General features: G+C 38.8%; 3 protein-coding genes, 1 non-coding gene and 1 pseudogene across 13 annotated transcripts in view; 2 read left to right on the forward strand and 3 right to left on the reverse strand.

Annotated features, from left to right (window-relative positions):
* Positions 1–6,043: 6,043 nt before the first annotated feature.
* On the reverse strand, positions 6,044–147,258 carry STAG2 (stromal antigen 2). Of its 6 annotated transcripts, XM_004762024.3 has the most exons (35): positions 146,399–146,846; positions 145,974–146,104; positions 90,990–91,133; positions 87,066–87,144; positions 81,661–81,825; positions 71,460–71,556; positions 67,470–67,546; positions 62,606–62,810; positions 59,637–59,788; positions 57,517–57,590; positions 56,308–56,431; positions 55,407–55,505; positions 55,229–55,308; positions 49,398–49,505; positions 47,506–47,617; positions 45,641–45,758; positions 44,876–44,979; positions 43,701–43,793; positions 43,467–43,556; positions 42,639–42,842; positions 40,951–41,021; positions 40,331–40,418; positions 40,161–40,241; positions 38,464–38,556; positions 35,346–35,520; positions 30,287–30,426; positions 28,292–28,393; positions 26,312–26,460; positions 24,563–24,691; positions 20,558–20,781; positions 17,088–17,277; positions 16,887–16,997; positions 13,772–13,898; positions 12,782–12,859; positions 6,044–7,974 (listed from the first exon to the last, which is right to left on the reverse strand). In XM_004762024.3, exons 3-35 carry the CDS (start codon positions 91,031–91,033, stop codon positions 7,951–7,953), a joined length of 3,807 nt encoding a protein of 1,268 aa, XP_004762081.1. In that variant the 5' UTR covers positions 91,034–91,133; positions 145,974–146,104; positions 146,399–146,846; the 3' UTR covers positions 6,044–7,950. The 6 variants fall into 6 exon arrangements, with proteins under 6 accessions (XP_004762081.1, XP_004762082.1, XP_004762083.1 ...); XM_004762025.2 differs by lacking the exons at positions 145,974–146,104; positions 146,399–146,846 and adding an exon at positions 146,969–147,258; XM_004762026.3 differs by lacking the exons at positions 145,974–146,104; positions 146,399–146,846 and adding an exon at positions 146,893–146,955.
* Positions 147,259–188,639: 41,381 nt separating this feature from the next.
* On the reverse strand, positions 188,640–248,328 carry LOC101671154 (X-linked inhibitor of apoptosis). Of its 5 annotated transcripts, none has more exons than XM_013061229.2 (8): positions 248,203–248,297; positions 236,118–236,175; positions 211,340–212,248; positions 210,189–210,288; positions 209,059–209,137; positions 208,318–208,360; positions 202,482–202,682; positions 188,640–193,196 (listed from the first exon to the last, which is right to left on the reverse strand). In XM_013061229.2, the coding sequence occupies exons 3-8, from the start codon at positions 212,214–212,216 to the stop codon at positions 193,003–193,005; spliced, it is 1,494 nt and encodes a 497-aa protein (XP_012916683.1). In that variant the 5' UTR covers positions 212,217–212,248; positions 236,118–236,175; positions 248,203–248,297; the 3' UTR covers positions 188,640–193,002. The 5 variants fall into 5 exon arrangements, 4 of the variants coding, with proteins under 4 accessions (XP_012916683.1, XP_044924276.1, XP_004762085.1 ...); XM_045068341.1 differs by lacking the exon at positions 248,203–248,297 and adding an exon at positions 237,426–237,445; XR_006603035.1 differs by lacking the exon at positions 236,118–236,175 and adding an exon at positions 198,343–198,436 and having other exon boundaries at positions 193,103–193,196; positions 248,203–248,328.
* Positions 216,680–218,013, forward strand: LOC101671450 (annotated as a pseudogene).
* LOC106006760 overlaps positions 247,140–288,358 on the forward strand; it is a 69,586-nt gene continuing 28,367 nt past the window's right edge. Inside the window, exons 1-4 of the mRNA XM_045068282.1 lie at positions 247,140–247,344; positions 248,016–248,473; positions 249,881–249,965; positions 277,545–277,586. Of these exons, the coding sequence (XP_044924217.1) occupies positions 247,140–247,344; positions 248,016–248,473; positions 249,881–249,965; positions 277,545–277,586 (790 nt within the window). The remainder of the gene's footprint in view (positions 247,345–248,015; positions 248,474–249,880; positions 249,966–277,544; positions 277,587–288,358) is intronic.
* LOC123388568 lies at positions 260,906–261,013 on the reverse strand. The gene has a single exon (XR_006603044.1). It is a non-coding gene; the product is annotated as a U6 spliceosomal RNA (small nuclear RNA).

Below are 288,358 nucleotides of genomic sequence, written 5' to 3' on the forward strand. Positions count from 1 at the left end.
TAAAATGTTAACACTTAAAAATATGGACACATGGTTTACAAGACTTCTATGTACTAATTCTTGCAATGTTTCTGTAAGTCTGACATTATTTCAAAATAAGTAAATGTAATATATAAAACATAGGCCAAAAACTATAAATATTAGACTCTATTAAGTGATATGCCTCCTAAACAAAATAGTTGTAAAAAATGACAGAACTTTCCACTGTCAGCCCAGAATACCAGAGAAGAGGAGTGACACCCTAACCTAGATCAGCTACCTTGGACTGCAGAACAGCAGAGAAAAGCCTCTTATGTAAGCAACTGTATATAAGCCATTGTCAGGTCTTGTAACAGCAGTGTAGTCTACATCAACTAATACAGATCAAATACCTGAAAGAGGAGAATGCTTCCAAACAAAATAAACTATTTGTCATTGCCCATGGGTGGCCATGGATAATGGACAAGAAAAAACTGCCAGGAGGAGGATAAGGAAGACAAAAGAAAAGGAAACCCCATCCAGAGATCAGAACCAGAAGTCTTCACAATTTCTGTCTAGCTGGTTTCCTATGAACCAAGTGACTGCTACATTTCCCATCCTTCTGTTTTCTGAATGTGAGTCATTGTAGTCATTCAGTCCATGCTTCACATTTCTATACTGGGTGTCAGAGGGTATCTATCAGTATTTGGACCTGATGGAGAAGACTGGACTTGGAGCTGCATGTAGTAAGTGGGATAGGACGTTAGGTATGTCCTAAGGACTTCAAGTATGTCCTAAGAATGGCAGGATGGATATACGGGGATGGCAAAAAGGAAAAGACTGAGGCAGAGACTGCCAGTGGTCTGCGAGAATGAGTTCTTTCCTTTGCCCTGGGCATATGACTAAGGTACATTTCCCAAAACCCCTGCAAAGTTAGATGTAGCCATATAACTAAATTCACTTCAAAGGAATGTGAGCAAAAGTGATAGATACCACTTTCAGGCCTGGCCCATGACAACCTCCCAAACACACTCCTCCATGATCTTTCCCCACCTCCAATGGGCTAGAATGGCGATGGCAAAACAACTTTGGGAGATAGGTGTTAAAGATGGCAGAGTTACTTCCCATTAGCCAGTGTTTCTCAACAACTATGCAGAGAAAAGGTACCTGCCAATTTGGAAGAGCCATCCTGAATTGCTATCAGAAGGAGAAATAAATAAATGTATTAAGTCACTTAATTGTCATGAAGTCTCCTCTTACAACAGCTTAGCCTTCTGCATACAGAGGCTCTGAGGCTCTCAAAGCATGCAATTCTGAATAAAAGGACTTTGAAGGTGCTAAAATCCTGAGAACTTGTTGGATAAACCTTTAAACGCTCTGGAAGGGCTAGTTAAAATGTGTCTATACTTACACCAAGACTTGGTACAAAGGACCCAAGAGATTTAGAGCCAGAAACTGTGAATCTGACCCAAACAGGTTTTGGCAGGCATTAAATTGAATGCCATGCTCTGCTCCAAGCTTAATTTTAACACCCCATCCAATCTTCTCAACTCACTACCAAAACCATTTGCAAAGGAGGGGAAGATGATGAAATTGGTTGTTCCACTAACACAGGAAGCCAGGAAATTACTAGGAAATTTCCATGTGGCATAAGCCAGACTCTGAACAGCCATCGAGGTTAGCACAGTTACAAGTTCAGTTACTCTTGTGCAGGCTTTGGGAAAGCCCCATGGGAACACCCTTCTGTTGGTTCCCTGTGATGGCAGCTAAAAAAAGGGCATCCCTGGGGCACCTGGGTGGCTCAGTGGGTTAAAGCCTCTGCCTTCGGCTCAGGTCATGATCCCAGTGTCCTGGGATCGAGCGCCGCATCGAGCTCTCTGCTCCGCGGGGAGCCTGCTTCCTCCTCTCTCTGTCTCTGCCTGTCTCTCTGCCTACTTGTGATCTCTGTCTGTCAAATAAATAAAATCTTAAAAAAAAAAAAAAAGGGCATCCCCAGAACTCCACCAAAAGGGCACAACATTCAACCTGCCATCCGTGGGTTAGCATGGGGCAGAGGGAAAAACTGTGATTTGGAGGACGAAACTAGTTCTACAGATAGGTTAGAGAGAATAATACTGGTAAGAATAATTGGCAAAATGCAGGTCATTGGAACACTGAAGTGTTTCGGTGAAGTAGTAGGAATGAAGGCCAGATTGGAGCGTATATACAAGAAAGGATGGCAAAGAGAGGAATCCAGGCAGCAAAGGGAGAGAAACAGAGCAGTGGCTAGAGGGAGAGGTTTAGTCAGGGGAATGTTTTTCCCCCTAGTTCTAAGGATGAAAGATGTTTTTATGTTGCTAGGAATGATTGAGGGGAAAATTAATAATGGAGGGGAGGCAAGAGGGGAATCCAGTGTCTCATATACAGCAACAGCTTATCCACCTACCAAAAGGAAACGTAGTATATAATACTACAGAGGCAAGTTAAGTCGGTACATTTACTAGCACAAAGATGAAGGGAGGTGGTTAAAAGCATGGACTGTTAAGTCAGATGACCTGGGTTCAGATCAAGGCTCCATCACTTATGAGTTATGTACACTTAGGCAAGTTGATTTAACATGGGCATCAGTATCTTAATCTGTAAAATGTGTATACTATTAACTATAAATTCAGAGCAAGAATTAACTATCAGGGGTGCCTGGGTGGCTCAGTGGGTTAAGCCGCTGCCTTCGGCTCAGGTCATGATCTCTGCGTCCTGGGATCGAGTCCCACATCGGGCTCTCTGCTCAGCAGGGAGCCTGCTTCCTCCTCTCTCTCTCTGCCTGCCTCTCTGCCTGCCTGTAATCTCTGTCTGTCAAATAAATAAATAAAATCCTTAAAAAAAAAAAAAAGAATTAACTATCAGTGAAGTACTTTGAAGTGTTCAGCACACAGTAAACACCCAACAAATACTGGATATTTCTTCAAAACTACTTACAATTTCGCTACAAGTACTGTGAAATTATTTAAAAACTAGCTTACCAAAGATTCTTTAGAATAAACTTCTCCTGCCTAAGATGGCAGAGGGTAAATAAGATAAATTCAAAAATAAGTAAACTTACTGTAGCTGCCTTTTTTTTTTTTTTTTTAAGGAGCAAGCAAGTGCACAGAGAGGGGACTGAGGGGCACAGGGAAAGGAAGAGAATCTTAAGCAGGCTCCACACCCAGCACTGAGCGCAATGCAGGGCTCAACCTTACCTCCTGAGCCAAAACGAAGTCGGATGCTTACACTAATGAGCCACCCAGGTGCCCTGTTGACCTTTCATGCTTGCACTATCAGCCCCAAAACTGACTTCAATTGAGCAACCTACTTTTCAAAAATTTACAACTCATTTTTAATACAACCACACAACTGATTAATTGTAGGGAAAGTACTGTATTTCTCAATGGTAGAATAAGCCCAATGTGACTCAAAGATCCATTTTAGTAAACAAATCAATGTACCCTACTATGACTATGGATATTTGCCAATTCTAAGGATATTGCATGTAACACTTCAATTACCAAAGGTGCCAAGTTGTGAACACACTTTTTCATTTTTAAAGCTGATGTAAGGAGGTAGATGGCCAACTATCTTCCAGTTTTGCCCCATCCACCCTAAACAGTTACTGAATAGTTCTTAGATCCATGACAGTTGTTTATGCTGTGGCCCTTGCCTGGATTCTCAGCCTTGGTTATACCTTTCACCTAGCCCACTTATCAGCTTTTAAAATTCAACTCAAGTAGTAGCTTTATACCTAGAGCCAAAAGGTGCAACAATCCAGATGTCCATCAACTACTGAACAGATAAACTGCAGACACATACAACATGGATAAATCTCAAAAACATAGACTTTGCAAATAAAATACATATTGTGTAACTCCATTTATATCAAGTTCTAGAATAACCAAATTTGATCTATGGTGGAAAGAAAACAGTTGTTGCCTCTAGAAGGGATGGAAGCAGGGATTGATTGGTAAGGAACATAGAGGAACTTCCTGGATTGATGGTAATGTTCATTACCTTTGATAGGGATTTGGGTTAAACAGCTGTTAAGCATTTATTAAAACTTGGCAAATATGTATTCACAGTATTTTATCACATATGAATTACACATCAAAAGAAAAAGTGGTAAACAAGTATTAAACTCCTTACTATGACAGGCACAGTAAATACTTAAATGGTGGACCCATGTTTGCAATTTTAAAATAAAAAAAAAATTTTAAGTAGGTTCCACACCCAGTGTGAAGCCCAACACAAGGCTTGAACTCACAACCCTCAGATCAAGACCTGAGCTGAAATCAAGAAGTCTGGATGCTTAACTGACTGAGCCACCCACCTATTGATAGATGGGTATGTGGTAAAGCAAGTTCACTGTAAAATTCAGCATTGCTGTGTGAAAACCTACATAATAAAATGCTGGGGAAACGAAACCTAAAGTGACCACCTTACAGGAACACTTCTCCCAGAGCACACCCAGTTAGTGCCACCCTCTTCTGGGGTCCCAGAACACCCAATAAAAACATTGTACTTCATTTTGTTAGTTTTGCATCTACATCCCAATCCCCCAGAACCATAAAAAACTTGTTAAGTCTGTCTTATTGGTCTTTGCTTAGCAACACGAGGCCACGTACATTGTAGACAGCTGAGATTTGCTGAAGTGATAGTGAACTTCATCACCTAGTTTTCTCATAAACAAAGGCCTTGTACTTCATTGGCTCTTTTTCTTTGGCTGAGTCATTACAACTACTATAACAATCTATCTGACCTAGAACTCACTCATGTGAATCCTTTTAAGTTCTCTTAACTTAAGGGAGGATATTGAAGGCTATTGAGGCAGGATATTGAAGACCTCTCTTCTGGGTTATTCTCTTCTTTCCCAGTCACTTTAAAGACTATCAACTGGTAACTATTCATAGGCTCAGGGCTCAGATTTAATTTATACTCTCTACAGAAGCCAACTGGGTAGCATATTAAGGACAATGTTGCTTCACACCACTCAGTTCTATAGCCAGCTGGATTCCATAAAGACGCCCCATTTCCTCACCATGGCACAATGAATAATGTGCCATTCTATCTTTATGCAATTATGTATTATCCTTATGTATCAGTTTCAATCCCTCTTGGGACTTACAGCAGCCAGACTTTCTGAACTTAAATGTCAACTCCCATCACTCACTAGCCATATATCCCTTGCCCAAGAGATTTTAACTTCTTTGTGCTTCATTTTCCTCACTGCCTCCTCATTTAGAAAAAGGTGGTGGGGGTGGCAGATGGGGAGATGATAATAACAACTTGTATCACCTACTGTCATGACGTTTAATAAGTTACTGCATGTCCACTGCTTAAAACGGTCTCCCAGCTATTAACTATCATTTAATATGCTTACTTCTGAATCACCAATGACAGAAGACTGGTCTTATTATAATATGATGTAACAACTAGACTAACCAATGTGCTAGTTTTACAGTGATATGAAGCCTTTTCTAAGAGTACAATGTAAATCTTGACACGTTGAATAGTTTTTAAGTCAATTAGAAAGTTCTTTTTCCAAAAGTTGCCTTTCACTCACCTCCAAGCATGAGCCCCTTGTCTAAGGGAGGTTTTACACACACACACACACACACACACACACACACACACACACCCTTTCTCATTCTCTAGCTCAGCACACACTGTTAATTTTCTTAACACTCCTTACAAGTTTAATGATTTTATTTTTTAGTCCACTAGATCTGTGAGGGAGGAACCTTATCTATCTTGTTCACTGTTAGATCTCTAACACATGTCTAGAACATAGTAGGCACTCAAATGTATCCTGGATGAACAATGCAGACATTTTAAAGAGTTTTTAACCCACGCCAGATACAAACTGGAGCAATAATGGTTGCAGGCTTCTATTTTAAAGATTGCCCAATTAGGGATTTAGTCTCATTTAAAAATACATGATTCATTAAACATGTAAAATGGCAATGTTTTCTATAAATTATCCCCACCCAAACACGTTAAAAGCTTTGGTAAGAAATATGTTTTCTAAACCATTCATAGCACCCTCCTCCTTTAACTATAAAAGATAAAACATACAACATGCTGTAGGTTTATTTTTATTCAAAAAGTTACTGTCTCAAGACATAAATACAAATCAGAAAACAGTACAATTAGGACAATAGAATGTGGAGGACAACAGGTTAGAGTAATATATAAAACATTTTTAGCTGGTTGAAAACAAAGCTGTAAGAACTGCTTTCACAAAGAAGTACTCCTTTCAAGAGTGAGGAAAAAAAAATCAACTTAGGTTTAAAATCATATATACAGTCCTCTCAGCAGTTCTAGTAAATGCAGTGGTGTGAAAAACAACATAGGCAGTACTTTTTGCACATAACAATATTCGTAGATGGAAAATCTGTTAGACAAGTCTTGTTTCATTTGTTATTAACCATGACTTAATAAAACAATTGTATTGTATCATGATCTTTTAGCTAACCTATGGTTTTTGGCTACCACAGCCCAATGCTTGTTGATTTCTGACTCTAAGAACTGAAAGCCTTTTGGTATTCACCCATCTGAAGATATTCTCGTATTGCAAGCATATTAAGGCATGGAATGATTAAAATAATATACCTCAAGAACTGAGAGACGACTGACAAAAAGATAGATATCCATGTAATATAAGTTAATATTTTGTTTTAAACGATGTCTAGCTGCCTAAGCTTCGCAAAATGAGTTGATGTCAAAATGGCAAGTAGCCACTTTCTGTTTTAAACTAATTTATTTGTGAAAGGACATAAAATGAAGTTTAAAGCTTAGCTTTCAAAGAATATTATGGGTTATGAATTCTATTATCCCATCTAATTTACATACAGAGGAAATGTACTGTAACCTGTTAGAAGTATCTTTAACCTGAAGACTGCTTGCAAAGACAGATAGATAAAACAATATAAAATACAAATTTAAAAATCATTTTAAAGCATGAACACTCATGCTTTTCTATTTTTAAACATTGTTAAACTTTCAATATATTTCTGAAACCTCATAATTTTAAGTTGGAATTTAAAAGTAAGAAAAAACTAAACAAACTGCGCAATTATAAAATCAGCACCAATTTATATATATATATAATTTTATTTAAAATTTAGATCCCTATTCCCACACTCTAATAAGCTGTATAATTTTTGTTTAGAATTTTTCTGCAAACATACTACAATAAGCTTCTTTTATTTGGAGACAAAATACAGTGGCACTACTGGAAGGAATATCACAACATTACATTTTTATCTTAAAGGACAAGCAAACTTTCAGGGTTGATAATGGGATAAGCATGTTTGAGACTGGTTACCTTCTGGCAGTTCACTGCATCTGGATTATTTCTGAAAAGTATAGAGAAGCTCTTGGATTTTAAAAATATCTTAAAATACATTTTAGATGAAAAAATTGTAAAAGTTCTGCTTATAAGTTTACCTTTCTCCACAATTACAATATTTAAAAGAAAGCTTTTGTTGATTGACGTTTAAGCATTTAAATTTAGAATGCTAAAAACAATTCTATCCTATAATTTCAGGGCAGGGGAATAAATTCATCCTTAACTTTGTTTCTTGGATGTAAACAGAAATCCAGCAGAGGTCATCATTACTTAGTACACCCAGTAAATAAATGTGAGAGGATTCATGTCTGTACCAAATGCCTCTTTAGATTGTTATATTTTCTTTAAAAAAAGCATGAAATAATTGATTCAAAAGCCAACTAACAGCGCATAAATAAAATATTTACTTTCTAAGAAAAACTGTAGCTTATCATCAAACTGTTTACTTGTCCTTTACTTTTTTCAGGCAAACAAAACTGCCCCTCAATGCACTTGATCTTGGTAAGCATAAGCATGTCATATTCTCCTTAGAGAAAAATCTGTACAGAATTTCACTGTATCTACCACACTTTATTTTAAAACTTCCTCTTCCACTTAGAAAATGACTTCACCACAGATTTAATTGAGTACTGGTATTAAAACATTGACACCCCAAGAACCTAATGAAAGAGAAAAAAAAAACCTTGTTAAAATTATCATTCATTTCTTTGTAAAATGCATCTGTAAATGTTACATTAATATTTGTTAACATCAAGTTTAATAATGTTAATAAAAAACCACTCTGAAAAACGCCCCTCCCTTCAGATACATAATTCTAAAATTAAAATTACCATGAATATACAATGAAGTAACAATATCAGGCCTAATCAAGATGTTACTTACCTCACAAATACAACTAAGAGCGGGGACCATGTCTCATTTTTATGTTTATTCATACTCCTGATGCCTAGATAATGCCCTAAACCCAGCTACTCAACATTTGTTGAATGAACAAATGTATGTGCTTCTTGACATATACTTCTGGCACAGGGTCAATGGAAAGAGCTTAGCAATGTCTTGCAAACTTGGTCATCTACCCTGTGGAGTGGGTATAGCTTTTTAAAAGGCATTTGAACATGTAGACCAAAAATATCCAAGAACAATAAAAGCATGTAGAAAATTCAGAAAATCTAGTCTGAGTGAATAAAGAGAACTGTAAATTTTAAGAATTTAAATAAGGTGAAATCTGGGCAAAGTAACATATACTGATGACTTTTTATACCACTCCTTTTGGTAAAAGAAGGATAAAATCTAAAAATTATCTGTCACTAACTAAAAGCTATTCAACTAAAATTCTAGCACTTACTATACTAAGTAATATCTTAAAATAATATAATGAGCTAGTAAAAAATGATTATAAAACCAGAGGTTAATGAGCTAAGCAATATTAGGAATGCAAAGCGCCCTTATCTGTAAATGAGATCTCTCAAAGTCACAGAAGTCAGAAATTGTTCTGATCTGAAGGAAGTGAGTATTTTCAGACCAGGAAACAAGTATCTACCTGATTACTTAACAATTCATTACAAGGAGGTTGCCAAGTGTTTGGAATCCCCAGTAATAAGAACAGAGAGGATTAATGTGCCCCACTTCTTACCTGTCATTCACCAAAACCACCACTACTCACCCCTTGTTCTCCCCTACCCTCCAATCAAGTGCAGGGGCCTCCCTTTTTGGTTAGAGTCAGAGATTAGATGTTTAGAAAATATTTCCACCAAAGAAGCCTAGATGATGTTTAAAGGTCCCTTCTAGCCATAATACTCTGTGACTCTGGGTAAGGGAAAGTCTGGTGATGAATGAAAGGATATAATCTTAGCTGGCAACTCTTAGTGTAGAGTGTGGCATGAAGATAAACTTCTCGGAGTGCCTAACCAGAAATCATATGAACAGTTTTTTTCCTGTTTTTTGTACAGACTAGGTTATAAGTAGATTCTTCTACTAGAACCTAAAATTAGCTCCACTACACTAACCCCTTCTTTCACCAAGTTTATACGACAGATAATTCTAATATGAGAATCGCAACACAACATAGAAGAATGACGTCAAGGACACTTTCTGTGCTAATAAACTACACCTGTTTCTGGTGTTAAAAAGTATAAGGTATAAAAAGTATAAATAGCAAGCTTTTGTGTGTTGTGGCAATACTGACCCACTAGAAGCAGAAAGTGATGACTGCTTTAAAATGTATAAATAGTATAAATAGCAAGTATAAATATTTAAAAAGTATAAATAGCAAGCTTTAGTGTGTTGTGGCAATTCTGACCCACTAGCAGCAGAAAGTGAAGATTGCCACAAATAAACCAATATTGTTTCCAAATAAAACTCACTAAAACATCAATCTACTATCTTGTGCATATGTAACCCAAACCTGAGCTGCTCGGAGTTCTTACACTACCACTTCTGAATCATGTGGATATCGTGTTACAAGATATATTTAGATTTAGTAATAACTTAGAGCATCTATACTAGGATGTTTTGGGTTATTTCACTTAGAACTAGAGAATCTTAGAACTGGGTATAAAAGGATTTAAGTCCCAATTTTGTTATTGTTTTGATGACTCACATATCACAGGCTTGAGTAAAAACAGATGTAGACTATTGCTTAAACGATTTTTAGATTTAAAAATGTCCATCATTCTATTTCTTAAGTTACTGTTGAGACAATAGGTAAAGTCTGATGAATATTTTAAAATAAACTAGTATTAAGTTAAATATATATTAACCAATAAATATAAAATAAGTACATACATATGGTCAAAGAGATCTAAAGATACCCGAACCTTCAAAGATTATTGGGCACTCAGTTATGTGACTGCTGCCATCATGTGGTAATACTATAAAACTACAGGAATAGATGCGTGTGTTTATTTTCCTAATTTTAATAGAAGCAGCTACACTACTATCATTTTAGTTATAACATACCATAAAAAATCTATAACAAGTAATTATTAGGTTCCTATCTTTGGCCTCACTCAGATTGTAGTTTTCCTTAAATGCTATCAAAAATACACACACAATTTACATTGCTGTTTCATTATTTTAGAAATCTGAAGAACACCTTTTTGCACATCTAGTAAGTGACTAAGGAAACAAATGCCTCAAGCTTTCCTGACTTTAGGTGACCACATGAAAAAATAAAGAGATCTCTAACTGTCCTTATCAATTCTGACTACAGTTAATCATTTTGATTTCTAAATTACTTTTTTTGGTGTTTCTTATAAATGAGGTCTGATTTTAGTTCTGGAAAGTACAACAGCAGAGACAGCATGAAATTTTTAAGTAAAAAAGGAACTCGGATCAAATTACTATTCTGACACTAGAGTCATAAAACTGAACAAGTCAACGAACCACTTCTTCAGTCCCAAGTGTGCTTGAGTATAAAAGTGAGATACTACCACCTTTCTCACAAGGTTGCTGAGAGGATCAACTAAATCATGCCTAGCACAGCATCAGGCACATTAATCTCTCACATACTAGCTGCCATCCTTTGATTTCAAAGAGACAGTCAAGGTGAACTAGAATACAAACTCCTGGAGGGCAGGGAGAGCACCAAACTGGTTTTAGCACTAAATTCCAGCTCAATAAATTGTCGAATTAATATATTCCATCATAGCTGCTTGAAAAGATTCTTTTACTCCCCATCAGTCATGACCTTCACTTTTTTTTTTTTTTAACGAACCAGAAGATACATACTCCTAGATTATCAGGGAACCATATACTTCAATATGCATGTAAACTATAGACTTATATGAGTAGGCCTAGATCACTTATGCTACTGAGAGTATGGACTGCAGATAAGAATTGACAGCACTTGTTAAGATGCAGAATCTCAGACCACGCTCCAGACTTACTGAAGCAGAATCTTTAATAAGATCTCCAGATGATTCATGGGCACATCCAGAGACTGAGAAACACTTACTTACAGGATCTCAGGGTGGCTTATCCAAAGATTCCTACACCTGCTATCCTACAAAATAGTGTCTTCTGACTCAAACATTATTTATAGAATAAATAATTAACAGAATATGTTGGTGTGAGTTAGTCTGTCAAAAATTTTCGAAGAACTATCTGAAAGCAGATTATGAGGTGAGGAAGGGCAAGGAGAGAATAGTAGAAATTGGGGCATGGGAGGCAAGCCTCAGCCGACGGTCACTCAAGGTAGCAGGTGTTAGGAGGAAGGAGCAGAAATAGGTAGACACTAGAAAGTGAGATGGAAGGGGACTTAACTGGTTTATTCATTTGACAAATAAAACTAAACACCTATTATGCTAGGCAAAACTCAAAATGAAAAAAATCATCACTGCCTGGTACTCCGCTTACTGAGCAAAATGTAGTATCTGTTTCACTGCACAGCTCTGGTAATTATCAAAATAAAAATGTACACGATGTGCTATGAGAGCCAAGAATAAAGCATCTATCTGGAGGGGTCAGCAAAAACTTTACAGAGAGTATCAGAACTATTAAAGGATGAATTCACTAGGATGAAAAGGAAAGGGGCAATTCTGGCAGAGAGAAAAGCTTATTCAAAGTGATAGTGTCGTGAAAGAGTTTAGTATGTCTAAGAGGAACTTTAAGACTTGATATGGTTGGAGAGCAAAATGCATATAAGGAAAAAGCCAAGATTAACTGGCAAAGGACCAAGAACACAAAAGTCTTTGTTCACCACACTGAGAACCCACAATTTTTTCTTAATGGTAATGGCGAAAAAAATCAGTGGAAGATCTAAAACTATGAGGGACAGAACCACTTCTTCATTTTAGAAAGATGACCCCAAAAGAGCTTTAAAGGAGTGCTGTAGCAGCAAGATCAGTCTAACAAATAAATCTAAATGCCTATTATGCTAGGCAGTACTCAAAATGAATAAAATCATCACTGCCTGGTTACTGCAACAGGCCAATTAAAAACTGAAGACAATTTATACCAAGGCATTGTCAGGGACAATACAGCAGAGGGGACAGACAGGAGAGGTACTTAAGAAACAGAACTGACAATACCTAATAATAACCAGTAATCTCAATTACCTTCTCTTTATTACCAAACCTTTATTCAAGTTCTATTTTTTATCATGTCTTCGTATTATGATTTCTCATTCATCCTATCCATCCATAAATGCCAAGGAAATCTTTCTGAAACACAATTCTGATCATGCCACTCCCTCATTCAAACTCAAGCTTACAGGAAAAGTCCAAATTCCTTAACATAACACTCAAGTTCCAGTTGGCCAGGGATTCAAAGGCACTTTCAATCTGTCATCTCCACTGAATCACCCCTCCCATCCTCCTGAAAGCCCTCCTGCTGCCTGACTCCTTTTCTCCTGTCCAGTTGTTTTTAACCACTCTCAAAGTGCTGCCCCAGCTCTTCAATCTCAAATTTAGGGATTGCCTGTACTTTTGATTTTGCAATCCTGGGGTACATTTAAATTGAACGTACTGATTCATCCATAATTGAAGCTGGATCAAAGAAATCAGGTTTCAGTTCTGTTCTTTCTCGTCTGTTCTTTGATGGTGGCTAAGGAAAAAAAAAAGGGGGGGGAAGTTGACAATCGCTATTATCTATAAACCAGACAGCAGCTGAAAATATTAAAATTATTAAGTCTTCATGTGGCATATGTAACTGTGCAAGTATACTTTACAATATTTTAAATACTGTATATTAAAACTATACAATGCATAAAAATACAAAAAGCAAATCATTCACAGGAAATTATTCTGAAAGATGAAAACTAGAAAACTCATTTTTATTTTACTTTAAAAATGCCATTCTCATTTTCCTTTAAAGGTGCCAATTACACTACTCTGAAGAGAAGCCATATTTAATTATTTCTTCCTTTTAAGGAGAATACAGCAAGGTACACTATGAAGTACAATCAGAAGACCTAGCTTATATTAAGTCTCAGCTTTACTGCTGCTTCTTAGTTTTGTCTCCGTGGACAGGCTAACTGTATTAAGTTTCAATATCCTTCACCCTCCTAACCTACTTCACTAAGTTGAATGATATATGTGGCAAGAGGAAATATGCAGAAGCATTTCATGTATCTGATAAAACCTTATTCATATATATATTTAATATGGAAATTTGTCTCAATAATATGGTAATATCAAGTTACTCATGTATTGTTTTGATAATGGCAAATAAATGGAAAATAAGGTGGATATGATACCTCATTTAAGAGAAAGCAAATATATATTTTATATAGTCCTAAATTAATATGAAAATCTACCATCTTAAACTAAGAGTTAACACCCTCTTCAACCCTACCCTCTCCTCAATCCCTTCTCATATACCAAAATACCTGGCAACTATTTTATTTAATCTTTTTTTGCAAAACTTACTTTTCATAGCAGGTATTTCCTTGAATTCCAACTTAATTTCCAAAGTATCTTAAACGAAAATCTGACCGAAATTATTAAAGTTTCTTACCAAGTCTATATCCATGGTGTCAAAATCCATTCCTTCGTTAAGATCTTCAATCCTCCCTTCTGAGGACATCATGACATCTTCAACAATCGGCTCTTCATCATCTTCCATTAGGCTTGTACCACGCCGACTAGAGAAATATAAAAACAAAGTCAAGATCTGAACCAATGTTGTGACTATTAATATACTGGCAGCAACTATGTAGCTCTCTATATTGAAGTGTAATGGAAAATGATGAAATTAAAGGTAAGGGAAAATGATTAGGCATTGATCATGTCATCAATGATGTCAAAACCCCAATGTTCACTTGTCTAAAAATGCTAGGAGCTTTTATTCTACATTACTTCAATACATTTAGCTTGACAGTTCTGATATCCCACATAAAAGTTCAATGAGAATTTCCCACATGGGAACAGACAAGATACCTCAAATCCTTTTTGAAAGTAGGCAGGGTACAAATTAATAAACAAATATAAAACAGAGACCAAAGAAATGACATTTTCAGAATACATATATTTTCACTAATATACATTAGTTTTACCCATCATTCACTCATTCACTCGGTACCTAATTTGTACCAGGTACTCACTCACTTAACTCATTCACACAGTGCCTACTATATGCCAGGCTTCTTTTATGTCCTACGAACGGGAAAAAAAGGTAAGTGAGACATGGTTCCTGCCCTCAAGGAGCTCACAGTCTACTATGGGAAAACAAAGATAATTGTTACAAAATGTGACAAATATTACAAGAGAGGTATGTATCAAGTGCTATAAAAACTACTGAAAGAAGAAATTAATTCTGCTTCAGGTAGAAATGAGCAACACTTAGGCTGAAACTTGGATTCTGTGTCCTATGAAACTCAAAACTAAGATATATGTGGAGAAGTAAAAATAAAAACTTAACACCATAAATGCTGTATGTTATCACATAATTTTAAGGCATAAACTCAGATTTCAAGTTCATAAATTAGCCCAGATCAGCCTGAAGGAAGTCAATGTAATAGTGAAACTGAAGGTAACCAGTTGCCCAGTTTGCCCAATACTGCCTTCTTTCTCATTCATTTAACTCTTCTCACCACTATCAAAATAAATTACTTACAATTTAAACAACACAATGTTGAGTTCTTAAAAAAATAATATAAAGATACCAAGACATGATGTTTAACCCACACAATCTGAACAAACATGTTAACAATGGTCCCTGTTTTCTAAGAGTTCTGGAGAGTAAATGGCAATTTTACTCTATTTGGTAGAGGCAACAATGAAGGAAGTATGTGTACTTTGTGGACCATGTTACAGAAAACCTGAAGTCCATTCTGCATCTCATCTGGAGTGGAAGATATGTGATAGAAACTATAAAAATACAAAGAGATACTTGGAAGTATTTTCAGTTATAGAGCAGATACCATTACAGAAAAATCATTGTAAAACAAAATTTTTTTAAAGTGTCAGGCAAAAATCACTTGTGGCACAACAACCAAAAGAATCTTATGTAATAATTATTTAAATAGGAGAGTCTCTTTCAGTCACCTCGGGAAGTTTATCTCTAATGGGAATTAAACTACAAACAAAAGAATAATGATAAATGGTACTGAATAATGAGATGCTATGGAAGATCTTAGGGACTAGCAGAAAATTTTCACGGGAGAGGTAAGGACCAAATGACTGTATAGTAGAATTCCAGAATGGCTGAATTGGTGACGGGCTGGAAGCTAAAAATTAGCTTGTTGAATTTGGAATGAAATAAGGATATATTACAGGGAAATGTGGTCACAGAAACAGAGAAGAGGGAACAGAACCAAGTCATAATATAGATGATGACCATATCAGACAAGTTAGGATCCAAATCTATAGATTTAATAGAGTGTACTTTATCTGTAGAGGTTCATAAGAACAGTATAGAAATAACTAAAGCAAATTTTAATAGGTTACCATACATATGGCAAATAATCATTTCTTAAAAAAAAAGGTGAAATTCTCATTATTTAAAAACCAACAAAATAAAACATAAATTTTAAATAGGTAACAATTACTATCTCCCAGTATTAAAACATGTGCTACATTATGTTACAAATATAAAGCTTCTGAACTCAAAACTTAAATAATCAGAATCATATGTTTCCTTTTTTGTACTAATCACCAAAAGACTGCTTTTCTGCCATCTCTCCTAGACCGAAGCTAATATTCATAAAAGTCTCATACAGATTCCAGTAAAAAACAAAGTATTTGAAAGTCAAACTACAATTTTTTGCATTGGACATTTATTCATTCAATGAACATTTAACTTAGCACTTTTTATGTGCCAAGCACCAACAGGCAACAAGGTGGTCCCTGCCCTTAAGGAGCTCACAGTCTAGAAAAGGGATAAATTCATAAACAAATATTAATAATACAATGTGGTAAGTGCTACAAGAAATATGAACATACATAGTGTTAATGGGAGCACAGATGACCACAGCTTCACTTAAGGTGACACCTGAGCTTATTCTTTTACAACGATTTTACCAAGAAATGGGGGATAGGATACTAAATGTAGGCAGGGGTCATATTTTGAGCGATCTTGCATGCCATGAGCTAAATAGTTTGGACTTTATCCTGTAGGCAATGGGGACCATGGGAAGGTTTAAGTCAAAGAGTTACATGACCAGATTCTTATTCTACAATAGTCATTTTTGATGGCAGTGTGAATGATGGAGTAGTGGTGGGGAGTGAGGGGAGGGGTTTGGTGAGAGGATAAATGGGAGATTTGAGGGAAGAAAACAAGTTAGAAAGCTAATACAATGGTTCAGATGAGGGATGAGGACCTAAACTAAGCTGGGGAATCAATTAAGATGTAACAAAAGGGGATTTTTAGCTATAATTCTGTGTACCAAAATAAACAAGGATTCAAATTTAAACTTTTTCCAACAGATCAACCTAAGATTGGTCCTTTAACTAACTAGTGAATATTTAACTTTCAAAGTTTTCTTCTGTTGGAAAGACCAAATTTTAGTTCCTTGATTATTTCAGCTAACTCTAGAGAGTCTGCTGAAATTTTTAGGCAAGGCACACATCAAAATATGTTAAAATGAATTAGTGAACTTCCTAGACTCAGACAATAAGGCACTCTCACTTACATGGCATGCTGAAGATTAGTTCGTAGTTTAACATAGCTCACTGCTGCTCTCTCCTGCTGTTGCCTTGCTTCCTCGTGTTGTCTTTGAGCTAACATCCATGTTACCTGCGTGCTTCAAGGAGAATTTTATTCTTCTTTTAACTTAACTTTTTTCTATGTAATTAATAAAGTTGCAATACAGAAAATGATCAAATGTACTTACTTATAATCCAGAGGAGTTTGATGATGTTCAGTCTGCATGGGATAGACACTCATGAAGCTATCCTCAGGTCGTAATCTTTTGGGCTCTCTCATAATCGTTGAGGTGAGTTGTGGTGTCTGCATCATAACTGGGGTGTGCAGTGTTTGTTCTCTGCTTAACCACATACTGTCACTACTACTGCTTTCTTCAGCTAAAAAAGAGAAAATTAATCGCAATAAAGTTCAGTCACTAACTCTGACTAACCAGATGTCTAATACAACCTACTCTGATCAACAAACATCTGGTTACCTTCCATATGCTAGTGCTTGAAACAGGGGGATGTATACCAAGGTATGTAAGGTGTGATCCCTGTCCTTGGAGACAAGGAAAACACAGGCAATGACAACACAGTGTGGTAGTGCTACAAGAGAGGGCAGCACAGGGAGAATGGGAGCAATGGAAAGGAGCAGAAACAACTCCCCAAAAGTGACTTCTAATTAGTGTAGATACTGTATAAACAGTGACATTTTTCAGGCAGGGAGAAGAAAAAAAGCAAAAACGCCGAGGCATGAAACTGCAATGACTGAACCATATTAATTTGCTGGTATTCAGCAGTTTTTGACCTACAAAAATGGCAACTTCATATGGTTCAAACAAAGAGTGTGGTACTCCTAGGTTAAGCAGCGAAGGGTAAGGCTGAAAAAAAAGGACAGGAATCAATTTACACAAAGTCTTATAAGCTGTGCTAAGGTGATGGGAACTACTGCCGAAGGTTTTATGGAAGGAAACAATGTGGAAGTTACATGTCAAAGGTGGCAGTGTGGAAGGTGGACTTAAGAACATGAAGACTAGTGAGCAAACAGGCCAGTTAGGAGGCTAATTGTATAGCCCAGGTGAGTTAGAGGTGGGAACAGGAATGAATATAATGGAAGAATAATTCCTAGTTTACAGGATGCTCGCCAACTCCAAAGGGAGCACAAATCCATATACACATTAAGCACTGGACCAAAAACACCAGATTTCATACCTGCAAAAGCTATTTGTTTTCAAATCTGTAGATGCTGCCATGATTAACAGAAGACAAATTCACATGCAAGTATTACTGAATTCATAGTGATTTTTAAAAAAAGATTTATTTGAGAGAGAGAGAGAGAGACACAGACAGACAGACAGACAGTAAGAGAGAGCATGACAGGGGAGAAGGTCAGAGGGAGAAGCAGACTCCCTGTGGAGCTGGGAGCCTGATGTGGGACTCGATCCTGAGACTCTGGGATCATGACCTGAGTTGATGGCAGTGGCTTAACCAACTGAGCTACCCGGGCGCCCTCAGTAATTTTTTTTAAAACACTGATTTGGGAGGTGAAGGTGATAGCACTTGATGACTGACTGAATATGAGTTTGCAGGAAAACTATTTTATTAGAAGATTATACATGTGCACACAGATGTGTTTTTAAAGAAAAGAGTGGACAGGAAAATGTACTAGTACCTCATTAGGTGCCAGATAGATAAGACATAAATTTCACAATCTGTAATATAATTATATCAGCCCTTAAGTTCTACTGTGTTTAGGCTCCAATTTTGCCTTCAACATTGCCCTGAACTAAAAGAAAAAAAAATGCCCTGAAATGATCAGTCTGTCAGCATCATTCTTCCTTCTTCTAACTTACTAATGCCCCAATTTCTATGGTTTTCTCCAAAAACCTAAACAAAGAATATGGGCTCTTTCTGTAAAAGCTGAACTACCAGGTTTGATAATCTATCTTCAAGATATTATATAAATACCAATTCATTTGTTCTCCATGTAGTCTAAGGAAAAGGAGAAAATTGATGGCCAGCATAAATCTTCAACAATTAACTATTTGTTCAGAAGAGAAATACAGTGATGTGCAGGAAACATCATCTTTTAATCAGATAACTTTTGGACTTAAGTCTAAGGTTGTATTAGTTTTAAGTTTATGCAGGGTTTTTTTTTTGAAGATTTTATTAATTTATTTGAAACAGAGAGACAGCAAGAGAAAGAGCACAAGTGGGGGAGTGGGAGAGAGAGAGGAAGATGCTCCTGCTGAGAAGGGAGCCTGATGCGGGACGTGATCACAGGACCTGGGATCCTGACCTGAGCTGAAGGCAGATGCTTAACCGAATGAGCCACCCAGGTGCCCCAGTTTATGCATTTATATTATTGGACAAGAGATATAACCATTACTCTATGGGACAATCAAGTATTGAACACTATATACTTGATATGTAGCAATTAGAAAATATGGCCCCCAAATCTTTGACACACCTCACATTAAGAGGTGGACAATTATGTCCCATCCCTTTGAAGCTAGGCCCTGACTGCTTGATCAAGAGAATATGGTGGAAATTATGCTGAACCAGTTTCTGGCCTTAAAAACCTGGCAGCTTCTACTTCTCTCTTCAGACACTTGCTATTGGGAGCCCAGTAACATGCTGTGAGAAAGCGAAAAGCCATATGGAGAGGTCACATGTAGGTGTTCTGGCAGCAGACAATCCTACTAAAGCCCAAGCTAATAGCTAGTACCAGATAAGTAAAGGTGCCTCCATAGGATTTGTCACCAGCCTTTGAGTCTTCCTAGCTGAGGTATCAGACATGATGTCCCTGATATGTCCTAAGTTTTGGGGTAGTCTGTTATTCAGCATTAACTGAAATTTTGGCAATTATGTTAATTTGTTTAGAAGTTCCAAAGGAGGGGCGCCTGGATGGCTCAGTCTTTAAGTGTCCACCTTTGGCTCGGGTCATGATCCCAGGGTCCTGGGATTGAGCCCCGCATCGGACTCCCTGCTTGGCAGGAAGCTTGCTTTCCCTCTCCCACTTCCCCTGCTCATGTACCTGCTCTCTCTCTCTCTCGCTCGCTCGCTGTCAAATAAATAAAATGTTTAAAAAAAATAAGTTTCAAAGGAGAGTGAAAAAGTCCCCAGGCCCATTACAAACCAACCCTACAGTGCTAGGAGTTCAAGAGACTGAAATGTCATATTGCATTCCTACTTCTAGGATTACAGAAAGAAATCTTTATCAAGTTCTTCATGATAAATGACCTTTTCCCAGAAATTCAGAAGTCAGAACCTCCCTGAATCTGTTGTTCCACACTTAAACTAGATAATCTGATCTCTTAAGTGACAACTAGCTCTATAATGCTGAGTTCATATCCCTATGCATATATAGTATGGCATACTAATTAAAAAGCAGAAGTTCCAGAGTGAGACTGCCTAGCCACTGAATAGCTGTGTGATCTATGTAAGTTACTTAACCTCTTTGTGCTGGTTTTCTTATCTGAAAAATAAGGACATACCTGAAGAGTTATGAGAACTGAGTTTATGTATATAAAATGCTTAAAACACAAACTTACACATAACTGGACACACTGTGCAAGGTATTATTTAACAACACATATCTCAAATGTGAACTTACTGACAATTCAGTTGGTAAATGTAAGGGGTAAGTATAAAGAGAAATGAACCATGTTCTTACTGAGTGCAAGTTGCATGCCTTCAACTACTTTCCGTTTTCCTGTAGATGGTTTTGACTTTTTACTTCGCACAGTTGACCCCCGACTGCTGATTCCACTAATGACTGACATGGTATCATCATCACCACCAGCTAGCAAAGAATTTCGGTAAGACATCAGAGGAAGCCACACATCTTCTCTTCGGAGTGACATCTGAAAGGTCATGAACTTTTCCAAGTAAACATACCTTAAAAAGAAGTAGAAACCTTTAATACATAAAACTGCCACAACTCTCTTTCCTCCTTTTTATTTATTCCTCCTAATGATCTTAATGTTCACATGCCATATAGAACATACAATGATTTTATTAGAATTAAACAAAAAGTAAATTAGAATGAAACAAAACAAACATTTCCTCAAAGCATATAGTAACAAATGAAGGTGTTAACATTTTCTTTCCTAATATGTCTCTGTTCTATCTTAATTTTACAGGTCTTCTGATAGAAGAACAAACCCAAGTCACATTTCTGGAAAGAAGACTAATTTAAAATCATGCAATTTGGGTTCTAGTACCAATTCCACCAACCCCTAGCTGTGTAAGTATGGGCACATTACTTCACAATTCAAACTCAGCTTCATTAGTACCCTGACGAGCACTTCTGTAGCTGTCAAGAGTCTTCATTAAATGAAATAATCCAGAGCATTTAAGCTTAGTATTTGTCAAGCATCCACTATGTCACTATGTCTCTGGCACTGGGGATTGGTACAAAAATGAGTTAAGATATGGCCTCTATCTGCAAAAAAGTTTCAGCCTGATGGAAGTCACGTATTTGCCCTTGGATGCAAGTATCACAAGGATTCTATGGGTTACATGTAATGTAGCAATCAAAATTCAACTAACATTTGTGTGATTACTTATGTGTTAGTTATTTTTCTCTTGGGATCTTTAACTTTATTCTTATAATCCTGTGAGAGAGACATTTTCCTTGTTTGACAGATGAGGAAGCAAAAGATAAGAATGAGAAAGCAATATAACCATGATTCAAATCCCAGGCTTCTGACACTAAGAGTTCAGTGCTTTATTGTCTAAATTATGCTTCAAATACACGAACACAATTTTTGTCAACCAACTACAAAAAGTGCAACCCAAGTAATCTGTTGTCATAATTATGACTAATTCTAATCAATTCAAAAGCACCAGTTTTGAACACCATTAAAGAGAAAGGATAAGATGAATTCGTTACAAAGATTTTACTTGGTGTTAGCTCAGTATTTCTTTATTTTATTTCAGCTACACACAGTAGTACAGTACTCCTCCTCAAAGTGTGGACTTTAAACTGGCTGTCAGTCTAAAAACTGTAACCAATCTGTGACAAGATATGGAGCTTGAGCCAAAATACACTCACTGGTAGAAAGATTTTTAAGTATGTATCTACCACAGAGCTTAACTGAACATTCCAGATAAGGAGCCCTCCCTGATGCTACCTCCCGCTGAAGCTATTTGTCCTCTTCCCTGCCACAAAGACTACCACTAACTTGAACTTATAACCCCACACAAACTTTCATATTTTTAACATATTTTTTCTCAATTTTTGATTTAAATTCCAGTTAACATACAGTGTAACATTAGTTTCAGGTTTAGAATTTAGGTTTTCAACACTTCCACAGAACAGCCAGGGCTCATCACAAGTGCCCTCCCTAAGACCTATTTAACTCATCCCCTCACCCACCTCCCCTCAAGTAACCATTAGTTTGCTCTCTATAGTAAAGAGTCTATTTCTTGGTTTGCCTCTTGTTTCTTCCCATGTTTGTTTTGTTTCTTAAATTTCACATGAGTGAAATCATAATATACTTTTGACATATATTTGTCTATAAACATTATAGAACAGTTTTATACTTTGCTTTTTGTACTCAACATGATGTTTTAAAATTCTAACCATTTTTGGAAGAGTGGCATCAGCTAATGTCATTGTATTAATCATTTTCCAACATGTAAGTCTATCAAATCAACATGTTGTTCACCTTAAAATTATACAATGTTATATAGGTCAACCATATTTCAGTAAACTTAGGGAAAAATTTTTAAAGATGAATAAGATCGGAGGATATAACATGATTATAACTGATGATGCTGTATTATTATAACACTGCATAATTGAAATTTGCTAAAAGAAAGCTTAAGTATTCTAAAAAAAAAAAAAAAAGCCAGAATAAGTATGTGAGGTTTTGGATGTGTTAATAACTTGATCAGGGAGATCCTCTCATAATATATACATATATGAAATCATCATGTTGTACACTTTAAATATATTACAATTTTATTTGTCAATTATACCACAATAAAGCTGGAAAAATTTTTTTAACATTTTAAAGACAGAATAATCAATTTGGATGTGTGACTCTTGTTTCAAAGCCAATTCAATCAAACTGTAGAAATAAAAGTCATTTATGACATGAAACTACCATAAATTTGAAGAATGACTCAGTGTTTAAAAACATTAAGGAATTATATTTACTTTGAAAAAAACCTAACCATTTTGACTGCTCATGATATTCCACTGTACAAAACTCTATTGATCTCATTTTCTAATTAACAGATGTTGTTCTGAGCTTTCCTCTACCCAAACAATGCAATGGTCAAATTCTTTTATGGTTCTCCATGTACTCACATGTAAGAGTTCCTCTAGGGTATCTACCTATGAACAGAATTACCAGATCATGAGATAGGGAGAATCTTAAACTTTACTAGACATTGCCAAATAGCTCCACAAAGTGGTCTTATACAATTTTATAGTCACCAACAATATATAAAAGTTTCTTGCTGGGGCACCTGGGTGGCTCAGTGGGTTAAGCCTCTGCCTTCAGCTCAGGTCATGATCTCAGGGTCCTGGGATCGAGCCCCACATTGGGCTCTCTGCTCAGCGGGGAGCCTGCTTCCCCCTCTCTGCCTGCCTGCCTCTCTGCCTACTTGTGATCTCACTCTCTTTCAAATAAATAAAATAAAATAAAATAAAAAAATAAATAAAAGTTTCTTGCTTCACATCTTTGGCAACACTTCAGACTATCAAGATGCCTTAACTTTTGCTAATCTGCTAGGTGAGAAATGGTTTTTCAATGTTTTAATTTATATTTCTCTGATTAACAGTGTTAACATTAGTTCTTAATTGGGATAAATTTATATATAATAAAATGCATAAAATGCACAGAACATTAAGAGTACAGTTGGCTCATTTTGCAAATAAATGCAGTAATATAATCCACACACCTATCAAGATAAAGAATAGTCCTACAAAACACCTTATGTTCCTTTTCCCATTCGATATCCCAAACTTAGAGTATTCACTATTGTGATTTCTATCACCAGAGATTAGTTTTGTCTGCTTCAGAATTTCATGTAAAATGTATACAGTCTTTAAATGCAAAATATTGGTAGACTTTCAGAAGCGGTACATATACTAGGAGTTATTCATATTCTCCTGCCCTTTTATACCTCAAACAGGGGAGTGAATTTTGAGTTTAATTCCATTAGTTGGGTTCTCTTAGAAGTAAGTCACCATTTTAGGATACTACACTAGAAAAGAATTCTAACTGGTCTGCTGAGGATAAGACTAGTAGTTAAAGCAAAAAAGATAAAAAGGAAACCTACTTTTCCAGGGCACTCACAGCTCAGCACAGAGACTAAGATGCTCCTGGATGAACTACCAATATTACTGTCCGTTAAAGGTTCCCTCCTTCATTAGACTAAGTGAAGAATGCAGAGAAGGATACATAAAGCATTCAAGTTACACCTCTAAAGCCACAACTACACTGTGAGGGGAACACACAGAATTAAAAAGGAGTATTATGCATAAGATATAGTTATAATCCTTAAATCATAAATTTTCTGAAGCATAAATTTTTTGTGCATTAATGTAATCCTGAATTCTAATCTGTGTGTGCGCGCAGAAAGGAGAAAAACCGAGTATAACAATTCATCTTTAAGAATTTCAAAACAAAATTAAATACAATTATTTTTAGCAAATACATACACCGTTCTTTTGTCTTGTCGGAGTAGTTTAGAAGAAAATTCACTCAAAATATCAAGAAATGCCAAATTTAAAGGTGGATGGCTCTCTCCTTGTGGGTTAGGCTCTTTAAAAGCAAATTCTATGCCATCTCTGCAACAGTAACAAAGAGAAAAACATTAAAAAGACTACAATACAAATTTGGTAACTTGGGAAATTTCTCTCTACAGTTTTATTCCACTACTAAGATACTTCCTCTGTTATGTATTTAATCTGAGGAATAAAGAAAATGAGGCTACAGTGTGAGAATGAGCAAATATATTTACATTTTATGTCACTATTACTTTAAAGCAAAACAAAAACACACAGAGGTACACACATACACACAGAAGCCTTTACTCTGAATGTGGTTTGGTGTATCTACTTTCCTTCCTTGGTTCTCTTCTCCATAGAAAATAGCCCAAATTCTCTCATGTAATGATCAATACATTTTCTATATTTTTCAAGACATAAAAGGAAAACTAACTTAAAAATAATTATTAAAAACTATTTGTAGTGACCCATGAAAGAGTACATTTAAAACTTAAACTTCACTCAGGGCCTATTTTAACTATATTTACTTAATAATAAATACCTCTAATCAAGACAACAACCCAATAGTATCTTCTTATACTATACTGAAAATTAACTGTGTAAAAAAAAAAAAATCCAGATGAAACTGGAAAGAAGGAAGGTTACGCCATGAAGAAAACAATATATTACCTTCCCAAAATAATCACTAATCACTAAATGTGTGGTCCTTAAATATTACCTATTATCATCCAATGTATTAAGAGGCATAAAAAGGAATTTGAGACTTTCAGAGCAACGTGAAAGGAGAGAGTAAACTGAAGTTGGGGAAGGTATGGAACTAACTTAAAGAGCAGGAAAACATCTGCAGGGAGACAATTAACACTTTTATAATTAAGTAAGAAGTATGTGATGCCTGGGTCGCTCAGTTGGTTAAGCGTCTGCCTTTGGCTCAGATCATGATCCCAAGGGTCCTGGGATAAGTCCCACATTGGGCTCCTTGCTCAGCAGGAAGCCTGCTCTTTCTCTTTCTCTGATAAATAAATAAAATCTTTAAAAAAAATAAGTCAGGAGTAAAAGAGACACAGATCGAACAAGAGACCTTTCATAAAATTGGTTGGCTCAGAGGCTAAGCTCTTCATCCAGAATTAAGAAATTATCTGTGTGTTGGTTATGTTAAAACTCTAAAATATGCTCATTATGTGAAAGTATGATTATCAGTAAATTACATGCCCCAAATAAAATCAGATCATTTCCAGTATTGATAAGGCAAAGAATATATGTATACAGAAAGGTGGCTGTGGCTCAAAACATGGGAAAAGGTCACTACAAAATAGAAAACAGAACCAGAAAGAGAAAAACTGCATCAAGTCTCAAAAATTTCTCTACCTAGCAGTGAGATTATAATAAAAGCTGTTAAAAGAGATTTTATAATACCTAATAAATATGTGTTTCTTCACATCACTTATAAAGATTTTGTATTGCTTTAATTAAAGCAAAGACTTTCTATAAAAGAAGTTTTAGTCCCAACACATGTGTTAATGGAGATAACATTATTACTGGTTCTCAAGAAAGGATATATGCCAGAGATGTGGAAAAAAAAAAAATAACGTATCAACTGAGTTTGGTTATTCTAAACAAAAGAATACAAAAAAATTTCATGATTAAAAAAGAGGAGAGCTGAATAAAATATTTGGAGATTACTTGTGTAGCATAGCAATGGCCTCTCTTGTTTTCAATTGATCAAGTCCAAAAGTTAACGCAAAACGTCGAGCAAGCTCTTTTATGCCGCTAAATGTTGAGGATGATCTATCAAAATTATAGCCGTTTTCTTGTATCATTTCATTAAAAAGCTATTTGGAAAGAAAGAAAGCATGTTAAAGAAGTTTTGTTATAATTACAGATTACTAACATCTTTTAAGAATCCCTTATTCTCTACTTTAAAATACAGCAGATGCTCATAAATGAGGCATTTCCTTTTATTCTAAAACTTGGATTTTTAAAGATCCCATGATACAAATGAACAAAACCACAGTCCTTTATATATTCTGACCAGAGGTAGTTATGGACATTAGACACTCTTAAGGTTATGGCACAACTCTGTTGGGCTGGTGTTAACTGGATCTTAAAACAGCATATAAAAATATAAAGAAAAAAGAAACCCACCCAACTATTAGGCAACTATGCTGTTACTCTATGTTTACATAATGCATTTTCACATCAAGAACTTCTATCATAAATAAGCGCAACAAAATACAATTTTTCAACTACCAAAGAGCCAAGGTTTTTAACAGACAATGGCTACTACTGCTAAGAATATTACACAATGAGCACTCTGACCTCGTAGAAACAAAAACGGAGATAACCTTTCTACGGGAGAATCTGTACTGGAAGCTGTAAAAACTCTCATGTCCTTTGACTAAGCAATTCTAATTACTGACTCAAAGGAATTATAATAATTATTTGTGCATGATACATAAGTACAAAAATGTTTTAGTGTTATCTGTAATAGCAAGGATGGTAAAAGACCTCAACATTGAACAAGAGATCTTGGTTAAATCATGGTCCCTCTATAAAATGTAGTACTATACAGTCATTAAAAATGCTCAAGGAAGTATTTAATTGCATGAAGGCAGTATGGTTTTATAACATGAAAAATTCAGGCTTGCAAAATAGCATGCCCAATATGGTTTAGTTTCTATAAAACTTAAGATTTCATATAGGCATAAAAAAAGACAGGCTATTAACAACTAAAAATGTATTTAAGTGAAAAACAAGAATAAGTTGTATTTTTTTCTAGTTCTTGTATTTTCTAAATGTTCTACAGCAAAAGTCTATTATTTTATAGGATACGATTTAAATGTTACCTTTCAAAACCTTTTAAATTTTATTAACTTTAATTAGGAATATCTAAGTATGCAAATGGAACTAAGAGTTTTAACACCTAGATTTCTTAAAAACAAGAAAACTTATGACATTGAAATAGGTTAGGTTATATTCTGCATGCATTTGGTCTCCAAAGACAGAAGTATATTAAGCATATGATTTTTATGCAACTAAACCTACCTCACCACTGTCAAAATGAAAATGAGTATTGCAGTTTGATTATTAAGATTGATAAATGGTCATTAAAATAAGTATGAAAATGAAAAAAAGTAAAATTCACTTGAACCCTACCAGAGCAAGTTAGCCACAGCTAAAATTTTGGTGATTATTTTTCCAGATAGATATACAGATAAGTACAATTTTATAGGGATACTACACTATAATCTTTTAAATTTTATTCTCAAAATATGTGTTGTGAACTTTACACACTAGTGAATACAGATCTACACTAATTTTACCTTGGATAAAATTTTAAAAGTAGAACTGCTGCCACAAATGGCAAACACATTATATATTTTAACATATACTGCCGAACTGCCTCCCAAGGTTACATCAACACATAATGCCGACAGTACTATTTCCCCCCAAACATTAGATAGCTGTTACGTTTTGCTAATCTTACCAGTCTGAAAGCAAAAAATGATCTCGCTTACAGTGTCTAATACTTAGATTGAAAATCTTACATTTCTATTTTTATGAACTGTCTACTGCATCCTTTGCCCAGTTTCCTACTTGCTATCTTGAAAAGTATTAGGTATTAATTACGTTTGCCTAAAGTTGATACTCTTCATAACTTACCTGCTGCAAACTGAGAATGAGGGTCTTTGCACACTGAATTTTGTCTATCTGCCTTGTTTTACTCATTGTTTCTTTGATGATATCTCCATAGTCATTATAATACTAGAAAAGAAATTTGTACAAATTAGAGCTTTATTTCTTAAAACTCCTGGACAATAAGACTAGTTTTATGTTAGTCATGTGAGTAGCATATATTACAAAATTCTTATTTGGCTAAAATTATGCGTTCAAACAGAGAAAAGAATGTTACTGAAACTTGAATTTCTAAGCATATTAATCCCTAACACCAATAAATTCTAAAATAGACAGTTGAGATCTAATCACCTTAAGCTCCAGACCGGTTTTAAGGAGGTGTGGAGTAAAACAATATAATCAGGCACTACACACTTTCAAAAGTAACAAAAAGGACATAAACAAAGTTCTTCTGCTCTTTGTGAACTACTAAGACAATGAATATAATCAGTTACTTTTATAACTATTTCATTGTTAACTGGCATGTTGATCGTGTGCCGTTTTCAACTTTGTTAATTTGGCTTATAGAAACTAACAGCCTGGGGCCCCTGGGTGGCTCAGTCATTAAGTGGCTGCCTTCAGCTTGAGTCATGATCCCAGGGTCCTGGGATCAAGCCCCGCATCAGGCTCCTTGCTCAACGGGAAGCCTGTTTGTCCCTCTCCCGCTGCTTGTGTTCCCTCTCTCGATGTCTCTCTCTCTCTGTCAAACAAAAAAAAAAAAAAAAAAGAAGAAGAAGAAGAAGAAGAAGAAGAAAAAAGAAACTAACAGCCTGTTACTACTTAAAAGAAAACTCACTGTGTCAACATTTATGTTGTCACAATATAATCTAAGACCTTGTTTCAAAATGAAAACATAACAACTCTCAGAGATAACAGGAAACCATGCCCTTAAGACTAATAAAATTGACTTTACAGGGGCGCTTGGGTGGCTCAGTGGGTTGAAGCCTCTGCCTTCAGCTCAGGTCATGATCTCAGGGTCCTGGGATCGAGCCCCGCATCGGGCTCTCTGCTCAGCAGGGAGCCTGCTTCCTCCTCTCTGTCTGCCTCTCTGACTACTTGTGGTTTCTGTCAAATAAATTTTTTTAAAAATTGACTTTATAATACGTAAGCCTAGAAAGTTTAAAACTCACAGAAACAACTTCACAAACCTTAGTTTTTTTCTTAAAAATCTAAAAATGGTAACGCCAAATAACTTAAGTCCCAGAGTAATTTATGATGGTGTTAGAGTTCTATCATGTGGCAAAATATTTCAAGAGAGAACTCATTAATTAGGTTTTTGACAAATTTATTACATATTTAGCTGGTGACAGCAAGGACTTAAAAAAGTTTATATTCATAATTAGTTTTTCTTTAATCCTTTCTCAAGTAAAATCTATCTTATCATATTTAGTTATATTTCATTAGTATAATTAGTAATATCTTTTCTACTACCATTTAAATATTAGAGAATCTCACAGATACTTATGAAGACTGTGAATAACACACAGTGAATCCAATCAGATTTTCAAAGCCTGAAGGAATCTTAGTTATCACAGTGGAACAGATGAAGAAAGGCAGGATACAACAGGTACTGAATTACTCAAGGTCAGGAGCTACATAGTAACCAAGCCAAAACTAAAGGCTAGGTCTCCTGAATCCTAGAACAATACCCTTTTTATGCTACATCAAGCAGAGGAGGAACACCATCCGATTGTCTTAAACTACACCACAAAGATAAAGACTAACAGTGATAGTTAACCCAAAACATTTCCAATATTTTAAATGAAGTGAACTCAGTAAACTCAAAATGTCCATTAATGGAAGACTAGAAAAACGAAGTAATATTACAAAAAATGTTAAAATTTTAAAAGAAATTTATTTTATGCTAGAAAAGTAATTTACTATTTAAAAAATCCAAAGGCAATCAGAAATAAAAGCCAGTGTTACATTCATTTTCTTTTAAGCATTATAAAAAATAAGTTGCTGTCCATTTTCCAACTTTACCTTCATATACTGCTTGAAGATATCTGCAGCAGTATTCATCTCCACCACAGTATATACAATTAGCTTACAAAACGCTGCAAGTAAATTTCTCCTCTTGTGCAGAGCTTCAATTTTACTGGCTTCATCCTCCTGCTGACCATCTGGGGAAAAAAGTTACAAACATTAAGCCATCTGTATTTTACTTCAGCCATATGTATTTTTTAATTCTTACTATAAAATACCTTTATTTTGGAGAATTTGAAAAATACAGTAAACACATTCAAATAAAATACCAATTATAATCACTCCTAATATCTCAGTGAATGACCAGTCCATTAATCCCAATACACAAAAGTTTTGCGAACTCAAAGAGTAAGCGTAAGGCTGCTTATTGAAAATGTAACAGGAACCAGTTGAGTGAGTCAGAGGAACTGATGTTTAGTGAAGTCAGGCTTAGCCTGCCTAAGGCAATCATCCACCTCCCTACTAGGATTGCTTGCCAATGAGATCTGCATCTTCAGTGTTCCTTTCCAAGGATGACCCCATCCCACCTGAGCCCCAACTCTCACTGACACATACTTACTTTATATATATTACATATACTCATGAAGTCTGACCTAGGAACTATTCTGTCTTTTTAAGATAACTTCTTATGTTTCTGCCCTGACCCATTATGTTAGATGCTGACATTCAGAGTTATCACGGAAATAGGCTTATTTCCAACTTTGTAGTCAAGGAAGCCGGACTATAGCTTCCAAGTACTGCCAAAAGACTACTACTGATTATTTGATATTGCAAACAAAATTGTGATGAAGCCTGTTATACAAAAAGCTATGTAAAGAATTTTCCTCTGAACAAACTTTACCAACAAAATTCCTTATTAAAAGAGACCTTATTCTGATTTACATTTCTTTGGTTAGCATTGAAGTTCAAATTTTTTGCACATTTATTAGCCATTTATGTTTCCTCCTTTGTGAACTGTAGGGGTATACCCTGTCAGGTCTTCAATATAAGGTTCCCAGTATCAGAAAAATAATTTGTAAAATAGGAATGTTCTTTAAAACAAATGTAATGTTTATTTTACCCTACCTCTGATAATCTTCAGTAACTGCTATTAAGTTAAAACCAAATTCTGAGACTAGGAATTTAAGATAGACCATAAGAAAAAATTTTATCGCAAGTGCAGATTCCAGAACCCCAAAGACATTTGCTTAGAAACCTAAAATATCTTGTTTACTCTTTCAGAAGATTACCCTGAACATACAAACTTTTTCTAATTGTCTCTGTGATTATAATGGATTTCTATACAATACTGTTACTAATCACTGTTCAGTACTACTCTCAGAAGAACACATATGTAGAGGTTCTCCCCTACAGACTAAATTATCCAGATATTAATTACCCAGTTTTTGAGCTCTGATTTTCATTTTCTTTTTCGCCTTTTTCTTTTAAGGTAGGGGTGTGTGTGTATGAGTGTGTGTTAATCTCTACAACCCAACATGGGGCTTTAACTCACGACCCTGAAATCGAGAGTTGCATGCTCTTCTGAATGAGCCAGTCAAGGCACTCTGGGGTTTTTTTCACTTCTCATCAAAAACTAGCCACCTTTTATCTTGTGGGGATTAAAGAGTGTTAGAAAAGTATCCAGCATACTGGGCCTTTCATGTATGTCAATTGCCTTTATTTTTCTGTGTTATCAGTGCCTCTAGAAGCATTCTCTTCCATTCTCTCTTTCTCACCTAATGTACATGGGCTAACAAATCAAATAAATAACCATGGGTCTACAACACCAGGGGTTAGATGAGAATGAAAACCAATGGAAACTCACCCTGCTGGTGGGAGAACAAAACAATACAACCACTCTGGAGAGTATTTTCACAACACGTGGTAGAATTAAGATGCACAAAGACTATATAATCTGGCAATTCCACTCTTAGGTATGCACTAGAAAAGCTTTTGCACATGTGCTCAAGCTGGTAAGTTTAAGGACATTTATTGTACACTATTTATATAATAGGGAAAAAGTGGAAAAAAGTTGGATAAAGTAGTCATGCCTGGGTGGCTCAGTTGGTTAAGCATCCAACCCTTGATTTCAGCTCAGGTCATTGTCTCACAGTCATGGAATCGAGCCCCACTGAGCCCAACGGGGCTCTGCACTCGGTGAAAAATCTTCTTCAGATTTTTCCACTTTCCTCCTTTGCCCCTCTCTGCTCATGCTCTAATATGAATAAATAAAATCTCTTTTAAAAAGGGTAAAGTGGGGCACCTAGGTGGCTCAGTCAATTAAGCATCTGCCTTTAGCTCAGGTCATGATCCCAGGGTACCTGGATCCAGCCCCACATCAGGCTCCCTGCTCAGCAGGAAGCCTGCTTCTCCCTCTCCCCTGCTTGTGCTCTCTTGCTTTCTGTCAAATACATAAAATCTTTTTATAAGAAAAAAGGATAAAGTAGGGTTAATTATTACATAATAATTCAGCAGTCAAGATGAATAAGCTAAACCATATGTCAACACTGACAAATTTCAAAAATGTTAATGCAAAAAAGCAAGATGCAAAATAAAATGTTCAACATAATACCATTTATATGGGAGCTAGCAACAGAAAATAAACTATATATTGTTAACAGATACATAAACTCCTGGTATAGTAAAATTAAAATGCAAAGGCATAACACCAATGCAGGATAGCAGTTATCCCTAGGGAAAAATAATAGGATTGGACAGGGATACAACTGAGGGTTTCATCTGTATCTATACTTTATTCCCCCTCTAAAAAAATTGCTAACAACAAAATTTGACAAATGCTGATGACAGATATGGACAAATATGTTATATTTTACATTTAAAAAAAAAACTGGAATATATTTCACTTTTAAATAGGGGGGAAAAAAACGTCCAAGAAGGTAAGACTGAGCATAATTTCAAGAAGCTCCTAGAAAATTCAGAAGTATTGGCGAGCTTATTCTCATTCTAGTTCTATGGTGTAAATGAAGCAGAGGCAGTCCCCCAACTAAAACAAAAGGATTATAAAAGAAAACTGGTTTTGTATCAATTTTTGGAAGGCAGCTAGGCTTTCCCAAGAAGTTTTAAAAACTCCTACTGGTCTTTTAGTATCCAATCCAGATGCTAGCTTATTTCAAGGTTTTGACTGCCAGACCAGTTAATAGGTCCTCTACATGACCACAACAATGTGGACATGCTTCTATTACTTATCAAACTGCATTATAATTATTTGTGTTCAGGTATTTTTTGCACTTGAATTTTGTTTTTTTAAAGATTTTATTTATTATTTATTTGACAGAGAAAGATCACAAGTAGGCAGAGAGGCAGGGAGAGAGAGGAGGAAGCAGGCTCCCTGCTGAGCAGAGAGCCTGATGCGGGACTTGATCCCAGGACCCTGAGATTATGACCTGAGCCGAAGGCAGCGGCTTAACCCACTGAGCCACCCAGGCGCCCTGCACTTGAATTTTTTTGAAGACTTTATCTACTTATTTAACAGACAAATATCACAAGCAGGAAGAGAAGGGGAAACAGGCTCCCTGCTGAGCAGAGAGTCCCATTCAGGGCTTGATCCCAGGACCCTGGGATCACGACCTGAGAAGAAGGCAGAGGCTTAACCCACTGAGCCACCCAGTAGCCCCTGCACTTGAATTCTTAAAAGGAACTGTCTCATTTTTTGATATCCACAACATCTACTTCCTGACCAACAAATGTCAAATAAATGTTAAAAATAAAAGTGTAACTAAACCATCAACTCCAAGTAAAAGGTAAAAAACTTTAAGTATATAAACTTTAGTACACAGACTTTTGACAACTGTTTTTGCTACTCTAGGTTTCTCAATTCTCTTCTGGCTAAATTTTAAATACTTAATAACAAGTTCTTATTGAAAATAAGCTACAAGTCATTTTTAAAATTATATGTATTTAGGGGCGCCTGGGTGGCTCAGGTCATGATCCCAGGGTCCTGGGATCGAGCCCCCCATTGGGCTCTCTGCTCCGCAGCGAAGCCTGCTTCCCTTCCTCTCCCTCTGCCTGCTTCTCTGCCTACTTGTGACCTCTGTCTGTCAAATAAATAATAAAATCTTAAAAAGAAATAATAAAAATAAAATTATATGTATTTAGAATCTGATTTGCAGTGGTACGTTAGTGTATGTATGGAGATTCACATATACTGATGTTATATTTTTTTAAAAGATTTTTTTTATCTACTTATTTGTCTGTTTACCAGAGAGAGTGAGCAGAAGCAGGGGGAGCAGCAGGCAGAGGGAGAAGCAGATGCCCTGCTGACAAGGAGCCCAATGTGGAACTCAATCCCAGGAACCTGGAATCATGACCTGAGCCAAAGGCAGATGCTTAATTGACTGAGCCACCCAGGTGTCCCTATAATGATGTTATATTGTCCTTCAAGTATAACTTCAAATTAAGACCAAACCCAGAAAGAAGCCACCCAACACTTTTTTCCAGGACCTCTTATTTAAGTAAGACATCTGTTGTATGTAATTAGGGAAGAAAGAGTAACTTACCACTAAGGAAGACTGGTGAGATTATTTTCCTGTGAACATTCTATACTGCCCCAGACATTTACAGAACAATTTCAGACATCTTCTAACACTAAGAAATTACAAAGTTTAATAACCCCCTCAAAATATGAAAACCTGTGTTACAGAAGTATACAACAAAAATGTCACTTAAAGAAATACTTTATTCTGCTCTAACTACCTGGAAACTGGTTATTACCAATAACTAAGGGGAAGAGGGAGTAAATTTTACTGAGTACCTATTTCATGCCCAGGCACTGCACAAGTCACTTTCCTCAATTAATTCAGACAGTTCTGTAAGGTAGCTACAAATCAGAAAAATAGGCTTGGGCTAGTGAGAAGCAAAGATCTGACTCCAAAGCCTATGCCCTTAGATATCACCATGTTTTTAGAATATTACAAAAATTAATATAAATGTGCTGGAACATGCACTTGTTTCATGTTTTCAGAATAAAATATCATATAGTATCGCAACACTTTACATCACTGTTACTTCAGTTGATGGTGGATGCAAAGACTTAACAAAAAGATGCCAAAAAAATTACCTGCACTGTTGTTATCATCATCCTGTTCAATGAAGACATGATCCAGAATGAAGCTGAGCAACTCAGATTGCAATGAAGAATCAGGGGTGTAAACTAATGGCTCTAACATGTCGCGCCCTCCTGACATAATTTGATGGCTGAAGATCATCAGAATATCACATAGAATAGTGAAGGCCTATTAAAAAAAAAGTACAGCATGCTATAATCCAAGGTTTCTCCCCAACTGCCACAAGTAACATATACTTAACACAGAAACAGAACCCAACTTCTAAGAAAAATCAGTGTATAGTATTTTCTTAAGTTTTTAGACCTGAGGAATAAAATTTCTGTAAAGATGATTTCTAGTATTTGCAATCATGCTTTACTAACTGCAAGGTAATTTCATTAAGTATTATTTTCAGCAACGTTAAGTGACTTATGTACAATACATTAACACTACCAAAACATGCAGTCAGGACTCAACTTCAGGTTTTCTGACTCGAAACCCCACTCTCCACTATATGACAATACCTCATGGTATACATCCCTAAATAGGGAATAACAGAGGACAAAAACATACCAAGGAGATCAACTATCTCCCAGAATAGAGATCACAAAGTCCTTGGTACTTTTTAAATGCTCTCATTCTCAATATGTGTAGTGATTAAGTAGGGGAAAAAAACACAATAAACTATGTGCCTGCTTAGGTACTCATCTGACAAATCCAATAATATCATAATAAACATAAAGCCAAAGTTGTATCTCAAGAAGCTTATAAAAAACTCTCCCAGGAGTTTTAAATGGATTCAAACATGGTAAAAGTATTCAGAAGAAAACTGGAAATTTTTAATTATCTGTTTGGGAATGGGTAACAAAAATAGAATTTAGCAGTCACAAAGTCAATAGCGAATTATATTAAAGGAATTACATTTAAGTTACTGCTAAGACAGGTAACACAGAGCACAAAGCCGATCTCAATAATGTTTTCACCTTCTTAGAACTAACCACATTTACTTCTTTTTCTTTTACTTTATGCTTTTACTTCTTTCAGTTTTTCCTCATTTTACTATGATAGTAGTCATTTACACCCATCAGGATATCTGAGTTTACAAAAACTTTCGCAACATACGTGGTAAGAAAAAAAGAGTGATAAGCATGGTGATATTGACTAAAAAAGTAAACTGGCAGGTCAAGTGAATTGACCAGGACAAGAATTTCTGGAAGCTCTTAGGAAGACTGACACACAAGGTATTTCATAACCAAATAATTAATTGCCAAGGACAGAAAAACAGATTAAATAGGAGGTCACATATGATAACCCATAAGAAATTATGTTAACACTTTAATAGGGAATATTACGCTCAATATCTTGGTGGCATATGAAAACAAAGAGGAATACTTCATGTTATTAATTTTGGATCAATGTATACCTCACTAAAATCTATCGTAAGAGTTTAATTCTAAATTGAATTTACTATATACGGAAATTTTTGTTCCTTTCATGTGAACTATACAGATGAAAATTAAATTTCCAAATCCTTTATTTCTACAATTCAAAACTACATACTTAACACTGGAGAATTTAGCAATGTAGTAATTATAGGAATATACTTCATACTTTTGCAAGAAAAATGTGGAAGTCAGTTACTGGATCTTGGCCATTTATTATCTTCTAATTTATTTATGCCCAAGCATACAGGTATGGGAGTGACAAATGGGAGTTGGAAGAAGAAAAATAAAATTAACAGCTGGATAATGAATGTGAATTTTTAACTATAAAACTCTAAATGTATTTTACTGAAATCAGTTTTGATACTTTAAAATAAAATAAAACACAGACAAGGGACACTCACAAAGGTTGAAGGACTTTACTAATTGCTTTATAGCTGGATGACCATATCTGAACTGCTTTCATAGTAGCTTTAAGAAGGACGGGACTGGAAGAGACTATGCTGAGTGAAATAAGTCAAGCAGAGAGAGTCAAGTATCATATGGTTTCACTTACTTGTGGAGCATAAGGAGTAACGCGGAGGACATTGGGAGATGGAACAGAGAAGTGAGTTGGGGGAAATTGGAGGGGGAGACGAACCATGAGAGACTATGGACTCTGAGAAACAAACTGAGGGTTTTGGAGGGGAGGGGGGCAGGGGGCTGGGTGATCCTGGTGGTGGGTATTATGGAGGGCACATACTGCATAGAGCATTGGGTGAGATGCATAAACTATGAATGCTGGAATACTGAAAAGAAATAAAATAAAATAGAAAGAAAAAGAAGTATACCCTAATTTAAAATGAGTAGTAACCCCAAAAATTAAAAAAAAAAAATAAACAGTCTCCAACATAACACAAACTGTTAAAAATAGCACTTCTGATGACGGGTGGGGCTCTCCCCCAATATGCAATGGTTAAACAGAATGAAATGGTCAAAAAAAAACCCTTGAAATCACCATAACCACTTTGACTGTATCACTATTAATATTTTTTATGATTATAAAAATGTCTTCTCCATAGAAGCATTTAAAAAGCAAATGTACAAAAAAGCTTAATCCTCTATTAGGGAATTAAAACTAAATAGGCTTTCAGTCCCAGGATTAGAATTGATATTACAGATGGGAAACCTACCTATGACAGCAGTTAACAATGTATTTCCACAATGAGAGCATATGAAGTAGGAAGGTAACACTTTGAAGGCAGGGCAATGATTAAAATGTTTATTTCAGACAAAGTCCACATAACACAAAAATAATATGCACAGTCAGGATGGGCAGGAATGTCCAATCTATCTGATAATATTCTCAGAGATGACAAAACCATGTGGACCCATTCCCCTCCCTGAGGCATACTTGCACTTGCTAAGTTCAAGAATAACTTATGTAATTTCATACATCTAATTTGTATATATGGGCCTGTTTACCAAGTCATAAATAATAACACAGAATAATTTCAATGAAGGTAATCTATAATACAATCTATAAACTCTATATGAAATTATTAATCTTTTTTTTTGACTATCATATACATGGACAGATATAAGACATTTCTGCTTTGCTCAACCTCAGTATTACTTAAATTTTTTGTATTCATTCAGATATTTATTAAGGGATGCTTACAAAAGATGGCTACCTATGGTAATTACTAACCTGTTCCTTAACAGTAGTATTCACGTTGGTCAGGTAATGCTGACATATCTGACAGAAAACCCTCATCTGTTTCTTTAAACGCAGCAAATCCTCCTTAAAAAATTTAACATGAATTTAAAAAATTAAGTTAAATTAAAAAACATTTAACATGAACAACTGTATAAAAACCTCATTTAGTACTTAACATACTTCAAATTACATAAAATATTATGATATATTTAACTATACTGACTCCACTTATACATTAAATTCTTTAGCATTTATAAGAAAGAAAAAAAACAAATTAGACCTTTTTTAAAAAAAACAACAACAAACTACAGGCTTAAAAATAACAGGTATATTACTGCATAATATCCAAAGTGGACTGGGTCCTTTAAAATGAGAAAACCTATATGACTGTATATGGCTATCTTTTAATGAATCTACTACCTCAGAATGCTTAGAGAGTAAAGATTAATGCTCCATCCTTGTTTTGTAATTTGAAGGATAGCCAACTGATGAACAGAAGAAATTAGTTAATAAAAAAGACAGCATCTTTCAGTTGTACTTTTTAAAGAGATGGGAAAAATCAGTTTTTTAGTATTACTCCAATTTAAACAAATTTTAACGTCTTGTAAACTTGTATTAAAATGATAAAATCTTTTCCTAAAAACAGGTTTAACTTGATTGATTTGGTAAAGAAAACTTAACCAAGCTTCAGAGTAATTTTGTATTTAGTATCATTCATTTTCACCCTTTCCCCTCTACTCAAAATATAATCTTTTCCCACTTTAGTTTTTATTTCAATGCTTTTGACTTAGATGAGCAACCAAATTTGGTTGTTGTTCCTGCTGTAAGCTTGATATTGAGTTAAATGAATTTCTTAGCTGTCTGACAAAAAATACACTAACAACAATACTGAATTGCTTTTTCAAGGGGAAAATACCCATTTCTTGCTCTTTAAAAGCTCACAGAAATTCTAAGCATTTAAAATTATTCTGTGATTTTACACAAAAGATACTTAGTATCAAGACAATCGTTTTTGAGGGAAAAAAAGCGATGAACAACGAATTCTCTATCTCCAAGATATTACATAGTACCTATAAAAATGTACCTGAATAATATTTACGGCTATATGTACAGCAAGTATAATCTTTTTAAGTTTCCAGTTTACAAATAAAAAAAGACAAGGGGCACCTAGGGTGGCTCAGTCAGTTACAGATAAAAAAGGCAATATTGTTTTGGTTCAATTACTAAACAAAGTGACTTAAAATGAATTTGGAGTATCAGTAGAAAGATCCTGCATATGAAAAACGTGATCCCAAAACAATACTGAGGCATAAGAAGATCTAGGAGCAGCTGGCTTGTTATCAATTTATATAATCCAATAGCTGTAAGCTTGTTTCGAAAGCTCTTGGTCATAATTTATAAAAATCTGTATTTCTATATGTTCTCAATACTTTTGAGAACATGAAAATATATAAATTATGCCACCTTAAAATGTGAAATTTTTTAAATTTAAAATCATACCTTGAAACATATTAATGTTCTTTCACTGAATATATATCAAACTATAAACATAACTTTCTAATGGTACACATGTCTAAACAGTAGTTTAGAAATAAGCAAGACTTTACCGAAATTGATCTCACTGAAAGTTTGCTGAAAACAGTTAATGATATTTAATATAATAAGAACTCCACTGGACTACCACAAACCTTTGTAGAGCTGCTTTCAGTTATCTTTGCAAGCTGCCAAAGGATTACATAGTGAGTACACTGCAGTGCATGAATAACTATCTGTAAAAAGAAGAGAATACAGTTAAAACTAAAAAGTCCCAAGTATTCATTCTCAAAGTTAAATACGTAACTTGAAAATAAATAAAAACCTGCTCAGGCATGTCTCCATTTTCAATTCCGGTTTTCAACAGTTTGTAATTACAAGCAAACAAATCCCACTTTGAAAGATCATGGGCACTGTAAAAAAGAATCAAGTTTTATTTAAAAGTTAAGCTTAATCACTTTTATTCTGGACTTGAATGTTAACAAAATGCTGTCGAAGTAAATACAGCAAACTTTGTAACATGCACCCAGAACAACAAAAAAATGTATTTTTTTTTTAAGTATGCTGGTTGACAGTCTATCAATTACTTCTCACTTCAAAACATGACTCTGTCACTACTCTTTATATATAAGCACAAGAAATCTAGCAGAACTGGGATGCCTGGGTGACTCAGCTGGTTAAGCATCTGCCTTCAGCTCAGGTCATGATCCCAGCATCCTAGGACAGAACCCTGCATCGGGCTCCCTGCTCAGCTTCTCCCTCTGCCTGCTGCTCCTCCTGCTTGTACTCTCTCTCTCTCTGACAAACAAATAAATAAAATCTTTCAAAAAAATATTTTAAAAAAAGAAATCTAGCAGAACTGATAACATTATAACACTAAAACATGCATGTTGGTTTTGAATTTGAAACAGTTTTAAGAAATCAGAACATTAAAATTCAACTTACTTATGAAAAGCAGTGATTCTCTTCAATGTTGACAATACCTGATATGCATCATCTTCATCAGGTTCTTCACCCTATGAATATCAATTATATATAACATTAAATCTTAATAACCACCAAGTGAAAAATCTTAGACTATCACATTGGTGATAACACCTTGAAAAGAAAGAAGAGCTTAATACCACAAATTAACTCTGTCATTCAATACCTAGATCTGCCCAAATTTAAAGCAATACGGCTGGAGTAATGAATCAACACAGTTATCATCACAGGTACATTACACCCAAGAGATAAACACTGAATGACATTCTCCCCTCTCTTTGGAAGTAATCTTGACCCAAACTATGAAGACATTTAGTCTTTCACAATAAAAAATGTATTAGGACTATAAAGAAAAAAACAGTAAAGGCTAAGCAAGAGATCACAAAAACAACACCTAAAAGACAAAACCTTAATGAAAGAAACATAGTGCCCAAGAAAGACATACCAGACCAGTAACAATTTGGATAAAACCTTCTGAATAAAGAGTAGATATGCATAGTCCTTCCTGGATATCAATTTTCCAATTGAGAGTAACTTAAGTTTTTGAAAAACTTACGAATCTTACTGCATGAAACTTGTAAATTTTTCTAAACACGACCAAATGTACTGAACCCCAAGTCTCAAAACATGCTTATTTCTAAACATGGTTTTTCTACATTAATAAATTTAATTAACCCACTGCTTGATTTTAAATTAACTTGTCCTAATCACAATCATATCTAGCCAAGAGTAGAGCCATCACATTTTTAAACTAAGAATGTGATCACTTTACATTAACTTATTTCCACAAACTACCAGTTAAGCAAACTTAGTAAAAGCATGGACTGTTACACAAAAAAGAAAGCTTAAGAAGCAACTATTAAAAAGAAAACTGAAAATTACATTGTCCATATGATTTTTACAACATTAATGACAAAACTGATGTGAAAAAGGCTAAATGTATTGAGAATTATGACTTTATTTTAATGCAAGTCACTTAAACTGTTAAGTACATACTTCTTTTTTATTATGTTCAGTTAGCCACTATACATCATTAGATTTGATATAGTATTCAATGATTCAGTAGTTGCATACAACACCCAGTGCTCATCACAACATGTGCCCTCCTTAATCAAAAAAGATAAAAGTAAGAAAACTGAAAGTGTATTTGAGTGCCACACTTTAACTTTCTTTGGAAATATTAACAGAACAGAACACAGGAAATGACAAAATCAACAGTGGCTCTAACAGCAATTTATCAAGGCTTAACAATATCAAAGATTATTACCTTTCCTTACTAACACTGCCAAAACAGTTAAGAAACAGCCTACTTTTTGAGGCTAGATAGCCACAGTCTAGCTCTCCTTTTCTGTTTCATTTACACTGTGCTGCCTAACAGCCTCTAGTTCTGCTAAACCCTGGTAACATCTGAAATCATTTCTTTAAAGTTAAAAAAGTGTAAGGGGTATTAGTTTTGCTTTTACCTTCTCCAAGTCACAGATTCTTACCACCTTCCCATTTTGGTGGAAGAGTAACAGTAGTATGATGAATCAAAGAACAGAGTATCTGAATATTTTTCAACATACTGCTAGGGACTATCACCAGGAATGGTGACTAATTCAGTTATTAAAGGGGAGGGACCCAACTGACAAAATACTTTTAATATATACCTCTTGCAGAAAATCTTCAAGAAGCCGGTTAAATTTATCTGCCAACTCATCTATCAATTGACTTCTTGAAATATCTACCCTGTTGAAGATTGTGAACTCTTCATTACAGAGTGCATGGTAAGTTTTAGAACATGCTTCCAAAACATCTGTATCTGTGTGCTTCTCTACAATATTCCGGATCTGTCGTAATAAGGCATCCAAATGCTGCAAAATCAAAGTTTTTTTTCATTAAAACTAAGGTACATATTAGAAAAAACTAAGGTACATATGATAGGCACAGAAAGCCTATACTCACTTGGTGTAAAGCTTCAAAAACAGTAACTCTACAAGTAGGGCATACATTTCAGTGTGTTTTCCTAGTCGTGGTAAGTAAATACACTGACCCAATCATACTTATTTCCTCAGCTTTAATGGGAACAATATTACCTACCCCATAGGGCTTTGGTAAGAATGTTAATACAAAGAATTTATATTCCTGGATATATTATGTAAGTATCTACATTCCTGGAACACAGTAAAAGTACTTACTGAATATTAACTGATTTCATTTTATAATTATTATCCACTTACCTATCCCCAATCTCCATAAATCTCTCAGATATAATCAAATAATGGCTAGGAATGAGGGCATGGGTATGGGTATGAATCAAAGGGAAGCCTCATTAATACCATTCTCTAAATCCAACTTATAAAAAACAAAGAAGATATATAAAATGTAGGTTTCCTTTAAAATTAGAAGTTTCAAAAACATAAAGAAACAATATGATGGGACAAACTAAACTAGTAGTTGTTCTTCAAGGTTGTTTTTATACAGAGAAAACATTGTACCTTTTCTAATCGTCCAGTGGTATATATTTCCAAATCAAAATATTGAGGCAACTGCAACAAGTTAGTCACCTTTTCTGCATCTATAGAATACTTTGAAATAAAAAAAAAAATAAATCATGTCAAAACATCACAATAATGTTAAGTAAACATCATGATAAAAATCGGTTTGACATTTCCCAAAAAAAAAAAAATCCATTAATTTCTTATGAATACTCTTCTATTATACAAACTTACCTTAGCTAATAACTGAGGAAGGGCCACAGCAAAAAGTTCAGTGATTTTTGTCCTGTCATCCAACTGGGTCTTCTTCTCCTTCGCTGTCAGCACCTAAAGCAACACAATGATACTTCTAAGTATTTATTAAACCTACTAACACCGTTAGGTGCTCAAGTTGAAGTTAAGACATACAAAATAAGTAATGAAACTATAGTTTAAATGAAGGACACTAAAATTTCTACTGTAAAACATGAAACCCAAAAGTAACAAAGAATAACTTGCACAGTATTTTTTAAAAGCCACCTAAAATAACAGCACCAAAAAACAAACAAACAAACAAACAAGAACAACAACAAAAAACCTCTAAATAGTTCTAGAGGCAAAATCAGTACCCAATTAAACTAACCAATGCTACCATTAGACAAATAAGGCAACAGTTAGGAACAGGAAAAGTTTAGGAGCTTATACAATAATGGGACTGAGTAGCATTTCAGCCTATTCTAAGCTGTAGGCCATGATGCATGGATTATGAACTCAACATGAATTCACTTAGGATAGCATGAATTCTATCATCAATTAGAAAAAGAAGGAAAAAAAAACAGAAAACAAAATAAAAAAGAATGTGTCACATACCATAAGTATTGTTTGAAGAACTTTTGTTTCAATTATACACAAACACACATATATATAGGTGTATACTATGTCACAAACCATGTATTTTTACGCCTCATAATCAAAAAGTTTCAAAGGTTGTGAAATTATTGGTCTACAATACAAATATATGTGAACTTTGTAGTGATGAATTAAAATATAATCCAAGGAAATAGAAATTTCTCCATTTTGATGAATAATTATGTTTTAACTCATTTTTATTAAAAGAAAAATCAAACCTATAAGTAAACCAAAATGCAAAAATGCACCATTCTAAAATGGTAAACTATATTAAATCTTGAGAGAAGTCAATCACTTTATCTTCTATAGTAACTAACAAAGTATCTCATGGAAGGAACTCAAAATTTCCCAAATTGTTAATGCTTTAAAATTTATGTCTAACATATACGTATGGGCAAAGATCATCTGAAAAATAAAATGTTAAGATTCAATAATTTGGCTTTACAGTTATATGCAAAAATTTTAAAAATCCTATCAAAAGGAGAAGTACACCTTAGAATAGTAAAACTATACCAACATACCCTTTTTCCTGTCCCTCTTCCCACAGGGGGATGACATTCAGCTGCTTGTCTAATGGTACAAAGCATTATTTCAATCAGAGCACTCTCTTGTCTATCTGTTAGTGCTGAAAAAAAATCAGAAAGAATTAACCTTTTTCTTTTTTTCCCTATATGTTATTTACAAGTATTACATAACAATCCTGCCTGTAACAGAATCTGACCTAATGTACTAAAGAAAATCCCATTACTGTATCACAGCTAGGATGAGAATTAAACTTTACTGAACAGTACAAATCTGTGTACCACTGGTCCACAATTTAACCAAAGAAAACATGAACAGAGATACCACAAAATTTTTTTTAACAACTCAGTACTGACAGCAACTACATTTTTCTTCATAATATTCATGTATATGAAAACAAAATTACTCATGTAGATTTTCAATTACTTTTTTTTAAAAGATTTATTTGAGAGAGAGAGGGAAAAAAAACACTCACGCAGGGGAAGAGTAGAGCGTAAGGGAAAGAATCTCAAGCAGACTCCATACACAGCCCGAGGCCCAATCTAAGGACCCTGAGAAAGTCATATGCCCAACCGACTTAACCACCCAGGTTAAGTTAACCACCAGTTTAAGTTAACCACCCCTCCATTACTTTTTAGTGTATGTGCTGCCAAAGCAAGCACTCTCAATTACTTTTTAATATTAAAGAGAAACAAATGGAGTAAGTAAACTCTATTTTTAAAACTGACTAGGTAACAAAACACCATAATTAAACATCCATTTACCTTCTTCTCCACTCAGCGGCTCCTCCAGCAACAAGCTATTCATACATTCCCAGTCTTTCAGTAGCTCGGTAGCACAGTCCCACATGCTATCCACAAGGTATGCCGCATGCTCATGTAACTAAAATTTAAAAAGACCAATGAGCTCTTAAGACAAACAGCATACTAGCCTCAACTCAAAAGAATGGAAGCTTTGCTGGCACCATGTACAAACTCAAACAGTAATCTGGTTTTTTAGGTCAAATGGAAAAAAGAACAAAGAAGAAAGTGCCTTAGCTTGCTGAATATAAGTAAACTCACAATAATTATTATGGATAGTTAACAAGAAAATTAATTCTGAAAAAATTATATGCATGTATATTTAGCACCTATTTGGACTCAATACTATATGAGTTATCCACACTCAGTTATAAAACATATTGTTAATTTAATTTAATGGTAGTAATTACGGTTACTTAAACATTTTTTAAAAATTTACTTATCAATTCAATATATAAGCATATTATTTCTCTTCATTTTGTGAAGACTAAAAGGCCCTACAGATTCCCAACTTGTTTCCAGGGACTATCATTATAATGATACCAAAACCTATCAAAGACATTACCAATAAAAAAAATATGGAGGCCAACATCTAACATGAACAAAGAGGGAGTATCCTCAAAAACTCAGCAAAGTGAAACCAGCAATATATAGAAAGGGTAACAGATCATGACTAAGTAGGTTTTATCCTAGGAATTCAAGGTTGGTTCAACAGTAAAAAAACTAGTCAACATTATTCAAATATTAACATAATGAAGGATAAAATATTCATCTCAATAAAATAATCATCTCAGAACAAGCACTGGACAGAATTCAACATCATTCATGATAAAACTCAACAAAAGGGATAAAAGAAAACATTCTCAAAATAAATAACTACACCATGTTATTTTCATGGTCACATGAAAATGGTCACATTTAGTTATAGGTCACATGGCTCACCATGTGACCTATAACTAAATAACAATGTAGAAATACTGAATGCTTTACCCCTAAGATCAGGAACAATCAAAAGATGTCCACTCTCACCACTTCTATTCAACATTCTACTGGATGTCTTAATCAGTTCAATAAGGCCAGGGGAAAATGGCATAAATACAGGAAAGGAAGAAGTAAACTGAACATTATTTGCATTATTATAGATAATCCCAAGGAATCTATTAAAACCTTACTAAAATAAGTGAATTTAGGAAAGATACAGATGCAAAAGCCAACTATATTTCTATATACAGAAAAAATTTTTAAATTTAATTAAAAGACCCTAAAACTGCCTGAGTAATACATAACATGAACACGAAAAATGTATGTTGGATCCTCTCAAATTCTGGTTAACAGGCAAATTTTCAATCTGAGGGAAACCTAGAAGAGCTGAGGTTAAATGTAAATCCCTACCTTCAACAAAAGTTAAAAAAGCAGGTACCAAATACTGAGAACGAAGCGCAAGGTCTATATTAACAGTTTTGCATGAAAAATGAAGAGTTTTACATGAATTAGCTCAATGTTACCTGAGAAATTATTATCCACATTTTTACAAAGAAAATGAGACTTAGAAAGATTAAGCAACTAAACCAGTTACACAAGTAAGTAGAAGAACAAAATTGGTAATAAGATCTTTCTGACTCCAAAATTCATACTCTTAGTACTATACTTAAATCCCACTATTTGAACATCTTACTAAAAGAATGTTTCTCTAAATTTTGTGTAATGAGTACAACTTTATTCTATCCAAGATTTACTGTGATATATGGAAGATTTTAAGATGTACGTCATTTCAACCCCTTCTCCAAACTGTTTTGAACCTAAGTACAAAATGAACAACATCAACTAACCTCACTTTCCAGAAAGAAAAAAACCAATGTCTTTACAAGGTTAGCATTTGGACCTTGTCGCCCCCTTCTTTTCATCATTCCATCGTCCTCTGGATCTCTACGACTGAAGAGCCTATGATCAAGGAAAATATTAACTTTTAAAACAAAAAAAACCCATTATTTCCTAATTTTAAAAAACAGTTTGGATTCTATATTTAAGCATCTAATAGAAGAGAGTAAATGGGGCCTGGGTAGGTATTCTCCAACATGATACCCAAGTAAATAACAGTTATAAATCCTTTTCATTTCATACTTAATGGTACTTCTAAGTCCTCTTCAATTAACTTCTCCAGTTAATTTCATGGAGTTATGGCTTCTTTCTTTTTTTAAAAGATTTTATTTATTTGAGAGAGGGCAAGCGAGCAAACACAAGAGCACAAAAGCAAGGGAGGGGGGGACATGAAGAGGGAAGGAGGAGAAAGCAGGTTCCTGGCAGAGCAGGAAGCCTACTACAGGGCTCAATCCTAGGACCCTAAGACCATAGTCCCAGCCAAAAACAGACACCCAACTGACTGAGCCACCAGGCACCCGTGGATTTTTTTTTTTTTAAGATTTTTATTTATTTGATAGAGATCACAGGCAGGCAGAGAGAGAGAGAGAGAGAGGGAAGCAGGCTCCCTGCCGAGCAGAGAGACTGACGTGGGACTCGATCCCAAGGACCCCAAGACCATGACCCGAGCCGCAGGTAGAAGCTTAACCCATTGAGCCACCCAGGCGCCCCTGGATTATTTCTTTTTAAAAATATTACTGCATCTTACTCAACTATCTCCTTTTGTAAAGGTATTACACTAGCCCATACCATTTATGCACTTTAACCTATGAATAGTCATCTCTTTAAAACTGAACATGTATTTTCCTTCTATCTTTCTTGCACAATTATCTCAAAGTGTGAATACAGTGGCCTCTTTCTATGGATATCATGGTGGTTTCTCCTTATAAATAACAAAGAAATATCACTGGATAGCAATGAATAGAAACTGGACTATGAACATTTTACATCATGTACTCTAATAAATGCTCTCCCACACGCATTTTAATAAAATCCTACCAGAAAGATACAGTTTAGTCCATGTGGTTCAAACTGTTCTCTTTATTTTTTGTTTAAAGAGAAACTGTCTTTTCTTTTTTAAAAAGGTTTTATTTATTTATTTGAAAGATAGAATGAGAGAGAGAGAGCACACAAGCAAGGAGAGGGGCAGAGGGAAAGGGAGAAGCAGATTCCCTGCTCAGCAAGGCCGGGCTCAATCCCAGAATCTTGACCTGAGCAGAAGGCAGACACTTAACCAACTGAGTCACCCAGGTACCCCATAAACTGTTCTCTTTAAAAGCCATTACATAACATTTGCTGAATGTTTTCTGTGGTCAGATATTCACACTGCTATCCATACTACTTAATCTGAAGTGTTATACCAACATAAAAAGGACTATAGGGTTTTAGGGATTCTTACATCAAACTCTATCAAACACATAAAGCAAAGCCCTTTAATATTTTCTAAAGCAAGCAATAAGACTTAAGACTAAAAATTATAATAGGGCAATATTTAGGAACTGACACTGGCAAAAACAATAAAAAATTAGGAAAGGGTCTTAGCATGATGATTTTTATATACTTCGCATGGATTTTTATATATTTTATTCATTAAAAGACATTTCCCTTTGAAGATTTAATTTTCACAAATCAAGTAAATTGGAGAACTGAAACCTCTGAAGGAAAGAGTAAAATGTCAAAGTTTCTACTTGACCTGTATGAATAGTTTTTTAAATGAATTATATATATTTTTAATATTGATTAAAGTATAATAAATTATGGTCATAAAAGTATATTTTAAAGAATAACAAAAATGTAGGTTTACTTTTTGTAGAGAAATTCCCCAGCTGCTACTGCTACTGGCCGGTGAGCTGAATAAACCAGATGGTAGACATTTTCACAATCTTCTGCAGTAAGAACTTCTTCACTACTCCTAAAAAAAAAAAAGAAAAGAAAAGAAAAGAAAAGGCAGTAGCAGTTTCAATGACTTAATTTTAAGGGTATTGAGTACAATGATCCATGCTCATACATTAAAAAATAATACGCTTTTCACTAACATGTGTTTAAAAAAATAGACTTCATTTGATTATCATCTGTCAGTAAAAGCAAGCCCTGATAAAAGAGCTGAATATTTTGTCAACATCTAAGATCAATGGGAGGTAAAATGAGAGTGAATACCAAAATACAAAAATATCTGCTGAAGAGAAGTAATAATGTGACAAGGGTATTAAAGAGAAAGGTAGACAAAATAATATAAACTAATGTAAAAAAACTAAGTGGTGGCATTCTAAGAGCTTGGAGTTAATAATCACAGAAAACACTATATTTCACAGTAATATTAACAAGATAATATCACATTAAAATATACTAACAGCCCAATTATCTCACAATGATAAATACTTCATGCACCATGTACCGAACACCATATGAGGAAATGCAAATGGTTTTTTGAAATAATCAAAATTTAAATGCCGAAGACCTTTAATTACAAACTACCACTGGAAAAATCTTACTGAAATGTACTGCTCATTTTCCTGATCTTACTTTTAAAAAACAAAATAAGCCTAATAAAATCTTCTGGGTAAATAAAAGTCATTATTAGGCCCATCAACCACAGTACCCAAGGGTAAACGTTGTCGAGTTCTTCCCTTATAGACTCTGCTTTCAGGGTCCTGGTGTCTCACAGCTCTTTACCCCCTAATATGCTTTCAGTCTGCTGTGAAATAAACAACCTAAGTTTTTAGCACTCTATATAAATTGAGAACCACAGGACCACCACCAGCAAAAAAGGTCTAAAGTACATTAGATGGTTAGGTGAGGAGCTCAGATCCTTTTTGGTTTTCTTCTCTTATTTTTTTCCCCCTTTTTGGTTTTCTGCTGTGTCAAGGTTTCCAGAAGTCTGATGTCTAAGGAAACATTACTTCTTTTTGAGAAAAATAAAACCAAAATGTTAAAATTCAAGTTTGGAAAGCATTCTGACTTAAATTACTCTATGTAGAATACTGAACTGTTACTGGAAAAACCACTTGTGTCATTTTACAATGAAAAGACATATATTGGGATGCCTGGATGGCTCGGTTGGTTAGACAGCTGCCTTCAGCTCAGGTCATGATCCCAGGGTCCTGGGATGGAGTCCCACATCGGGCTCCTTGTTCAGCGGGGAGCCTGCTTCTCCCTCTGCCTCTGCCTGCCACTCTGTCTGCCTGTGCTCACTCTCTCTGACAAATAAATAAACAAAATCTTAAAAAATATAATCTTAAAAAATCTTAAAAAAATATATTGAATCAAACCAGTTAAAGTACAGTTAAACGTGCAGTAGTCTGCCCATTTTAATTCTTTGAGAAAGACTGTTCTTGACAAGTTTCAGTTATTAGGTATTTATAATGGCCAAATCAACATAAATGAGTCTATTATCCTTCATAAAAATATGAGAAATAAGGAAAAATGTCCGCAGGGTATTGAGGAAGAACCAGCTACAGAAATACACGTAGAGTACTATTACTTTCTTATTTCAGAATTCTTCCGATACTTTCATAACATGTATCTATATTTACAATTTTTTAAGTCCAACTAGAAGAGAAAATGTCATAGTTAAGACTGCTCAAAATAGCTATTAAATATTTAATTCTTCCTCTACTGATAATCACTTATGTTATTTCAAAAATTCTATTAAAAACAATGTATTCGTTAGAGAACGTGAGTATTTAAAATTTTGAATAAAGATACTGCCAAGCTTTTCTCAAAAGAGGATATACCAATTAATAGTCCCCTATCACAATGTTTAAGGACCTGTTTTTGCACAGCTTCAACAACACAGTATACTATTAAATACTTTTCTATCTTTGTCAAGCAACAGGTTAAAAAATGATCTCATTTTAATTTACCTGTCTCTGAGTGTAGCTGAACGTGTTTTCATATATTTAAGTTTTTATTTTCTTTCTGTCCATGATCTGGTTCTCTAACTTTTGACCATTATTGGGTTTCCATTCTTTAATTTATTGAGTATGACTCCAATGGTAAAAAATATTTTGACCAATCTGTCACTGGTTTTCTGAGTTTATGGTATTCTCACTTTTCATTTTTATGTAGTTAATTCAATGATTTTTTAAAAGATTTTACTTATTTGACAGACAGAGATGACAAGTAGGCAGAGAGGCAGACAGAGACAGAGGAGAAAGCAGGCTCCCTGATGAGCAAAGAGCCCAAAGTGGGGCGATCCCAGGACTCCGGGATCATGACCTGAGCTGAAGGCACAGGCTTTAAACCACTGAGCCACCCAGGTGCCCCAATTCAAAGATTTTTTTATGTCTAGGTTTTATTTCATGTTCAGAAAGATCTTGTTTATTTTACATATAAAATAAAAACATTTAATCTCCCCAAGTTTTCATGTAGTACTTTAATGGTTTCATTTACTTACATTTAAATTTAAACATGTCATCCACCTAGAAATTATTTTTTTCCATTTTATTTCTTTTCAGTGTTCCAGCATTCACTGTATATGTACCACACCCAGTGCTCCATGCAATATGTGCCTTCCATAATACCCACCACCAGGCTCACCCAACCCCCCACTCCCCTCCCCTCAAAAACCTTCAGTTTGTAATTATTTTTATATAAGGAATGAGATGGGAATCTGATTTAATTTTTCCCCAAATAGAACCTAGCTGTCACAAAACCATTTATCTTTTTAAGATTTCTTTATTTGAGGGGCACCTGGGTGGCTCAGCGGATTAAAGCTTCTGCCTTCAGCTCAGGCCACGATCCCAGGGTCCTGGGATAGAGCTCCACATTGGGCTCTCTGATCAGCGGGGAGCCTGCTTCCCCTCCCTCTCTCTGCCTACTTGTGATCTCTGTCAAATAAATAAATAAAATCTTTAAAAAAAGATTTATTTGACACAGAGAGAGAGCACGCACATGCATAAGCAGGGGGACCAGCAGGCAGATGGAGAGGGAGAAGCAGGCTCCCCACCGAGCAGAGAGCCTGACATGGGGCTTGACCCCAGGACCGTGAAATCATCACCCGAGCCAAAGACAGACATTCAGCCGACTAAGCCACCCAATACCCCAAAACCATTTCTTTTCATTTTTTTAAAAGATTTTATTTATTTATTTGACAGATCACAAGTAGGCAGAGAGGCAGGCAGAGAGAGAAGGGGGGGAAGCAGGCTCCCCGCTGAGCAAAGAGCCCGATGCGGGGCTCGATGCCAGTACCCTGAGATCATGACCTGAGCTGAAGGCAGAGGCCCAACCCGCTGAGCCACCCAGGTGCCCCAAAACCACTTATTTTCTTATAGGAAACGCCACCCTCACCCTATACTAGGTTCCTGGATTCTTTATTCTCTGCTACTAATCAGTCTATTCACACACCAGTACCAAAATTTAAAAATTACTAGTTTTATAATCTGACTTAAAATGACACTGGGCAGTCATCACTCATTAGTTTTTATCACAATTTTACTGTCTACTATTACATGATGAATTTTCCATAGGAATGCAAGAAGTAGTATGCTGTATTAAAAAAATATCCTTTGGCAATTATTATTTGATCATGGTAACAACCTAAATGTCCACTGAGAGATGAATGGGTAAATAAGATGTGGTAAAAACATACAATGGAGTATTACTGATGAAAAGTAAGTGAAATCGTGATACATGCTACAACATGAATGAGCTCTTAAGATACCATGCTAAGTGATATAAGCCAGATACAACTGGACAGATTATTATGTGAGTTACCTAAAATAGTCAAATTCATACAGACAAAAAGTACAACAGTGGTAACTAGGGACTGGGCAGGGAGGAAGTAAAGGAGAATAGTGTTTAATGGGTACAAAGGTTTAATATGGGATGATTAAAAATAGTTATGGATATGGATAAGGGTGATGGCTTCACAACAAGGTGAACATACTAAATGCTACTAAACTACATTTAAAGTATATATTTTTTTAAAGATTTATTTATTTGACAGAGGGAGAGAGACAGCAAGAGAAGGAACACAAGCATGGGAATGAGAGGGAAAAGCAGGCTTCCCGCTGAGCAGGAGCCTGAAGTGGGGCTCCATCCCAGGACCCTGGGATCATCACCTGAGCTGAAGGCAGACGCCTAACGACCGAGCCACCCAGGTGCCCCTAAAATTGTAAACTTTTAGGACTAATATTCCATTGTATGCATGTACGTGTATGTGTATGCATATACACACCCACACACTTTTCTTTATCTATTCATCTGTTGATGGGAGCACTTATGTTGTTTCTTCATCTTGGCAATAGTAAATAACGTTTCAATAAATATAGGGGTGCATATATATATTTATTTATATTATATATATTTATATTATATATATTTATTATATATATATATTATATGTTATATACGTATATATTATATATACGTACATTATATATGTATATACTTCCATGACTTAAGTTATATATGTATTATATATATTTAATACATATATAATAAATATAATATAAATAAATATATAATATAAATAAATATTACATATATATATATATATATATATATATTATATATTTTATCAATCAAATAAAACAAAACCTCGGCAGAAGACCCAAACAGACATTTTTCCAGAAACATACAGATGACCAAATGACAAATGAAAAGGCTCTCAGCAACGCTAATTATTAAGGAAATGCAAATCAAAACCATAATGAGGTATCACTTCACACCAGTCAGAATGAAAGACAAAGAACAATATTGGAAAAAAAGGAAGCCTCGTGCACTCGTGCAAAGGGGAGGTGGGTAGGGGAATGGGCGAAATGGGTAAGAGAATTTTTTTTTTAAATATTTATTTATTTGAGAGAGAGAAAGTGAGACAGATCATGAGCAAGGAGAAGGTCAGAGAGAGAAGCAGACTCCCCGTGGAGCTGAGAGCCCGATGTGGGACTCGATCCCAGGACTCCAGGATCATGACCTGAGCCGAAGGCAGTCGTCCAACCAACTGAGCCACCCAGGCGTCCCAATGGGTAAGAGAATTTAAGAGGTACAAACTTTCAGTTATAAGTAAGTCACAAGGATGGCAGTATGACAACAAGTACATCATAGGGAATACAGTCAGTAATACTGTAATACACATATTGTGGTGAGGATTTCATTAAGTATATAATTACTGAATCAATATGTTGTACACCTGAAATGAATTTAATATTATTTGCCAACTACATTTCAATTAAAACTTGAAATGTTTTTAAAAATTAAAATGGTAAATTTTTTAAAAGAAAAAATAAATTACATTATTATTACATTTTAACATAACAGAATGTTTTAAATTCAGATTTGTTTCCAGAGAAATTTCAGTAAATACTAATTTCTAAAAGTGTAACAAAATATAAGAAGCACATTTAATACACTCAGGTGTTTAATTTTATTTCAAGGGCACCTAAGACAGTGAAATGGTAAGGAAACTGACTGTTAGAATGGGAACATATGAGTTCCTAGCACGGTTAAAATTTTTTACTCTAATGATTTTTTTCTTTCCATTTTTTCAGACTTACATGAGAAAATCAAACTTCCAGCTATAAAACTTCCATGACTTAAGTTATTAAAATTTATAACAGATAAATTTAAACCATGTAGTCTAATGTATTATTTAAATATCTGGACATTAGTAATGTGCAATAAGAACATACTTACTGTAAAACAAGAGTTAGTAATTTTATTGCTTGTACTGCAACATCATATTCTTTGTCAAGAGTCATAGACACAATTCTATCCTAAGGACAAAAGAAAATTAAGATATTTTTAAAGTAAAAGTAAGAGAAAAATATTTTCAAACAACAGGTAATTTTTAAATACAAAAAGGAATACTAACCTTGAACCGACTGGTAAAAAGCTCCAGTTTGGAATTAAGCTCTTTGTTATAATAAAGCCCTTGTAGAGCAGTGAGACATTTGAGTCTTACCTCACCTTGCTAAATGAAGCAAGAAGAGAAAATTCATTAAAACTTGGCATATTTTCAACTTGAATATTCAAGACATACATAGTATCTTTTACTTTAGGTTACAATTCTTCAAAACTCTCATTCTAAAAAACTCTCATCTTTGATAATGAAAAAATAGCAATCAGTACATACATTTAATACTAAATACCTTTGGGGTTACTATTTCTGTATGTCAAATGAAAATTTTTTGAAACTCTGTTCAGAGCAATACTATTGTGAAGACAATAGTAGCATATTTCACAGTAAGTTTTCCTTTACAGAAAGCAGTGTCTGTAAAGGATATATGCAAAGAACTTCAAGTCTAGTTAAGAGGCAGCCTAAGAGAAAGGTAGAATAAAAAAAAGTAAAATAAAAAATGTCAGAAACCAAGTTGTAACTTATAATCTGGCTAAGATACATGTTTATAAAGAGAAAAGAAAAGTTATAAAAACTTTAAAAAGTATATAGCACTCACATAGTAAGAATAAAGACTCTTCTTACAGTTCTAAGAAATGCCTATCCACCACCACCCACATGATTCTAATGTTTGTTTCACTATAACAAATAATTCAAGATTGAAGTCTAAATCAGTTACTAAGATTAAAAAAATCTAGGGGACCATAGAGACCATGTTTTCATTGTCTTCTATTCATATAGAAAAGCATAAAGGAGAAAGGCCTGTAGGAATGTGGCCCCAGGTATACCTATACACAGATAACTCATTAGGAATGAGAGCTATAGATATCTATGCCTATGTATAGACATATAAACATTCTGTAGGGGCATATCTTACCTTATCATGCATAGTCCAGCCAACATATTTTAAATAACTGTCATTTAGAAAGGCATCACTATACATCTTCATCCAAATACCAATTTCTTCAATGCAAATAGCTCGAATTTCAGCTATTGCATCACTGAATGGAGGAAGGAAAAATTATGTATATTAGTGCCACTATAACATCAGGATTGGTGATTTATCCAAGAGCTGCCAAATACTTCACACCTAGTATGAACATACCACTATCTTAAAGATCACTGGGGATTTAAAAGTAGAACTGAAGCATGACCCCTGAATGTTTACAAACTACTTGGCAAAGCATAATTCTCATCACATATATACTTAAAATTAAACAAAATTACAAACAAAATTAGATCCCCACCTTTTATACCATGCCATACCCCAGCCTCTGCTCACACCTGCTGGGCATGGTGTGTTCAGAAAAGAGCAGGCACACTAGTTTGGTTAGAGCATAATTTTCCACGAGAAAATTAGTTACATGTAAAACTGAGGCCAAGCTTCATTTGGATTTGAATGTCAGACTAAATTATTTTTAATTCATCCTGTAGGTACTAGTGAGTAACTGAAGACTTCTGAGCAGAGGAGTAACACAACAAAAGAATGTTTTAGGAAAACTTCAATAATCTCTAGGCATGAGAATGAAAACAGACTAAGGTAATGGTGACAACAGAAACAAAGAGGTAAGAATGTACCAAGGGACATTATAAAAGCGATTCAGTAACTGCCAAGTTGAGGAAGTGAGGGAGAAGTTGAATAAAAATACCACCAACATTTAAAGAATAGGTTACAACAGAAATAGTGATAAGATTACGTATTTCTTTCCTCTACTCACTCAAAAGAGTAAAAGAAAATACTTAAATCTATCCAAAATTTCCCACTAACATGCAAACGGCAGAGTCCGGAACAATTATGTATAGTTTCTGCTAACTTAGTACATCCAAAAGCAATTAAGTGTCTTGTACCCTGACTCCTAATCATAGAATTAGATTCCATCTGCTGGGCAGTTACTAGTCAGGCACATTACCCCATTTTTTTCAGAAAGGAAACCTCAATTTCAGAGCAGTTAAATAACCAGAGTATCTCAATCAGTGGAAGACCTTACCTTGTAACACTGATCTTATTCCAATGTTCTTTCTACTACTTTATACTGCCTAAACCACTAAATATCCAAATCTGAATAGAAGAAATGTCGTGACTTACCGGTATCTATGTACAAACACGCCCTTAAATATTGCATTCATCATATTTTCTATTTCATCTTGATTTTCTTGAAGCTGAAAAGAATACAGTATTTCTTTTCAATTGTAATGGAATACAACCAAAATAACATCTAAAAGTCATACAGGTTTCTCCAGTGTTTTGGTGATTACATCTCATTTTCAATTCTACTAGACAACAGTAACCCCACAGAAAAATTAACAGCTGTTATAGGTCAGGTAGCTAAAGTCCCTTGATACCTGAATATTTGACTTGGCTTTTAATGTTTAGCTAGTAGATTAGCCTTTTCTAAGGCTCACAAATTTCCATTGCAAAAAGGCACATAAAAATTTGTTAAGTAATTTATTAAAACACATATCTATTATATAACATATATGTTCATATCCGAAAACATTATAGTATTTCACTATCTTGGTCATTATGATCTGAAAAAAAGTAATGTTAACTAGTACTTTCTCAAAGAACAAAAGAGGTTTCAGTAAAATAACTTGGTGAAAACTTACGCTACTGAATTCTTCTGAAGGAAACAAGGCTCACCTTAAATAATCAAGAAAACATTTCAAAATCTTGATTTACTTACCGACTCCTATTTTTTTCAATTCAGAGTTTGAGAATTAAGACAAAATTGTTTCAGAGTTTAAGAGTTAGGAGAAAAATCTTTCTCACAGTCCAAATATCAATTAGCTCTTAGATTATATTCTGTAATTTTGTGAAATGTATTTTTTTCTTGCATTTCCAAGTAATGCTAACAAGGGTGTGCACTTCTTATATTCATTAGCACAGAGAGTCAAAGGCACGTGTTCAAAAACTTAACCCTAACCCAGAAATATCAGTATCTTGTATTTGCACAAGAATTTTAACCTCAAAATTCTTTTACCTATACACACTCATTCAATGCTCACAATCTTAAACTTATGTCCAAGAATTGGGCCATAATTCCAAGGCCAAAGACATGCATTATATTTACCTAATAAACCACCTGATGAAATTTAGTAACTACAATTAAGAGGCAAGAAGGTCAATTCTTCATTTCGAACTATATGAAAAAGATGAGGGATTTAGGTAGGGGGAAATATGTACAAGATTTTCAGGCTTTTGTTGAGTCAGGGCATTTTAAAAAGTTATTGACTATCTCAGAAATAACCAACTAAAAATTATAGCTATTACCAACCCCAAATAAATCCAAATCAAGTTGTAAGTTCCGAATTAACATGGCAAATATTACCTCAAATGTATTACTAAAACATTTTTGAAACATCAGATTTTGCCTACTAGAAAAAAACATCACCAATATTAGATAACAAAATACTGTATCACTAATGAAGAATTTAAATCACGAACACAACAATTAAAGATTTTATTTAGGGGGTGCCTGAGTCAATTAAGCTTCTGACTCATGATCTCAAGGTGTGAGATGGAGCTCTGCACTGGACTCCATGCTGGTTGTAGAGCCTGCTTAAAATACTCCCTCCCCTTTCCCCAACAAAATTAAAAAGATTCTCTCTCCCTCTCCATCCATCCCTCCCCTTCTTTAAAAAAAAAAAAAAAAAAAAAAAAAGATTTTTATTCAGTATTATTTAGCATAAGAATGAATAAACATCTTCCTCATTCAAAGTTAAATTTGGTGATCAGTCATGTCAATCAACTGCCTCCTATATTACCAAAAAAAAAAAAAAAAAAAAAAAAGGGGGGGGGGGGCAACAACTGAGACACCATAAATAGCCTGTTAAGTTATTTTTCAAAGTGATGTCACATAAGTGAAATCTGAATTCATCCTGACAACTAGTTCAGGGAATAAGTTAGGAGAGACATGTTCATGGCAGAGATGAATACTACTAAGGCTTAAAACAACTTGTCCGATTGATCCAGGACCTTACTGAAAGCATTAAACTCTTAACCCTAGTCTACAAAGAAAGAAAATACACACAAAAGGTATTGTTGGCATGGACAGTCAACAAAACTGATACTTAAACAACTTGAAATGTTATTTAAATTTAAATCTTTCCAAAACATGTATCTGATAAGCTAGCAACATTGTATCATAATTAATAATCAAAGTTGGTCATGGATTAACAGCTCAAATATTTAATGCAAAAGTTTACCTCTTTCCGCTTCTGTAGCAAGAGTTCTAGCCTCTCATTGGCTCGTTTTCCAATCATTTTATTCCGTTCTGCCTCATACTGTCTCTGTGTATTATCCATATTAATGCTAAGATTTAGTGCCACATTCACCAAAGCGGTCATCAACTTCATAGCTATTTTTTAAAGGAAAATTTTAAAATTAGTCTCACAGATGCTAAAGTTTACAATTTAGTATCAAATTAAAAGCAATTAAAGACAAGATGGGCTGTTCTGCTTCTAAAAGAAAAGAAAAGTACACCTGCTACAAATGACAACAATAAACGACAGCTAATGTGTACTGAACACTAACTATGTATCAGTTACCTGTGTTAAGGATTTTTCATGGATTATCTCCCAATCTTCCCAACAGCCCTCAAAGTTAAGTATTATCCCCATTTCATTCATGAGGAAACTAAAAACCACAGAGATTAAGAAATTTCCCTTAGATTACACAGTTCACATAAGTAGTTAAACCAGTATTCAAAACTAGGTAATCTGACATCAGACTACACTCAAATCCCACTATTCTAAAATGTGTCCCCTACAATGATCTTTTTCAAAGGTTATAATTCATCTCAGAAAATTTTGGTTCCTGTGGCAGTACTTAGCTATTTTGGTTACCAAAGGGAGAAGGAGCTTAAGTGCTTCAAATCAAACCACAATATGTAAAAATTAGTTTCATCAGTATTTGATTTCTTTTAATTTTACTTTATTGCATATCATCATAAAGACAATGGTGAAATTACAAAGAAAAGATCTAGATCTAGATGAAAAGTCAAAGTACAGGGGACCCTGGGTAGCTCAGTGAGTTAAAGCCTCTGCCTTCGGCTCAGGTCATGATCTCAGGGTCCTGGGAAAGAGCGGCACATGGGGCTCTCTGCTCAGTGGGGAGCCTGCTTCTACCCCTCTCTCTGCCTGCCTCTATGCCTACTTGTAATCTCTGCCTGTCAAAGAAATAAAATCTTTAGAAAAAAAAAAGTCAAAGTACAAAGAAAAATATCACTCAATAAAGTCCGTTTTATTACACTTCCTCCAGATCCCCTTACCTTCTGTTACTGAACCCTTGCTCACAGACAAGACTGTGATTTAAAACTTATTAATTGAAGTATCTCACCATTTTACGCCTTTTTAGTTTACTCCAGACTATTTCTCAGATCTGGTTCATTGCGTAAGAGACCACCACAAAACTGTATCTCTGTGACTACTGGGTCTCTTTAAAAAGGATTCTCAACTTTATCTTCAGAGCTATTTCACTCCCTTAGGAAACCAGTTTGTTATTCTGATCTAAATTATTCACCTTATGCCATCATACTTATTTTAATTTGCTTTAGCCACCAAGTTCTTAACATTAAATGCTACCTAAGTTAATAGAGCAAGATCACATTCATATTTTGTGACTTCCAATCTAAAAACAAAAATCCTAGGGAGCGCCTGGATGGCTCAACTGGTTAAGTGTCTGCCTTAGGCTTGTGTCATAATCCCAGGATCCTGGGTTGGAGCCCCATGTCCGGCTCTCTGCTCAGCAGGGAGCCTGCCTCTCCCTCTCTCTGCCTGCTGCCCCTCTGCCTGCTAGTGCGCGTGCATGCTCTCTGTCAAATAAATAAATAAATCTTTAAAAAATAAAAATCTATAGAAAGATTGTCTCCATTTTTCTCCTCCACCTCCTTCCTCCAGATTACCTGCATTTTGTTTTTTGAAAATTGAGGATTTAGCTAAAGTACAGCTTTAATTCTTTAGGAAAATGCTCTGGAAAATAATATCCCCATACTTGGAAAACAAAAACTTTTTGTATATATCAATATATTCTACCATTAGGGCTTATGATACTATAATAATGCCCAGCTGATTTTTTTCAAACTCCAACAAAAAAATACATATTCAGTAATAGTGTATCAAAAATTTTACCTTCACCATAAAGGAGAAATCAAAAGATTTTATAAATACCAACATCAAAAATCACTGTTCTAGAAATGTGTGAGGCTTAAAAAATATAACTCATTTCAAGAAGCAAAGGATTTAGCTCAGCCTAAAGTTACTCAGAAAGGTAAGAAAAATCAACTATTTTTTAATTTTTTTTAAAGACTTTATTTATTCATTTGACAGACAGAGATCACAAGTAGGCAGAGAGGCAGGCAGAGAGAGAGAAGGAAGCAGGCTCCCTGCTGAGCAGACAGCCCAATGTGGGGCTCAATCCCAGGACCCTGGGATCATGACCTGAGCTGAAGGCAGAGGCTTTAACCCACTGAGCTACCCAGGTACCCCAAGAAAAATCAACTCTTATGGTATGGTTAAAGAGTAAACATCATCCTGCAGGGACCATTAAATTAGGAAGGACAGTTCACATCACAGACAAAGAGTAAGGAACATTAGAACTACGTATCTAAAATGACTTAACAGTCTCCCCAAATTTTTTGTTAGTATCATCCCTGATAATACATCTTTCAAGAATGCAACACATTCCTATCCACGTCTTTTCCCTTTCTGTGGCATGTAATCAAACAGGCTAAACCCAAGAAAATCACCATATACTAACTATAGTATACCTTCACAGAATCAAAACTGAAAATAGGGATGCCTGGGTGGCTCAGTTGGTTAAGCAGCTGCCTTCGGCTCAGGTCATGATCCCAGCGTCCTGGGATCGAATACCGCATCGGGCTCCTTGCTCGGCAGGGAGCCTGCTTCTCCCTCTGCCTCTCCCTGCCATTCTGTCTGCCTGTGCTAATTCTCTCTCCCTCTCTCTCTCTCTCTGATAAATAAATAAAAATCTTAAAAAAAAAAAACTGAAAATAATCACTGCATTCCCAGTAATTCAGAGAGGGAGAAGAGAGAGTGTTCTGTTAGTGGTTACTCTAAAGCAAAATTCATTAATGAGTCATCATTTCTTTTAATGAAAACCATTTTCATCTCTAACCTAAGGAAATATGCAAAAAAAAAAACTTCTAAATACTGACCTGCCAAGGTGCTCGTATGTCGAAATGCTCTGACTTGTGAGTCAGACAATCCTGTTAGAAGTGAAATGACCGTATCCATCATGTACTCATCATATATGATACTATATTGACACTGCCGTACTAACACGCCAATGAATTCACAAAAACTGGATTTGAACTTCTTCCACTGAGGACCAGCCATGGTAAGTGGATAGTCTCCACTATCCTAAAACAAAAATTTTAAACAGTAATTTCATTTAAGACACATGATTTGACAAAATTTTGCTTGTTTATGAAATACTCTAGGCAGAAGCTGAAAAGACTACTTTACCCCACCTTTCTTCTCCAATAAATCCTCAAAGTAGGAAGGAGTTACTTTTGAACAGTTCTGCTCTTTAAGACCAAAATGGATATTACGAATTCAATTTAACCAATAAAAATATATGCTAATTACTCAAAGTTAAAAATAAAAAGTTTCTCTCATCAAAGCAAAATATTATACTGATAAACAAAGATATACTCATTGAATTTCCTTTAAAAAGCCTAACAAAAGCATACCAAAACCAAACCAAAGTTAAATTTTTAAATGGATTCAAAACAATGAAATCATATTTTCAACCAGTCTGATGTTATGATTTATAAATAATGAAAAGATTACAATGTATATTTTCATTAGCCTCAAGGACTAGTGGACAGATATAAACAATGACATAACTTATTTTTAAACAATGACATAATTTTAAAACGAAATGGAGGTGCACCTGGGTAGCTCAGTCATTAAGTGTCTGCCTTCAGTTTAAGTCATAATCCCAGGGTCCTGGGATCGAACACCACACATCAGGATCCCTGCTCAGCGGGAAGCCTGCTTCTCCCTCTCCCACTCACCCTACTTGTGTTCCCTCTCTGTCTGTCAAATAAATAAATAAAATCTTAAAAAAAAAAAGGGGGAAATGGAAATGTAGCTAGTACAGACTGGAAACACTAGTACTTAAGTATTCTTCTATACAGAGATGAGGCATTCTCCAATGAAGTTACACTGAAAATCCCCATAAACCATTAAAAACAAATCCTTAAATGGGGTGCCTGAGTGGCTTAGGGGGTTGACCTTTGGTTTTGTCTCCTAGGTTGTGGGCTCAAGCCCCATGTCAGGATACGTGCTTAGCAGGGAGTCTGCTTGAGTCTCTCCCTCTGCCCCTCTCCCCACTTACTCTCTCTCTAAATAAATTAATTAAATCCCCCCCCCAAAAAACTAAATCCTTAAAAATAAAAAGGGCAATACTACACAGAACTTCTAAAGGCAAGAGTTGCTTTGAAGGGTATTCTGGAGACTTAAGATCATTTTATCAGAAGAGTTTACCAATTTTTTAAACCACTATATATGTATGTATGTATGTATGTGTGTGTGTGTGTATGTGGTTTTTTTTTAAAGATTTAATTTATTTGACAGAGAGAGAGCATGCATAAAAGCAGGGAGAGCAGCAGAGGGAGAGGGCGAAGTAGGCTCCCCGCTAAGGAGGGAGCCCAACGTGGGGCTCTATCCTAGGACCCTGGAATTATGACCTGAGACGAAGGCAGTCCCTTAAGCAGCTGAGCCACCCAGGTGCATCCCAGCCATTTTTTTTTTTTTTTAAGTAGGAGAATGGTCGAGTTTCATTCTTATGTATATAGCTGTCCAGTTTTCTCAGCACCACTTGGTGGCTTAAGACAACAGAAATTTGTAGCATTATTTACAATTGTCAAAAGGCAGAAACAACCCAAGTGTCCACTGATGGATGAATGGATAAACAAAATGTATATACATACAATGGAATATTATTCAGCCTTAGAAAGGCAGAAAATTCAGATACATGCTGTGACATGGGTGAAACTTTAAGGCATTATACTAAGTAAAATAAACCAGACACCAATCAGTCAATCAACGTAAGTAGGGGCCCCTGGGTGACTCGGCTCATTAAGTGTCCCACTCTTGGTCATGATCTCAAAATCCTGGGACTGATCCCCGTGTCAGGCTCCCTGCTCAGTGGGGAATCTGCTTCCTCTTTCTCCATGCCCTTCCCGCATGCTTTCCCTCACTCAAATAAAATCTTGTTAAAAGTAAATAAATAGAGATGCCTGGGTGGCTCAGTTGGTTGGACCTGAGCCAAAGGCACAGGTAATGATCGTAGAGTCCCGGGATCGAGTCCCACATCGGACTCCCGGCTCCATGGGGAGTCTGCTTCTCCCTCTGACCTTCTCCTCGCTCATGTTCTCTCTGTCTCTCAAATAAATAAAAATAAAATCTTTAAAACTAAATAAATAAATAAAATAAACTCTGTGTCTACTATGGGGCTTGAACTCATGACATGAGAGAGAATCACATGCTCTACCAACTGAGCCAGCCAGGCACCCCTATTATTTTGTCATTAGAGCAATTTTTTAAAAAATATTTTATTTATTTATTTGACAGAGAGAGATCACAAGTAGGCAGAGAGGCAGGCAGACAGAGGAAAGGAAATAGGCTCCCTGCTGAGCAGAGAGCCCGATGCGGAACTCGATCCCAGGACCCTGAGATCATGACCTAAGACGAAGGCAGCGGCTTAACCCACTGAGCCACCCAGGCGCCCTAGAGCAATTTAAAAAAAAAAAAAATTTAAGTCATGCCACATGTAAGCTGAACTACTATTTCTTATTTGTGAATAGGATCCTAATATATTCTACAAAAAGGATTTCTTCCATATTCTCTGAATCTTTTAGTGACTACACTGAAATGCATCATCTTAATTGTCTGCAACTTTGTTTGCTTACAATTTCAAATCAAATCTCAGGATTCTTAAATAGCTGTTTCCTTTTGGTAAGAAGGTTCTCACTAAAACATTTAATATTAGTAGGTAAATAAAGCAGTCATGTTCCCTGCCCCCTGCTGCCCTTTATCCATAGTTTCACTTTCCACATTCTAGTGTCCCCATGGTCAACCTCCATCTGAGAGCAGATGATCCTCCTTCTAAGGTGTTATCAGAAGAAGGTCAGTAGTAGCCTAAAACTATGTCACAAGGCCTATGTCATTCACCTCACTTCATCTCATCATGCAGGTATTTTATCATCTCACATCATCACAAGGGTGAGAACAGAAGATATTTTGAAAGAAACTACATTCACATAATTTTTTACAGTATAGTATTTAATTGTTCAGTTTTATTATTGTTGTTAATCTCTTACTATGCCTAATTTATAAATCAAATGTTATCACGGGTTACGTATACACAGAAAAAAAAACCAGAATATATAGGGTTTACTACTATTTGTAGTTCTAATCATCCACTGGAGATCTTGGAATGTATCCCCCGAGGATTGGGGGGGGGGGAACTACTGTAATACCATTACTCGTAATTACCCCTCAAGTACTTGTGACTGATTAATAGCACTTAGTGATCATCAAAGTCTTTTAAACAACTCTTGTCTATCTTTTAGAATGATCACTGAAGCCTCCTTCATCAGAGCAAGTAAGAAAAAATGATAAAGTAAAACTCAAATGGGACAAGAGTTTCTACTTGAAAATTCACAGTGACAAGTTTTGAGGAGTAAAGCTGCTGCTGCTAGAATGCAGCTGTGAACAAACAAAAATCTCTGCCCTGAAGGAGCTCAGATTATAGTAAATATAAATGTCTTTATTAGTAACAATACTTCAAAGGCATCACTGTGATAACGGATTCACTCAAGTCTAAGCTACCATTTTTTTTTGTATTGCTTTTATTACTCATACTTGAACAAAAAGGAGATTTTTTTAAATTTTAATTTATTTGACAGACAGAGATCACAAGTGAGAAGAGAGGGAGGCAGGGAGAGAGACAGAGAGGAAGAAGCAGGCTCCCCGCTGAGCAGAGAGCCTGATGCAGGGCTTGATCCCAGGACCCTGGGATCATGACCCAAACCAAAGGCAGAGGCTTTAACCCACTGAGCCACCCAGGCACCCCAAGGAGATATCTTTTTTAAAGATTTTGTTTTCAAGTAATTCTCTATCTACACCCAATGTGGGGCTCAAACTCACAACCCCAGAACAAGAGTCACCTGCTCTACTAACTGAGCCAGCCAGAAGCCCCCATAAAGGAGATTTTAAATAGTAACATGTAGAGAGTGGACCATTAAACAACAGGAGTTTGAACAGTACAGGTCCACTTATATACAGATTTTCTCCAATAAATATACCTACAGTACTATAAATTTTTCTTCTCTTCCTTATGATTTTCTTAATAACATTTTTTTTCCAGCTTACTTTATTCTAAGAATAAGTATGTAATATATATAACATACAAAATGTTTGTTAATCACTGTTTATCAGCAAAGCTTCTAGTGAAAAGTAAGCAAGCTATTAGAGTAATTAAGGCTGGGTGGGAAGCCAAAGATACATGCATATTTTTGACCACGTGGAGGGGGCAGTAAGCATCCCTAACCCTCATGCCATCTAAGCATTAACATTATAGTTCTTTGCCTAAGCTACCTGATTCCCCAAATATTGACCAAATCTATCTTTTACAATATTCCAAGACATGTTCTTAGGCACTAAATTTTACTGAAGTTTTAATTTTCTGACAATAACAATAATAGCTACCATTTATTAAGTTCTTATTACATACCAGGCACTGTAAAATGCTAATAAAGTTTTCAAACATTACTCATTTAAATCCACAACAGGCTTATGAAAGAAGTATTTTTAGCCAAGAGTATTATTCACAGATGATAAAGGCAATGCTAAGACAACAACTTGCCCAAGGTCACTCCTCATCATTTGATTCAATGTGATGCCAAAGCTGTTTACCATTAACACTCATACTCAGAATTTAAGAATACTTTTAGGTTATATCAAGATCAACATGCATAAAATTATCAAAATATTAGGGTAATAAGTTACCTCATCAAACTCTTCAGTCATTTTTCGAATTATTTCAGAGTTCTGCATATGTCTAAACATTTCTGCTGTGACAACTCCTGAAATTTTCAAGTGTAAGAAGTTAATATACATTGTAGAATGAATAAAAGAAAGAGAATTTCTAAGTCAATCTCTTACACTGTTAGTCTCCATCACATTCCTACCTGACTTAATCGACTCTTGCCTACAATATGTATACTGGCTTAGTCCCTTTTAATATAATACACGTTATCAAGGGTTAGGCAGCACCCAGGATAACAATTAAAACTTTAAGGATAAACCTGAAGACAAAAAAGAGTGATAGGTAGGGTTCACTTTAGTCAGGTTTCTTTATTAAGCATTACTACATACACACACACACACACACACACACACACACACAACTACATCCAATCATGCTCTAAAAGGGCTTCAAATAAACATAAACAGTAAGTTGTAGTTTCCGTTCATCCATAATCTAGTTGGAAGTTAAATAAAGAACAACAAAAACAGGAAGGAAGGGAAGGAGGGAGGAAAAAATAAAAACTATTAAAGATAGTACATAAGAAAAGCCCTAATGAGTGACAATGCCAATAAAGGCCACGGGTCAGAACTAACTAACTAAATAAATAAGCATAAGTCAGGTGGTTTCACAGAAAAAGAATCTGATAAGGATATTTATAATTTCAAAGGAAGATAGGAAAGGGGAAAAAGAAGGATGCACATTATAAGAAGTAAAAGCCAGGTAGAGATCAAATATCAGAAAAGGGATTTCTAGAAGAAATTATGAGTATGAGACAATACAAGAAAAAATATGCGTGAATTTCCACTGATAGGGTATCTAATTATTTTAAAAAGAACAAATGTAGAAACTGGATGCTCAAAGCTGGATTTCTATTGCTGGATTACTTATTCCTTGCCAGTCATATTACTACTATGAATACCATAAATATGAGGCAGGTTCTATAATCCTGGCTTTACTGATGAGGAAATAAAAGCTAAAGCAAAGATTAGTTAAATACCTTGTCTGAGATTATTCATCTACATCATGATGCCACCCCCAAGTAAGATCAACTTCTAGTGGTGCTGTGAAGAGTCTTCCCTTACCACAACATTAAAGAACTACATGATTATTTTAAGATATTAACAAATCTGGAAGAAGGCACCATTTCTCTTGCTAAAGAAGCAGCATTCTCAAAAACCTTTTGAAGGGTTAATTTTAATCAAGCCACGGATATATCTTCTGAACCTTCCTGTACTTTACACCCAGGTGTTATAAACTTGGCAAAGCTATAGAAGAACAAGTTACTCAATCCCTGAAACAATTTCTACAAAATAAATATGTATATAGCAGTAAATCGCAAAGCAAACATACTGCATAAATTTTGACAACTGTCCTATTTCTAAAGCTCCTCTCTCATCTCAGACCATTTAACACCCAGAAACCCAAAAATAAGCAGGAAAAAAAAAAACAGCTGTCACAAATTCCATGCATGTAACTCCTGGGGCAGGTGTGAAGGTGCCATTAAGACATCACGTGTGAGCCCCATGCCTTGAAATTATAGCAGACATGAAGAGAGACTGCTAAAAACTGGCAAAATGAAAAGTGGCAGATGACCAGGAAAGAAGAAAGAAACACTGGTCACAGATTGAGCAACCACAAAGCAGTCTGGAACCATTCAGTGTATAGTCAAACATCCCTCCACACCTCAATAGCTGCTGAAGACAAAAATACAGTAAAATAACTGATGCTCGCAATGACAATCCTGAGCCCAAAAGAAAAAGCCTAAAGTACAGCACATATAGAGATGTTTCTAAAAGAATTCAATCAAAATAATTCTAAGTATGTTTTGAAAGTACTTAATGACCTTAACTTTGATTAGATGATAAATTCTCCTTTATGGAGTTTTCTTGATTCTAAAATAAACATTATGACAGTGTTTAAATCTACCTGATAATTTAAGTTTCCAACACTTTCAATTTTTAAAAATCCGGGCAACCCGATATATGACAAAGTACATCCGAAGGTTCAGTTGGCAAGCTCCTGATTCACAAAACAAAATGGTGCCAGAAAAGTAAACAATCTGATAAAGGGAAAATGTTCTGACTATAGCCTTGTTTTAAAATTACAATTCAGAAGCCCAACTAGGAAACTAAAACTGACCAAACTACAGTATGAACAAGGAAGACTGAAGATAGAAGTCAGAATTTCAGCTCATCGAGTTATTTCTGGCACCTGTTCAGTTGTTCGGCAATCAACCTACCTTCACAGAATCTGAACAGAAAGGACAGGGTCCTTGATTACACAATACAACAAACAGGTACCTGATTCCTTCTACCCCAGAAAGATAGACTGGACACAGACAAAATAAAAATAATACCAGTATATCCTTTTTTATTCAAAGTGTTAATCTGATTCACCATATTGTCATTACTACATTTCTTTTGAGCAGAGTCAAATTTTCTATATTGATTTGCAGCTACCTATGGCTAAGAAGTCAAATTAGGCAATTCTCTGTACTCCAAGGTTTTAAATTCTCTAAAAAGTTTTAAAACAAAATTTTTTTCTCAAAACTAACCATGTTAATGGCATTACGCAGATCAGACTCAAGAAGTTAATATATTTCTCTATCAGGCCTCATACTTAATATCTAGTATGCATGCTGCAATGAATGTTGTGATCAACCTCGAATAAAATGCATCAGTTCATAAAATGTTGTTTATATGGAATTGCTAAATCATGATATTGTACACCTGAAACTAATTTATCACTGTATGTTAACTACACTGGAATCAAAATAAAATTTTAAAAACCAAACTGAAAGAAAATCTTTATATACAGTCAGATTATCTAAATCTTACACTGAGCAGTATAATTTTAAGAGTTAGGATTTTAATCCTATGCTACCCGAGAGAAAAAGTTATGTGGAAAGAATGTAACTCAATTTATTTTCAATAAAATGTCACTGAATCAAAGTTAAAAAAATTAAAAACTTTTTAAAAATGTTACTTGTTTTACAATTTCAATAACATTATTTCTGAAGTATTACTGTAGAAACAAAGCAGTAGACATAAATAAATTGCTTCCTGGGATTCTTTTTACAGATTTAAGTCATTCTTTACCATCTTAACTTCTGAGATCTATTTTTAAGCAAACTGCCCTCCTTCTGACTTCTGATGTACATGTTTTTGGTGCCACTTTCACTAAAAAAATGTAATACTCTTGGGAAACTTTCTAGCATTTATTTTCCTGGACATCTTCTTAAATTTCAAGGATGGACCAAGTATTAGGGAGAAACAAAATAGATCAAAACTTGTCCATGATTTTGTCTGAATCATTTACTAATTCAGAACAAGATGTATGACACCACCCCAACTTACCTAATTGTGCCCCCCTGCTCAATGTCGGCACTAAATATTTTTGCCCCAGGGAAGACACTACTGTATATTTTCCCCTCTCATACTTCAAAATCTTTTTAAATAAAAAGTGAAAACATTTCCAGTAAGACCCCACTCCAAAACTTCTCTACTTTTTAAGAAAAAAACTAGAAATTTCACCAATACCTTACTTAACTTAGTTACTTACCTACCTACTTACTTAGTTACTGTCATTCATGGCACCTTTAAACTCCCTACACTTTACAATTCCCTGCCACTTGAACTTGTACCTCTTTGTTATCTTCCTTCTCCCATTTTAATCCATTTCTTTGGTCCTAAAACCAGATGCTAAAAGTGGTAAATATATCTAATAAAAGTAATAGACGTTACAAATTGCGAAGCTTTTGGTTAATTTTTACACATGAATACACAACTGTCTCAACAGAGTTTCTTTCTTTGTTCTTTGCTCCTTTGTCCTTATACATTCTATATGATTATAATGCAAACAATACCATACCTTGGCATTATTTTCCATGTAAAGTGCTAATATATATTTAGGTGGAATAAAAAGAGACCATTTCAGAACATTCTGCTTCCAAAATAAATGTATCTTACCTTTACAGCCTGAACACTGAATAAAAAAGTTGATGAGGTCAAGAAGTGCTATATCTCGGTCATGCTTGTATGATTCTATCCAATCATCTACCACCGACTACAGCAGAGAAGGAAAAAAAAAACGTTAGCTTTTGCTAATGTTCTAAGAATTAAGTCTGATTAAAGTCATTAAATTTCAATATTAAGTGGTATCACATTTCTTTAAATTAATATACATATACTTGTATTCTAAAATTTAAAGTTAAATTTTAACAATAAAAGAAAACTAAATTCAGTAAAATAATCACCTGATAACACATAATGATGATCAGTCTTCTGTTTATTTTGTATTAAAAGGAATCTAAAAACTAACTATGGGACCCAACTCTATAAAGTGTACTTATTTCTTAGTGACATTAAGGATATCCTAGAAAATGTTAAAAATCACACCCATATTTCTTTTTGACTAAAATAGTGTACTAAATACAAATAACACTTAAATATTAACACTGCAATGGAATGAGAACAAAAATCTTTCTAAAAAGATATAAATGCCTCTGTCAATAAGAAAATGCAGAACCAAATTTTTTTCAACAGTGAACACTATTGGTCCCCTGTTAATAACAAAAGTAAATTAATGGCTAAATAAACACAGTTAAGTAGGACAGTTCATCAATCTGTAGACAATAACTCTCCAAATAGATATACAGAGTCAATGCAATCCCTATTAAAAACCCAGCTGGCTTCTTAGTAGAAACTGGAAAGCTGATCCTAAAATCCTTATGGTAATGCAAGAGATCTAGAATAGTCAAAACTATCCTGAAAAAGAAGCACAAAGTTGGAAGACTCACATTTCATTATTTCAAAACTTACTAGAAGCTACAGTACTCAAGACTTTGGCTTAAGGACAAAAGTATAGATAAATGTAATAAAAATGCAAATCAAAAATAAACTCTCATATTTATGGTTACTTGATTTTTGACAAGGAGGCCAAGACAATTCAATGAAGAAAGACTAGTCTTTTCAACAAATGGTGCTGGGACAACTGGCTATATATGCATGCAAAAGAATGAAGTTGGGAGTGCCTGGATGGTTCAATAGGTCAGTTAAGTGTCTGACTCAACTTGAGCTCAGGTTATGAACTCAGGGTTTTGAAATCAAGCCCCACATGGGGCTCCACACTGGGCGTGGAACCTGCTAAAGATTCTGTCTCACCCTCTCCCTCTGCCCCTTCCCCTGCTCATTATCTCTCTCAAATAACGAAATCTTTTTAAAAATTAAAAAAAAAAGACTGAAGTTGGACCCTGTCTCATACCATAAATAATACTTATAATGGATGAGAAACTGAAATCTAACAGCTTAAACTATAAAACACGTAAGTCTTCATAACCATATGTTAAGCAAAGTACTCTTAGATATTAGACTAAAAGCACGAGACAAAAGAAAAAATGAATTTCATTTAATCATAAAAGTTTTGTTTCAAAAGACTCCATCAAAGATGAGAGAAGCAACCCACAGATTAGGAGAAAACATAGGCATATCATATATCTGATAAGGCACTGGTACTCAAAATATAAAGGCATATCTCGGTTTACTGCACTTCGCTGGGCTTCACAGTGCAAGAGGGAGACAGACAGAGAGAGAGAGAGAGAGAGTGAGAGTGTGTGTGTGTGTGTGTGTGTATTACAAGCCAAAGGTTTGTGGCAACCCTGTGTCAAGCAAGTCAATCAGAGCCATTTTTTAGCAGCAGGTGCTCACCATGTGTCTCTGTCACATTTGGCAATTCTCTCAACATTTTAAACTCTTTCATTGTATTTATTAATGGTAATCCGGGATCAGAGATCTTTGATGCCACTATTGTAGTTGTTTTGGGGCACCATGAATCGTACCCATATAAGAGAGCAAACTTAATAAACGTTGTGCGTGTTCTGATTCCCCCATCTCTCCCTCTCCTCAGACCTCCCTATTCCCTGAGATTAACAGGAAACAGTATTAACAGATTAACAGATAACAGTATTAAAATTAGGCGAATTAATAACCCCACAATGAGCTCCAAGTGTTTAAGTGAAAGGAAGAGCTGCATATCTCTCACTTTAAATCAAAAGCTAGAAAATGATTATGCTTACCGAGGAAGGCATGTGGAAAGCCAAGACAGGCCAAAAGATAAGCTTCTTGAGCCAAACAGCCAAGTTATAAATGCAAAGGAGAAATTCTTGCAGAAAATAAAGTGTTGTTCAGTGAATACGTGATGACAATGAAGTGAAACAGCCTTGTGCTATGTGGACAATGTTTTAGAGATATGAATGAAAGAATCAAACCAGCCACAACACAGCCTTAAGTCAAAGCCTAATCCGGAACAAGGCTCCCAACTTTTCAATTCTTTGAAGGCTGGGAGAGGTGAAGAAAAAATGCAGAAGGAAAACTTGAAGCTAGCAGAAGTTGGTTCATGAAGTTTAAGGAAAGGAGTCTCCTTTATATCAAAGTGCAAAGTGAGGGCGCCCAGGTGGCTCAGTGGTTTCAAGCTTCTGCCTTCGGCTCAGATCATGATCCCAGGTCCTGGGATCAAGCCCCACATTGGGCTCTCTGCTCCACAGGGAGCCTGCTTCCCCCCTCTCTGCCTGCCTATCCACCTACCTGTAATCTCTGTCTGTCAAATAAATAAATAAAATATTTTTTAAAAAGTACAAAGTGAAATAGTAGTAAATGCTGATGTAGAAGCTGCAGTAAGTTATCTAGAAAACTAGCTAAGATAATTAACCAGAGTGGCTACACAACAACAAATTTTCAACGTAGACAAAATAGGCTTATATTGGAAGTAGATGCTATGACTTTGATAGCTGGGGGAAGTCCATTCCTGTCTTCCAAAGCTTCAAAGAACAGACTGACTCTATTTGTCAGGGACTTAATGCAACTGATTACTTTAAACTGAAGTCAGGGCTCATTTACCATTACAAAAATCCTAGGGCCCTTAAGAATTATGCTGAATCTATTCTGCCTATGCTCTACAAATCAAACAACAAAGACTGGATAATAGCCTGTTTACAACATGGTTTACTGAATATTTAAAGCCCACTTCCAAAACCCACTACTCAGAAGAAAAAGATTCCTTTCAAAATATTACTGTTACTGACAATGCACCTGGTCACTCAAGAGCTCTGATGGAGCTGTACAATGACATTCATGTTGTTTTCATGCCTACTAACAAAAAAATCCATTCTGAAGCCCATGGTTAAAGGAGTAATTTCAACTTTCAATTCTTCTTATTTAAGAAATGCATTTTCACAAGGCTATATACATAGCCTTACATGGTGACTCCTCTGATGGATATGGGCAAAATCAACTGAAAACCTTCTGTAAATGATTCATCATTCTAGATTCCATTAAGAACATTCATGATCCATGGGAAGAAGTCAAACTATCAACATTAACAGGACTTTAAAAGAAGCTGATTGTAACTCTAATAGATGATTTTGAGGGCTTCATGACTTTCAATGGATGTGGTAAAAATTTCACTGCAGATGTGGTAGAAAATAGCATAAGAACTACAATTATAAATGGAGCCTAGGGGCACCTGGGAGGCTCAGTCGGTTAAGCGTCTGCCTTCAGCTTGGGTCATGATCCCAGGGTCCTGGGATGGAGCCCCACGTCAGGCTTTCTGCTCAGCGGGGAGCCTGCTTCTCCCTCTCCCTCTGCCTGCAGCTCCCCCTGCTTGTGCTCTCTCTGTCAAATAAATAAACAAAATCTTTTAAAAAAAGAAATGCAGCCTAAAGATGTGACTGAATTGCTGAAATCTCATGATAAAAGTTTTAACAGATGAGGAACTACTTCTTATGGATGATCAAAGAAAGTGATTTCTTGAGGAGAAATATACTCCAGGTGAAGATGCTGTGAAGATTGTTGAAATGACATCAAAGGATTTAGAATATTACATCAACTTGGATGATAAAATAGCAGGAGAGTTAGAGAAGACTGACTTCAATTTTGAAAGAAGTTCTAATGTGGGTAAAATGCTATCAAACAGTATCTCATACTACAAAGAAACCAACTGTGAAAAGGTATCTATCACTGCGGCAAAGTTCATTGTTGTCTTATTCTAAGAAATTGCCATTGCCACCCAAACCTTCAGCAAACACCACCTCAATCAGTGGGCAGCCATCAACACTGAGGCAAGATCCTCTACCAGAAAAAAGATTATACAACTCACTGTAAGCTCAGATAATTAATATTTTTTAGCAATAAAGTATTTTTTTAAGGTATATACAGTTCACACATAATGCTGTTGCAAACTTAACAGACTACAATATAAACATAACTTTTATAGGAATTGGGATACCAAAAAAATTCATCTGACTTGCTTTATTGTGTTATCTGCTTTAGTGAAGTGGTCTAAAATCCAACTCGCAGGACCCCTGAGGTATGCCTACATCAAGAACTCTTGCAATTTAATGATTTTATAAAAATATTTTTATTTATTTATTTGACAGAGATCACAAGAAGGCAGAGAGCAGGCAGAGAAAGGAGGAAGCAGGCTCCCTGCTGAGCAGAGAGCCCAATGTGAGGCTCGATCCCAGGACCCTGAGATCATGACCTGACCGAAGGCAGAGGCTTAACCCACTGAGCCACCCAGACTCATGAAGTTTAAGGAAAGGGACTTAAGAGCAATTCAATAATTTTTTTAAGAGCAATCCAATAGGGGCACCTGGGTGGCTCAGTGGTTTGGGCTGCTGCCTTCGGCTCGGGTCATGATCTCAGGGTCCCGGGATCGAGCCCCGCATCGGGCTCTCTGCTCCGCAGGAAGCCTGCTTCCCTCTCTCTCTCTCTCTCTCTCTCTGCCTGCCTCTCTGCCTACTTGTGATCTCTGTCTGTCAAATAAATAAATAAAATCTTTAAAAAAAAAAAGAGCAATCCAATAATTTTTAAAAGCCAAGTAATCTAATTAATAATATAGACAAAGATTCTAAATATAGCTCTTTATAGAAGACATACAAATAGCCATTGGCTCATCAAAAGATGCTCAAAACTGGCCACCAAGAAAATGGAAATCAAAAATAAAATAGTAAGATACCACTTGGGAAACCTGAGTAGCTCAGCCCATTAAACATCTACCTTCAGCTCAGGTTATGATCCTGGGATTGAGCCCCACACTGGGCTCCCTGCTTATTGGGGAGCCTGCTTCTCCCTCTCTCTCTGCTGCCCCCACCCCCTGCCTGTGCTCTCTCCCTCTCAAGTAAATAAATAAAATCTTTAAAAAAAAAAAAAAAAAGGTTTGGGGCCCCCTGGGTGGCTCAGTCATTCAGTGTCTGCCTCTGGCTCAGGATCCCAGGATCCTTGGATCAAGCCCCAGATCAAGCCCCACATTGGGCTCCCTGCTCGGCGGGAAGCCTGCTTCTCCCTCTCCCACTCCCCTGGCTTGTATCCCCTCTCTCGCTCTCTCTCTGTCGAATAAATAAATAAAATATTTTTAAAAATAAATGAAACAAAAAAGGTTAAACAGTTACCATATGATCCTACAACTCAACTCCTAGATATATAATACCCAGGAGAAATGAAGACATACACAAAAAATTAAAAAAAAAAAAGACTTGTACAAGAATACCTGTAATAGCATTAATCACAATAGCCAAAAAGTAGAACCAAAGCAAATATGCATCAAAAGATGAACGGATAAACAAAATGGTGTATTATTTGGCAATAAAAAAGAATGAGATTATAATACATACCACAATATGGATGAACCTTGAAAACATGCTAAGTCAAAGAAACCACTGATAAAGGACCACATATTGAATGAATCATATATATGAAATGTCCAGAATAGGCAAATTTATAAAAACTACGTTAGTGGTAGCCTAGACCTGGGACAGGCAAAGAGAAAGTAACTGACTAACAGGCACAAAGTTTCCTTCTGGGGTACTGAAAAATATTTTAAAATTAGACTGTGGTGTTGGCTACACAACTCTATGAATATACTAAACACAACTGAATTTACATTTTAAAAAAACATTTTAAAATTTTGTAGTATGTGAAGTATGTTTCAACATAGTATTTTTTTTTTAATAGGACAGAGCTAAAAAAAATAAAAAGCAGCACGTTATTCTTTGGGGGATAGGAGAGGAAACCAAACAGCAGATGAAAACTATTTTTAAATAAACCAAGTTTTAAAAATTAGGATGACAGGGGAACCTGGGTAGCTCAGTTCATTGAGCATCCCACTCTTGATCGCAGTTCAGGTCATGATCTCCGGGTCCTGAGATGGAGCCAAAGTGCGCTCCACACTCAGCAGGAAGTCTACTTAATATTCTTTTCCTCTGCCTCTCCCCCCCATTCTTGCACACACATGCACACTTTCTAGCTCTAATAAAATAAATACATCTTTAAAAAAAAAAGCATCAGGAGGGAAAAATGTTTAAGTTATATACAAATAAATACAAAACCTGGGTATAAACTAAATGGATTATGTGTGCAATCTGATGTACAGAAATGGTGGTATCATTACAAATTAAAGAAAAGAAAAAGGATATATTATCTAAGAATTACCTAGCTCAAAGAGATTGGAGATCTTCTAAAATTTTACCTAATTTCTAGATTTCAGTCCTTTTCTATATCTGACAATAGCTTATGTATGTAAACTTAAGATTATTCCCAAATATCATACAGGTAATTAATATCAAAAGAATGTATTATAGGACTGTGAGAGTTTTAAAACGTGGCCCAAAATGTTTGACACTGCTCTTCAATAAGAGGGGTCTACATTCCCTTTTCTAGGACTGAAGGCAATAAAAATGATGCTTCCAAGATTAAGTCATTGACCACCATTCCACTTCTGTACTTGGTTCTTCTAGCACAGAGAATCAGATCTCTGCTCAAGACACTCTCCAAACCCAGAAGCCATACTGTAGGAAACCCAAACCACATGCAAAAACCATTTGTAGGTATTCTAGGTAATAGTTCCAGCAGTGCCCAGCCTTCAAGTCACTCCAGATTAGGAGTGAATGAATAAAGAAGCCTCCAGGGAAGTACAGTCCTTACCTGTTTATGTAACCTCTGAGCATTAAAAGTATCTCAGGTTAAGGCACAAACCATCACGGATGGGAGCACAGACCATTTCATCCCTATTTATTTCTGCCTGAATTCTAGACCAAGAGAATCATTAAGCCTAGTATAATGGCTGTTCCTTTACATCACTAACTTTGGAGTGATTTGTTATACAGCAATAGACGACTGGAAGAAGGGCTATTTCAACAATAAAGATATAAAAATACTTAATGAAATCTTACAAAAAAGATCACCACATCATATTAAAAACTTATTCAAAAAGATCACATAGAATTTGTACTGGGAATACAAGGCTGCTGTAATAAAAATAATGCAATATAACACTTTAAAATTTTAATCATCAAGCAGTATGCTAAGAATTTATCCAATAAAATTCAATATATATTATCTAATAGAACTAGGGGCATATGCATGCATGATCCCTTTTTTTTTAAAAGACTGATTTTTTTTGAAGATTTTATTTATTTATTTGACAAAGAGAGATCACAAGTAGGCAAAGAGGCAGGCAGAGAGAGAGAGAGAGGGAAGCAGGCTCCCCGCTGAGCAGAGAGCCTGATGCGGGGCTCAATCCCAGGACCCTGAGATCAGGACCTGAGCCAAAGGCAGTGGCTTAACTCACTGAGCTACCCAGGCACCCTTTAAAGACCAATCTTTTAAAAAGATTTCCTTATTTGTCAGAGAGAGAAAGAGAAAGCGCACAAGTGCATGCTGGAAGGGTAGCATGCAGAGGGAAAGGCAGGGATAGGGAGAAGCAGATAGGCAGGCAGAGAGAAAGGGGGAAGCAGGCTCCCCGCTGAGCAGGGAGCCCCAAGAGGAACTCAACAGCAGGAGCCGAAGGCAGACACTTAACCTACTGAGCCACCCAAGTGTCCCAGATCCCTCCTTTCTTAATATATAATAACTATTTTAAAACCAACAGCCAGTCTGATACTTATCCTCACCTCTAATTACTGAAATAGGTATATCCTGGGATTTAAAAAATGAATAATATACAGTCCTTGATCAAGAAATTAATGATCTAGAAGCAAATTCAGACATATGCATACCTATAATAAAATATATTAAGTGCTATAATGGAAAAAGAAGAGTAAAAAATATATTCAAGGGGAGAAAGACAGAGCCCAAGAATGCTTCTCAGAGTGACATGTGATTTAAGTTAATCTTACATGAAGAGTATTCCAGGCAAAGGGAAAAACAAAAAGAAAGGTGGGGGGGTTGTGGAGAGTAGGGTGGAGGCAGAGTATGTACAGTGGCTAGGGAATAGGAAGCACATCATAAAAAAAAAATCTGGGCTGGAACTTTTAGATAAGGAAGAACTGTTAGAAGCTTGTAAACAGGAGACTTCCTTGATCAAATTTCCTATTACCAAGATAACACAAGTGGGAGTACACAAAACAAACTGGAGGTTAAGAGTCCATTCAGGGAAATCAGTGGAGAGATACTGTGCACATTTCACTTTTAAGGGTGAAACAGAAAAAACAAGTTAACACAGAGGTACAATCTTAATATATGCCAAACCATAATCAACATAAAAATAAGGAAAAAGTTCATTCTTTAAACACTGAGATACCACTAACAAAACAACTGAATATAAAGCTAAATCCTCACATTTTCTATTAAAAATTTTTGATGAACAGAAAAGTTAAACAAAAACCCTATAGACTAGACAAAAATAGAACAGCCTAATTAGCTGTGGATATAAGTTGAGATTTCGGATGTTAACAAAAATGAAAGATACCCAAAAAAGATTAATGCATTTAACAGCTTAAAATATTATAGAGAAAAAGTATAATATAAAAAGGAAAGTAATGAAATGGTATATATAACGTAACGGAGACAATTTATTCCTTTGATGAAGTTTACCCAAAATGGCAATCAGAGAGAAGGGGACAACTTTCTAAATTAGGGAATGACTAAATAAACCATATCACTATAATATAATAGGACATTATTTTTAAAAATATTGAATGTATATATGAAATAATAATTTAAAACATTAAATAAATAAAATCTATACCTTCATCACAACTATATAAAAGGCAAACTATGTATGACTAAATTAAGGCAAATTCAAATTTTATTTATTATTTTTAAAGATTTTAATTATTTGACAGAGACAGCTGAGAGGGAACACAAGCATGGGGAGTAGGAGAGGGAGAAGCAGGCTCCCTGCTGAGCAATGAGCCTGATGTTCAATCTCAGGGCCCTGGGATCATGACCTGAGCTGAAGGCAGTTGCTTAACAACTGAGCCACCCAGGCATCCCCAAATTCAAATTTTAAAAGTCACATTCCTCTGTACAACTGGTGATAGCTCAAAACAACAAACAATTTTTATTTTACATGTAAAAATGTGGCTTCTCATTCCCAACTGATACTTAAAAATTTATCTACAAAGCCATACATATCAGTTAAAGTCCATATTTATAAACAAGATTTGCATTTGTTACTCTCTCGTAAGAGAATGCTTAAATGGCTAGTTCTCCATAAATCATTTAATTAATTGAAATTAATTCCCTAAAAAATATTCCCTATGGCTTTTATACAGCAAAAAATAACTTTAGTAAGCATGTATATTCTTTGAGCATAGTGTTTATTCAATTTCTTTAAAACCATATGGGTTTAGTCTCCACTGTAAAACCTAAATGCTTCTATTGTCATAAAATTATACAGAAGGAATAAAATTAGGATGATTTGACATGGCTATGACTCTCACTTTTTACTCTTCTGCTAAGAAACAGCACAAGTAATAAACTTTGTAACAGACAACAGTGATCAACATAATTCAATTCACTAAAGTGGAGAGTGATTATATTAGATCACTCAACCAAGAATTCTATATGGGCAAAGGACTTCATATTTTAATGGCAGCCAAATAAATTCAGGGGTAACTGAAACCTCAGAGTTTACATCAGCATATTTTTTTAGCAAATAATTTTTTATTATATGCTATTAAAAGAAAATAATGCAGCAGAAAATGACTCAAGACACAGCTTAAAGGTCTTATGTCTGAATAGACAGATTCCTAGTTTTCCGATGACTTTGTTGCTTTTTTCTAATAAGCAAGTGTCAGTTTCTTTTAGTGCAATTAGAAAACTCAGGGATTTTATATAACTCACTGAAGTTTAAAATGAACAAATGAACTGGGAAGAACATAATAAACATTACCTGCATAGCACTCTTGCCCATTTTAACAACTTCAAACAACATCATGTTTTCCACTCCATTCTGTTGGTGATGACCATTCATTCGGTTTGGACCAGAAGGAGGTTTTCCTCCACCATTTCCACCTTTGCCCTTTTCTCCTGGGCCCTTTTTGCCTTTTTTACAAGTCTGCATAAAAATACAAGTTAATTAAGTTATATCATTATCCTTGAAAATTTAAAATAAAGCTACAGCAGAAAGCAGTTAAAAAGGTACATAATTATAACGTGCCTAAACCTGACCTAAAGAGGAGTGCCATACATGTCATAATAAAATGATACGGTTGAGACAGCTTCTTTGTGGCATCAACTTTTTCATTTACAGTACCAGACACCTCACATGACACTGTAGTAAAGAGCACAGCCTCAGCAGACTGACAGACTGCATGGGTCCAAAGTTTTACTCCTATTACTGGAGTGATGTTGGGCAAGTGACTTAACTATACTGTGCTTCAGAGTTTCTAATCTGTAAAGTGAGGATAAAACTGTGCCTACTCATAGGGTTGCTGCTTTAAGGGGCAGACTGCAGTGGGCAGCAAGAATAACAAAACACTTTCTCAAATAAGTAACTCGTACTTAGTTCAAATTTCTAAATTTTAACTACTATTAGTCTTATAAATTATTGCAGTGCACTGATAAAGGAATTCTAAAAAGTATGAATATGTGTATCAACCTCACTCATATTCCGAATAAACAAAGGAGAATTCAAATTTAAAAAATCATGTTCCTCTGTACAACTAGTGTAATTCAACACTTATTTATCAAGAAAATTTGTTAATGAACACTATGGAAATGAAGCCCATTTATAAGGGAGTTGTCAGTACTGGGGAGTGGGGACTTCATAATCAGCTAAAAGGCTGCCTACACGCCTCAGTTATAAAATACTTCCCACGGCCTTTTAACTTGTTATAGAAAAGCAAGTCATTCCCTAACTCAGAATCCTCATTTCTAAAATGTCAAAGTTGTATTACATCTTTACAGATTAGGGGCATCTGGGTGGCTCAATGGGTTAAAGCCTCTGCCTTTGGCACAGGTCATGATCCCAGGGTCCTGGGATTGAGCCCCGCACTGGGCTTTCTGCTTGGTGGGGAGCCTGCTTCCTCCTCTCTCTGCCGGTCTCCCTGCCTACTTGTGATCTCCCTCTGTCAAATAAGTAAAATAAAAATCCTTAAAAAAAAAAAAAAGAATATGTGACAGAGATGGAATGTGGTGGCCTGCAAAGTCTGAAATATTTACTGTGTGGTATTTTACAGAAAGTTTGCTGATCCTTGCTCTAAATCACAGAAATGCGGAGGTTGAAAAAAGATGTAGAAATCATCTATTGTAATATGTAAAGATTTTTTTTAAGATTTTATTTGACAGAGATCTGTCACGTATTCTTTATTTTTACAAGTCTTTAAAAATTAAAAAAAAAATTCTTAAATCATTTGCATACTCCTCATCTACCGCCAGGTCTACACACTTATTTCTACTGACAGCGTTTGTATACTTTGTTTGTATACTTTGTTTGTATACTTTGTATGTTTGTATACTTTGCTCCACAGAGGATTCCTTCCTCCTTCCAAAACCACCCTACTCTTAACAACTACCTCAAACTCCTTCCTAACAACTGAAATGTATTACTTGTTAATGTACATTCTTTTGTTAAGGAGAGTCTGTCTTTGTGAACCTAAGTCATTAATTCCTAATTGCAGAATGAAAGGTTATTGTCCCCAGTAAAAGTAATTTCAGAGATAAGGGTGAAAGAAAAGATCAACTACAGACAGTACACCAGAAAATTAGAAAATGTTAGTGTTAATTAAATGGAATTATATATTTTCAATTTACCTATCATATGCTTCAATATTCCCTGTTGGTATGGAAAACTAGTACAATTAAAATGGCTCAGTGGATATGCTATGCTAGGAAAAAAAAAAAACAATGTACAAGGAATGGTAATACAGGGAAGTACAAGAAGTAAACATGCTAACCTGGGCACAATCTTGTAGATGAAAAAACATCTCTAAAGCAAGACTATGGGGTTGGGGGATTGAGGTGGGGGGTACCTGGGTGGCTCAGTGGCTAAGCCTCTGCCTCTGGCTCTGGTCCTGATCTCAGGTTCTGGGATAAAGCTCCACATGGGACTCCCTGCTCAGTGGGGAGTCTGCTTCTTCCTCTTCCTCTGCCCCAACCCTGCTTCTGCTCTCACCACCCTTGAACAGATGTGGGTTCAAACCCTTGAACCACTGAACTTCTCTGGACCAGTTTCCTATCTATAAAATCAGGAAGTTTTCTAATTCACAGGGTGGTTCAAATATTAAATTAGATAACGTATTTTTAGCACAGTGCTTGGAACATACATAGTGCAGTGTCAAAACGTAGTTACTATGATTATTATTATTATAATAAATCCTTAAACTGAGACCTAATACCTCACTCATAGCAGTGACTATACAAAGTTAAACTGTGGCACAAAAACTTTGGGGAGTCCTCTAGTCAGATGCCACTGTGAGTCTTATCCCAACTTGTAAATTAAATCGAAGTCAAAAGTACATTTTCAGTTTTGCAAGATGGCTGAAGAATAAGAAAAATTAGTTTTCTAATGGATAACCATATACTACCCACTAGAATTATGACTGTCTTCGAACAGTCATGAGTTAACATTTAATTTATTCACACTTTTGTCTCAAAATGTCTATGTTTTAAGAGACTGAAAAAGGATATCAAATTATGAAATATGGATTATGTGAACTCTAAAAATATATGCCAAAGATTAATTAAATAAATTGTATTCCATAGATAAAATGGGGTACTATGACACCATTAGAAATGATAGCCAAAATTCACTGATGGGGCACCTGAGTGGCTCAGTGGGCTAAAGCCTCTGCCTTAGGCTCAGGTCCTGATCCTAGGGTCCTGGGATCCAGCCCCACATAAGGCTCTCTGTTCAGCAGGGAGCCTGCTTCACTCCTCTCGCTTGCTCTCTCTCTCTCTCTCTCTCTCTGCCTGCCTCTCTGCCTACTTGTGATCTCTTGTCTGTCAAATAAATAAAAGAACCTTTAAAAAAAATTCACTGACAGGAAAGCTACTTACAACATACTATTAAGTTTTAAAAGCAAATTAAACAGTTTGCATAGTATGAATCCATTTAAGTAAAAGTCGATGTGCATGTTTATACACAGATGTATGTATAAAAGAACGGTTCACAAAATGTTTAAAGATTATCTTACCTCTGTGACATAGGTTTACAGGGAAATTTACTTTGTTTATTGTACAGTTCTGTATTATAGACATTTTTCCTTTTGTTTTTAAGACTTTATTTATTTATTTGTCAGAGAGAGAGTGAGCACAAGAAGGGGGAGTTGGAGAGAGAGGAGCACGCTCCCCACTGAGCAAGGAACCCCGAGGTCGGACTCCATCCCAGGACCCTGAAATCATGACCTGAGCCGAAGGCAGAGGCTTTAAGCCACTGAGCCACCCAGGCACCCCAGACTTTTTTTAAAAGATTTTATTTATTTGACACAGATAGAGAGAGATCACAGGTAGGCAAATAGGCAGAGAGAGGAGGAAGCAGGCTCCCTGCTGAGCAGAGAGCCCAATGCAGGAATTCATCCCAGGACCCTGAGATCATGAAAATTACAGACTTTTTAAAAGTAAGTGTGTCACGGTGCCTGGGTGAGTCAGTCAGTTAAGCATCTGACTCTTGATTCCAGCTTAGATCTTGATCTCAGCGCCATGAGATCAAGCCCTGCATGGGTCTCCATGCTCAGCGTGCCGTCTGCTTGAGATTCTTTCTCCCCTTTTTTTCTGCCCTAAGTCCTGCTTGTGCTCTCTCTCTAAATAAATAAAATCTTTTTTAAAAATTTTTTAAATAAATAGATTTTAAAAATTTGTTGTAAGAAAATATAAATCCAAAATTCATTTTGGGAAAGAAAATGGTGAACAAAAACAAGTCATCTTTTACACACTGTATTTATACACATGCACAGAGTCAAATGTACTTTCCAAAACATCAAAATAATTTACGCATTCAACAAGTCATTCAGGGTCCTCAGGCTAGGCACTTATATTCTAAATCTTCATTCTGTTGAATCAGAACCTCCCTTTGTTAGGTTTTAGTTTTGTTTTTTTTTTAATTTTTATTTATTTAAGTAACCCCTACACAACCTGGAGATCAAGCGTTGAATGCTCTTCTGACTGAGCTCGCTAGGGACCCCTCACTTTGTTACTTTTTATCCTTAGCATTACTTATAAAGAGTAAAACTCTTGTCAACTGGAACCTACTGGACTTAAACTGATTATAGGTTACATTTTCAGGATAGTTTAGAACAAGGAATTTTATTTATTGCTTTGCTTATGTTTGACTACTCATGCGTAAATAAAGCCAACAGAGTATCACATTGTGCTTAGCAAATTGTGCTTTACAAAATAAACTATTAGAAATACAAACAACAAGTGTTGGTGAGGATGTGGAGAAAAGGAACACTCATGCACTGTTAGCAGGAACACAAACTGGTGCAGCCACTGTGGAAAACAGTAGAGGTTCCTCAAAACATTAAAAATAGAACTACCCTATGATCCAATAATCACACTACTGGTATTTATCCAAAGAATATAAAAACGCTAATTTGAAAGGATATATGTACCCATATGTTTACTGCAGCATTATTTACAATAGCCAAATTATGGAAGCAGTGCAAATACCCATCCATAGATGAATGAATAAAGAAGATGTGGTGTCTACATATACAACAGAAAATTATCCAGCCACAAAAAAAGAATGAAATCTTGCCATTTGCAAAAACATGGATGGAGGTAGAGAGTATAACATTAATCAAAGTAAGTCAGAGAAAGACAAATACTGTATGATTTCACTCATATGTGGAATTTAAGAAACAAAGGAAAAGAGAGACAAACCAAGAATCAGACTCTAACTACAGAAAACAAACTGATGGTTACCAGAGGGAGGTGGGGTGGGGGAATGGATGAAATAGGTGATGGGGATTAAAGACTATACTTATCATAACAAGCACTGAATTATGTATAGAATTGCTGAATCACTAAACTGTACACCTAAAACTATTACACTGTAGGTCAACTATACTGGAATTAAAATTAAGAACTTAACAAAATTTTAAAAAAGAAACAATGTTGTATTATTAATTTCAACTTTACAGTAGTGGAAAACAGATAATCAAAAGATATTTGACCTAGAAGCCAAAGAAACCATATACATTCAGAAGGCTTACCATACCAGTGGTGGGGAGAGAACTTTTAAAAGACAACATGTGAGCCATAACTAAAACAGTTATATATTTTTATATGTATATATGCATGTATGTATACAAATGACTTAAAGAACCAAAACAAAGTCATATATTCTATACATACTTTTCCTTTGCCTTGCTTTTGGTTTTTTCCTTCAATGTCTTCAAAATCTGTGTCAGAAGAAAAATGTGTTTCTGACTCCCTGTGACAGAAAGATAAGCAATTATTTAAAACTTTCTTTAGAAATATAGGTGAAGTTTCTAATTTTAGCCATATTTTCTAAAACAAAGGCTTGGTGAACTCTTCACAAAATTCCTTATTAGCATTACATGTAACTAAGATGCTTTCCCAAAACATCATACCATAGCATATTACCAAACATAAAATTATATAACAAACTACAAAGCAATAATCTAAAATAAAAATATCTATAAACATTTTTTATTTTCTTAATTTTTAACCAAAACAAAAACATATAATACCAGTGGCTCTCAAAATTTTAACCACAGGGGTACCTGGGTGGCTCAGTGGATTAAAGTCTCTGCCTTCAGCTCAGCTCATGATCCCAGGGTCCTGGGATCAAGCCCCACATCAGGCTCTTTGCTAAGCAGGAAGCCTGCCTCCCCCTCTCTTTCTGCCAGCCTCTCTGCCTACTTGTGATCTCTGTCAGTCAAATAAATAAATAAAATCTTTTTAAAAAAATTTTAACCATAGTAACTGTGGTGTTCTATTGTAATGGCTGGTTTCATTTTCTGATTCAACACCATGGAGTTCAGAGAAGACTACATTTTAACACTAGGAACTGGATGATCTTTATTAGGGAATTTTAGTGATATTAAGAATTCTCTGGGGGCGCCTGGGTGACTCAGTGGGTTAAGCCTCTGCCTTCGGCTCAGGTCATGATCTCAGGGTCCTGGGATCGAGCCCCGCATCGGGCTCTCTGCTCAGAGGTGAGCCTGCTTCCCTCTCTCTCTCTAGCTCTCGCTTTCTCTGCCTCTCTGCCTACTTGTGATCTTTGTCAAGTAAATAAATAAAATCTTAAAAAAAAAAAAAAGAATCCTCTGACCACTCCTTGCTCACTCAAAAAACATTTGGAAATATAACTATACAAAACATGTACTTCTGAAAGGATATGTATAAAACATTTTTACAAACTAAACCATTTGAAATACAATAAGGGGGGTGCCTGGGTGGATCAGTGGGTTAGGCCTCTGCCTTCAGCTCAGGTCATGATCCCTGGGTCCTGGGATAGAGCCCCACGTCGGGCTCTCTGCTCATCGGGGAGCCTGCTTCCTCCTCTCTGTCTGCCTGCCTCTCTGCCTAATTGTGATCTCTGTCAAATAAATAAATAAAATCTTTAAAAAAAAAACAAAGAAAGAAACACAATAGGGAAGTGCTAACTGATCAAAATCCTTTATGAAGTAAAGAGGTGGTGAACTACAGGAGAACTGATTCTAGTACTAAGAAACTGTGTGATCTTAGACAAGTGACAACCTCTCAATCTTTTCATCTATAAACAATGTACATGCAAGAAAGAATGAAATCTCTAAAAGTTTCTTCAATCTCCTCCAACATGTAAATCTACATATTTTCACTGTCTCTCTCTCACATAAATATATAAATCTGTAATTCTAGGAAGTTGCCCTTTATTTTGGAGTAGGTGAGGTGTTTTATATAATCTGGATTTTCTCACATAAGGAAGAAGACTAATTTAAATACATATGTATAATGCTTCCTAAATATGCAAACATGGGTCTATCTAAGTAGTAGTAATATACCCTCACATTTAAGAGCTGAAGGCAAGGCTTACTTGAAATCTGGGTCATAATGAGTTTAGAACTGAGCCACACCCATGAAAGATACATTTTTACCACTTCAAATATGTAATCCTAGTACCAGTTTTGCTTAAAACAAATGGAATCAAAATGCAAAGCTATTCTTCTCTAACTAGATTTCTTCTATTTCCATTTTTATTGCTAAAATAACCAGTTGTCCAGAGGTTATGAGGTAAGTAGGTATACTTTATATACCTATAGTAATGGTTAAGTTGCTAGCAAGGAAAAAATTACTATTAATAGCAGTTACCTACAACATAATTTAAACAATGTATTGAAGATTGTGGTAATCCTAACTATGTCCTATAATGTTGTGAGGAAAGGGCCTATAATAAATCCCATTTCCCAAGAGTTAATGCACCAAAACCTGAATGACTACTGTCATATCAACCCTGAAAATCATGACTATTACATCTTAAGAAGATTGTTGTCATCAATATCCTTCCCACACGCCTATATGGCCTTGCACAAAAAAAAACAGAAAGAAAGAAAAGAAAAAGAAAAGAAAGATAATGTTTTTAGGTATCTTGTTGTCTATAAGTAATATTTCTTTATTCCTAAGACACTTGTGGGACACTAGCTCTCTTAGCTCTCTAACTGCTATAAATCTACAATCACTAGTCTTCGCTATATTCCAATGGCTACAGACTAATCACAGGCTCAATTACACTCTTAATTCTCATCTCTCCCAACTAAAAGAATGAGCCACTAGAGGTTTGATTACTAAATGGAAAACCTTATGAAGAAAGCTAAAGTGAGTAATCAGTGTAAGAGCCTAACACATCCCCAACCAAAGAAATACTCTTGAAAGTCTGCCTTTCTCCTATGTTTTCCTCTGCTTTTAAGATCAAAAGAACACCACCACCACCTATCCCAGGTAAAATAACCTATGCTAGCATGTTTATGGAGCATAGCAGGTTAACCTTTTAGTGGCCTGAAATTTCGTGAGTCATCTATCATATGATTGACTCTTCCACTCCTTTCTCTTTACCCTGTCCCCCATCTCACATACCCAACCGAACACTTGTTTATTCTACCTCCACATCAATTCTCTCTTACCCATTAAACTATTTCAGGCCTTAATTACTTGAGATATTCTAATAGTCAGTAGTCTAGTTTATAACACAAACATTCTTGTCTCCAATCTTAACATATTTAAGAAATTTCATAATTTCATAGTAGTCCAACCAAACATTACATTTTCCTTGGACTATCCTGTATCCCACCTCAAACAAAAACACGAAATTTTCCTCAAGAATCTTAAAAACAGAGTCCATATACACTGGGATAATATCACACTGAAAAGCACACTTCAAAATACTAGCAATATCCCCACAGACCACCTTAGTCTCCACCGAAAATAATAAAATTATTTTTAAAATGAATACCTATAAAAAGCATCAAAAGTAGACACTGGCTACCATTATGTACAAAGTATTTATCTGATGTTTTCAAAATTCATAGCAGCCAAATTATTTTCAAATCAAGTGTTATAAAGATTCCAACAGAAAATATAGTATAGTATATATGTGTATAAAGTTAAAGGGATCCAAAGACAGTTTAAGGGTTCCTTTTTCACTGAGGCACCTCATGAAACTGCAGCTTAGTATGAAAACAACTATTACATACAGTAGCTGAAATTCCTCCCTACATCAAATACTAAAGAGTAATTAGAATAAAAGTTGAATAAGGAGTAGAGGTGGCTTTTAAGACAAGGGTGACGAAAATACCTATGTTGAAGTCACTTTATAGACCAATAAGCATGTAATTTTTTTCTGAAAAAAAATATGGACAGCATGTCCTACCCTCCCATATTTAAACTTATTATCAGTGCGCTTTATAACAGAAATCTGGTATTACACCCTCAATACTACTATGTGGTATATATTCCTTACCAATGGGAACACTTTTTAAGAATTTCATGGCACTCCCTCAAAACAGTTGCGATTGTAAAACCTAATTATGGGTTCAAAGAACTCCACAGCAAAATAATAAATTGTACTGTATCTAAATTAAAAAATAAATCAAAAACATAGTACAAAAAAACATGGAATCACTGTTACAAAGACCAATGAGCTTTGATATAAACTGTTTCAAAATATACATACTTTTATCTTATACATTAGAACTTCTGCAGAAATAATTTTAACTGAAGTTAATATATTGCCCATTTTGTGGAAAAAGTATTTAAGAATTTTCATAATATACTTACTGTAGTAGATTAAAATCAGTTGGTATTTCTGGAGCTGCTATCATTTCTTTATCATCTTCTGGAACACCCCAATGTCAGAAAGATATTCATAGATTTACGTGGGTAAAACAATGGTTTGCTTCTTTCTTCTAAGACAAACAATTCCTTTAAGGGAAGGGATGCCATATTTATTACCAACAAATGAAAAATATTGGGAAGGATATCTGTACTCAAAAATTAAATTTCCCAGGGCCTGCTACTGTCCTTCAGGTAAAAAAGGATTTTTTCCCCCTTGCATTTGACTGCATTTTTTTAAAAAGATTTTAAGACTTATTTATTTATTTGAGAGAGAGTGCACAAGCAGGGGGAGGGGCAGAGGGAAGGTGTGGTAAACAGACTCCCCGTTGAGCAGGTAGCCCAATAAGGGGTTCCATCACAGGACCCTGAGATCGTGACTTGAGAAGAAATCAAGAGTCAAACGCAGTTAGACGCTTAACCGACTAAGCCACCCAGACACCCTGCCTTTTTAAGATATGGATTTGTTATAAACTGTTGCAGTCCCACAACAGTATTAACAGATACAAAGAAAAACCCTGGTATTATAATTATTTTTAAAATTTGTATGATTCTCGCTCTTTGGTCTTAGCCACAGAAACAAGATGATGAAGGAGGGGACATAATCACTGGAAACCACTGCAGTAAGACACACATTTTGTGCCGCCACTGTGGCTCTAAGGCCTACCACCTTCAGAAATTGACCTATGGCATATGTGGCTATCCTGCCAAGAGGAAGAGAAAGTACAACTGAAGTACCCAGGCTAAAAGATGAAATACCACTGGGACTGGTCGAATGAGACACCTAATTGTATACCGCAGATTCAGGCATGGATTCCATGAAGGAACAACACCTAAGCTCAAGAGGGCAGCTGTTGAAACAACCAGCTCATCTTATGTATTTCAATGATGAGCCACATAATAAATGTTCTGATTTTAATTAATTAATTAAAATAAAATAAGATTTGTTATGATGCTCTTGCCTGGCTTAAAAAGACATATGCCCTAAACAGGAACAGGATGTGATTCTTCTACTGGTCCTAAAATCCTTATGACAAATTCAAATCATAATACAATGCCTGAAAACTCCACAGCTTTTGCTAGCAGTACCTGGCTGGTCACGAGTTCAAGAGCCATATTGGGCATAAAACCTACTTTAAAAAAAAAAAATGGGGGGGGCAGGTTCTTCTATGATAGATGAAACATAGAACCCGCAAAGTCTCACTCATTAATAAATAACCTTGATTAATACTATACTGTGTTGAACAGGGAAGGGGAAACAATGTTAGTACTGATCTATTCCCTTAAGAACTTACAATCAATTAAATACCAATAATGTCATATGAACAACAGATGAATACCATCTGTGACCAAAATAAGTTTAGTTTGGCCACAGGAAGGACAATATTTCTGGTTTTGAAGGTCAAAGATGCAGTTCCTAACTGAGAGAAAGATCTAAAAGCAAATGACAAATCTGTAACAAAAGAGAAAATACGCTGAGTCTGAAGCTCTTAATTTGTATATAATTTTCTTTTATAATTTTCTTATGTTTTCCTTTTATTTCCATGTGAATCTAGGACTTGATGGCTACCTAAAGAAAAAGCAGGTAAGACTTACATCCAATTAATAATAAATGTTAAAGTATCACATACTGATTAGCTTCTAATCTCTCCCAATAAAAACATTATACAAACCAATTCGATTTTTCCATTAATTTTAAGATTTTTTTAAAGTAATCTTTACACCCAACCTGGGGGCTGAACTCATAACCCCGAGATCAAGAGTTGCATACTCTACCAACTGAGAAAGCCAGGTACCCCATTTTTTCCATTAATTTTAAATCTCTAAAAAACATCATAAAAATCATAAATGGCTAGTAATATTCAATTAATAAAAATTTAAAACAGTGTACTTCCTAGCTCACTCTAATTAAGCTATAATGAACAACAAAATAATGAGGTAACAGGACAAACAAAAAGAATGAATAATCCACAAATCAAGCCCTGAATAATCAAGAGTTGTCTACACTACCACCTTGAGTTTTTCTTTTTTTCTGAAGAATACTCATACTATAAAATCTTTATTTAGATATGACTGTTAGAATGGGCTTCTCCTTGCACTAAATTATGGTCCCAGGACTGGCTTCCTCTAAAGCCACTAATTGTTAACCTGTTACTATTCATATTATAACCTAAGGAATTATCTAAGTAGCGCACCAAAGTTCTGAAACTTGCCCTCACATGTAGGGTATACCCTAGGCTCCTAAAAACCCCAACTTATTTTTAAAAAAAACTATTTCTTAAAAAAACAATTTTGTTTTTTATAAGGGAGCTGGAGAAGTATAGAGCTAGTAAGTTCTATACATGTCAGGTAATCTAGATGGCAAGTTGAAAATAAAGTGCTTGTATTTGTCTGCCCACCTGCAATGCCCTCTATCCACCCCTCAAGCATTTTGTAAAACCAAACTTGCTGCATTCCTTAAATATACAATTTTTAAAAAGTAGTTCATAACTATATTCTCCTAAGGGACATAAAGAATGCATCAGCTCTGTAGAGCAGAGAACACCAAATAAAATAAGTATTATGTGATACAGTTTTCACCTTCCTCTAAATAGCACAGATTTCTAGTGTACAAGTTTTGCCAGGTCAAATTATATTGTTCAGTGTATAGGGCTATCTTAACATGTATTTGGTAATTAGAAACCAAAGCAAACACAAAAGAAAAATGGAATTTATAAAAAGGTGAGTCTCCCAGGTGAGTTGTTTGTATTTTAAAAAGAAGTATCATGACATGGTCTAACAAATTTAGAAAAAAATTATTAAACTGACTAACTCCCTATTCCAGTTAAATACATATTTTAAGAGTTTTTAAATATTAAAAATCCATCCAACTAATCAAAAGTATCTACCATGTGCCAAACACAATGCTGGGCACTGGGGCATGCAGTTGTGAACAGGAGAGATCCTTGCCATCATGGAACTACTTGTACCAATAAACATGAGAATGTGTTTCTACAAGAAGGTACTTACCTCTACTGCCACCCAATATTATTAAATATAAAGATAAACTGCTTATGTCAGAGTTTTTACTATTTTAATCACTGTCTAAATAACCAATTTGCCACCCAACATTTCTTTATAGCTCAGAATATAAGTTGCTTTGTACTTTAAAAGATGAGAAGCAATGGGTAAATTAGCACTGGGGTTTTTTTTAAGAATGTAAACTTTACATGCAGGAAGGGCTATGAATTTCTTTTCATTTTAAATGTCTACAGCTGTATATAAATACAATTTGCTTACCCCAAAGAGTTACATTTAAAAACTTAAAAACAAGGTCTTTAAATATACTTAATATCATTTGTCTGTAATAATATGTAATGTTCAAATAACAAGTATGAGTTTAATGATTAAACTCACCACACCATTTCTGGACTACTGTAGGTTACTAATTTTTCAAAAAATATGCTCAAAGATCACAAGGTGGAGCTCTTACCTAGTGTCAAGGAAAAACTGAGATTTTTTATCACATGTACCAATTCTCTGCAACTACTATAGAAGAGTTAACATTCCAAAAGCTTTGAAAAATAAATTATAGAAATGAAATTTGCTTTAACTCTCAATCACTATGTTCCTTTTGAAAAAAAAATACATCCAAAAACAATTAGCTTCTGTTTATCCTCACTGAAAACTAAGCAAACACATTTGTAGATGAGTTGAATACACTTTAAAACCACTTCCTTAGGCTCAAGTGTACAGTATACCACCATTAAAGGTTTGTTAAATATATTCATATATAATTACAGAATTAAAAATGGGTGATTATGTATTTTTAATTCTCTACATTAAATTCAAGTAAATGCTCTCAGCAGCACTGCTTTTATACAGAGATCTAAAAGCTAAAACTTGATCACCATAACTTTTTCAAGTTACCTATAATAAATATGTTTATAGACCATTACTCAGAGTTTACATTACACGTTTAATTCAATAACAAAAAAGCTTTCTTCTATCACTTCTAAAAACATGTTGGACACCAATTACTATAACATATAAACACAAACATATAAAAAATTATATAACTATGCTTGCATCTTTAACTTCAAATGACTTACTAAATTCATTAAAATTACCCCCCGCATAAAAGAAAGAATACACAAAAAACCTGTTTTTCTACGATAGCGTTTAAAAATCTTAAAGTAATTTTGATTTTTTGGTAAAAGAATAATTGTTTCCAAGTTCTTTTAACTCAATCCCAAGTGGTCTCAAGATAAAAAATAAAAAGCTGCAAAACAGAGAGCCATCACTAAAAAGGTCCCTCAGAATCCACACATTATGAGGGAGTGAGGGAAGCACTTAAAGTAGCTAGGTGTGTTATTTCCCTAAAAATGCAGAAAAGTGCAGCTGCTAACAGCCAGCAAATTTAGCACATACAAATATGCCAATCTATTATCTTAACACTCCTCCCAAAAGGATTACATCCTTCTATCTATGAGAATCGCACATAAGAAGTACATAGAACCTTCTGAAATGCAACCATCACTATAATACAAACACTTTAAAGTAGGAACTACCTAAATATACAGCCATATGTTAATTTACCATACCAAAAAAAACAAAATTAATAGAAAACTCATACTATTTATGATGGCTAGTAACATGGGTCAAGATTGATAAATCAAAGCCCTATATTAGGATGCAATTATTACCAACAACAAAAAAGCAGCAGCAAAGGAAAACAGTCAGCATAACAGGGTGGTGACAATGTAGGTGATTTTTACATTTTTAATCTATAATTTTATTGTTCATTTAGAAAAAGTAAATTACGAGGGTGGAAATGTGCTTTTGAATGTCCTCTTTTAAAACCTGAACTACCTGAGAAATTACAAAATGTCTCTGCTGGTAAAACTTGATTTATTCATATTTCAGGTCCATAATCTTATGAAGTAGGTACAAAAAACTAAAAATTATTTTTCTAGGGCGCCTGGGTGGCTCAGTTGGGTTAAGCAACTGCCTTTGGCTCAGATCATGATCCTGGAGTCCTGGACTCGAGTCCCACATCGGGCTCCCAGCTCCAAGGGAGTCTGCTTCTCCCTCTGATCTCCCCTCTCACGCTCTCTCTCTCAAATATTTAAAATCTTTTTAAAAAATAAAATATTTTTAAAAATTTAAAAATTAAAAAAAAATAATCTTTTTAAAAAGTAATCTCTATGCCGACATGGGGCTCGAATTCATGACCCTGAGATCAAAGGTCACATGCTCTACCAATCAAGCCATCCAGGAGCCCCCCAAAAACGATCTTTATCATGTTCATCTACTCAAGCTGAACAGGGAACAAAACTTTATGAACTCCTGACAAGACCCATAGGCGTGCTCCTTTTACTGGCCTACCTACTTAGAAGATAAAAGGAAAAAGTCTCATTTAGGCTGAGATCGTGAAATGTTAAAAAGTAAACTTCGTTCCTACAGTAGCACATTTAATCAAAGCACGCAAGTTATTATCCTTCCATTACATCAAATGATAGGTAGTGACTATGAGAACATAGTTAAGAAATGAAAAGCTCACCAAAACCACCAAAAAACTGTTATATGTAAATACATACACCTTCAAAAGAAGAAAATCTACTGCCCCTTTAATGATTAGTAAGACTTTTCAAAAAAGATTTCTCCTTGCTCTAAAAGGTATTTTTCCTCCCTATGTTTATCTCCCCAATTTCTGCTACACATCTTCTGAGGAGATGACAAGGTGAAAAGAATGACAAATCAAGCAATGAGCATGCATACCCAGACCAGTAACAAAATTTTAACCAAAACATTTTTTAAACCCGGAGGCTTGAACTCAGGACCCTGAGATCAAGACCTGAGCCAAGTAAGATCAAGAGTCAGACGCTCAGCCAAAGGAGCCATCCAGGCACCCAACCAAAACGTTTCTTGATAGCATACCCGTATCATAGCTACCCACATATATCATTTGCAAATATAATTTCCTTTCCATAAGCCTGGGCAGTGTCCTTAAGAATTCTAATGGTAGCACAGGGAAAGGTAATCTGGAAATGATACTAGAAGAAATCTGCGTGGGGCACCTGGGTGGCTCAGTGGGTTAAGCCTCTGCCTTTGGCTCAGGTCATGATCTCAGGGTCCTGGATCAAGCCCCCATCAGCTCTCTGCTCAGCGGGGAGCCTGGTTCCCCGCCCCCACCCGCCTGCCTCTCTGCCTACTTGTGATCTCTGACGAACAAATAAATAAAAACTTAAAAAAAAAAAAAACAGAAGAAATCTGACACTTAAGAGAATTAATTACCCTGTTTACATTTCTAACTAACTTGATAGGTCAAATATTTGCCCTTACAAACTTAAATAATAATATACAGAAGAAAGGCAGGAGGCCAAAAGTAAAACAAGACTTTCTCAAATAACTAAATAGACAAATCGAACACAATTAACGCCACAACACTTCAAACAATTTCTACTTTCAGGAAGAAGGGAAGGAGCAAGCTGGGGCACAGATATGGCATCACTACACATTGCCAGAAACTAAAGCCAGACAGAACTGGAAACATCCACCTGTTCCCTTCCTATTTTTAAGCATATGATAGTAGGTGCTCAGCAATCTTCCTCGTTTCCTTGTCTACCCACATTCCCCCAATACTTTCCAAATAGGACTCCAGTCCTAAACATAATTAGAATCACCTGGCCCAACCTACATACTGACCTTGCCCCAAATCTCAGACCATCAGTGTTGATTTCTGTAGAAAATTTAGCACGCCACTTCTGAACTTGGAAACAAATAAGTACTACCAGTTGCGGTTAGGGGTGGGAAGGAGTAGGGAGGTAATAAAAAGGTTCTGCCTTATTCCTGCAGACCCACTACTGTTTCACCCTATACTCAGTTGTACCCTGTGCCTGAGTCATCCCAGGATGAATACCCTACTTTGTTCTTGCTATATATTATCTACCAGCCCCATCCAAGGAACTGGATTCTTGCCCCTAAACCTACTCTAAAAACAGTCTCTGTCTCTCAAGTTGCCACAACCTCCTCTCATCTGTCTACCACACTGGCACTTGCTACTAAACACTGGATAGCAGGTCATACCTGATATACTGGACATATATCAACTATCTAATTCCAAGTCTGCTGATTCCCCAGTGTGCCCTAACAAGCTGTGGTTGATTTTTATAAATAAATATCAAAACATATAAGTATCAAATAAATATCAAAATAAATGTCAAAAGATAAAATATTTATCATATACTATCACCTTAAAATCTTACCTCAGTCTACCAAGGTCAATAGCTAAATCATGAATAATTTTTTAAAATAGTATCAATGATCACTCTTCAAATCACTTATACCAGAACACCATATTTAGCTTTCTGCAGTAAGTTAATTTTAAAAATATACACGCCACACTGACATTACTTTCTGTATGTTAAGACATCATGAATAAACAGTGATAATTACAACTGGGTGTAGTGGCTATCAACATTTCAGAGGTGGGACCCAATTAGCTGGTATTAATGAATATCTAGATCTGAAAATCAAATATACAACCATGAGCTAAATTCATGTGTGAACACTTGTAAATGGTATACAACATAATATAAGCACAGTGCATTATTACCATCAAACTCACTTCACACTGGGCATCACTGGCTCACTGGCAGACTTCAAGCAGTAACAGATACTAAGACAGATTTCACAGCAAAGTAGATGAAAACAAGATAATCTTGCCTGAATTTCAAGGGAAATCCAAATTTTTATTTCACGTATTCTAAGACTGATTACATGAAAATTTCACATTTATTTATTCAAGGTGTACAAAAAAGTATCTAAATGAAATATTGAATCTTTAATATTAACTCACAGGAAGGTAGAGATAAAATTGTAACTAAGATAATAACAACAAAAATACAACTACGATAATAACAATAAACAATAATAAAAACTAAGTATAAACAAGCTAAACCACTTTATGGAGGATAATGGGAAATTTTAATATAAAATTTAGAATTACGGGGCACCTGGGTGGCTCAGCAATTAAGTGCCTGCAATCTGCCTTCTGCTCAGATCATGATCCCAGCTTCCTGGGATCCAGCCCCCTGTGAGTCCCATGTCCGGCTCCCTGCTCAATAGGGAGCTTGTCCCTCTGCTCCTGTCTCTACTTGTACTCTCTCATTCTCCCTCCCCCTCTCTTCTTCTCCCTTTCTCTCAAATAAATAAAATCTTTTAAAAATTTATAAAAATTTAGAATTGCCGTTACTACTAATAAACACAAAATTTTTGTCATTTTAGTATGACCACAAAGCATAACATACATCCTACATACTTAATATTTTTTGTTCCTTCCATTTCTTATTAGATAACACCCTATTAAAATACCTAGCATTAGTATCCACTTGATACAAACTGCTAACCTTTCTACTAACATGCACAGTATACAATTCATGGGCTTGAAATATATTCATACTGAAGTTTGGAAATCCAATATGCTTTCACAGTGAAGTTTATAAAAGCAGTATGGATACTTCTCATTTCTTCTTTATTTTTTTAAAGATTTTATTTATTTATTTGACAGAGAGAGATCACAAGTAGGCAGAGAGGCAGGCAGAGAGGGGGGAAACAGGCCCGCCCGCTGAGCAGAGAGCCCAATGCAGGACTCTATCCCAGGACCTGGGGAACATGACCTGAGCCGAAGGCAGAGGTTAAGAAGGCAGAGGCTTAACCCGTGAGCCACCCAGGCGCCTAAGGATACTTCCCATTTCTTATTGCAGATCTAAGAGGTTGGTTCTTCAGTGGTAATTCTAAACAAAGACAATGACAGAAAAGTCATATGTATTGTACTCTAAATTTATTTAAATCCTAACCCTTAGCTTTCCTAGAGTAAAACATGTAAATGACTTTTTATTTTTTTTTATTTTTTTTTAAAGATTTTATTTATTTATTTGACAGAGAGAGAGATCACAAGTCGGCGGAGAGTCAGGCAGAGAGAGAGAGAGAGAGAAGCAGGCTCCCGCTGAGCAAAGAGCCCGATGCGGGGCTCGATCCCAGGACACTGAGATCATGACCTGAGCCAAAGGCAGCGGCTTAATCCACTGAGCCACCCAGGCGCCCCGTAAATGACTTTTTAAAAGGTAAATTTAAGCCAGATAGACACCACGAAAAACCTCAGACCAACATCCCTGATGAACACCAATACAGAAATCCTCCAAAAAAATACTAGCAAACCAAATTCAACAGCACACTGTATTATACACCATGACCAAGTCAGATTTATTTATTTCCAGGATGCAAAGCTGGGGCGATGCACCAAAATTAACCAATGTACTATATTAAGAGAATGAAGGACAAAAAATTTCATAATTATCTCAACTGGTCCAGAAAAAGCATTTGATAAAATTCAGTACCTTTTCATGATAAAAACACTCAATAAAGTAAGAATAGCAGGAAAGTACCTCAACATAACAAAGGCCACTTGAGAAAAGCCCACAGCTAACACCATACTGAACGGTAAAAAACTGAAAAGTTTCCCTTTTAAGATCAGAAATAAAGCAAGGATGCCTGCTCTCACTTCTATTCAACATAGTATTAGGAATCCTGCCTAAAACAGTTAAGCAAGGAAAAGAAATAAAAAACAGAAAGTAAAATTACCTGTTTGCAGATGATATGAACTTGTATGTGTATAAAACCCTACAAATTTCACATTCACACACACACCCCAAAAAACCCATTAGAATAAATTCAGCAAAGTTGCAGGATACATAGTCAACACAGAAAAATCAGCTGTGCTTCCATACACTAACAATGAACAGTCCAATTTTATTACACATGCTGCCAAAGCGAGCACTAACCATGAACAATCCAAAAGGAAACAAGAAAATAATTCTATTTGCAATAACACCAAAAGAAAAAAATTCTTAGAAATAAGCCCAACCAAGGGAGGCTGAAGATTAATACACTGAAAATTAAAGAACACTGCTGGATGAAATTAAAGAAGACACTTGGGAGTGCCTGGCTGGCTCAGTCAGTGGAGCATGAAACTCTTGGGTCTCGGGTTTGTGAGTTTGAGCTCCATACCAGATGTAGAGATTACTTAAAAATAAAAGAGGATAAAAAGAAAGAAGACACAAATAAGTCTAAAGATACCCTATGTAAACTAACTGGATGGCTGTTATTATTAAGATGTCCACAGTACCCAAAACAATCTACAGATTCAATGCAATCCCTATCAAAATCTCAAGAGTTTTGTTTTTGTTTGTTTGTTTGTTGCAGAAATGGAAAAATTCATCATAAAACTCAAGGTACTACAAATAACTAAAATAATTTGGGGGGAAAAAGAAGAAACAAAGTTGGAGGCATCACAATTCCTGATTTCAAAACATATCACAAAACTACAATAATGAAAACAGTGTGCCACTGGCATAAAGAAAGACACACGGACCAACAGAATAGAATGCAGAGGGCAGAAATAAACCCTTGCATACACATTCAAATTATTTTTGACAAGACTGCCAAGACCACTCAATAAGGACAGGACAGTTTCTTCAAAAACTGGTGCTAGGAAAACTGGAAATCCACATGCAAAATATGAAGATAAACCATTATCTCACACCATATAAAAAAATTCATTAAAAATGGGTTAAAGACCTAAATGTAAGACTAAAACTATAAAGGTCCTACAAGAAAACGTTAGAGGAAAAGCTTTTTAACACTGGACTCAGCAATGATTTCTTGGATATGACACCAAAACAGGTAATAAAAGCAAAAACAGACAAAAGAGACTACATCAAAACTTTTACTTATCAAAGGACACAATCAACAGAGTGAAAAGGCAAACTACAGAATGTGAGAAAATATTTGCAAATCATGTATCTAATAAGAGGTTAATATCCAGAATATATAAAGAATTCCTACAACTCAACAACAAAAAAATCAAGTAACACAAATTTTAAAAATGAATAAAAGACTTGAATCAAAATCACATCAAAACCACAATGAGATACCACCTCATACCCTCTGAGATGGCTAGAATCAAAATATACACAAGTGTCTGCAAAGATGTGTAAAAAACTGAGCATCTGTGCACTGTTGGTAGGACTGCAAAACTGTCTATCTGCTATGCAAAACAGTATGGAGATTCCCCCAAAGCTTTTAAATGGAACTACTATATGATCCAACAATCCCCACTTTCGTGTACGTATCTAAAACTGAAAGCTGATTCTCAAATTATATTTGTACACCCACATTCATAACAGCACTGTTCACAATAGCTAAGAGGTGGAAGCAGCCCACATGTCCATCAACAACTGAATGGATAAATAAACAAAGATGTATACGTACAACGGAATATTATTCATCCTTAACAAAGGAGGAAATCCTGTCACATGCTAACATGCAGCATGAACCTCCACAGCATGAACCTCCAATACATTATGTTACATGAAATAAGCCAGTCACAAAAAGACAAATACTGTATGACTCCACTGATATGAGGTACCTAAAGTTGCCAAATTCATAGAAAAAGAAAGTAGAATAGTGGTTACCAGGAGATGGGAGGAGTGGGAAAAGGGGCGTTGTTTAATGGGTACAGAGTTTCAGATTTTCTTTTTTTTTTTATTAAAGATTTTATTTATTTATTTGACAGACAGACAGAGAGAACAAGTAGAGCAGAAGGCAGAGGGAGAGGGAGAAGAAAACTTCCCAACAATCAGGGAGCCCAATGTGGGACCTGATCCCAGGACCCTGGGATCATGACCTAAGCCACAGGTGCTTAGTAATGAGCAGCCCAGGCACCCCAAGTTTCAGATTTTCAAGATGAGAAGTTCTGGACATGTTACACTGGAGTGTTAATGTAACTGCTGAACTGTCCACTTAAAAATGGTTAAGATGGGGGAGGCACTTGAATGGCTGAGTTAGTTAAGCACTGGACTCGTGATTTTGGCTCAGGTCATGATCTCAGGGTCATTAAGATTGAGCCCCATGCTGGGCATGTAACCTACTTAAGATTCTCTCTCTTCCTCTGCCCCTTCTGCCCTTCTCCCCAAACCCTCACTCTATCTATTGCTCCCAGAAAAAAGGTTAAGATAGTAAATTTCATTATTTACAGTAAAAAATTTCAACCTCCTTTTATCAAGTAAGCAACTCTTTTATCATACAAGCTCACAAGATTTCATAAATCATCAAACATTTGAAAATACCTTTCTACTGAGCAAGCATATTATAGACCTTAACTACTGATATCTTTTGAAACATAATTTTCTTTTAGAGGGAGGGGTGGCAGATGGAGAGGCAGAGAGAGAATCTTAAGCAGAGTCCATCCTGGGCATGGAACCCTACACAAGGCCAGAGCTCACAACCCTGAGATCATGATCTGAGCCGAAAGCAAAAGTTGGACACTTAAACAAGTAAGCTACCCAGTGCCCCTGAAATATAGTTTTATAAATAAGATACTAACAATTGATACCTACACACTCAAAGTACTTTGTTTTGGCATACAGATTTTGTTACTTATATACTATGATAAAAATGAACCGGGGCACCTGGGTGGCTCAGTGGGTTGAGCCTCTGCCTTCGGCTCGGGTTGTGATCCCTGGATGCTGGGATCCAGCCCCACATTGGGCTCTCTGCTCAGCAGGGAGTCTGTCCCTGCGGCTCCGCCTGCCTCTCTGCCTACTTGTGATCTGCCTGTCAAATAAATAAATAAAATATTTTTTAAAAAATTAACCAAAGCTTGTGTAACTTCATGGCAAAGGACCCAAAGAAATACCTAGCTTTTGGGGGTTGAACAATTTAATAAGCTAGACCCAGCTACATTTTCAAATTTACTCACCATATGGTATGAAAACAATCACTGAAACCCATTTAATAATAACATTTCTCTCCCTTGTTAAAAAATTTGATGGTATAAGTTTTATAGTTTCCCACAAGAGAACAGCACATAACTTAAAGCTGGAAAAAAGGCAACAAGAACTTTCTAGCAGCAATCAAGCAAACTGCAGTCAAAAACTAACATGCAAGTTATACTGATCCCTAAAATATAGCATGTGGTTCCATTAATTTGGGAGAGGGAGCTTATCATTAGTGTAAACCAGAAAGATGATACTGAAGAGAGATCAAAATGTTAAAATGTGTATAGACTACTGGTACTAGATGTTACAAAGGGCCCCATATTTTGCCCTATAACCTATTCCATTTTTTTTATTTACATGTAATATATTATTAGCCTCAGGGGTACAGGTCTGTGAATCTCAAGGTTTACACATCACATCACTCACCACAGCACATACCTTCCCCAATGTCCATAACCCAACCCCCCTCTCCCTACCCCTCTCTTATGGTTTGTAAGTGACTCTTAATCTCAGAAAACAAACGGAGGTTGCTTGGGGGAAAGAGGTTGGGAGAACGGGGTGGGGTTATGGACACTGGGGAGGGTATGTGCTATGGTGAGTGCTGTGAAGTGTGTAAACCTGGCGATTCACAACCTGTACCCCTGGGGATAAAAATACATTATATGTTTATTAAAAATTTAGGGGAAAAAAATTTTTTTAAAAAGAGTCTCTTATGGTTTGTCTCCATCTTGATCCCATCTTGTTTCATTTATTCCTTTCCTACCTCGCCCAAACCCCCCACATTGCCTCTCAACTTCCTCATATCAGGGAAATCATATGATAATTGTCTTTCTCTGATTGACTTATTTCACTAAGCATAATACCCTCTAGTTCCATCCACGTCATCGCAAATAGCAAGAGTTTCTTGCCATTTCTTTTGATGGCTGCATAGAATTCCACTGTACATATATACCACTTTGTCTTTATCCATTCATCTGTTGGTGGACATCTAGGTTCTTTCCATAATTTCACTATTATGGACATTGCTGCTATAATCATTTGGGTGCACGTGCCCATTTGGATCACTACATTTGTATCTTTAAGGTAAATACCCAGTAGTGCGATTGCTGGGTTGTAGAGTAGCTCTATTTTCAACTTTTTTGAGTAACCTCCATGCTGTTTTCCAGAGTGGCTGCACCAGCTTGCATTCCCACCATCAGTTTAGGAGGTAACCTATTCCATTTTTAGGGCCTTTATACACCCATGAGTGTACTTCATCCACCCTGGTATGCCATCCAATGATGAAAGAGAGAGAGAAAACCAATTCTCAAATTGAGCTCTAAGATGATGGGAATTTTTTAAAGTCCTAGAGCAACTGAAACCAAAAGACTACCTTATTTCTAAACCACCACAAATATATTAAAGCATCCTGAAAAACATCTCCCCGAAGGATTATCTAAATGCTAAAAAGGAGGCAAAATAATGATTCAGCACACATTTAATATTAATAATGATATGCTATTAAAGGAAAATATATCCTAGAACTAATGCTTTAAGTATTAGGTACCCTTGAAAGTATACTATATTGCAGAGAACTCAAAACTACTATCTTTAATTGAAGAGATTTATAGTTACTGTGACCTTACTTTTAAGACATAATTTGTTGTACTAATGATTTTATCCACTAAGTCATTAGAAAAAAAAACTCCTCAATTAGAAAACTCTTTCCACAGAAAAACATGTGTTGTAATGATCCACTTCACAAGTTTCTACCAAATAATTCAGCAAAACTCTGAGAACAACATGCGTAAGGAGATTCTTTATACACAAGTATCTCCCATTTTATTCTATGATTATTACTTTGGCAAAGAGCTCAAAATGCTCTTTTCATCATGAAAAGCAATCTCTCTCTACCATCCATTATGCTCAACCTTACTGATTAATAAATCCCAAACAAGAAAAAGATTTCTTCTTCAACTGCTTCTTGTAAATCATTCTGCTCGTTTGCCAAATACTCCACTCGTGTCATTTTACTCTCAAGTTTTACTTCATTAGGCCCCTGCCACCGCCAATGCCCCCCCACCCCCACCAACGCACAGGTTAGTCCTGTTATTATATTACCTGCCTTGGCTAGCAGTGACAACTTACTAGGTATTCAACTGTATTTCACCTGTCTCTTCTTCTGTCTAAAATTACACAGTAAAAAGCAGATTTCTCCAATGATGTAAAAATCATCAGCGTAAGTACTAGTAAACCTATCTCACTAATTTACAGTGATCGCAACTTGCAGATAGATCAAGAAATGGCTCAGGTCACTATGGCAGATTGAACTCTCACACCATGGAAAACGTCATCAACCCAAATCAACATCTTCTGTTAGGTCTGGCACTTAATATCAATGTCTGTAACAAATTGTTTTGCCAATATACTACTTTCAAGAAAGAACTGTAAAATATATATGGATGTATTTGCGCAAAAAGAAATACTGGAAGGATTGACAAGAAACATTTTTTAAGTCGCCTCTAAGAGGAAGGGGATGAAAGAAAGAAAGAACAGCAGAGGCAGGAGTCTCTGCAGACTTCTATGCATACCTTTCTGGTTTTTTTTTTTTTTTAAAGATTTTATTTATTTATTTGACAGAGAGAGATCACAAGTAGGCAGAGAGGCAGGCAGAGAGAGAGAGAGGAGGAAGCAGGCTCCCTGCTGAGCAGAGAGCCCGATGCGGGACTCGATCCCAGGACCCTGAGATCATGACCTGAGCAGAAGGCAGCGGCTTAACCCACTGAGCCACCCAGGCGCCCTATGCATACCTTTCTGTATCAAATTTTAACTTTTGATTTGGAATTTTAACTTTTGATTTAGGAAAACAAATTACCTCTCTAAAATATGAGCCTGAATTTCTGAAATTCCTGAAGTTGAAAAAAACTTAGAGAAATAAACCTAATCGTGTATATCAAATGCATATGCAGAGAAAACACTTACAGTAGGATTGCAAAACAACATCCTTAGTGAGATAATTTCCAAAGACAAAAAGACATATAAAGACAATTCAGACTTAATAGCTTTGTTGTTTCAATATTGATTCTGCTCTTCTGAAGCTATTTTCTTTTTACTGTTGGACAGCAAATAAGTAATCGTGTTAATGGTATTAAAAATCAAGAGTTTAAGTGTAAGAGAAAAAGGTAGCTATTAAAAAAAACCCTTAATAACACACGCTAAAAATTAAAAAAAACATGCTAAAATTGAGCTGAAGAACAACGAGATATCACTATTCCTATCAGAATGGTCAAGATAAAAAATAGTGACAAAACCAAATGAAGCAAAGATGCAAAGAAACTGATACTCATATACTGCTGGGTATAATTGTAAAATGGTAAAAAGTTTAGAAGTTAGTCCTAAAAGCCATACATGCTTGCCACAAAAAATGTCTTTTTTAAAAGATTTCATTTATTTTTATTTGAGGAGGAAAAATGTGTGCTGTGTGAGCTGGGATGGGGGGCAGAGGGAGAGGAAGCAGCAGACTCCCTGCTCAGCAGGGCTCAATCCCGGGATCCTGAGATCATGACGTGAGTCAAAGTTGGACACTTAACTGACTGAACCACCCACATGCCCCAAGAAATGATCTTTATGTGACCAGACAGAAGTGTTATCTAAAAGCTATGGTGGTAACCATATTGTAATATATAAATGTATCATCAATACACTGTACACCTTAAACTTACACAATGTTATATGTAAATTGTTAGATGTAAAAATTTTTAGAACTAGAAAACCATATATACATTTACCATAAGAACCAGCACTTATTCCCCAGCATTTATCACAGAGAAATGGCAATCTACGTCCACACAAAAATATGAAGGCAAATGTTCACAGCAGTTTCATTTGTGATGGCCAAAAATAGGAAACGATATGTTCTAGGTTGAACTGTGTCCCCCCCAAAAAATCATATTTTGAAATCCTAATCCCCCATACCTTGGAATGTGACCTCATCTGGAGTTAGGGCCTTTACAGAAGTTATCAAGTTAAAACAAGGATTTCAGTGTGGGCCCTAATCCTGTAAGACTGGTATGCTTATAAAAAAGGGAAATTTGGGGGTCCCTGGCTGGCTCAGTTGGTGGATCATACAACTCTTGATCTTGAAGTTGTGGGTTTCAGCCCCACACTGGATATAGATTACTTAAAAATTTTTAAAAAAATCTTTTAAAAATGGGGGAGAGGAGATTTGGAGAGACATGCACACAAGTTAGATCATCAGGTGAAGACAGAGGCAGAGACCAAGGTGACACTTTTAAATAAACCAAGGAACACCAAAGATTTTCAGTAAACTACCAGAAGCTTGGCAAGAGACATGGAACAGACTCTCCCACAGCCCTCAGAAGGAACCAACCTTGCAGATACCATGATCTGGGATATCTAGCCTCCAGAAGTGTAAAACGATAGATTGGTCATATAAGCCACCCACTTTCTGGTACTTTTTAATGAGACCACTAGCAAAGTAATAGAAACAAATAAAAACACTAATTCAAATACCCTTCAATGAGTCGGTGGTTAAAACAAACTGGAAGGTACATCCATACTGTGGAATATGACTCAGCAATATAAAGGAATTAACTGATGGAATTCAACAACTTGGATGGATCTCAAGACAATTATGTTGAGTGAAGAAAGGCTAATTTCAACAGGTTATATACTGTATGATTCCCATTTATCTACGAGCCTCCAGAATGACACAGTTACAGAGAACAAATCAGTGGTTGCCAGGGATTAGGGACAGAATTGAGAAAGGTGAAGGAAGGTGATGAATGTAACTATAAACAAGTAGTACGGGGGATCTTTGTGATGATAGAACAGTTCTGTATCTTCACGGTGGTCGTTATACCCATCTACACCTGTGATAAAACTGGACAGAATCGGGGTGCCTGGGTGGAAGCACCTGCCTTCAGCTCAGGTCATGATCTCCGAGTCTTGGGATCAGCCCCGAGTTAGGATCCCCATTCAGCAAGGAAGTCTGCTTCTCCCTTTCCCCTCTGCTCTGTGCTATCTCTCTCTAAAATGAGTAAAATCTTTTTAAAAAATGGGACAGTCATAAACACAAACACAGTCACACAAATGAGTGTACATATAACTACAGGAATCTAAATAAACTCGTGTGGACTACACCAATGCCAATTTCTTGGTCTTAATATTGTACTACAGTTATACAAGATGTTTTCATTGGTTGAAACTGAATGGAGAATATATGGAAACTTCTCTCCTGTTTTGGCAACTTCTTATAAATCTAGTATTATGACAAAATAAAACTTTAAAATGTCTAATCAAATTCCTAGCAAGATTTGGAGTGCCTAGGTGGATCTGTTGGTTAGCATCCAACTCTTGGTTTCAGCTTAGGTTGGGATCTCAGGGTCGTGAGACGGAACTACTTATCAGGTTCCACGTTCGGCACAGTGCCTACTTAAGATTCTTTCACGCGCTCACGCGCTCACGTGCTCTCTCTCTCTCTCTCTCTCTCTCCCTCAAATACATAAACAAATAAGATATCTTTTAAGAATCCTAACAAGTTTTTTTTTTCTCCCCTTCAAAAGCAACAAATGATTCTTAGGTGAAAAGGCAAAAAAAGTATAAATGCCAAAACAATTCCGAAACAGAACAAATTTAGAGAACCCTCACTATACACTATATCACAAGCTTACTATAAAGCTACAGAAATCAAGACAGTACAAACGGTGATCAAGACAAACCTACAGAACTAAAAACCTGAAACAGATGCACATACGCATGGTCACTTGGTTTTTGACAAAAGTACCAAGGCATTTCAATGAAGAAAGACAGTCCTTTTCAAATGGCTGGATACCCATGTGCCAAAAAAGGTTACTTAATCCACACCTTGTAACAAATCCAAAAATTAACTCAAAATGAATGCTAGACTCAATATAAAAAACTTAAAGTATAAAACTTCTAGGTGCTTTACTTACTTTACTTATGGTCACTAAAATGTAAAAAACAATCCAAATATCCTTCAACTGGTGAATGGATAAGCAAATTACATTTACACCCATACAATGGAATACTACCCAATAATAAAGAGGAACAAACTTCTGATACACATGACTCAGCTGAATCTCAAATGCATTATACTAAGTGAAAGGAGCCAGGCTCAATAAGCTAGTAATTGTAGGATTCCAAGTATATGACAGTATAGAAAAGGCAAAGAAAAAAAACCAAAAACCTACAGACATAAAACAGATCAGTGGTTGCCAGGGGCTCAGGCTGGGAAGAAAGACTGATTACACCAAGATTACTGGGGAAATCTGGGGGTGGAGGTACTAGAATTGTAATATATTTTGATTGTGAAGATGTTTACATAACTATACACATATGCCAAAACTCTCAGAACTGTACACTTAAAAAGAGTGAACTGGACTTTATGTAAATTATCTTAATAAGAATTTTTAAATTTGTGTCCATCAGTGCTGTCCCCTACTACCAGTCAAATGTTTCCTTCTAATTAATTTCTCTAACATCTACACTTGAACCCCAAAACGATGCTTAAGCCAGTTGAAAAATATTTAATTCAAGGTTTCTCTGGTCATTTTATTTAATTAACACATAAGCTGTCCCTCATACCACTGGACACAATTAAAGATTTTAGCCGAAGGCCATAAGCATTTGTAATTTTAACAGAGAACACCAAAACTGGCCTCCCTAAACAAAGGCTATACCAATCTGTACTTCCACCAGCAACCGATGTGTGGGTCTGTTTCTGCACATTCACTAACAGCATTGTCATGACTTCTGAATTTGGGGGGCACCTATGTGTCCTACTCTTGGTTTCAGTTATGTTGTGATCTCAGAGTCATGAGACAGAGCCCAGCGTTGGCTCTTTGGTCAGTGTGGTCGGCTTGTCCCTCTCCCTCCCCCTCTTCCCCTACCCCCTAGTCCTCCTGCAAACCCTCTAAATTTCTCAAATAAATGTTTAAAAAAAGTTTTATTTGCCAATCTGCTATTGTGAAAAATTAAAGACACAGGATAATCTCCTTAAAATGAGGTTCCACTTCACAAACTTAGAAACCAAAAATACTTTGAATAAATCCCATTATTCAAAACTGATAAACTGAAAGATTTGGGTAATGCAGTAATTCATCATTATCTGAACTCCTGCTAATGAAGATCAGGAATCAAATAGGTCTGGCTAAAGGGGGGTACTTGCAGTTTAATTTGCACTTCCCTAATTCCCTTATGTTTATTTAAGAGCCATTCTTACTGTCTTTTCCATAAACACTCTATTCATGTCATTTGCCCATTTTCCAAACAGGCTGATGATCTCTTTTTAAGCTCTACTTTTAAGTGTTATGATAGTTTTTCAAGCTTGATAAAACAGATTCTCTCCACTGCTTCCACAAAGACAGATCACTTCCTGCTAAAATGGCGTCCTTGTGCAATGTAACAATCGTTACATACAGCCCCTATAATCTCTCCTAGTCTGACTAAACCTTGTCCACCAAAGCTTTATCTTCCAGTCTGCTCACCTCTTTCTCTGCTCCCATTGCCACATACAAAAGATACTATCTTTTGCACTTGAGATTTGAAATCAGCCATCTCTTGAGCTAGCTCACTACTCTCCATGCTTCTCTGATGCACTAGCTACCTCCCTTACATATTTTTTTTGTAATGTGCACATTTTCTCTCTCTCCAAGTATGCATTTTAAAAAGTCTGCAAAGGATTTTTTTTCTGTTCACCTCATTATTTCTGTATCATACCCAAAAAGAAAAATGCCCTTACATCATGGTAAAACCAGAAGTCTTATCAAAATACCTAAGTAATGTCATAAAATGGTTTCTACAACACATCATAAACTTTCACTGAACACTGACGGACACTGAGTATTTTTTCAAAGGTTAAGAGTTTTGCCCAAGGTCACACAGGTGAGGAAAAATCTGGGTTTAAACCTATCTTCTGCTCATTTGCTTCACAAATAGATGGGTATCTTGTTTTGCTAATCCACATACCATCTCTTCAGAACATAAATGAGATTATGCTCTTAAAGTCTTCTGAATCAACCCATTCCAAATATAAGATGTGTTGGGTTTCCTTCCTCTGTATTTTAATATCTAAAATGATTACATAGAAAAAGCCCCTAAAATATCTTATATACTTTGTTCAATATAAGCACTAAAAACAACTGGTTCCTTACGATCGTGTACACAAAATGATTGCTAGCAAAATCTTGAACAGCATAAAATCCCCAACAGCTGCATTTTACCATCAATCTTATTATAAAGCAATGAGGCATTTGCTGCCTGTAACTGTGCTTTTCTGAAGGCAAGCAGTGGCTCCAGAGTAACACCGACAGTTGATCACTTAATAAATAAATAATGTCTACATGTAAAAGAGTGGTTCTCTTAAATTCCAACTGCATGAGAATCATATAAAATGCTTGTTTTTTTTTTGAAGGGTTTTTTTTTTTTATGTATTGTCAGAAAGAGAGAGAGCACAAGCAGAGGGATCAGCAGGCAGAGGGAGAAGCAGGCTCCCCAATGAGCAAGGAGCTTGATGTGGGACTCCATCCCAGGACCCTGGGATCATGACCTGAGCTGAAGGCAGACCTTAACCAAATGACCCACCCAGGTGTCCCTAAAATGCTTATTAAAATGCAATGTCACAGGACCCACTTCTAGGGTTTCTTCAGTAATCTTTATAGAAGTCTCAGATATCTGTATTATTCATAAATCCCCTACATAGCTAGGTCCATACCACACTTTAAGAAAAGCTGCTGTAAGCCATAGAATCTGCAGCCTCTATTATACAGAATGACCCAGTTTTAGAGGCAAGAGAAGGCGAGAGTAGTTAGGAAGAGAAGGAAACACACTTCCGCTTTCCTGCCTTGGGCCACTTAATTATCTGAACCTTATTCACTCAAATGCCAGAAACCCAAGCTCAATTCATTTCCCCAAAATGTCCTTAAGAAGCTTCCCAGAGTCTAAGCCACCAGTAGTCACCATACCACACTCTTCTTTCCACAAGAAGGAAATGGGTCTTTTCTAGAAGATATTGCCCAAGTTTAAGTTAACAAAGACTGAAAATCTCCAGAAACTTTATTCCATATGGACTTCAATTTGCCACTGGAATCTTCTTCCTCTTTCCCATTTCTATATTCTATAGAAACACCAGGAACTGCTACTTTCTAGAAAGTCTGAATAACCCAAGACAAAAGTTTACTTAATTGAAAAGTATCAGATAAAGTTTATTTTTATTTTTTTAACTATGAGTTTAAGAAAAATACAAGATAACCTCTTTTAGTACTTGTCATATTTTTTTAAAGATTTTATTTATTTATTTGACAGACAGATCACAAGTAGGCAGAGAGAGAGAGAAGGAAGCAGGCTCCCCGCTGAGCAGAGAGCCTGATGCAGGGCCTGATCCCAGGACTCTAGGATCAGGACCTGAGCAGAGACTTTAACCCACTGAGCCACCCACACTTGTCATATTTTAACACCATCAAGCCACTTCCCAATCCTGAGGAGATCCTGCAACAACCAAAAACTAATGTTTTTATTAATGAAATTGAACCTATGGCTGCAATTACAATTCTTGTCTCATTATTCCACAAGAGGTACAGTTTCTCCAGCCTATAGCTATAAACACCCTCTTCTACTTAACCTAGAAACATTCTTTAAAGCCCAATAAAAACCCTAGCTTCTTTTAAAAAAAAAAAAAACAAAAAACCCTAGCTTCTAACATCAGTTTCTGATACCCTCTCAACCTAGTTATTCCTCCCCACCCTATCACCAAATCCACTGCCTAACTACCCTTTTCTATTAACCTAATATTTAGTTCAGCCTTTAAACAATACATTATTCTAATAATAATAATATAGTAATTATCCCTGCTCCATGAAATTCTCTCGACTCCAGCCCTTAATGAATCACTCCTTACAAGTGCAATACATTTATAGTTAAATGTACAAAATAAAGGATTTCAATTCAAATACTAGGCACCTCTATACTAGTACTTTGAGAGCCCTGATGATAAAAATAACAGGCACAATTTTCAAAATTTAAAAAAAGGATGAAGATGAATAAAATATGAATTCCATTTAATGACCATAATGCTGACATCTTTAGGGATAGAAAGGTACTAATGTCTGCAACATACTCTGAAATGTATCAAAAAAAAAAAAAAAAGGTCAATGACAATGGATAGAAGGGAGCAATGGCTAGATGGATGGTTATTGGCAAAGCAAGTATAGCAAAATGTTAAAGATCAAATCTAGGTGATGGACATATGGGTGTGGCAAAGCAAGTATAGCAAAATGTTAAAGATAGACTCTAGGTGATGGACATATGGGTGATCACTCTAGAATTATGGATGTTGTAAATTTTTCATAATAAAATATTGGGGAAAATGAATAAAACAAAGTCATCCTCCTCAAATGAGTTCACAGTGAAGGTGCCACACAAGCAATTACACTATAAAGTACAATCAAAGTACACTGGCATAAATATGCATAGGAAGCCCCAGGGCACAGAGAAGTAACTCTTAACTGGGAAAGAGGAGCTTAGATATGGTTTCCATGTGACCCCAATCTAAATCTGGAAGGACATATACAGTTCTGCTGGCAAGTGGGTGCAGGAATATTCCAGGCATTAGAAAGCTCAAGCAATGGGGCGCCTGGGTGGCTCAGTGGGTTAAGCCACTGCCTTCAGCTCAGGTCATGATCTCAGGGTCCTCGGATCGAGTCCCACATCGGGCTCTCTGCTCAGCAGGGGGCCTGCTTCCCTTCCTCTCTCTCTGCCTGCCTCTCTGTCTACTTGTAATCTCTCTGTCAAATAAATAAATAAAATATTTAGGAAAAAAAAAAAAGAAAGCTCAAGCAAAGAATCATGTAGTCATCACACAGCATGGTATGTTAAGAGAACTAAGATCAGTTGGATACTACTACAACGTGTAAGAGAGGAGGAGAGAAGGAGTAGGTTGGTTGGTTTGGAATGCCCTGATAAACTTCTACTGAATCTCAATCACTACTCATCCCCTCTAAGGCACACTCCCTTTAGACTCCCAGAAAATCACTACCTCTCTCTATTCCTATACTTTACACAAGTTTCCATCATTACAATAATGATCTTGTATTTATGTTTTTGTTTCCTTAGCTACTTTTTGCATTAAGACTATGAAATCGTGGGGCACCTGAGTGGCTCAGTCATTGAGCGTCTGCCTTTGGCTCCAGTCGTGACCCCAGGGTCCTGAGATCAAGCCCCATATCGAGCCCCTCATCGGGCTCCCTGCTCAGAGGGAAGCCCACTCCCATTCCCCCTGCTTGTGTTCCCTCTCTTGCTGTGTTCTCTGTCAAGTAAATAAATAAAATCTTTAAAAAATAAAAAAGTCAGTCTTATACACAATTCATCACTCTGAAAAGACACCACTAATAATACATATACAAAGTTTTTCTGACAAAGTATGCCCTAAATCACATCCCCATGAACTTCCCACCCAACAGGAACTGTCTAGGCCAACTTATTATAAAAAAAAATACAATACCACTTTTTCTGGGAAAAAAAAACACTAAATTACATGTATTCCCAGAAAAAAAACTACATTTTTAAAAGCTATGGGGGATAATTAGATTCATAAATATGAAGTATATACTGCTAAAATATGTGCTGATATTATAAAATGTGTCAAGGGGAAAGAACAAATTACAGAACAATACATATAAGCTTTTTAAAAATTTTTTCTAAAGCTTTATTTATTTGAGAGAGAGAGTGAGAGAGTGTTTGCACACATGCATGAGAGTGGAGGGACAGAGGAAGAGTGGAGAAGATCGCAAGCAAGAGTTCCCACTGAGCATGGAGCCCAACGCAGAGCTCAATCTCACGACCCTGAGATCACGACCTAACCAGAAATCAAAAGCTGGGGGCGCCTGGGTGGCTCAGTGGATTAAGCCGCTGCCTTCGGCTCAGGTCATGATCTCAGGGTCCTGGGATCTAGTCCCGCATCGGGCTCTCTGCTCAGCAGGGAGCCTGCTTCCCTCTCTCTCTCTCTCTGGCTGCCTCTTTGTCTACTTGTGATTTCTGTCAAATAAATAAATAAATAAATCTTTAAAGAAAAAGAAATCAAAAGCTGGACGCTTAACTGACTGAGCCACCCAGGCAACCCTAAGCTTTTTTTTACAAGACTTTTAAGTAATTTCTCTATCTAATGTGGGGCTCAAACTCACACCCCTGATATCAAAAGTTGCATGCTCCATCAAATGACCCAGCCAGGAATCCCACACACCCATACATATAAATATGATACAATTTTTGAAAAACATCTCATTTATTTATTTGAACAGAGAGAAAGATCACAAGTAGGCAGAGAGGCAGGCAGAGGAGGAGGAGGAAGCAGGCCCCCTGCTGAGCAGAGAGTCCTATGCGGGGCTCAATCCCAGGACCGAGATCATGACCCGAGCCAAAGGCAGAGGCTTAACCCCCTGAGCCACCAAGGAGCCGCCCCTAAATATGATAAATTTCTTTATGCTTACAAATCTTCTATAAGTACACAAAGAAACTATCAGCAATGGTTACTTCTGAAATTGGGAATGGAGGGACTGGGTTGTTCACATTACACCCCTTCTGTACTGAATATTTATCATGGGTAGTGATCATTATTTTTATACAAGTAATAATACAGTTATTCCTTCTTTCAGAGTAGTTTGTGTTAAACATTTTAAAAATCCTCTGAAGACATGAAAACCATGCTGCAGAATCTGTAAGTCTTTCAATGTCTGTGTAAAATACACAAGAAAAGCGAACATTCCAAGGAATGCAGAGAACTCTCAATGGTTTCACCTGCAGACATATTCCCTGAGTATTAGTTTAAAAAAGAAATCAGGAGCACCTGGGTGGCTCAGTGGGTTAAGTTTCTGCCTTGGGCTCAGGTCATGATCTCAGGGTCCTGAAATCAAGCCCCACATCAAGCTCTCTGCTCAGTGGGGAGCTTGCTTCCCGTCTCTCTACCTGCTGCTCTGCCTACTTGTGATCTTTCCATCAAATAAATAAATAAAATTTAAAAATAAAGATAAAAAAGAAACCAGACAGAGTGCCTGGGTGGCTCAGTCAGTTGAACACCCAACATTTGATTTTGGCTGAGGTCATGACCTCCTGGGCTAGGGGATCCAGCCCTACTTTGGGCTTCACACTCAGTGGGGAGTCAGCTTGGAGATTCTCTCCCTCTACCACCCTTCCACACCCCACCACACACACACACTCAGGCAGGCAAGTTAGCAGTCACTTGCTCCCTCAAATGGAAAAATAAATCTTTAAAATTTAAAAAAAAAATCAGGGACACCTGGGTGGCTCAGTGAGTTAAGCATCTGCATTCGGCTTAGGTCAGGATCCCAGGGTCCTGGGATGGAGTTCTGCATTGGGCTCCTTGCTCAGCAGGGAGACTGCTTCTCCCTCTGCCTGCAGCTCCCCTTGTTTGTGTTTTCTCTGACAAATAAAATCTTAAAAGAAGCAAACAAATCAGATAGAGGTGTGTACAAGAGCACACACATGCAATGGTGGGGGGGGAGGGATATCAATATAACAATACCCTCAACTGGAACACAACTCAGAACAACTGAAAAAGTATCCTGGTAAGTTTTCAAACCACCAAGACCATCATATTATTTACATAGGGAAACTCTAACAAGCTTATTTTAAAATCCATATATAAGTGAGAAATACAAGAATCAATGATGCACTGTGTCTTACAGTACTCACAGATGAATAGAAAAGGAGGAGTCAAAAAACACCTCAACCAGTCTTTTTTATGGAAGCAATGAAACAGAAAAGAACACAAATACCATAAAATATATCAACCATAAAAATGTATGAAGTAATTTGAAAGGCAGAGGGCAGTAAAGTATTTGCTTTGCTGATTGACAAGCTACACAAAAAGCAATGGGCATAGAAGATTACAGTGGATGGTTTCCCTCATAATACTGCATTGGGACATATATCTTGGGCTTAAAGCATGCTTCTTTTATGTCACCAAGAAGCTGAAGATTTGCAAATTCATTAAGGGAAAAATGGTTATATAATATAGGTCTACTTATTGTGGCTGTAATTTTCAAGAACAAGAGGAATAACACTAAAATTCCATGGTAAAATCCAATAGTTGACTGATAATGTGTGCTGAGAGTCCACTTGAAGAATAAAGTAAAAATTCAGTAGTTCATAGTATTCAAGTCCCCTCAAAGTATTAAGATACAATATATTGGACCATGTCATCTAGGTCAAACCCCCTGAATATTTTAAGGGCAATGACTTTCAATGCATACTACACAGGAAGCATGTGAGTTGGTTTTCACAAAATTACATTTAAGAAACTCAGAACAATAACACAGCATCTATTACCTAATAAATCACTTATTTTCATTTTTCTTCCCAGGTTTTGTCTATATATGTATGCATGACTGCTTAGGTGTAATTTTTTTCAAAAATATCAACACAAAATAGGGGTGCTTGGGTGGCTCAGTCGTTGAGGATCTGACTCTTGATTTCAACTCAGGTCATGATCTCAGGGTCATGGGATCAAAGTGAGTCGGGGGAGTCAGTTTCTCTCCTTCTCCCCTCGCTACTCTCCCTGCTCACCACTCCCTCTTTCTAAACTCTAAAATAAATAAGTATCTTTAAAACTATAAACACATGGGGCGCCTGGGTGGCTCAGTGGTTAAGCCGCTGCCTTCGGCTCAGGTCATGATCTCGGGGTCCTGGGATCGAGTCCCGCATCGGGCTCTCTGCTCAGCGGGGAGCCTGCTTCCTCCTCTCTCTCTCTCTGCTTGCCTCTCTACCTACTTGTGATTTCTCTCTGTCAAATAAATAAATAAAGTCTTTAAAAATATTTAAAAAAAAAAAAAAAAAAAAAAAAAAACTATAAACACAGAATGGGTAATAGTGCAGAATTTTTCATTGGTATATGCACTTCTACCATTTCTGTAATATTCATAATAAAAACTAAGGGTTTCATGAAATTCCACCAGATATGATGTACCGTAACCTACTTACTTATTGTTAGATGTTAAGACTGACCCCAATATTCACTATAACACTGCTTCCTGTATATAGATCTTATGTTAAATTATTCTTGATTTTCTCATTATTAGATCCAAGTAGATCAACATTTATTTTTGGGCTCTTGATTACAGACAAGGTACATTTCTACAGTTTTGGGCTATTTGTAAAATAGGAAACATTCACCTCTACTTTGCCAAAGTTACTACTGCCTAAAGATTAAAAAGATTAAAGATTAAAAGTGCTGTCAAGCATTTCGCTTAGTGTCTGGCACTTAATAAAACTCAATAAATGGTAGTAATATTATTAAAACCTTCAAATCCACTAACATTTAAGATCAGAATAGTTTTTTATATCAATTTGTACAAATGCTAAGTAATATAAAACTTTGGTCGTATTTGCTATAAATGCTTTCTCTAATCTTTAAATTTTATTTATTTAAGTAATCTCTATTCCCAACGTGGAGCTTGACCCCACAACCCCAAGATCAAGCATCACATGCTCTCCCAACTGAACCAGCCAGGTGCCCCAAAATTTGTTTTCATCTTACCTGTTCCTTTCTGTACTGCAAAAAGTGAGTTTCAAATGTAACATTTTGTAAAATATTAACATTATGGAGCACATTTCACATGTCAGAAATGTAACATAAGACACATCTTTAATTATTTTACCGTAGGTGATATCCTGCCCATTTTACAGATGAAAAAACAAAGAAGTTAGGTAATTTCCACAAGGTCACACAGTTAAAAAAAGGAGTCACAAGATTCCAACTTAAATTTGCACAACTCTAAGACTTATATTCTACTACTCCAAGATGCCTCAAAATACATACAAATATTTCAGGAAGCTATTAACCATTACAAGCATACACACGAGCCAGAAAACTATTAAGAAACCCAAATACCTTTGTTACCAGCCAGCCAATTCATTCAATAACATATACATTTGCAAGATCAGAGACATGGAAGATTAGAAACAACAGAAAACCAGTCTGAGGAGAGCTGAATTGCAGTCCTGGCACATTAGCTTTGTAATGTTAAATTATTTCACAATTTATATATATGAGATTAAGAGTCATTAAAGCTTCCTCCTTATCTAAAATTCTATAGTTCTAAGGAACACAGAACCAGGAAACAAAAATGCATGTTCTAGAGTTTATTTTACCACATTTAGTTGTGTGACCTTGAGCCGTGTTTGGCACCTCTGAAAGGCTAACTCCTCCTTTGTGTAACCGCCTAAATACCACAAGACTTCCATCCCCCTAAAGGATTATTACGAGGACAAAGTGAAAAGTGCTATGTAAACTCTACAATGCACTAAAACTATGCTGGAATCATCACTACTGTTACACTTGATTAACACACATAACGAGCAGCACATCTGGAATTTACTATTAGGTAATACGTTTAACACTGGAAAATACAGTGCAGGCAAACATACTTCCCCTACCCCAATCCTCCTACAAGATGGTGGCAAAAAAGCGATAATACAGTTTCTAACTATAATACAATAACAATAATACAGTTTCTAACTATTCTTTTCTCACTGGCTTCAGATTTCTTTTCTGCAACTTGCAAAAGAAAGTAAGTTTGGAAATATACCAAATCAGATGCTTAAGAGTAAAAGCTTGTCTTAACTTGTGAAGATAAAAATGATCAGAAAAAATATGCTAAGTCATAATCCAGATAATTTTCTCAGACATAGTTACATATAGCACAAGATTTATTTAATGAACTTTAGAGACCAGGGTCTTTTTTAACCTTACCTCTAACTTCTCATATTCTATAGTAATACTGACAAACCCAAACCCCTCAGATCTCAAAACTTTTTCCACTTCTCAAAATGATTTAAACAAAAAGCAAAAAACCCTGAATGATTTCTAAAAGTTCCTAAGTTTAGTTACATTCATAACTAAAACTGAATTTATTTCTAAATAATTCTAAATAATTTCTAAATAACTAAATCAGTATCCAGATAAATTACTATCATTTTTTAAGTAGGCTAGACACCCAATGTGGGGCTCAACTCATGACCCTGAGATCAGGAGTCTCATGCTCTACCAACTGAGTCAGCCAGGCACCCCAAGTATCCAGATAAATTACTTAATAAGTTATTCATTCAACAAATATTTGAATACCTACTAGGCACTAGGTACTGTCAGAGCCACCAAGGTTACAGCATTAAACCACAAAATCCCCACTCCCATGGTGCTTCAATTCTAGTAAGGGAAAGACAGACCACAAAGAAAGAAAATACCAAGCAGTGGTAAAAGCTACCTTGAAAATAAAACAGGATGATTGTGTTGAGAGGGGAGAAGGGCTCCATCCACTACGCTTAAAAAATCATATCACAGGGACACCTGGGTGGCTCAGTTGGTTAAGCAGCTGCCTTCGGCTCAGGTCATGATCCCAGCGTCCTGGGATCGAGTCCCACATCGGGCTCCTTGCTCCGCAGGGAGCCTGCTTCTCCCTCTGACTCTGCCTTCCACTCTGTCTGCCTGTGCTCGCTCTCGCTCGCTCTCTCTCTGACAAATAAATAAATAAAATCTTTAAAAAAAATTATATCACATGTACACGTATAATCATTTTAACTAAAGCTATAAATACAATTTTTTAATATTTTTTATTTTTTATCAATACAACTTGTGTTCCTAACTAAAGTAAATCAATCTATAGAATGTTTGAAAATTAAGTACTCTGTATTTCCATTTACCCTGAACTTCTCTTCCGGACTTGAAAACTTTCACTACAAAGTTACTACTGTAGGGGCCCCTGGCTGGTTCATTCCATAGAGCATGCAATTCTTGATCTCAAGGTTTGTGAGTTCAAGACCCACAATGGATGTAGAGCTTACTTTAAAAAAAAAAAGTTGGGGCACCTGGGTGGCTCAGTCAGGTAAGTGTCTGCCTTTGGCTCAGGTCATAATCCCAGGGTCTTGGGATCAAGTCCCATGTCAGGCTCTCTGTGCTTAGCGTGGAGTCGGCCTCAGATTCTCTTTCCCTTTCCTTCTGTTATCCCTCCCCCTACTCGCACTCTCTAAATAAATAAATATCTTTTTTTTTTTTAGTTGCCAGTGCATCTTTAATTACTCGAAAGTTAGATAGTCCAGAACATTCTCAGATATCCTGAAGGAAGAATGGTATCTTTTTCCACTGGTTTCACAATGCCTTAGCACTGACAAAATCTCAACAGGGAATCTATGGACTTTCTTCCTAGAAGTAGTCAATGGACTACCACCTGACATAACCATAAATGCAATCAAGTAGGGACACCTGGGTGGCTCTCATTTGGTTAGGCGGCTGCCTTCGGCTCAGGTCATGATCCCGGCGTCCTGGGATCAAGTCCCACAACTGGCTCCCTGCTCAGCGGGGAGCCTGCTTCTCCCTCTGCCTCTGCCTGCCACTCTGTCTGCCTGTGCTCAATCTCTCTGACAAATAAATAAATAAAACCTTTAACAAATGCAATCAAGTAATTATTTTTTTAATCATGTAATTTTTTTGAAGACTTTATTCATTTATTTGACGGAAAGAGAGAGATCACAAGTAGGCAGGCAGAGACAGAAAGGGAAGCAGGCTCCCTGCTGAACAGAGAGCCCAATGCGATGTAGGGCTCGATCCCAGGACCCTGAGATCATGACCTGAGCCAAAGGCAGAGGCTTCACCCACTGAGCCACCCGGGCACTCCAATCATGTAATTTTTTTTTAAAGACTTAATGTACTTATATAACAGAAAGAGAGCGATCACAAGCAGGCAGGGTCGTGGGAGCAGGCTCCCCGCTAAGCAGAGAGCCCGATGCGGGGCTCAATCCCAGGACCCTGAAATCATGACCTGAGCCGAAGGCAGAGGCTTAAACCACTGAGTCACCCAGGCGCCCCACCAATCATGTAATTTTTTAAAAATAATGTCTAGGGGCGCCTGGGTGGCTCATTCATTAACCATCTGCCTTCAGCTGGGGGGGGGGTCATGATCCCAGGGTCCTGGGATCAAGCCCACATGGAGCTCCCTGCTCAGTGGGAAGCCTACTTCTCCCTCTCCCATCCCCCTACTTCTGTGCCCTCTCTCTCTTTTCTCAAAAAAATAAATAAATTCTTAAAAAAAGAAAGAATGTCTAACAACCTATTTTACTTTATCCACCCTGCTCATGACTAAAAATAAGCATTACTATCAAGAAACAGGCTGAGCTAATAAAAATTTAATTTCACTGTAGGTTTCATTGCTAAAAAGATTACACTGCAGTAAAAAAAAAAAATCTGAGCTTTTCCCCCTGGTTCTCATACTCTGTTTAAAAAACACTTCATGGGGGGCGCCTGGGTGGCTCAGTGGGTTAAGCCGCTGCCTTCGGCTCAGGTCATGATATCGGGGTCCTGGGATGGAGCCCCGCATCAGGCTCTCTGCTCAGGGGGAAGCCTGCTTCTCCCTCACTCTCTCTGCCTGCCTCTCTGCCTACTTGGGATCTCTGTCAAATAAATAAAATCTTTTTTAAAAAATTAATAAAAAAAACACTTAACACGGCTTATCTACAAACTGTCCGCTGAATGCAACTTAGCACTACTGGGCTAGACAAGAGGATGGATAGATTACTGAAGGTTTCCTAAGTAACTGCTACTTGTATATTGAAATGAACTAGAAACACAAAGTGAATAGACATTACAAAATAATACACAGATCCAATTTAAAATAATTAGATATCTACTTAATACTAAAAACCATTACTACCAGTGATTAACCTGAAAACTATTACATACTCATAATTAAAAGGCCCTCAGGTTAAACTTACATGTTGTCGGTCACATTCAAAATACCTTGCTCAAAAATAAGAGGAAATGTTCCTTCTAGCTAATACAGAAACCCAAATGAAAGGCATGTGAGATATCACTGGCAAAACTGCTTAAAATAGGGGCGCCTGGGTGGTTCAGTGGGTTAAAGCCTCTGCCTTCGGCTCAGGTCATGATCCCAGGGTCCTGGGATTGAGCCCCATGTCTGGCTCTCTGCTCAGCGGGGAGCCTACTTCCCCCTCTCTCTCTGCCTGCCTCTCTGCCTACTTGTGATCTCTGTCTGTCAAATAAATAAGTAATTTTTTTTAAACTGCTTAAAATAACATCTCCAAAGCAGGGATAGTGTAGTTAACATACATCACAGCTACAGTGGCTCTGTTAGGTGGGTACAATCCTATTGGAAAATAATAAATCTTTAGTTACTTAGAGCTTTAAAAAGTTCGTGCTGACTGACAGCATTATCCCACTGCTGGACATAATTAGGGGAAAGAAAAACCACAGAACTACTCACAGAAGCAGTGCCTCCAATCTAAAACAGAGGGAAGAGACACACAAACGTACAGCAAGAAAATTATTAGGTAGTTCATGGCATGGCACAAAAAAAGGCAAAAGCTCCATTATGTTGCACACCTAAAATAAATGTAATATTTTATGTCAACTATAACTCAAATAATTTTTTTTTAAGATTTTACTTATTTGACAGACAGAGATCACAAGTAGGCAGAGAGGCAGGCAGAGAGAGAGAGAGGAGGAAGCAGGCTCCCTGCTGAGCAGAGAGCCCGATGCGGGACTCGATCCCAGGACCCTGAGATCATGACCTGAGCCGAAGGCAGCGGCTTAACCCACTGAGCCACCCAGGCGCCCTCAAATAATTTTTTTAAGAAGACAAACATATGTACAGATCAACTGGCTCTGAGACCGAATTCCAATGTGTTTTTCTTCCCAAAGAGCACCAAGTAATTCTCCAGTCACCAGCTCCGTGTCCTACAATTTAACTCAATTCTGACACTATGTACCTCAAGATAGCATCAGATTCCACAGGTTAAGCATTGAGTCCTACAGGACTGCCCTCTCCACCATCACCTTCTGCCACCAGCTGCAAACCCTGTGCATCTGACCATGAGCTACAAAATGCAGATTCCCATTACTGCCTCCCAGGACTTCACAGGACAGTTGCAAATTCAAGTTGTCACCTGTACTTCTAACTAAACAGCTGTAAGTGAGAACTTCCTAGGACCCTCTCCTCAGGTTCAATTAACTTGTTATAGCAGCTCACAGAACTCAGAGAAACCTTTTACTCACAGAACTCAGAGAAACCCTTCCCCGGTTTATTATAAAAGAATGTAATTCTCGGGGCACCTGGGTGGCTCAGTGGGTTAAGCCGCTGCCTTCGGCTCAGGTCATGATCTCAGGGTCCTGGGATCGAGTCCCGCATCGGGCTCTCTGCTCAGCAGGGAGCCTGCTTCCCTCTCTCTCTCTCTCTCTGGCTGCCTCTCTGCCTACTTGTGATCTCTCTCTGTCAAATAAATAAATAAGATCTTAAAAAAAAAAAGAATGTAATTCTCAAAACAGCTAGATGGAAGAGACAAAATAAAAAGCAAGGTACAGAGAAACGACACGAAGTTTACCTGCCTACTCAGAGCTCAGCACTCCCCATATCTCTAGGTGTTCACCAACCTGAAAGTTCTTGGAACCCTTTGTTTTTTTTTTTTTTTTAAGATTTTATTTATTTATTTATTAGAAAGATGGAGAGAGAGCACAAGTAGGCAGAGCAGCAGACAGAGGAAGAGGGAGAAGCAGGCTTCCTGCCTAGCAGAGAGGGCGACGTGGGGCTCGATCCCAGGACCCTTGAGATCATGACCTGAGCCAAAGGCAGCCACTTAACGCACTGAGCCACCCATGCGCCCCATCTTTGGTGTCTTAATGGAGGCCTCATTACAGAAGCGTGATGGACTAAATCGTTGGCCAATGGTGACTGGATTCCATCTTCCCACTCCTCACAGAGTTGGCACCACCCGCAACAAACGAGTCCCATCCTCAAGTGCTTTCCAAAAGTAACCTCATTAACATAATTTAAGACATTAACTTTTTAAATGTGAAAAAAAGCAGAAAAGATTTCCATGCAGTGGTGCAGGAAGTAGGGTACTGCAGGGGATTATACTAGAATATGGAAAAGCATTTGCTGTTTTGTATTCTTCTCACTAACAATATATACATTACAACCATATAAAACAAATACATGGCACTCTGTACTTCCCTTTTGTAACATTTAACATACTTAATTGTAACTGCTTATTTAATACCTTTTACCCCCAGCAAATTAAATTCTTTGAGGGCAGGGGACAGGTCATTGCTTGATCTCCAATGCTTAGTACAGTGCCTGCCACATACTAGACACTCAAATATTTGTGCAGCAATTATACTTTATACACAAAAGAATTGAAAGTAGGGACTCAAAAAGGTGTTAGTACACCCATATTCATAGCAACATTCTTCACAATAGCCAAAAGTTGGAAGCAACCCAAATGTCCATCATGGATGAATGAACAAAATGTGTTATAAACATACAACAGAATATTATTCAGCCTTAAAAGGGAAGGAAATTCTGGCACATCCTACAAAATAGATGAACCTTGAAAAAGTTATGTCAAGTGAAGTCAGTCAGTCCCAAAAGGACATACATTCTATGCTTCCTCTTTTATGAAGTACCTAGAATAGTCAAATACATAAACACAAAGGAGAACACTGGTTTATCAGGGACTGTTTTGAGGGCAGAGGGGAGATAAGAAATTGTTTAATGGGTACAGAGTTTCATTACGGGAGGACGAAACAATGCTGGAGATGGATGGTGGTAATGTTTGCACAATGAATAATGCCACTGAACTTTCAGTACACTTAAAATGGTAAAATTTTATGTTTACCAAAATTAAAAAATAAATATTTTTGGCATGAAAAAAGCATTAGAATTATGGGTAGTTTTCCAGATTGGTAACAGTAATTTCTCTTCATAATATTATCCCAAGAAGAGAAAAGTGAGAAAATTTTGTAAGATACTCATGTCCAGTATTATTCTACCCAAGATAACTTTTCCACAAAACCTGAAGAAAACTGAAGTTACCTATATACTTTATTTCACATAGAAGTACAGAGGGAAGAAAGAAAAAAAATTTTCCTTTTCAAAATAAGACTCTAACGAATCCAATCATAATTATCATAGCTGCTTTGCAGAGGACATCAAATTGCAGTGTACTAATACCACTCACATATTTAAGTATAATCAGTTCTTTGATTATCCAAACTAACATAAATGTTTCATACAAAATAATTCCAATGAATTCTTACTTGACTTTTTAGAAAGTAGTAAGCCAGGTATGCCCTCCTTTGTCCTAGATCACCTCCCAGTTTAGTCTTATTCTTGGTAACTTGGGATCCAGTGTGCAAGAAGAACCCAACTCCCAAGAGATGCTACAAAGAAAACAATCTACATAAGGATAATCACTGATTATTATCAGCTTTAATTTCAGCTTGACATAACCAGAAATAGTTTTTATACTGTACATAATTTAAAAGCATCTCCCAGAGGAGAGAACATGCCACCTGGATTCTTTTCAAATGTAGACACTTTGGGATTTTATTCTACATTTTCCTAGATTTTCTCCTATCTCCCTGACCACTCTCTACCAATGGTCCTACTTCTTTCTCCTGTCCAACAACGAGTTTTCACCCACACCCTCTGATCCTTTTTATAAATTCTCCCCTCTAAAAGCCATCGTACTCTATGCACAGGAATCTCTAACATGTATCTCCTGGTCTTCTATCTACTGAACTCTGATTGCATAACATCAGCTTAAGGTTGAAGTATCTAAGATCTAATTCACCTCCTTCTCTCCAAAATCAGCTGCCATTTAAATGCAAAAGCACATACAATATTATCACTACTGTGTTCCAACTACATTAATCATTACAAGAAAATTTTCAAGAAGTAGAAACAAAGAAAGAGGTATGCATTCCAGGACATCATAAAATAATGACTTAATGTGCTATCAAAATATTAACTAAAGCATCATTATTGAAGTTTCAATACATGGCAGTGTTTTAAACACGCAAGTATATTTGCATATACATATGCTGTATGTATGTCTTTTTCTACTAATTTGTAAGTGGCAAAGCTAAGAATCCTCCTGTCTGAAGCCTACTCCCTACACATCTACCTCCACACTATGTTCATTACAAACACACTATAAAACCTCAATTAGCAAATCTTTAGGCAAAATGAGGGGACTGAAAGTTAAGACAGTAAAAAGCTGGAAGTCAGACCTCTACTAAGAGATAAAAGGCTTCGCAGTACCTAGAAACTAAGCTGAGTGCACATGTTCTTCCTGGATTGAAGGCAATTCATGAGAAAAGTCTTCTGAAAACTGTAAGACAAGACTTTGTGACCTCCCCACTCCCACCCCCAAACAGGCTCAAGCACATGCCACAGCAGTTCACTATTCCCAAGAATGCCCACCTTGGTCCATTAAGAGTAAATCAGTATGGGACTCCTGGGTGGCTCAGCTGACTCAGGTCAGGACCTCAGGGTCCCAGGATCAAGCTCCATCTCAGGCTCCTCACTCAGTGAGTAGCCTGCTTCTTCCCCTGCCTGCTGCTTCCCCTATTTGGCCCCTCTCTCTCTCTCTCTGACAAATAAATAAATAACATCTTTTTTAAAAAAGGGTAAATCAGTTTAACTCAGGGTCAGCTTGCAAAGAAAGTCTAGTGAGTCTCACAATACCAGAGTTAAGAAGGAAAGTGCATGCTGAAGGCAAAGGATATTATTTTATATAACATGACCAAAAAATACTTCACTGAAAGGCTAATTACTTAAAAAAAAAAATGTCCTGAATAAGTGAGGAACCAAGCCAGGCAGAGGGAACAGCAAATACAAAGGCCCTGAGGTAGGAAGCAAATTATTCCAGCCATTTGTTTCTTTCGGCCTCAGTTTTCCAACCTGTAAACTAAGTATATAACATTCCCTACAGCAGGGTGCCTGGGTGGCTCAGTCGTTAAGCATCTGCCTTCCACTTGGGTCATGATCCCAGAGTCCTGGGATCCAGCCCCGCACTGGGCTCCCTGCTCTACTCTTACTTAGCCTGCTTCTCCCTCACCCACTCCCCCTGCTTGTGTTCCCTCTCTCTCTGTCAAATAAATAAATAATTTTTTAAAAATAACATCCCCTACACCATATAAGAAGGTAGTATATTACATCAAGTATCTGACACATGGAATGTATTCAAAAACCGAGACTATTACAGTTATCTGGGCACCTATCATTCCGGCAAAACCCTCAGCATATTGTCCAGCTCAGAAAAAATACTGTCAAATAATCCCCATAATAACATAAAGCAGACAGAGGTGCCTGGGTGGCTCAGTCAGTTAAGCATCTGCCTTCAGCTTCGATCATGATCCCAGAGTCCCAGATGGAGCCCCACATCAGGCTCCCTGCTCAGTGAAGAGTCTGCTTCTCCCTCTCCTCTGCCCCACACCCTACTTCTTCTCTCCCTAATAAATAAAATCATTTAAAAATTAGTAACATAAGGTAGATGGGATCGTGCCTATTTTACAGCTGGGAAACCTGTGAATCAGAAATTTGCCCAATCTTCTGCTGACCCCTAAACAAACACACACTACAATTAAAGACAGCACTTAAAATAATATACTGCCAAGATAATGAAACCATTCAAATTACTGTCAACTAATCAGCAGCATTAAGAACATGGACTCTACAGTCAAACTGCCTGGGTTCACATCAAAGCTCCACTACTTCCTAGGTAAGTGTCCTTGGACAATTTTACATATTTACTCACATCTCTGTTTCCTCAACCATAAACAGGAAATAATAATAGTACCTACTTCACAGGGCTGCTGGGAGGATTAAATAGGTTACTTTTTTTTTTAATTTATTTATTTGACAGAGAAAGAGACAGTGAGAGAGAGGGAACACAGGCTAGGAGATAGGGAGAGAAGAAGCAGGCTTCCTGCTGAGCAGGGAGCCCAAAACAAGGCTCTTTGATCCCAGGACCACCACCCGAACCAAAGACAGATGCCCAACAACTGAGCCACCAAGTAAATGGGTTACTTTTTAAAATCACTTCTATTTCAGTGTCTAGCATTTGGTTATCCAATGTTAGTAGTAACAGCATAATATTTTTTTTTTAAAGATTTTATTTATTTATTTGACAGACAGATCACAAGTAGGCAGAGAGGCAGGCAGAGAGAGAGAGAGGAGGAAGCAGGCTCCCCGCTGAGCAGAGAGCCCGATGCGGGACTCGATCCCAGGACCCTGGGATCATGACCTGAGCCGAAGGCAGCGGCTTAACCCACTGAGCCACCCAGGCGCCCCTGAAAGGAAATCACTATCAAAACCTTTCTACTTCCCATGGAGAATTTTAGAAATTGCAAGGCTACTGGAAGTGGAAAAGCAGCAGAAAATGGAGACAGGAGAAAATGAAAAAAAATTTAAAAACCCACCACCACAAATTGACCTAATGTTGCCTGGACTCAAAACAATTTACCTGAACAGATGCTCCTATTAGTATTATTGTCCTTTAGTAGGAACACTAGTAGTGAGATTATATGCCAACAAAGCTTTGGATAACATTTTACTTCATAGTAGAACAAGTTTAATTACTAAAGTTTTTTTCTTTTTTGGGGGATTTTATTTATGTATTTGTTGAGAGAGAACAAAAGAGCAAGCAAGCACACAAGCAGGGGGAGCAGCAGACAAAGGGAGAAGCAGGCTCCCCACCAAGCAAGGTCCTCAATGCAGGACTCAGTCCCAGGACCCTGGGATCATGACCCAAGCTGAAGGCAGACACTCAACTGACCAAGCCACCCAGGTATCCCTAATTACTAAAAATTAATTCAGATGTCCTATTTCTGAGGATTACGGCAGGCAGAATATAATAAACTTTATCATCTTCCCCCCATCTAACCCTCTTGTAGGTGTTACTTGATGCTTACTACAAAATATGAAACATCACATGCTAACTTCAGACTGAAAATGATTTATCCTTTATCAGCTACTGGTAGAAATAAACCTTTCTGGGAGCCTGGGTGGCTCAGTAGGTTAGGTGTCTGGACTCTTGATTTTGGCTCAGGTCTCTGGGTTGTGGGATCAAGCCCCACAGGAGGATCTCAGCACAAGTCAGACTGAGAGATTCTCTCTCCCTCTCATTCTGTCCCTCACCCCTACTCATTCTCTCAAATAAATCTTTTTTTGTTTGTTTTTTAATGATTTTATTTATTTATTTGACAGAGAGAGACATAGAGAGAGGGAACACAAGCAGGGGGAGAGGGAGAAGCAGGCTTCCCACCTAGCAGGGAGCCCAATGTGGGCCTCGATCTCAGGACCCTGGGATCATGACCTGAGCTGAAGGCAGCTGCTTAACAACTGAGCCACCCAGGCGCCCTCAAATAAATCTTAAAAATTAAAAAAAAAAAAATTAAAAAGAAGAGGGGCGCCTGGATGCCTCATAGTTAAGCACCTGCCTTCAGCTCAAGTCATGATCTCAGGGTCCTAGGATTGAGCCTCCACATAAGGCTCCCTGCTGGGCAGAGTCCACTTCTCCCTCTGCCCCTTCCCCTGTTCCTGCCGTGCAGTCCTTAATGCACATGCCCACATGCTCTCTCAAGTAAATAAAATCTTTAAAAAATCAAAAACACAAGGGGCACCTGGGTGGCTCAGTGGGTTGAGCCTCTGCCTTCGACTTGGGTCATGGTCTGCGGTCCTGGGATCAAGGCCCACATAGGGCTCTCTGCTCAGTGGGGAGCTTGCTTCCCCCTCCCCCTCTGCCTGCCTCTCTGCCTCTTATGATCTCTCTATCAAATAAATAAAAATCTTTAAAAAAAATTTTAAAAATCAAAAACACAAGAAATGGGGTGCCTGGCAGGTTCAGTCAGTAGAGCATGCAACTCCTGATCTCAAGGATCGTGTGTTCAAGTCCCACAATGGGAGTAGAGTTTACTTAAAAAAAAAAAAAAAAACATACAAGAGGGACACCTGGGAGGCTCAGTCAAACGTCTACCCTCAGCTCAGGTCATGATCTCAGGGTCTGGGATGGAGCCCCACAACAGGCTCCCTGATTAGTAGGGAGTCTGCTTCTCTTTCTTCCTCTTGCTCATTCTCATTCACTCTCTCAAATTAATAAAATCTTTCACACACACATACACACACACACACACACACACGAAACAACAAGTGTTATCAAGGATGTGGAGAAAAATGAATCCTTCCTTGATCACTGATTGTAGGAATGCAAACTGGTGCAGCCACTGAGGAAAACAGTATGGAGGTTCCTCAGAAAAATTAAAAATAGAACTGCCATATGATCCAGTAATTCCACTACTGGGTATTTACCCAAATAATACAAAAACACTAATTGGAAAAGATGCACCCCTATGTTTGTTGCAGGATTAGTTCTAATAGCCAAGACAAGGAAGCACCCAACTGTCCAACAATAGGTGAACAGATAAAGATGTAGTGGAGGGGCGCTTGGCTGGTTCAGTCGGTACAGCATGAGACTCCTGTCGGGGGTTTTAAGTTTCAGCTCCAAGTTGGGTGTAGAGATTACTTAGAAAATAAAAATCTTCAAAAAAAGATAGATGCGGTATGTGTGTATATACATATATATACACACACATATGTATATATATATTTATATATATATATATATAGTATTAGTCATAAAGAATGAAATCTTTTCTTAAGATTCTATTTAATTATTTGACAGAGAGAGGGAACACAAGCAGGGGGAGTGGTAGAGGGAGAAGCAGGCTTCCCACTGGGCAGGGAGCCTAATGCAGGGCTTGATCCCAGGACCCTGGGATCGTGACCTGAGTCTAAGGCAGACATTTAACGAAAGAGCCATCCAGGCACCATAAAGAATGAAATCTTGCCACTTCCAACAACATGGATGGATCCAGAGAATATAATCCTAAGTGAAGTCAGTCAGAAAGAGACAAATACCATGATTCGACTCATGTATGAAATTTAAGAAACAAAACAAATGAAGAAAAAAGAGACAAACAAAAAAACATACTCTTAAATATAGAGAATAAATAGATGGTTACCAGAGGGGAAATGGGTGAAGAGACGGGTGAAATCCTAGGTGAAAGGGATTAAGAGTACCTATTGTGATGGGCACTGGGTAATGTAGAGAATTTTTTCAATCACTATACTATGCACCCGAAACTAATATAACACTGAATGTTAATTAAGCTGGAATAAAAAAAAAATAAATTCAGGGTAGCTCAGTTGGTTAAGTATCTGACTCTTGATTTCAGCTTGGGTCACATCTCAGGGTCATGAGATCAAGCCCCTCAGAGTCAGGCTCTGCACTCAGAGTGGAAGCTGCATGTCCCTCCACTCCTAACCCCGCTCATGCTCTCTCTCAAATAAATAAATAAAATCTTTTAAAACATAAAAATAAATTTTTTAAAATGTGTTTTAATTCTCAGAGCAGGAAAAAACAAGCCTTTCTCCTACTTAATTGCCCAAAGTCCTCGGACTACTTTGAGAAGTTTAACTTCCTCCTTGATCTCAACAATTTTGGATTATTGTCTCCATTTTTAAAAAATCTGTATTTATTTTTTATGCGGGCTCCATGCCCAACACAGAACTTGAACTCAGTGACCTTGAGATCAAGAGTAGCACGCTCCACCAGCTGAGCCAGCCAGAGGCCCCTCTCTTTTTTTTAAAGTAAGCTCTGTGGCCAATGTGGGGCTTAAACTCATGACCCTGAGATCGAGTCTCATGTTCCACCATCTGAGCCCGCCAAGTGCCCCAATTATCATCTTTTATTTTCTTTCCCCCCAAAAAAGTTATCACTAAGAAATCTATAAATCACCCCACTGGGAGGCAGTGTATCACCACATAAAGAAGTATGTTAGACTTGGGTAAAACTGGATTTAAAAGTAGGCTCTGCCACTTACTAGCTGAGTGAACTTGGGCAAGTCACTTAACCATTCTGGAACTTCAGTAAATGAAAATATCACCAACTACATAACAAGGTTGTTTAAGAAATAAAAAAGTCAGTGTTGGGACGCCTGGGTGGCTCAGTTGGTTAAGCAGCTGCCTTCGGCTCAGGTCATGATCCCAGCGTCCTGGGATCGAGTCCCACATCGGGCTCCTTGCTCAGCAGGGAGCCTGCTTCTCCCTCTGCCTCTGCCTGCCATTCTGTCTGCCTGTGCTCGCTCTCTCCCCTTCTCTCTCTCTCTGATAAATAAATAAAATCTTTAAAAAAAAAAAAAAAAAAAAAAAGTCAGTGTTAGAAAAGTACTACAACTTGCCATCTAGTAGATGCTGTAAATGATATCCTATAAAGTTCACCTTCACTGCAAAGCCAACTAGAGGAAATTAATTACTTTTCTTCCAACACACAGTTCTTTAATATGAATATTAATAATGTAATTATAATGCAGAGTTAAATTTCTAGAAAACCTAAGGTTGAATTCAATTATCATTTAAGAATCTGTATACATTACCACATGACACAAGAATTCAAAATTAGATAAAAATACAATTCCCAGTCTGAAGAAGTTAATAATTTACTTGTAAGAAATAAATGTGAATATTCACCAATACTGTACACTTAAGCACTATATATTTATACACACACTCAAATAGTTACCTCTCATGTTAGACTTGCTGTTCTCATGCAGCAACCTGGATGCCTGCGTTTCAGCCTAACTTCAGAAGTTTAGGAAATAATTCCTCACTGAAGAATTTTTTTTCTAGGGGCACCTGGGTGGCTCAGTTAGTGAACCAGTTACCTTCAGCTCAGGTCATGATCCCAGGGTCCTGCGATCAAGCCCCACCCCATCCAGCTCCCTGCTCAAGCCTGTTTCTTCCTCTCCCTCTGCCTGCCACTCTGCCCACTTGTGCTATCTCTATCAAATAAATAAATAAAATCTTTTTTTAAAAAAGGAATTTTTTCTGGAACTCCTGGGTGGCTCAGTCAGTTAAGCTGCTGCCTTCGGCTCAGGGCATGATCCCAGGATCCTGGGATCCTGTCCTGCATTGGGCTCCTTGCTCAGCAGGGAGCCTGCTTCTCTCTCTGCCTCTGCCTGCCACTCTGCCTGCTTGTGCATACTCTCTCTCTCATTCTCTGACAAATAAGTAAATAATTTTTTTTAAAAAAAGGAATTTTTTCTAATATAATCCCGTATTGTCCAAATAATCCCTCTGAAATTTTGCAAGTACATTTTGAACACCTAGATATGAATGCAACTACTGAATATTCCTCAATGAATTGCTCACTTTATGCATTGATATTTAATCAAAACTCAAAAAAGTACATATACACAGAGCTGGAAAAATCCATTTGTCATTGACAAATTTGCTTTTCAAAAACATACCTTCATGCTTCAGCTTCCCTGCCAACCATGGCTACCACCACTTCCTCAATTCTCCTGCCAGGAATAAAGTCTGAGGAATGTCTTTTGGCCTGAATGAGTAGTGGAAACAGAGAGGGATAGATCCCAAAAGAAAAATATTATGGCTTTGCTAATATTTCCTACATTTTCTCTATTTCTTTAGTGTAAAAGGGAAATTCTCAAAGGTTCATGTTCCTAACTATCTTTAATACTATTTCTTTAAACCACAAAAAAGACCTTTTTTAGTATGAGAATATTAACCATGTTCTTTGTGGCAGTAGACACATCAGTGAGTGTGGAAAAATTCTTCTTGCTTTTAAAAAAAGGGGAAAAGATTAGAGATCCAAGAAAAGAGGATATCATATATCCCCATTCTGAAATGGAAATACTTCAAATATATCAAAACTAAGTCATTATATAGATCATATACAGAGAATGAATTTAATATCATATACTGCTACAAAGACACTTTAAGCTAACATTCTAATAAAGAATTCAAAGTCAAAAAGTTAAACACACAAACACATTTAACTTCAAATCCCTATTTTTAAGTTTATTTTTAAGTAATCTCTACACCCATCCATATGGGGCCTGAACTCAAAATCCTGAAATTAAGAGTTGCATGCTCTTCCAACTGAGCCAGCCAGGCACTCCAAAATTCCTATTTAAAAGCAAGCATTTAGAAAGTGAGATAAAGGGCGCCTGGGTGGCTCAGTGGGTTAAGCCGCTGCCTTCGGCTCAGGTCATGATCTCAGAGTCCTGGGATCGAGTCCCGCATCGGGCTCTCTGCTCAGCGGAGAGCCTGCTTCCCTCTCTCTCTCTGCCTGCCTCTCCATCTACTTGTGATTTCTCTCTGTCAAATAAATAAATAAAATCTTAAAAAAAAAAAAGTGAGATAAAGACACACAAGAGTGCCATGTAACAGTGACTGCCAAGGCACCTGGGTGGCTCAGCATCTGCCTTTGGCTCAGGTCATTGTCCTGGAGTTCTGGGATCGAGTCCTACGTTGGGCTCCCAGCTCCACAAGGAGCCTGCTTCTCCCACTGCCTGCCACTCCCCCTGCTTTTGCACATGAGCTCTCCGGGACAAATAAATAAATAAAATCTTCAAAAAAAAAAAAAAGTCATTGCCGACTGCCTCTTTTGCTTTTACACAAAATCAGAACATCATTTAGAAGATCTCGGTTTTTGGATAACATGGGGTATGAACATGGGCTCTTTTAACTTCATTTATAAACAACCACCCAAGACTGAAGCATTCCAAGGCTTCACTTACAGTCCTCAATCGTTATTTTTCACCCAAAGCTTTTCATTGGGGCACCTAGGTGGCTCAGTGGGTTAAGCCTCTGCCTTCAGCTCGGCTCAGGCCGTGATCTCAGAGTCCTCAGAGTCCTAGGATCAAGCCCTGCTTCCGGCTCTCTCTCTCTCCGCTGCCTCTCTGCCTACTTGCAATCTCTCTGTCAAATAAATAAATAAAATCTTTAAAATAAAGAATACTTGTCACCGGGGCACCTGGGTGGCTCAGTGGGTTAAGCCTCTGCCTTCAGCTCAGGTCATGATCCTGGGTCCTAGGAACCAGCCCCACATCAGGCTCCCCGCTCAACAGAGAGCCTGCTTTTCCTTCTGCCTGCTGCTTCCCCTGCTTTCCCTCTCTCTCTGACAAAAAAATAAAAACTAGGAAAAAAAAGTCACCAGGTGCACCTGGCTGGCTCAGTCAGTAGAGCATGTGACTCTTGATCTTGGGGTTGTAAGTTCAAGCCCCACTAAAATCTTAAAAAAAAAATTCTTGTCATTAATCTCAAATTAAGGACACCATATCAAAAACAACTGCATTGATGGCTACTGGTTTTAGCCTAATATTCTTTAATATACAGTAATCCCTGTATGTAGTGTTTGGTGGTTTTTTTTTTATTTATTTGACACAGAGAGAGTGCAAGCGCACAAGCAGGGGGAGTGGCAGGCAGGCAGAGGGAGAGGGAGAAGCAGGCTAACCGAGGAGCAGTCCTAGATTAAAAACAAGCAACAGCTTTTTAAAATACCAACTGTAGGGGCTCCTGGGTGGCACAGTCAGTTGAGCATCAGACTCTTGGTTTCTGCTCAGGTCATGATCTCATGGTCGTGGGACTGAACCCCATGTTGGGTTCCCCACTCACTGGGGATTCTGCATGAGTTTCTCTCTCTCCCTCTACCCCTAGGCTCTCTCTCTTTAAAAATAAATAAAATCTTTTAAATAAATAAATAAAGTCCCAACTGTATTAATTTCATATAATAAACCAAATCCACAAAAAATAACCTTTTGTCTATCAGTGACTATGTGGCCCACAAATATGGTAGGCCACTTTCATGATGGATTTAATGAACTAAAGAAAAGACTTGCAAAATTAGGTAGACCCACTTAATAACCTCGCAGTTGTTTGTAAAATATTGACACGAACAAAACCTCCAAAAGTGAACTAGCTAAGGGATTAAAAAAAAATACAAAAATTCCTCAACGAACTATTAAAATGGCCAAAAAACAGCCAAGTTAACATCAGCTCTCTACCGGGGCGCCTGGTTGGCTCAGTCAGTTAAGCGTCTGCCTTCCCACTCAAGTCATGATCCCGGGGTCCTGGGACCAAGCCCCAAGTAGAGCCCTATGTCTAGTTCCTTGCACTGTGGGGAGCCTGCTTCTCCTTTACCCTCTGCCACTCCCCCGTTGTGCTCGCTCTTTCTCTTGAATAAATAAAATCTTAAAAAAATAATTTTTAAACAAAAGATCAGCTAACAATTACCCCCACTAAAAAAAGGGGGGGTGGAAATCCTAGTTTACAATATAGTATAATCTGAGATTATGCTAAAATTATTTCTCTAACTGTTTGAATTAACCTACAGTAATCATTTTGGGGGGATGAGATGTGTCACAAATATAAACAGAAGCCAACTACAAAAGTCACCCAAAAATAAAGTATTGATTTTATGATGACACTTCAGGGGCTCCAGGGGTGGCTCAGTCCGTTAAGCAGCTGCCTTCAGCTCAGGTCTTGATCTCAGGATCCTGGGATCGAGCCCCACCCCATCCGGCTCCCACTCAAGCCTGCCTCTCCCTCTGCCACTCCCCCTGCTTGAGCTCTCTCTGTCGCGAGGGCTCGCACTCTCTGTCAAATAAAAACCTTTAAATAAAATAATAAATAAAAGAAATGGTAACTCAATGTCTATAAGACGTACCTCTCAAATTATGTTACAGGATCAGTTTAACCTGAAATAAGTCTCTAAACTACCTTTTTCTTTCTAACACCACTTCTCCCCAGTCACAAAATTATTTCTCTTTCAGCTTTCTTCTGAGAAGAAATATAAGAACCCCCAATAAACAGCACAGATTTTTAACATTTCCTCCCAAGAAAACAGTAAGGGGAGTCTGAATAATACATAAGAAAAACACAGCTTAAACAGTCAAAGTAGTTATCTTGGCTTTTCTTTTTTTTTATTTCAGTGGACCTCAGAAGTTGTTTTTCAACAGTCACTCAAAAGTCCAATAGTCACTTGAAAAAAGACAACTGGAAATTCTACTAGGAAGAATTTTTAAAACTGTCTCTTGTCTTTTGCAATCAACCCCACACCAACAGAAATTCCCCCAGGAGTAAAAATGAACTCTCAGAACATGGCTGTTTAAAGTCATTTAAATCACTTTCACGTTTGAATAAACTGTAGAGGCTGTGAATCCCCTACTATCACTTACTAATTAGGCAAGGTACTCGGCTTCCCTGTACCTTAGATTCCTCCCGGAAAATGGAGTATTAATCAGGGACATCATACACCCAATTTCTCTGGGACAGTTCCAGTTTATGCTATTACCCCAGAGTGCCATCTAGTTAGTGTCCCCTTTCATGCGCAAAAGTATCCTGGTTTGAGCAATAAAATCATATGGTAATGGGTAACAAGGTCATGAAGATTAAGTGAGGTAATACATGTAAAGCATTTTAACAGTGTCTGATGGAGAGTAAGAGTTCAGTTAGTGTTAACTATTGCTAATGTTAGTCACTGTCAAATACTTCTTTTTTTACTGTCAAATACTTTTTATAAAAAATTTTGAACCATATAATGAACAGAATTTCTACAATATTTTTTACAAATGAATTATGCATTTAACTTCCCACATTCAATTTTCTGAAACAACTAAGTAGCACTAACTGCTTGCAGTCAACACTAACCAATTTATCCTGAGATGGCAATATTATCAATTGCATTCATATTTTATTATACATAAATTTTAGTAGAGGCTATATTAAGGTTACTGACAGGAAAGTAACTGAAAAGTAAAACTCTGGGGGCACCTGGGTGGCTCAGTGGGTTAAAGCCTCTGCCTTTGGTTCAGGTCATGATCCCAGGGTGCTGATATCGAGCCCCACATCAGGCACCCTGCTCAGCCAGGAGTCTGCTTCCTCCTCTCTCTCTGCCTGCCTCTCTGCCTACTTGTGATCTCTCTCTCTATATATATATATCAAATAAATAAATAAATAAATCTTTAAAAAAAAAAAAGTAGAACTCTGTTTAGAACCAAACCAAGGTCCTTAATATTCTGCAGCCCTTCTCATCCAGGGTTCCACAATGTTGATTAACCACAAAACTCAAAATTATTTGAATGACCATTTCCTGAATTCCCCCAAGAATGGCACAAAACTAGTATCTTGCCAGATACAAAGGAGAGAAACTAATTCATTACATACAATGGATGCCTTGGGGCATAATCCTGTTGTAGAACACCAGGGTCTTGTTATTCTTGGGAGTACAAAGAGGTAAACATAGATGAAAAGACTCAATATTGAACAAAGAATCTGGGGTAGAAGAAGACTGCATCACTGGAAAAATTATCTCCCACAGAATGAAGCTTAAGGGAACAATTAACATAAAATATATAAATTTGACTCATGGCTATGAAAAGCACTATACATTGTTTTACTTCATCTCCACTAATTTACTGTAGGCCAGCTATCCAACATCTAGCAGTCCTTCAGGTAAGAAAAGTTCTAATTGTAGTTTATGAGAAGCAGAAAGGAGAGAGGAAAAACAAAGCTGAGACCAGGATTCCTGTCACTGATCACTAATGAACCTACTAATGATCAAAGACACCGATATTAACTATTACCTATACAAATTAGAACAAGAAAATTTAATAAAGTCAAAAGATGAACTAGAATAGCAATTAGAAGCAAGCAGAAATACTAACACAAGGGAAGAGAATTATTTTTAAGGTACCATTAACTAACAACAAATTCCCCTTACAGAATCACTCAGAGCAGTGAATTATAAAAGTCATTTTTATTTATAAAAATACATTTTTATTTCAAATCTAACTGCTCAATAAACAAGCTGAAAGACTGGGGAAACTACGCTCAGACACACTTAGCCTGTATAGAACATAAATTACACACGGAAAAAATTCAGTGAAACCACTCTATCTACCATAGCAAGACCACCCCCCCAAAAAAATCAAGAACACAATTCATCATATTATCACACAAACTTTTGTATAATGAGCACATGCAAGAAAAACAAAGCTCAGATTTATTTCAACTAATCTTTTAGTGTAAAACAAAGTTTACACTTTTCATTAGGCAGCAAATCATCTAACCCTGTGTAAAACATCTGTATTTACCTTGCACTACACATGAAAAAAATCTTCATTTTACCATATTAAAATGACACACGCTTTGTGGTGATAGATAACCCAATACTGAAACCACTTACTTAAGGGAAACTAATGAGCATTAATAAAAAAAAAAAAAAAAAGAGTGCCAAGGTTTTGAGGCCAAATTAATTTGGGTCTGAATTCAAACCATCAATTATTATCATGTGACAAGTCATTTATTCTGAGTCTCAATTTCCCCATCTGTAAAATGACAATAACCACCTATCTTGCAAGGTATAGAAAATTAAATTAAAAATGTTAAAACAAAAATAAAGTTGAAACAGTTATTGGTATTCAAAAGGAACGCAAACTAAATTATTTCTTAGAATATCTCAGGATTCAACAAGTTATAGAACAAATCCCATTACACCAATGTTATGCATGCAAAAAGTGTAAACAGGACTTACTCTTTTTCCCTTTAACAACAGTAAGACATTAAAAAGGAATTTTACCTTTGAGTGTACCCTAGATTATTCAGAGCTTACAGTAATCTCTCTAGTTGGTCTCATCAATCCTAGTAATGTATTTTCCAATTAAAAAATTTTTAAGAAACAGCATTAACATTATTCACCCATTCCTTTGGAGGAATGGGGAGTATAAAACAATTTCAATAATCTCCTGACAAACCATATGCAAGGACTTCTTGTTTTCTTCTGGTTTGTATCAAAGAGAGAACTATATCAAGCATACATTAGGAACCCAGTTCAGGTAGCAGATTACCACAGCTGCTAAAGAGATGTAGTTTGTTTTCTATAATGCACATATTCAAAACTCCACAAGCAATACCACTTACACTGAAGAAATATAAAATTTGGTTCGATTAAATGCAAAGTAGGCAGCTCAGGATATGTAAAAAAAAAAAAATCTAACTGACAATTTTGTTTTCTCACATTATCTTCACCAAACAGAAAGAACATGCAATAACCACCACTCATGACAGCCAGAGATACAGAGAAAATATTATACAGGGACAGCACTGAACCACAAATTAAAAGTCCTATGCATGGAACAAATGTAGAAAACTGCAAAAGGAAAACGTACAGAAGTTTTAAAATAGCCTAAATCATTCAAGTTTCTTCTTTATTCTCCAGTAACTAATCACATTTCAGTATATACTGATACCCTTAGCTAACTGGGACTATCCCTTTCCTTTGCTAAGGTTCCCAACTTCCAAAATAGGTATACACTAGTGCTCCACTGTACAATAACTGTCATTTCAAGTATCTGAATAATCTACTAATAGCAATTTCAAAATGCTGATACAAGACCAGGTTGGTTTTTTTGAACATGTGAGGCACAAAAGTCACCACATTAAAGAGATGTGAACATTATCCTGCTAAGATAAAATGAACAGATCATTGTGTCCACTTAATGTAAATTTTAAACTCAAAAGTTAGCTTGCAGCCATCAAAATCTGGAGTCTTCCACCTATTATAAAGAACCAAAAGCAAAAAGAATACGCTATTCACTGTTTACTCCCTTCCCACACATGACTGTGGGTGGCATCAGTTAAACATGCAGAATATTAAGCACTAAACTGTCCAAGGCATATTTTCACATCTAACACTATATTCCCGAAAGATAATTTATTTGAGCCTGAGCCTGCTCCCCACCCTTCCCTACCCATTTTAATATACAGGTCCTCAGACAACCACCAGTCAGCAAGGCAAGATTGAAAAAGAAAATAATGAAAAATGTAGGATTTAATCTCATTAAAATCTGGAGTGTGTGAACTTTAAAAAAAAAATCCTAACTAAACAGACTTCAAAGTTTCCTAACTCATAATCTGTTGGCTTAATAGTTTAACTGTTACCTTGCCACAATAAATCTGAAGCCACAATCCTCATCATCTACTTAAGATTTGCATACAAATAAGAATTCAAAATATGTAATGTCTCTTCATAACATTCTTCTAAAGCTAAAATGCTAAATATGAATATACAGACTAATATTAACAGTTATGAGATATCTGTTCCTAGAGTAGGGTGGAATTTTGCTTTAATAATGATGAGGGAACACACTTCACCCAACACAAAAATTAAATATCTATTATTTTGGATTCCCTTTAGAATTTTGACATATATTCAAAACTACATCTCATGGGGTAAAAAGCCTGACACTGAACAACACAAAACTGCAGAAAATAAGGTACTTACCTTCAAAGAGTGAAGGAACAATTCACATATATATTAATTGTGGAAACTGATTATTTTAACTGCAATGCACTTTTACTGCTGATGGTTAATGGTCAGAATGTCCTTTATAGAACACATTAGAATATTTTACATATCAACTTTTAACTACAACACCAAATCCTTAAAGAGGTGGGATTTAACTCATTTTATAAGTAAACATTTGTTTTCGTATCAGTTACCAAAAAAAAAAGAACCCACCCCACCCCCACTGCCAGTCTCTGATACCGTGGAATGCTAGTTATTTCACAGTGGGAAAGAAAGTCTAATAAGTACATTTCTTATCCAATCCTCTTCTCTACCCATTCATTAAACACCAAATACTGAAACTGAATTCAACTCCTACCTCTATCTTCCTACCAGGAATGCGCCCCAGGGCACCCGAATCCCTTCCACTGTCACTTATTGCAACTGCCAAAGCCCCTCCTATTAATAGTAAATCCCTTTCATACTGACTCACTGTAACTCCAACTTAATGAAATAGACAAGAAGCAGAATTTACAAAACTTTGAGAATGGAATTTTCCCCGTTTTCAAAGGCTTAAAAAAAGAAACTAAAAGTTGACCACATTCAGACTAAGTTACAAACATTTGAAGTTCAGCCAATTTGTAAGAACTTATATTGCTTATTCTATATTGGTTCAATTTAAGTATTTTTTTCAAAGTTTATATATCAGGCATTGTGTAAGTATTTATATACAAGGACAAGTTTTCCATGCAGTAACTGATACGTAAATATAAACTTTATGTCATCACACCACAATTCCAAGACAATTTGAAATTTTTTCAATTTTTTTGTTTGATTATGGACATTTTCAAGTACACACAAAAAAGTAGAGAGAATAATAGTACAATGAGCTCTCCTGTAGTCATCACCCAGCTACAATCAACTCAAGGCCATTTTTTTTTTCATCTCTACCTCCCACCCTCCCTTATCCAATTATTATCTTCAGAAAAGAATTATAAGAAGACACTGTGCTCAGTAAAAACACTGACAAAAACCCAAAGATAGGGAAGTATCAAAGACTAGCAAGAAATCAAGAATTAAGCAATGTAACTGTCACCCTACACAACTACTTGTTAAGCAGAAAATTTAAGAATTCAGTTAAAAACAAAGAAATGGCCATCTTTAAGAATTTTAATAAAGTCGATAAGATCCAAAGGGCATATTTAAAATTATATCCACAAGGATAAAAAGGAATATGTGATGAAAATGAACTTAAACATCTGCAATTAGCTTACATTCATATAGCACTTGGGCTCAAAATGAAAAAAAAGAGACTATTTAACATAATGTGTCATAAAATTACAATTCAGCCACTTGAAAAACCGCTTAACACTTATGCCTTAACTGGTCCTTCTGATCCCTAATTATAGATTGATATCAATGTAAAAAGAAAACCAGGCATTTTAATGTAAGTGGTTTAAAATGTTCAAAATTAACCCCATCGTTCATTGGAAAATATATGAAAGCAAGTCTAAACTACCTGAATTGTATGTCATTAAACAGAAATGTATCCACTTTCCAGGGCCGGTTTTTTTTTTTTTTTAATAAGTTCACATATACCCTGAAACGCAACGCGCTAGGCTACAGATAGAATTAGAAGACCGCCTCCTGCTCTTGCTCCTAACCAATACGCAGAGAGAGAAGGTTGGCAGGAAAGTGCTGCGAGGACAGTAACAAACACCAGCAGCTCCCGAGCAGGCCCTGCTAGAGCCAGGAATGACGCACTTCGGTAACCCGACTCTTTCTCCCCTCCACCCCCGCCCCCAGCAGCGGTGCTGACACCGCCAACAGCCCGGAGTAGGAAAAAAGACAACAGAAAAAAGGCAGAGGTTGGACCGCACAAGGTTTCATCAAGAAACCTCGATTATTCCTCTTTCGACACTAACCACTAGGACTAAACAGGAAAAGAAGCTTCGTGCTTAAGCAAGTCCCATCATGGTGGTTTAAGAGTCACTAAATTAAGCTGATAATGAGTCCAATACACAGAGACAAATACAGGGTGTGGCTGCCGTGAAATACGGCGGTCCGTGGGAGAAAAGGGGTATGGAATTTACACTCCAGTACTAGGGGAAGATGGGGCTTTACCGGGGGTGGGGGGGGGGCGGCCCGCGCATTTTAAGGAACCATTTCAAAGCAACACAAGCTTTTCGTTTACTTAAACCTAATCCCACAGATCAAAAGTTTCTAATAGATATACCGTGTAAACTGTAAATAACCATTTAATCAAGCTCCATGACCCTCAATTAAGAAACTACATCCAAGAGAAAGGCGGAGGGAGAGGGAAGGGAGGGGTGGTAGGCAACAACATATAAAACATTTCTAGGCCACGGAGGAGAAAGTCTCACAAACCGGATGAAACTACTAATGCAATATTAAAAATTAAAGCTGAACACTGCAGCACGAAAAATCTCACGACAAAACCCATTACAGTTCAGAATTAAAAATAAAATGACATATACACCAAGGGAGAGCGGAAACTAAATGTCGAAAGTACAGCGGTTTATAAAAAACTAAAGGCAAAACAAGACCTTCTCGCGACGAGGAAAAAAAAAAAAGGCAGAAATCAACAATACGTTTACGAATGTAGGCCAGAAGAAAATGGGAACGGGGCTCAAAGTTTTGCGGAACTACTTGATGCTGTTTCCCACACCTTCTCTCTCCCATGGCCCATCAGACCCTTTTCCTGCTAAAATCGCCGTCCACAGATCACTGGGTACGCGAGAGAAGAAAAAAGAAAGTCAACCCCAAGCAAGAATAAAAGTGTGGAGGGAAAAAGCAGAAGCTGCCTACCTGGGGCAAGGATCAGCTCAGTTCGTGCCTTGAGAAAGACAGTGCGGGTGGGGGTGGGAACGAAAAGCAGCACTAAAACTAAAACAAAAGTGGCGCCAAAACCCCCCAACAAACAGCCTTCCACTCCCGCCCTTCCCCCCTCCTCCCATGCCAGGCAGGCAGGGCCCCCTTCGGGGCAAGGTCTGCACGCGGGGGCCAACACCGCCAGACCCCAGCCTATTTATAAAATTGTTGCCCGAAGAAAACTGACCGAAGTCGGGCCTCGGAAGGGATGGAGAGATCGATGCCAATCGCTTTCCCAAGCAGTTCCCCCACCACGCGCTGGAGATGATGGGGCGGGGGAGAAGCAGAGGGGCCCGTCACATGAATGTTGTTCCCTCTCTAGGAAGGGAGGAAGAGAGGGAGGGAGCGAAGGGAGGGAGGAAAGGAAAGAGGGGAAGGGAGAAGGGAGGGGGCACGAGGGAGGGGTGTGATCAGAGTAGATTTTCCCTCGCCTCCCTCGGTCCGAGGCCCAAATATACACAACTGAGCCTCCGCTTCTCCCCTCCCCCCTAGGTTCCCAGCACCACCATTTTGCTCTCTTCCTTCCCCTCACCACGATACCGCGCTCTCCCCCACCCCAGCCACGGCCTCCCCGGCTTTCCTCCCCCGACTACGGCTCGCACTCCACCCCACCTCCAGTTTGGGCTCTCCCAGGCTTAAGAGCCTGCCGGAGAAAAGGCACCTAAATCTAATGCTACACAGAGAAGCGGAGCCTCCATCTTGCGCTGCTCCGCGTTCTCCATTTTGGGCCACCCATTGGGGGGGGGGTCTCCGTGGAGGCCCCGAGGGAGAGTTGGGCGAGGGAAGGAAGAGAAAATCTTCAGCGAGGGTAGTCGAAAAGAAGAGTCGTGCAGTAGAAAGCCACTCTAGGAGTAGGAGGTAGGGAGGAAGGGGGTTTGGAAGTTCCTTGGTAGTGTTGAGGTAGCCACTTGCGGGGAGAAGGCAGAAAGAAGGGTTGGGGGTTACGCGGGGACGGGGAGGCTTCTCCCCGTCTTGACTTAGCCACCCGCTCCATGGCTGCCCCCGCTTGGGGGCAAAGGGAGTAGAGGGGAAATTAAATGGCAACAGAGTGCCCATTCTCTTTCCCTCCCAACTCCTCTCTCGCGCCCTATTTCAACCATACACACCTCACAGTGGGCCCCGCGCCCTCCGGGTGCCCCTCCAAACTTCTAGAAGCTTCGCCTCCGCCATTTTATAACTTACCTCCCCCCTCAGCGTACACAGAGGCAGCAACGAGACTGTTCGCCTCCCCCACTCCTCCTTCCTTCTTTCTCAGGCCGGGGGCTTCTTCACCCCTGGGCTGGTACAAGATATTTTCCCCTTCCTCTTCTTTACACCCTCGAATTCTACTCAGGGACGGAAGCTCCCGCGGTTCTAGAGCGGTGGGGGGTTTTGAAAGTGGCGGTCGGATCCGGCGGGTTTTTTTTTTTTTTTTTTTTTTTTTTTTTTTTTTTTTTTTTTTTTTTTTTTTTTTTTTTTTTTGGTGGCGCTTCGGGATTGTTTGGGGTGTTCGCTCTTCGGCGACTTGGAGGCGAATGGAACGCGCAGGCGCCATCTGTCGGCCACGAACCCGCGCTCAGCTCCTGTTGGGAGGGAGCGGCATCTAGCGGTAGAGAGCTGGCACTGCAACGCTTGTCTCCCAGCGTCCTCCTCCCTATCACCGACCAATCGTGGCCGACTGCCTCCCGGGTTCAGCGTCTCCGACGCCGTCTGCGAACGAGGCGCCCGCAGGGGCGCGCCGCCGAGTGGGGTAAACAAGGTGCCGTGCCCGCGCCTGACTTACTCATTCGTTTGGCAGCGCTTCCGCCGCGGACCGAAGTGGGCCGCGTTTCCTCTTTCTTTAATGGGTGGGGGGGCCCGAGGGTCGAAAGGAGGTCGTTAGGGATGTCCGGCAGAGCCCCGGACCGTGGGAAATCGGAAACCGGGCTCGCTCGGGACTCGTCCCCCGGGCCCTTGCGCCCCGCGCGCAGCCCGAGGTTGGCAGCCCAGTCCGGCTTCACCCTTCCCTGTCCCCTCCTCTGACACGCCCCAGCGAGGGGCCTTCCGTCCTAGTTCCCAGACCCTCGCTTCCCCGCGGTCCCTACTCCTTACCACCAAAACAGCTCTACTCGCGGAACTCTGGCACCTGATCTTAAGTGATTTAGGAGGGTTGCTATTTGAGTTTCTGTTTTGTTTTGTTTGCCTTCTGCTTCGGCTGTGGAGGGAAATCAAGCCGATTCTCTACTAGGAAGACTTGACACTGGAGAAAAAAATTTTTGTTTTTTTGTTTTTTTTACAGCCCACTATGCCTGTCTCCCGGAAAACGTGGTCTTTCTCTCGAGGGTCTAGGAGACTTAAGGAACTGGGGCTACGAGCGTAGGCCGGGCGCTCGACCAATTTATTGACTGCTGGGGCGGGGGTGGGGGGGGGGAGAAACAGGACGGAGCAAAGTGGAGGGAATTCGAAATTTGGGCTGAAGAAGTCGAGGGGTACCTACCCCGTTTTCCCCCGCCTTCCTCGATTATCCACCGTGTTCCTGGAAACGTGCGACCCGGCGGCCTTGCGACTTTGTTAAGAATTTTGGCTCCTTCTTATCCTGCTTCTTCACCCCTCCTCCAAGGTGAAGTGCAAAAGGACCCCTTGCGCTCCTTTGACCCCCAGTTAACGCAAGTCTTTATCACCCTTTTTATTTTTTTTGTTTGTTTTGAATCCAGCCTCCCGGACCTTTGACCACCGAGCGCTCTCTACCCGGGGGAGAAAAAAACTCGGGGAGGGCCTGTCCCCTCCGAAGCGCCGCTTCTCCTAGGACAGGAAGAAGTGACCTATTACAGTGTCTCCATTGCTGTTAAAGAAGTTCTCGGATTCATACAATAGTGTATAGCTAAGAGCTCTTAGTTCCTCTTTTCTTTTTAAAAAATTTTTGGTTTGAATATTCCTTTAATATTACTTTTTAATTAGAAGAAAAGGAATAAATATATTTAATAACAAGACAAATTTTCTAAATGAGGAGAAACGAAAGACCCTTGTGAATCGTGGAGATTTCAGCCGGTATCACCTCTAAAGCATTCCTAATGCAATATAATGATTAATCTCAGCCCTCAAATTATATTCCACACTTGTTTTAGTTTCCCATTCTCTGTGCTCACTGTTTTTTTCCTGCAACTTTAAAAAAGAGTTATGGTATATTTAATCAACTGAACAATAAAAGTTAAACAGAAACATCTAAATATCAATAACAAATAAAATCCGAGACATTTCTACTTACCTCTAAAGCTTTCGGGAGTGGAATACTATTCAAAATAAATTTCCATTTCTTTTATAGACCATCTTTGGTAGAATGTTATACAGTTTTTAATAGATTCAAGTTACAGAATGATGCAGCTAGAACATTAAATAGGGAGTAGTGGAAAATTTACAGTTATATAAGTTAATGCAAAATTCCACTTAAAGTAATAGAAAAATTGGGCTTTGTACCAAATCATTTTACATTAATTTAGTTCAGTTGTGCCAATTTAATATCAATTGATATTCAATGATTTCCTGTCTTAGTATTAGCTGAAAACTACTGATTTTCTGCTCCAAACATCACATTATATAGTATGTGGTACAAACAGTATTGCATCTATCTTATAAATTCACATTCTTGTCTGATTGTGTAGCAGCTAATTTTATACTTTGAAAAATTAAACAATTTTATACAATTTTATACTTTGAAAAGTTCCTCTTTAGTAAACTTATTTTCATCTTGTGAAAAATACCATAGAAGAAAATTAATAACTAACTGGTGTAACATCAGAAAAAAATTATAGCAAATTTATACTGATATTTAAGTATGTTTCACAGTAGCCTCTCTTTCTAGAGCTTATTCACAGGAATATTTATTAAGCCTTCGGTGTGTGCAGAGCACAGTACTATGTGCCCTAGTTCTATCCGAAGAAGTGAAATTTATTTCATAGGGTCCTGAAAGACAGAAGAGTAAACCTTGGGAATTTGAGGACAAAATGAGAAAATGCCATCAAATGAAATACGTAACTAACAGAAAATAAGCTTTAATCTAATTATTTTGTAACCTATCTGTCATGGAAAAAAATCGTCATATTGTAATGACAGGGTGGCTCAGTGGGTTAAGCCTCTGCCTTTGGCTCAGGTCATGATCTCATGATCTCAGGGTCCTGGAATCGAGCCTTGCATTGGGCTCTCTGAGAGCCTGCTTCCCCCTCTCTCTGCCTGCCTTTCTGCCTACTTGTGGTCTCTCTCTGTGTCAAGTAAATAAATAAAATCTTTATTTTATATATATATTTATATATATATATATAGTGTGTGTGTGTATGTATATATGTATATATACATATATATATATCTCTTAATGACAGAAGCTTTTGGTGCCTGATGACAAATAAGTAAAAGGAAAGCTGAATACTTAGAACATTTGATGCTATCTAAGGGACAAGACACTATTTGATGCAAAAATATTCTGGTCGCTAAAAATGCACATCCCACAGTGTAGCAGAGATAATCTAGCCTTACCATAATCTGAGTAAAGTATCCCATAGTTCTCTTCAACTCCATCTATACAAATGATTGGAACAAGCTTCTGATTATAAATTAAGTTTCCTAGATAGCCTAGAGTACTAAGCAGCATGTATACATATTCTGTATTTTCTAACACCATTCTAAATGTGGCCTAAAATCCAGAAGCCTGAAGATCGATAAATTCGAGTCCACAAAAATCTAAAATTATATATATCAGAATACCATAAACAAAGTCAAAAGATGAAGTATAAGCAGAATATATTTGCTATATGAAAGGAAAAGGCATAACACATGGGAAGAACTCTCACAAATCAATAAGGTAAAAATACTCCAATAGAAAAATAGAAAAGATATAAAGAGTCAACTTAATGGATAAGAAATGCAGATGGCGCTTGGATAGCTCAGCCGGTTGAGCTTCCCACTCTTGGTTTCAGCTCAGGTCATGATCTGGTGGTGGAGTCAAGTCCTGTGTTGGGCTCTGCGATCAGTGCAGAGGCTGCTTCAGATTCTTTCTCCCTCTTCCCTCTCCCTCTGCCCCTCCCCATTCACACGCATACTCTCTCTCTCTAAAATGAATTTTTTAAAGATTTTATTTATTTGTTTGACAGACAGAAATCACAAGTAGGCAGAGAAGCAGGCAGAGATTGAAGAGGAAGCAGGCTTCCCGCCAAGCAGAGAGCCCAATTTAGGGCTCGACCCCAAGGCCCTGGGATCATGACCTGAGCCAAAGGCAGAGGCTTTAACCCCCTGACCCACCCAGGCGCCCCTAAAATGAATTTTTTTTAAAAGAAATGTAGGTAGCTAATAAACACATAAAACAATGCTCGACTTCATTCAAAGTCCTACAAATTAAATACACTTTGCCTACCAGATTGGCAGAGATGAAAAATTTGGGTAACACTCAGTGTCAGTGAAGAACTAAGAGTTCTCATATACCATTGGTGGGAATTGTTTAAAAACAAGATATCTCAACATATAAAGTGTAAAATTAGGGGTGCCTGGGTGGCTCAGTTAGTTGAGCTTCTGCCTCAGGCTTAGGTCCTGATCCCAGGGTCCTGGGACCAAGCCTTGCCTAAGGCTCCCTGCTGAGTGGGGAGCTTGCTTCTCCTTTTCCCTCTGCCTCCAACTCCTGCTGCTTATGCGTGCTCTCTCTCTCTCTGCCAAATAAATAAAATATTTTTTTAAAAAAGCAAAATGTAAAATTAGCCTAACACTTCTAATTCTAGGAATCTATCATGCAGATATGCTTGTACAAATTACACAAAGATCTATGTAGTAAAACTTTCATCATAGCTTTGTAATAAAGAGAAACTGAAAATAGAAATGGCATCATTTAGGGAATTGGTTAAAGAAATTATACATCCATACAATGGAGTCCTATTTCCATTTAAGCAGTTAAGTACAGGGACATCTGGCTGGCTTAGTTGGTAGAGCATAAGACTCTTGATCTCGAGGTCATGAGTTCAAGCCCCACATTGGCTGTGGAACCTACTTAAAATTAAAAACAATATTTAAAAACGTGTACATATTTATCTACTGACACCCAAAACTTCTAAGATATGTTAAGTGAAAAAATAATTTGTAAATAACTTATATAATATGACCCCATTTGTGAATATATATATTTATATACACACATATGTGCTTACATATGCATAAAACATTCTTATTTATTTATTTATTTGTTTGTTAGAGAGAAAGAGAGAGCGCACAAGCAGGCAGAGTGGCAGGCAGAGGCAGGGAGAGAAGCAGGCTCCTTGCTGAGCAAGGGGCCCGATGCAGGACTCAGTCCCAGGACCCTGGGATTACCACCTGAGCCAAAGGCAGCGGCTTAACCAAATGAGCCACCCAGGCATCCCTGCATAAAACATTCTTAAAGAATATATAGGAAACCTGGGACACCTGGGTGGCTCAGTTGGTTAAAGGACTGCCTTTATTTAGTTCAGGTCATGATTCTGGAGTCACAGGATTGACTCCCACATCCGGCTCCCTGCTCTGCAGGGAGTCTGCTTCTCCCTCTGACCCTCCCCCCTCTCATTCTTTCTCTCTCTCTCTCTCTCATTCTCTCATATAATAGATAAATAAAATCTTCAAAAAAAAAAGAATATATAGAAAACTAATGACAATTACCTCTCAGGAAAGAGGTTGTGTAAGCTTCCAGGATTTGTCATTTTACTTTCACTTTATACGTTGCTACCTTGTGTGAATTCTTTTACAGTAAGTGGATGTTACTTATGTGATTTTTAAGATCTAATCCCGGGGGACACCTGGGTGACTCAGTGGGTTAAGCCTCTGCCTTCAGCTCAGGTTATTATCTCAGGGTATTGGGATCAAGCCCCACTCAATGGGCTCTCTGCTCAGCAGGGAGCCTGCCTCCCCCTCTCTCTTTGTCTGCCTCTCTGCCTACTTGTGATCTCTCTCTCTCTCTCTCTCTCTCTGTCAAATAAATAAATAAAATCTTTAAAAAAATCTAATCCTGGTTACTCTGGAAAACAATGTGGTACTTTCTTATAAAGTTAAACGTACACTTACCATATGACCCAGCAATCTTGGTCTCTTAGTCCTGAGCTTTTATCCTAGAGAAATGAAAATGTATGTTTACTCAAAAACCTGCATACAAATGCCTGTATGAGATTTACTTTTGAAAGTCAAAAGCAAGAAACAACCCAAATGTCCATCAGCCAGCAGATGGTTAAACTGTGATATGGTCAAACAGTGGAATACTACTCGGCCATCAAAAGGATTACTGATATATGGGACACCTTAGATGAACCTCAAGAGCATTATGCTTACCGGAAAAAGCCAATTTCAAAGAATTTACACATCATATGATTCCATTATGTGATAGTCTCAAAATATCAAAATTACAGTGATGGAGAAGAGATCAGTGGTTGCCAAAGGCTAGGGTTGAGGAAAGTGTGTGACTATTAAGGGGTAATGGGAGGGGGTTTCTTTGCAATGGTGAAACAGTTGTGCATTCTGATTGTGATGTTTACTTAAATCAACACGTTATAAAATTTCATAGAACTACAAACACACAGACACACACACACAAGTGCATGAAAAAATGTGAAATTGGATAAGGTCTGTATTTGAGCTAATAGTACTGTATCAGTGTAAGTTTCCTGGGCTTGACAATGTACTATGGTTACATAAGCTATTATCATTGGGAAAAGCTGCATGAAGGGTACATGGGAATTATCTATTATTTCTGAAACTTCTTGTGAGTCCTAAACTATTTCAAAATTAAAAACTTGTCATAAGGGATGCTTGGGTGGTTCAGGTCATGATCCCAGCATCCTGGGTTCAAGTCCCACATCGGGCTCCTTGCTTGGCAGGGAGCCTGTTTCTCCCTCTGCCTCTGCCTGCCTCTCTGTCTGCCTGTGCTCACTCTCGCTCCTCTCTCTCTGACAAATAGATAAATCAAATCTTTAAAAAAAAATTTTGTCATAAAAAATGAGTGCTGGGGCACCTGACTGGCTCAATCAGAAGAGCATGTGATTACTAATCTCAGGGTCATGAGTTTGAGTCCTGTGGTTGAGTATAGCAATCACTCAAATGAATAAATAAATAGAAACTTGAAAAAAAAATAATGTTGGTAATAAAAGAAAAATCTCTGGTTAGTGGAAAGGTAATTACTCCACTATATATTAATAAACTGAATTTTTAGGTTTTGTGAACTTTGATATAGTGATTTAATTTCTGAAATCCTTATCATAACCCCTGCATGAATTTGTATGATTAAGGGCCTGATACTTTGACACTCAGGAGTACACTTTGGACCTGTGGCATCAACAGGAAGTAGACATGCCAACAGGCCTTGTCCAAAACGAATAGATGGCATCTTTTAAGACATCTCAAATACCTTATTATTGAATTTGCTGATATTTTTTCACTTTGAGTAACATACAATATTTCCAGTATGAGTTAATGGAACTGAAGCTGTATCTGTATACAAAGGATTGATTGTCCCTCACACCCAACCCCTCCCATTTCTTATCTGAGCTACAGTAATAGACCCTTGTCCAATTTCATTTGCATCTGACCCAGAACTGATTAGAATACCACTTTACTTCCTACTGTCATACTTACTTACTTGCTCCATTCTTCCTCCTTTACTTTAACTCATTCATTTGCAGACTCTCTTACCGGCTCAGTTGGCCTTGAACAATACCCCTCGAATGTTAATGTGCTTAAGGATAATCTTCAACAGATGAATGGATAAAGAAGATGTGGTACATATATACAATGGAATATTATTCAGCCATCAGAAAGGATGAATACCCACCATTTGCATCAACATGGATAGGACTTGGAGGGGATTATACTAAGTGAAGTAAGTCAAGCAAAGAAAGACAATTATCGTAAGGTCTCACTCATTTGTGGAACATAAGCAATAGCATGCAGAACCATAGGAGACACGAGGGAAATCTGAAGGGTGACAAATCAAACAGGGAGAAGACCCTTGAGAGACTATGGACCCTGGGAAATAAACAGGGTTTCAGAGGGGAAGGGGGTGGGGAATGGGGTAACAGGGTGATGGGTATTAAGGAAGACACATTTTGGGGCACCTGGGTGGCTCAGATGGTTGAGGGTCTGCCTTCGGCTCAGGTCATGATCTCCAGATCCTGGGATTGGGCCCCTTTTTGGGTTCCCCGCTCAGCTGGGAGTCTACTTCTCCTTCTCCCTGGGCCTCTCCCCCCTTTTTGTGTTCTCTCTGTCTCTTTCTATCAAATGAATAAATAAAATCTTTAAAAAAAAAAAAAAGGAGGGCATGTGTTGTGACAAGCACTGGGTGTTATACATAACTAACGAATCACTGAACACTACATCAAAAACTAATGATGTAAATAAACAAATAAATAAATAAATAAATAAAACTAATGATGTGCTACTATATGCTGGCTAACTGAACATAATAAAAAATAAATTTTTTAAAAAGGGGGAGCTGGAGATCTTGCTCAAGTGCAAATTGTGATTCAATAGGTTTGAGGTTTGGGCGGGACCTGAGATTCTGCATTTCTAACAAACTCCCAGGTCATGCCCAACCCATGCAGCTAGTCTAAAGTCCACACTTTGATCGTGAGGGCCAGAGGAACAAAGTACAAACTCTAGCTTTCAGTGCCTTCCACAGTCATATCCAAATCTCATCGCTCGTAACTCTGAACTCTGTGGGGGCAATGTCTGTATAGGTCACTGTTTATCCCCAGCACTTAGAATAGAGCCTGAAATAGGATAGGTGCTGAAAAAGTATTTGTTGAATGATTAAAGGAACGATGGAATAAACTAAACCACTACTCCCAGCTCACATACCATACTTTCTGAACAAACTAAATTACTTCCCATTTTCCTAGTACTTTCCCACCTCTGTACACTTGCTCAGACACTTTTGTCTCCTTTCCTAAGATTTGCCCTATTCAAATTTTCTTCATCTTTAAATGCCCAGTTTAAGTGAGAAAATCTCCATGAAGCACCCCCTGATGTCCCAATACGGAAATAATCTCATTTTATGAGGTTTCTCCTACCAGATTTCAAATGCCTTGCAAATAATAATCACAATAGTATTCGTATTTTGTTCACATTTGCTATAACCACCATGGCTAGCACAAATGTTAGCATATAGCAGAAAATCAATATTTATTAAATTGAAACAGGAAAATAAAGAATTTTCCAGATCAGCACTATGTAGTGGAACTTTTTGTGATGATGGAAATTTCTGTAATTTGTGCTGTCTGGTATGATACACACAAGTAGCTATCGAGCACTTGAAATGTAGATAGTGTGACTGAGGAACTGCATTTTCTTAAAAGATTTTATTTATTTATTTGACAAAGAGACAGCGAAAGAGGGAACACAAGCAGGGGGAGTGGGAGAGGGAGAAGCAGGCTTCCTGCTGAGAAAGGAGCCTAATTCAGGGCTTGATCCCAGGACCCTGGGATCATGACCCAAGCCAAAGGCAGACGCTCAACAACTGAGCCACCCAGGTGCCCCCAGGGAACTGCTTTTTAATTTTAATTAATTAAAACTTAAATGTAAATAGCTACATGTGACTAGTGGCTATGTACTGGACAGTGCTTTCTAGGCAATTTTAGTTAACAATTGTTCTACATTCAATAGTATTTTCTGAGTACCTCCTAGGTGCCAGATACAGAATAGGCTACAGGCTGGTGATACAAATATGAATAATTCATGGTGCTTGACCTCAAAGAGCTTGCAACCTATTAAGAAAAGATAGTCAGGATCAAATAAATTCAATCAAGTGTTATAGATGCTATTATAGAAGACTGACAAAATAGATTGTGTGTACAAAGGTGAATGTGGGCATGAGTCAGAAAAGGCTTTATAAGGGAGTTAAGAGTTGAAATTACATAGTGTTCATTAGGCAAACAAAAGATAAAGAGCTTTGCTCTGGGAGGAGTGTGAACAAAGACATGGAAAGTCAAAACAGAGAGCCCCTCTCCTCCTGGAGCCACAATTAGTGTGGCTAACAACTGGGAAGTGGAGGGCAAAGAGCTCTATTAAAAGGAGAGCTGGAGAAGTTTATGCTGGAGACATACATACACAGGATCCCAATCACAGCCCCCCACCCCCCACCACCAATGCCCATGCTAAGGAATGAGCTTGCTATCTACAGACAATAGAGTGCCATAGAAGCAACGTGCTCAGTTTGACGTTTTAGAAAGATGTCTCCAGATGGTGGATTGGAAAGGGATAGACAACCTAAGAAGTTGTAGCCAGGGTGCAAAGGCAAGAGCACCTGACACAGGGTCCCGGACAGATCAGGTTCAGCCACTTGCCACTAACAAAATCCGAAGGCGGAGAAAGGGTTGGTGATGAAAAAAATAAAAGGATTTATTTCAGAGAGGCCACCACCGGGAAGACAGTGGACTAACATCTCAGAGACACGCACCCACAGTGCTGAAAATCCTTTCAGGGTCATATAAGGAAAATGTGGGACAAAGGTCGGAGGGTACAAGCAGGTGGACAGGAAAGGTCAGGTTGATCATTGTCCTAGGGTCAGTCATGCAGGGTCTTCCTGGCTCAGGACAGACCTTATTGCTTGAGGGGGTAGTTTCACTTCCCATCGCAGGATGCTGTGCCCACTGGGACTTTTGCCTGAGTTAAGAGTTAAGCTGGAAAGGAACTTAATCAATTAGAAAGCTAAAAGTCAAAATGGAGGTAGTGAAGTCATCTTTCAAGGTAGATGGGGCTTGGACTGAACAGTGGAAATAAAAATGTAGTCAGGGTCTGGATAGGGTACACGTGATTTTTGGTCTGAAATAAGATGATAATTACAGTGAGCATCTTTGTTTTGTCCTTATTTGATAATCCATTCTATTTTCCTTTTTTTTTTTTTTTTTTTTTTTTTTTTTTTTTTTTTTTTTTTTTTTGCATATAGAGACATAGCTTTTCACTGGCCAGATCTCCATGGAAGCAAAGTAGAAACTTAGTATGAATATCCGGAAATTTCAGGGAAAAAACTGCCTTCTGCCTTCTGCTTAAATCATTTGAGAAATACTAGCCAAAATAATCCATTCCTATCAGTAGCCAATTCTTTCATCACTCAGTGCTTTCACTAATCCTAGTTATTTGTATCAAATAGTTAAACATGTCATAGGATTTGTTGCACAGACAGATGACATTTGCATTATTTTTTGAGTGCCAACATTTAGTAAACAACAACAACAAAGTCTTACCAAGACACAGGCACACCTATTAACTCGGACTTAGGGATTGTTTTATTTTTTTAAGATTTTATTTATTTAGAGCACCTGGGTGGTTCAGCGGGTTAAGCCTCTGCCTTCGGCTCAGGTCATGGTCTTGGGGTCATGGGATGGAGTCCCACACAGGCTCTTTGCTCAGCGGGGAGCCTGCTTCTCTCCGCCCCACACCACCCTCTCTGCCTGCCGAAATTTCTGCCTACTTGTGATCTCTCTCTCTCTGTCAAATAAATAAATAAAATCTTTTAAAAATTTTTATTTATTTACTGACAGAGCACAAGCAGGGGGAGCCGCAGGCAGAGGCAGAGGGGGAAGCAGGCTCCCTACTGAGCAGAGAGCCTGACATGGCACGCAATCCCAGGACCCCAGGATCATGAGCTGAGCCAAAGGCAGACGCTTAACAGACTGAGCCACCCAGGTGCCCCTTATGGATTATGTTATAGGTTCTATTGTGATGCAGGAGTTTTCAATGTGTTCAGGAGATATTTATCAGTTTATACCTATACACATTCTATGATTACATTATTCTTTTTGCTTGTTGCTCTTGTAGAACTCTTTGGTGGGCATTCCTTTTTATAGAAATAGCGCTAGTTTTGGCAGCAGAAGTATCATTGTTAGCAGAATAACAGACAAACACACACACACACCCCCAAATTAACATTTTTTTACCTATTTTCCTATATGAGTGAAAGTGATTTGGTTAAAATCAGCATTGCCCAAGATCTCCAATACGGCTGTCTTTTTTCAAGACTCTCTTTTATTGCCGCTCATGCGAGCTTATAAAGCCAAGATCAGGGGCTCCTGGGTGCTGCAGTCAGTTGGGCATCCAGCTCTTGGTTTCAGCTCAGGTCTTGGTCTCAGGGTCTTTAGATAGAGCGGGCTCTGAACTGAGGGTGGAGTCTGCTTAGGACCCTTTCTCCCTCTCCCTGTCCCTCTGCCCCTCCTTTCCTCTCTCTCAAGTGAATCTTTTTTTTTTAAAGCCAAGATCATATTAATTAATGCCTAGGAGGGACACTAACATTAATAACAGCAAAGACTATTTCTTGAATTTAAGTGTATTTGGTGTTAGTAACTACCAACCTTAAGTAAAATTCAAACACTTGAACCGCTGTAAGCATTTGATGTCTATCATTGGTAGCAAGTTTACTGTTATATGCTGATAACACTTCTAATGTTAGACGCTAGAAATTAATGCTAGAACTGTTTGTGGAAAGATTAAGAAGTGTGAAAAAAAGATGAAGGGAGAATTGCAAAGTGGAAGAAGAAACTTCTGAGAAAATGTATTTTATCCCCAAAATATAGACAACACTGCATTAGATTCTGAACCAAACCCCCTTTTTAAGCTATAAAGGCTATTTAATTTTGGGACAAATGGCAAAATTTGAACAAGGTCTAACACATTATACAATAATATTTTGGCAATGTTAATTTCCTGATTTTGATAGTCATATTGTAGTTACTAGGAGGTTGTCTTCATTTTTTTTTTCTTTTTAAGTAATCTCTACACCCAACGTGCAGCTCAAACTCAAGACCCTGAGATGAAGAGTTGCGTGCTCCCTGACTGAGCCAGCCAGGAGCCCCAACAGTCCTTATTCTTGAGACATACACACTGAAGTATTTAAGGGTAAAGGAGGCATTACGTCAGCAACTTATACTTTTTTTTTTTTTAAGATTTTACTTATTTATTTGACACAGAGAGAGAGAGTTCACAAGCTGGCAGAGAGGCATGCAGAGAGAGAGATGGGAAGCAGGCTCCCTGCTGAGCAGAGCCCGATGTGGGGCTCGATCCCAGGACCCTAAGATCATGACCTGAGCCGAAGGCAGAGGCTTTAACCCACTGAGCGACCCAGGCACTCCAGCAACTTATACTCTGATGGGTCAGAAAGAAAGGTAAATATATTCCTCATATACATGATACATATCATGGCGGTATGTTAGACCTGCTAACACTGACTCACAAGAGCTGAGTGTGGACATCCTCCCAACTCCAGTTATGATCTCACATTGGGATCTTGAAATCAGACATGGTGAGAGCATTTACACCATGAAAACCAGTAAATGCAAGAGATTAGGGCTATTTTCCCCCATGGAGAGCCAGTTGTTAAAACATATTTACCATGGATCAAAATAAAGGATAATGTCCAAAGTCATGAAATTTTTTGTGTTGTAATTGATAGACAACACAATTCTGTTTTTTTTTTAACCTGAGTTGATACATTAACAAAAAACCTAGTGATCTTAAACACTCAACAATTATAATAGTAGTAAGAATAATAATTTTTTTTTAGAATTTATTTATTTGACAGAGAGAGAGCACAAGTAGGCAAGAGAGGCAGGAGAGAGAGAGGAGGAAGCAGGCTCCCTGCTGAGCAGAGAGCCCGATGCGGGACTCCATCCCAGGACCCTGAGATCATGACCTGAGCCGAAGGCAGAGGCTTAACCCACTGAGCCACCCAGGTGCCCCAATAATATATTTTAATACGCCATCCTCTAATCATCTGAAAATACATTTCAAATTTATGCACCCAAGAAAGTAGAGAAATATATACGTTATTCTAGTTTTGCAGTTATTTAGTATACACTATAAAAACAATCATATCTAGCAGTAAGAACCAACCCAGATATGCCCAAACACTGCTCCTCTCCCAAGCACCTGAATTCTTCATGGGACTTTGTGAAGCTTCATGTTCTTTAACACCTCTCTTGAGTACTACAGTCCACATTGGTCCCTTCCTTACAGTTTATATAATTGTCTAGAAGATACATAGAAGAGCATCCAGACCAGCCTCCCCTTTTATAGTGTTTTTTTTTAATTTAATTTAATATTTTTCAGTGTTCCAAAATTCATTGTTTATGCACCACACCCAGTGCTCCATGCAATCCATGCCCTCCTTAATACCCACCACCTGGTTCCCCCAACCTCCCACCCCCCTCCCCTTCAAAACCCTCAGATTGTTTTTCAGAGTCCATAGTCTCTCATGGTTCACCTCCCCTTCCAATTTCCCTCAATTCCCTTCTCCTCTCTAACTCCCCTTGTCCTCCATGTTATTTGTTATGCTCCACAAATAAGTGAAACCATATGATAACTGACTCTCTCTGCTTGACTTATTTCACTCAGCATAATCTCTTCTAGTCCCGTCCATGTTGATACAAAAGTTGGGTATTCATCTCTTCTGATGAATACTCCATAGTATATATGAACCATATCTTCATTTTTCAGAGGAGAAGCTGAAGAGTCAAGAGATGAATGTCCCCAGTATAATATAATGTCCAGTGACAGAGCTAGGAGCAACACCATAGTCCTCTCATCTCCAAGCCCTCAGGTATTTCTCTATACCACTAGGGAACACACTTTTCCAGACCACATTTAGATACTGGATCATTGTCTTCTGCTTCCTAGCCAAATTTAGTATGCTTACTCATTTTGAGAATAGGAACAACTATCCAGCATAGTAGGTAAGTAAAACTTGGTGCTCAGTAGACAGTAGATTTGATATATCCATTAGTTTAGAATGGCTTTCATAGAGACTTCTTTTTTTCAAAGATGCTTTTAGATTTATTTACAAAGCCGTAAAACCTGACATATATTTTCTTAGAGCTGTAAATGAAGAACTGCCTACCAACAATGAAAGTGGAGGACTTGTTTCACAGAGGGTTGGACATCCAAATGTCTAGGTGCCAAATCATAAAATGAGATCAGCTTTGGAATCTCTACCGAGATTTTTTTTTTTCGGATTTAAATATGGTTTACAGAACACTCTGAGAATCAATTTAAAGTCACTTCACAAAGCAAAACAGTATAGCCATTTAGATATTCTTAAAAGAGAAGTGTATCAATTATTGGCACAAGAAAATACAAAAAAATAAAGGCTATCAGAAATTGCGTGGGGAAAAAAAGTCGTTTGTCCCTACTTTGAAAAAATAACACTTCCCTGCAGTCTTCAGGATGAGAAAATGACAAAAAAAGGTCTACCAGAGGTGGTTAGCATCTGAGATCCCAGTCATCAGAGAGACTTCAACTGGGATCTTTATTCCTTTAAGAGTTGTTCAAACAGGGGCGCCGGGGTGGTTCAGTGGGTTAAAGCCTCTGCCTTTGGCTCAGGTCATGATTCCAGGGTCCTGGGATTGAGTCCCGCATTGGGCTCTCTGCTCAGCAGGGAGCCTGCTTCCCCCTCTCTCTCTGCCTGCCTCTCTGCCTACTTGTGATCTCTGTCTCTGTCAAATAAATAAATAAAATCTTTAAAAAAAAAAAAGAGTTGTTCAAACATTCTTAAGGATTATAACCTACCATTCAGCAAGTTAAGACCAATACGACACCCACTTGACCAATTCAGTCTCTTCCCAAGAAGAAATAACAAAATTGAGTTTCAAAAGACACTCATTAGTTATAGCTGTTGTGACATGAACCTCAGAAACCTTTGAAGTATGACCTTTCAAGTACAATGATCAATCACTATGTATAAAAAAAATCCAATTTTATACAAAGCAGAAGAATTGGTATGCTATTTGATTAGAGGTTAGTGTCTATACTTCAGTTTGCAGATAGCAGTATGCAAAAATTAAAAGGCAGTACAATGATAATAATAATAATAATAATAATAATAATTAATAAGACCAGTATTTGGTGTCATGACATCATCACTTCAACCAAATTGTAATTTTTTTTTAAGATTTGTTTATTTGTCAGAGACACAGCGAGAGAGGGAACACAAGCAGGGGGGAGTGGGAGAGGGAGAAGCAGGCTTCCCATGGAGCAAGGAGCCTGATGTGGGGCTCAATCCCAGGACCCTGGGATCATGACCTGAGCCAAAGGCAGACACTTAACAACTGAGCCACCCAGGCGCCCCCCAAATTGTAATTTTAATGCTCAAGAGGGTAGCTGCAAATGTTTAGAAAGTCAAAACACCTTTTAACATACATTTTTTAAAGATTTATTTATTTGTCAGAGAGCATGTGTGCACACACAAGCAGGAGGAGTGGCAAAACAAAACAAAAACTTGATAAAGTTAAAGATGAAGAACTCCAGAGAAATTCTCATATAGAGGTACACAAAAAAGTGTATAAGAATGTTCATTACAGCGGCGCCTGGGTGGCTCAGTGGGTTAAGCCGCTGCCTTCGGCTCAGGTCATGATCTCAGGGTCCTGGGATCGAGCCCTGCATCGGGTTCTCTGCTCAGCGGGGAGCCTGCTTCCTCCTATCTCTCTCTCTGCCTACTTGTGATCTCTCTCTGTCAAATAAATAAATAAAATCTTAAAAAAAAAAAAGAATGTTCATTACAGTACTTTTTATAATGGAAACAACCTAAATGTCCATCACGGAAGAGGAGATATATTGCTGTATATTCATATGACAGAATGCTATGTAGTAGTGAAAATGAACTACTGCTACATGGGTAAATCTCAAAAATGTTATGTAAGAAAAAGCAAGGTGCAGAATAATAGTGAATACATTATGCTTAGTTTATTATGTTCTAAGTGCTTTATATGTATCAACTCATTTAATCCTTAAGACAACATTACAAGGTAAGTATTTTTATGAATTTCCATTTTATAGATGAGAAAATGAGGCACAGAGAGAGAAAGTAATTTGCCCAAGGTCACACAGGTAGTAACATTTGCAGCAGATATTCCAGACCACCTCTGGCTCCAATGTTGGTGCCCCTCTGCGTTGCACTATACTGCCTCTATTACTGAATGTATGTTGCCATTTAATAAAACTTAAAATATGCACAACAATGTCCTATGGATAAATACCTGTGTGGTAAAAATAAGAAGACATGCATGGAAACGAAAGTCCTCAAATCCATGATTGCAGCTACTTCTGAGAAAGGGAGATGGGAAATGAATGGAAGCAGGAAATTTCAACTGTATCTGTAAAGTCAAATTTCCTTCCTTTCTTTCTTTAAAAAGGATCTTCAGTAAATATGGGAATTTTTATTATTTTTTTTTAATTTATTTATTTATTTATTTATTTGACAGAGAGAGATCACAAGCAGGCAGAGAGGCAGGCAGAGAGAGAGGAGGAAGCAGGCTCCCTGCTGAGCAGAGAGCCCGATGCGGGACTTGATCCCAGGACCCTGAGATCGTGACCTGAGCCGAAGGCAGCGGCTTAACCCACTGAGCCACCCAGGTGCCCCAATATGGGAATTTTTAAAGATTTGACAACATTGGGCAATAAGTATATGGGAGTTTATAGTATTATTCTCTTTATTTTTTTGTATACATAAAACATTTCATAATTTTTTAAAGATTTTTTTTAAATTTATTTGAGAGAAAGAGCATGGGGGGAAAGGGTGGAAGGAGAGGGAAAGAGAGGATCTCAAGGAGACTCCCCACTGAGTGTTGAACCCAATGCAGGGCCAGATCCCATAACCCTGAGATCATGACCTGAGCTGAAATCAAGAGCCAGATGTTTAACAAACTGAACCACCCAGGTGCCCCCATTTGATAATTTGAAAAATGAATTTTGGAGTACCTGGCTGGCTCAGTCAGAAGAGCATGCAACTTTTGGTCTCGGGGTCATGTGTTCAAGCTCCACGCTGGGTGTAGAGAATACCTAGAAAAAAAAAAAAAAAACAGGAGTAACTAGATGGCGCAGTCAGTTAATTGTTTGACTCTTGATTTTGGCTCAGGTCATGGTCTCAGGGTTGTGAGATGGAGCCCGATCTGTGGCTTCACACTCAGGACAGAGCCTGCTCTCCCTCTCCCTCTGCCCCTCCCACTGCTCGTGCTCTCTCACTCTCTCGCTCTCTCAAATAAATAAATAAATAAATAAATAATCTTTTTGAAAAAATTAAAACATTAGGTTCTACAAATAACAGGAATGAAAACGTCACAATAAAATATTACTAGTATACATTCATATAAATATAAGTAACTCTTGAGAGACCATGTGTAAGTTCAAACCAGAAGTCCACATAACTGTTTGGGATTCCTTTTTTTTTTTTTTTTTAAGATTTTATTTCTTTATTTGACAGACAGAGATCACAAGCAGGCAGAGAGGCAGGCAGGAGGGAGCAGGCTCCCCGATGAGCAGAGAGCCCGATGCGGGGCTCCATCCTAGGACCCTGATCATGACCTGAGCTAAAGGCAGAGCCTTAAACCACTGAGCCACCGAGGCACCCCTAACACAACATTTTTAATTTAAAGGTCAAACCATTGATTTGAAATGTGGCAGACGACCCCCCAAAATTTAAGATGCACTAGTCTTTGCTTCATTTGGCCGAAAGGGGGTTTCAGCTTCTGTTGACAAGAGAAAGAAACATCTTTATTACTATTTTCCCCTTTTAAGTAGAACAGAAAATTCCCCAAGTAGGTTTCCTTTCCTAGGAATAGTCGAGAGATGGGGTGCCTGGGTGGTTCAGTCATTCAAGTGTCTACCTTGGGCTCAGGTCATGCTCCTGGAGTCTTGGGATCAAGCCCCCCACATCAAGCTCCCTGCTCTCCAGGGAGTCTGCTTCTCCCTCTCCCTTGGTTTCTCCATCCTGGCTTGTGCTCTCTCCCTCTCACTCACTCACTCTCTCTCAAATAAATATAATCTTTTAAAAAAATTGTCAAGAAAGCTCAGGATTATATAAATATTCATATAGTTTCCCCCCACCTTTTAATTTGTTTCTGCCTCCCTCTTATTTACACATTTCCAAGCACATCTTCCCTGTACAGAAGAATTAGCCCCATCCTTTAACCTGGGAGTGAAAGGAATTTCCCACTGCAAATGTTGCTGTCTAGCTATTGTGCCCATAAATTATGTTTCTGAAACACTGATTCTCCATGATTTTCAAAGCAGTGTTCACTCCACACTGAAGGGGTCAACTTTGGCATATGCTCAAATCTTGAAAGTAAGATGGAGTTAATTACCATGTTCATGAGACATTTGTTGCCTCTTCTTTCATTCCCCATGTATGTGAGTTCACTCCTTTGGTGTTAAAGATCTGGGAAAAGGAGGTGAAAAGGAAAAATCAAATTATGATACCTTTAATTTCTATGTCCTAACAAGGAGCTCTAAGTACTTTTTTTTTTTTAAGATTTTATTTATTTATTTTTTGAAAGACAAAGATCACAAGTAGGCAGAGAGGCAGGCAGAGAGAGAGGAGGAAGCAGGCTCCCTGCTGTGCAGAGAACCCGATGCGGGGCTCTATCCCAGGACCCTCAGATCATGACCTGAGCCGAAGGTAGAGGCTTTAACCTACTGAGCCACCCAGGTGCCCCTCTAAGTACTTTTATAATGCTGCATTGTCCTTTGCAACTTCCCTTTGAATTGCGTGTGTGAAAGCTAAGGAGAAGGACTCAGGCTATCACTTACCCTTCTGGTTTCATTATCTGTTAACTGGGAATAATAAGACAGGCTTGACAAGCTTTTGTTCTTTGAAGTTAGAGTTAATAAATATAATACATGAATCCATTCTCCTTTTAAAAAAATCAGATCATTAGGGGCGCCTGGGTGGCTCAGTGGGTTAAGCCGCTGCCTTCGGCTGGGGTCATGATCTCAGCGTCCTGGGATCGAGCCCCGCATCGGGCTCTCTGCTCAGCAGGGAGCCTGCTTCCTCCTCTCTCTCTGCTTGCCTCTACCTGCCTGTAATCTCTGTCTGTCAAATAAATAAATAAAATCTTTTAAAAAAAATATAATACATGAATCCATTCTCCTTTTAAAAAAATCAGATCATTAGGGGCACCTGGGTGGCTCAGTGGGTTAAGCCGCTGCCTTCGGCTCAGGTCATGATCTCAGGGTCCTGGGATCGAGCCCCCTGTTGGGCTCTCTGCTCAGTGGGGAGCCTGCTTCCCTCTCTCTCTCTGCCTGCCTCTCTCCCTACTTGTGATATCTTTCTCCATCAAATAAATAAATAAAATCTTTTAAAAAAATCAGATCATTAAAAAGGGTAAAGCTAAAATCTCTATTGGTTAGGGTTCTCCAGAGAAACAGAACCTGCAGCATATCTATATATCTATATTGATACTTATGCATGTGTATATGTATATGTATGTGTGGAGAGATAGAGAAAGAGAAGGAGAGAAAGAAAGAAACTGGACTTATCATTAAGAATTGGCTCAGCATGGTGCACCTGGCTGGCTCAGTCAGTGGAGTGTGTGACTCTTGATCTCAGGGTTGTGAGTTTAAGCCCCAGGTTGGGTGTAGAGATCACTTAAAAATGAATGGAGGAATGAATGGATGAATGGCTCAGCACAATTATGGAGGCTGGGAGGTCCCACGATCTGTGGTTGGCAAACTGAAGATTCAAGAGAGCTGACTAGAGAGGCATGAGGAGCTGATATTTTCAGTTTGAGCTGCTTAAGCAAGGAAGCTGGAGGAAGGATCAGCCTTTCTGTTCTGTTCAGGCCTTCAACTGATGAGGGCCATGCCCATTCGGGAAGGCAGTCTGCTTGACTCAAGTCTACTGATTCAAAGGTTAATCTCATTCAAGAACATTCACTGGAGGGAAAGAGGGTGGAAGGTCGGGTGAGCCTGGTGGTGGGTATGAAGGAGGGCACGTATTGCATGGAACACCGGGCGTGGTGCATAAACAATGAATCTTGGAACATTGAAAAACTAAAATTAAATTAAAAACAAAAACAAAAACATTCTCACAGACACATCCAGAATAAGGTTTGACCAAACACCTGGGAACCCTGAGGTCTAGTCAATTTAACATGTAAAGTTAACCAGCACAGACCATCCCCTTGGCCACCTTCCCAACTTGCTTCCCTCCCTTCCCCCCACAAACATTTTTTAGTTTGATGAGCATTCTTCCAGATCAATCTTTTAAATACCTTTACCTAAATGGTATAGAAAAATACATAGTATTGTGGTATGTTACATAAATGGTATGATGCCATTCATATCCCTTTTTTTTTAATTTTTTAAATTTTTATTTTTATAAACATATCTTTTTATCCCCAGGGGTACAGGTCTGTGAATCACCAGGTTTACACACTTCACAGCACTCACCAAAGCACATACCCTCCCCAATGTCATATCCCTTTTTAAAAAGATTTTATTTATTTATTTGACAAAAAAGAGAGAGAGAACACAATCAGGGGGAGTAGGAGAGGGAGAAGCAGGCTCCACACTGAGCAGGGAGCCTGAGGTATGACTGGATCCCAGGATCCTGGGATCATGACCTGAGCAAAAGGCAGGTGCTTAACTGACTGAGCCACCCACACTTATGATCAGGAGGTTAACATCAACAGACAAGTTTGGTGGGAGTGTGAAGGATGGACAATGGGGCAAGACTAGTATCATCGGAACCTTCCAACAGGCTGTGACACTGGGTTAGAACAGAGACGATGAGGTAGACCCTGGACTAAAACTATGGCGGGGGAGACAGGATTCAAACTCAGGTTTATTAGGATGCAAAATATATGGGCTTTCCACAACCAAGCCATCTTTCAGTGTAATTATTTCATTATATTTCTAGGTATCATTAATATCTTCATTCTAGTTAAACGTATCTTTTTTATGCATACTTTGTGTCCCCTTCTGGTTTACTTTTTTTTTAAAAGATTTTATTTACTTATTTGAGAGAGAGAGCATGAGTGGAGAAAGGTCAGTGGGAGAAGCAGACTCCCTGCCGAACAGGGAGCCAGATGTGGAACTCGATCCTGGAACTCCGGGATCATGACGTGAGCCGAAGGCAGTCACTTAACCAACTGAGCCACCCAGGTGCACCCCCCTTCTGGATTACCTTAATAGTGGGCTTCATTTTCTTACCTTGATGGGGAGGAGTTGAAGGAATAATTAAACTTCTGCTGCTATCTAGTACCTTCTTAATTCCACCATTGTATATTTTTGCTTAATAAAATGATTTTGCTTGTATTTTTTTGAAGATTTTATTTGACAAAGAGAAAGACAGTTAAAGAGGGAACATAAGCAGGGGGAGTGGGAGAGGGAGAAATAGGCCTCCCGCCCAGCAGGGAGCTGAGCAGGGAGCCTGATTCGGGGAACCTGATGCAGGACTCGATCCCAAGACCCCAGGATCATGACCCGAGCCAAAGGCGGATGCTTAATGACTGAGCCACCGAGGCACCATTTTTAAAAATGGCTAAAACAGGGGCACCTGGGTGGCTCAATGGGTTAAGCCTTTGCCTTCGGCTCAGGTCATGGGCTCAGGGTCCTGGGATCGAGCCCGGCTTGGAGCCCCACATGGGGCTCCCTGCTCAGTGGGGAGCCTGCTTCCCCTTCTCTCTCTGCCTACTTGTTATCTCTCTCTCTTTCTGTCAAATAAATAAATAAAACGTTTTTTAAAAAATGGCTAAAACAACAGAGCAAGAAGAATCATTCATAAATTTCGGGACTCATTCATTCATTTGTCCACCCATCCATTCAACAGACATTTATAGAGTACCTATTATGTGACAGGCATTATGTTAGTTTCTGAGGATAAGAAGATGAATGTGACATGATTTCTATTCTCAAGAAATTCACAGTAGATGGCGGGGGGGGCATCCTACAGGCACATTGACACTTACGATACAATGTGATGTGTGTTCTACCTAAGCAGGAAAGTAGTATAGTGGTTTTAATAGGGGTTCCTTGAGTCAGGTACTTTGGGTCCAATCCTAGCTCTGTCATGTACTAGCTGTCACAGTGGGGATGTCCTTCAAGCAGCTGGTATGAGTATTGAGTTATTCATGTGAGTGATCGTTAAGTATTATTATTATGATGATAGCAGTAAGAACTAGGTGCTATCATGGCACAGAAGAGGGGCACCTAATACAGAATGAGGGGCGTATAGGTCAGGGAGGTATTCCTAGAGATTGGGTCTTGAAAGAAAACTGGGAGTTACACAAGAGGAGGGGGCAATAGTTTTTGACACAGAGTCTAGCATGGGCAAAGGCACTGGGACATGAGGCCTGGATGAAGTAAGGAGCTACAAGAAGTTTGGGTCGCTGATATATAAAAGGCAAGGTCAAGGGGGGCAATAGAGTGAGATTAGGTAGGGGGACAAATCATGGCAGGCCCTTGTATTCAGTGCTAGAGACTGAACTCTCTCTCGAGAGTGACAGAATTCCATGAAGGCTTATGATTAGGGGGCTAACATCGGCAGACGAGTTTGGTGGAAGTGTGGAGGGTGGAAAATGGGACAAGACTGGTATCATGGGAACTTGCCAACAGGCAGCGACACTAGGTTAGAATAAAGATGATGAGTTAGACCCTGGACTAAAACTATGGCGAGGTAGATACAAGGATGGGACAGTCAAGAGATATTTAAGAATTGTGATAAGTAGCACTTGGAGGCCATTTGAACAAGGTAGGTAGAAGATTTGAGTCCCTATTTCTGCCATTCACTAGGTTAGGAAATATAGGAGAAAAAGTTTGGGAGATATGTTCTTGGCTTCAGTTCTAAGTGCTTGCAAGATAAAATCTAAGTTCCTTAGCATGGCATTCAAGGTTCTCTATGATCCGGCCCTAAACTCTACTTCCAAGTACATCTCATTGGTATAGCTTTTCCCAGTCAGATTATGGGAAGCTGTTCTTTCAGACTGTTTCCTTAAACCCCTGTCTCCTTCAAGTGTGTCAGAGGCATGCCAGAGTATAACAGGGGAAACAGTCATGGACAGAAGAATAAGATAATGTCCATGAGATAATGAGATAACCTGATGGTCCTCCCTGTCTCGTCCTCTGTATCACACACGATGAACAAAGAGGTGACATTTCAGCTGTATGGTTGTTAAAAATGGCTCCCAGTGAATTATGCTTCTCTGCGTTTCGGGTCCCTTTGCAAAGTGATTCTGTAACTCCTCCTAGCAAGAGGTGGAGTCCATTTCCCTTGCCCTTGAATCTGGGCTGACTGTATAACTTGCTTTGACCAATAATATGCCGCAGAAATGACATTCTGGGATTTCTGACTCTAGGCATGTCTGAAGGTAAATAGCAGTTTTCTGCTTTTGCTCTTGGAATCCAGTTGCCATGGCAAGAAGACTAGGCAATGGTGCTGGGAAGAGGCTGTGTGGAGACATGAGAAACCACAGGTGTGACAGCGTCGCAGCTGAGCCCAACCCTTAGATGACCCACCAGCTGAGGGAGCCCAGGCAAGCTCAGCACCCCCGCCCAGCCAACCTAAATAATCTTGGGAAAATAATAAATCAACTTGTTTAAAGCCACTCAGTCTGTGGGGGAGTTTGTTATGCAGCAATTGGTACATTAGACAAACTGGCAATGGAAAGGTGAATAGGAATTTCTTAAGAAGATAATGGAGGAAAGAACTTTCCAGTCGGACTGAACGCTACACACAAAGGCACAAAGGACAGAAAGGGCGCAGCCTATCTCAGGAAGGGCAAATGGTCTTGTGTGGTTTAAAACGAAACAAAACAAAAAACAGAAAAAAAAAGGTGCATAGCAAGGAGTAGCTGATGTTTCGGGGAAGCTGGATTTAAGTTTGGAAGGGAAAAGTGTTGTTACCAGTTGTAATTTATTTTTTTTTAAGATTTTATTTACTCATTTGACAGAGAGATAGCACGAGTAGGCAGAGCGGCAGGCAGAGGGAGAGGGAGAAGCAGGCACCATGCTGAGCAGAGAGTTTAATGCAGAACTCGATCCCAGGACCCTGGGATCATGACCTGAGCTGAAGGCAGACATTTAATCGACTGAGCCACCCAGCTGTAATTGAATGTGAGCTTTGACTCTATCACATTTTAGCATGTTATACAGGAATTGTGTTTCTCTGGTATTGTTCCTTGTTGCTTTGTAAACAGTTCTCTCCCAAACTTCCTCAAAGAAATTATTAGGTCACCATCTAGTTTCCTTCAAGGCCATCATGGAAAGATTACTAAGAAACACTGTCAGAATTTAGCTGCCTCTCCAGCAGGTAAGTGAATGTTGCCTTTCATTTTTCCTTCATTATTTAAGTAGGCTCCTTACCCAATGTGGGGCTCGAACTCACTACCCCAAGATCAAGAGTCGTAGGCTCTGAGCACTGGGCCAGTCAGGCACCTCCCGCTTTCATTTTTCTAAAGTTTGTTTTTTGTTTTTTGAGTTTTTTTGCTGTTCATTTATTAAAGACGTGAACATTCATTGAGTTCCTAGCACATGCCAGGCACTTTGGATTCAGAAAATGTAAGCCACAGTTTCTACCTTCTAGAAATTAGTAGGCAGTAGGAAATTACAAAACAGCATGCTTAACCCCAGAAAGGAAGAAGGGGCTTCCATATAACAATTATTATCGAAGACAATACTGTATTTACAGAAAGAATTACCATCAAGATCCATTATTTGTTTCTGAAATAAGAGACTGTAGGTTTTTAAGCGGCCACGAAACTGTGATTGGCATGATGCCACCAGCTTTGGTTAGATACTACCTGGAACACTTGAATGTCAATGTAAACTTTGCTCCAAAAAACCCAAATTAAGGGGGCACCTGGGTGGCTCAGTGGGTTAAAGCCTCTGCCTTCAGCTCTGGTCATGATCCCAGAGTCATGGAACCAAGCCCTGGGTAGGGCTCTGCACTCAGTGGGGTTTCTGCTTGAAATTTTTCTTTCTCCCTCACCCTCTGCCCCTCCCACCACACTCTCTCACTCTCTAAAATAAATAAACAAACCATTTTTAAAAAAATAAACCAAATTACATATAGCCAGGCTCCTTTTCCACCTCCTATGTAATCCTTCTGTGAGATCCCCATTTTTAAAGTTCTTTTGATTATTTTCCTATCATTTTCTTTTTACAGACTAGAACCTGTTCTATGTTTTACACATTTTTTCATTCATGTATAATTTCTCAGCCATTTGGAGGTGTTGGAATCAGCTCTAGGCTAATACTTGCAGCCTCTGCATCTGGAGATTCTTATTGCTTCTTTTCCCCTTTTTGCTTTCGATCATACTTTTGTCAATTCCCTTCACCCAGTCTTTCTACTTGCTCATTAGAAGTTACTGTATAGCCCTTTGATTCTTTTATAGTGTACCTGGCTGTCAGTTCCCTTTTTGCCCATGTGCCTTTGAAAACCTCTAGGAGAGCAGCCCTTCCCTTTCTCCCATGTTTGCCCCAACATGGTAATCTTGATCCTGTGTCTGCTAAATTCTGAGCTCTCTCCTATTCCATGCTGGCACTGAGAACCCTAACTCAGCCTCCAGGAAATTATTTCCCTCCTTGCTTGGATGATATCCTTCAAGTCTTCCTGGGGATGGAAAATATCATCCGGCTGAGCCTTCAGGATGTTGTTTGAAAGAATGATGTAATTTGCCAGGAATATCTGCACAGTAGTTGGACTTTCAGTATATACATTATTTATCATCGCTTAGCCACACCTAGTCTCACATATCATACACATAGGATACTAGGCAAAGATTTGGCTTGGACCGGGAATTCTTCTCAGTTCTATATCAAGGTATATATTAGTTTGAGTCTATCTGAGTTACCTCATTATTGACTCACACAGAACATTTTAATTGGAAAAGGTTTTAATACTTAAACAGATGGGCTGAGCCATTTTTTTCTCTTTGATTCCCTCAGGACAATAATTACCTCACAGAAAATGTCAACTAGAGTTTTCCTCATCTCGCTTTGGTCTTATCTACTGCTACCTTTTTGTTTCAAATATATATTCAAAACCTAGCCTTAATATTCCTTCATTTCCAAAAAAAAGGCTGTATCTACATTTTTGCTATACTTGACACTCTAGTATGAAGATTTAATCTTTAGGAGATTTATTCCTTTCTCAAAACAAATCTGAACCAGTCATTTTGCAGTGATGGCACCTGGATTAAGGTAAATTTCTGCCTAAACATCAGCATGATTTCCTATTCTTATTAATAAAAATACGATTCTATAATAAAAATAAATAGACATTAGGGAGTACCATTAATTTGTTCTTTATGATATCTTAGACCAACTTTTAAAAGAAATAAAGATTGTACAATTCAGCATCTTATTTTTTCTATTTTGAAACCTAAATTCTTTACATGGAATGTTAAGTTGTAATCAAAAACCATTTCTGAGGCGCGTGCGTGGCTCAGTGGGTTAAGCATCTGACTCTTGATTTCAGCTCTGGTTGTGATCTCAGGGTCATGGGATGGAGCTCTTTGTTGGCTCTGTGCTCAGTGAGGAATCTGCTTGAGATTCTCTCCCTCTCCCTCTGCCCCTCCCCCCCCCATGCTCTCTGTCTCACACACTCTCTCTCTTTAAAATAAATAAATAAAAATTTAGAAGAATATAAACATTTTCTGTATCAAACTTTGGTTCTGAATCACTCCATCCTCAGAGGCCAGCTCACCTCTCAGGGCTGAGCTTTCTTCTTTTTGTCTCAGCCATGGGAGGTTTGTCTCCTTGCCTATGCTGTCTGAGTAGGGCCCAGCAAAGTCCTGGTTAACTTTTTTTAACTGAAATTCTTATTGAGCTAAATGTAGATTTGCATGTAGTTGTATACAAAATACAGAAATCCCTTGTACATTTTGCCCAGGTTCCCCCAGTGGTAATGTTGTGGGGTTGTCAAGCGAACAATCAAGAAAGAATTCTTGAGACATTGTATGGTGCAACTTAGTAACTTGATTTGAGTAGCACAGGGACAGGGCACTGGGCAGAAAAAGCAGCACTATTCTGTATGAAGCTGGTGGTTATATGCTTAGTGTTCAAGGGGAAGGGGACATGCAGGGAGTATTACATCATAAATGCCTTCTTCAAATTTCTACTCCTAAAACCACTTTTGTAAAATTTCTCTTATAATTTCTGCTTATATAACATATATAATTGCTGCTTATAATTCATTTTGATATCAACCATCAGTGAAATATACAGGCATGAAACCCTTTAAGAACATAGCAACCAGGGGTGCCTGGGTGGCTCAGTGGGTTAATCCTCTACCTTAGGCTCAGGTCATGATCTCAGGGTCCAGGGACAGAGCCCCACATCTGGCTCCCTGCTCAGGAGGGAGCCTGCTCCCCGCCCACACCTGCCTCTATGCCTGCCTCTCTGCCTACTTGTGATCTCTGTCAAATAAATTTTAAAAATCTAAAAAAAAAAAAAAAAAGAATGTGGCAACCAGCAAGTATTTGATGCTTGTCAGAACTATGTAGGCTATAGGTCAGCCTTCTGGACTAAAGGTGAACATTTTTTTTGCTTCTATGCTTCATCAGTTACATCTTGCAAAACTACAACATTGTTGGGGAGGAAGGAATTTACTCTTCCTTTCAAGATCCTTCTTTTAAAAAAAAAGATTTTATTTATTTATTTGATAGACAGAGATCACAAGTAGGTAGAGAGGCAGGCAGAGAGAGAGAAGGAAGCAGGCTCCCTGCTGAGCAGAGAGCCCAACGCCGGGCTCGATCCGAGGACCCTTGGATCATGACCTGAGCCGAAGGCAGAGGCTTTAACCCACTGAGCCACCCAGGTGCCCCAAGATCCTTCTTTTTTAAAATGATTTTATTTTCCAATTCATGAGAGACAGAGAGAGAGAGAGAGAGAGAGAACAGGCTCCCTGCTGAGCAGGGAGCAGGAGATGGTATCTGATCCCAGCACCCTGGGATCATGACCCAACCCGAAGGCAGACACTTAGGCTCTGAGAAACCCAGATGCCCATTCCAACTAGACTAAGAATCACATTGACATGAGACAGATGAATGGGAAAATTAAATTTAGTTTCGTATATATGGGGAGTCCACACAGACATGAAATCTCAAAGACAGGCAACATGAGGCACAAATGACATTCTGAGCTAAGAAGAGGGGTAGGATGTGGGGGTACAAGAGGAAGAAGACAGCAGCAAAAGTGAGAGGATGGCCCTGTTATGCATATCAGTTTCTTAGGTAAAGAAGAATCTCTGTTAATAGCTCTCCTCCTGGTACAGGTAGTGAGCACTTGAGGGGGAGGTCAAGTTTTTCCTGAATCTCTTGGGTTTTTATTGCTTTTAATGTAACTCAAATAATCCTCATTCCAAAGTGGCCCATCGTGGGGCAACCTGCTCTTGGACCCTATGGTATGGTATCACGACCAGAATATTGACACTGATAGAGTTCACTGATCTTACTTGGATTTCCCCACTTTTTAAAAAAAAAATATTTTATTTACCTATTTTGACAGGCAGAGATCACAAGCAGGCAGAGAGACAGGCAGACAGAGAGGGGGAAGCAGGCTCCCTGCTGAACAGAGAGCCCAATGTGGGGCTCCATCCCAGGACCCTGAGATCATGACCCCAGCTGAAAGCAGAGGCTTTAACCCACTGAGCCACCCAGGCACCCCGGATTTCCCCACTTTTAATTGTACTAATTTGTGTGTGTGTGCACGCATGTGCATGTGTGTATTAATTTTCATACAATTTTAATCACCCATGTAGATTCATGTATCCACCACCACAGTCAAGATACAGAACAGTTCCAATACCACAAGGATTCCTCCAGTTGCTCTTTTGTAACCACACCCATTTCCCTCTGCTCTCCCCTCCCCAATCCTTGACAACCACGAAGCTGTCCTCCATTTCTTCAATTTTGTCATTTCAAAATTGTTATATAAATAGATACTTTTCAAAAGTTTTCTGCACTTTGAGTGAGAAACATATGCAGTGCTATAGTATTTCAAGAAGGGGAAAAGCCAAGCCCTCTTGGTGTTTCTTACTCCAATCGAAGGAAATTATTTCCTACCAGCAAAGTAAAAGTAAAATGGACCCACTCTCTGGATATCTTAGTCTGTTTAAGTTCTAGTTTTGTGATGGTAACTGAAGCCATTCAGGAATGGGCACTGCTGTGAGTAGTGGTTTCTATGAAAGGAAGCTCTGTTCCCCTAGGTAGTGCAGACAGAACTCGGGGTTGGAGAGAATGAAAGAAAGCTTGCCTGAAATTCATGTAGAAACTGTCACACATATTGCTCAGGTAGATATAGATTCTCCTTTCAAGTATGACATTCCAAAGGCTTAGAGACCACCTCTCAGAAGCCAAGAACAAAGATCAGACCTCTTTTGGGGCAAGGTTAAAATATTTACTACACAGTGAAATCAACTGCAAGATTATTACAATCATACAATTGTAATACACAATTTCATATTTAAAGAAACGTATTTGACTATTCTGAAATATGTTTGACTTCTTTAAAACCTTTAAAACTACCAGCTGCATTTTTTACTTATTTTAAGAATAAAAACCATAACTTATTCTTTACTTGTTATAGCAAATAAAAATAAAGCTAATTTCTAGTTGCTTGGGAGGAAAAAAAGAAGAAAGGGCAGATCATTTTTATGTCCTTACATTTATCTTGCATTTCAACATTATCACTACCAACAGATTTTATTTTCTTCTTTAAAATGGGGAAATGCCACAGATAGAAGGAAATTAATGAGACACACAACGATATGCAATGTGGGATGCTGGACTAGACCCAGGAACAGAAAATGAACACGAGGGGTAAAACTGGTGAAATTTAAGTAAGGTCAGTTGTTTACTGTTAGGTATGACTTGTGTGTATTTACCAAGGCTAATTTCCTGGTTTTCATCATTGTTCTGATTCCTTGAGTTGTTACTATTAGGGAAAGCTGAGTGGAAGATAAATGTGAAAATCCAGTATTGTTGTTGCAACTCTTCTGTAATTTTAAAAGTACTTCAAAATAAAAAGTTAAAAAAACAAAAAAGAAACTGTCACACATATTGACAGAATTCAAGCTGAGCTTAAGAAAAAGGTTGGATTGATACTCATATTCCATCTTAGAACCAAATGTTCAGGAAAAAGTGTGCTTTCCTTTGAATAAAGATGTCACTACGGATCCAAGGTCATTAGGGTAGATAAGCTTGACGAGCTTTTCCTGTGACGGGGAGGGATTCCACATTCTCTCGCTCCCTTCTGTCAAATGGTGAAATGGCACAAGGAGTTTGTGGAAGGCGGCCCATGTTAGGGGTCAATGGTTCTCTTTTCCTGTGTTCTCAATTAGCTTTGTTTTTCTAGGTTTCCCCTTACTACCCAGATAGACTCGGATGTTGTCAAAACATCTTGCTCGCATCTCCCCTCTAGTTTTCTGCTTGGCCAATCCCAGCCCCCCCTCTACCCCCCAAATCAACAACTCAACATTTGGATTTTAGCATCTCTTTTCTTCTCCTGCTGTGGAGTCATCTAAAGAATTTCACCTGCTGTGTTTCCAACAGGCCAATTAAAACGGGGGAGAGGGGAGGAGGGAAAGAAGAAAAAATTTGGAGGCAAAGAAGAAATTACCAAGTATTAAGCAAAGCAAAGAAGGGCCTCCTGTTAGGTTTCAGTGAAGCCACTGAGCTGATCTTTTACAATCTTTGGGGATTATTATCAGAGAGGAGATGAGTGAGTCCATTGAAAGGGGAAAATTGAGAAACGTAGGTTGAGAGTGATCTGGAAAACTAAACTCCCCAGAAGGAAAGACTTTAAGAATCCTAAAGCCAAGGGATTAGTGGTCCTTACTACACTGTGGGCTGCATTCGATTTTAAAGGCAACTGGTATCAGGGCTAAATAATGTAGTAGTAACTCGAGGACAAGGAAAAATCTACCTGAGCGCTGTCATTTTGAATACCTATTAAAGAATGAGTGGGGGCGCCTGGGTGGCTCAGTGGGTTAAGCCACTGCCTTCGGGCTGGTCATGATCTCAGGGTCCTGGGATCGAGTCCCGCATTGGGCTCTCTGCTCAGCAGGGAGCCTGCTTCCCTCTCTCTCTCTGCCTGCCTCTCCATCTACTTGTGATTTCTCTCTGTCAAATGGATAAATAAAATCTTTAAAAAAAAAAAAAAAAAAAGAATGAGTGGAAGGAGCCAGCTCACCGCAGGGTGTAATTATGAACTTTGAAAGCAAGGCTCATGCATGGATCTCAAAGCACATTACCAACTTCAATTATTTTTCATAACACCTCTGTGAGACCATTATTTCCTACAGACAGATGAAGAAACTGAGTCAGAAAGGTTACCAGACCCCTTCAATCACACCATGAATCACCTGCTGAGTTACTCCTATTTCGGAGTTGTCATTTGAATTAATTGACCACTTCCAAATGAAGAGAGAACTACTTGAGCAGTGCTCTGAGTGAATTCTGGCTTTTTTAAAAAAAAGTCTTATTTATTTATTTGTCAGAGAGAGAGCACAAGCAGGGAGAGCGGCAGGCAGAGAGGGAGAAGCAGGCTCCCCACTGAGCAAGGAGCTGGATTCCAGGACTCAGGGATCATGACCTGAGCCAAAGGCGGGTGCTTAGGCTACTGAGCCACCTAGGCATCCAAATTTTGGCTTTGTTTGTTTGTTTGGATGCAAGAAAGGCTGAATTCTTCTTGAGATAGAATGTTGTTCAAGGGTGCCTGGGTGGCTCAGTCATTAGGCGGCTGCCTTCGCTCAGGTAGTGATCCCGGAGTCCTAGGATTGAGCTCCGCATCGGGCTCCCTACTTGTCGGGAAGCCTGCTTCTCCATTTCCCACTCCCCCTGCTTGTGTTCCCTCTCTCGCTGTGTCAAATAAATAAATAAAATCTTTAATAAAAAAATGCTGTTCAAAGCGTTATTATTTAAGGAAATGTGTGGAAATATATTAAAATACTATTCAAGACACCTGCCAGAAACCACAGATAAGCCCATATAGCATAACAGCCCAGTGGGTCCTTTTGTCCTCCATCATTAAACTTGCATACAAAACAAAACAAAACAACAAAGGTGTCAAATACAATCATAAAGGGTTTTTTTAAAGATTTTATTTATCCATTTGACAGAGAGAGAGAGATCACAAGTAGGCAGAGAGGCAGGCAGAGAGAGAGGGGGAAGCAGACTCCCCACCAAGCAGAGAGCGTGATGTGGGGCTTGATCCCAGGACCGTGAGATCATGACCTGAGCCAAAGGCAGAGACTTCACCCACTGAGCCTCCTAGACACCACTACAATCGTAAAGTTTTAGTATCTGGAACGACCTTCAACAATCTCAGATCCTTTAGCTTTGGTCATACCAATTTCATGAAACCTACCCTAATTATTGGTTCACACCCTCATTTGTCCTGTGTTCCTACAATAATGATAGTCTACACCACACAATCTAGCACTGTATCACACTGTATTTACATTCTTTTGCTCTTTTGATATTTTGAGTTAAACAACACAGTGGTTACCAAAGACCCATGTATTATGTTTGAAACGGGGGAATATTTTGTGAATGATGAATGTACATCTCCTTTTGTCGACAAGACTATAAACTCCAGGAGGGCAAAGCCTATCTTGGGGGAGACTGTTCTGAAGGACGGGACCCTTGAAGTAGTCAAGGAGGTGGAGAAAGGGAGTTCTGCCTAGGAGAGAAGCACTCCTATCACTCTTCTCCTATCACTACCTCCCAGAATTTCTGCAAGCACTCAACACACGCTGTTGGTGTGACTTAATAAGATTAAAAGACGTTGGTGGAGGCCCGAATGAAGTGAAAGAAGGTTTCAGTTAACTCATTAAACAAGGTAGTGTAATTTGAATACATATTTCTAATAAAAAGGTGCCTATGTGAAACTCATATATTCCATCCAGCCCCAGCAAAGGCAGTGATGGTTGCCTGGAAAATTAGTATCTTTTCCTTTATTCCCAAACGTACCACACAAAACCTACTTTAGAAATTAAGTTTCCTATTCAGAAATACAAAACCCATTACATACCAGCTTGAATTTCTCTTCTCTCTAGGGGGAGAGATTAAATGTGTACCCAGGGAGACCTAGTGCACATAAAGAGCCCTTGAGAGGGGCGCTTGGTTGGCTCAGTCTTTAAGTGTCTGCCTTTGGCTCAGGTCACAGTCTCAGGGTCCTGGGATCCAGCCCCACATCGAGCCCCACATCGAGCCTCACGTTGGGCTCCCTGCTCGGCGGGAAGCCTGCTTCTCCCTCTCCCACTCCCACTGCTTCTGTTCCCTCTCTCACTGTCTCTGTCTGTCAAATAAATAAATAAAATCTTTACCAAAAATAATGCCCTCAAACCTCTCATTCAAAACCCCCATTTTTAGTTCTTCAGAGGCGTCAGACTTTGTTGACTCTGAGCTCTGCGCATGCTTCTCTCCTAGGCAGAACTCCCTTTCTCCACCTCCTTGACTACTTCAAGGGTCCCCTCCTTCAGAACAGTCTCCCCAAGACCCTCCCCCAAACAGTTTGAATTAGAGACAGTTACTACTGCCCTTCTGTGCTCTATGACAGAACAGATCCCCTAGCATCTAGCACAGAGCCTGGCACAGAGCAGGTGTTTGATGTTTGTTCATAAAAAGGGTTGAAATTTGTGGAAAACCAGCATGAATTCTAAATTGTATTATATTTGTCAACACACAACTTTTAGATGAGGTTTTCCCATTCCGTTTATTTATTTCTTCATTCCTTCACTCATTTATGTATGCACTGAAAAAATTAACTCTGTGCTTATTAATGGACTAGACAGCATGGTAGTCATTGCAAACACAGTGGTTGGGAAGACATGGTTCCTGACCTCCAAGGTTAGCCTTGGCAATGTAGTGAAAAGTCCTCTTTCCCACTTCCAAATTCTTGAGATCAGAAACACAAATTTTGGAGGCACCTGACTGGTTCAGTCAGTAGAATGTGTGACTCTTGATCTCGGGCTCATGAGTCCAAACCCCACGCTGGGGTTAGAGCTTATTTTAAAAGAAAAATTTTAAAGAAAGAAATGTAACTTTGAGTTTTTCAGAATTAATTTCGTAATTCTAGTTGAGTAGACATGCTAAGGACGTCATACACGTATTTACTGCTTCTATTTGGCCTTATGGTTTGGTATCATATGGCCAGTCAGGTCTTGGCATCCAAAATAGAGCCTGGATTTGGACATATATACTCTAAGTTCAGACAGTGAGGCAGCCAGTCTTGCTAACCCATGCCAAAAATTAGCTAAAAACATTCTCACTGCCTATAAGAACAGCTTGACTGGTGATTCACCATATGATTTAGGTGAGTGACATAACCTTTATGTCTGGGGTGCCTCAGCTGTAAATTACAGAGATGCTAGGAATATAATGCATGAGAGACACAATGGCAGAGTGCAAGAACACCAGACCCATTATCTTATTGTCCCTAAATTTAATCTGGTTTATGTATTCTTATTTTCACATGTTAGAAAACAGAGCTGACCTGACTGCCCAAGCCAATCTATTTGAGAACCCCTCAAATGGCAGGGTTTATGAATCTGATTTCCACAATCGTACACGGCAACAATTTCTCCAATTATCTCTGGGCTGTTACCCGTGCATTTGTCTTTTTTTTTAAAGATTTTATTTATTTATTTGGCAGACAGAGATCACAAGTAGGCAGAGAGGCAGGCAGAGAGAGAGGAAGGAAAGCAGGCTCCGTGCTGAGCAGAGAGCCTGATGCGGAGCTCGATTCCAGGACCTTGGGATCATGACCCGAGCCAAAGGCAGAGGCTTTAACCCACTGAGCCACCCAGGCGCCCCTACCCATGCACTTTTGATGTAAACACAAGGAGTAACCACATAGAGACTGGAAGACATAGAGATTATGTATATGAAGGGTTTTGAGAGTCATGGAAATGGCCCAGAAACTATATAAATGAATTTCATCACCATGTATCCCCCATTAATCAGATGCTGGTCCAGAACTGTTTCGTTTTGTGTAAAACTGCCCATAATTAGTGCAGTAAATTCTAATTAGAGGAGTGATTCCTTGGGCTTGTAGAGAGGGTTTATACTTTTTGAAGCTCTTTCATGTACATTTACTCATATGATCCTTGCAACAATCCTCTGAGGTAGGTGGAGTGGGGATTATTATCCCCGTGTAGTAATACTTTTGTTACATTTTATTTTGTATAACTAACCAAATCTTGCTTTAGAACTTGTAGGTACCATACGTCTTTTTATTTAATTCTTATATATCACATAAGACTATAATATATACAAAAAGTTTATAGTGGAAACTAAGAAAGGTATAAGTAGAGTATATTCTTTTTAATAATCAAATGACAAACAAACAAACAAAAAACCCTAGTTGAAAGAAAAACAAGTTTTTTTAGACAAGTTAGGTCATTCTCTTAATGATTAACATGGGCCTTTATTAAATTTCTACTAGGAAATCTATGCACAATGTTTATTTAATGAAAAATAAAATGATGTTTAGTAAGCTTTTATCCATTTCTGATTAACTTAATGGAGGAGAATTGGGATATTTTTGTTTTTAATATAAGTTCTTCGGTGGGGGGGAGTAAGTTCCTCTTAAATATCAGTACGTGTTCATGAACATATTCATGTGTTCTGTTTTCCTCAATACGGTTGTCAGTAATCTGGCAGAAGCAGAGCCTAATCATTGCCAAACAAAATTCCAGTATTTAATGAGAAAATACATTTTTGATGCTTTAGCCAAAAATGCAAAGCCCCTTGCATAAGCTAATGGAATTAAAAAGAAATCCCTAGTACCTGGTAATGGAATAAAAGTGAAGAAATACAATGCACAGACTTAAAGAAAAGTAACTCGCAGAACTTTATGTAACAAATGGACATCTATAATTTTGTATGTAGAGCAGTCCCCCCTTATCGGTTTGGGATACATTCCAAGACCCGCAGTGGATGCTTTAAGCTGTGAATAGCACCAAACCCTATATAGACTATGTTTTTTCCTACAGCTGCCTACCTATGATAAAGTTTCATTTATAATCTAGGCACAGTAAGAGATTAACAATAATAAAGTAGAGCATTATAACATACTATAATGAAAGTTATGTGAATGTGATCTCCCTCAAAATATCTTATTGTGTTGTACTCACCCTTCTTGTGATGTGAGATGACAGTATGGTTATGTGATGACATGAAGTGAGGGGAATATGATGTAGGCTGGTGAGGTAGCGTTAGGCTACTATTGACCTTCTGACGATGGTCAGAAAGACAATCATCTGTTTCTGGACCACAGTTGATAACAAGTAACTAAAACCATAGAAAGGGAACTAGATAAGGGGGGGACTACTGTAAAATATATCTTTTAAATATATATATATGTATATATATCTTTAAAAATAATTTATTTATTTGACAGAGAGCTCAAGTGGGCAGAGTGGCAGGCAGAGGGAGAGGGAAAAGCAGGCGCCCCACTGAGAGCAAGGAGCCTGATGCAGGACTCCATCCCAGGTCCCAGGGATCATAACCTGAGCCAAAGGCAGATGCTTCACTGACTTTAAGCCACCCAGGTGCCTTCCCCCCACCCCAAATATATCTTTTTGTTTTATTTAAGCGACCTCTACAACCAATGTAGGGCTCAAATCATGACCTCGAAATCAAGAGTCACATGTTCTTGTGACTGAGCCAGCCAGGCCCCCTCTGTAAAATGTATCTTTAGTGAAGTTTATTGAAACAAAAATTATTTTCTTTAAAGATTTTTTTTATTTGACAGAGAGAGATACCGTGAGAGAGGGAGCAAAAGCAGGGGCAGAGGGAGAGGGAGAAGCTCCCTGCTCAGCTTGCTTAGTGTTCTATCCCAGAACCCTGGGATCATGACCTGAGCTGAAGGCAGATGCTTAACGACTGAGCCACCCAGGTGCCCCTGGAACAAAAATTAGACTTTGAAGCAGGATCATTGTTTCAATCACATTACCTCAACTGATTATAAATCGAGTTGTGCTTTTTTTTTTTTCTCAACTTTAAATTCCTCTGGGAAATTGACAGGGGAAAATAATGATCAAAGTCTGGTTTCTCAGGGTACCTGGGTGGCTCAGTGGGTTAAGGCCTCTGCCTTCAGCTCAGGTCATGGCCCCAGGGTCCTGGGATCGAGCCCCGCATTGGGCTCTCTGCTTGGTGGGGCGCCTGCTTCCTCTTCTCTCTCTCTCTCTCTGCCTGCCTTTCTGCTTACTTGTGATCTCTGTCAAATAAATAAATAAAATCTTAAAAAAAATTTTAAAAAAGTTTGGTTTCTCTTGGATTTTTATTCCTTGTTTTGAACGGGTATCCTTCCATTACTTATTCATAAACTAAAGTTAACAAGTATTGGCCCATACAAAATATTTTTTATGCTGTTGTCATTAATTATGGTGAATATAGGCTCTTGAAATCTCAAATTAAACAGAGTAAGATTGAGATAAAAAACCTCTGAGCAGACCAAATCTATTCAAAGCTAAATGGCCAGTTTATGTAAGTATTTGTTATAAACAAATTAGTGGTTTGCAGGAATAGAACAGAAAAGAAAATCACCGACTTTCATCTAGATTTAAGATTTTAATTTTGGGGCGCCTGGGTGGCTCAATTGGTTAAGTGTCTGCCTTCAGCTCAGGTCATGATCTCAGGGTCCTGGGATCGAGTCCCTCATTGGGCTCTCTGCTCAGTGGGGAGCCTGCTTCCTCCCTCTTCCACACTCCCTGCTTGTGCTTTTTCTCTGTCAAATAAATAAATAAATAAAATGTTAAAAAAAAAAGATATTGCAATAAGATCTAATGATCTTATAAGAAAAAAAAATTTAATTTTGGTTACAGTTAAGACCAATAGTGACTAGTAAGTGTGGATTTATGCAACTCTGAAGGCCTTCAGAGACCCGACACCACTTCAGGAAAGAAGAATTCAGGGGTGCTATTTATTATGAATTAGAGAGGCTTCAAACTCTTACATTCTATCATTGTAGATTAACTCCTCACATTCCACTGAAGCTTTGGCCCTTTCTAGAAGTGCAGGTCCATTCTGGGCAATTTCAACTGATTCCTGTCACACTAGCACTTGTGAGTGCAGCTTAAATATTTAACTCTTTCATTGCTTGATTGGAGGATAGTTTAATGGCACGGGCAATGTGGGGCAATTATGCATTTAGCAGTGGAAGGGCTAAAAATTTTTATTAAATTCAAAGAGTACTCTATGCCGGAAAGTTTTGTTGAAAAGAGAATCAGAAGGGACTTTCAGGATGTTGTCTTTTATGTCTTCATGTTTTGATTACAGGAGACCATACAGGACTGGATCAGCAATAAATTATAAGGAAAAGAACAGTGAGGATGACAGTCATTTGAAGAGATTAATATATAGGTTTAATTAATTTATAGGTTAATTTATAGGTCAATTAATTTATAGGTTTCAGCCATTTAGTTCTTTCTGGATTCAGACCTTGTACCATATCCCAGGGGTTTTCAAACTTTAGCCTGCATCAGAACCACTTACGGGGCCTGTTAAAACACAGATTGTTGGGGCACCTGGCTCAGTGGGTTAAAGACTCTACCTTCAGCTCAGGTCATGATCCCAGGGTCCTGGGATGAAGGCCCACATCGGGCTCGGCTCAGGCTCTCTGCTCGGCAGGGAGCTTGCTTCCCTCTCTCTCTCTCTCTCTGCCTGCCTCTCTGCCTACTTATGATTTCTGCCTGTCAAATAAATAAAATCTTAAACACACACACACACACATTGCTGTGTCAAGCCCCCCGAGTTTCTGATTCAGTAGGTTTGAGATGGGGCCCAATAATTTGCAATTCTAACAAGTTCCTAGCTGTTGCAGATGCTGCTGGTCCCAGGACCACACTTTGAGAACAAGGTATCCATTCACCATGCAGTTAGCTTACTCATCTATATATTTCAGGTTTTTTTATTTGAGAGAGAGAATGAGTGGGGAGGAGGGGCAAAGGGAGAGGAATCAGACTCCTCGCTGAGTGCAGAGCCCTAAGTGGGGTTCCATCCCAGGACTATGAGATCATGACCTGAGCCGAAGAGGCTTAACTCACTGAGCCACCCAGGTGCCCCCTTTTTAAAATTAAGTAAACTTTATGCCCAGTGTGAGGCTTGAATTCACTATGTCAAGATCAAGAGTCACATGCTCTACTGGCTAACTCAGCCAGGTATCCCGAAACTACTAACTTCTAACAACTACCACATTTATTCTATAATCTATAAACAAATTACAAATGACATAGTGAGAACATAGTTTTTTTTCAAGATTTTAGTAATCTCTACACCTAACGTGGGCCTCGAACTCACAACTCCAAGATCAAGAGTCACATGCTCTACTGAGCCAGCCAAACCACCCCAAGAACATAGTCTGAAAGCGTTCTTATTATTTTTAAAGATTTTATTTATATGACACAGAGAGGGTGCACGTGTGCACACACTCTTGAGCATGGAGAGGGAGAGAGGGAGAAGCAGACTCCCCACTGAGCAAGAATCCCAGTGTGGGACTCAGTCCCAGGTCCCTGTGCTTATGACGTGAGCCGAAGGCAGAGGGTTAACAATGAGTTACCCAGGCATCCCTGAAAGTATTTTCAAGTATCAGTTCTTTTTTTTAAGGTTTTATTTATTTGTTTGACAGAGAGAGACATAGCAAGAGAGGGAACAGAAGCAGGGGGAGTGGGAGAGGGAGAAGCAGGCTTCCTCCTCAGCAGGACCCTGGGATCATGACCAGAGCCCAAGGCAGACACTTAAAGACTGAGCCACCCAGGCACCCCTTAAATATCACTTCTTTTTTTTTTTAAAGATTTTTATTTATTTATTTGACAGAGAGAGATCACAAGTAGGCAGAGAGGCAGACAGAGAGAGAGAGAGGGAAGCAGGCTCCCCGCCAAGCAGAGAGCCTGATGCGGGACTCTATCCCAGGACCCTGAGATCATGACCTGAGCCGAAGGCAGCGGCTTAACCCACTGAGCCACCCAGGCACCCCTTAAATATCAGTTCTGAGGGGGTTTATTTACCCTAATCTTCAAATAGGGGAAAGGGCAATAAAGTTGACTTTAATTCTTATTTAGATGTCCATTAAAATTCAGCAGCAGTAGAGTGTTAAAAACTTAATTTTTGTTAAAAAAATTCTAATCTGGGATAGGTACATAATAAGGTAACTACAGAAGAAATTACATGATGCCTAGGATTTGTTCTAGAATATGCAAGCAAAAAAGGGGAGGAAAGCGGGGAAATCCCAGATGAAACAAGATGAGCAAAATGTTATTTATTTATTGAATAGTTTTTATTTATATGACAGAGAAGGAGAGTGAGCACAAGCAGAGGAGTGGTGGGCAAATGGAGAGGGAAAAGCAGGCTCTTGTAGGGCAAGACGCTTAACCGACTGAGCCACCCAGGTGCCCCCAAAATGTTATTTATTGAAGCTGAATGAGGAATACCATGGAGCTAACTATAACTTCCTTTCTACTTTTTATACGAAAGTTTGAAAATTTCTGTTAAGAGAAAGCTTTTTAAAAATATTTTATTTATATATTTGACAGAGAGAGATCACAAGTAAGCAGAGAGGCAGGCAGAGAGAGAGAGAGGAGGAAGCAGTCTCCCCACTGAGCAGAGAACCCGATGTAGGGCTCGATCCCAGGACTCTGAGATCATAACCTGAGCCAAAGGCAGAGGCTTTAACCCACTGAACCACCCAGGTGCCCCAAGAGAAAGCTTTTAAAAAAAAAAATCTTTGGTGCCCTCTCTTGGGCTTGAATTTCAAGAGAAAGTTTGAAAATTCACATCTTTATCAATATTCATTGGAAGTATAGTTGACATGAAGAAAGGTAGGCTGCATTTTAATTTCTTGCTCATGATTTGTTATGGTGACTAATATTATCTCTTGGGAGAAACAGGCCAATCTTTGTGGGGAGAGGGTAAAATAGTTCGTGTTTTTATACATTTTAAAAACAGGCTTTTCATGTACTTACAGATTTTTATAAATTAATATGAAAACAGACGTCTTTTTTCTTTTAACAGGACATGACTTGATGTGTACCTTAATGCCAGGCCCAATAGCAGAAAATATATTTTAGGTTTCATTTTAGTATTTTTAAGAGGGCTATTTTATTTTTTCTAAGAAAGTAAAATAAATACAAAGGAATAAGATGTCATTTTAAAGAATAGTACTTTATTGAATAAGTTTATTCACAGAAAAATAAGCTTTAATCTAAGTTGACTGCCAGATTATACAATGGAAAGCTATTTTCTTTGTTTTCCATATTGATGGAAAGGTTTCTACTAAATGAAAAAAGTCATAAAATTATATTCACAAATATAGCACTCTATCTGAAAACATTTCACGATTATTCACAGCACTATTACAATGACATAAGAATCCGTCATTCTGTCAGATTAAATATTAACAGTAATGAAAAAAATGCAAAATCTTCTAACCAAAAGTACATTAAAGCCTTTATTACATCAAATCGAAAAACGCGTATTTGTTAGTAAATATAGGGAAAATGACAAAATATACTTATATAGTAATTTTAAATGTTGCATTAATGATACACAATAAGAATGTAGGAAATGCCAAAAAAAATCTCTATGCATATCTGCAAATATCAGTCTTCAAAATAGAATCTTACCACCCAAAACATTAACGTAGTATTGTACAATTTGAAGATTCATGTATTTAAGATTGTCCTACTGTATTAGTCATAAAGTGTCATTTAATATGTAGTGAAAGTTATGTTATAAAAGAAAGAATAGTTGAAAAAATAAACATTTGAGACCTCCCAGGAGAGGTAACTTGAAGTTTTTCACCTTCAAACCATGTGTCAGTCTGGGCTGCCACTAATTAGCTAGATAGCTTTGAATAAATCATTCACCTGTGAGCCTCAGTTGTCTCACCTGTAAAATGAAGGGGAAGAATCAGATACTCCTCTAAGGTCACTTCTAGCTCCGACACTCTAGGATTCTAGTATGCCACTAGTGAAATTCACATTGTGCTAAGTGAGTAAGAGTCAAATTGACACTGATGATGAAAGCAGGAATAAGCCAATTGTTTCTATTAGGAAAACTCACTGAATTCAATAAAAATAGTTAAGTTTTTAAAAGAGGAACTTAAATATTTTTAAGGACCTGACCTATTTATTATAATTTACATCTTAACTTTGAGAGCTGCCAAAAAAAGATGAGTAAGAGTCACCGAAAGAGTTATCATCTAAGTCTTAGCCCAAATTTCCAGAGTCAAGGCAAACCCCTGAAGGGTTCGAGAGTGTGCTGGGAAGGGAATGAACATTTGTATCAAGTATCTGACATCCAGGGTCTTCTGGAACTCTCCTCTGATTTTATAAGATAGTTATTATTCTTATTTCAGAGATAAAGAAATAGCTCTCTCTTTTTAAAAGCAGACTTGGCTAAAAATAACTACAACTGTCAACAATCCCCTCCTGTTTTCTTATTTCTCTAGTGGAAGCGAAAAACCTACCCCATTTGTCCCACTCCTCCACCCTTTCCCCTCATACTCAACCCCCGGGGAATCAGGAAATAAAACAATGATTTGGGCCTAAAGAGTACAATACACGCACCTAATGCTGCGGTGGTAGTCTCCATTCAGAGTTCAAAATACCAGTTTTATCCACTCAAATAAATGCAGGAAAAAAAAAAGCCTACCAAAATTTAAATAATGTAACCACAAAAACAAAAGATCATAGTTAGGCAGGGCCAAATCCCATTATATACACCCATCACACACACCCTACCCCATCTTAGCCCTTAACCAAAGGGGGGAAAAAAACCCCAAGAAACCCAAACCTAGCAGGAAAGGCAATACAAAGCTGTTAATTAATAAACTGGAGTTTAGTACTTTATAAACATGAAACCCATTTTTCAAAAATTAAAACAAGGCTTTTGACTGGCACACCAAATTATTATGAATAAAGAGAACTACTTATTACCAAACAACCTGACTCTTCACATGACTAAAATGTAGTAAAATAGGTGGTGACTTGGAAATCTTTAAAGTGAACTTTCTAACAGAAAAGGAATGTCTACATGTAGATACGAAGAACTATTTTGGGAAAGGGGGAGGCGCAGATTTGGATCTGGTTATATTTTGACCTTGCAAGTAATCATTTTTTGCACAACTAGATGGAAAGGATCCAGTGCTTTTTATAGTGAGAACACAGACAAACACTGGTAAGTCTTTAAAAAAATGTGATTAGAAGTTGGAGTGCTGAGTGATTTCAGAACCTGAAGCAACAGCATTTCTAAACAATTCTTAAAATAAACTTGTTATCCACATCAGCTTCATGCATTACATTTCACAACTCATGGGGAGAAAAAAGGTCTTTCTTAACTCTAAACATTCAAGTTTTAAAAGAAGAGTTTTAATGAACTGAGGCTCCCAGAACAGGAAAAGCCTTATGTTAAAATAATTCAGTCGTTGGCCAACAACTAGATTGAATTAACTACCTGACTTGGAGCTGACATGTTCTGGAAAACACATTTAAGAACCTTTAACACTTTTCTCCCCTTGTAATTTAAATTCAAAGCATAGACTATATAAGTAAAAGTTAACTTAATGAACATTTAACTAAACCTAAGTGGAAGTGCAAAGGTTTACACCATAAAACAAGACATCCCCCCCAACCAGGGAGGTCATTATTTAATTTGAAAAGTTCTCATTTAAATTCACAATGCTTTAAATGACTGTCACTTAAAACAGTCATCCACAGAGGTGAGGAGAACATGACAATATTCTTTCTCATAGAAAATACAATGAAAATAGGATTTTTAAGTTTCACCCTCAAATGTTTCTCTGCAGTAAAATGCTTCACTCACCTCTATTGACAGGTTGGTTTAAGAATCTTTTAAGCAAACCCTGGGTGTTGTATGAAGCACTTTTAAACTTCTATTTTTTAATCTCTATTGACTCTTATTCAAGTTTTATTTTCTTTTTAATATTTAAACAAGTATTCTCATTTTCTTGTCAATATTTTGTAATTTCCAAGAGATTTTAAGGATCTTGAGAGAACATTTATTTCAGAAGTACCTACTACTATTACTAGTCAAGGAAACAAAACAATTTAGGTAAAGACTTGACATTTTGTCTTATATACATCTTAATTATGCAAACAGTAAAAACGCACATGAAACTTTAAGATACAAGATGATATGAGAATCTCAACATGGAAAGCTGTCACTATAACTACAAGCAGTGTACAAACATGCTTCTACTTTTTCCTACATAAGCTGACAGATGTTTAAAATACTGGGTTAACAAAGATCTTTTAGTAAAGTGACTTAGGCAGGCTTAAACTAGCAAGGATTAAGGATGAATCCTTACTAATTAATTGGAAGATCTGAGACATATTTTATATTTCATTTTACAAAATCAGGAATATTTATTTTGAAACAAGAGAAGACATGGTCTACCTGTCAGAAAACTACCACTCAGAAATATTTTTCATCCACAAAAGCAGGAAAACAAAAAAACATTTAAATTTCACATTGGCACCAAAAAGGTTAACTGCTCTGCCTTCTTGGATTAGAAAAACTAAAGCTGAGCAATAAGTAGTTTTGCAGGCGTTTGAACATGCCTAAGCCTTTAAATCAGTAAAATACTTTCTAAAAATTCTGATTACAAAATTAATACATACTTACAAAAATCCAAACAGAACAAAATGAAAAAAGTAGAAAGTGAAAGGCCCCTGCAACACCCCCCCCCCCTGCTCTGGGCCCTACCCTCCCCCCACCAAGAGAAACCACACTTAACAGTTTGGTGCTTTATCGATCCAAATCTTTTGTTCTATACATATACAAAACACACACACCTTCATCTGACTCATTCTATACACAGTGTTTTGCCACTTCAGCCTACACTTAATATATCTTTGACATCTTTCCATGTCAGTACATGTTGGCTAGACGGTATTCTATCCTTAAATACCCTTTTAACAATGGCAAAATAATTTTTTACAATCACCCATCCAAGCACGTGTGTCTAATTTTAAAACAGAATGGACAAAATACTAAAACACAAAGACAAACATCTAAAAATAATCTCTATCTTTCCACCAGTGTGGAACAGTTCATTCCTTTTCACACAAAACAAATTATGTGATTGGGGAGATTAACTCTAATCTCCACGTTTACAAAGAATGCTCCATTTGTTAAGCCTCTATGAAAAGAATGAAAAATTCAGCTGATTAATTCACTTACACTTAGAAACTAAGTTAGTGTACTACAAATACACATTGTGATCAGTTATACAGTATGATGCTTCTTAGTCTAGAAGAGTGAAAAAAAGGATATACAATATATCTAATATTTCCCCAAATCCAGAAATTCAAATTTTAGATTATGAACTAGAACACTGTAGTTTACATTTTGTCTACTTGGTAGCAAATGCTAATGGCATTCAATGCTGATTACTTAAAGTCAGTTCACATCACACACTCAATCAGGGTAATGACAAGAACATAATGCGCCGAACTGTAGAGTTAGATTAAGACATAAAATTTTTTAAGACATAAAAATTTTTTGCTTGAAAGTAATGACTGTGTAGCACATGGGACATTTGTCAACTGCTTCAGCACATTGTTTACAAGTGACCAGATGTCCACAAGGAATGAAAACCACGGCAATATTTCTATCCATACAGATTTTGCAAAGCTTTTCCTCTTGCAGGAGCCTTAGCTGCTCTTCAGCACTAATCTCTGCACAAAGAGAAAAGAAATGTGTTAATTTTTACTTTCTTAGTTGTTGAAATGTACTGAAACAATGAGAACCCCTACTGTGTGCCAGGTGCTAGGCGAGGGCCGGGAGATAGGACAACTCACACACGAAGTCTGCTCTCAAGCAGCTCGTGGGCTAGAGAAGGACGTGAGCTGAGGCTATGGAGAGAAGCACAAAGCACAAAGCGGCAATTGCTAGGGGCCCCTGGGTGGCTCAGTGGGTTAAAGCCTCTGCCTTCGGCTCAGGTCATGATCCCAGGGTCCTGGGATCGAGTCCTGCATCGGGCTCTCTGCGTGGCAGGGAGCCTGCTTCTCTTCCCCTCTCTCTGTCTGCCTCTCTGCCTACTTGTGATCTCTGTCTGTCAAATAAATAAATAAAATCTTAAAAAAAAAAACAAAGTGGTAAGTGCTATAATCAAGTCATGTACAAAGTGCTCGGGGATGAGATGAGAGAACCAGTTCTTCTGTTCAGATGAAGTGGGAAAAGCTTCTCAGGTTGGCAGCTGCAGGGTGTGGGGGACGGGGAAAGAGGTGGAGTGACATTTAAACATGGCCAACAACTTGCCAGGCGGAGAAGCCAGGATTAGGTAAAATGAAGTGACGTATGGAAAGGGCACGACTTACTCCAGAAATGGAGGGATGGATGTGAGGGACACTTCTGAAGTGGGACTACTAGGATTTGGTGACTGACTACATGTGAGGGATAAGGAAAAAGAGGAACCAGAGTTGATTTTAAGATTTCTAGTGTGGCTACAAGGGGATGGTGATGCCAAAAGGAAATATTGGTTTGGCATTTTTCAAGTTGTTTTGGAGGTGTCTGCAGGGCATCTGTATATAAATGTCATTGGACAGCCACGTCTTGAGATCAGAAGTTAGGGCTAGAAAAAGAGATTTGGGTAACATCAGCATGTAGGTGGCACTAAAGTACTTGTTTAATTCAGCCTTTCCCAAACTAGGTTTTGAGGTGTTAACAAATACATCACAAAAATGTGTTTCGTGGTCAAACAAAACAATAATGGCAGGGGTACTTGGGTGACTCAACTGGTTAAGTGTCCCACTCTTGATCTCAGCTCAGATCTCGATTTCATGGTTGTGAATTCAAGCCCTGTGCTGGGCTCCACACTACACGTGGAGTCTACTTTAAAAAAAAAAAAAAAAAAAAAAAAAAAGAACTATAATGACAACAACCAACAATGGCAGCAGTTAATAGTAACATAGCACTTATTATTACGTGCCAGGCACTATTCTAAAGGCATTACATATTTTAACAATCTTTGTAGACCAGTGGTTTCCAAATGTGGCCTCACGTGAGAATCACTTGGGGCATTTTTTAAAAAAAATGTATTTATCTATTTCTGAGAGTGGGGGAGGGGCAGCAGGAGGGAATCTTCAGACTCCCCACTGAGTGGGGAGCCACTCTGGGGCTCCATCACAGGACCCATGAGATCATGATCTGAGTCAAAACCAAGAGTTGGATGCTTAACTGAGCAACTTGGTCGCACTTGGGCATTTTTTAAAATGATCGACTGCTATGCCCCATTTACTAAATCTAAACTTTCTGGGTATTTTTGTTGTTGTTGTTCCAAAATTAAAATATGCAAAATAAAGAAGATATGGTTTTATACAACAACAACAACAATTTCTGGAATTACACACACTGGCTTGGGAACCAATGCTATGAAGTACAGGTCATATCCCCTCATCTCCCCTGTAAGTACAGTACAGTGCATATCCCCTCTTAGAAAGTCACATTTAACTACAGAGTTCCTTTTTTTTAAATTTTTGCTCCCTTTTCATGGCATCCCCTTTAACATCCTGGGGAACACTGTTTGTTTGTTTGTTTTTTTAAGATATTTATTTATTTATTTGACAGAGATCACAAGCAGGCAGAGAGCTCGAGGGAAGCAGGCTCCCCAGAGAGCCCAATGCGATTTCAGGCTTGATGCTACACCCTGAGATCATGACCTGAGTCAAAGGCAGAGGCTTAACCCACTGAGACACCCAGGTGCCCCAGAACACTGTTTGAAAACAAGTTTGGGAAACAGTGGTTGAGTTTTGTTCAACAAATATTTACTGAACACTTAACTAGGTTTTAGGAACTTGAGATACAACAACTAGCAAATACAAAGGCCCTAGGCCCCTCATCGTTCATAAACAAGTGAGAAACACAAGTAGACAGGAAATTATAATAGAAGGTAATGATAAGGGTAATTGCAATATATTATAAAGAACACAGGAAAGGTGTAAATGTGCATGTACACATAAACAGAAGGCCTCTTGGAAGAAATTATAGTTAAACTGTGTCCTAGAAGAGGAGGAGGAGTTAACTAGGAAAGATGGAGGGGGGACCCTGGGGGACAGAGGCAGTGGGAGAAGAGTGTTCTGGGCAGAGGAAACGGTACAGGCAGGCTCCAAGGGGAGAGACAGAACCAGGACTACAAGTACACGGATAAGCCTTGGGGAGACACAGCATGACTTGAGGCTACAGAATATCAGCAGATGCCCCACCATGGAAGACTTGGGAACCCACCTAAAGGAGTTTGGACTTGATCCTAAGGGTCCTGGGGGCCAGTAAAGGGTATTAACCTGGAGAGAGATAGCAGGAGATTTGTGCTTTGGAAAGGTATGCCTGACCAGGGTGGAGAGGAAGTATTATTTAATCTCTTTCTTCTTAAAAAGCAACCTCATGGCATAATCAAAACTGTAAGCTCCTGTAAGCTCAAACGTGGACTGCACCGGAGATAAGATAAAGCACCCATCCTCAAGAAGCTTCGTCTGAGGTGCTGGACAGAAAAGGAAAACCATAACAATGTTACGAATGCTCTCATAGCAGCACACATAGAGAAGAGGGAGCTCCGGACTCTAATGTGGGTAACTGGGGAAAGCTTCAGAGAATGACCTCTAAGGGGAACCTTGAAGGATGAGTTCACAAGATGGATTTAGGGGACTGGGGGTGGAGTGGGGAATAAGACTAGGTACACAGACAGGGAAAAGGCAGATGGGGTGCAAGTAACAATGGAATTAAAGAGATGGCACTCTACACTGATTTGTCTCCTATGAAAGCATTTAACCAAGAAAGTTAGAATCAAGTACATACGCATGATGCCCCATAAGGAGGAAAATAATTAAGAAATTTACACATGGGAGTGCCTGGGTGGCTCAGTGGGTTAAGCCTCTTAGCGTCCTAGGATGGAGCCCTGCATCAGACTCTCTCTGCTCAGCAGGGAGCCTGCTTCTCCCTCTATCTCTGCCTGCCTCTCTGCCTACTTGTGATCTGTCAAATAAATAAATATGATCTTTAAAAAAAAAGAAATTTATTCATGACTTTTAGATGTGATGCTCCAATGAGTAAAAATGAACACTGGACCTAGAAGAGTCAAGTTTAATGGAGACAGAAAGCACAATGGCGATTATTGGGCTGGGGGAGGAGGAATAAGGATGTGTTGTTTAATGGGGACAGTTTCAGTTGTTTAAATAAGAAGAGTTGTGGAGACTGGCTGCACAACTGTCAATGTACTTAACACTACTGAACTGTTCACTTTAAACATTTTTTTTAAAGATTTTATTTATTTGACAGACAGAGATCACAAGTAGGCAGAGAGGCAGGCAGAGAGAGAGAGAGGAGGAAGCAGGCTCCCTGCCGAGCAGAGAGCCCCATGCGGGGCTCGATCCCAGGACCCTGAGATCATGACCTGAGCCGAAAGCAGAGGTTTCAGCCACTGAGCCACCCAGGCGCCCCTAAACATTTTTTTTTTTTAAAGAGGAACACTGGACCACCTGTCAGGAAAACTGATTTTTATTCTCAACTCGCTGAGTGATCATTGCCAACACCACATCTATACTTCAGTTTTCTTACTGAAGTCATGAAAGTTTTTTTAAAAAAAGATTTTATTTATTTATTTGACAGAAAAAAATCACAAGCAGGCAGAGAGGCAGGCAGAGAGAGAGAGAGAGAGGAGGAAGCAGGCTCCCTGCTGAGCAGAGAGCCCGATGTGGGACTCGATCCCAGGACCCTGAGATCATGACCTGAGCTGAAGGCAGAGGCTTTAACCCACTGAACCACCCAGGTGCCCCTAAGTAATGAAAGTTTTTATATGATCTTTCAGGTTCATTTTGGTTCTGATGATTTGTGATTCTGTTTTACAGAGCACAGTGGAATGAAATGCCAGGCCTACCAAACACTGTTACTGATTTTTCCTACCTTATTTCAGCCTTATGTACAGCAACTTACTTGACATGGTGAGGTTCTGACCATAGATTTCACCCCCTGAGACTAATAGTTTACCTCTGACAATTTTATTTCACTCAAATCTTCCGGTAGCTATTGGATTCTACATCCTTTACTATGGTACCTTTCCCCTTACACTGTCTTTCCTTTCTTTAGTATTTAATTAATTAATTTATTTGAGAAAGAGATAGAGAGTACATAAGCAAGTGGAGGAACAGAGGGAGAGAAACAGGAAGACTCCACACTAAGCACAGAGCCTGATGCTGGGCTCAATCCTACGACCCCGAGCCATGACCTGAGCCGAAATCAAGAGTCAGATGCTTAACCACCTGTGCCACCCAGGCACCCCCTCTTTTTTAAAAGATTTTATTTATTCATTTGAGAGACAGAGAGAAAGCAAGAGTTGGGGGGGGAGAGGAAGACTTCCCTGCTAAACTAGGAGCCCAATGTGGGACTAGATCCCATGACCTGGAGATCATCACCTGAGCTGAAGCCATACACTTAACCACCCGAGCCACCTAGGTATCCCCAACTTTTAAAAAAATTATTTGAGAGTGACCACGTGAGTGGGAGGGAGGTGAGAGGGAGAAAGAATCTCAAGCAGACTGGCCACTGAGCACAGCACCCAATGAGGGGCTCAATCCCACAACCCTGAGATTGACCAACCCTAAGCTGAAATCAAGAGTCGGATGCTTAACCGACTGGGCTACCCAGGTGCCCCAGCACACTATGTAACCTTTAAAAAGAAATAAATATACTATCATATACTATTTTTAGAAGATCATTTACTGGGCTATTCTCTGTCACATAGCCATTGGGATAAAGTTAGTACTGAATCTAGGATTTCTCAGTAAGCAACAGTAACAGTGTAGTTTTTCTAATAACTTCTACCCACTTTACCTCAGTTAGGCCCATCTTCTCTTCTGGATAGAATTAAGAGTCTTAGCGCCAGTCTTTACTCATCAGCCCTTGGTAAGAGGAATAGGCAGTAGCCCTGGTGTGAGAAGATAGCCTGTATCAGTTAACCTCCCTCTCAATTTAATGAGACCAAGGAGACAACTGATGAATTCCAACTCCTGCTTCTGAAGGCTGCCATTTGCTCAGGCCTTCCTTCCCACACCATCCTAGTTTGTAGGCTCTCTGGTAACAAGAATGCCCATCGACTCCTGTTGGGTAGAAAACAGACACTCCCTAAAGTACTCTGCCCCTTGTTCTCTTCCTATTGCAACCCACTAAATCATCCTGTTGCTGACAATACCTTTAGGTATAAAAACACCTTATTGTCAAACTTGAGTTGTGGTTTAGATGCGAAAAATGATACGGTCACTTGTATTTCTATTGTAGTAGAAAGATGACCAAGTCAGTGGTTCATTTTACCACTGCCAGGATAAGTGAAGCTATTACTGGTTTTATTTTTTTTTTAAGGCTTTATTTATTTGAGAGAGAGAGAGAGAACATAAGAGGAGAGAAGGTCAGTGAGAGAAGCAGACTCCCCACCAAGCAGGGAGCCCAATACAGTAGTTGATCCCTGGACTCCAGGATCATGACCTGAGGCAAAGGCAGTTACTTAACCAACTGAGCCACCCAGGCGCCTCTATTACAGGTTTTAAACAAATGCCTATTTAGGAAAAGAACAGTATGCTTTCTGTTGAATGTTTTATATCAACCGATATAACTTAAAAAAATCACTATTATACTGTTTTGTGACCAATTAATTATCTGAATGTTTTAGAAGCTCTGGAATTAACTTAAAGATCAAAAGGGTGTATTCATATTTTAATTTTTATTTTTTTTAAGTAAAGCCTACACTCAATGTGGAGCTTGAACTTATAACCCCGAGATTAAGAGTCACCAGCTCGGGGCGCCTGGGTGGCTCAGTGGCTGGGCCGCTGCCTTTGGCTCAGGTCATGGTCTCGGGGTCCTGGGATCCAGCCCTGCATCGGGCTCTCTGCTCAGCAGGGAGCCTGCTTCCTCCTCTCTCTCTGCCTACTTGTGATCTCTCTCTGTCAAATAAATAAATAAAATCTTAAAAAAAAAAAAAGAGTCACCAGCTCTTCTGACTGGGCCAGCCAGGAGTTCCAAAAGGGTCTTTAATGTAAAAAAAAAAGTAAACTTTTAGATTTATTAGCACTGGGAGAATTTTCAACCTTTGCGAGAGGTGGTCAAGAGCTCAAAGAATAATGACTATAACAACGTACCTCAGTACCCAAAATTATTCATAGTTTGAAATGGACTCATAGTTTGCCAAGCAAACATCAAAGAGTTGCTTTCATCCTTTTTTAAAAAAAAGATTTTATTTATTTATTTAACAGAGATCACAAGTAGGCAGAGAGAGACAGGGTTGGGGAGGGGGGCGGAAAATGCAGGCTCTCTGCTGGGCAGAGAGCCTGATGCGGGGCTCGATCCCAGGAACCTGAGATCATGACCTGAGCCAAAGACAGAGGCTTAACCCACTGAACTACCCAGGTACCCCGAGTTGCTTTCATCCTTAAAGAAGGAACTTATATTTTTTTAAAAGATTTTATGTATTTATTTGTCAGACAGAGATCACAAGTAGGCAGAGAGACAGGCAGAAAGAGAGGGGGAAGCAGGCTCGCTGCTGAGCAGAGAGCCCCATGCGGGGCTCGACCCCAGGACCCTGGGATCATAACCTGAGCTGAAGGCAGAGGCTTTAACCCACTGAGCCACTCAGGCACCCCAGGAACTTACATTTTTTACCTTTTACTGCATAAACAACAAAATGGCAGTTCTACCGGGATGGGGCTGCTCTGGCTGAATAGGCTCTTGCACCTCTTGTTCCTAAAAGGAGTTTATATGCTTCCCTTGCACATTATTTAATGCAATTTTTAGGGGCACCTGGCTGGCTCAGTCAACAGACCATTTGACTCTTGATCTCAGGGTTCTGAGTCCAAGCCCTGGGTTGGGCGTGGAGTCTATTTAAAAAAAAAGTTTAATATACTTTCCATATATGATTTACACTACCAGGGTGCCACTCATTCAAGCTCTATTTAGTAATATGGTGTGTTTACAGGTTTACATCGCATGAAAAGTTGCAGAACACTCTAAATCCATTTCAATTGCAAAACGTACAGATTCCACACATGATCATAAAAGCCTTCATTGTTCTTTATCTAAACCCACACCTACATAAATCAAATAAACTAGGCATGCCTGGGTGGCTCAGTCAGTTAAGTGTCCAACTCTTTTTTTCTTTTTTTAAAAAGATTTATTTTAGAGAGAGACAGAAGGGGGAAAGGCAGAGAGAGGGAATCCTCATGTGGACTCCCAACCCAGCATGGAGCCTGATCCCACAACCCATGATATCATGACCTGAGTTGAAACAAAGAGTTGGATGCTTAACCAACTGAAGTACCTAGGCACCCCAGCATCCAACCCTTATGGCTCAGGTCATGATCTCAGGGTCATGGGCTCAAGCTCTGCAAAGGTTCCATGCTCAGTGGGGAATCTGCTTGAGATTCTCTTTTTCCCTCTCCCTCTATCCCCTCCCCCAGCACTATCTCTAACATAAATAGGTAAATCATTACAAAAATAAAATAAAATTACTAAACTAGTGGATCTTACCTGAATACCAATTCGGACAAATCAACTGTTATGAATGTTTCAAGACAATGGAAAAAATTAAAACCAACTGACATTCAAATGATATTATGGAATTACTGATAATTTTGTTAAGTGTGGTAACAGTATGTTATGGAATAAATGTATCCACTCAAAAATTCCTATGTTGAAGCCCTAAACACCCAATGTGATGGGACTCACAGACAGGCCCTCTGGGAGGCAGGTAATTAAATTCAGATGAGGTCATAAGGGTGGGACCTGCTCATTATGGAATTGGTATCCTTTTTTTCTTTTATTTCTTTCCTTCACTTTATTATGTATGTATGTATACACGTATGTATGTATTTTTATTTTCATTTATTTTAAAGACCTTATTTTTAAGTAATCTCTACACATAATGTGGAGCTCCAACTCACAATCCCACGATCAAGAGTTACATACTCTACTAAGCCAGACAGATATTCCATGGAATCAGTGTATTTATAAGAGGAAAAGAGACCAGAGTGCTCTGCTTTTACAGAGAAAAAACAGCCATCTGCAAGCCTGGAAGAGTGTCCTCATCAGGAACCAAATATGCTAGCACCTTGATCCTGGACTTCCTGGCCCCCAGAAATGTGAGAAATAAGTATCTGTTGTTTTAAGTCTATGGTATTCTCTTCGAGCACTCTGAGCATAGTTTAAGTTACTGCTTAACACGACAGCATTAAGTTAAAAAAATCTTTATCTGTTAGGTATATATTAAAGTATTTATAGGCAAATGATATATGTGATACCTGGAATTTTCTTTGAAATACCACAGCAAAAAATGTTGGGGGAAAAAAATGAAGCAAGATTGGAAAACTGATGATGATTACTGTATCTGATTTATGGGTACATGAAGGTTCACTGTACTGTTTTCTCCAATTTTGACTTTTTTTTGAATTTTTTATTAGCAGGAAGTTTTTTTAAAAAGATTTTATTTATTTATTTGATAGAGTGAGCACAAGTAGGCAGAACTGGAGACAGAGGGGGAGGAGAAGCTGGTTCTCAGCCGAACAGAGGGCCCCATGGGGGCTTGATACCAGGATTCTGGGATCATGACCTGGGTTGGAGGCAGAAGCCCAACAGAGAGCCACCCAGGTGCCTATAACAGAACATTTTTTTTTTTAAATTGTTTAAAAGATTTTATTTATTTATTTGACAGACAGAGATCACAAGTAGGCAGAGAGGCAGGCAGAGAGAGAGGAGAGAGGAGGCTCAATCCCAGGACCCTCGGATCATGACCTGAGCGGAAAGCAGAGGCTTTAACCCACTGAGCCACCCAGGCGCCCCAACAGAACGTTTTTTAAAAGAAATTGTTTATGCCAGGGGGGATGTGAGAAGGAAAAAAATGAATGGGTCACAATCATATAAGATATGATCCATAATGAAGTACTATTAGGTTTTTCTTGCTTTTTAAAAATAAAAACAGCCATGCATACCTTTTTGTAATGAAGTTTGGCTTGATTCATCTTGTGTATTGTCTTTCTGAGCACTCACTAAATCTGAAACCAGAATCTCAAGTGATGTATAGTTGCTCCCAGATGTCTGAATTTTTTCCTCCATTATTTTCTTAATGTCCTTGAAATTGAATCCCATTCGTAGAGCCTCTTGTAACATAGGATTTTGGAAGATGGCATCATCTGAAACAAAAGTTGGTGAGGAAAAAGAACACAGAGTTTAAAAAATTATTTTCATTAACACAACTCAACAGCAAAGTACAGTTAAGAAGGGGCGCCTGGGTGGCCCAGGGGGTTAAAGCCTCTGCCTTCAGCTCGGGTCATGATCTCAGGGTCCTCGGATAGAGCCCTTCATCGGTCTCTGCTCAGCAGGGAGCCTGCCTCCCCCACTTCTCTGTCTGCCTCTCTGCCTACTTTTGATCTATCAAATAAATAAATAAAATCTTTTAAAAAAAAGTACAGTTAAGAAGAAAGAGGTACGCAGCAAGAAAATAAAAAAAAATCAAAGCTACTCTGGGAAGATTTTAAAATACTTAAGCACTGAATAATCAGAATCTTATAATCATTGACAATACAGTATTATTTTGTAGCACTATGAATTGAGATTAGATGCTTTAAAGACTAAAGAAATAGTGCAAGATTAGGTAAAACTGAGAAGATAAAGTTAAGTGCTTCAAAAATCAGATTTTTTTTCCAAATCAACTGTACTCATTAACAGCTAACCTACATACTGAAGAGTAGATGTCTTTCCCAAGTCACTAGCAATTATTTTGGAAAAATCATGGGAAATGGGGGGAATTTGGAGTCTGTGACCTTGAATGTGTGAGCTTCCTAACTCTGAGACTTAGTTTCTGCAGCCGAGGGGGGTGAACTAGATAAGGAAACAAAATGAACAGAAATTCACCTCAACGGTACTCGAAGTAGAAATACAGGTTATGAATGGAACTGCTGAAAGAGGAGACTTACACCCTCTGATTCATCAATTCTACTTGAGTACTAAAAATAAGTACAAAGGTCCACCAAAAAAAAAAAAAAGATCCACCAAAGATATACACAAGAATATTCATAGCAGTGTCATTTGTAAGAGCCTCAAACTGGAAACAACTTGAACATCTATCACCAGGTGAATGAGTAAGTAAACTGTGGTATATTCAAACACTACACAGCAACAAGAAAAATGAACTTCTGCCACAGACAACATAATGAATCTCACAGATCTGATGAACAAAACGTCATCATAATGATGAACCAGAGACAAAAGAATATACCGTATGTTTACGTTTATTGGATGTTCAAGACTAATCTATGGTGGGGCTTCTGGTTGGCTCTGGTCATGATCCCAGGGATGAAGCCCTGAATCAAGCTCCTTGCTCGGCCAGAAGCCTGCTTCTCCCTCTTCCACCACCCCCTGCTTGTGTCCCCTCTCTCACTGTGTCTCTGTCAAATAAATAAATAAAATCTTAAAAACACAGAAGTCAGAACATAGCTTGGGGTAGATATTGATTGGGAAAGGGGCCTGAAGGAGTTTCTGGCATGGTGGGAATGTTCTATTACCTTTTTATTTTTTTTTAAAGATTTTAATTTATTTATTTGAGAGAGAGCATGCAAGCAGTAGTGGGTGGTGGGGGGGTGGGGGGAGGGAGAAACAGACTCCCCGCTGAGCAGGAAGCCCTCTCTAGGGCTCCATCCCAGGATCCTGAGATCATGACCTGAGCCAAAGGCAGATGCTTAAATGACTGAATCACCCAGGTGCCCCCAGTTCTATATATATTTTTAAAGATTTTATTTATTTATTTGACAGAAATCACAAGTAGACAGGGAGGCAGACAGAGAGAGGGGAGGAAGCAGGCTTCCTGCTGAGCAGAGAGCCCGATGCGGAGCTCGATCCCAGGACCCTAAGATCATGACCCGAGCTGAAGGCAGAGGCTTAACCCACTGAGCCACGCAGGCGCTGCCCCCACCCCCAGTTCTATATTTTGATTTGACTAATGACTACACAGGTAAATGCGTGTTAAAGTTCACTGACTTAAATACTTAAGATTAGTCTATTTTAAGCATTTTATTTTATGTGTATTATACTTCAATACATGTTTTTTAAAAAGAGAAGTTGGAAAGGGATTTGATTTTAAGAAATATTACATGGTAAGTAATAAGAGAAGTAAGAAAGTAACTTAAGATCTTTGATATGTTGGGAAGTTATAATGCAGATAAAAGACCATTTATGAGACTACTAAAGCAACTGAATGAGAAATAAGGGCAGAAACTAGGGCAGAACCAGTGATTTTTGACAATATTATAAAGGTTGAATTCATCAGACCTGGTGGCTAATTAAATATAGAGGGATTAAGGAAAGCAAAGAGCTTAAAATGACTCAAATTACTGGGCAACTTTGTGAACTGTGGAACTATTAACCAGCTTGGGGGGAAAAGAACAGGACTGGGTTCAGTCTGAGTGATTTTTAGAAATGCTGAATTTGAGCTGCTTTTTGAGATTTCTAGGTGGATATGTCCAGAGGTCAGCTGGACATCACTCCTTCCTGGTTCTACTGTCTGATTTTTTTTCCAGCTTGTTTTGCTGGCTCCTTCTGCTCACCTGATTAGACACTGGTGGTTCCCTTCTATTCCCTCACTGATTCCCCCTTTTTAACAATCTCTCTGGATACTCCCCCCAATACCACAATTTTACCCTTATTTACGTGAGTTCCAGATTTTAAGACCCACCAATTTGGATATTCTGTAGGTATCTCAAGGTTATCCTGCTAAAAAACAAAAGCAGGGACAACAGGATATCCACATGAAAAATAATTAAAAGGGCCCCCACCTTACACATATATAAAAACTAACTCAAAATGGATCAAAGAACTGAATGTAAGAGAAAACCATAAAACTCTTAGAAGAAAACATAAATGACCTTGGATTAGGCAACGGTTTCTTAGATATAATACTAAAAGCATAAGCAACAAAAAAATAAGATAAATTGTTTTCATCAAAATTAAAAATTTATATACGTCAAAGTACACCAGCAAGAAAATGAAAATGAGTGAAAATATTTGCCAATCATATATCTGACAGGGACTTACATGTAAAGAACTAGAATATACAAAGAACTCTTATAACTCAGTAACAAAAACATAAATAACCCAACTGAAAAACACACAAAGGCGATGGACACTTCTCCAAAGAAGACATACAAATGGCCAACAAGCACAAGAAAGGATGCCTGACATCATTAGCTATGAGGGAAATGCAAATCAAAATCACAGTAAGATACCACTTCACATCCACTATGATGGACATAATAAAAAGACATACAATAGCAAGTGTTAACAAAAATGTGGAGAAACAAACTGGAACCCTTCTACACTGCTAGTGAGAATGTAAAATGGTGCAGCCTGTTGGAAAACTGGCCATGTATCAAAAGGTTAAATGTAGAGTTACTACATAACCCAGCAATTCCATGCTGAAATCTATACTCAAGAGAATTAAAAACCTTTGTCCACACAACAATTTGCACACGAATGTTCACAGCAGCATCAGCATCATTCATAAGAGCCAAAAAGTGGAAACCCAAATGTCTATCAACTGATGAATGGATAAAGAGAATGTGGTATTACCCATACAAAGGAAAACTTTCCCCCCATAATAAAGAAGGAAGGATTCATATGAGTACCACAACATGGATGAACTTCAAAGCCACGTATTATTATCCCATTTATATGAAATGTCCAGGATAGGTAAATCCAGAGAGACAGAAATAGATTGGTAGTTGTCTGGCTAGACTTGAGGGTGAAGGGGCAGCAGTGGTGACTGACTGCTAATGGGTACACAGTTTCTTTTAGAGATTATGATAATGTTCTGCAATTAAATATCAGTGATGGTTCCACGACCCTGTGAATATACTAAAAAACACCAAAGTGTACAGTTTGTAAGGGTGAAATTTTTGCTATCTGAATTACATGTCCATTTTAAAACATTAATCCTGAACTAGAGCAAGAGTCGCAGTAGTCATTGTAAGTACAGTATAGGGCACCCGCGTGGCTCAGTTGGTTAAGCAACTGCCTTCAGATTATGATCCTAGAGTTCCAGGGTCGAGTCCCACATCGGGCTCCCTGCTCAGCAGAGAGTCTGTTTCTCCCTCTGATCTCTCCCCTCTCATGCTCTCTCTCTCCCAAATAAATAAAATCTTTTAAAAAAAAATATACATTGTTAGGGTGATTACTATCAAGAAATGTTACAGAATCTTTTTTAAAAAAAGATTTACTTATTTGACAGAGAGAGACACAGTGAGAGAGGGAACATAAGTAGGAGGAGTGGGAGAGGAAGAAGCAGGCTTCCTGCCAAACAGGGAGCTCAATGTGGGGCTGGACCCCAAGAATTATGACCCAAGCCAAAGGCAGATGCTTAACGACTGAGCCACCCAGGTGCCCCGAGAAATGTTATAGAATCTTCATTTGTGGATAGTTTCAAAAATATAGGCTGGAATAAGTGGTTTCTTAAACTTTAGTACTTATGCCCATTACAAAACCTGTATCAAACATTATCAAAGTGGCTCTCCTTCTTAAGCATATTTATGCTTATATATAGTTTTCTCGTGTAACCCTTAGAGGATGCTGTAAGGAGTGGGGAATTAGCAGACATATTCTACAAGACCAGCGCTCTCACCCCTGAGCTGTGGAGCCAGCAGACATACTCTAAATTAAAATTTTTTACTATTTCTGAAACATGATACCTAAGTTGAGAACAATATCTACAGTGTGATGTAGGTTTCAGAAGACCCTGTTTACAGTCCTAGTTCTATTAATGATTCATAATGTAACTGTGGGCAGGTCACTTAACTTCATTGACTGTGTTTCTTCATCTGTGTTTCTTCATCTGATAATGGTATCATCTCTGCTTAACACAGTATCTTTCTGGTTTTTAAACATGTTTATGATGAGTTAATAATCTTCGGGATAAAAACCTCTACCTCTCTATAATGTAACAGGAGATAAACTGAACCATGCCCCTCTGCGAAGAAACTGGGGATGCACAAAGATGGCATGGGATAAGGAAGCAGGTAGAGCTGATCATGGTGATGGCACATTAGCAGATCACTTTGGATTCATGATCCCGGCTAACTCAAGAAGCACCTGGGACAAAAATACACTTACCTCTTCCTTTTTTGATTTTAACAGAAATGGCAATAGACAGCCATTTGGATCCAAATGGACAGCTGCTGCTTCTGAACTTAGAAAAGCTAACTGCCCAACCTCCATAGGAATGTCGTTTCTTAAAATTTTATTTATTATTTTTAAGTATAATTAATATAATTTTATATATGTAACTATATAACTTATAATTTAATATGATTTAGTGTCATTGAAAATTTTTCCAGTACAATTAATGTACAGTGTTACCTTTGTCACATGAATGTTATTAATATATAAATATCTGGCTTAAATTTATAGGCACTTCATTAATTCTTAGCTTTATAGCAATCTCATCTTAAATAAAGATACCTTAATTACCTTGAAAGAACAGCCTTATGTCTCCACCCTATAAATAACAACTGCAATAAATTAGCAATGGGATTAAAAGTATATTTATTTTAGGGGTACCTGGGTGGCTCAGTGGGTTAAGCCTCTGCCTTCAACTCAGGTCATGATCTCAGGGTCCTGGGATAGAGCCCCGCATAAGGCTCTCTGCTCAGCAGGGAGCCTGCTTCCCTACCCCCTACCCCCGCCGGCTTCTCTGCCTACTTGTGATCTCTGTCTGTTAAATAAATAAATAAAATCTTAAAAAAAAAATAAAAGTGTATTTATTTTAATAAACGTATTTACCAATTCTTTTAGTTAATGATGTTGTTTTTTCAGCAGTTCTTACCTAAAACAGAAATATGGATTATAAGTTAGAATTCTTTTTGGTAGAAGGCAGTTACCTCAATTTGAAAAGTTATACTAATCATGAATTTATAAGTTGGCTTTATTCCAATTTAACATATGAGAGTTCGCAAGAGGCATAATATGATGAAGCTAGAAAGAAGTTAACAGACCATCTAACCCAATCCATTCCCTTTACAGACAGGACGCTGAGGCGTCTTTATCAGGGAGATAAAGCAACTCCATCCAGGCTAGAGAGTTATGGTAAAGCCATAATGGCAACTCAGGCCTTCCATTCTAGTCCATGGCTCTTCCCATGTGGTGCCGATACCTTGGCCACCCCAGGCTGCACTGTCAATTTAGATACGTTTTTGAGATTTTAAAATAATGTCTATGAAAAGTTTACAACTATTTATGAGTATAAAACACATTACACAAAAGTAATTTCAGAAGCTGAGGGGTTAAGTACTTTAGTTCTTCAAGCCCATTTTTGTTTACGGTGATCACTGAATGAGTCAGCTCATGGTGATTCCCTTTTCACAAATCTGCTTCAGGTCAAGAACAAGCATTCTTCAAGATCTCCTCTTTAAGGCTCACTGTACATTATTAATTTAAGATACTATACTGTGACTTTTACACCAAGAAATCATTGCAAAAGAAATTAAATATTTAAAATTAGGTATTCTACAATATGTGACTTACCATAGAGTCCTCAAGTGAATGGGTTAAATGAATATTGCTTACATATTCTTGTCCCTTCTCTTCTAACAGATATTTACACCTAAACAGTTAAAAGAAGGTTAAAAGAAGGTTAAACTTTGGTATCTGACAAATTAGTAAAGTATAAGAAAAGATATAATCTCCATGGTCTTAATTCCATGAACGTGCTTTTTGGCATTTCTAAGAAGCTGCAAAATGAAATGTTATCCAATTCCCTATCAACTGTCATTTTAAAGTAAAAAAAAAAAAAAAGGTTCCCTTTGTTACGCTACTTTGCTAATCTTAGTGAGGCAAAAAATACCAACGTGAGAACTTTCAACTTTTAAACAAGTTATTACATTATTGCCTTAAGATTCAAAATTTTTTTCAAATAGTTAATCTTAAATTTTATTTAAAGGATTAACCAACTGTACATTGTGAAGGAATTTTTTGGGCTTTCAACCTTTCCTCTTAAGGCTTTTTAGGTTTAAGGTTTATTTTCAAACAATCACTCTTAAGTTTTAAGTTATACTCTTTTGCAGGCCAAAAATTCTACACCACCTACATATATGTATACTTTATTTTTAAAGATGACAAAGAGACATTTAGAGTATGTCATTATTATTTTAAGATGCCACTGATTATAAGAAGCATGATTATTTTATGTGTCATGAGTGCCAATTAAATTATGACCCACCACTAGATGTGTCCTCTTTTCAAAAATCTGAAAATATGAACAACTGTATGTCTTAGAATCAGTGAGACACAGAACTATTTGCTAGGGGATGTGATGGGTTCTTAGGAAAAATCCTTGGCAACAAGGGCTCTCTTGTGCCCACTGTGAAAAGAACCCACTTCCAACAACAAAACTATATATTCCTAATTTGCTGTTTAGAAATAGAATCATCTGAATGTCATAGATACAACACATAAGCAACAAATGCTTTGGTCACCAGAGAAGGCTTAGGGTTTTTTTTTTTTTTCTATAAAGTAGGTGACCCCATTTTTATAAACCTGGTGTGAATTGCAAGCCATGGTGAAGGCAAAAATAGTTGAGGTGAAAAGTTATTCAAGATTTTCCCATCGCAAATGTCTAACTTGCCTGTTCCTGAATAAACATTTAAATACCTTACCCTGGATACCACTTAGCATGTTGTTCCCAAGGGTCTTCACTGGGCTTCCAATCAGTTAGCCCTCCTCCACAGTGAAAGCATTTTACTTTATCACCTTCCCCTAAGAAAAGACACAAGTAAAAATACATGTATTTGTGCAACTGGAAGCTTATGAAAAAATACCCCCTTTCACACCATGAAATTAATCATTTCTAAATTACATGAAAATTTTACAGCTTCAAGGAAGATATTCAAATTCATATCTAAGTAAAAGATATGATTGTTTGAGGAGGAAATGCATAGTAAACTCACTGATTTAATTGAGGTATTTTACATGCCCAATTTTTATGTAAAAAATTACGACTGTTAACTTCTTTATAACATGTCATTTAGGGCCACCAATACTACACTTTTTCAAACTGTGGAACTTCAACAGTAAAGTTCAGCTTAACAAAAACACAAAGTAAGTTTCTCTAAGGTTATTATAGCTACATGACACTAAACAAGCCTTCAAGATTGCTATAGGAGACTACGTAAATAAAATACTGAAATAACTAATAATTTGTGTTTTGGTACAACTCAATCCTAAAATAAATGGGTCAGATATATAATGGTGTAACTTTTCTTAATACTCCTGGAAGCCATCACACCAATGGTCCTTCCTGACACGTTTACAGCAGTCCCTTTGAGAAGTGCTTATCTGAAGCAAGAAGCATCATATAGGTCAGCTTTCAAATATACAGTTTCTGTACAAAAGGCAGATATCAATTTTAATATCAGCCATACTAAACTCTTTAATGTTAACTCTTTTTTATGATATGTAGAAAGAGTGTATATAATACATGTAATACATGACTGAGCTCAATAAATTAGAGTTATTATTATGGTCAGAGCCATTGTCTCAGAGAGAACTATCATCTTTTGCATGCCATCCTTCTCCAAAAAACAATCACATAAAGGTAAACATAAGTCACAATATGGTAGTCATTCTCCCCTAAACGTAGTGGTTATACTGCAGATTCAACATAAGGGTTTGCAGATTAATACTGATATAATCATGCCAGCCTACACATAAATATTTACCAGTTCAAGGGGCTAAAGGAATCTACTTTTAAAAAGCACTAGAATAGTTGGAAAGTAAGTTATTAGCCTGGTTTTATAATGAAGTTTACCTAAAGCATAAAATCCAGCTCTTGCAAGCTGCTCCTTGTTAACTGAGTATATCCACGTCCCAAAAGTAATGATCCGTGCTTCGTAATCTGCCATGGCTGGATTTCTTGGAACATTTGTTGAATTTGGGAAATTCCTATCAGAACTCACAACATCAGATTCACTTCGCATGTTAACATTCCGGCCCAGAACAAAGAAGCAGTTGGGAAAGTGTCGCCTGTGTTCTGACCATGCACGATCACACGGTTCCCAATTTTTCAGTTTTCCACCACAACAAAAGCACTGCACTTGATCATCAATACCTGTGTAGTAGAGTCCAGCACTAGCTAACTCTCTTGGGGTCAAGTGGGCATAGTCTGGCCAGTTCTGAAAGGACTTTAATCTAGCTTCTTCACTACACATGGCGGGGTTCCTCGGGTATATGGTGTCTGATATATCTACAACCTGCCCAGTTCGCAAAAGATAGTCTGCATGAGTCTCAGATGGCCTGTCTAAAACAAAATGATTTCTGTTTCCCAGGTAGCTTTCCACTTTATACTGACCATTTGGGATACCCGGATTTGTAGGTTGTGCAGCGGTATTTTCAAAATAAAAGCCATTGATAAACCTGCAATTTGGGGATACTTTCCTGTGTCTTCCAACTGCTGAGTCTCCATATTGCCATCTATCTACTGCTGCATGACAACTAAAGCACCGAACGATGTCTCCTTCACCAGTATACAGAAAACCAGCTCGTGCTAGTGTTGATGCGGAAACAGGACTACTACTTGGAAAATTAGCAAAAGTTTTTAATCTATTAAACTCTTCTACAAATTCTTCATCCTTATCGATGTCTGCAGGTACACAAGTTTTAGATCCTTCAAAACTGTTAAAACTCATCTTCTCTTGAAAATAGGACTTGTCCACCTTTTCTAAAAAGAGAACATTACATTAGGAAATCCAAAATGTGAAACATAGGCAATAGAATTTTGATATTAGGAGCTAACAAATTACCTACTGATGACATAAAATTTATTACACAATCTCTAAGAAACCGTCTAATTCTAAATACTAGAGCTCTATATTACCACAAGATTCAAGTTATAAGATAAAACCTAGCATTTTCATTTTTTAGAGGAAAGTAATATTTTAGCAGGTAGAATAGAACTATTCATTTTTAATTGCTTATTTCACATAAACATGGAAACTATGTGATAAAGAATATATTAAAATTATTAACCATGCAAAATTATTAATTAGGAAAAACAAAAGCATAAAATATGCAGATTCTCAAACTATGCGTAATTGTTATAATGGATCATTATATATTCAAGGCATCAAAGTTCAGTTCTTACAATTTAAAAAAAGTATGTTCAGAATCTTAATGAATTAATTTTTGGTATTTCTTTACTTTTCTGCTTAGCAAAAGGTATTTGAGTTTTACTCATCATATTGGTTCCAATATGTCCTTTAAGCGCATCAAATGTTTCTGATTTTCATGCATATGAAAACAGGACTTTGTAGTCCATATTTTGTTGGAATCGGATCATTTCAGGTGTATATATTACTGCCCTCTAAAGAATAGCTCAGGAAAAATACTAAGTATGGGTAGACCCTAACTGCAGTTACTTTTGCTGTCAACTTCCCATGGTCAAGAAATAATCTGCTCGGGACGCCTGGGTGGCTCAGTTGGTTAAGCAGCTGCCTTCGGCTCAGGTCATGATCCCAGCGTCCTGGGTTCGAGTCCCGCATCGGGCTCCTTGCTCCGCAGGGAGCCTGCTTCTCCCTCTGACTCTGCCTTCCACTCTGTCTGCCTGTGCTCGTGCTCGCTCACTCTCTGACAAATAAATAAATAAAATCTTAAAAAAAAAAAAAAATTAAAAAAAAAAAAAAAAAAGAAATAATCTGCTCAAATGGAAGAGAAGTGCTACTGCAGCCTCATTAAAGCTGCTGAATTACAGCTGTGTAACCTTTAACCCAGATAAAATAGTAAAAGGAACTAGCTGGATTATGAGAAGGATGGCCAGATAATTCATCCTCCAAACCTAGACACTTTGGGAAGTGAAAAATGATGCTACTAATAATTACACTAGGACAACAGGTGTAAATCAGAGTTGCCTCAGGCAACCTGATTCTCCAGAATCTCACACTGTTCCTAATACTGTGCTCAGTATATGCTTGGGGAAAAAAAAGTCACAATAATTCTGTCTCTACTTCCTATGTGCATTAATTGATTTCTTGGGAAGAATAAGGAGCCCTGGCATTATGTTGGCACAATATGTCTTAGAACATCATCTCAGAGTAATGTTCAACACAAGGCTTCTGTCCTGCAGGCTCAACAAACTTTAGCCATTCAATTGGCCTTGTCAATTTACAATGGTAGTAATTCATATATACCACAAGAGCTGAGATATTATCTGCATACAACAATTTTTGGAAGATAGACTCCATGATTCTTCATTATTGTTTCCCAGATGTCTGAAAACATTTTGACACTAGCTTCAAGACCCCTTGTTCAGGGGCACCTGGGTGGCTCAGTGGGTTGAGGTCTCTGCCTTCGGCTCAGGTCATGATCCCAGAGTCCTGGAATCGAGCCCCGCATCAGGCTCTCTGCTCGGCGGGGAGCCTGCTTCCTCTCTCTCTGCCTGCCTCTCAGCCTACTTGTGATCTCTGTCAAATAAATAAATAAAATCTTTTTTTTTTTTTAAAAAAGACTCCTTGTTCAATCAGCATAAGCTAGATGACAAAAATCAAAATTCAAAGAAACTAAGGCTGGCTGACAGGCTGAGATGAAATTTCACAGGGTTATTAAACATTACATTCTGACTTTAGAAATTTGTTGTACAACTAAAGGAAAATGGAAACTTGGTTTGGAAAGAAGTCATGTGAAGGCAAATCTCTATGTTAGAATCTTGGGATTTTAGTTAATTAAAAATTCCGTTATGAGGGGTGCCTGGGTTGCTCGGTTGGTAGAGCCTGAGACTCTTGATCTTGGGGTCATATGTTCAAGCCCCATGTTGGGTACAGAGCTTATTTTTTAAAAAATTCATTATGAGCCAATATCAAATGGCTACTAAAAAGAAATTTAAAGCAACTCCAGGCTGCATTAATGTCCAGATGTACAAGGCCTGGACCCAATTCAGCTACACACTGATTATTATTTTCAGTACTGAAAACACTTCAGAAGGAACATTAACAAAGCGTCCTATCTATAGACAGCAATCGGGATGATGAAACTGGTGCTCAGTGAGGAACAGGTAGAAGAGCTGAGAGTGTTTATCTCAAAGGGAAAAAAATATGGAGAGAGAGAGAGAGCTGTAGAGGACAGAATAATTACCGTTAGCTACCTAAAGGGCTGTTATATAGGAAAGGGATCAAATTCAGTGTAGCCTGAGGACAGAGGCTGAGTCAATGAATATAATTCTAGCCAGCAGATTTTAACTCAATACAAGGAGGAACTGTTCGAACAATCAACAGCAGTGCAGAATGGACTGGGGTCTTATAGATTTTTCCCATCATGAGAAGGCACTTGGGCATACACTAGGAAGCAGAACAAAACATTTCTAAGTCCATAATGACCCTGAGGAATTATGCTCAATATAATCCAAACATATGAAAATTACCTTCTCTGAAGTGCTAAGTTTTATTTCTCAGGTCAATCAAAACAGAAGTATAAAATCAAGGATCTATTCTCATTTTGCAATAGTGGACATTTTGTATGGTTCAAGTAGTCACCCCATTTTAGATATTATTATATAAAACTCCATCATTCAATAATAGCACGAGAATCTCGATTTGAAGCTTTCAAGTGGAGACCTCATCTTCCCAATGGTTATTTCCATGCTAATAGTTTAGATTTCACTGTTTTGAAAAGCAGATATTTATTCAGAAGCACCCAACTGAACACTACACATACATTATCAGAGTGTGAGCTTTTGTTGAAGGGAGCGAAAGCAGAATTACCAGAGATTAGGGGTAAAAGGGAGAAAAATGACTGACAACAGATAGAAACCTTGGGATTGGCGGAAGGCACCAAAGAAAAGGGATGAGAGAGAGGATTTTTTAAATAAAGGATTTAGGTGAAATGAAGGTAGGAGAGATGATATTTAGAAAATAAGCATAGATGAAGCACGGGAATTGTGAATAGAGAAGAAAATGGGGTACAGATATTGGAGGAGGGTGATAAAAAGCTTTAGATGTGAAAAGGTCTGAAAGTAATAAAGTATGCTGAGATCATTTAAGGCTTCTTTGTGAAAGCACACTCTCAGGCTTTATATTGGGTAAGCAGAAAGGTAAGAAGGCACTGAGAGAAAGATGTCAAAGAAATCTCTGACATTAAAGGGGCTAGGTAGTCAGTAATCTTGAATGGAATGGTCGTTGGGAAAATGGTATCACGGAAACCAACACAGGCACAGAAATAATCAGCAAGCAGTGCTACATGTTTATACGAAGGACATGGACGATTTCAAGATAGTGAGATGTTGTTTAAAATATATACATACCCCAAAAATACACATACATGTACATATACATACATACACAGTACACATACATATTTAGCGCAGTCAACTGGGTAAAGACAGCCATGAATGGGTACCGAGGAGTGATCGATTGTTAATCTATCAAAAATGTGGTAATGGGGGGGGATTAGAGGGAAGAGAAAAATATACACATAAAACCACCTACTGATATCTGCACATAATACAAAAGTTTCTTTTTCTTTTGTTTAAAGATTTATTTATTTATTTGCCAGGGAGAGAGAGAGATTGAGATCCTGAGCACAAGCAGGCAGAACAGCAGGGAGAGGGAGAGGCAGAAGCAGACTCCCAGCCAAGTAGGGAGCCTGACCGTGGGACTTGACCCCAGGACCCTGGCATCATGACCTGAGCTGAAGGCAGATGCTTAAAGACTAAGCCCCCCAAAGTTACTATCCCTCCAGCTTTAATTACTAAAGTTTTTAAATATATAGAAAAAAGGTTATTTTAACGGGGAATAGGACATAAAGTAATTTGTACATTAGACTGCCACTGCATGACAACATATACTCATGGATAAGACCTGTAAGGTAATTTTTTAAAAGCAAACTCTACCCAAACATGGGGCTTGAACTCACGACCCCAAAATCAAGAGTTGCATGCTTCACCAACACATCCAGCCAGGCACCTCCCTTTCTTTTATCATAAGATAACTTATGTTAAGTGAGTAAATTATGTTAGGATGACAGGAACACAGGTGATCCTTTTCTCCAGAATGTCTGCCCCACCATCCTGCAAAATGTCTTTAATAATATTTTCACTTACAGTCTCTCAGGCTGGCACGGTTGGCCCGGATCAGGAGCCCAGGCCCAGGTCAGGAGCCTAGTCATGGGGAAGGTGGATGAAAGCAAGGAGGTGGATAGGCTAACTGCCCCCTCAACCTCCTGCACTGGAGCCCGGCAGAGAGGTGGAAGGAATTGTGCCTCTACGCGCTGCGCTGCCAGACAACTCCTTGCTGCCCTGTGAAAGCCCCGTGGAGCTCAGTGGAGCTGAGCACCAAGATCCAAGCTACTGTGATAGGTGCATCTGCTGAGCTGTGGATTCCTGGGCTGCAGCTGAGGGTGCACATGCGCCCAACGGGCACTCCACACAGAGGCAGCCCAACACTCAACAGGACAGTGGTTGCCAGGGCATCCTGGAGGTGAAGAGCAGGTCTGGCAATTAATTTTGTTGGTTTTTTGCTAGAAAGAGCAAACCTTGGACATTTTGAGTAGTTTTATGGATTACTATGACATGTTCATAAGATACCTAATGCTGACAATTTATTAAGCTATGCAGACTTCAGGGAGACGTACTACCTACAAATAATAATTATCACAAAGGTGTTTCAACAGACAACCCACACTTAGGATCTTTATGCAAAAAGAGGAAGAGGCCTCTACCTTAAGAAAGAGGCACTACCTTAGTGCCTAAGGTATAGACATGCTAATGAAGAAGGAAAATGTTTACTCAATGCATTGTGCTTCCTCAACACCCAGTCATTGGTATGTCCCAAGCTGTTAGACTTGCATCTTCTATTACGGCCATGAATATCCTCCCAGAAAAACATCATAGGGTTAGTTTATCTTTACAAACACAGGACTGAACATTCTCCAGGACTCGATAGCCAGAATGGTTTCAGAAAGCCCAAAGGAGACACTACACGGCTTTGGTAAGTCCCAGGGATCTTTCTGGTTTACAGCGCAGGATTACTGAATATTCATGATGAAGTTTTAGAAGTTAATGGCATAGACGTTTCAGAAAAGAGTTTTGATCAAGTAACAGGATGACTGAAACAGATGCAATTTCATCATAACAGCCAGACAAGTAAACCAGAATAACGTTACAAACAGTAGGACTTCCAGCAGCTCTAGCAAATCTACCGATAATAGCCTTCTTGGCTATCCACGGCAAATTAAACCAAACTTTGACCAAAGGATGAAGACAGTGATGAAGATGACATTATTACTGAAGATAATGTATGCTACAAAAGATTCCTAAAGCTCTTCTCACTATCAGAAAGCCTGGAATGGTTAACACACATTGAATAAACTTGATTTTGAGTCTGGACAAAATGGTTCTATTCCTTCTGAGTGTAACATCCCTATCAAGTGGCACAAACAGAATTTGAAACACATGACCCAGATCAAAACCTCTTAGAATATGGAACAATCATATTATGAAGTCATCATTTGAATGTTTTATGAATGAAGATGTCATAGGACTTGTAAATATGGCTACTTGAAGAACTTCTAAACCTCTGAGTCAGTGACCTGGAATAGGTATGAGAACAATAATGTTGCAAGTTTAAAATGTTATGAAAATAAATAGAAACAGGAAGTAGATTAGTGATTGTGCACAGCTAGGGCAGAAGGGGACTAGAAAGTGACTGCAAATGGTTATTGGGTTTTCTTTTTTTTTTTTTAATTTATTTGATGGGCGGAGATCACAAGTAGGCAGACAGGCAGGCAGAGAAAGAGAGTGAAGCAGGCTCCCCACTGAGCAGAGAACCCGATGCGGGACTCGATCCTAGAACCCCAAGATCAGGATCTGAGCCGAAGGCAGCGGCTTAACCCACTGAGCCACCCAGATGCCCCGGTTACTGGGTTTTCTCTTCAGAGTAATGAAAATATTCTAAATTAGACTGTACTGATGGTTGCACAACTGTGAATATACTAAATGGCAACAGAACTACACACTTTAATTTTACGGTAGGTGACAAGTATCTTGATAAAGCTGTTTCAATGCTAGTTTGGCAATTGTTAGTATGAACTGGTAGATTACAGGTGATTTTTAATTAAAAAAATTATTTTTAAGTAAATGCTATGCCAAACACAGGGCTTGAACTCACAACCTTGAGATCAAGAGTCACATGTTTTACCAACTGTGCCAGCCAAGAGCCCTGGATCAGATGTGATTTTAAGGCTAAACCAAAGGGACCTTTGCTAATGAAATTATGTGCTTTTTTATATGGAAAACTAGATGTTACTGTACATTTTCAGAAGTAGGTTGAGAGAACAAAATCACTTCTATTTGAGGTGGTTTAATATTTAACCTGTTACAAAGATCCTAGTTAATTTTTCTTTCAACTACATTCTTCAAATTCTAATATGAAGTCTAATTTTCTACCCTGAGGACCTCAGTTCTTATGTTTTCAATATTTTCTTTTTTTTAAGGTTTTATTTATATGAGAGAGAGAGAGCGCGCGAGCAAGCAGGGGCGGGGTACAAGCAAGGGGAATGGGAGAGGGAGAAGCAGGCTTCTGGCTGAGGAGAAAGCCCAAAGCAGGGCCATCCCACCTGGGATCATGACCTGAGCCAAAGGCAGATGCTTAACCACTGAGCCACCCAGGTGCCCCAATATTTTATTTCTTAATATTCTTCTGTTCCTAATCATTACAAATCATTTTCTGAAATGTAGTCTTTTCTAACTTCTAAGAAAGCAAGCCAACTAGCTGGTTTTTTTTTTTAAGATTTTTATTTATTTATTTGACAGAGAGAGATCACAAGTAGGCAGAGAGGCAGGCAGAGAGAGGAAAGGAAGCAGGCTCCCCGCTGAGCAGAGAGCCCGATGCGGGGCTTGCTCCCAGGACCCCAGGATCATGACCTGAGCCGAAGGCGAAGGCTTAACCCACTGAGCCACCCAGGCGCCCCCCAACTGGCTGTTTTTAGGAGCTTCTTTCCATATTATGAAACACTGAAGCTATGTTCCTGAATTATGAAATTCTGTGAGTTTTTAACATTCGTTCTGTTCATCTTACAGCTTACATATTTATAAACTAGTTCCAAACAGGTATAATTCATTACTAAATGCAGTTAATGACACGGACTCTGGTAATATAGGAGACTCTCCTTTAAGTCTTATCTTCATTCCCTCTCATTGAAAGCATTCTTTTTGCTGTGTCTACACATACGTTAGCACACTTTTGAACCTTTTTAATGTATTCAAGTAGTGTGAATTGTTTTGAAACCAAAATACACATAGATTGAAAGATTTTTACACACAGGACAGATTTGTGCACAAATTTAAACACAGATAAATCTGCGCGCAGGTTTATACAAAGATTTTAGATCTTCTTTAGCGGGATTATTCTAGGATCACTGACTACACTTTAGAAGAAAGTTGTGGTATTTATTATTGACAGGTAGAGTTTGTCATCCATATTATTTTCATTAGGCTATTTATTTCTCATATATCCACTTAGAACAAATAAGAGTAAGGCTGCTGGGATGCCTGGGTGGCTTAGTTGGTTAAGCCGCTGCCTTCGGCTCAGGTCATGATCCCAGGATCTGGGATCAAGTCACACATCAGGCTTCTTGCTTGGTGGAAAGCCTGCTTCTCTCTCTGCCTCTGCCTGCCACTCTGCTTACTTGTGCTCTCTCTGCCAAATAAATCAATAAAAATCTTAAAAAAAAAGAAGAGTAAGGCTGCTAACTTTCATTCTTTGCCTGACTTCACTGGTATTTATCATTGTACAGTGTGCAAAAGCACTATAGTATACATGTATATAGAAATTAAGAATATCATGAAGTATATAAATTCCTTACAGTTTATGGGTAATTGCCCCCAAATCTATTTATTTCATTAACTAATCTCTATGCACAATGTGGGGCTCAAACTTAGGACCCCAAGATCAAGAGTCACATGCTCTACTGAGCCAGCCAGGCACCCCAATTAATTTTATGGTAGTTCTGCTATGGACACCTTTATTTTTTTTAACAGGATTTATTTTTTTGGGGGGAGGGGCAGGGCATAGAGAGTCTTAAGCAGACTCTGCACTGAGTGCAGAGCCCCATGCAGCCTCGACGCCAGGCTCGATGTCACAACCCTGAGATTATGACCCATTTAACCAACTGCGCTACCCAGGCGCCCCATGCATGCCTTTAGAAACAGTTGTGTACTATTAAAACAATGGAAGACCCAAATGACTACATTCTGAAGGGCATATTCTCTAAATGGTTAAAAAAAAAAAGAAAAAAAAAGAAAATCCTGATTAATTGAAAAAGGAAAAAAAAAAACCCAGCCTCTAGTGTTAAAAGCAATAGAAAAAAAATCCCATGCAGAGAGAAGTATTTTTTGTTAGATTTAATAAAAGAACACTATTAAGAAATGTATTAAGCTTTTTAACAATACCTGCCTTACTTGAAACAAAGATTAATATTTTTTTTAAAAGTTGTTTGGTAGTCAATTATTACTGGCTAAGGTAATTTTAAAAAACAATGTACCCCATAATATCATGAGTTTCAGTATCACAGTACCTTTGAAAATATAACTACGCAGTTTCAGATGTGTACCAGTGATGAAAAGTCTGCAAATTAATATAAATTTATTTAAGATGGCTAACTAGGATGATGTCTCTGATGACTGAAATTAAATACTATAAATACCCATTAAAATTTTTAAAGTCAAAATAGCACCTGAATAATAAATCACCTTTCTTAACAAATAAATAGCAGAAGCTTTAGTAGTGGGGTTTTTTTTTTATATCAAGCTCACAGATCTCTACAATCTGTCTATGCTTCACTCTTCTGGTCTCTGGAAGACATTTATCCAATCACTACAGGCTCACTTAATGAACTACAAATTTTTTAAGATTTTATTTATTTGAGAGAGAGAGAATACCTGAGAGAGAGCACAAGCAAGGGGAGCAGGAGAGGGAGAGAAGAAGCAGGCTCCCTGCTGAGCAGGGAGCCCAATGTGAGGCAGGGCTCCATCCCAGGACCCCAGGATCACAACTGGAACCTAAGGCAGCCACTCAGGCAACTGAGCCACCTAGGCACCCCTGAACTACAAATTCTTAACATTATTCCTGCAACCAGGGGCTTTGTTAACCTCTCATCATGAAAATGCATTTCTTAAGTAATTATATTGATGATACGGCACAGTACAAAGGGAACTAAATGATTGTTGCAGGTTGAATCATGCCCCCACAAAAGGTATGTTTAAGTCCTAACCACTGGTTAGGAATGTGAACTTACTTGGAAACTGGGTCTTTGCAGATGTAATCAAGTTAAGATGAGGTCATTAGGATGGGCCCTTATAAGGACTGAAGTCCGAGTAAGAGAAGAAACACAGACAGAGAGCCACATAGGGAAGATGGCCATGTGAAGGTGGAGGCAGAGACTGCAGTGATAATGCACCATCAATAAGCCAAGGAACACCAAGGATCAGTGGCAACTCCAGAAGCTACAAGAAAGGCATGGAACAGATTGTCTCCAGAATCTTCAGAGAGAATGTGGCCCTGCCAATTTCTAGCCTCCGGAACTATGAGAAAATAAATTTCTGTTTATTTAAGCCACTCAGTTTGTGGTACCATGCTATGGCAGCCCTAAAAAAACTAGTAACAATGATGTTAAAAATTGGACAGGAATTATGCAAGCAATATATCCCTATTAGCTCCCACTGCAGCACTATTATGCTTAAATACATTATGTAATTAAATAAAGGCATCTGTTTAAAACTCAGAAAATGTGTGTTTTTAAGAATCTCATTTACAACATCCTTGCAGATTCTTCCACTCCAAACCCCAGAAAGATTACTCTTTGTGCCCCTACTATATCCTCTATACAATTTGCTGATGACCCAAGTTTTACTAGGACAAGATGTAATAATTTCTGTATGCATGTATGTATGTGTGTATATACGCAGTACATTGTTAGAATGGTCCTTTTTGGCAAGGATTGTCTTACCACACCTGTATTCCCAATGCCTAAGGAAATCAACATACAGTAGTGCTTAATGAATGGTGGGCAAAACCATCTCTAGTAGGTTACTGCTAATATTACACCACATCCCACCCACCATCTCCCTAAGACACTTGAGATTATGGTGAGCACTAAAAATTATTAATATATGCTTCAGAAATATGAACAAAATAGGAAATACAGGCATACCATACAAACAGCATAATTCTTCAGTGATTAAAACCTATACTAGGGGCGCCTGCTTGGCTCAGTGGGTTAAAGCCTCTGCCTTCAGCTCAGGTCATGATCCCAGGGTCCTGGGATCGAACACCACATCAGGCTCTCTCTCTGCTCGGGAGGGAGCCTGCTTCCTCCTCTCTCTCTGCCTGCTTCTCTGCCTACTTGTGATCTCTGTCTGTCAAATAAATAAATAAAATCTTAAAAAAAAAACCTATACTAAAATCACATTTTAGGGGCCCCTGGCTGGCCCAGTAGGAGTAGCATTTGAATCTTGAGTGGAGAGATTACTTAAATAAAAACTTAAAAATCACATTTCAAAAATATAGGATTCATAAAATTTTTCATAGTAACAATCAAAATTTTGTGTGTTCACCATAAAATACTGTAATTTCAAATTTATCTTAAGATTCTCTCTCATTGGGGCACCTGGGTGGCTCAGTGGGTTAAAGCCTCTGCTTGGGCTCAGGTCATGATCCCAGGGTCCAGGGACAAAGCCCCAAGTGTGTGGTTCTCTGCTCAGTGGGGAGCCTACTTCCCCCTCTTTCTCTGCCTGCCTCTCTGCCTACTTGTGATCTCTGTCGAATAAATAAATAAAATCTTTTTAAAAATTTCAAATTTTAGCCAAATTGTTTGCTTATCCTAGTAGGGTTCTTCAAACCATGACATATTATAATTCTTTTAACTTTAAGTAATCTCTACACTGAATGTGGGGCTCAAACTCACAACCCTGAGATCAAGAGTCGCATGCTCTTCCAACTGAGCCAGCCACGCACCCCTCTTTTAACTTTATATTAATGGTCAACAAAACGTTTTTGAGATTAATCACATTCAATCAAATCAAAAGTTCATTCCCTAAAATTAAGCACCAGAGTCATTCAAATAACTAAATGACATTAATGAGCACTTAGCTTATAAGTTCAGTCAATAACCTAAACTTATGAATAGCGCCATATACAATAGGTACTTGATCGTGAAAACTACTTCTATAGACACCTGCAAAGGCATACTTAGAATCAATAAATAGAGTTATAAATTACATGCTCTATACTTGATTTATAAAGTCAGAGTAATACTTAAATTTTGAGCACAGACCTCCAGTCTTTGCCTAATTATTTATAATAATTAATTCCACAGGTACAGTTGCTCAGAATGGACACACAGTAAGATATTCCCTCCTTTTTTTTTTTTAACATTCCCTCATCTTTTAACAAATTATGCACCTGTGTTTCCCAAAACAATGTTCTGCATGAAGAATACACAGGTTTGGGGCTCAATAATTCATTAAAGATCATAAAAAGGCTTGACATCACTATTACTATTCCCTCTTTCATTTTATTGGCAACTGTTCAAAACTTAAGCAATTTACCATGCTTGCTAATCAGCTGCCTCTGATTAAAAAACAAACCATCTACAGTCCAAACTGTAGATCCATGACATAATTAATATTTATGCTTATTCAGAGCCCAGATCAAAACCTTTGCTAAAATCTGAACAGGCAGAAAAAAAAAATCTCAAGATGGACATTAACTCAATCTTTAATACAAATGTTTTCTTTCTTATTTTTTAAAAGTTTTTGAAGATTTTGGGGACGCCTGGGTGGCTCAGTGGGTTAAGCCGCTGCCTTTGGCTCAGGTCGTGATCCCAGGGTCCTGGGATCGAGGCCCACATTGGGCTCCTTGTTCAGCAGGGAGCCTGCTTCTCTCTCTGCCTCTGTCACTCTGCCTGCTTGTGTGTGTGCGCCACGTGCTCTCTTCCTGACAAATAAATAAATAAAATCTTAAAAAATTTTTTTTTGAAGATTTTTTTTTATTTATTGGGTGGGGAAGAAGAGGAGCAGAGGGAAAAGCAGATTCCCTGCGGAGTGTGGGAGAACCGATCCTAGGACCCCGAGATCATGACCTGAGCCGTAGGCAGATGTCTAATCAGCTGAGCCATCTAGGTACCCCTCATGTTTTCCTTTTCAAAGGACAGGAATTAAAAAAGAATCTTACTATGCAGGCTGCGACCTTTAGTATATTTAACCTTTTAAGACCCTTTCCAGGGGTGCCTGGGTGGCTCAGTGGATTAAAGCCTCTACCTTTGGCTCAGGTCATGATTCCAGGGTCCTGGGATTGAGCCCCGCATTGGGCTTCCTCCCCTCTCTCTGCCTGCCTCTCTACCTACTTGTGATCTCTCTCTCTGCCAAATAAATAAATAAAATCTTTAAAAAAAGACTTTTCTGTGTGAATGTACACATGACATTATAAATATTTCTAGAGGGGATTTATTATACATGGTATTTTATAACTTGCTTTTTATCTTTTTTTAAAGGTTTTATTTACTTAAGAGAGTGAGTGAGAGTGAGCACGAGAGTGAGGAAAGGGGCAGAGCGAGAAACAGACTGCCTGCTGTGCAGAGATTTCCCCCCCTCCACCTGCCAAATGTGGGGCTCCATCCCGGGACTCCAGGCTCATGACCTAAGCAGAAGGCCAATGCTTAACTGAGCCACCCAGGAGCCCTTGTTTTTTTTTTTCCATTTAATAATGTATCATAAGCATCGTCCCAAATCCATCTTTATCTTGATTAGAACATTATTTTACATGGATGACTAAGGTGCCTCCTTAGCGCAGTAGGTAGTGCATCAGTCTCATAAATGAATGACCAGTACATGACTATACAAATGTATCATGACCTCATCAAATCATATTTCTGAACACTTAATTTTAGATGTATATTTCATTTTATTTTTAAAAATATTTTTATTTATTTGACAGAGAGAGAGCACAAGTAGGCAGAGAGGAAGGCAGAGAGGGGAGGAACCAGGATCCCCAATGAGTAGAGAGCCCGATGTGGGGCTCAATCCCAGGACCCTGGGATCATGACCTGAGCCGAAGGCAGAGGCTTTAACCCACTGAGCCACTCAGGCACCCCTAGATGTATATTTAAAAAAGAGACAATACACACATGATCAAACAGTTCGAGAAGTCACCTCATTCATGTTACCTACCCTGTACTTGAAATCCTCTGGTTTCCCTTGAAGGGATTCAGCAGCTTTCCCAAAATATGCCACTTTGGCATGTGGATTACTTTAAGTTGAAGTCAAATCAAGGCCCAAAGACTCAAAAAAAGCTTTTACCTTCTCCTTAACTGCCTAAAGGAATTTAGATAAAGGGCCACATCCAGGAAGAGGATATTAGAGAAAACTACAAAGAATCTGGGTTAGGTGTGCTTAAGCTGGGGAAAGCTCTACCAGGCCTAGAGATCAAATTCCTCTCTGGTCCCACACTCTCGGTATGGTCTGGTAAACATTTGTTTATCAAACATTTGTTCTTCCCACCTTCTTGTAAACGGTCTTTCTCCTCTTTGAAGTCTCAGACCCCTAACCCCCACCCCCGCCAGCTTCGGATGGCAAATAAGCCTCAACCACCTGACTGCCTGCAGCTCTCATATTCCTATGTGGCTTCTGTACATACTTAAATTTGTTTTTTTCCTGTTGCTCTGTTTTGTATCAATTTACCAGCCAAAGAACCTGGAATAGCAGAGGAAAAAACTTTTCTCCCCAACAGTTGGTGAGCCAGGCAGGAGCAACTTTACTGACTGATCACTGCTTGCTCCAGGGCTACGGCAGCTGAGAAATCCTGGCATCTCCAATAGGCATGGCAGAAGGTAAGAATTCTTACCATGTCAGTCTTCTGGATCTCTGCCTAAGGGGTCCAGTGGAAATTAGAGTGGTCTGAGTCCTTTTTTTCCTTTTCTAAATTTAGATTAGTAGGAAAACATATTTGTGAAACTAGTTCCTTGGGTATAGCCACTGTGCTAAAGATCTATTATGAGTACTCTTGATTTTTTTTTAGTATTTTTTATTTTCATTTTTATTTTTTTTAAAGATTATTTATTTATTTATTTATTTGACAGACAGAGATCACAAGTAGGCAGAGAGGCAGGCAGAGAGAGAGGATGAAGCAGGCTCCCTGCTGAGCAGAGAGCCCGATGTAGGGCTGGATCCCAGGACCCTGGAATCATGACCTGAGCCAAAGGTAGAGGCTTTAACCCACTGAGCCACCCAGGCGTCCCGAGTACTTTTGATTTTTATTGATCCTTTTCCTCCCAGAGATAGTCACTGTTTTCCTTTGTCTCTGCTGTGTTGTCATAAGAAGGAAGACCATAGGGTAGAGAACACAGGCTCAGGCCCTATAAGTCTGCTGTTCAAGCCGGCCTCACTGATTGGTGAACTCATGGTTCTCACCAGACCGGTGTCTGTTTATACAAACTCTGCTATGGGTTAATGAGCACATGAGGTAAAGGCTGCTGCTAAGAAACATCTTGGAAGCCAAAGTCACAAGATTGGAGGGTATAGGTCAAGTATTTAAGAGCTATTACAGCACTGGCCACGTAATCCAAAGACTCCTGTATTAGAGTAAGTTGGAACAGAACAGGTTAGATTCCTATTAGGTCACCTGTCAAACTCGGAAAAAATTCCATGCAAGTTACTCTGTAAACCACCACACGATCCCCAAACCAGTGGAACATCCATCTTAGGTATTAGTTTGGCTCGAGAGATTGGCTTAGCTTAAGCTGTTAACATACATATACAAAAAGCTGAATAAGGTTTTCCTTTTGTCTTGTTCTGTCTTAGAGAGTGTGGCTGTATGACCAGTGAGAATATTGTCTCTTGTCTCTGCCAGCCAGAAGATGCACATACCAGTGTGCATCTTGATGGCCAAAGAGACTGGGTTCTGAGACATGAAATCACAAGCAGCACTCTTTTCACCTAACTGTGCCAGCTCTCAGGGGAGTCTGTCAGAAGGGGTCCCATCCTAGTCCATAAGGGGCTTTTATGGCAACCTTCTTTGTTTTCCTAGTGTTGGAAAAAACCCATTCTAGTAATGCCTGGTATCAGATTAGTGGGTCTGGGACTGAAGATGTTTTTTGCGAGAAAACAGAGACATGGTTTTCATACCACTCTTACAGCCTGTAACAACAAAGGGCTTTACTTTCTTCGACTATCTTTGGGAGTGAATTTTTAGGATCTTGTAAGGGCTGCATCTTTTGCACTCTCTTGTAGGATACCTCTTGCATCCTTGGTTAAGCCATAAAAAGGCTTCCTGATTTGAACCACTACTGACATTAATAGATGCTACTTGTTGGGGCACCTGGGTGGTTCAGTCAGTTAAGCATCTGGCTCTTGATTTCGATTCAGGTCATGATCTGAGGGTCAGGAGATCGAGCCCCATGTCAGGCTCTGTTATCAGTGGGGAGTCTGCTTAAGATTCTCTCTCCTCTCCCTCTGCCCGCTGCCCACTTCACATGAGTGCACACTCTCAAATAAATAAATCTTTAAAAAACATAGATTCTACTTCTCAGTGGCCAGATGATGGATCTTCAGAAATGAAAAAGTTCTATATTAGAAAAAAATTTTTAGAGAGCTCTCATCCTGAACAATTGTCTTAATGGTACTTATGGGAAAACCAAATTAAAAAGTAGACAGAAAGACACAGAAGAGCTAGCCTTAGAGATTCCTTTAACAAGATATAAGAATAGAAATGAGAATAAAAGCTGTGAAGTCCCCAATATGAATTCACCTTCTTAAAATCTGGTCCATCTCTTCAGCAAATTCTTTAGTCCCCAGAGCTCCTTCACCTTCCCCAGAAAATCCCTTAAAGCACTTAGCTGCTTGTTTCAGCTTCCCCTTCCCTACAATATTTACAGGGAGCACTCCTGCATGATTTCTAAGACTGGGGTAGAGAAGTTACTCAGGTAAATACTGAAAGTCAGAAAATAAATTTAACAGAAGTACCTAGGATGGACAATAAAGCTCATACATAAGGCTTATTTTCCTGGGTTCTATAATCAGGCTCCTCCAGTTTCCTCCTAGGCAATGTCCCTAAGAATTCCATGTCCCCTGGACAGCAGATCTTTTAAATTATAAAGCCCTTACCTCTACTTTCAGGAGCCTACCAAATTTAAAGAGGGATTCAAAAAATTAATGGCCATTTACAACTCCACTCAGCCAGACCACCTCCTGAAAACCTCCCCCTGCCTGGAATTTCTCCCAGGCCCTCCTACAAATATCAGCTGAAGGCGATGTTTGGGGCCGACAGGGAGGCTTTTCCCCTTAAGGTGAATTCAAGGTTGAACTGAACACTAAGAAAGAAGGCCTTTATTAAAATGCTTTATACAGGGGCGCCTGGGTGGCTCAGTGGGTTAAAGCCTCTGCCTTCGGCCCAGGTCATGATCTCAGGGTCCTGGGATCGAGCCCCACATCGGGCTCTCAGCTCAGCAGGGAGCCTGCTTCCCCTTCTCCCTCTGCCTGCTGCTCTACCTACTTGTGATCTCTCTGTCAAATAAATAAATATTTTTAAAAATAAAACAAAATAAAATGCTTTATACAGACTTTACAAAACTGTATTAAACTTGGAAAATGTTTGCTATCTATCTGGCTAAAAACTGACAAAGGTTTTTTTTCCAGGGATGCCTGGCTGGTTCAGTTGGTAGAATATCCAACTCATGATCTCAGGGTCATGAGTTCAAGCCCTATGATGGCCATAAGGCTTACAGCTTACGTAGTTCTGTGGTAAGAGACTGGCCAGGTTGAAAGCTAATATTCAGAGTGTGACAGGAACTTTTTTGGCCTCCTCCCCTAAGTTGAAATAAAACTATGTACCCAGAGGGAAAGAAAAATCTTCTAATGTTCTTGGGTAAGGATTCAAGTTGCAACCCAATTCTTGGAGGGCCTGAGAGCACCTGTCCTTATCTTACAAATCTTTGCAAAACTAGAAATGCAACACTAGAGGCAATTCAAAGTTCACCTATACCTTTTTACCATTCCCCAAACCTCTATTTATCTCACAAGGCTTGAAATATTGGCCTTAAGAAGCAGAAATTTATCTGAGGAACTTGTACTCTTTCCCTGTACCTTTGAGATTTTTAAGTGTAAAATCTTACCTAGACTATGCCTAATTCCTAAGAGTGGTGTGGAAAAAAGGGGTAGGGGCCAGAAACATTTTTATTTTTTTATTATTATTTTTTTAAAGATTTATTTATTTATTTGACAGAGATCACAAGTAGGCAGAGAGGCGGACAGAGAGAGAGGAAGGGAAGCAGGCTCCCTGCTGAGCAGAGAGCCCAATGTGGGGCTCGATTCCAGGACCCTGAGATCATGACCTGAGCCGAAGGCAGAGGCTTTAACCCACTGAGCCACCCAGGCGCCCCCAGAAACCTTTTTAAAATATAAACTGCTAGCTTTGCACAGTGGCAGTCAATGAGATTTATTTGAGACACGATTATTGCTAATATAAACTTCTAAAAAGGCTTTTGTGCCTCAACTCTAGACTACAGCCTCCTTAAATATTACTTGTCAAGGACAAATACAAATCTTATAAGTCTTCTCTATAAATATGAGCTAAAAGGCTTCTACTCAGGTAAGCTAAACTTATTCTGACTGTTCTAAGATTTTATTTATTTATTTTTTTAGATAGAGCATGTGTGCATGCAAACATGAGCGGGAGAGGAACCGAGGGGGAGAGGAAGGAGGGGAAAAAAATTTCAAGCAGGCTCTGCCCTGAGCAGAGCCTGGCAAGGGGCTTGATCTCTTGACCCTGAGATCATGACCTGAGCTGAAACAAAAAAGTCGATAGCCACCCAGGCACCCCCACAACTGCTCCTTTACAAACTAGTGAGTTTTGCATTATCATACCCATCTCATGGCTAAAATGCCCAACGTGGGGCTTGAACTCACGACGCTAAAATCAAGAGATGCATGTTCTATCAACTGTGCCAGTGAGGTACCCTTCTTATGGTTAACATTTTAAAACAAGGTCTCTACCTGCATTTATCTATATATTTATCTCTGTGTTGTAGATGGGTGGCATTTTCTATCTCCAGGTGGTATTACTAAAGTTAATTTGTTAAAAAGCTCTATAAAATTAAATGCTTATAAATTAGGTATCCCAAAAGTTCTCAGAGACTCTCTTCCTCTCCCCCTGCCTCTCCCTCATGTGGGCTCGCTCTCTCTCAAATAAATAAATATCTAAAAAATAAAAAATAAAATAGGCATGTTTTTAGAGTTATCAACACTGATTATAATGCAGACATTCAACTTCTATTCTGCCTAGGTTTACTAGTCAAGTATATAGCTCTTACAGAAAATAGCTTGGGGTGACGGCTGTCTAATGCCTCATGAAATTTTTCTGAGTAGTCTAAACACAACCGTTGGGAGCAAGTGATTTAGTTAGATGTGAGATGTTAAGTGGGGTAGAGGTTTTTGGTTGAATTTTTGAGCAGTTAACTATATTTTACAGTATGTGTACTTAAAAATAGCTTCTAGGGGCACCTGGGTGGTTCAATGGGTTGAAGCCTCTGCCTTTGACTCAGGTCATGATCCCAGGGTCCTGGGTTGGAGCCCCGCTTCGGGCTCTCTGCTCAGCGGGGAGCCTGCTTCCTCTTCTTTCTCTGTCTGCCTCTCTGCCTACTTGTGATCTCTGTCTGTCAAATAAACAAACAAAATCTTTAAAAAAATAAAAATAAAAATAAATAAATAAAATAAAAATAGCTTCTAAAATCTTTTTGGCGGGACGCCTGGGTGGCTCAGTTGGTTAAGCAGCTGCCTTCGGCTCAGGTCATGATCCCAGCGTCCTGGGATCGAGTCCCACATCGGGCTCCTTGCTCCGCAGGGAGCCTGCTTCTCCCTCTGACTCTGCCTGCCACTCTGTCTGCCTGTGCTCGCTCTCCCCCCCCCCTTTTTTTTGATAAATAAATAAAATCTTTAAAAAAAAATAAAAAATAAATCTTTTTGGTAACTTTACTTTTTTAAAGGATTTTATTTATTTGGCAGAGAGAGAGAGAGCTTCAGCAGGGAAAGCAGCAGGCAAAGGGTGAGAGAGAAGCAGGCTCCTACCTAGCAGGTAGCTGATGTACGGCTTGATTCCAGCACCCTGGGATAATGACCTGAGGTGAAGGCAGATGCTTAACTGACTGAGCCACCCCGGTGCCCCCTTTTTAGTAACTTTAAAGTTTAGAGTTTTGCTAAGTTAAATGATGGAAGTTTACGGAATATCTAATTTCCAAGTAAGATAAACAATGAAACATTAATTACTGAACACAGGGAAAGCCTGGGTGGCTCTGTTGGTTGGGCCGCTGCCTTCGGCTTGGGTCGTGATCCCAGTGTCCTGGGATGGGAGTCCCACATCAGGCTCCTTGCTCAGCGGGAGCCTGCTTCTCCCTCTGCCTCTGCCTGCCACTCTGTCTTCCTGTGCTCACTCGGACAAATAAATAAATAAAATCTTTTAAAAAAATTACTGAACACAGGTTTTTATCTAGTTTTGGGTTCCTGTTACACATAAAGATAAATATGGGTCTATTAGTAAACACATTTTACACCACATTAAAAGACTAAAATGAAGAAGCATATGCTTATAGGAATTATGAAATGTACTCAAAAATTTGCCAATCTAAAAGAATACTGATGTAAACTGCACACAATTGCTTATTAGTTTTAACCAGAAAAAAAAAAGCTGGTTGTGTTTTTGGCTATGAAAGTGCATGAGGTATGGAGATGCATTTGTGATATAGGAAAAGAAAGTAATTTGTCCTGAAGTCAATCTGGTTATTTCAAATTGGGAAAGGTGAAAAGAAGGGACAAACAGAAAGTTGGGAACACAGAGAGAGAGAGAGAGAAAATCCTACCTGGCATAATAAAGCTGGCTAAAATTGAATTGTTGGGGCACCTGGGTGGCTCAGTTGGTTAAGCATCTGCCTTTGGCTCAGGTCATGATCCTGGGATCCTGGATCAAGCCCCGAATAGGGCTCCCCACTAAGCAGGGAGCCGGCTTTTCCCTTTCCCTCTCCCTGCTCATACTCTCTCTCTGGCTCTCTGTCTCTCAAATAAAATCTTTAAAAAATTTTGAACTGTTATTACAAGGGTTTTTGTTTGGGTGCCTCAGTGTCTCAGTGGGTTAAGTCTCTGCCTTCAGCTCAGGTCATGATCTCAGGGTCCTGGGATGGAGCCCCATATCGGGCTCTTTGCTCAGCGGGGAGCTTGCTTCCCCCTCTCTCTCTGCCTGCCTCTCTGCCTACTTGTGATTTCTCTCTCTGTCATACAAATAAATAAAAATCTTTTAAAAATTAGGGTTTTTGTTAAAAAAAGGGGGACACCTGGGTGGCTCAGTGGGTTGAGGCCTCTGCCTTTGGCTCGGGTCATGATCCCAGGGTCCTGGAATCAGGCCCTGCATCAGGGTCTCTGCTCAGTGGGGAGCCTGCTTCCTCCTCTCTCTCTTCCTGCTTCTCTGCCTACTTGTGATCTCTGTCTGTCAAATAAATAGATAAAATCTTTAAAAAACAAAAATAAAAATTAGGGTTTTTGTTAAATTTAATTTTTTAAAAAAGATTTTATTTATTTGAGTGAAAGAGTGTGCCAGCAGGGGAGGCGCAGAGGCAGAGGGATAAGAAGACTCCCTGATGAGCAGGGAGCTGGACACAGGGCCAATCCCAGGACCTGGAGATCATGACCTGAGCTGAAGGCAGATGCTTAACCTACTGAGCCACGCAGGCACCCTACAAGGGTTTTTAAAATAAGCTTTAATATTGGTAGTACACTTACGTAAAATTAAAACTCAATTTTTCATTTGCTAAAAGGATAATGTTTCCTTGGACTATTGCTCTGCTAATTTAAGAGACTGTGAAAGGTTTTTCTTTACCTTTTAAGTAATCTTCTTAGAAAGCAAAGATTTTGTATTTTATTAAAATAATTTCCTGTGCTTTATCAATCAGCTCTTTGATTGGTTTTGCTCACAACTATGTAAGCTTTTGTATTTGCCCATAAAATCTTTTGTCACTCTGGTTAAATAATGTTTCATAATCATCTCTGATCCTATTTAGTCAAATGTTTTAAAGTATTTTGGTATTTTTGACAAAATTTTCAAAAATTAAATTACAAATAAAGTCTTTTTGACCTCAAACTAGTTTGGGGATTTTTCCAAAGGGCACCCTTGAACCTCTCAAAAGATTTGTTCTCTCCTTATAAAAAGTGAGATATTAACTAATTAGGCTCATTTGGTATGTTAAATTACATGGGAAGCATTGTCAAATAACTGATAATAATCTTCTTAAACCTAAGTGTTCCACAAATCATATGAATTTTTAAAAAAGATTTTATTTATTTATTTGACAGAGAGAGACACAGTGAGAGAGGGAATACAAGTAGTGGGAGTGGGGGACGGCAAAGCAGGTTTCCTGCCAGCAGGGAGCCTGATGCAGGGCTCCATCCCAGGACCCTGAGATCATGACTAGAGCCGAAGGCAGACACTTAATAACTGAGCCACCAAGGCACCCCTCATATGAAATTTCTAGAAATCTGGGGGTGCCTGGCTGGCTCAGTTAGTCGAGTGTGCAACTCTTGATTTCAGGGTTATAGGTTTGAGCCCCAAGTTGGGTGCAGAGATTACTTAAAAATAAAACCTTAAGGAAAAAAATTATAAAATATTCTAAATTCTGAAAAAATTCTAAAAATCTGTTACATACTGGTATGCTTGCCATCTTAAAATGTATCTCACCAAAACAACCAAATTTCCTTGTCAACCGCATTATAACAAACACTCATCAGATCTTTAACCATTGCCATGTTAAAGGCTTTTGCTACTTACACTTATTTACTCTGATGCTTTTGCAAATGTTCCGCACAAGTGTTTCACCTTCAGAGAAATTCATGGGAAGGACTCTTTTTGCTTTTCCTTTTTAAGTAGGCTCCCTGCCCTGAGTGGAGCCCTATAGAAAGGACTCGACAGGTACGCTAGAATATGGGTTTCCAATAACTTTAAGATCATAAAACTGAACTGGGTGAGAATTTTTGGAACAAATGGAAAAGCTGAATTTAACAGAACAAGTACTAATTACATAATACTATAAAGAACTGAAGAGGTTGATTAGGATTCTTTATGACTTGTTTATAATATCACTTGTTCTTTCGTCTTTTTTTTTAAGGTTATTTATTTATTTATTTGACAGACAGAGATCTCAAGCAGGCAGAGAGAGGGGAAAGCAGGCTTCCCACTGATCTGAAAGCCCGATGTGGGGCTCAATTCCAGGACTTGGGATCATGACCTGAGCTGAAGGCAGAGGCTTTAACCCACTGAGCCACCCAGGTGCCCCTTGTTCTTTCATCTTTTATCTTTCAGATATAAGGAATGCTTTCTTTAACAAAAAAAAAAAAAAAAAAAGATTTTAGGGACACCTGGGTGGCTCAGTCATTAAATCGTCTGCCTTTCGCTCAAGTCACGATCCTAGGATCCTGGGATCGAGCCCCGCACTGGGTTCCCTGGTTGGCAGGAAGCCTGCTTCTCCCTCTGCTGCTCCTCTGCTTGTGTTCCCTTTCTTGCTGTGTCTCTGTCAAACAAATAAATAAAAATCTTTTTTAAAAAAATATTTTATTTATTTATTTGACAGAGAGAGAGAGACCACAAGTAGGCAGAGAGGCAAGCAGAGAGAGAGGAGGAAGCAGGCTCCCCGTGGAGCAGAGAGCCTATGAGGGGCTTGATCCCAGGACCCTGAGATCATGACCTGAGCTGAAGGCCGCGGCTTTAACCCACTGAGCCACCCAGGTGCCCCCAAATAAATAAAATATTTTTTAAAAAGAGATTTAATTTATTGGGGCACCTGGGTGGCTCAGTTGGTTAAGCATCTGCCTTCGGCTTGAGTCATGATCCAGGGGTCCCGGGATCAGGCCCCAGGTTGTTGGGCTCCCTGCTCAGCGGGGGACCTGCTTTTCCCTCTCCCTCTGCCGCTCTCCCTGCTTGTGTTCAGTTTCTCTCATTTTCAGATAAATAAATTTCAAGTAAGTTTATTTGCGAGAGAGAAAGTATGTGTGCATGGACTCAAACTGGGAGAGTGAGAGGGAAAGAATCTCAAGTGGACTCTGCACTGAGCATGGAGCCCAAAGTGGGGCTTGATCTCACAAACCCCAGATCATGACCTGAGCTGAAACCAAGAGCCAGATACTTAACCGACTGAGCGAGCCAGGCACCCCAGGAAACCCTTCTTCTTAAGCTACGACCTTAAGCAATTTGTTAAATGATACCTTTGAGAGCAGAAATGGAACATACATTTTTTACCTGATCCATCCAGAATTTGGAAACTCAGTATTCTTATTTTCATGGCAAGATAGTTACTTGCATAGGTTCTATAAGAATCTGTTCTCCTTATAACAGGACACAACTGGGAACACTGGCTATAGTACCAAGGCTTTGACTGGGATGTTATGTTTGAGAGAGACATGCACAGACTCAGATACCATTAGACAGCTTTAAGGAGCTAAGGCTAACTTCATGGAGCCAATAAAGCCCCTTGGAAAAATCAGCCTGATACCTTGCTTACAGGATTCCCGGTAGCCTTACCAGGTAAGGAAGGAAGGTCACCTTCAAGAAGGATAGGAACCTTAGGAAATCCTGGGAACTGTGAAAAGAGAAATTAACCCAAATCTGTAAGTATTACAGGTTAAGTCTAATGGCAAGTCTTAGCTTGGCTTTCTAACCCCAAGAAGCCTTTAAAGAGTCCAATCAGATTTCTTTTTTTTTTAAAGATTTTATTTATTTATTTGACAGACAGATCATAAGCAGGCAGAGAGGCAGGCAGAGAGAGAGGAGGAAGCAGGCTCCCTGCTGAGCAGAGAGCCCGATGCGGGGCTCGATCCCAGGACCCTGATCATGACCTGAGCCGAAGGCAGAGGCTTTAACCCACTGAGCCACTCAGGCGCCCCTCCAATCAGATTTCTTATGAAAAGTTCCAACAAAGCAGATTAAAAGAGCCTATATGACAAATCAACACTCTTGTTACACTTATGTAAATAAGCCAAGTTTATTGAAACTAGACTGAATTTGCGAATAGACAGGTATGTGACTAACTTTGATAAAAATGGGGGGGGGGAATCTGACAGAGAAAAATTATGTTTCAGTAATACACCATTATGAATATCAAATTCTAGTTCTACTGGGGCACCTGGGTGGCTCAGTCAGGTTAAGCATTTGACTCTTGATTTTAGTCCAGGTTTTGATCTCAGGGTTGTGAGCTCAAGTCCCACATTTGATTCCACATGAAGCCTCTTAAAAAAAAGTGGGGGTTGCCTGGGTGGCTCAGTTAGTTAAGTGTCTAATTTTTGGTTTCAGCTCAGGTTGTGGGACTTCATCTCATGGGTTGTGGGACTGAGCCCCACGCTGGGCTCTGGGCTTAGCAGGAAGTCTGCTTGGAGATACTCTCCCTCTGCCCCTTTCCTCACTTACGTTCTCTCTAAATAAATAAATCTTTTTTAAAAACTCTCAAGTGCTAGTGCTATTGTCTTTGAGTTCTACCTATAAACTGGATTGGATTCTGAATCCAGAAGTTTCCTCCAATATTTGGCTACAACTCTCCAAACTAACATTTCTAAATTTACCCCAACCTCCTGAGTTGGAATCAGAGAACTAAAACTGCTCCTTTTCCAAAGCCATGTGAGCTAAAGCCGGACAACTTCAGAGACATCACAACAGCTCACATACAGTCTTCATGCCTATTGCTATGTGGACCACTCAGAAAGATCACCAGAGACATTCAGGAAAATCTTTGAGAATGCCACTGTCTGCCTGCACTCTATCTGAAGCTTCTTCAAACTGACCATCTAGAAATCCTCTCACCAGGCTGCCTTCAGAACTCAGAAACTAGGCGGGTACCTGGGTGGCTCAGTCCTTAGGCGACTGCATTCAGCTCAGGTTGTGATGCCAGGTTCCGGCGATGGAGCCCCACATTGGGCTCCCTGCTCAGTGGGAAGCCTGCTTCTTCCTCTCCCACTCCCCCTGCTTGTGTTTCCTCTCTCACTATATCTCTCTCTGTCTAAAAAAACAACTCAGAAACTGAAACTTTCATCTGCTCTATTAACCTTTCTGTTTCGTTTTCACAGAAATTTCTCTTATTAAATACCAGACTGTTTGCATCACAGCCCTAACTTTGGGAGCTCAAGTGCATCACCATCTTCTGAAATGAGACACAATTATTTAACTGAACTGACTATTCTCAGGATTAAGAGACCAGTTCAGTGAGATGGAGCAATATACCAACTCAACTTCTGGGTTGTGAAACTTTATGGGCAAGCTTCAAAGGCTGGACTAAAGGGTATCAAAAGAAGCCTTCCCAAAGTGTCCAGCTTTGGTATGAGGATTACTTTTAAAATATTTATTACTATTATTACTCATTATAATTTCTACACCCAACTGGAAGCTCCAACTCACAACCCCGAGATCAAGTTGGATGCTCTTCTCAATCAGCCAGTCAGGCGCCCCTTATTTTTCTAAGTAAACTCTACCCTCAATGTGGGGCTTGAACTCAAGACCCAGAGATCAGAAGTTGCATACCCTACCAACCCAGCCAGCCAGGGGCCTGGGGCCTGTGGACTACTTTAACCGGAAGTGAGTCAAGCTCCAAAGATTCAGGAAATGCTTTTACCTCCTCCTCAACTGCCCAAAGGAATTTAGATAGAGGGCCTGGTCCAGGAAGAGAACTATCACCATAGATAACTGCAAAGAATACGAGCTAGGTGTGGTAAACTGGGGGAAGCTCTGTAGGACCTGGAGATCAAATTCCTGTGTTTCATGGTCTACGTATGGCCGGGGAAACGTTTATCAAACATTTGTTCTTCCCATGGTCCTATAAACTTTCTCCCCTTTGAAGTCTCAGACCCCTACCCCCTTTGCTCCCTAGCTTAGGATGGCATATAAATCTCAACTCTGACTGCCTGTAGATCTCATGTTCTTATGGGGCTCCCATATGTATGTAATCAAAATTTTTTTCCTATTAATCTGTCCTGTATCAGTTTACCAGCCAAAGGAACCTAGAAAAGTATAAAAATAATCCCCCAACACATTCCCAGTAGCAGTAATCCTTACCAATTTGTGTATTCCTCCAGAGATGATCTATGAATATACTAAGCCACCCAGGCACCCTGGAAATGAACTTTTTTCCCCCGGAAATAAACATTTTAAAAGATACCACCATTTTTGTCCTGTTTGGCAGGACAGTGATGGCCATCACTGCCAACAATAAAAATATAACAGTGGGAAAGGTACGTGATTAACAGGCACTCTTGTTAGCTCAGTGGGTTAAGCCTCTGCCTTCAGCTCAGGTCATGGTCTCAGGGTCTTGGGATCAAGCCCCGCATCAGGCTCTCTGCTCAGTGGGGAGCCTGCTCCCCACCCCCCCCCCCCGCCTCTGCCAGCCTCTCTGCCTACTTGTGATCTCTCTCTGTCAAATAAATAAAATCTTTAAAGAAAAATAAAAATTGGTATACTTTTTGTGGTGGTGGAAATGGGTCAAAGAAGTAAAGGGGATTAAGAGTACATGTATGTTGGGGCAGTTGGGTGGCTCAGTTGGTTAAGCACCTGCCTTCTCCTCAGGTCATGATCCTGGGGTCCTGTGATCAAGCTCCATGTCAGGCTCCCTGCTAAGAGGAGAGTCTGCTTCTCCCTCTCCCTCTGCCCCCTGCCTTGCCTCCTCTCTCCACTCCTCTCTCCACTCTCAAATAAATAAATGTCTTTTTTTTAAAAAAAGAGTACACTTACTTATCTTGATGAGCACCAAATAATATATGAAATTGTTGAATCATTATTATACATTTGAAATAAATATAACTTTATGTTAACTACACTAGAATTAAAAGTTTTAAAAAAATTAGTACACCTTTCTAGAGTAAGGTAGCAATATGTTCTAAAATCTTAAATATGTAATTATCTTCTGAGCCACCTATTCTAGTTGAAAGCATCAACTTTAAGGAAAACATCAAGGATTTTTTAAAATAAAAAATATATAAGGATATTCAATACAGTGCTATTGATAAACAAAAAAATTCAAAATCCAACAAATGAGGACAACACTTCAGTAATGTGGATACTAGGCATTCATTAAAAACTGAGGTTGTAGAAGAATATTAAAGGACACAGACATATGTTCACCCTGTTGTCTTAAGTGATAAAAAAAAGCTGATTACAAAATACTGTGCAGTATAATCCTAATTATAAAAAAAATACAGATATATAAAGACAGGCTAAATTATACATCAGAATTCTACTGTGGTTATCTCTGGCCAGTGGGATTATTGATTTTTATTTTCTTCTTTGTGCTTAATTTTCTAAATTTTATACAGTAAATGGATTATATTCTAATCAAAAGAAAAAATGCAGTTGGGCTCTTAGTCAGGTCCCTTATATAATCCTACTCAGCCGACTGGGGGGTGTTACTTGGCTATATGCCAGGTGACCATGCTTCCTTCATCTGTAAACACATAAGCCTGGTAAACTATCAAAAGCAGGGCCTGGTATTGCAAGGTTTGGGCATTTCATTCACAAAAGATCATTCTCATAACAAGGAGAGGGAAGGATATATTCTTGGTTCGTATCTTTTTGCCTTTGGTGAGAATTTTTGCCAGCTTGCTACTTTGTAATATTACTGTTAGGTTACTAACTCCAAGCCACACCAATGAGAAAGAAGAAATTGTAAACTGATGTCAACACTGTCAATCATCAGGCTCAAGAAGAAAAGAGAGATATACAGGTCAACTCCCAGAGGTAAAAGCGGTAATCAGGTCATATCTACAGTGGTTGGCCATGAACAAATGTCATCTGGTGCCCTGCTTGGTGGCAGTAAATCACCAGCAGTGAAGACTGAGAAATACAGGTATTACCTAATTGCTACTTATTGTTAACTTGAGTTGAAAATGGGAGGGACTAATCACAGGCCTGTACCCCTGAAACAAATAATATATTATATGTTAGTAAAAAAAAGAAAAGAAGAAAAAAAAGAAAATGAAAGGACTTTGTTGCAAATGTTTGAGTGATGTCTATAGCAGGAGTTCTGAACTACTCATTCACTGCGTTATAAAAATCATCAATTAATTTGGGACCTGGTAAGAACAAGAGTTGCCTGTAATCTTTCCCAAAAAAATTCCCCTAGTTTTTACAAAAGGGAAGTTCAGAATCAAGTACATTATAAACCAAAATCATCATAATTTTCAGACACCCACAAGCAAAACTTGTTCACCAGAGCTGACTGTACTTGTGTTGACAGGATAACAGAAATCACTCTTTCATTTTGAAGCATAAGGAAGTTAAATGATTTGACTGAGGCCATAGAACTGATTGGTGGCAAAGAAGTGGAACTTACTCTGTTTGATACTTACCCAGATAACTTATCCTGACAGAATGATTAGAATGCAGGACTTAAAAAAATCAGATGGTTCCACACGTGCCATGCTGAGGTTCTTTAATAGATGATTTGGTGAACAGGCAATACCTACCCTAGATATTTCTCAGAATTAAGTACTCTTCCATGATCATGTTGAGATCTCAAGCCAAGTGCTGAAACAAGCTCTTGGTAAAAGCCAGTATCTTTTCCTTTTCTCCAGTAAAAATATTTAGTTCTATCTGAAAGTCACTCTGCTGCCTATATGCATGCAGGTTTGTCTTCTGTCTGGGTTTGAATTAAAATGACACCAAGTAAAGGAGACTGCCACAGCAGTCAGATTAAAACAGTACCACATAGTTAATGAGTGCTCACGTGTTCTAAACTATCTACAAACTCACTTTCATTTCCCTCTATACAATCATGTTAGCTACACATAAAACTACTATAACATGCTGAATTGAAACTGAAAAATGTCACCCTATTTAACAGAAGGTCAAAAACTCAACACAGAGCTTGTGTGAGTCCACGGCCCATCCTCTCTTTTTTCACCACGTCACCTCTGATAATAACTAAATACGTATGTGAATTACAATTAGAAGGTTTTCATATGTGGTATCTAATTTAAACTAAGCAATATATCACAGCCCCCATTTGAAATATAGGGAAACTGTGGTTTTCTGATAGTTACTCATCAAAGATCATACAGTAAATGACAGTCAAAAGACAAACCTGGTGATTATGAGCAATATGGGTCTAAAGAAATTACTCTAAGAATTACTGGCAGAAGGGTTAGTTTGGTGAGGCAGCAGAAAATGTCAGTTCCTGGCCCTTTCAAGGCTTGAAAAATTAGCGGGAACCACTGAAAGGTAAAGCACATAGCAATGTAATTACATATAGGAGAGGCCTGTATTGTGAGGCCAACAAAATTATCACAAGATGTATAAAAGTTCAAACCATATGTAAGAATTTATAGATTCCAGGGAATACAACTTTCCCCAGTTAAGGAAATCAGCCTTAACTCACTCAGTTCAACCTCTGCCTGATCATCTGAGTTCAAGCTATTTCCAGTCTGTACAGGTAAACCTCAGTTTCACCATGACCTGTATTCTTCAAAATACATTATAAAAGCAGATCATGGCAGGGCGCCTGGGTGACTCAGTGGGTTAAGCCTCTGCCTTTGGCTCAGGTCATTGTCTCAGGGTCCAGGGATCGAGCCCCACATCGGGCTCTCTGCTCAGCAGGGAACGTGCTTCCCCCTCTCTCTCTACCTACTTGTGATCTCTGTCAAATAAATAAATAAAATCTTTAAAAAAAAAAGCAGATTATGGGGACACCTAGGTGGCTCAAGTCATGATCTTGGGGTCCTCAGATCAAGCCCCACAGGCTCCCTGCTCAGTGGGGAGTCTGCTTCTCCTCCCCCTACTGCTGCCTCTGCCCCTCCTCCCCACTCGTGTTCCCAGTCTGTCTCAAACAAATGAAATCTTAAAAAAAATTTAAAAAAAAAGCAGATCATGATAAGTGAATCACATGTATCCTTAACTAAGATTGGGGATCAACCATACCAAAATCAAGTTGTAAAATGTATCACATAGCAAAACTACAACAATACCAGAATTAAAAATAATAAAAGTCCATGCCAAGTCCTACAAAATTACATAAAATATGCTTTTACCACACAAAGGACAATCTAATATTAAGTATAATCAGAGCACATAAAACATATAACTTGTAAGTCTGGCCTCAAATTCTTTTGGTAGATATAGTAACTAATCAACAGCCGCTTTGGTTAATTTCTCAGAGCACAGAAAGTCCTTTTTTTCTCTGGAAGGCCTTAGAAGTTTCAGTTTTTCCTTTTTTATCTAATACATTATAACAAGCAAAGGCATTCAGTCAACATTTTTTTTAAAGACTCCACTTCTTTATTTGAGAGAGAGAGCACACAAGCCAGGGGAGAAGCAGTAGGAGAGGGAGAAGCAGACTCCCCACTGAGTGGGGAGCCCAACCCAAGGCCCAATGCCAGGAATCAAGACCTGATCCAAAAGTACACCCAACCAGCTGAGCCACCCAGCTGCACCTCAGTCAACAATTTTTAAGATTTATTTATCTGAGAGAGAGATGGGAGGAGGCAAAGGGAGAGTGAGAACTTTTTTTTTTTAATGGTGTATTTAAACTAACAAGACAAAGAAAAGAATTCAGATATTTCTGACTTCAAAAGAGATCAATCAGCAATAAGCTAATTTTTAAAAAAGATTTTATTTATTTGACAGAGAGAGACACAGTGAGAGAGGGAACACAAGCATGGGGAGTGGGAGAGGGAGAAGCAGGCTTCCCGCGGAGCATGGAGCCTGATGTGGGCCTTGATCCGAGGATCCTGATATCATGACCTGAGCTGAAGGCAAAGGTTTAATGACTGAGACCCCCAGGTGCCTCATAAGCTAATTTTTAAAACCCAACATCAAAACAAACAAATCAAAAAGCACCCAGTAAGCATCTTTCAAACGCTTAAGCAGTATTTTTTAGCTTGAGGTCTTAGTGTTGACCTATACCTGATAAAACTCTTCCTTTAACTTGACAAGAATTATGCTTTCCTTCTTTCAGCACTGAAATGAAAGGCAGACATCCTAGATTTATTCACTTCTCGCTGGGAGAGCTACAGTGTTAGGCTTATAAAAATACAAACAAAAGAAACGCATCTCCAAGGGAGACAGAAACTTAAGCAGACTCCACGCCAAGTGTGAAGCCCAATGTGGGGCTCGATCCCACAACCCTGAGATCTTGACCTGCACCAAAACTAAGAGTTGAATGCTCAACCAACTGCACCACTCAGGCGCCCTTCAGTCAACCATTTTTTGCCAGGCACATACTTACTACATGCCAGTCACTTAATACAGTGATGTAAGAATTTGGCTCAGGGGCGCCTGGATGGCTCAGTGGGTTAAAGCCTGTGCCTTCAGCTCAGGTCATGATCCCAGAGTCCTGGGATCGAGCCCCGCATCGGCTCTCTGCTTGGCAGGGAGCCTGCTCCCCCACCCCACCCCCCGCCTGTCTCTCTGCCTACTTGTGATCTCTGTCTGACAAATAAATAAATAAAATCTTAAAAAAAAAAAGAATTTGGCTCAAAGCAGAAGGTGCTCAGGGTGTGTTAGTTGGGTTGTCTCAAGCTGAAACCATCTTAAGTGCTATCTCAGCATTTCTCACTTCAGTTCCTCAATTCATTCAAAGATACTTAGTCAATTTTGATCAAAGCAACACCATCAAAATATGTGTCTAAGAGATCTTCTAAAGTATAACATGCAATGGAAGAAAAGCATGGCTACCAGAATCGGAGAAATCTGGATTCCAATCCTACCCCTGCAACATAATAGCTATTTGGACTTTAAGCAAGTTACTGAACCCTTCTGAACTTCCACAAATTTTCTCTCCTCTGTACTATGATAATCCCAGAAACCCAGTTTTTCCCTCTTCAACTTATTCTATACCCACCCTACAAGATAAAACAGGCCAGCTTTTAACACAGTAGTGACACAGATATCATCACATCTTCAACAAATTAAAGTTCAAGTACTTAGCATGTGAAATTTTTAAAAAATAAAGTATTCAAATCATAAAGGCAGAAAAAAATGAAAGAATAATCACAAATTATTAAGGTTTCTATCTCCACCTTATTCTTAATTTCTTTTCATTTTATTTGAGGTATTTATTCCAAAAAGATTTTGAATTGTTATTTGGGATTTTTTTTCCTTTGGTAAAATCTGAGATAATCAATTTAAAACAAAAACCTATTATAATGGATTTTCAATCTTTGGAGTCAACTAGCCCAAACCTGTTACTTTATAAAATGAAGGCAAAGCATAGAGTAAGATGTAGGATATGGGGCACCTGGGTGGCACAATTGTTAAGCATCCAGCTCTTGGTTTCTGATCAAGCTGTGATCTGCAATCGGGCCCCACATCAGGCCCCTAGCTCAGTGTGGAGTTTGCTTAAGACTCTCTCTCCCAGGGTGCCTTGGTGGCTTAGTAGGTTAAGCGTCTGACTTCAGCTCCGGTCATGATCTCAGGGGTCCTGGGACTGAGTCCCCTCCCCACAACAGGTCATCACTCAGCAGGGAGTCTGCTTGTCTTTCTCTCTCCCTCTGTCCCTCCCCCTGCTTGTGCTTTCTCTGTTTCAAATAAATCAATCTTAAAAGAAAAGAAGAATATGGAGAATAAATAAAAACTACATTTTAAAAGACTTTTCATGACACAGGAAATCTTCAATAAAGAATGCTGAGTAAGAAAAAAGGATTACCGCAATGGACATACAATATGAGCCAAAACAGTAAAAGCAAGCATAAAAGAACAGGATTTTGCTTCTTCTCTTTATACTATTCTCAATTTCATAAATTTTCCATAATAAACATATTTATCTTAAAATTTAAAATATTCAAAATATTCTATGTTTTAAATGGGATATTTAACTCATAAAATGTTAAGAAAATAGAAATATGTAGGCACTGAGGGGTTTAGTGACTTGCTCACAATCTCACAGCTAAATGGAAACAAAGCCAAGACAACCCAGGCATCAAATCCAGGGCTCTTCTCACAGTACCACATGACCTCCACGACATGAAAATAGTAAAATGTTCACCGGGAATTGCACAGGAAGAACTGATGAAGAGCTGGAAGCCTGGAACTTTTAAATTTTGTTAGCAATAAATACCTTTTTTGCCTTAAGTTAAAAAAAAAAGAGTATTCAACATCAATTTCTTTTACCACTACTGTTTTTGTCTCCTCAAATCTACTCACGATGACCTTAAATAGTGGTACAGATTACATTTTATAATACTATTACCAGATTAGAACACAGAGATAAAGTTTGAGAACTGACAGCTCCTGATAATCTCCCAGCCTCAAGAGAACAAGGACATCTATTTTGCCACATCTGGTCTTTCGAACCCTACACCACACAGTAAAATCCCTGGCATACAGTAGGTGATCAATAAATGTTTACTTTATAAAGTGTAACTTTCCCCCCCTCACATTAGCACTAACTACCAGACTTTTAAATATTAGAACAAAAATAACCAGTGACAGTATCATTTCATACTGGGGTAAGTGTTTACAAGAGAAACAAAGAATTTATCAAACAAATTAATGTTTATAACCAAATGTAAGGGGTATATTTAGGTTAGTAAAATATTTCAAGCACTATACAAATTAACTGGCATGTTAATTACAGTAATTCTTATCTACTGAAATGGGCCTAACCTTTAGCCAGCATTTCTTTTTCTGCCTAGCTGGGAGTCTCTGAATGGACTACAAAGCAATAAAGTTACAAAGGTAGCACAAGGGGTACTGGACTAGGACCCAGACCTTAGTCCAAGCTCTTCTAATAGATATATAATCTTGGGCAAGTTACTTTTTCAACTCTTTTGAGTCCCAGTTAATCTATTCATAAAAAGAAAAGAGTTGAAGTACTGATCACTAGAGACCCTTCCAATCTCAATTTTTAAAAAATGATTCTTATCCACAAAGATTCTACATTCATATTTTTTCACTGCATCAAACTGGGTATCTTGAATGTTATAGTTTGCTATATTACTTGATAAGGAAAAGTCAGCATATTTTCTAAGAATATATAAAGATTAGTAGTAACATATTCTTTTTACCATCTTATATTAGGGACAACAAGAGAACACAAGAAATGTGAGCATCTGTTAATCAGGCCTGCTCTGCCAGGTAGGCTGACAGGAACCATACTGGATCTTACAATATAGACCACTGATACATAAATGCATATATATGTATGTCTTTACATAGCACAGATAAATACTTATATTGATATACATAGAGGTGTGTGAATTTTAAAAATTGTTCCTAATTGTAAAATCAATACTTATGTTAAGAAATTCCAAACAGGGGCGCCTGGGTGGCTCAGTGGGTTAAAGCCTCTGCCTTCAGCTCAGCAGGGAGCCTGCCTCTCTGCCTACTTGAGATCTGTCAAATAAATAAATAAAATCTTAAAAAAAAAAAGAAAGAAATTCCAAACAGTACATTAGGCCACATGTGAAGAGCAAATTAAAAAACGTTCCATCCCTCCATTAAGTAGCCACTGTCCACGTTTTTCTTGTGTATACGTCAAGAAATTATCTAAGTATATTCAAATATGCATATGTGCATGTGTGTATAAATCTTAACCTACTGTTGCCACTTCTTGAATGATGGGGAAAGTATCTCATGCACTGGCTTCATAAACACGTGCAATACATTGAAAGTTTTAGCACAGCTGTATGGTACGAAGCGGTATACGCTTCCGAAGTGTGCAGTGAATTGCTTGGAGGCATGTGCAGCAGTTGCTCTGAAAGAGCGGTGAGCAAGGAGCCAGACAAGCTGGGTTCTAATCTTAAATTGAGTAGCCTCAGGCAAGCCATGAAATCTTCCTGTACCTCAGTTTCCGCTTTTGTAAAATTAAGACGATTCAACTAAGATCCCTTCCAACTCTAAAATGTTATAGTTCTAAGATGGCCGTCTGTAACTGTGTTCTTTTGAACTGGTTTTAAGAAATCCCGAAGTAAAAAAAGGGAAGAAAGATACACCATAGCAACCTCCAGTCTTACAAGAGTACATTTCTATGCGTCACTGACTATCAAGGTATGGTGTGACAAACCTAGGGACATAATTATACTTGAAAGCAAAGTAGTAGATTATTAAAATCGGATAGGTTTTCACAAAGCTTTGATTGACATTTTTTTTTTGGAGGTGGAGGGGGCTGTTGCTGAAACGCTTAGTTTCAGCAATAACCAACCCCCTCCTCCCAAAAACAAGTGTATTATGGAGTTAAAATAATGAAACTGAAAGACTGAATTTTGTTTTACTCACAGAATATGCTCGGGAGGTGACTAGGGCAGCAAAGATTGGAAAGAATTACTAGCTAATTTCCTCTTCCGGAAGCTCTTTGGCTCCTATTCTTTCTGCTTCACAAGCCCTTGCCAGGCACACTCCACCCAGCTCAATACCTGCCACACGCATCAGATGGGGGGGGGGCTCTTTGATCATTTTAAAAAAAAAAGTTCTTTGACTGCATTTACCGTAGGGGTGACAGGGTTTAAGAAGGCACCCGGCCACCTGAAGCCACCCACCCACCCACGCCTTCCTTCGGCGCTCCCAGGAACCTGGGCGAGCAGCCGCTGCTGGGCCACCCGCGCCGCACACGGGCGGCCTTCCCGCCCTCCCCCGCAGCGCGGGGCCCGCGGGGAGGGGGGGGGTTGAGGAGGAGGAAGCCCGTACAGGCAGTACCCACCGCGCTAGGAGAGCCAGCCCGGATCGCCCGCGGCGCCCTGCGCGGTCCGGAGGGGAGGGTCCTGGAGGAGGGGCGGCCCGAGCCCCAATCTGGAAATGCCAACTCCGCTCTGCGGCCGGGCCCCAGCCTAGAAGGAAACGGAAGTCCCTTCGTCTCCCGCAGGCGCACCCACCAGCCCGCCCATCGCCCGGAGGAACCCCGAGTCCATGGCAGGGCCTCAAACAGACACCCGCCACTGTCGCTCAAGCTCACGGCCCCGGCCTCGCCACGGGTACACCCCCCTACGCCCCCCCCCCGCACACTCCTTTTTACCGCCCCCGCCCGGGGGCCAGCCTCCCGCCCTGCAAGGCCCCTCCTTCTTCCCCTCCGCCATTTTCGAACTTACCCTTCGGGCCCTGGCGTCCTTGAGTAGTGCTGAGCCCTCCCGGGGCGCAGCCAAGGTCCCGCCACTTCCCTGGGCCGGAAGGGGGCAGCCAGGACAATTGAAGCCCTTGCCCCCCCCCCCCAACTCCCCCCCCCACAGCTGGAAGCCACAGCCTGACCTGGCGGATGCGCCTGCGCAGTGTGTACTTCGCAGTCCCCGCCCCCCCGCTCAAGCGTTTCCTCTTTGCCCTTGAGGTGTTTTTTTCCCACGGCTTTTACCTGCTGGACTCGTGTTGACCAGTCGGGGACTAGAGATAAAATTACGAATGAAAAGAGCGAACAAGTTGCGTTCTCACTGTAGACCAGGCAATGTGGTAGGCATATAACGTGTTCTTTGTTGTAATTTTGACAACTCTGTAAGATAGGCACTCTCTTATTAATCCCATTTTACAGAGGAAATTGAGGCCTAGAAAGGATAAGCCCCTCCACTACCATGCAACTAATAAATGAGGGAACTGGGATTAGAATATGGTCTGTAGCCTAGTTGGGAAGGATAAAAGGAAAGAGATTTTCATTTCGGACAGCAAGGGGATTGAGAGATAAAGGGAAAATGAGTAGGATGAAAGCAGAAGGCAGGGAAAACTGGAAATCTGGTACATAAAATGCTGAGCATATCCTGGATTTATTTCAGGTATGCTGTGCTGTAAGATTGTCAAACAGACAAATGAATTTTGTGTCACAAACTTGGGAGCTCCCTTATATGCTGGCATAGTGACATGAGAGGTTCTGAATGAGTGTTTCATTTAAAATGAAAGAGGAAGAGGGACGCCTGGGTGGCTCAGTTGGTTGGACGACTGCCTTCGGCTCAGGTCATGATCCTGGAGTCCCAGGAACGAGTCCCGCGTCGGACTCCCAGCTCCATGGGGAGTCTGCTTCTCTCATTTAAAGAGGAAGATTATAAGTATCACCTCCATCCTCAAATGATGTTGCTCTTCTTGAAAAGGGAACTTGGAGGGAGGAGCGGAAAGACTCTTTGGTTGTTAGGCTTTTGCTAAATATTACCCTCTCCGATCCTCTTTTACTGTCATAGCTCTGAGAATCTCACATCTGACTTACTGTGGTAATACTAATTGCAATCAAATACTTATCTCACTTAATTCTCAGAGCAATCTTATGAAATATGTAACTACCATCATTTCCATTTTACAGAGGAAGACATTGAGGTTTAGAGAATTTAGGTGGCTTGCCCAAAGTCACACTGTGAGTAGGTGTGGGAGCTGGAACACTGATTCAAACCTAGATCTTCTGATTACAGGTGTGTCTGACCACTACCTGGTCTCCTGGACTGGCCTCTCTATCCCTAGGACTGGTCCCCAGCATTACAGCCTGTACAAGGCCATGTAAGTTAAACCCTTCAACACTACTTCCCAGATAATGTTAAAACACCTTAGCTCTATGTTCACTCCCCTGGACACCCTACTGTCAAGTGAAAGAAAACCATCCTCAAAGTAGGTTAGCAAATGCTTTATTCATTTTCTTACTGGGGACTATAGCCTGGGAAAACAGTCTTTCAGATGGCTCTGAAGAACTGCTCCAAAGCTCATTAGCTACCGGGGATTATATATACAAAAGGGGAAAAGGGTATGCCTGCTTGCAAGCAGCTGTCCAAATACTTGCACATCAAAAGGTATAATTTGTTACGGTTGTAAAAATTAAGGCTTAAAAGAAAATAAGCTTTATTGATTTCCACACAGACACAAGAAAGACCCTTAGGTCATCTTAAGACTTTATGTTTTTATCATATCTGTTTAAAAATATTGCTTGCATGTCTCTGCTTAATTGGTTTTCCAGTTCTTTCTGTTTTTGATTCTTCCTTGAGGTCACTTGAGACAGTCACAGAACGCTGTCATCAGTCATCGACTGTAGTTTTAGTGCACACTATCTTCTAACAAAATAGAGCTATGAACTGTGCCCCTGCCCACCTCCAGCTTTTCTGCCTTCCATTCATTTACTGAAATGGCTCAAGGGTAGAAAGACTGCCCTTACTCAAAGCCTCTGATTCCTTTAGCTGAGGGTCATCTCTTCTTCCTATTCTGAACTCTCTTGGCACTTGAATTTTTGTTTTTGGTTTTGTTAGCACCTTTTCAAAGTTTTTTTTTTTTTTAAAGATTTTATTTATTTATTTGACAGAGAGAAATCACAAGTAGTCAGAGAGGCAGGCAGAGAGAGAGAGAGGGAAGCAGGCTCCCTGCTGAGCAGAGAGCCCGATGCGGGACTCGATCCGAGGACTCTGAGATCATGACCTGAGCCGAAGGCAGCGGCCTAACCCACTGAGCCACCCAGGCGCCCCTCAAAGTTTTAATTAAATGTGTATAACATAGGGGCATCTGGTTGGCTCAGTCAGTGGAGCATGTGACCCTTGATCGTGGGTTGTGAATTCCAGCCCCATGTTGGGCATAGAAATGACTTAAGAAAAAGTATATAACGTAAAATTTACCATTTTAACCATTATTAAGTATACATATCAGTGACATTGAGTACCTTGAGAAATTTTTATCTCACTTGGCACTTGAATTTGTGCCCTTGTTATGGAACGCAGTGCTTTCTGTGATGTAATATACCTATTTGTGTACATGTCTTATCTCATCTATACCTGAAGTTCATTTATGGTAAGATCTATGTCTAACTCATTTTTGTAATTCCTCCAAAGCTCTTGGAGTCATCTTTAATCCACCCCCCACTCTTCTATCCCACATCCAATTCATCAGCAAATCCTATCCATCTCAATTTTCAAAATATATCCAGAATCCCACCAATTCACATTGACACCATTATGACCCTGGTCTGTCTGTCTCTTGCACTTTAGCTTCCTCGCTTGTCTTGCAGCTTACATCCTTGCTCCTCTCCAGTCTATTCACACAGCAGCCAGAGCTATGCTAGTAAGTCAGCTCATTGTCATTTTCATTTATCAGCTCAAAGCCCTCAGTGGCTCTCCATTTTACTCAGGGTAAAAGCCACAGATGTATAATGGCCTACAAAGACTATTGTAGCCAGCCACCAAGATGATCTCTACTGATCTTTACCTCTTGCTCTTCATGCCCTTGGCTAGTTGTCTTCTACAGAGAAGTAGGGCTGACCTGTGTAAACTAATAGAATACTGTGGAAGTGATGGCAGATGATTTAAAAGCCTAGGTCATAAAAAGCATTGTGGTCTCTGCCTCACTCTGTCTTGGATTTGTTGCTCTGTGGGAAGCCAGCTGTTATGTCATAAGGATTCTCAAACAGCATGTAGAGAGGCCCACATGGGAAAAACCTGAGTCCTCCCCTTCTTCACCTCTACTCCTCCCCCACCACCAACAGACACCAACTTGTCAACCACATGAGTGAGCCACCTTGGAAGTGGATTCTTGAGGCCCAGACTTCTGATGACTGCAACTTCTTGAAACCCAAAGCCAAAACCACCAGCCAAACCACTCATAATTCCTGTGTATTGCTGTTTTAAATAGCTAAATTTCACTTGTTTTTATTTTTTTCCATAATCTCCATGCCTAATGTGGCTCAAACTCATGACCTCGAGATCAACTGTCCTGTCTTCCACTGACTAAGCCAGTCAGGTACCCCTTAAATAGCTAAATTTTAGGCAATTTGTTATTCAACAATAAATTACTAATACAAAGGCTCTACACAGTCAGGGTCCTTTGTCCCTTTATGTCTTCATCTCCTAGTCTTTCCCTGATTTCTTTAGCTTTCCTGCCTCAGGGCCTTTGCACTTGCTATTCACTCTGTATGGAACACTTCCTCCAGATTTTTCCATGGCTTGTCCTTCAAGTCTTTGCTTAATTGGCACCCTCTCAAAAAAGAAAATTGTCACCTTCTCAATAAGGTCTACCATGACCACCATATCTAAAATTACAACTTCTCTCATAGCATTCTCAATCTCCCCTGCTCTACTTCCCCTCCCCCCCCATGGCATCTATCACTTTGGAACGTACTGTATGGTTATTTTTTTTAATATTTTAGTTATTTATTTGAGAGAGAGAGAAAAAATGAGTGGTGGGGAGGGGCAGAGGGATAGGGAGAAGCAGACTTCCTGCTGAACAGGGAGCCCTAAGTGGGGCCCTGTCCCAGGACCTGGAGATCATGAACCTGAGCTGATGGCAGACATTTAACTGACAGAGCCACCCAGGCACTCCAATTATTTTCTTTATTGTGTTTATTTGTTGTATGTCTCCTACCAACCCCTACTAGACTCTAAGCTCCAAGAGGACAGGAATTTTTCTCTTCTTCACTGATCTAGCCCAAGTACTTAGAATAGTGTCTGGCACAGTGTAGCTACTCAGAAGTTATTTGTTGAATGAGTGACTAAAAATTTTATAAACACGCCAGACCCTTGGAAAATATTTGTTAGGTGATTTGTCATTTGGGAGATGTGAACAGCAAAGGCAGACATAGCTGAGGCATGGTGTTTAGGTTTTATATGAAGGGTCACAGGAGGTATGAAGTTAGAAAAATACAATCTTTGGAGGGGTTATTCATGTCTGTACAAGGATGTTTTGTTGTAATTGTTTTTGGTCGAGGAGAAGGAATATTTAGAGAGGAAAAGTACAAAGGTATATTAGCTTGGACCATCTGAATTGCCAGTGTTAGACCATTGCCAGATACTCCAAGCAGCAATTTAATGGCAAAAGGGAAATAGATAGCATAAAGATGCAGCAGAAATGAGAAAGAGATAGAATCAAGAATGAGTAGTAGCATTAACCTTGAATGGGAAAAAGGATACATCCTTAGAGGCTAAAAGTGATGAGATCTAGGTAAGTAGAGAAGAATCTAGAGGGTGATCATCACACCTCAATGGCAGCTGGATTCTGTGGAAAATAACATATGTAGTTATCTGCTGGGAAGAACAGCCAAAGTTTAGCATTATAGTGCTTTTTGGAAATGCAGTTTTAAGTGAAAGTCCAAATAAATAGAGAGCAGAATTGTTTACAGTGAAGGAAGGTGGGGTGAGCCCTGACTTTCAGGCATTGGCCTCAGAGCTATGTACCTTCTGGCAGGAAGGAGTACACACCTGCATAGGATTACTCTTGACTCATCACCAGAGAATAGACTCCGTGAAGGTCATTCATGCTGAACAGTGTCAGCAGCACTGCCCCTCAGTCTCCTGACTTCTGCTCAGGTGTCTTGATTGCTAACTCTCCCTCCCTCCTTGCTGCCAGAAAGATGGCTACTGTAATTTCCTCTCTTTGAGCAGTCACAAAGATGCCTGCCCTTATCTCGTGCCCACAAAACTAGCATCTCCAGCCAGCCCTCTCTTTTTTTCCTTTGCTTTTATCTTCCAGGACTCAGTCATACAGAAGAGACCTTTTGCTTGTTTGGAGTAGGGACCAAAGAGCTCACTCTCAAGTTAAGCTAATGGAAAATTCTGCCCAGGTTTCTAATCTATTCCTATGGTTGTACACAATGTTTTTATTTTAATAGTTTTTTTAAAGATTTTATTTATTTATTTGACAGACAGAGATCACAAGTAAGCAGAGAGGCAGGCAGAGAGAGAGGAGGAAGCAGGCTCCCCACTGAGCAAAGAGCCTGATGTGGGGCTTGATCCCAGGACCCTGACATCATGACCTGAGCTGAAGGCAGAGGCCTAAGTCACTGAGCAACCCAGGCGCCCCTGTACACAATGTTTTTAGTCTGCAAAAGTCCAACAACAGTGTCAAGGTCAGGATATTGTCATGGTGTGTCTGGAGTAGGGTGAAGGTTATAGTTACAGGAGTTGAGGTCCAGGAGAGGCGCTAGCATGTTGGAGGTGTCATCACTCAGGATGACAGTAGGATTTGTGTTTAGGGAGGAAGACTGAACCAAAGGCCACAGATGTCAACAGATGTGAGTAAGTGTCCTGAATATAGATAGATACTAATTGTTAGCACTTACTGAGAGTTTACCATATGCTAGGCACTGTCTTAAGTCTCTCATAATCCTCTCAGTAACCCTGTAAGTTAACTGTTTTTTTTATTCTCATCTTGACTCGGAACCCAAAATGGTGCCTGCCATATGGTAGGTGCTCAAGCCAGATCAGGTCACTCCTCCACCTAAACCCCTGCGATGGCATCTCACTTGGTAGAGGCAAGCACAGAGTGCTGTGGGAATCCAGAGGAGAGCTCTAGAAGCGTGGGAGGGAGGAGAAGAGTGAATCAGAGCTGGCTCTACACGGACTTCAGTCTTGAAGGACAACCAAGATTTAGCTAGCTGAGGAGGTGGGAGAAGGGCATTCTAAGACAGTCAGCAGACGTGCTGACTCAAGGAGGTGGAACAAAACAACATGTAGCTGGAGAATGGCAGTTAGTGGAGAATGGCCAGAGTGTAGCCGCTAACATGTATTGAGTATTTTTATGTTCACATTGTGTTCAGATCATCAGTTAGATGATCACATTTAATCATCGTGCAGCTCCTGGAACGTGATATTATTTTCCCCATTTCATAGGTAAGAAAACTGAAAGAGAGGTTAGGTTGCCCAAGGTCTCAAAACTAGCAAGCCAGAGGTGTGGGTGGGTGGTGATGGCGGGGATGCATGGAACCTGACAAGAGAGCTGTGGCTCTGGTAGTTAGGGCCCAGATAAAATCCTTGTATATTAGTCTCCTCGAGCTGCCATAGCAAAATACCACAGACCATGTGGCTTACACAACAGAAATTTTATTTTCTCACAGTCTTAGAGGCTTAAAGTCTGAGTTCAAGGTGTTGGCAGGTTCAACATCTGAGGTCTGTCCTCTAGGCTTGCAGATGGCCGTCTTCTCTCTGTGTCTTCCCTCTTGGTGTGTCTGCCTCCTAATCTCTTCTCAATGAAGACATCTGTCATATTGGATTAGGGCACACCCTAATCACCTCGTTTTTAAACTTAATTGCCGCTTCAAAAGCCTTATCTCCAAATGCAGTCACATTCTGAAGTACTGGGGGTTAGGACTTCAACATGAATTTTGGGGAGAATGCAGTCCAGTCTCTAACACCTTGCAGGGCACATTATATCATTTGGCCTTTATCATGTAAGTCAGTGGTTCCCAAACCTGAGGGTGAGCCAGAATCACTTGAACACCGATTTTTTTTTTTTTTTAACAGACACAGCGAGAGAGGTAAGCCAGAAGTAGAGCCTGATGCAGGCTTCAATTCCAGGACCCTGGGATCATGACCTGAGCTGAAGGCAGACATTTAACAACTGGGCCACCCAGGTGCCACCACTTGAACAGCTTTTTGACAGTACTAATTTTTGGATACTCCCCACTCCTGTGATTCGAAGTCAGTAAAGCTAAGCCATGTTTGGTGGAAATGTAAAGCTTCGCCACAGGCTCCAGCTGATTCTGGTGCTGTGTCTATCTGGGCTATGTTTTAGGGAAATCAACTCCAGCCTGATTAGAGACAGAAATGTGAAAGGCAGAACTTTGACATTTTTTCAAATTTTACTGTTATTATTATTTTTTTAATCGGGAGAAAGAGATAGAGGGAATGCTCAAGTGGAGGGAGGGACAGAGAAGAGCTCTGATGAGAAGATCATGATGTGATCCCAAACCAAGTCTGATGGTTAACCAAGTCACCCAGGTGCCCCAAAACTTTGACATTTTTAAAGAAAATTCAAGAGAGGGTACCTGGGTGGCTCAGTCAGTTAAGCGTGTATCTTCAGCTCAGGTCACGATCCCAGGGTCCTGGATCAAGCCCCACATTGTTGTCAGGTTCCTTGCCTGCTTCTCCCTTGGCTCCTCTTCCTTGCTCCTGCTTTCTCTCTCAAATGGACTCTGAAAAACAATCTGAGGGTTTTGAAGTGGCGGGTGGGTTGGAGGTCGGGGTACCAGGTGGTGGGTATTATAGAGGGCACGGATTGCATGGAGCACTGGGTGTGGTGCAAAAATAATGAATACTGTTATGCTGAAAATAAAAAAAAATTTAAAAAATATATATAATGTTTAAAAACTAAAATACAAGAGAGTATAATTTCATCATAGGATAGGAAATGATTTTTAGACCAGTGGTTTTCATGCTGTTTGCTCTCATATCCCTCAAAGAATTTTGAAAAATTATGGATTCAGTTTTACATGTTAATGTGACATAAAAATGTTTTCATTTTAAGTTAAGATACTTACAAAGGATGGGGGCACCTGGGTGGCTCAGTGGGTTAAGCCTCTGCCTTTGGCTCAGGTCATGATCCCAGGGTCCTGGGATCGAGCCCCACATCAGGCTCTCTGCTCTGCAGGGAGCCTGCTTCCTCCTCTCTTTCTGCCTGCCTCTCTGCCTACTTGTGATCTCTGTCAGATAAATAAAGAAAAAATCTTAAAAAAAAGAAGATACTTACAAAGGATGTAATTTCTAAGATATTATAAATGGTGACATAAAAGCCAAATCTATCATTATTTTAAATGAATTCTAAGTACCATAGTGGTTTGATACCCGTCATCCATATGAAAGTTAAAGGGATGAGATCTTCTTTAATGGCCAGAAAATTGTTATCTATTTTTGTCTTTATTTCATTTTTCCTTTCCACTTCTCCCATAGAATTTTATCTTAGGTGATATATTTTTATGCTTAGATTTTTATTTTTATTTTTATGCTTTAATTTTTACTTTATTGATCACTCTATCATATTTCTTTTTTTAAAAAAAAGATTTTATTTATTTATTTGACAGAGAGAGATCATAAGTAGGCCGAGAGGCAGGCAGAGAGAGAGGGCGACGCAGGTTCCCTGCTGAGCAGAGAGCCCGATGCGGGGCTCAATCCTAGGACCCCAAGATCATGACCTGGGCTGAAGGCAGAGGTCCAACCCATTGAACCACCCAGGCGCCCTATCACTCCATCATATTTCTTTGCACAAAAATGTGAATATAAAACAATTTTTTAGCAAATGTCCTATAAACATTTTTAGCTATTAAAAAATTTCTCTGGATTGAGTTATTTGTAACTGTTATTATTGGTATAAAATTGCTCAAAACATAAATTTTTTATACATTTTGATAAATTAATGGAAAACATAAAAGTCAAATTTTATTGGAAATGCACCCTTGAATGAGATGGACTTTTTTTGTTCCTTCCAGTGTACATATATGGGTGGATGAATACAACCTGTTGCTAGAATGAGAGTTCAGTTTCAATTCTGTTTTTGTTTTTATGGTGCACTGAGAAAATTGTTCAAACATGTAAGCATCTGAAAATATAATAGTATTGTAATAGCATTGTAATTTAATTTTTGAGCTCTTTCTGAGTTGTTTGCCAAAAATCACATAATGATCTATCAGAAATGTCTTTTTATGATCTCTTGTCTGGCTACTTGATTAGATTTTCCTTCAAATTTGTTGAAAGCAAAGGATTGGAAACCATGTGACTTGTGAAAGGATTTGTTACTCATTCACTAGAGTTATTCAATTTCTCACCTTCTTAGGAACTATACCAAAAAGGCTTTTTAGATGACTAGTAACTGTACCTCTTTACCTTTTCATTGAGTGTAACTTATTTAACCTGATATACTCAGAAAGTGTTGGAAAAATTAAAATATTAATTTGAATGAATATTTGCCAATTTAGTATTTTAAAATGAATATTTCTGTTTCTTCTTGAGCTTTAAATATTTTTTCATCAAAAGATTTTGATGTCACTGATCAGAGTTTATTCAATTTACAGAAAATGCCCACTATATAATCTAACTGGAAGTCAGTCCTCTTCATCATAAAAAAAAAGGTCAAATGAGACTTATTTTGTTTTAAAAAGTCTTTTTTTTCAATTCAAATAAAACTGTATTAATGCCTTCCTTGTAACAACTATCTCAATTCTGCATTCTCATTCTAAGATAGATGAGGCTGAGCCTTGCCATGAATTTGTTGCCTAGATGAAATAAGGCACTGCCACCCTCAGTATTTCTTACCACAGTTCTCATTGCTTTGTTCTCATGGACCTGTGTCTCAGAAGCAGAAAAAGACACAAGACTTTGACTAGAGGAAGCTTCCTCAAGATCTACTTGTTTTAAACAAGTAAAGAAATTGATAGAATTGTACACAAATGTCCATATCCTTGACACCTAGATTCTACAATTGGCATTTTGCTGTGTTCACTTTAATACCGCCTTTTCTATCTACCCATTGCTCTATCCATTGTTGGGGTAGAAGACCTACCTTTGCCTTATGGTCCTTCTAAGTGGACTTAGAATCAAATTGTCATGAGACAGATTGCCAGGAGAAAACCAAATTTAACAGACGTATGTGTAGTAAATCTACAGACCTGGAAATTCCAAAGACAGCGAGGCAACATGAAGCTTATGTGAACTCAGGAGTGGTCTGAGGATACAAAGAGAAGGCCATTAGCAGGAAGGTGAAGGGAGATGTTTAGAAAAGCAAGGTTTTTCTGTTATGCAGTTAAGTTCCTTACATAAAGGGGAGTCTTTGTTAATAGCATTCTTCCTGGGGCACTTGGGTGGGTCAGTTGGTTGGGCCTCTGCCTTCAGCTCAGGTCAGATCTAGGAGTCCCAGGATCAACCGCAAAGGGCTTCCCGCTGGCGGGGAGCCTCCTTCTCTCTCTGCCCCTCCCCCTACTTGTGCACTCTCTCTCACTCGTGCTCTTGCTCTATAGATAAATGAAATTTTAATTTTTTAAAAAAAGATTGATTTGGGGGTGCCTGGATGGCTCAGTGGGTTAAGGCCTCTGCCTTTGGCTCAGGTCATGATCCTGGGGTACTGGGATGGAGCCCTGCATCGGGCTCTCTGCTCAGTGGGGAGCCTGCTTCTTCTCTCTCTGCCTGCCTCTCTGCCTGCTTGTGATCTCTGTCTGTCAAACAAATAAATAAAATCTTTAAAAAAAAAGATTGATTTTATTTATTTGACAGTGAGATACAATGAGAAAGGGAACACAAGCAGAGAGAGTGGGAGAGGGAGATGCAGGCTTCCCACTGAGCAAGGAGCCTGATGCTGGGCTTGATCCCAGTGACCTGAGCTGAAGGCAGATGTGCAATGGCTGAGCCACCCAGGAGCCCATAAATGGAATCTTTAAAAAAAAAAAAAAAAAGTTCTCTTCCTGGTACAGGCTCTGCTTTCCAATGTAAATTTAGGCCATTTGTGGGGACCTAGAGAGCTTTTCCTGCATCTCCTTTTGATTACATTTTTTAAAATTAATTTATTTATTTTCAGAAAAACAGTATTCATTATTTTTTCACCATACCCAGTGTTCCATGCAATCCATGCCCTGTATAATACCCACCATCTGGTACCCCAACCTCCCACCCCCCTGCCACCTCAAGCCCCTCAGATCAAAATAATCTTTATGCCAAAGTGGCCCATCTTGGGGCAGCCTGACCTGGACCCCTGTACCTTCCATTAACCCATGTTGTGTTTTTACGCATTTTAAAGTAAGTTTAAAGACATTAGTACACTTCACTCCTGAAAACTGACAGTGACAGCAAGTCACTTCGAGACTTAGACATTTTAGTAAGTAGACAGCAAAAAATAAAGTAAGCCTAAGTTGCCTGCTCGCCATGATCCTTGTTCCACATACTAAAAAGGACAACACCGAAACATGCATATTATTTGCTCTTGTGTTTTTTTGTTTGAGGTAGGCAATCTTCATTCCCACCACAGAAGCAACCACTGTTCTGACTGTTCTCACTAATAATTCATTTTCCCTGTTCTGTAATTTCATATAAGTATAGTATGCACACTTTTTTTTAAAGATTTATTTATTTATTTGACAGAGGTCACAAGTAGGCAGAGAGGCAGGCATGATACATGATGCATGATACATGATAAAGTAAATGTGACAAAATGCTCATGTAGCTATCACCCGAATTCACTGCATAATTTTTTAAACTTTATGTTTAAATTTCTTTTCGTAATACAGTGTTAGGAAAAAAGCAGTAATGAAATACTGTCTTACACCCATCATTGGCACAAACAAGAACTGATAGTGTTGTGTGAAGATGTGGTAAAATGTGGTGGAAGTAGAAACTGGTATGACCACCTTGGAGAGTAATATAACAATATCGAATAAAGCTAAAAATGCTCCTATTTTATGACTTAGAAATTCCACTTCTAGTATATAACCTACAGTTTCATGTGCCCAGCCAGATATGTGCAAAATGTTCTTTGCAGCATGGTTCCTCCCCGTAACTTTTTATTTTGAAATAGTTTAAGATATTAAATTGTAAGAATCATATAACAAATACCTATATACCCTTTATAAATTGTTAGCATGTTGCCACATTTGCTTTATCTATGTGTAAATATACTTTATTTTTTCCCTGAATCTGTTGAGAGTAAATTGCATGGATTCCCTGAATACTTCAGCATGTATTTCCTTGTTTTTTTTTTTTTAAATAAAGACCTTTAAAAATATGAAATGCTTCACGAATTTGCACGTCATTCTTGTGCAGAGGCCAAGCTCAATCTTCTCTGTATCGTTCCAATTTTAGTATACGTGCTGCTGAAGTGAGCACAGCACGTGTTTCCTAAAGCAGAAGCATTCTTCTACATAGCCACAATACAATGATCCCACTCGGGACATTTTAACATTGATTATAACGCTATTATCTGATTTATAACCCATATTCAGATATCTCTAATTACTGTAATGATGTCTTTTAGAGGTGTTTAAAACTTCATCGAGAATCCACTCAAATGTCACAGATTGTATTTAGTTGTCACTTCATTTAGTCTCCAGTAAAGTTCCACAGCCGCCTTCTTGGTGCCTTTTGGGACATTGACTTTTGAAGAGCCTAGGCAAATTGCTTTGTGGAATGTCCTTTCGTTTGGATTTGCAACATTTTAGAAAAGGGGAGCCAATTAGATTCTAGGCCCCTCAGTTAGTGTCAGAAACAGCAACAACTTCCACTGGGTAGAAGGAGGCAGACCTTGTCAGTGGAATCAACGGTAGCCTCAACCAGTCTTGTTTGGATATAATCACAGCTTGGCTGAGTGGAATGGCTCAAGGCTTGTCAAGCTTACACATGAGACAAGGCCTGACTGATCTGGCTGGTAAAAAGACAGCAAGTCACTTCAAGACTTAGACATTTTAGTAAGTAGACAGCAAAAAGAAAAGTAAGCCTAAGTTGCCTGCTCGCCATGATCCTTGTTCCACATACTAAAAAGGACAACACCGAAACAACAGTGTTCCAGTATTGCGGAGGAGCTCATTCTAGGCTGCCACTAAGGGGTTTTATATTCTGCAGCTCTATTCCAAAGGCCTAGGAGAGAGAGCTTCATATCCCATCAAAACCAGGGAGGTAATAAGAAACTGTCTCATGACAGCCTCCCAGGAAGTAGAGGGAGTTGACTGGGAGACAACCTCCTTACAGACCTCCTGTGCTCTTGTGTTTCAGGAGGCTCACAAGGCATTCTGCCACAACTCAGATAGTTCAAGCCTTTCCCTGTGTGGATATGTGCAATGTCACCACAGGAGAGCTATTTCCGTAATAAGGCTATTTCTCTATTGACAATGACTAGAAACAGAAACAGCAGTGGCCATGAGTGAATACAAGGACTCAGGCCTCTCTTGCATGATCTGGCATTGACCTGGATCGATCATGATTTGGAGGAAATCCAAGTTCAGATTTTTTAGGTAACTGGATATATTAGGTTAGTTCCTAGAATCTTGATGTTGTCCTAGAAATAGATTCACTTCCCTTTGCTGCACTGCCAAGGGAGAGAGGGGATTAGTGGTAGTTCACGAGTTTGGCTACTATGTCAATTGCAGTACATTTTACTTTTTCTTATTTTGTCCTTTCTAGAGCAGAGGCTCCATTTTCTAAATTCTTTGGGTTTTCTTTAGAAATTCCTAAGCAAAGCTCTCTGTGTTAAGGAAAGAGCTCTTAACTGGTGTTTGGCTCTAAATTATAGTCACAGCAAGGTTTCTGTCCAGAGAAAGAGCTCACTAAGTCAACACTTCTACTTCAGGATGGTGTCTGAACAAGGCCCATTTCTGTTTGGGTATGCCGCATGTTACAAGGCATTAAGAAAAATTAAGATTAACATTCAGAAAGTCAATAACCCACAGGAAGCCTGTGGACTATTTTCAACATAACATATCAGAAGCCTGAGAAAATGTATGCCAATGATCAAAAATACTAGGCACTTGGGACATAAAATATGCAGCTGGGTTAGTTGGCAAAGTCAAAGAGGCTATTGTAAGAAGGGGAAAGGCATCTTTCAAAAAATGGAAATAATAGCTTCTAATGAGGAAAAAAGGGAAGTCTGGAAAAATATGGCAGCTCAGATACAAAGTAGAAATTACGTGGGCTAAAAGAGAATGAGGAGTTCTTTGCCAGGGACTCTAAAGCTTCTCTGTGAAATGTATCCGGGAGAAAGCCAGCTAGAGAATCAGTGGGATTACAAGGATTAAAGAGGGATTTGACGTGTGGCAGGAGCCTGGAAGGTGGGGGTTTCAGGTTGCTGGTGGCTTAAATGAGAGGGCTCTAGCAAAGCTTTGGGTGAGGCTCTGGAGAGGTGACTGAGGAAGAGAAGTTTTAGCTTTCTCTCTGTCTCAGTGTCTTCTTTCCTCCTCTGACTTTATTCTCTCCCTGGATCTGCCTCATCTTGCTCCTCTTTGACTTGAACGTTCCTTTTCAGCTTCTCTGTGACCAGATCTTGGTCATTTCCAAATTGTGGTGCCTAACGGAGACAGCAGAATACTTTGGATTGGTCTCACTCTGTAGGCACACATGTTCTCACCTAAGATTGGTACTAACAGATGTCTGCACCTAAGTAGCTCTGATTAGGAATAGGGGAGGGGTGAAGAGTGGCCGCAAGGTCCTTTGCTACTTCCACTGGTGTTTGGACAGGGTAGACAACCGGGTCACCCTTGACCTAGTAGGGTTTAGCTAGGGGATCCTGACACCTGGTGGTTACACTTTGGAGGTGCAGAGGAGTTCTTAATAGCCCCACCCCTTCACCATTTACTTAACCATTTATTGAGCTATTAGCATGATACGAATCATCTCATTTAAAACACACAACAACCCTCTGAAGTATCATTATTATTATTTTTTTAAAGATTTTATTTATTTATTTGACAGAGAGAGATGACAAGTAGGCAGAGAGGCCGACAGAGAGAGGGGGAGGCAGGCTCCCCGCTGAGCAGAGAGCCCGATGCAGGACTCTATCCCAGGACCCTAAGATCATGACCTGAGCTGAAGGCAGCGGTTCAACCCACTGCGCCACCCAGGCACCCTGAAGTATAATTATTTTAACTTGACATATGAGTTATTTATGTTAAATAGTTGTGAACTGATTTAAGCAACGGGATAAGGGATTTTTTTTTCTTTACTCAGCTCTTGGGGTGGTGCCTGCCACATAGTAGGTTCTCAGGAAATATTTGTTGAAATAACATTTTATGTGGCACCTGGGTGGCTTGGGAAGTTAAGTGGCTGCCTTTGGCTCAGGTCACGATCCCATGATCCCAGGGTCCTGGGATTGAGCCCTGTGTCAGGCTCCCTGCTCACCCAAAAGCCTGCTTCTCCCTCTCCTTCTACGTGCACCCCCCATATTCTCTTTCTCTCTCAAATAAGAAAATCTTTTAAAAAGGTATTTTGTACTTATCAAAATCATGAAACGTTGATTCAGAAGACAGTATCTTTGTAATAAAAATGATGCGGGAGTGTCTGGGTGGCTCATTCTGTTAAGCATCCAACTCTTGATTTCAGCTCAGGCCTTGATTTCAGGGTTATGATTTCAAGCTGCATGCTGGGCTCCATGCTGGGCATGGAGCTTGCTTTAAAAAAATTGATGTGAGTGCAGTACTGCCAGCCAGATAAGCCTAGACTCAGTCTGCTGCAACTCTTGCTTAAATGCTCTTTCCCAGAAATTTTCCTGCCTCAGATACTTGGAGACCAAGTCTGCTGCTGAGAAAAATTCAAATCTGTTGAAACTCTACTCACTACAGTCATCCTAGACTATCCTGGACACCATAAGGCTGAGTTTCTTTTCAAATGCGGCCATTTCATATTGAGAAACCACCAGAAAAACCACAAGTTTCGTTCAGCTGCCATGGCTCAAATGCTGCCTTCCTAAACTCCCCTACCTGCACATTAGGTGCCAAGATGGATGTTTGCTGAAGATGTCTGGGATGATGGGCAGTTTGTTAAGAGAGGAAGACTGTGAGTCAAGTGGCAACATTCAGTGAATGACAGGGAGAGGGAGAGAGAGACTGACCAGTAGTTGTTAGATGACCACAATGAAGAGGAGAAAATGAGTGAATGGTATGAACCTCAAGGAAGCAATGTTGGAAGTGTTATGGCTTAGAAGTAGTGATGAAATAGTAGGAGAATGTCAACCCTGTCTCTAGGTCCTGTGATATGTGGAGATGCAGGGGAAGTGGTGTCTTGAGGGGAAAACCATGTTTCATTTAAGGCTGGAAAATGAGAGTTTCCATGGAGGAGAGGAAAAAAAAAAGCCTATCTTTTTAAAAAAAGATTTTATTTATTATTTGAGAGAGAGCAAGGGAGAGGGAGAGCAGGAGTGGGGTGAAGGGCAGAGGAAGAAGCAGACTCCCTGCCGAGCAGGGAGCCTGATGCAGGGCTCAATCCCCGACTCCAGGACCACGACCCAAGGCAGACACCCAACCGACTGAGCCACCCAGGCACCCCAAGTTTGTCTGTCTTTGAATGAGAATTCTCTAGGGCCGAGTGGAAAGGTCTGGGAGGGAAAGGTGCCATGGGAATTTGGGTGGGTGAGATAGCAGAGGGCAGTGTGGAAACAGAGCGACTACACTATCAGAGGGGCTTCATCTTGGATAGTGGCCAAATATGGTAGAATATAAAGAAGAGGGGTATTAGCTTCTATCAAAGCTAAGGCAGGAGACTGGGACATTTGGAGTCATTATTTTGAGACTCATAAGGGAGTTGCAGAGATCAATTCAAAGCCATCTGAGTGATTAAACCTGGCAGGTAGAAAAGAGAGGGAGTAGAAGGTGAGTCGTGCCTCAAAACGGCTGAAGAGTGAAAGCCTCTACATATTGGCTGACATCATGTGAAAAAGAAGAGTGTTTTCAGAAGTCAGTAAGCTGCTCCATAAGAAATGCTATACTCTTAGGCCCCAAACTTTAGTGGGCTGCTTGTTTTGTGATTTCAACATCTCTTTGGATGACAGCTTCCTGAAATTTCTTGGCAGGCTCTTGGTAATTCCTTTTATTTTTTTTATTTTTATTTTTTTAAAGATTTTATTTATTTATTTGACAGACAGTGATCACAAGCAGGCAGAGAGTCAGGCAGAGAGAGAGGAGGAAGCAGGCTCCCCGCTGAGCAGAGAGCCCGATGCGGGGCTCGATCCCAGGACTCTGAGATCATGACCTGAGCCGAAGGCAGCGGCTTAACCCACTGAGCCACCCAGGCGCCTTTTTTTTTTTCTTTTAAGATTATTTATTTGAGAAAGAGAGTGGGAGGAGGGACAGAGGGTGAGAGAGAGGGAAGGGATGCCCCCGCACTGAGCATGAGGTTCTGTCTCAAAACCCCGAGATCAGGACCTGAGCTGAAATCAGTAGTCAGACATTTAACCAACTGAGCCACCCAGGCACCCCTCTTGGTACTTTTTTTTAGATCGTTGTTCTTGATCCTCATAGAATTCATTAAGGTCTGTGTTCCTTAAGACCACAGATCAACCATGTCTGTCTCTCAGATGCCCCTGTATTTCTGTCTCTGCCCATTTGACATGTTTTCATAATGGGAATAAAGGAAGTGAAGCATTTGAAGATCAGAGATTTTGAGGTGGAGAAGAGGGAAATTGAGGAAGCATATGTTGATGTCCTTGTTATTTCCTGTACAATGGAAAGCATGGTCAATGGCTGAGGGTGATGGGGGTAATTCTTTTTTTGTTGAGATTTTATTTATTTATTTGGCAGAGAGAGATACAGTGAGAGAGGGAACACAAGCAGGGGGAGTGGAAGAGGGAAAAGCAGGCTTCCCGCTGAGCAGGGAGCCCAATGCGGGGCTCAATCCCAGGAACCCCGGGATCATGACCTGAGCCAAAGGCAGACACTTAATGATTGAGCCGCCCAGGCACCCCAAGGAGGTAATTCTTACCTCACATGGTTGTGAGCATTAAAAGACATAGTGCATATGAAGCATTTAGCACATGTAGCTCAATAAATAGAAGTTTTGTTTTTTTAATGTTTTTTAAAGTTTACTTATTTTTCAGTAACCTCTGCACCCCACATGGGGCTCGAACTCAAACCCTGAGATGAAGAGTTGCATGTTCTTTTGACTGAGCCAGCCAAGTGCCCCTAAATTGGAGTTTTAAAGAGCTCCCTGTGAAGAAGTCAAAGTCCTGATTGGGCACAGAAGTAGTCAAGGCAGAGGTTGGGCAAAGTTTCAACTGGGAAAATGGTGTGGAGTTGGGTAGGTGGTGTGCGTCTAGGCAGCACTCAGCAAGGGATGAAAGCACAGAAGCTGGGATCTAAGCAAGGACAGACCGGCAAGCTACTAAAGGTGGAAGAATAAACAGGTATCATCACATGGTATAACCTTAAGCAGTAAGTTTTAAGTGAGGCATGGATCTTGGAAAACTGTTTGCTAGCTAGGGGGTTGCCTTAGACCCAGAGGTTATATCCTTCCGCAGCTGAACTTTATTTTATTTTATTTTCATTTTTTAAAAGATTTTATTTATTTATTTGGCAGAGAGAAGGAGAGAGATCACAAGTAGGCAGAGGGGCAGGCAGTAAGGGGGAAGCAGGCTCCCCTCCAAGCAGAGAGCCTGATGCGGGGCTCGATCGCAGGAGCTGAAGGCGGGCGCTTAACCCACTGAGTCACCCAGGCGCTCCATGTAGTTGAACTTTTTTTTTTTTTTTTTCATGCAGTTGAACTTTAAAGAGCATTCATTATGACCCATTATGGAGGCTAGAGAGCCCGGCTTTGTATTTTTATCTCTGCAAACACCAGCCAATATGATTTAGAGTTTCTTTAATAATACTTAGTAGAAAAAAAAAATAATACTTAGTAGAGGGTGCCTGGTGGCTCAGTTGGTTAAGCGACTGCCTTCAGCTCAGGTCATGATCTTGGAGTCCGAGGATGGTGTCCCACATGGGGCTCCCTGCTCAGCGGGGAGTCTGCTTCTCCCTCTGACCCCCTCCCTTCTCATGCTCTCTCTCAAGTAAATAAATAAAATCTTCTAAAAAAGTAATACTTAGTAGATAGGAAGAGGGTATAGTGAAATTGGGATGGGGACAGGGACTGGCAAAGGAAGAAATGGATGGGGGAGCTTAGGATAGTAAAAGCCATATTATTGGAGTGTTTGATAAAGGGATGAAGCCAAAAACGGGAGAGTATTGTGTAGGATAGCAGACAAATCTAAAAAAGAAGGGGAGGCAATGGAATAATGACGTTACATTTGCTTTCCCTTCATCAAATATAGTACCTAGAACCCAAATATGTGAGAGCTAGAATCTTAATTCTAAGTAATAATATAATAAATCTCTAAAGTCTGAAGTAAACTTATTTATAAAAAAACGGATTAAAACTGTACTAACAAAATAAGATGGAAAAAAAAAAACTGAGTAAGCAACATTCACACAAAACATTTCCCTGGTTATGTTTTCAGTTCTTTGTCTCTCAGAATAAAAGATGTTGCAGTGCTTTATTTTATTTTTAAAAAGATTTTATTTTAAGTAATCTCTATACCCAACAACCTCACAACCCTGAGCTCAAGAGTTGCATGCTCTACTGACTGAGCCAGCCGGGTGCCCTGTTGCTGTGCTTTAAATCAGTGGGAAATTTTAAAATTCACTTGTTATGATATTAAAAAAAATCTTAGTCCTATTTTCAACAGGTACTGCTAACATATACTAGTAGTATTTTAACAGTCACAGTTGCTTGACAAATACGAATGTTTGATGAAATGCAGTTGGCTAAATTATACTTTCTTGGGGCGCCTGGGTGGCTCAGTGGGTTAAGCCGCTGCCTTCGGCTCAGGTCATGATCTCAGGGTCCTGGGATCGAGTCCCGCATCGGGCTCTCTGCTCAGCAGGGAGCCTGCTTCCCTCTCTCTCTCTCTCTCTGCCTGCCTCTCCATCTACTTGTGATTTCTCTCTGTCAAATAAATAAATAAAATCTTTAAAAAAAAATAAATTATACTTTCTTATCTAAGGAGGAACATTCCTTTTTTTTTAAAAAAAAGATATTTATTTATTGAGAGAGAAGGCGTGCAGATATCAGTGTGGGGAGAGGCAATGGGGAAGGAGAGGGAATGACAGAATCTCCCAAGTAGATCTCCCACTGAGTGCGGAGCCCCACCAGACCCGAAATATGGCCTGAGCAGAAACCAATCGTCAGATGCTTAACTGACTGAACCACCCAGGTGCCTCCAAAGAGGAAACATTCTAGGGAAATGAAAAGATGTCCTCAGCATTTAAGCAGGATCTATCTGTACAAAAGAAAAGAAGTAGAAGCAAGGTATATTAGTTTACTATGGCTGCTGTAACAAATTACCCAGAACTGGGTCACTTAAAACATCAGAAGTTTGTTCTCTCATAGTTCTGGAGGCTGGAAGTCTGAAAAATCAAGGAGTCTGTTGGGTTCCTGCTGAGCCTTGCTCCCTCCGAAGGCTCTGCAGAAGATTCCTTCTTTGCCTTTCTTAGCTTGTGTGGGTTGCCAGCAACCTTTGGTGTGTAGACACATCCTTGCAGTCTCTTCATCTTCATCTTCACATGGCATTCTCCTTTCTGTGTGTCTCTGTGTGTCTGTGCCCCAAATTTCCTCTTATAAAGACACCAGTCATATTGGATTTAGTACCTCCCCTAATCCAGTATGACTTCATCTAAACTTGATGACGGGCACCTGGGTGGCTCATTCGGTTAAGCCTCTGCCTTGAACTCAGGTCATGATCTTAGGGTCCTGGGATGGAGCCGCCCATTGGGCTCCCTGCTTAGTGGAGAGTCTTCCTCTTCCTCTCTCTCTGTCCCTCACCCCCACTTATTTCTCTCTCTCATTCTACTCTCTCAAATAAATTAAATCTTAAAAAAATAAACTTTCACAGGTTTTGAATGGACACGAATTTGGGGGGATACTATTCAACCTAGTACAAAGGGGAAATATGCTCTCTTGAAAGCTGGTATTACCAGTACAGCAAATGTACTCCGGGTTCACAAGACTATCACTGAGGATGGCAGAGGAGTGACCGGTAGAGAAACTAAAGAGGAAAGGCAGAATTAAGAATTAATGATAATGGTGAAAGGAAAGGTCTTCACTACTTGTTTGTTATTGAGATTTCTTAGTATCTGTGTAGACTAGATTTCTGGGAGGACTCCCTGGCCTCTAAGTTGAAGCTGCTGATGTGACCTATGTTGTCAGAGTACAGTATTGCCTGTAGACAGCAGAGTTGCTTCAGAATGAGCATTCTCTGTAGAGGAGAGGGTTATGCTATTCCAACAGAAATTCAGGGTATGGAAACGGGCAGCTCAGTTGTACTACTGATGGGATGTGTAGCACTCACCCAGACAGAGACTGATATGCTGTCACCATTCAGCATATTAGAATATGGTCCCTTGGGCACCTGAATGGCTCAGTCCGTCAAGCGTTTGGCTTTGGCTCAGGTCATGATCCTGAGGTCCTGGGATCGAGTCCCTCATGGGGCTCCCTGCTCAACAGGAAGTCTGCTTCTCCCTCTCCCTCTGTTCCTCCCCACTGCTCGTGCACTCTCTCTCAAATAAATAAAATCTTAAAAAAACAAAAAGAATATGGCCCCTTCCTGGAGCTGGGTTTATAGCTATACCACTGCTTAAAAAACAATGTCCACCTTTACCCAAACTCAAACACATATAACACCATTTAAACTCTTTAGAAACAACCTTACCCCTGTATCTTACCACTAGTCAATACATTGCCAGAAAGCCCATGTTGTCAGTATCCCTAGCGCTACTCATCAAGCCTAAGTGAAGGCTCCTGCACTGGCCACTATATGTACGCATCTGACCTCTAACCACGTGGGGACAGCCATATCTCCTGAGAGCCTAAGGCCATTCCAGTCTTCAACATATCTTGGCAGAGTCCTGCTCAGATCACTGTTCATTGTTCATACCCACATAGTCCTCAGCAAGTCAGGAGATAGCTCTTATCTGAGAACTGGGCTGCCCCCACACATCTTTAAAGTTTTTTCACAATAAAAAAAAAATAAAAACATTAAAAAAAATAATAATAAAAATAAATTTTTAAAGTTTTCCACAAAATAGCCCTGTATCAGGCCAGAACCCATAACCAATATGTAGCACACCAGTGGACAGATTCAAATGCAAACAAGAACAAGAGTCACACAGCTCATTAGCAAGTCCATACGCATGCTTGCACATCATGCGAAGGTTAGCACAAAGACCAAAACTTATCTGCACTTTCCCCAGATCTCAGTATTCTACAGAATGTACAAATCAAAGACCTGGGAACACACTTATTCCATCATCCATTAAGCCATCAGGAGCTCCACCCCAGAACAATAATCCAGAGTCAGTCCAGCACTCATCACACTAGGAGGTTTTCCCCAACAAGACTAAGGTCCATATTGCAGATTGCTTCTTAGCAAACCAAGAAAAAAAATCTTACACAGAAAAAGGATAATATATAGCACCATTGAACACCATACTAGAAAGTCCTTGTTGAATAGGACTGATAACTGTACTCACACTTAACTCATCAGGAGACAGCCCTCACTTGCATGAGATCCTATGCCTATACCATTATAAATATCAAAAACACAATCTGAAGCAGACCATCAAACTCCCATACCATCACTTAGCATGGTGGAAAGATTCATATGGGGGGGGACCCTATATATATGTTCACCAAAGAAGTAATGAGCCCCTGTGAAAAACTGAGCCATGACCTAGATCTACCCCAGCACACCACCATAGAGCCCATCTCAGATGGGCATGTATAGTCATACCAAACCACATGGCCCACTATGAGACAGTGCCAATCCAGAACAGAGCTTTCACCCATGTCACTCCTCCACGTGCCAGAAGACCAGAAGACATTATCTTTCCAGACCACGTTTTGTAGTTACATCAGGACTGCGTATACCAGGACAAAGCCCCCACAAAGATAAACTTAAAGCTACATCATCACTCAGGTCATCTGGAGAACCCCACTCCTCAGCTACCACTGGGTTTAAGGCACATACCTTCATCCCCTCTTGGCACCATCGTTGCCTAATCCTTCCCAGACAAAGGCCAACATCTACTCCACCATTGTGCATCCTAAGTGGCAGCATCTGCTCAGGGAACAGCCATTTCTTTCTTCCTATATCAGTGCTTCAAACACAAGGAGAAAGCCCAAACTAGGGGGCTATACCAGCACTTGGTGAACCAACAGACAGCTTCAGCCAAAAACAGAGCTTGTGAGTACATCTCTGCTCAGCAAATCACTGGACAGTTGGGATGACCAGACCACTGATCTGCATACTGAGCATAGTCTCTTGCCTAGGTTAGGACCTGGATAGGCGACCACTTGGTACAGACAATGCAACCCCAGAGGGGATAGAACTAAGTCACACACCCCCAATTTGGCATACCAGGAACCACAGAACATGAATCATACCTGGGCCATTGCTCAGGATACTGCAAGAAGGGCTTCCCTAGTCAGACCTGGACATAGATCCTTGCCCAGTGCTCAGCTAGCCATGACACAGCCTCAGGCCACATCCCATGCCACCACTTTCTCAGCAGAACAAACTGTGATGCTGATTCCAGCACCAGCTGAAGCAACTCCCTTCAGGACAGGATCTTCCCTTTCCTCATACCTAGCAAGGCACAGGACAATCTTTGCTGAGGATATGATACTTGCCACCCCTCAGAACTGGGACTCAGTGTCCTTATTGGACTCAGTGTCCTTAGTTGCTCAGGATAATGAACGAGAGATTCAGTTCAACCTGAGACCTCTCCCTTACCCTTTGCAGTATGCCTGGACACAGCCCCCATCCAGAACCCTCAGTTCTATCTCTTCGGTCTTCGTTCACTCCTTTTCTACTGGGTCCTTCCCCAAAGTCCCCCTTATAACCTACTGCATCTCTCTCTTCCATCCTAAACACCAAAGCCAGCCCTTTCTACTTCTCTTTCTATTCATGTCAGAGCTGAGCTATTTGTTTGTTTAGTTATTTATATATTTTTAAGATTTTATTTATTTATTTGACAGACAGAGATCACAAGTAGGCGGAGAGGCAGGCAGAGAGAGAGGAGGAAGCAGGCTCCCTGACAAGCAGAGAGCCCGATGCAGGGCTCGATTCTAGGACCCCAGGATCATGACTTGAGCCGAAGGCAGAGGCCTCAACCCACTGAGCCACCCAGGTGCCCCTAGTTATTATCTTTAAAAGATTTATTTATATATTTGAGAGAGAGCGAGGGTGAGCATGAGTGGGAGGGACAGAAGGGGAGGGAAAGAGAATCTCAAGCAGACTCTGTGCTCAGCGCAGAGTCCCACTCAGGGCTTGATGTCATGACCCTGAGATCAAGACCTGAGCTGAAACAAGAGTTGGTTGCTTAGCTGACTATGCCACCCAGGTGCTCCAGAGCTGAGTTTTTAGAAGAGCATTCTGTAGCTCTGTGTCCACCTCCTCTGCTGGCTTCTGTCATCATGCCTTAGTTACCACGCGCAAAGTTTACTTGTCCAGCCCCCTCACCTCCTGGACCTGGTTGGGAGATCAGACACTGGGTTTCAGCTTCCTCAGTGAAAGTGTCTCCTCCCTTAGGCCCCCGGATTCTATTCCTGCATCTTTCTACTTTTCCACACATCCCTTGTGCCATCCCATGTCCCCATGGACACTGTTCTCTAGGCCCCTGAGATCTCCCCCAGTGCCCTCTTCTTTGTACAGCTTCCAGGTAACCTGTGAGGCTCCTCTCAGGTGTCCCTCCGCAAGAAACCCTGGCTGATCCCACCCACAATCCCTGCCTGGCCTTGCTTCTCTAGCACAATGCGACCTTGCATTCTGGAGGGGTGCATCCCTCCCCTTCTAGAGCTTAGGTCCTCACAGGCAGGTACCCCCTGTCGCTCACCTCAGGGTCCCCTGTTCAGGGTGCAGAACCTGATTCTGAACCAGCTCTTGATAAAATTGTGTACCTCTGGGGCTGGAGAGCTGGGTGTTTGGAAGCAAAGAGGCAGCTAGGACCTGTGCATGGGTTCCTGAGCTCCCAGGAACAGGCAGGAAGCCTGCATATTGCTGATTTGGGGGGGCGGGGGAGCTTTTGCAGAAGGTGGGAGGGGCTGTCAAATCAGGCCTGCTCCCAGCAAGTGGCAGCAAGGGCCACCTCTAATAACCCCCATAAGGGCTCAGTAAATGTGTGTTGAATCAGCTGAGAGGCGTCTGTGCAGACTTAGCCATCATGAGAGGCATGAAGAGCCCTTGAATCCCCGCTGTTAGTAAAGATAATTTGGCAGGCAGAAGAGAGGGAGGTTGCATGAGCAGCTTGTAGAGAGAAGCACCCAGCTGCAACAGAACAAGAAATAGTGGCCCGACAGTTTTAGGTCAAGTGCAGGGCTCTGATGGCTTCTGGGAAGTGGGGGGAGCCAGGTGCCTTCCTGTATGCAGAACCAGAGCACTCTCCGTAGTAATGGGTGATACACACCCACACTATCATGGTGATGCCATCATAGAGGAAAGGGGTGGCGTCAGGGTGACCAACTGTCCCAACTTTCCTGAGATGGGGGAATTTCCAAAGAGCTGGCACTTTCGGTTTGCAAACTAGGACAGAGCCCTGGGCAAACTGGGACAGTTGGTCACGCTTGGTGGCAGTGGAGGGAGTATCAGTCTCAAGTGGGGCTCGCTTCCCCTCTGCTATTTAGAGCACGGGGACTCAAGGAGGCATCAGTCTGAGTTGCAGCCCCATCGGGATGTTCCAGTGGGGCTATGGGCCTATATCAAGTTTGCAAGGGGAGGGCTTCCTAGAGGTGGCATGGGTTGGGCCCTCTTCTCTCTACTGGAGGGCTTATCCTAAGGGAGTTGGGTCTCACTAGCTTGGGGTCACTGTGTTCGGCAGGGGTGCTTTGAGGGTTAATGCATATAAAAGGGCCAAGTCTTATGTGCAATCTGCATGTGAGATACACAGGACGTCTGAAATTATCCTGAGCTGTTTTGCCGCCGCGTAAAACCTAATGATCACTAGCGTGGCTCTGCGACCAAGGGTCCCAAGAATTTCAGGGCAGTTTTTACTACAGTGTCGGCATTGTTTTGTTTATTTATTTTTAACTGAGAATAAATTCACATCACATGTAATTTGCCATTTTATTTTTTTTAAAGATTATTTATTTGTTTATTTATTTGAGAGGGAGAGCGTGAGTAGCAGGGAAGGGCAGAAGGAGAGGGAGTGGAAGAGGCAGACTCCTCACCAAGCGTGGAGCCAGACGCAGGGCTCAATCCCAGGACCCCCAGATCACGACCTGAGCCAAAGGCAGACGCTTCACTGGCTGAGCCACCCAGGCACCCCTAGAGCATTTATTATTTTTTAATACTTGTGAGACGCATGGTTTGCACATGGTCTCGAAGCCACCCTCTTTACTCCTGCCCAGGGCTCTGGGGTCGAAATTCTGCAGTTTCTAATCTGAGAGAGAAAGCACATCCCACCATGGCCCTTACAGAGGAGGACAGCTAGAGCTTGCACCTGTCCTCTCCACATACCATTCTGTGAGACAGCCTTTGCCCGTGATGCTTGTCCTTACTTTCATGCTGTATTTTATTCTTCAAACTCTACATTTGCAAGCATTGTCATGTTGGAGCTCTGGATCTTCAGTAGCAAGCCAACCCTGTTCTCACTACTGGGAGCTTGAAGTAGGGGAGTTGTGCCTGCTTCTTGTCTGGAGATTGGGGAAGGGGCAGGGGGACTGTAGAACTAAGAGCTGTGCCAGTGTGGTATGAAAGAACTGTAAAGTGCCATCTAGACATGTAGACCTATGAGAGAGGCCCAAGGTCTGTCTGATTCCAAAGCCCATGCTTTTGATGACTTCTCTGTACTACCCTTTCTCTCTTCATCAGGGATTCCTGTCACAAAGGAAGGCTTTCCATTTGATAGCCTTGTGTCTCTACTTGGAACTAGGGCTTGGCATGTTTTCCTTCCTTCCTCTCTCCTCGCCTCCCTCGCTTGATTCCCTATTGACTTAGTCCTTGTCCCTTCCTTTCTTCCTTTCCTCCCTGTTTCTCTTCTTTCTTTCCTTCCTTTTAAAATTCCTTCTCCTTGTTTCCTTCCTTCCCTCCTCCTTTACCGTTAGGATTCTCTCATTGTCTATGCTACCGTCCTACAACCCTGGGTAAATACCTCAGTTAACCCACTACTTCATACAATATCTTGTAAAAACCGGACCCTAAGATTCATATTAGCTTCCCGCTGGCAGCATTGCTGAAAGAACTTAGAGGATACTCCCTAGTCCACCTCACAGGTATGTGGCAGACAGGGTGAGATAGCATACCAGGAGCTCCGCCTACAGGAGGAAAGTGCTGGGTATTTTCCGTGGATCTTCTTAACCCCCCCCCCCACCCCCATCCATTCCTCACATTTTGCTGCCTTGTCCTGCTCCCTAGGAGACCAGCCCTTCCACGGTCTATGTCACATGGGCTTCTGGTTGGGTTTGGCCAGTGGCAGGCGCTGACATGGGCTTAGAGGGTAGAAAGAGAGAAGCAAGATTATGTATTCTTTCTGTTCCCTTCCTGTCCAGCCATGGTTCTGGAAAGGGCAGCATTCCTCAATGACCACAACTGCCATCAGGCCACCTTCTTCCATAGCTCCTTCTCTTAGCAGGTTCTAGTATTACTCCCCTCTCTTGGCCCCTTTTGGTCAAGGGGTATTTCCCTCTGTTACGAGTCCCTGAACACCTTATCATCCCTTGTTCTCTTATTCCTGTCCACATCTTCATTCAGTTCATCTCGCATAAATCCTTTGGGTGTGCCATCTATCGCTTGCCAGGACCGTGCCTCATACAAGCAGGACAAGGAGCCACCCAAGGACTGGGGCCAGGATAGTGCCATTTCCATCAAGCCTGAGGTTCTCTTCTCCATCAAGAGAGAGCACATGTTGTCAGAGTCATGGGTTTGGGTGCTAGAAAAAACAGTGAATCCAAATCTGAAATTGGAATGCAAAAGACATTCTTTCATACAAGGCTCTTGGGCTTTGTGTGAGGAAGTGAGGTATGAAGGCCAGGCTTTGCTAGGACTATCAGACCCTAAACAAAGTGGATGGTACAGAATTCTATTCACTTCTGACTTACTGGTCTGTGTCAAGGTGGCTTAGTGCTCTCAAATCCAGACTTCATGGGAATGAACAATCTTATCTGAATCAGAGAGAGTGATAAATCAGGGTATCATTTTAGTCCTTAGTAGGGCAGTGTGAGTACAGCGTATTTCCTTTGCCTACATTGTTCCCAAGCCAGCTATCTGGCAGCCTCTATGACCTCCTCGAATGATAGTAATCATCTGAGGTGACTATTGTGGGTCTCCTGGTTTGTGTTAATTGTTCCCATGGCTAGAATACAACCATGTCTGTGCACGTCTCATAACTTGGAGGGGAGGCAACACAAAGCTATTTATTTGCATCAGTATCAAAGTGCATAGGGCACCTGTGTAAAGGAGGTTTTCATGGGCACCGGGGGAGATATGAAAATAAAGAAGATGGTGCCTTATTTTTCTTGGGTGTTGATTTTCCTGCCCAGTCTCGGACACATGTAATTTGATCCCTATATGTAGAGAGAAGCTACTGGCAAAAGCTGATGGATCTGGTTCCCCTCTGAAGTGTGACAGTGTGGGAGGGGGCACTCCCCTGATGCCTCGAGAATTTGCAATTTCAGCGGTCGAAGGGGGCTACACTCTTCATACAGATATGGTAGTAAGAAAAATTATGCACAATCTGGAAATAAGGCAAAAGGGTGTCCTTTGCATGTCATATTGGATCCTTGTCTAACAAGTCCGCCTAAAAATTATTTAATTCTCTAAGGAAATGCATTTTGTGTGACTTACTATTGACTATTGATTAAGGCCAAGCCTTTATGAAGTCTCTGTTAACTTGCAGATTTTTGTTTGTAGGGATGCAGGTGATTCAGTCCAGTAGAAAAGACTGCACCCAAGGTAACAATTGTATTTCCCCACAGTCCATTAACTAGTATTGTATCTAATTTAGTAATCTTACTCTAGAATTATTTCTTTTAGTGCCTCTATGCATTTTCCAATTCTCCTTTGAATCAATTTACCATACTGCTGTTTCTCCGTCAATGAGTTAAATAAAATTGGTATAGGTGCTAACTTTATATTTTGTACTAGTCATATTTTTTAAAGATTTTATTTATTTGAAAGAGAGAGAGGGTGCCTGGGGGGCTCAGTTGGTTAAGTGTCTGCTTTCTGCTCCATGGTGGTCCCAGGGTCCTGGGATTGAGTCCGGAGTCAGGTTTCCTGCTCACCAAGGAGCCTGCTTTGCCCTCTCCCTCTGCCATTTCCTCTGCTTCTGCTCTCTCACTCTCTCTGTCTGCCAAATGGATAGATGAAATCTTTAAATGAAAAAAAAGAGAAAAGAAAGAGAGAGCGAGAGAGAGGGTAGATGAGCAGAAGGGAGGGGCAGAGGGAAATGGAGAAGCAGACTGCCTGCTAAGCAGGGAACGCAATGTGGGGCTTGATCCCAGAACCCTAGGATCATGACCTCAACTAAAGGCAGATGCTTAACTGACTGAGCTACCCAGGTGCCCCTGTACAAGTCATATTTTTAACTTTCTAAAGATTATACCTTGACAGTGGACAGTGGTAGCTGTGGCATGGAGGAGGGACTCAGAAGATGTTTTATTGAGCAATGTGAAAGGAATGGTGGGCACTGTTAACTATAGCTGACAGATATGTTTGTGAGGACATTAGATGACACCTCCTGATGACTCCCGGACATCACTTGGTGAAATAAATATTTTCCCCAAAGTTCCTGGTTTTATCTTGACTGTGAAGGCAAAAGGAAGTCAGAAGAGGGAAGCTGCCCAAGTTTCACTGAGATGTTTTTTCAGAACCTTTTCCTGAAAACTTCTGGTTGGTTATCTTTTGGCTAACTCCAACTCAGCATATCTAATGCTGACCTTATCTTTTGTCTCAAAGGCACTCCTGCCATTTTCCCTACTCAATTGAATGGCACCTCTGTTCATTCAGTCCTTCAAGCCAGAAACTGGAATGTCCTCTTGGGCTTCTCCTGCTTCTCCAACTTCTACCTATAATCAGTATTGTCAACCTAAATAAAGAAGTAAACTGAGGCAAGTTGGAATTACCAGAAATTGAGTTTATTCAGGTGTAGCAGAGGAATTTCAATTTGGAGAACCCATGCTGTAGCAATCTACAGGCTAGTCCATCAAGGGCTGGGGGTGGGCTGTATTCATGGGCAGAGTACAAAGAGGGGGAAGTCCAGCCCCTGGCGAAGCAGTGGGTTCATTGGCTTAAGGACAAGAGAGATTCCTGGTGGGTTTTCATTGGTCAAGAGATAAGTCTCAGTCTTCTTGTAAATCAGACATTTAAGGGAAACTGGTCTCTCAATTCCTAAGTTCCATTCTTCCAAGTGTGTCTCCATGAGATTCTCCATTTTGCATTCACCAGTTCCATTTTATTTATTTATTTATTTAAAATGTGTATTTTTTTTTAGTAATCTCTACACCCAACAGGGGGCTCAAACTCATGATCCAGAGATCTAGAGTCACACGGTCTACCGACTGAGCCATCCAGACATCCCCTTCAGTTCCATTTTAATTCTATTTTATTTCATTTTATTTTTATTTAAAGATTTTTTTAACTTTTAAGATTTATTTATTTACTTATGAGAGAGTATGTGCATGCATGCACACAAGTAGAAAGGGAGAGGCAGAGGGAGAGGGAGAAGCAAACTCCCTGCTGAGCAGGGAGCCCAATGCAGGGCTCGATCCCAGGACCCCGAGATCATGACCTGAGCTGAAGGCAGATGCTGCACTATACTGAGCCACCCAGCCATCTCTTAAAAATTTTTTTTAAAGTTTTATTTATTTAAGTAATCTCTGTTCCCCACATGGAGCTTGAAGTCATGACCCCAAGATCAGGAATTGCAAGGTCCTCAAACTGAGCCAGCCGGGCACCCCTAAAGATTTTTTTTTTAAAGATTTTATTTTTAAGTAATCTTTAACATGGGGCTCGAACTCATAAACCCAAGATCAAAAGTCACATGCTCTACCCAGTGATACAGCCAGGAGCCCCTCCAGTTACATTCTGGAGTGAAATTCGTTTATATACCCAAGTCTTACTAATTCTGTCTCCTAAACATGTATCCTCCTGTTACTACTTTCTCAATTCAGTTCTTCATCACCTCTCACTTGATGAGCGTCCTCACCTGCCTCAAGTTCGCCTTTCTTCTCACCCATTCTGCCGGCCTGGTTTATATCATGTTGCCAATTTCATCTCACTAAAAGAAAATTGTAATCATGTTACTCCTCTGATTAAAACCCTTCAAGGGAGGGGAGCCTGTGTGGCTCAGGCGGTTAAGTGTCTGCCTTCAGCTCGAGTCATGATCCCAGCATGCTGGGATCAGCCTCCTTGCTCAGCAAGGAGCCTGCTTCTCCCTCTCCCTCTGCCTCTCCCCCCTGCTTGTAGTCTCTCATGCGTGTGCTCTCTCAAGTAAATAAATAAATAAATAATCTTTAAAATACATAAAATAGGGGCATCTAGGTGGCTCAGTGGGTTAAAGCCTCTGCCTTTGGCTCAGGTCATGATCCCGGGGTCCTGGGATCGAGCCCTGCATCGGGCTCTCTGCTCAGCAGGGAGCCTGTTTCCCCCTCTCTCTGCCTGCCTCTCTGCCTACTTGTGATCTCTCTCTCTGACAAATAAATAAATAAAGTCTTTTAAAAAATACTTAAAATAAAGCCCTTCAAGGGAAGCCAGTGCAGAATTGGAATGGATAGAATTTAATGATGGAATGGATAAAGCAATCAAGGGCATGAAAAAAAATCAAGGGTTTCTTGCTGCCTATAGGATAAAGTCCAGTCCAGGCTCTTACCACTATTTTATAACCCGATCTCAACCTATTTTATCAGCCTTGTCTCATCTCCAGGCCCTCCCTAGCAAACATCCTAGCAAACATCCTGTACTGTAGTTATATTGCACTTCTCACCATGCTCTTTTGAGCTTCCTTGTTTTTGTGCTTTCTGTTCCCTTTGTCCCAAATGACTTCATTCCTCTTCATTTGTGACTATATTCCTAGTCACCTGTCAAACTCCTCCAGGTGGGAGTCACTGGTGTGTCCTTAAATTTTGCTCCCTACACACCTTACTCACCTCACCCTAGTCCCAACACTGGTAGCCCTTGAAAATACCACTATTAGATAATATTAAGCAAAAAGAACAAAGTGAAACAGAGTATTAAGGTAGTCTTGCCTTTGTTATGAAAAGAAGGAAAAATTTCAAAAGCATTCATATATCTATTTATCTATTTATCTTTCTAAAAAGAAACACAAGACAAATAAACCAGAATACAACCAGGTTGACCACTTACTAGAGGCTGGGTCAGAGAAGAGAGATGGTGCAGGAAAGATGTGGGAAGGAATGACAATTCCTGAGTATGCATTACTACATAGTTTTGACTTCTGAAGCATATTAATATTCTATATATTCAAAAATGGGGTGAAAGGGGGGAGGGGCTCCTGGCTGGCTCAGTCAGAGGAGTGTGCAACTCTCGATCTCGTGGTTTTGAGTTCGGGCCCCAAGTTGGGAGTAGAGATTACTTAAATAAATGAAACTTTTAAAAAAAATGGTGGGGGATGACTCAGCTGAAAGCATATGGAACAAATGAACCACATTGTATTTCAAATAATCACACTTAAAGAGGAGGTGAGGGCAGTAGAAAGGACTAATTCAAGTCATTTATGAACTGGACTGAGATGAGATGGGGTTATGAGGCAAGCAGAACTACAAACAAATACTGAACTCTCTTTAGTAGGCTTTGTTATGGTAGAGGTATAGGCAAAACAATTATGAAATGACTCAAGATAAAGCATTGAACAAATGAATAAATGGATCGATGTAGTTGGGCATCAGGGTTCTAATTGTGAAAGAAGGGACATACAAATATGAAATGGGGAAAGGCAAGAAAGAACCCTGTGAGGATGGATTGGAATTGGAAGGATTGGTATGAACTCATTATTTCTGAAATATGTATATATGCATGTTAATGTGCTCATTATATGTGTGTGTATGTGTGTGTGTGTGTGTGTGCATATATTTACTAGTTCTGTCTAATGAAAGGGCCCAGAGGCAAAGATACCCCAATAGTAATGAGTACACCTAATGCTCAGATCTTTATCTCTAATAATGTTTCCTCCCTAAAAGGGACCAGGCTCCTCAGAATAATGGCAGATTGTAGGGCTGGGACAAAGTAGGGATGAAATAAGTCTGGAACATCTTTTTTTTTTTTTTTTTTTTTTTTTTTTAAATAGGCTCTGTGCCTAGTGTGGAGCCCAATGCAGGGCCTGAACTCATGACCCTGAGACCAAGACCTGAACGGAGATCAAGATTCAGAAGCTCAAACCAACTGAGCCATCCAGGTGCCCCAAACCTGGAACATCTTTTATGTCATAAAGTAAGGAAGTGCTTTAAAAACAATGAGGGCATGTCATAAGTACCCAGCAGCCAACTCGAAGGAGCTCCCATTGGCCAAATCTGGGAGTATTAGAGCAACAAAATAATTCAGTGTAGGATAAATTATAAATCATTGAAAAAAATAGAAATCCATGAGTCCATGTGGACAGTCCATCCATCCACCCATGTCATCTATCCATCCATCCACCCATCTGTCCATCCATCAATAAGGGAGGAGGGTAGGCTCTTGTTTAGAATGTCAAGTGCTCACTGATTATTGTAGAAATAATTCTGCAGTAGGAAAGTCAGAGTTTTGTAACTATTTTAGTAAAGATTGAATCAGGCAAGACTCATCAAAGGGTACTAAATCCAGGGTGAGTTTTTTGGGGTGCCTAGCTGGCTCAGTCAGTAGAATATAAACTCTTGATCTCAGGGTCATGAGTTGAAGTCCTATGCTGAGCACAGAGCTTACTTACTTAAAATAGATAAATAATTCCAGGAGAATTTTTTATGAGGAACAAGATATTTTCATTGCTTTAAGATGTATCCCCTATAGAATTGCTTATTAGTTTCAAGGAAGAAAAAAATAATTATATAGTGGAGAAATCTGACAACCCCTTAACTAGGTGATTAAAATGAGCATTACTGGGGCACCTGGGTGGCCTAGTCAGTTAAGTGTACAACTCTTGATTTTGGCTCAGGTCATGATCTCAGGGTCATGAGATAGAGCCCCACATTGGTCTCTCTACTAGGCATGGAGCCTGCTTAAGATTCTCTCTCTCTCCCCTCCCTCTTCCTCTGCCCCTGCTTGCATGTTCTCTTTCTCTCTTAAGGACAAATGAACATCATGTACCTCCAGTGGTAAAACCCTGAGAAGGACATGACACTACCTATGGAATATTCCTGGCAAGAATACAATGGAGGGCACCTGGGTGGCTCAGGGGTTTATGTATCTGCCTTCTGCTCAGGTCATGATTGCAGAGTCCCCAGATCAAGTCTCGCATTAGGTTCCCTGCTCAGCAGAGAGCCTGCTTCTCCCTCTGCCCTTCACCTAGCTTGTGCTCTCTCTTTCCCTCTCTCTCAAATAAATAAAATAAAATAAAATAAAAATTAAATTAAAAAGAACACATACAATGGAATAAAAGGAATGACACATGCCACCACATGGATAAACCTTGAAGACATATGCTAAGTGAAATAAACCAGACACAAAAATGACAAATATTGTGTGATTCCACTTATATAAGGTACCTAGAGTATTCCAATTCCTAGAGAAGGAAAGTAGAATGGTAGGTATCAGGGGCTAAGGAGAAGGAGGAATGGGAAGTTACTGTTTAATAGGTACAGAGTTTCAGTTTGGGAAGGTGAAAAAGTTCTAGAGATGGATGATGGTGTTGGTTGCACAATGTGAATGTATTAATGCCACTTAACTATACACTTAAAAATAGTTAAACTGGGGGCGCCTGGGTGGCTCAGTGGGTTAAGCCGCTGCCTTCGGCTCGGGTCGTGATCTCAGGGTCTGGGATCGAGTCCCACATTGGGCTCTCTGCTCAGCGGGGAGCCTGCTTCCCTCTCTCTCTCTCTCTTTGCCTGCCTCTCCATCTACTTGTGATTTCTCTCTGTCAAATAAATAAATAAAATCTTTAAAAAAAAATAGTTAAACTGTGGGGTGCCTGGGTGGCTCAGTCAGTAGAGCATGCGATTCTTGATCTCAGGGTCATGAGTTTGAGCCTCATGTTGGGCATAAAGTTTACTTTAAAAATAAATACAGGAGCACCTGGCTGGCTCAGTTGGTAGAGCATGTGACTCTTGATCTCAGGTTTGTGAGTTCTAGCCCCATGCTGGGTATTGAAATTACTTAAAAAAAAAAAAGAGTACAACATTTCAATGTAATCATGAGGAAATAGAAAAACAAAATAAAAAATAGTTTATTTTTGGGTCGCCTGGGTGGCTCAGTGGGTTAAAGCCTCTGCCTTTGGCTCAGGTCATGATCTCAGGGTCCTGGGATCGAGCCCCACATCGGGCTCTCTGCTCAGCAGAGAGCCTGCTTCTTCCTCTCTCTCTGCCTACTTGTGATCTCTCTCTGTCAAATAAATAAATAAAATCTTTTTAAAAAAAGAAATAGTTTCTTTTTTAAAGGAGGGTATGTATTCTTCGAAAACGTCTGTGTCATAAAAAACAAAGAAAGAAAAAAAAAGAATGGGGGCATCTAGGTGGCTCAGTTGGTAGAACATGCAACTCTTGATCTCAGGATTGTGATTTTGATCTCTTATTGGGTGTAGAGATTACTTCAAAATAAAATCTTAAGCAACTGGGTGGCTCAGTTGGTTAAGCATCTGACTCTTGAGTTCTGCTCAGGTCATAATCTCAGGGTCATGGTTTTGAGCCTGGTGTTAGGCTCTGCTCTCAGCGGAGAGTCTGCTTGAGATTTTCTCTCTCTCCATCTTCCTCTGCCTCTCCCTGCCACCACCCACAAATAAATAAATAAAAATAATAAAAAATAAATAAAAGGGGTGTCTGGGTGGTTTCGTCGTTAAGCATCTGCCTTTGGCTCAGGTCATGATCCCAGGCTTCTGATATCGAGGCCCACATTGGGCTCCCTGCTTGGTGGGGAGCCCGCTTCTCCCTCTCCCACTCAGCTTGCTTGTGTTCCCTCTCTCACTGTGTCTATCTCTGTCAAATAAGTAAATAAAATCTTTTAAAAAAATAAAAATAAATAAAAAAGAAAAGAAAAGAAAATCTTAAGAAAAAAAAAAGACAAAGCCTATGGAAATGTTCCAGATTAAAGGAAGCTAAAGAGACAAGATATTGGTTCACAAACTAAAGTATATAAGGGTGAGGGGTAATTATGTATAATACTCTTAAATAGTTTAGGGGAAAATATAGGCAGATAGATAAAGCATTCAAAAGCACATGGGCTAAAAAGTTAACATTACATGAATCTGGATAAAGGTGTTAGAAGAGGTCACTGAGAGGGCATGACCCCTGACTGACCCATGAGCTAGACCCCATTCAGTTGGAGGCTCCTTACCTCTTCTCCTATCCTGGGAATGTATGATATGCCCACCATTCCCACAGTGGAAGCTGTTCCAAGGTCATAGCCTTGAGAGAATAAAGTGTTGTTGAGACTGTATGGACTATATATGTAACTGAGCCCCATTAAGCCCTCTATATATACGTTTTCTTTAGGGGCACCTGGGTGGCTCAGTTAAGCACCTCCCTTCAGCTCATGTCCTGGGATTGAGCCCCACATCCAGCTCCCCATTCAGTGGAGAGCCTGCTTCTCCCTCTGCCTGCTGCTTCCCCAGTTTGTGCTCTCACTCTCTCAAATAAATAAATAAAATCTTCTTCTCTCTCAAATAAATAAATAAAATCTTTTTTAAAAAGATTTTTTTAATCTTTAATCTTTTTCTTTAATCTTTTAAAAAATATTAAAATATTTAAAAAAATATTTTTAAAAAATATTTTAAAAAATCTTTTTTAAAAAGATTTTTTAAATCTTTAATCTTTAATTTTTTAAAAAAGATTTTATTTATTTATTTGAGAGAGAGAGAGAGAGAGACCGCGCTCGAGTAAATGAGGGGGGGAGTAGCAGAGGGAGAGGCACAAGCAGACTGTACTGAGCACTGAGCCCGATGTAGGGCTCCATCCCATGACCGTAAGATCATGACCTGAGCACCCCAAGGCCTCTGTATAAACTTTTAAGATTAAGTGGGTGGGCACAGAGATTTAGTCATCTCATAGCCACCTAAGATAAGGCTTGCATGTAAGTTCTTTTGCTTAGTAAATCTGCCACCTACCAATCTACAATGGTCTGCCTCTTTTTTTGGTTCCCACTGCCCCTCTGTGTACCGGGGCCAATTTTAGATTTCACCTAGGAAGCTGCCAAGGTTTCAAACCAACAAAAGGTGTCCTTCATGCTACTCTTATTCTAGCATGCTTGCCGAAAGCTTGAAACTATCTCCAAATAAAAAGTTCAAAAAACAAAACAGTAGTACCTTTATAGTATGTGCCATAGCATATTGTGATTGTGGCTCCACTAATCTGTGAGTAATCACAGACACGGATTATATCTTTTTTTTTTTTTAAGTAATCTCTGCACCCAATGTAGGGCTTGAACTTCTGACCCCCAAGATCAAGAGCTACATGTTCCATGGACCGAGCCAGTCAGGCGCCCCAGACTTAATCACCATTGCCAGAGTGTGGGAGTGGGTGGGTACCTTCACAGGACAGGAAGAATAGTAGGTATGCAGTGCATGTTGATAATTGAACATAAGCATTTGCAATCGAATGCTGCACAATAGTTGTGCTGATGTGGGTTATTTCCTGGGTGATATGAGGCAAGGGTTCAGGCAAGGAAGAAATCTCTGCTGGTTCTCCTATCAAAGCATTTATGGATTTCTTTTCCTTGTGGTTAGTATACCTTTTTTTAATGGTATTTCTTTTTTTGATTAGAGTATAATTGACATATAACATGTTAGTTTTAGGTATATAATATAATGATTCAATCCTTTATACATTGCAGAATGATCACCACTATAAGTCTGGTTACCTTCCATCATCATACAGTTACAAACTTTTTTTTTATAATGAAAACTTTCAGGATTTACTCCCTTGGCAACTTTCAAATATGCAATACAATATTATTGACTATCATCATCATGTTGTAGATTACATCACCATGACATTTATTTTATAACTGGAAGTTTGTACCTCTGAATCCACTTCACACATTTTACCCACCTTCCTTTCCCTTCCCTTCTGGCAATCACCAATCTGTTCTCTGTATCTATGAGTGTTGTTTTGTTTTGCTCATTTGTTTTGGTTTTTGGATGGTACATGTAAGTGAAATCCTATGGTATTTGTCTTTCTCTGTCTTATTTATTTCATTTAGCATAATACTTTCTAGCTCCATCCATTTTGTTGCAAATGGCAAGATTTCATTATTTTTATGGCTAAGTAGTATTCCATTATATACATGTATCACATCTTTTTTATCCATTTATCCATTGATGGATGCTTAGGTTGCTTCCATATCTTAGCTATTGTAAATAATACTGCAGTGAACATAGCAAGTGCATATATCTTTTTGAATTTGTGTTTTCATTCTCTTTGGATAAATACCCAGAAGTGGGACTGCTAGATCATATGGTAGTTTTCTTTTTTAATTTTTTGGGGGACCTCCATTCTGTTTTTCACAGTGGTTTACATTTCTTGATGTTATTGCCTCTTCAGGGATTCATTTGATATCACAGGCATTATATCTCTGTAAATGATGTACTGTGGATTCTTCCGTTCTGAATATGTTAAGGCTCTCCTAAAGAAAAGTCCAAAAAATTTTGTGCAGGCTATGTTGAGATTTACCATTTCCTGCATCTCTGTAATTGAGAAGACACCCTGAAAAATTTGTGAACACTCCCACACCACCTTCACAAAAAGATAAGATTGTAAGCCACAAAGGAGTCACGTGATTCACTGAAGAAACTCTCCAAACAAGTGCCCGCCTCATATCTGCATCTAATTAAGAGAATGACTCATCAGTATTCCATGATGGTTAATTGTTTTTACTACTGCTTTTGACTATTTTCAAAACCATAACTCAAAAAATTGTTTTAATCATAATTCACTCATTCATTAAATTTAAAAAATGTTGAATATCTACTGTTTGAGGGATATCGGTCACTGAGGATACAGTAGTGAATAAAACAGATGTCTCTGTGTCATGGAGTTTACAGTGTAGTAGGGGAGACAGATATTAGACAAATAAGTATATCAGAGATTAGCTTTGTAAAACTCAACATTTAAAAAAAGATACACCAAAACTTCCTAAATAAATAAATTCTAGGAATGTTGACTCTTAGGCCTGGAAATCTGTTGTATCTTTTTTTATATATTTTTATAATTTATTTATTTGACAGAGATCACAAGCAGGCAGAGAGGCAGGCAGAGAGATGAGAGAGAAAGAGAGAGAGAGAGACAGGGGGAAGCAGGCTCCCTGCAGAGCAGAGAGCCCGATGTGGGGCTCTATCCCAGGACCCTGGGATCATGACCTGAGCCGAAGGCAGAGGCTTTAACCCACTGAGCCACTCAGGCGCCCCCACACTCACATTTTTTGAAAGAAGCTTTTAATAGAGTTAACTATGTGCAGAATTTAGGTAGTGTGTTGAGAATCCACAAGTGATATTCCAGAACATGCGGCTAGCAAGGCTGTTAACACCCTTATACCTAAAGCAGCAGAGGGAGAGAGTGATTTCTTTCTTTTTTTTTTTTAAAAAGATTTTA

This window comes from Mustela putorius, unplaced genomic scaffold (assembly GCF_011764305.1).
Source record: "Mustela putorius furo isolate JIRA1106 unplaced genomic scaffold, ASM1176430v1.1 tig00003901_pilon_pilon_pilon, whole genome shotgun sequence".
Classification (NCBI taxonomy): Eukaryota; Metazoa; Chordata; class Mammalia; order Carnivora; family Mustelidae; genus Mustela; species Mustela putorius.

Excerpts from the sequence above, each read along its gene's own strand:
- STAG2 (XM_004762025.2), bottom strand. The coding sequence starts at position 91,033 with ATGATAGCAGCTCCAGAAATACCAACTGATTTTAATCTACTACA. Across the intron at positions 87,145-90,989 it reads ACTGATTTTAATCTACTACA|GGAGTCAGAAACACATTTTT; the intron begins GTAAGTATATTA and ends TTTCTGTCACAG. Across the intron at positions 7,975-12,781 it reads CTTCAATTATGGATGAATCA|GTTCTTGGGGTGTCAATGTT; the intron begins GTACGTTCAATT and ends CTCTTTCATTAG.
- LOC101671154 (XM_004762028.3), bottom strand. The coding sequence starts at position 212,216 with ATGAGTTTTAACAGTTTTGAAGGATCTAAAACTTGTGTACCTGCAGAC. Across the intron at positions 209,138-210,188 it reads CATGCTAAGTGGTATCCAGG|GTGTAAATATCTGTTAGAAG; the intron begins GTAAGGTATTTA and ends TTAACTGTTTAG. Across the intron at positions 208,361-209,058 it reads ATTCACTTGAGGACTCTATG|GTAAGAACTGCTGAAAAAAC; the intron begins GTAAGTCACATA and ends TTTCTGTTTTAG.